Raw genomic sequence first — 288,358 nt, 5'->3', positions numbered from 1 at the left:
GCAAAATGTTGGAGTCCATTATTAAGGAAACAATAACAGAGCATTTGGATAAACATAATTTAATAGGACAGAGTCAGCATGGTTTTATGAAGGGGCAGTCATGTTTGACAAGTTTGCTTGAATTCTTTGAGGACGTAACATACAGGGTGGAGCAGTAGAAGCAGGCAGGTAGTGCAGGGGTCCCATGTGGACATCCCCCTCTCAAACAGGTATACCGATTTGGATACTGTTGAGGGGGATGACTTACCAGAGGAAGGCAGCAGCAGCCAACTTCCTGGCACCAGGGGTGCTTCTGCTGCTCAGGAAGGGAGGAAAAAGAGTGGGAGAGCAATAGTGGTAGGGGATTCTATCGTAAGGGGAACAGATAGGCGTTTCTGTGGCCGTAGACGTGACTCCAGGATGGTTTGTTGCCTCCCTGGTGCCAGGGTCAAGGATGTCACTGAACGGCTGCAGGGCATTCTGAAGGGGGAGGGTGAACAGTCAGAGGTCGTGGTTCACAATGGGACCAATGACATGGGTAGGAAGAGGGATGAGATCCTGCAGCAAGAATTTAGGGAGCTAGGTAGCAGACTAAAGAGCAGGACCTCAAAGGTTGTAATCTCTGGATTACTCCCGGTGCCACATGCTAGTGAGTATAGGAATAGGAGGATAGAGCAGATGAATGCGTGGCTAAAGAGTTGGTGCAGGAGGGAGGGCTTTAGTTTCCTGGATCACTGGGCCTGCTTCTGGGGAAGGTGGGACTTGTACAAGTCAGACGGGTTGCACCTGAACCAGAACGGGACAAATATCCTTGCGGGGAGGTTTGCTAGCACTGTTCGGGGGGGTTTAAACTAACTTGGCAGGGGGATGGGATACAGAGTGGAGCTATAATAGGGGGTGATGTACAGCCAAATATAGAGGAAAAAATAAGTCAGACTGGAAGGCAGAGCAAATATGTAACGGCACAAGGGAGTAGGGCAAGGCTGGATGGCATTTATTTTAATGCAAGGAGTCTTACGAATAAGGTGGATGAGCTGAAGTTGTTGATGAACACATGGGAGTATGATATTGTTGCTATCACGGAGACATGGTTGAGGGAGGGGCAAGACTGGCAGCTCAATATTCCGGGGTATAGAATCTTCAGGCGAGACGGGGGGGGGGTAAAAGAGGAGGGGGTGTCGCAATATTAATTAAGGAGACAATTACTGCTGTAAGGAGGGATGATATATTAACAGGTTCCTCTAATGAGGCCATATGGGTTGAACTTAAAAACAAAAAGGGGACTAGCACTTTGCTGGGAGTGTACAATAGGTGCCCAAATAGTCAGGGGGAGATAGAGGAACAAATCTCAGAAGTGTGCAGCCAGGGGGAGATAGAGGAACAGATATGTAGGCAAATCTCAGAGAAGTGTGCAAATAATAGGGTAATTATAGTGGGGAATTTCAACTTCCCCAATATTAACTGTGATAGTCAGAGTGTGAAAGGCTTAGAGGGTGCAGAATTCTTAAAGTGCATCCAGGAGAGCTTTTTGAGCCAGCATGTAGAAAGTCCTACAAGAGAGGGGGCGGCACTGGACCTAATTCTAGGGAATGTGGCCGGGCAAGTGGTAGAAGTGTTAGTAGGTGAGCACTTTGGTGACAGTGACCATAATTCGGTGAGATTTAAGGTAGTCATGGAAAAGGACAAGGATGGACTGGAAATAAAGGTTCTAAATTGGGGCAAGGCTGATTTTAATATGATAAGGCAGGATCTGGCCAATGTGAACTGGGATCAGCTACTTGAAGGAAAATCCACATCGGAGCAATGGGAGTCTTTCAGAAAGGAAATTGAGAGAGTACAATGGCAACATGTTCCCGTAAAGGTCAAGGGTGGGACCAACAAGTCCAGGGAACCTTGGATGTCAAGGGATATACGAGAATGGATTAGGAAAAAAATGGGGGCTTTTGGCAGATACAAAGGACTAAAGACAGAGAAAGCCCTAGAGGAGTATAAAAAGTGCAGGGGGATACTTAAAAAAGAAATTAGGAGAGCGAGGAGGGGCCATGAAATAACACTGGCGAGCAAAATAAAGGAAAATCCTAAGGTGTTTTATAAGTATATTAAGGGCAAGAGGATAACTAGGGAAAGAGTAGGGCCCATTAGGGACCAAAGTGGCAAACTGTGTAGAGCCAGAGGATGTAGGTGGGGTTTTAAATGAATTTTGTGCATCTGTGTTCACTATGGAGAAGGACGATGTGGACATAGAAATCGGGCAGGGGGACTGTGATATACTTGAACATATTAGCATCGAGAGGGAGGAAGTACTAGCGGTTTTAGCAGGCTTAAAAGTGGATAAATCCCCAGGCCCGGACGAGATGTATCCCAGGCTACTATGTGAGGCAAAGGAGGAGATTGCAGGGGCTCTGACACACATTTTCAGAACCTCTCTGGCCACAGGGGATGTGCCAGAGGACTGGAGAACAGCTAATGTAGTACCATTATTCAAGAAGGGTAGTAGGGATAAACCAGGGAATTACAGGCCAGTGAAATTAATTTCCAGGTAGGGAAATTATTGGAAAAAATTCTGAGGGACAGAATTGGTCTCCACTTGGAGAGGCAGGGATTAATTAGGGATAGCCAGCATAGCTTTGTCAAGGGAAGATCATGTCTGACCAATTTGATTGAATTCTTCGAGGGGGTGACTAGGTGTGTGGATGAGGGTAGTGCAGTGGATGTGGTTTACATGGATTTCAGTAAGGCTTTTGATAAAGTCCCGCATAGGAGACTGGTCAGGAAGGTAAGAGCCCATGGGATCCAGGGTGCCTTGGCACATTGGATCCAAAACTGGCTTAGTGGCAGAAGGCAGAGGGTGATGGTGGAAGGTTTTTGTGACTAGAAGCCTGTGTCCAGTGGGGTACCGCAGGGATCGGTGCTGGGTCTCTTGCTGTTTGTGGTCTACATTAATGATTTGGATGTGAGTGTAAAAGGTATGATCAGTAAGTTCGCAGATGACACGAAAATTGGTGGGGTGGTAAATAGCGAGGCGGGAAGCCTCAGGCTACAGGACGATATAGATGGGTTGGTCAGATGGGCGGAACAGTGGCAAATGGAATTTAACCCTGAAAAGTGTGAGGTGATGCATTTAGGATGGACTAACAAGGCAAGGGAATACACAATGAATGGTAAGACCCTAGGAAAGACAGAGGATCAGAGGGACCTTGGTGTGCATGTACATAGATCCCTGAAGGCAGCAGAACAGGTGGATAAGGTGGTTAAAAAGGCATATGGGATACTTGCCTTCATTAGCCGAGGCATAGAATATAAGAGCAGGGAGGTTATGATGGAGCTGTACAAAACGCTGGTAAGGCCACAGCTGGAATACTGTGTGCAGTTCTGGTCGCCACATTATAGGAAGGATGTGATTGCTTTGGAGAGGGTGCAGAGGAGATTTACCAGGATGTTACCTGGGCTGGAGCGCTTCAGCTATGAAGAAATACTGGACAGGCTGGGGTTGTTTTCCTTGGAGCAGAGAAGGCTGAGGGGGGACCTGATTGAGGTATACAAAATTATGAGGGGCATAGATAGGGTGGATAGAAAGGAACTTTTCCCCTTAGTAGAGGGGCCAATAACAAGGGTGCATAGATTCAAGGTAAGGGGCAGGAGGTTTAGAGGGGATTTGAGGAAAAACTTTTTCACCCAGGGGGTGGTTGGAATCTGGAACTCACTGCCTGAAAGGGTGGTAGAGGCAGGAAACCTCACAACATTCAAGAAGCATTTGGATAAGCACTTGAAATGCCATAGCATACAAGGCTACGGACCAAATGCTGGAAAATGGGATTAGATTAGACAGGGCTTGATGGCCGGTGTGGACGCGATGGGCCGAAGGGCCTCTTTCTGTGCTGTATAACTCTATCTATATATATAAACGGATCGATCTGTCTGTCTGTCTATCTGTCTGTCTGTCTGTCCTCACGTGTGCGTCTGTCCGGCTATGCGCTCGAAAGTTATAGAGCGTACCTATGCGTGCGTTACGTCGAAAGAAAGCTTACCGTTCCGAAACGGTCGTAAGCGTATTTACGTTTCGGCTAGACAAAAATCGCACCCGCGGTATCCAAAAAACGTTCAACATTCCGCTCATTAGCATCTCATTATCCGCTCATTAGCGACAGAGTGACCTCGAGGTCGACCAATCGTACGCCGGGTTCCTGGCACATGCGGCCGGGCCCTCCTACGGTCGAGTGACGGGACGATTGACCAATCCTACGCTTTGGTGACCTGACGGTCAACCAATCGGTACGTGTGTGGGCAGGCCTTATCGTTCTGAACCGAGGTGAGTCGCCGCCATCTTGATTCCAAACTTTTCCTTTCTTTTTCCCGCTTTCTGCGTCTTTAAAAAAAACGTTGCTTTTAAAACACATAGGCCTAGAAATTCAGTATAGCCACTTTTGGGGCGGTAAAGTCGGGCAGCCGCTAAAGTTTGCGCCCGGTGCAAAGTAGCGCCCCCTTCGCCGATATTCAGTCGCATCACCCCAAGAGGTTGCTGCTGCGCTAAAACAGGCGATGCATGACTATCTTTAGGCGCTGAGCCGGCGGTGCTGAGCGAGACCCCCGAGGCCGGGTGCAGCGCAGGTGCGGCGAGTTCTTGATTGACGGCAGACACTCTGGCGCCGGTCAGCTCTTAAGGGGGAGGGTGGATTTGTTTGCCTGCCACGCCCTGCACACTGCAGCCCTCAACCTAGGCCTGACCACTTCAGCTTCACCTGCACAACGCCCAGGGCTATGGAGAAGGCCAGGGAGAGAGCGCAGCGCTTCAGCGACGGTGACCTGAGGCTGCTGGTTGGCGGAGTGGAGCGCAGGCGCCATGTTCTGTTTCCAGAAGGTGGCAAGAGGCCGCTGCCCAGCGCCTACCGGAAAGCCTGGAGGGAGGTCTCCAACAGGGTGTCTTCCAACAGCGTGGTTGCCAGGACTCCTGTGCAATGCCGGAAGAAGTTCAACGACCACACTCGGGTTGTCAGGGTGAGCACCCTTTCCAGTGTCCTCCGCATCCTTGCATGTGCACCTCACTTTATGGGCAAAGGGACCTGAAAGCCTTAATGGCCAGCCCTCATCCAGCAGCTATGGGACTGGCATGAAAATCACTTGCACATTCAGCACTTTACACACTGTACAAGCTATTCGACCATGGGAGGCAGTGCAGACAAGATCAGGGCTACACACTGTACAAGCTATTCGACCATGGGAGGCAGTGCAGACAAGATCAGGGCTACACACTGTACAAGCTATTCGACCATGGGAGGCAGTGCAGACAAGATCAGGGCTACACACTGTACAAGCTATTCGACCATGGGAGGCAGTGCAGACAAGATCAGGGCTACACACTGTACAAGCTATTCGACCATGGGAGGCAGTGCAGACAAGATCAGGGCTTCACACTGTACTTAGAGGCCGTCCTTTCTCTTGCAGGCCAAGGTGGCGCGCAACCGAACTGAGACCGGGGGAGGCCGTCCTGACCTCAAAGAGCTCTCCGACCTCGACCAGCGTGTGGAGCGCATTATGGCAGGCCGGCTGATTGGCCCCGTCGCCAGTGGAGATGCCGACCCTGTTCTGGGCACCAATGGTAAGGGCATCACCTCTTGGACCTCTCTCGTTCCACTTGCGCATCAGATCAGCATCCTTTGCCACTGTCCGACCAATGCGGTGAATGGCACCACTCATGCCTCCCTTGCTGCCACCCTGTCCTCACTCTAAAGCTACTCTTGTGCCTTCCTACTTTCAGATGGTGAATCGCCAGGTGAGGAGGCGGGCCCTCAAGCTGCCACTGTCAGCCCTTCGGAAGACGAGGAGGAGGAAGAGGAAGCCGGCCCATCAGTGCCACCCTCAGCCGCGCCAGCCCATGGCGATGTAGGGGACACGTCTTCCCTGGAGGGGAGCCAGGGGGAAGGGTCGGAGGAGAGTGAAGCTCCGGGGCCCAGCGGCCTGCAGCAACGCGGGAGGGGTGGGGAAGCTCGGCGGACTTCTCCCCAGAGGGTGAGTGCGGCCTCCAGTCCTGCGACGGTGAGCGCAGAGGAGGTGCGCCTCCTAGAGGAAATGGCTGTCCAGGCTGAGCGCAGGCACACTAAGCTGATGGCTGCAGTGGCAAGGATGCCTGACTCCATAGAGTCTCTGTCAAGGAGTGTGCAGCAATTCGGAGCAGCACAGGCCAGGAGTCTGCAACAATTCAGTGCAGCACAGGCCAGGAGTCTGCAGGACTTCGCGGCAGCACAGTCGGCTTCTAGCCAAGTGCTCAGTCGTGCCGTCCATTCACTGGCTGGTGTCATGCGGACACAGACCAGGGCCACACGGGCACTAACTGCTACCACCCTCGCTGGATCAGCCAGGCATCGCCAGGGCACTCGCCGCGCAGCAGCAGCCCAGCAGTCTGTTCTTCAGCTGTTTGCTGCGCATGCTGCAGTGCTGGCCCGTGCGAGTGCCAATGTCTCAGGCGACCAGCGAGCACCTGCGATCTGCCAGGTTGCCACCATTCCTGCAGCCGACACTGCCACTCCGCCATTGCAGCTGCCACGAGCTGCTGGACAGACTGCTGCCGCCCAGCCAGAGTTGGAGCAGTCAGCAGCCGGCCACTCCAAGGCCAGAGCTGGTGCAGGCCGACCCCCAAGGGCATCTGCCGTCTCGCCATCTGCCCCTCAGCAGCCTTCCCCCAGCCTTGCTGCAGCCACTGGGCTCCCATTGAGGAGGAGCAGCAGGGCGGGCAGGGGCCAGGCAAGGATGCGCAAGGCATCGCCCTCGCAGGGCAAAAAGTAGAGGTATTCACAAATGCCTGGTGCTTGTTGTAAGGCCGACACTGGTGCAGTTGTTTTTGTGTAAGGCCGAGACTGGTGTCTTTCTTTTTGTAAGGCCGAGACTGGTAGTTTTGTGTTTTTGGAGGGGGCTTCTCCACATGAGCATGTAATGTGGGAAGGGCAGAGGTTTTCAATAAATTATTGTGGTTAAATTGCAGTGTGCATGGTTTTTTGGTTAAGTCCTGGTTGCCCTGCTCGGCTGAGGGCTTGTGGAGCGGCTACATTCATCTGCTGACATTGGCACAAGCCATTCCCTGAGAGGGGGCCTAGAACCGACGTTCAATAAGCCGGCGATGGGCGGCCCTTGCACTTTGTGCCTCCCTCCTGTGCTGGTCCTCCTCCTCCTCCTGAGGTGGTCCTCCAATCTCTGGTGGCGGTGCCTGAGTCCTGCGGATAGCCAGGTTGTGCAGCATGCAGCAAACGACCATGAAATGGGAGACTCGCTCCGGCGAATACTGTAGGGCTCCACCGGAACGATCCAGACAGCGGAACCGTTGCTTCAGGACGCCGATTGTTTGTTCGATGATGTTCCTGGTCGCTTGATGGCTCTCGTTGTATCCCTCTTCAGCAGGGGTGCTGGGCGCACGGAGCGGGGTCATCAGCCAGGTACACAAAGGATAGCCTTTGTCCCCGATAAGCCATCCTCGTGGGTGAGGCTGTGCCTGGAACATGTCTGCCACAGAAGTCTGTCGCAGGATGAAGGCATCGTGGCTGCTGCCTGGAAAGCAGGCATTGACAGCTAGGATGAGCTGCCTGTGGTCACACACCAGCTGGACGTTCAGCAAATGGTAGCCTTTCTGGTTGCGGTAATCCTCGGCATTCTCCAGAGGTGCCCGCAAAGCCACATGCGTGCAGTCAATGGCGCCTTGCACCATGGGGAAGCCCGCGAATGCTGCAAAGCCCATTGCACGCTGTTGCTGCTTGGCAAGGGCCATGGAGAAGGAGATGAACTGTTTCTCCTTTTGAAAAGGGCATTGGTCACCTGGCGGATGCAGCAATGCACGGCGAACTGGGAGATGTTGGCAATGTCCCCAGTAGCGGATTGGAAGGAGCCGGTGGCATAGAAGTTGAGAGCCACCGTCACCTTCACTGCCACCGACAGAGACGTCCTGCTCCTCAGCTGTGGCTGCAGATCACCGCCAAGCAGCTGGCAGATCTCTGTGACCACGTCCCTTCTGAATCGCAGCCCCCGAACACACTGCTCCTCAGACATGTTGAGATAGGAGAACTGCTGGCGGTATACCCTGGGTGGGTAAGGCCTCCTTTGCCGACGCCTGTTGCCCCCTCTCCGTCTAGCCAGGGCTGCCACTCTCTCACGGCGTCTGTGAGCCCTTTGGATGTAATTGAGAAAGCCAGCGTTGACACCCATTGCAGCCCCCATAATATGCTGGCAAACAATGAGATGTCAATGAAGGCAAAGACTAGTGGAAAGCTGTGGCCTGAAGCCAGAAGTACCTGTCTGAGTGTTGGGCCAAAGCAGAAAGCTATCTACCTTGGTTTCTCTCCAAAGATCCGTTTCTCAAGAAGGAGTGCTGCGAAATGGCAGCCTTTTATAATGCAGGAGGAGTGCCCTTTAATTTGCGCCCCCCGCGCCCCGCATCGGCTGAGCACCGTTCCACTAACAGTCGCTAGGGGCGCCAGGCGCACAATAGGGCGTCGCCACTGAAGTTCCGGTTGGGGGCGCACAAAGTGCGTTGCACGAGGAAATGACGTCATGATCTGCGCGCGCAGCTGAGCGCACGCAAAGACTTTGCGCCGCCGCTAAATCTCTAGTGAAGTTGGGGCGAGGCGCAGTTCACGCTGCGCCCGGGCGCTAGCCGCCTAGCGCCCGACATCTACTCCTCCTAAGGCGCTAACGGCTGGCGCAACCAACTGAATTTCTGGGCCATATTGCTTTTAAAAAAAGTTAATTACTTTCTAAATCTTTTATCTAATCTCATTAATTTTCCTACCTTTCCCCGTTTTTCCAGGTAGGCCTCGAAGCCTCGGCCTCTCCTCCGCACCCACGCCCGAGCTAGGCACCTCCCGGCCCCAGTCAACAAGCGGCCCCCGATCGCCGCCATCTTTGTGAAGGCTGGAGGAGCGGGCCTCAGCCGAGCGCCGCTACCGCCGCCATCTTAGTAAAGGGTGCATGCGCAGCAGGAGCAGCTGAGACGCGGCGTCTCTCTCTGTTCCCCGCTCGGCTCGGGCGGGGGGGCGGGGGCTCTCGGGAGTGCAGATCTCGGGCGGGGCTTGGAGAGCGGGAAGGGTTACCCCGGCAACCCGGGCCCGCCGGCCGCCTCTCACAGCCGCAATCGGCGATCTTGAAGCCAGCTCGGGAGGGCGGGGCCATGTCAGTGCGTGGGGCGGCACGGAGCTCCGTGGAGCCATCGCCGGCGCTGGGCTCGGGTGCTTTGTGGCCTGCGGCCGAACAGCGGCTGCGGACCTCGAGCTGACCGGGGCGCTGGACTCGGCTGGGCCATGTCTTTGCGGGTGTTCGCCTCGGCCAACGGCACCAGGGTGACGGCCGAGGCCGCCAAAAGCGTCCAAGGGAATGCGTTCATCCAGGTGCCGAGGCCCGGGCCCCGGGGCGGAAAGAGGGATTGGAGCGGGGGATGAGGGCTCGGGCAGGGGAGAGGGAGAGGGGGGAGAGAGGGAGGGGAGGAGGGGGAGAGGGAGGAAGGGGGTAGGGAGGTGGTGAGAAGGAGGAGGAGGGGGAGAGGGAGGAGGGGAGGGGAGAAGGAGGAGGAGGGGGAGAGGGAGGAGGGGAGGGGAGAGGGAGGGAGGAGAGGGGAGGGGGGAAGAGGGAGGAGGGGGGAAAGAGGGAGGAGGGGGGGAAAGAGGGGGGGTAGGAGGGGGGAAGAGGGAGGAGGGGGGGAAAGAGGGAGGGGGGGGAAGAGGTAGGAGGGGGGGAAGAGGTAGGAGGGGGAGGGGGAGGGGGGAAGAGGTAGGAGGGGGAGGGGGAAGAGGTAAGAGGGGGGGAAGAGGTAGGAGGGGAGGGAAGAGGTAGGAGGGGGGGAAGAGGTAGGAGAGCGGAAGAGGTAGGAGGGGGAGGGGGTAAGAGCTAGGAGGGGGGGAAGAGGTAGGAGGGGGGAAGAGGTAGGAGGGGGGGAAGAGGTGGGGGGGGGAAGAGGTAGGAGGGGGAGGGGGTGAAGAGGTAGGAGGGGGAGGGGGTGAAGAGGTAGGAGGGGGGAGGGGGGAAGAGGTAGGAGGGGGAGGGGGGAAGAGGTAGGAGGGGGAGGGGGGAAGAGGTAGGGGGAGGGGGGGAATAGGTAAGAGGTGGGGGGGAAGAGGTAGGAGGGGGAGGGGGAAGAGGTAGGAGGGGGGGAAGAGGTAGGAGGGGGGGAAGAGGTAGGAGGGGGGGAAGAGCTGGGGGGGGAAGAGGTAGGAGGGGGGAAGAGGTAGGAGGGGGGGAAGAGGTAGGAGGGGGAGGGGGGGAAGAGGTAGGAGGGGAGGGGGGGAAGATGTAGGAGGGGGAGGGGGGTGAAGAGGTAGGAGGGGGAGGGGGTGAAGAGGTAGGAGGGGGAGGGGGTGAAGAGGTAGGAGGGAGAGGGGGGAAGAGGTAGGAGGGGGAGGGGGGAAGAGGTAGGAGGGGGAGGGGGGAAGAGGTAGGAGGGGGAGGGGGGGAATAGGTAAGAGGTGGGGGGGAAGAGGTAGGAGGGGGGGAAGAGGTAGGAGGGGAGGGAAGAGGTAGGAGGGGGGGAAGAGGTAGGAGGGCAGAAGAGGTGGGAGGGGGTAAGAGGTAGGAGGGGGGTAAGAGCTAGGAGGGGGGAAGAGGTAGGAGGGGGTAAGAGCTAGGAGGGGGGGAAGAGGTAGGAGGGGGGAAGAGGTGGGGGGGAAGAGGTAGGAGGGGGAGGAGGGGAAGAGGTAGGAGGGGGAGGAGGGGAAGAGGTAGGAGGGGGAGGGGGAAGAGGTAGGAGGGGGGGAAGAGGTAGGGGGGAGGGGGGAAGAGGTAGGGGGGGAGGGGGGAAGAGGTAGGAGGGGGGAAGAGGTAGGAGGGGGAGGGGGGGAAGGGGGAAGAGGTAGGAGGGGGAGGGGGGGAAGAGGTAGGAGGGGGAGGGGGGAAGTTGGAGGGGGAGTGGGGGAAGAAGTTGGAGGGGGAGGGGGGGAAGAGGTAGGGGAAGAGGTAGGGGGAGGGGGGGAAGAGGTAGGGGGAGGGAGGGGGGAAGAGGTAGGGGGAGGGGGGAAGAGTTAGGAGGGGGGGAAGAGGGAAGAGGTAGGAGGGGGAGGGGGGGAAGAGGTAGGAGGGGGAGGGGGAAGAGGTAGGGAGGGAGGGGGGGAGAGGTAGGAGGGGGGAAGAGGTAGGAGGTAGGAGGGGGGAAGAGGTAGGGGGGGAAGAGGTGGGAGGGGGGGAAGAGGTGGGAGGGGGGAAAGAGGTAGGAGGAGGAGGGGGGGGAAGTGGTAGGTGGGGGAGGGGGGGGGAAGTGGTAGGAGGGGGAGGGGGGGAAGAGGTAGGTGGGGGAGGGGGGTGGGGGGGAGAGGTAGGAGGGGGAGGGGGGAAGAGGTAGGAGGGGGAGGGGGGAGAGGTAGGAGGGGGAGGGGGGAAGGTGGGGGGGGGGGAAGAGGTAGGAGGGGTGGGGGGAAGAGGTAGGAGGGGGAGGGGGGAAGAGGTAGGAGAGGGAGGGGGGAAGAGGTAGGAGGGGGGAAGAGGTAGGAGGTAGGAGGGGGGAAGAGGTAGGGGGGAAGAGGTAGGGGGAAGAGGTGGGAGGGGGGGAAGAGGTAGGAGGAGGAGGGGGGAAGAGGTAGGAGGGGGAGGGAGGAGGGGGGGAAGAGGTAGGAGGGGGAGGGGGGAAGAGGTAGGAGGGGGAGGGGGGGAGGGGGGGGAAGAGGTAGGAGGGGGGGAGAGGTAGGAGGGGGGAGGGGGGGAAGAGGGGGGAGGGGGGAAGAGGTAGGAGGGGGAGGGGGGGAAGAGGTAGGAGGGGAGAGGGGGAAGAGGTAGGAGGGAGTCGGCGTTTCATCAATTAGGGGCATTTCCTAATTAAGAAAAAGTCACAGAAACGGATACAGATTTATTGGCATCATTCGAACAACCAGCAAAGATTCAGCATCAAACTATGTCTGAGTTTCTGCTTCACACAGGCGGTCAGAAGCTGCAACGTAAGACTTCAAGCATTACTAACTACACCCTGGATCCCAAATATTAACCAGAATTATATTCAATGTTAGAAGTATTTTAAACTACATAAAATTTAAATGTGGAACAAGTAACAGTATTTTGAAATTATTAAATCGCAGATTAAAAGCCTTAAGAAAGTGGCTCCTGATTCCTCCGGTCAGAGGGTAGCTGGCTTCATTGTCCTATAACACAGTCATCGCAATATAACCCACGGTCACCGCGGCTGGGCTCTAAGTCCAAGCCCTTCCCCGCGGTCTCAACCGTCCCGCCGACCTCACAAAATGGCGGCCGCCCTTTACCCACCGGGCTCTGAGTCCAGCCCCTTCCGTCACTCTCACCTTCCCTCTCTCTCTTTCTCTCCTTCCCCCCTCTCTCTCTCTTTCCCCCAGTCTCTCGCTCTCTCCTTCCCCCCAGTCTCTCTCTCGCTCTCTCCTTCCCCCAAGTCTCTCTCTCTCTCTCTCTCCTTCCCCCAAGTCTCTCTCTCTCTCTCTTCCCCCCAGTCGCTCTCTCTCTTCCCCCCAGTCGCTCTCTCTCTTCCCCCCAGTCGCTCTCTCTCTTCCCCCCAGTCGCTCTCTCTCTTCCCCCCAGTCGCTCTCTCTCTTCCCCCCAGTCGCTCTCTCTCTTCCCCCCAGTCGCTCTCTCTCTTCCCCCCAGTCGCTCTCTCTCTTCCCCCCAGTCGCTCTCTCTCTTCCCCCCAGTCGCTCTCTCTCTTCCCCCCAGTCGCTCTCTCTCTTCCCCCCAGTCGCTCTCTCTCTCTCTTCCAACAACAACATGCCCTCGAAAAAGCCTCAGCACCGCCGGGCACTCCAGCTAATCCCTCCATATATATAAACGAATCGGTCTGTCTGTCTATCTGTCTGTCTGTCCTCGGGTGTGCGTCTGTCCGGCTATGCGCTCGAAAGTTATAGAGCGTACCTATGTGCGCGTTACCTCCAAAGAAAGCTTACGCTTCCGGGACGGTCGTAAGTGTATTTACTTTTTGGTCGGATGAAAATTGTTCGCACCTTATGCAAAAAACCTTCAAAATTAAACTCATTATCTGCTACTTAGCATTGATTGACTGACGTCAAGGTTCGACCAATCCTGTGCCGTCACGATTGACCAATCCTACAGTACAGTCCCCTGATGGTTGGCCAATCGGTGTGTGTGTGTGGGCGGGACTAATCGTTTTCATCTCAGGGATGTGGCAGCCATTGCCTCAAGCTAAAAACACCATTTACTTCCAGCTCAAAATCTGCTGATGCAGCTTCGAAAACGTTAGTATCTCTTATGTTATTTAATTTTTTTTTACCAAAAACGTTTTATAAGTACTTTCACTTTCATCTTTGAAGGTATTAAAAGGTAGAAATGTTGCCCGGCAGCAGATTCACAAAGGGACAGAGAGACAGGGCCCAAAAGCCTGGGACTCGATTTAAAATGTTGCCCGGCAGCAGATTCACAGAGGGACAGACAGACAGGGCCTGAAAGCCTGGGACTCGATTTAAAATGTTGCCCGGCAGCAGATTCACAGAGGGACACAGAGAGGCCCCAAAGCCTGGGACTCCATTTAAACCGCCCGGCCCAAAACAGCCCTGGCAAAGCCGGGCTCCCCCAGCTAGTGACTCGTTAAAGGGGAACCAGTGGATGTAGTGTATCTGGACTTCCAAAAGGCATTTGACAAGGTTCCACACAAAAGATTACTGATCTTTGTACACTCTCGGGAGCCGCAAGCCTACATTTCGTTGTACTGCACTTGTGCACTAACAATGACAATAAAGTTGATGATGATTATTATTATTATTATCATTAATAAAAAATCACAGGATTGGGGGTCATATACTGGCATGGGTGGAAGATTGGCTATCTAACAGAAAACAAAGAGTTGGGATAAATGGTTCATTCTCAGGATGGCAATCAGTAGCTAGTGGTGTTCCGCAGGGGTCAGTGCTGGGACCCCAACTCTTTACAATCTATATTAACGATTTGGAGGAAGGGACCGAGTGCAACGTATCCAAGTTTGCCGATGATACAAAGATGGGAGGGAAAGCAGTGAGTGAGGAGGACATAAAAACCTGCAAAAGGACATAGACAGGCTAAGTGAGTGGGCAGAGATTTGGCAGATGGAATATAATATTGGAAAGTGTGAGGTTATGCACTTTGGCAGAAAAAATCAAAGAGCAAGTTATTATCTAAATGGAGAGAAACTGCAAAGTGCTACATTACAAAGGGATCTGGGGGTCCTGGTGCATGAAACACAAAAAGTTAGTATGCAGGTGCATCAGGTGATCAGGAAGGCCAATGGAATCTTGGCTTTTATTGCAAGGGGGATGGAGTATAATAACAGGGAGGTCTTGCTGCAGTTATACAGGGTATTGGTGAGGCCACACCTGGAATACTGCGTGCAGTTTTGGTTTCCATATTTAAGAAAAGATATACTTGCTCTCGAGGCGGTTCAGAGAAGGTTCACTCGGTTGATTCCGGAGATAAGGGGGTTGACGTATGAGGAAAGGTTGAGTAGGTTGGGCCTCTACTCATTGGAGTTCAGAAGAATGAGAGGCGATCTTATCGAAACATATAGGATTGTGAGGGGTCTTGATCGGGTGGATGCGGTGAGGATGTTTCCACTGATGGGTGAGACTAGAACTAGGGGGCATAATCTTAGAATAAGGGGCTGCCCTTTCAAAACTGAGATGAGGAGAAACTTCTTCACTCAGAGGGTAGTAAATCTATGGAATTTGCTACCCCAGAGAGCTGTGGAAGCTGCAACATTAAATAAATTTAAAACAGAGATAGACAGTTTCCTAGCAGATAAGGGAATTAGGGGTTATGGGGAGAGGGCAGGGAAGTGGACGTGAGTCTTGATTTGGATCAGCCATGATCCTACTGAATGGCGGAGCAGGCCCAATGGGCCGTATGACCTACTCCTACTTCTTATGTTCTTAAGGCCATCATTTATTGCCCATCACTAATTGCCCTTGAGAAGGTGGTGGTAAGCCGCCTTCTTGAACCGCTGCAGTCCGTGAGGAGAAGATACTCCCACAGTGCTGTTAGGGAGGGAGTTCCAGGATTTTGACCCAGCGATAATGAAGGAATGGCGATATACTTCCAAGTCAGGATGGTGTGTGACTTGGAGGGGAACTTGGAGGTGGTGGTGTTCCCATGCGCCTGCTGCCCTTGTCCTTCTAGGTGGTAGAGGTTGGGGTTTGGGAGGTGCTGCCGAAGAAGCCTTGGTGAGTTGCTGCAGTGCATTTTGTAGATGGTACACACTGCAGCCACGGTACGCCGGTGGTGGAGGGAGTGAATGTTTAAGGTGGTGGATGGGGTGCAATCAAGCGGGCTGCTTTGTCCTGGATGGTGTCGAGCTTCTTGAGTGTTGTTGGAGCTGCACTCATCCAGGCAAATGGAGAGTATTCCATCACACTCCTGACTTGTGCCTTGTAGATGGTGGAAAGTCAGTAGGTGAGACATTCACCACAAAATACCCAGCCTCTGACCTGCTCATGCTGCCACCATATTTATGTGACTGGTCCAGTTAAGTTTCTGGTCAATGGTGACCCCCAGGATGTTGACGGTGGGGGATTTGGCGATGGTACCTGCCAATTATCAGCCCAAGCCTGAATGTCGTCCAGGTCTTGTTGCATGCGGGCATGGACTGCTTCATTATCTGAGGAATTGCGAATGACACTGAACAATGTGCGGTCATCAGCGTGCATCCCCACTTCTGACCTTATGATGGAAGGAAGGTCATTGATGAAGCAGCTGAAGACGGTTGGGCCTAGGACACTGCCCCGAGGAACTCCTGCAGTGATGTCCTGGGGCTGTGATGATTGACCTCCAACCACCACAACCATCTTCCTTTGTGCTAGGTATGACTCCAGCCAGTGGAGAGTTTCCCCCCCCGATGCCCACTGACTTCAATTTTACTAGGGCTCCTTGATGCACCAGACTGATACCTGGAATGGCAGGAATGACATATGAGGAGAGATTGGGTCGATTAGTCTTATATTCGCTAGAGTTTAGAAGAATGAGAGGGGATCTCATTGAAACGTATAAAATTCTAACAGGACTAGACAGACTAGATGCAGGAAGGATGTTCCCGATGGCGGGGGAGTCCAGAACCAGGGGTCACAGTCTAAGCATAAGGGGTAAGCCATTTAGGACTGAGATGAGGAGGAATTTCTTCACCCAGAGAGTGGTGAAACTGTGGAATTCTCTGCCACACAGGGCAGTTGAGGCCAATTCATTAAATATATTCAAGAAGGAGTTGGATATATTTCTTGAGGCTAAAGGGATCAAGGGATATGGGGAGAAAGCAGGGACAGGGTACTGAATTTGGATGATCAGCCACGATCTCATTAAATGGCGGAGCGGGCTTGAGGGGCTGAATGGCCTGCTCCTGCTCCTATCTTCTATGCCACACTCAGTCAAATGCTGCCTTGATGTCGAGGGCAGTCACTCTCACCTCACCTCTGGAATTCCCTCTTGTCCATGTTTGGACCAAGGCTGTAATGAGGTCTGGAGCTGAGTGGTCCTGGCAGAACCCAAACAGGGCATCAGTGAGCAGGTTATTGGCGAGTAAGTGTTGCTTGATAGCACTGTCAATGACACCTTCCATAACTTTGCTGATGATTGAGTGTAGACGGATGGGACGGTAATTGGCTGGATTGGATTTGTCCTGCCTTTTGTGGACAGGACGTACCTGGGCCATTTTCCACATTGTTGGATAGATACCAGTGTTATAGCTGTACTGAAACAGCTTGGCTCGAGGTGTGGCTAGTTCTGGAGCACAGGTCTTCAGCATGATAGCTGGGATGTTGTCAGGACCCACAGTCTTTGCTGTATCCAGTGCTTAGCCATTTCTTGATGTCACGTGGAGTGAATCGAATTGGCTGAAGACTGGTTTCTGTGATGGTGGGGACCTCAGGTGGATGCCGATATGGATCATCCACTTGGCACTTCTGGCTGAAGATAGTTGCAAACGCTTCAGCTTTGTCTTTTGCACGCACGTGCTGGGCTCCACTATCATTGAGGATAGGGATATTCATGGAGCCTCCTCCTCCCGTTAGTTGTTTAATGGTCCACTACCATTCACGACTGGATGTAGCAGGAGCTTTGATCTGATCCGTAGATTGTGGGATCGCTTAGCTCTGTCAAAAGCATGCTGCTTCCGCTTTTTAGCATGCATGTAATCCTGTGTTGCAGCTTCCCCAGGTTGGCACCTTATTTTTAGGTACGCCTGGTGCTGCTCCTGGCATGCTCTTCTACACACCTTATTGAACCAGGGTTGGTCCCCTGGCTTGATGGTAATGGTAGAGTGAGGAATATGCCGGGCCAGGAGGTTACAGATTGTGGTGGACTGCAATTCTGCTACTGTTGATGGCACGCAACGCTTCATGGATGCCCAGTTTTGAGCTGCTAGATTTGTTCTGAATCTATCCCTTTTAGCATGGTGGTAGTGCCACATAACACGATGGAGGGTTTCCTCAGTGTGAAGACGGAACTTCGTCTCCACAATGACTGTGCGGTGGTCACTGCTACCAACACTGTCATGGACAGATGCATCTGCAACAGGTAGATTGGTGAGGACGAAGTCAAGTAGGTTTTTCCCTTGTGTTGGTTCTCTCACCACCTGTCGCAGGCCCAGACTGGCAGCTACGTCCTTCAGGACACAGCCAGATTGGTCAGTGGTGGTGCTACCAAGCCACTCTTGGTGATGGACATTGAAGTCCCCCACCCAGAGCACATTCTGTGCCCTTGCTACTCTCAGTGCTTCTTCCAAGTGGTGTTCAACATGGAGGAGTACTGATTCATCAGTTGAGGGAGGACGGTAGGTGGTATTCAGCAGGAGGTTTCCTTACCCACACTTGACCTGAAGCTATGAGACTTCATGTGGTCCGGAGTCAATGTTGGGAACTCTCAGGGTCACTCCTTCCCGACTGTATACCACCGTGCTGCCACCCCTGGTGATGGAGGAGTTTGGGACATTTTCTGAAAGGTATGATTCTGTGAGTATGACTATGCCATGCTGTTGCTTAACTAGTCTGTGGGACAGCTCTCCCAATTTTGGCACAAGTCCCCAGATGTTGGTGAGGAGGACTTTGCAGGGTTGACTGGGCTGGGTGTGCCGTTGTCGTGTCCGTAGCCGGTGCCGAGGTCGATGCCAGGTGGTCCGTCCAGTTTCATTCTTATTGTTTTTCGTAGCTTTTTTTTTACAACTATGTGGCTTGCTGGGCCATTTCAGAGGGCAGTTAAGAGTCCACCACATTGCTGTGGGTCTGGAGTCACATATAGGCCAGACCAGGTAAGGACGGCAGATTTCCTTTCCTAAAGGGCATCAGTGAGCCAGATGGGTTTTTATGACAATCCGATAGTCTTTTATCAGAGCTATGTTTTAGGACTCCTGCTGTTTGACTTGTAATCTTTGAAATCAATATTCCTCTGGATTTTTCAGTAGACTCCTCTCACTGGCGTTAAGCAGTCTAGCTTTCAGAAGACTGGAGAAACACACATGGTGGCATGCGAGAGATTGCAGTTCATTTAATGTTGGGTGCTATTGTCATGGCCCCAGGTCACACTATCATATAACTAGTTATTGGGCAGCAAAGTTAAACTCCTGATTTTAAGGAACATGGGTCTGATGATGTGGAACTTGAGAGAATGTATTGAGCTGATCCAAAATATATAGCAGTCAGCAACACTTCTGTTTTTAACAGTCCTTGTGTGTGTACATAGTAATAATATTTACATTTTCTTATACCATACCACATTGACAAAGTGCCTCAAAGTGCTTAATGCCATCAATTATTTTTGAGGTGTAATGTCTGTTGTTAAGCACACAATTGTGGCTGCCATTCTTGGTCAGCCAATTGTTACCTGCACGATACACGCCTGACCCCTCCATGGCTAATATGGCACAGATGCCCTGTGGTAGGCTGGAAGGACACGGAGCAGTAAACGTTGAGGCCTGCTGTCACTTTAATAACCACAGACAGTGTAGTTGTGGCAGTGTAGTGAGTCTGCAAATCTTTGTGATGAAGTTGGCAGAGTTGCCCAATGGCATTCTTGGAGGGATGTATCCAATGCTGCCTGATTCTCCTGGCCTGGACATGTTGCTGCTTCAACTCTTCCTCTATTATGCTGGCATAGAGTGGGATGCTCATGGGAAAAGCCACCCCTTGTCCGAGTGTGGGTTTGAGAAGAAAGAACTCGGGGGTACCCTATTGCTTTCTGGAAAGAGAGGAAAGCACTGCAGTAAAATGAAATACAGGCATCAGTGATTAAAAAAAATGTGAAGGAAGAGGTTGAAAAAACAGTTTCTCAGAATCTTGTAATCAGTAATTGAAGTTGGTGCTGTCTTGAGCTCACCAACTCTTCACTTACACTTGTTTGAAGCGATAGGGGAAGCTGTTAGATTTTTTCTTGTGTCTAAAGTTACGCAAATTGCAGGAGTGCCATAAACTCAGGAGAAATCTTTGCAATTGAACAGTGCAGATATACAGATGAGCTCTGAGGAGTTTTCGTGGGTGTAAGATTTACAATGTTAAAAAGATCGCAGAAACTTGTGTTTAGCACAATATCAATATAGATGTACCCAAATTCTGACACAATCTGGCTGCGATTTTGCTGACCTCGGTGGATCCGTGGCGGGCGACGTTGGTGGCGGGTTCTGATCCCGCTGCTGGCTCCACCTGTGAAATGAATTTCCCTTGTTAAGCCCACCCAGTGCGTTTCCCGGCCAATTAGAGGAAGCGGGTCTGGTGACCCGCTATCATGATGCGTCATCAGCCGGTTTCCTTAAAGGGACCATATCCAAATTCATTTTGACATTTTTGCTGTCGACAGCATTGAGGTGCTGCAAAACTGACAACTGCACGAAGGCACAGGGCTGCACTCAGGCTCTCCCATGACTCACTCCATATGGAGGGTGTATGCGCATGGAGGGAGTCACAGCACGCAGGGAGGTTCTCTTCCCTTCCAATGGGTAATAGAAACTTCCCCAGGAGGTCAACACAGCATGGTTGTACATTGCAGAGGAGGGCTCAAGCAGGGATGTGGTCAGGAGGACCTGGGTGCAGTGCCACAAATGTTTCAATGATCTCAGCAGATCACGAAACATTACTGCAAAGCCACACTCAACCTCATCCTGCTGTGCCACTCATCACATCCCCATCACTCTGCCTTCCCTACCCTACTCTTGCACATCCTTACTCACACCAACTTACCATGCACCTCCACCCATCCCTCTCTATCTATACTATCACATTCCCATCTCACTAGGCACCCCTCACACTCACCCTCATACCAACTAACAACACACAATGGTAGCCACTTGGGTGTTTTATGCAATGTTCAAGTAAAGCTTCTGTTAAAGTGGTGTCAAACATTGAAACCTTCATTTTCAACACTTTGTGTTCCTGGACAGATTTATGTGCACCTTTGGAAGTGGCTCAGTGAGTTGCAGTGAATGGTGAGACATAACGATACCCCTCGCAATGGTGATGAGTACGAAAGGAATGGCTTGGTCATTGTAGGGATGCTTTGTGGTGTTGGTGTGGGGTGGTGTCAACCTGGTGCATAATGTGGCAGCCAGGGTGTACAGCGTCAAGTGAAGTAAATCTGTCCATGGTGAGGCCATCCTTGGCCTCCTGGGCAGCAATGTGGTCACGTGCTGATGCCATCTGCCATGTGCAGCATCAGGTGATTGCGGAGAAGGTTGGTGTTGTTGTTGGTGCTGCTGGTGTTGGGGCTGATCGTGGTGGGATTCTGAGGAACAAGTTGAGACAGTATAAAGGGCATCCATGGTGATGGAATAGATGGAGGGTCAAGAAGAGATGACAGAAGTGATCTGTCAATGGTGAGCGAAGTAATGAGTTCAGACTGGATGGAGATTTGTGTAAAGACTTGCAGCATGGTGAATCTGTTATGGAAATGCAGTGAGGAAACGCTTGTGGCTGAGGGAAGATATCTCTGTAAGGTGGGAGCTTTTACTGTACATTTGAAGCTGTTAATTAATCAGGTGGAGCAATGGCCACTGAACTCCTGCCTCAGCTTGACAGACATGGTCCACGACCAGCGTGGACTCCATGAGCGAGCTGTCAAATGCAAAAGGTAAGCTGAAAATCATTCTTAAGTGGTTCTAAACAAGCCACTAATTACCTGAATTTGGTCTGCTCAGCGCTGACAGACCCGACATCGGGAAAGGTGCGTGGGAACGAGTTAACGGTGGGTTCCCGACCCGCTGTCAAAAATATCAAATGTCCCCCCCAGACTCGCCACCAATCCTGCCCGCTGACCCCCCAGGAAATTCCGGCCATTAACTCTGTTTCTCTCTCCACAAATGCTGCCTGACCTGCTGATTATTTCCAGCATTTTCTGTTTTTATTGTGCTGAAACATAGATTTCCTCGACCTTTTCAGTCCAATAATAGCATAACAGCAGCATAAGTGCTGATGATAACAGGGAAATTCATGTCCATAATTAATATTTGATACTAAATTTGCAGAATAGTGCTTCTAAAGGTTAGGGCCTAGAAATTCAGTATAGCCACTTTTGGGGCGGTAAATTCGGGCGGGCGCTAAAGTAAGCGCCCGCCGGAAAGTGGAGGCCACTTCGCCGATATTCAGTAGCTTTGGCCAAGGAGTTTGGGCGAGCGCTGAAACTGGCGTTGCACCCCTATCTTTAGGCGCTAAGCCGGCGGTGCGGACTGATAACGCCGAGGCCGGGCGCAGCGCAGGTGCGGTCATGTTTTGATTGACAGCAGACACCCTGACGCCGGCCAGCTCTTAAAGGGGGAAGGGCCGACTTGGTCTGCTGCCACGCCCTGGATACTGCAGCCCTCCAGCTAGGCCTGAACACTGCTGCTGGACCCAAGTAGCGCCTGAAGCCATGCAGAAGGCCCGTGAACGAGCGCAGCGCTTCTCAGAGCATGCTTTGAGGGTGCTGCTTAGGGGTTTGGAGAAGAGAAGAGATATCTTGTGCCCGGACAGTGGCAAGAAGGCTCCCAAGAGGCTGTACAGGAGAGCCTGGAGGGAAATCGCCCAGAGGGTCACAGCCAACAGCGATGTCCCCAGGACTGGTGACCAATGCCGCAAGAAGTACAACGACCTCAGTCGGTTGGTCAGGGTGAGTACCCTTTCCAGTGTCCTCCTCATCCTTGCATGTGCACCTCACATTATGGGCAAAGGGACCTCAAAGGCCTAATGGCCAGCCCTCCTCCAGCAGCTATGGCACTGGCATGATCATCAGTAGCACTTTCTGCACTTGACACACTGGCCAAGCTATTCGACCATGGGAGGCAGTGCACACAACAACAGGGCACCACACTGTACTTAGAGGCCGTCCTTTCTCTTGCAGGCCAAGCTGGCGCAGAATCTGAAGAGCCGGACTGTCACCGGGGGAGGCCGTGTCCAGTTCCAGGAGCTCAGTGACCTGGAGGAGCGCATGGCTCGACTCATGCGTGCCCGGGTGATTGGCCCCGTTGCTATTGGAGATGCCGACCCTGTGCTGGGCCCCAATGGTAAGGACATGAGCGTTTGGACCTCTCTCGTTCCCCTTGCGCTTCAGATCTACATCCTTTGCCACTGTTCGACCAATGCGCATAATGCCACCACTCATGCCTCCCTCGCTGATGCCCTGTCCTCACTCTAAAGCTACTCTTGCGCCTTCCTGCTTTCAGCTGGTGAGGAGGAGGTCCCTGAAGCCGCGAGTGTCAGTCCCTCGGAAGAGGAGGACGACGAGGACCAAGAGGAAGGCGACACATCGGGGGAACCCTCATCCGCGCCAGGGGATGGCAATGGAGGGGACACGTCTTGCCTGGAGGTGAGCCAGGGGGAAGTGTTGCAGGGGGGTGTAGCTCCTGTGCCCAGTGGCGTGCAGCCACGCGGGAAGGGTCGGGCAGCACGGCTGCCTTCTCCCCAGAGGGGGGAAGTGTTGCAGGGGAGGGCAGTTGCTGGGCCCAGTGGCGTCCAGCCACGCGGGAAGGGTCGGCCAGCTCGGCGGCCTTCTCCCCAGAGGGAGAGTCCGGCCTCCAGTCCGGAGACGGTCCTCGCCCAGGAGGTGCGCCTCCTTGATCAAATGTCCGCGGATTCGGAGCGGCGCCACACCGAGTTCCTGGGGGTTGTGGGACAGTTGCCTCAGGCCATTGAGTCCCTGGCTCATAGTGTGGCCGATTTCGGGGACTCACAGGCCAGGGGTGTCGAACAACTCGCGGCAGCACAGGACGCGAGTCGAGAGTTCATGAGTGGTGCCGTGCAGACACTGGCTGGTCTGATGCGGGCACAGACCAGGGCAGTACGGGCACTCACTTCTGCCACACTCGCTGTGTCACGGACGCATCGCCAGGGCACCCGCCGCGCTGCTGCAGCACAGCGGTCTGGCCTTCACCAGATTGCTGCGCTTGCTGCAGTGCCAGCCTGGCTGAGTGCCAGTGTCTCTGGCGACCAGCGAGCGCCTGGCATCAGCCAGCTTGCCCCCATTGCTGCAGCCGCCACTGTCACTCCCCCAGCAAAGCTGCGACGAGCTGCTGGAGAGACTGATGCTGCCCAGCCACAGCTGCAGCAGTCAGCAGCCGGCCCCTCCAGGGCCGGACCTCGTCTAGGCCGACCCCCAAGGGCATCTGCTGTCACGCTTTGTGCCCCTCAGGAGCCTTCCCCCAGCCTTGCAACACCCACAGGGCCCAGGTTGAGGCGGAGCAGCAGGTCGGGCAGGGGCCGGAGAAGCCTGCACAAGGACTCGCCCTCTCGGCACACCAAGTAGAGTGTGTTGCCAAATGTTTTTTTAGATGGGGGTGTTTGTGTTCTGTATGGGGGGGTTTGTCTTGGTAAGGCCGAGGATGAAGGCCAATTGGATGGACAAGTTTTGTTATTCCTCCCCAGGTTGTGGGAGTGAGATATGTTTTTGACTGTTTTTTGGGGGTGTTGTCTGTTTTTGTGTTTCATGTGGGAAGGGCCCTGAGTTTGTTAAATAAAGCTTTTTATTTATTCAGCTTGTCCATGTGTCATGTTTCAAGTGGTTGTTGCGTTAACCGGCTGAGGGCTTGCGGAGCGGCTGCATTCAGGTGCGTTCATTGCCACAAGCCATTCCCTGAGAGGGGGCCTAGAAGTGTCGTTCAATAAGCCGCCGGCGGACGGCCCTTGGACCTTGTGGCTCCCTCCTGGGCTGGTACTCCTCCTCCTCCTCCTCCTCCTCCTCCTCATGGTCCTCCTGCTCGTCCTCCTGAGGTGGTGGTCCAACGTGAGGTGGCAGTGCCTGAGTCCTGCGGATAGCCAGGTTGTGCAGCATGCAGCAAACGACGACGAACTGGGAGACTCTATCCGGCGAATACTGTAGAGATCCGCCGGAACGATCCAGGCAGCGGAACCGTTGCTTGAGGACGCCAATCGTTTGCTCTATGATGTTCCTTGTGGCTTGATGGCTTTCGTTGTATGCCTCCTCAGCAGGGGTCCTGGGCGCGCGGAGCGGGGTCATGAGCCATGTACACAAAGGGTAGCCCTTGTCCCCGATAAGCCATCCCCTTGGGGGAGGCTGTGCCTGGAACATGTCAGCCACAGTAGCCTGGCGCAGGATAAATGCATCGTGGCTGCTTCCTGGAAAGCGGGCATTGACAGCTAGGATGCGCTGCCTGTGGTCACACACCAGCTGTACATTGAGGGAATGGTAGCCCTTCCGGTTGCGGTAATCCTCGGCATTGTCGATAGGTGCCCGCATAGCCACATGCGTGCAGTCAATGGCGCCCTGCACCATGGGGAAGTCGGCGATCCTGGCAAATCCGACTGCACGCTGCTCCTGCCTCTCTAGGGTCATGGGGAAGGAGATGAATTGGTGTCTCCTTGCGAAAAGGGCATCGGTGACCTGCCGGATGCAGCGATGCACGGCGAACTGGGAGATGTTCGCTATGTCCCCAGCAGCGGCTTGGAAGGAGCCGCTTGCATAGAAGTTCAGAGCCACCGTGACCTTCACTTCCACCGACAGAGACGTCCTGCACATCAGCTGTGGACGCAGATCTCTGTGAAGCAGCTGGCAGATCTCTGCAACCACCTCCCTTCTGAAGCGCAGCCTCTTCACACAATGCGCGGCAGTCATGGTGAGATAGGACACCTGCTGCCGGTATTCCCTGAGTGGGTAAGGCCTACGTTGCCGATGCCTGATGGCCCCTCTGCGTCTAGGCATGGCTGCCCCTCTCACACAGCGTCTGCGAGCCCTTCGCACATAATGCTGGAACTGAGGGTTGGAACCCCATGCAGCCCCCATAATATACTTGCAAACAGTGAAATCACAATGAGTCAAATTTCCAAGCTCTGGCCAGAAGCCCAAAATACCTCTCCTATGTTGTCCCAAATCAGTAAGGTCTGTTCCTTGGTCTCTGTCCAGAAATCCAAAGCACTAAAGTCATTGCAGCAAAATGGCTGGCCTTTATAGTCCAGTCTGAGTGCCCTTTTAATTAGCGCTCCCCGAGGCCCGCAGGGCCTCTGCTGCGTTCCACTTCACAGTTCTTAACAGCGCCACGCCCACATTGGGCGGGCGCCACTGAAGTTCCGGTTTGGGGTGCACAAACAGCGTTGCACGACGAAATGACGTCATAAGCTGCGCGCGCAGCTGAGCGGGCGCAAACACTTTGCGCCGGCGCTAAATGTCAACTGAAGTTGGGCGTAGGCGCAGATCGGCCTGCGCCCGGGCGCTAAGTGCCTAGCGCTCGAAATCTACTCCTCTTATGGCGCTAACGGCTGGCGAACGCAACTGAATTTCTAGGCCTAGGTATGTTGTTATCTGTTTCTGAGCCTGAAATAAAGTCAGTTATGTAATTACACAATACCTGATCAGCATTTTAAATTCAATATAATCAGAACTCATATTTAATGTGAATCTTAAAAGATGTCTTCTCAAATCAGTAAATGAAGAGAAAAACCTCCATAGTTGCCCCATTTCCACATAATCCTGCCTGGAATCCCATCACAAGTCTCTTGCAGAATAACTCCCAGAATATTTATCACATTTCCCAAACTATGGACAGCTGCCACTATCACAGTGCAACTGCTTCATATTCATGATCAAAAGTCTCACACTCTTTCTTTCTTCTGAACATTGTGCTTACCCTCATTGCCTGTGTGCTGTCCTTAGGCCTATTCTGGTGCTCTGCCTAGGTGCTATTTGGAGCAATTTTCAGTTCATCTTTTTCCCACAACCCTTACTGAGTTGAGAAGATGTCTCTAATAAGCTATTGGCCCAGAAATTCGGGTCTCCACGGGTGAGTACGCATGGGGTACTCACCCGTAAGCCCAATGGAAGTGCCGGTTCTGTGCATGCACTGCGCATGTGCGGGAAACCGGCACTTCCGTTCCCCTGAAAGAAGGGGTTAAGAGGTGGAACGCGTGCGCAGGAGAGGCAGCACGTGCACATCGAACTTACGTTTTTTTTGCAGCTTTTCCCAGGAAGGTAAGTCTCCAGAAGTTAGACATGTAAAAAGCAGTCGCAAGGCCTGCTTTTTACAAGGTAAGGGGTGAATTAATTAAAATTAAAACATTTTTTCCATAGGTTTATTATTTTTAAATACTTTAAAGAAAGGTAAGTTTATTTTTAGCCCCGTTAGAAAATAAAATTATTTTTTTCAAAAATTTAAATTATTGTTTAAAATAGTTATTTCATGTAATTTATAGTTTATTTTAAAAATGTGATTTAAAAAAAAATTATTTGAAGATTTAGTGATGCTTTGGGGCTTATAGTATTTATAGGTTTGACAGGTCAAACCTATGAATGAAGCATTCCCTGCTAACATTGGCTCTCCATGGCCCACGTGATCCCAGGGGAACGCATCGAACTAACTGCGCTCCTGGGATACGCAAGCACTGTGCGCCGGCAGTTGGAGGAGGCCCAGGATCGCAATTCCACGGGGGCCCGCAGCTCAACGGCCGGCGCGGTAGGTACGTGCAGGTTGGGGGCTTACACCCGCGGGAAGCCCCCAACCCGAATTTCTGGGCCATTTGTCAAATCTCTTGCTGCTGGCTCTGCTTGCTCTTCCTCCTGCTATTGCTGCTGTTCCTCTGCCTGAACTGGTCCCACTCCGACCTCACATTCCTCCTCAGGGATTCCATCACAGCACCTTTCTGAAAGGCATGATTGAGAAGAAAACAACAAGACACCACTATTCTTGAGACTCTGCTAAGAGTATATTACAAAGCCTCCTGCCCCCAGAACAATGCAGATGACGGAATTGCCCCTTTAACATGCCGATATAATGCTCTATAATGGTGCAGGCTCTGTTATTTCTGTTACTTCCAGCAGCACAGTAGTCTTTTCCCTCCTGGGAGCTGCAGGAGTGCTATTTAAAGGCGTGCACTTCCAATTTTTTTGTCGGCAAACAATGCTGCCTTGTTACTTTGATAGAAACAGATAGGCAGTTTGACCCATTTGAGGTTTTCCTGCTTGAAGGAGTTTTGCTCCTGACAAAAATTTATCAGGTTCATTTGTCTTACTTTTGATAGTGCAACATTCCCAACACTTAATGGGGGCTGTCCTGGCACAGGACCTCGTCCTCCAGCTTCATCGTCGGAGGCAGCAGAGGCGGAGAGAAAGATTGGAAAGCGTGGCCAAAGGAAGGAGGGCCAACAGGGCTCTCCACAGGCGACCTTACCCTCTCAGGGTATTCTGGGAGCAGTTCTCCTACATTCATCTGTCAGAGGAGCAGCGCCATTAGAAGGCTCCGCTTCAGCAAGGAGGTGGTCACAGAGCTCTGCCACCTCCTGCAGCCAGAGCTCCAGCCTCAGCTCAGAACCAGGACGTCTCTCAGTGGCAGTGAAGGTCACAGTCGCTCTCAATTTTTATGCCAGCGGCTCCTTCCAAGCTTCAATAGGGGCTATTGCAAGCATTTCACAGTTCACCGTCCATTGCTGCATCCAGGAGGTCACAGATGCTCTCTATAGAAGGAAAAGGGAGTACATCTCATTCCGCATGACCAGAGACAAACAGCATGAACGCTCATATGGCTTTGCAAGGATAGCGGGCTTCCCCCTGGTTCAGGACGCCATTGATTGCTCCCACATGGCATTGCAGGCACCTCATCACAATGCAGAGGTGTTCCGCAACCGCAAAGGCTACCACTCTCTGAACGTGCAGTTGGTGTGTGACCACAGACAGCGCATCCTCGCCGTCAATGCCTGCTAACCTGGCAGCAGCCATGATGCATTCATCCTGCGACAGACTGGTGTCCCAGCACTGTTCCACCCACCACGTGAAGCTCGCAGCTGGCTGCTCAGAGACAAGGGTTATCCACTCACCACCTGGCTGATGACACCCCTCTGCAACCCCAGTCAGGGGAGGGGGGCTGGAAGGGAGCAAGGAATGTATACTTAGATGGAAAGTGGGAAGGGCTTGTGTTGTGAAGGGGAAGTGGCATAAGAGAAGAGGGAGAGGTGATGAACATACCATTGTTGTCCCGTTGTTTGACAAATCTACTGGAGTTTTTTGAGGATGTACCTGGTAGAATAGATAAGGGAGAACCAGTGGATGTGGTGTATTTGGATTTTCAGAAGGCCTTTGATAAAGTACCACATAAGAGGTTAGTGTGCAAAATTAAAGCACATGGGATTGTGGGTAATATATTGGCATGGATTGAAAATTGGTTAACAGACAGGAAACAAAGAGTAGGAATAAATGGGTCTTTTTCAGGGTGGCAGGCAGTGACTAGTTGGGTACCACAGGGATCAGTGCTTGGGCCCCAGCTATTCACAATATATATCAATGATTTGGATGAGGGAACCAAATGTAATATTTCCAAGTTTGCTGACGACACAAAACTAGGTGGGATTGTGAGTTGTGAGGAGGATGCAAAGAAGCTTCAAGGCGATTTAAACAAGTTGAGTGAATGGGCAAATACATGGCAGATGCAGTATAACGTGGATAAATGTGAAGTTATCCACTTCGGTAGGAAAAACCGAAAGGCAGAGTATTAATTAAATGGTGATAGATTGAGAAATGTTGATGTACAAAGGGACCTGGGTGTCCTTGTACACCAGTCACTGAAAGCAAACATGCAGGTGCAGCAAGCAGTTAGGAAGGCAAATGGTATGTTGGCCTTCATTGCAAGAGGATTTGAGTACAGGAGCAAGGATGTCTTACTACAGTTATATAGGACCTTGGTGAGACCACACCTGGAGTACTGTGTGCAGTTTTGGTCTCCTTACCTAAGAAAGGATATACTTGCCATAGAGGGAGTGCAGCGAAGGTTCACCAGACTGATTCCTGGGATGGCAGGACTGTCTTATGAGGAGAGATTGGGTCAACTAGGCCTGTATTCACTCGAGTTTAGAAGAATGAGAAGGGATCTCATTGACACGTATAAAATTCTGACAGGGCTAGACAGACTGGATGCAGGGAGGATGTTTCCCCTGGCTGGGAGATCTAGAACGAGGGGTCACCTTCTCAGGATATGGGGTAGGACATTTAGGACTGAGGTGAGGAGAAATTTCTTCACTAAGAGGGTGGTGAACCTGTGGAATTCTCTACCACAGAAGGCTGTGGAGGCCAAGTCACTGAATATATTTAAGAAGGAGATCGATAGATTTCTAGATACAAAAGGCATCAAGGGGTATGGGGAGAGAGCGGGAATATGGTATTGAGATAGAGGATCAGCCATGATCATATTGAATGGCGGAGCAGGCTCGAAGGGCTGAATGGCCTACTCCTGCTCCTATTTTTCTATGATCTCTCCGACTGCCACAGCGCCCACGACCTGGGCCACGAAGATGCTGCGCACTCACTCCTCCAGCTGTGTAAGCGGGTGCAGCTCCACCTGACCTCCTCCCGTGCGTTGCTGCTCCCTCCTGTTATGAGCAGGCTTGGCCTGCAAGAAAAAGGATAGTGTTTGAGTGAATGTGCAGCTGTGTGTTTGGCATATGTGCCTACCATAGTTGAATAGCTGTTAATGTATGCAAGGCGTGAGATGTGGATGTGACTTTTAGTAGATGGGTATAGTTGGTGGGTGGGTGTTGGGGATTTGGCAGTTTATACTGCCTGTGCACAGCGTGAGGTTGAGATGGTGGATATAAAGGATTTTGAAGCATGTACTCACCCTGACCACCCGAGTGAGGTCATTGAACTTCTTGCGGCACTGGGTGTGAGTCCTTTGGACCACGCTTCTGGACAAGACATCCTTCTGAACTCCTGCAGCAATGGCCTCCTGCCAGTGTCTGGAAATAGCACTGCACATTGGCGTTCCACAGCCGCAACTAAAGCCTCCAATGCCTGGTCGCTGAACTGGCGAGCTCTCTCCCTGGGCCTCTGATCAACCATGAGATTCCTGGTTGAAAAATTGCACCTCCTTGCAGGCCCAGGTCACAAGCAGCAATGATCAGGGTGAGGCTGTGCAGCATGATTGAACCTCCCCTTTAAGAACTGGAAGGCACCAGTCTGCCTGAGTACTTGTAATTGACAGCGCCTGAACTTGATTAGCGCTCTGTGGTAGTGCCTTGCTCCCCGACGTTAGCGCCCTAAGAGAAGTGTGTAGTGCTTGATTTAGCGCTCCACTTCCTTCTAGGGGCACTAAAACTGAATTTCACGGTTGCCAGCACTAATTAGTGCTGGCGCTAAAGTTTGCGCCCGGGTGATGTTAGAGTCCCAAAATGATCGATACTGAATTTCTCCCCCAAGGAACATAAAACAAAATAGTAAAATATTTTACAGGCACATCAATAAATAAAGGAAGGTTGGGATGGGAATAGGGCCATTAAGGGATAGACAGGATAATACCACAGGTAACGATAGGGAGATGGCAGAAATATTAAATAATTATTTTGCTTCGGTATTTACCAGGTAGATAGAACAGGTGGACATGAGATTGGATGATGAGATGAGTAATAAGATAAGTGCACTTAAAATAACAGAAGGGGATATATTAAATAAACTAATCAAGCTGAAAGAGGATAAAACCCCTGGTCCGGATGGATTGCATCCATGCATTTTAAAAGAATCTAGGGAAGAGATAGCAGAGGCATTACTACACATATTTAATAATTCATTAGAAAAAGGTGTAGTGCCAGAGGACTGGCAGATAGCTAACATAATACTTATATTTCAGAAAGGGGATAGAACATGTCCAGGGAATTATAGACCAGTCAGCGGTAGGAAAAATAATGGAATCCCTACTAAAGGAGAAAATAGAAGAACATCTAGAAACTAAAAATATAATAATGAATAGTCATCATGTATTTCAAAAGGGAAAATCTTGCTTGACCAACCTTATTGAATTTTTTGAAGAGGTAACAGAGAGAGTAGACAATGGTAATGCAGTAGATATATCTAAATTTTCAAAAGACCTACGATAAGGTACCACATAATAGACTAATGAATACGGTCAGGGAATGCGGAGTCAGGGACAAGCTGCAGAATGGATTGCTAGCTGGCTTTATATAGCTGCGCCGTATATCCTATGTAATACTATGTAATAATCTAGGTAGAAGCCACAACCGTGAGTAAGCTGCACCCGGTGTGGGAAAAATTCGGTTGCTTTGCGCCTCCTGTAGGCGCCCTAAGAGGGCGCTAATGGGTCGCAAAGCAACTAGCGCCCGGGCGCGGCGATGTTTGCGCCGCTCACGAAATTGATCAGACATTTTGCGGCGGCGCTAAACACTACTGCCACGATCTGCCACCCGCAGATCGTGCCGTCAGTCGAGCGTGCAACGCCCCGGTTGCGCCCCGGACCGGTTATTGAGTGGTGCCCCCTGCCTTACCACCTGCCACTAGCAATGGCAGGTTGAGGGGAGCATTTTGCAGTCGGGAAGGGACTGAGGGAGCACTATTTCTGTGTTTCCTGCCTTTTTTTGTCAGTGGCATTTTTGCACCACGCATTCTGAGGGAGAGAGAGACTTCTAGAGAGATTCAATGTTGTGTGAAGGAGTTTTGGGTACCGAGCAGCACTTTGCAGGTTCATTTTGATTTGACCTTCCTTGCATTGATTCAGAAGAGACTATGGGGCTGCACTCTGAGCTCTTTCCCTGAACCTCTCCATTGTTCTTTCCAACAGATTTGATGCACAGGTCTCTCCAGGCCGAGTTTCAAGGCTGCAATGAGCAGGGTTTGGATGGAGAGCAAGATCAACCCTCCCCTTTAAGAACTGGCCGGCACCAGTGTGTCTGTGTTCCATTGCTGACTGACATCACATGAGCTTCGCCAGCGCTCTGAGGTAGTGCCTCGCTCCTCGGCGTTAGCACCTTAAGAGAGGTGTGTGGCGCCTGATTTAGCGCTCCAATCACTTCCAGGGGCGATAGAAGTCAAGTTTGCAGTCAGAGGCGACAATTAGCGGCAGGTGCTAAACTTTGCGCCCGGCCGATAATTGCACCCCAAACGGGGCGATACTGAATTTCTCCCCGTGTCTCTTGTCTCTCCTCCTTGCCTCCTCAATTCTTCCTGAAATCTTCTACTCCTGATATCGTCTACACTTTGTGGCTGTTAAGAACCCCTTCTTATACCCTTACCCTCATTCAAAACCTATGGAGTCCTCCTGAACCAATCACTGACTGACACCCAAACCCAAAATCCAATCACAAAGATGCCAGTTCGCAGTACCTTGGCTTACGCCGGTTCTAGACCTATGACATCCTTACATCATCTGTTTTTGACCATCAAAACTCATGTCTGAGGTAGTTATGGCAATACATAAGAACATAAGAAATAAGAGCAGGAGTAGGCCATTTGGCCCTTTGAGCCTGCTCCGCCATTCATGGCTGATTTTCTACCTCATCTCCACTTTCCTGCACTATCCCCATATCCCTTGATTCCCTTCATATTCAAAAATCTATCGATCTCTATCTTGAATATACTCAATGACTGAGCCTCCACAGCCCTCTGGGGTAGAGAATTCCAAAGATTCACCACCCTCTGAGTGAAGAAATTTCTCCTCATCTCAGTCCTAAATGGCCGACCCCTTATCCTGAGACTGTGACCCCTGGTTCTAGACTTCCACCAGGGGAAACATCCTCCCTGCATCTACCCTGTCAATCCCTGTCAGAATTTTGTATGTTTCAATGAGATCACCTCTCATTCTTCTAAACTCTAGAGAATATAGGCCTAGTCTACCTAATCTCTCCTCATAGGACAATCCCCCCATCCCAGGAACCAGTCTGGTGAGCCTTCGTTGCATTCCCTCGATGGCAAGTATATCCTTCCTTAGGTAAGGAGACCAAAACTGTACACAATACTCCAGGTATGGTCTCACCCGAGCCCTACATAATTGCAGTAAGATGTCTTTACTCTTATACTCAAATCTTCTTGTAATAAAGGCCAACATACCATTTGCTGTCCTAATTGCTTGCTGTAACTGCATGTTAACTTTCGGTGATTCGTGTACAAGGACACCCAGGTCCCTCTGAACACCAACATTTCCCAATCTCTTACCATTTAAAAAATACTGTGCTTTTCCATTTTTCCTACCAAAGTGGATAACTTCACATTTTTCCACATTATATTCCATTTCCCACATTCTTGCCCATTCACTTAGCCTGTCTATATTCCCTTGAAGCCTCCTTGCATCCTACTGACAACTTACATTCCCACCCAACTTTGTATCATCAGCAAACCTGGATATATTACATTTGGTCCCCTCATCCAAATCATGGATGTAGATTGTGAATAGCTGAGGCCCAAGCACTGTTCCTTGCGGTACCCCACTAGTTACAGCCTGCCAACCCGAAAATGACCCGTTTATTCCTACTCTCTTGTTTTCTGTCCATTAACCAATCCTCAATATATGCTTGTATATTACCCCCAATCCCATGAGCCTTAATTTTATTTAATAACCTCTTGTGTGGCACCTTATCGAATGCCTTCTGAAAATCCAAATACACCACATCCACTGGTTCCCCCTTATCTATTCTGCTAGTTACAACCTCAAAAAATTCTAACAGATTTGTCAAACACGATTTCTCTTTCATAAATCTGTGTTGACTCTGCCCAATCCTTTTATTATTTTCTAAGTGCCCTGTTACCACGTCCTTAATAATAGATTCTTCCATTTTCCCTACTACTGTTGTCAGGTTAACTGGCCTGTAATTCCCCGTTTTATCTCTCCCTCCTTTCTTAAATAGTGGGGTTACATTTGCTACCTTCCAATCCATGGGAACCATTCTAGAATCTATGGAATTTTAGAAAATGACAACCAATGCATCCACTATCTCTATAGCCAACTCTTTCAAAACCCTAGGATGTAGGCCATCAGGTCCAAGGGATTTATTGGCTTTCAGTCCCATTAATTTCTCCAGTACTATTTTTTTTATAAATACTAATTCCTTTCAGTTCCTCATTCTCGCTAGATCCTTGGTTCTCCACTATTTCCGGGATGTATTTTGTGTCAAACGGAGAATGTTGAGATACAGCCGTTGCTGTTGGCATTTGTTTTTAATTCACTGCAGATGTTATAACTTTCCAACACAGTGACAACTACACGTAGCTTTGGTTCCCAGGCTAGCTGTATTCTATGTCTCATCCTTACTGTTGGCTAGTATCAAACTGTCACCCACAGCCTCAATATTTGACTATAACAATCCTCTTTCTCACCCCAGGCTGTCTGGGTTACAGCTTACTCACAGGTTTAGAAAAAATCTCGGGCATAGGTGAAAAACAGGTGTATCGGATTGGCCGCCCGTTCTACACAGTGCCTGATATTCAGTTCCACTGCGTCTAACGGGCGGCCAATCCGATACCGCCCGCTTTTCGCCACTGCCCGACATGTATTTCTAGGCCGCAGACTTTTAATTATAAGCAAAAGAGTTACTTGTCCTATATAGATCAGGTTACCATCGCATACAGTTGATGATTACAGACTTCTACATTTAATTCTTACACACGATTATAAATCCATTACTGATGATTGTAAGATACTGATGATTATAAGATAATAAAGCAAGTATTTTTAAAACTCATCAAAAGATTGTGAGGTGTCTGGAGATCTTTGCTCATCTCCCACTGCATGGTCCTGATGTCTCCGGTAGTGGCCAGGCTATCAAATTCAGTTTTTTTAAAAAGATCATTATAGGTAAGGACACAAATGTCTCCAAGAGAAAGTTATCAATTTACTATCCTTAACTACACTTTCCTGACTTTCACCAGAGTGTTAGGAAAATTCTCATTTGGTGTTGTAATTTTCCTGTTTCTGTCTTACACCCACAATCACTTCCTCTCATTCCATTTTACACATCCCATTAATTACCATTCTAACTCATTCATGAACCCTGGAGGAACGTTACTGCCTAATACAACATTAAAGATAGAATACATAGCTCAAACATTCGCACTTGGTTTATGTTATTAACTTTTTTTTAATTCTTTATTGTAGAGGACCTTGTTATTTCCCAAAATAAACCCGATATATTATGCCTGAGTCCATTTTATCAGTTCTAAATTATCCTAAACCCAAATAGCAGTGTTGTTGGACTTTGCCAATGTTCAATCTTATTTTCCCAAAAACTTTCTTCCTTGATACACAGCAATTGGCTGGAAATTTGACTATCCTCTTAAACTTCAGATGGATTTCCCCTTCTTGAGTGCTTGAAACAGCAACTCATATCAGTTTTATTTTTATCAATTCATCTTATCCATTCCAATTTCAGAAACAAGTGAAGCCCAGGCTTGGTTGTTTACATGGTGTTTTAATATTAGAGACAGAAGTGCTTGCAATTAGTTTGGAGGTAACTTCCATATCTCCCCTTCTCGACCACTCTGTCTTGGAAAATATCACATAACCCTGAATGGGTTAAGTCCGAGTCTTTGAAAAGCGAAACCTTTAGTCCAAATTGTCACCGCGCTGTGATTTTCATGTCTGCTAATGTCTGCAGATAAATTCTTAAAACTGCTGGATATCTTGCTACGCCATTCATATTTCTGCGGCCTGAAAAGCCATGATCACCTGTTTAAAACAAAAACAGAGAATCCATTGTGGCTCTGCTGAAGAGCCTAAGGTGTTAATTTGTCAAATCATAATTTTCCTCCTGCACTGTGGGAAAATATCCACTTAAAATTAAGAAACTTAAAATTTAATAATGTCCAATATTAACATTTCATTTAACAATACTAAAGTTGTTGCTTGGTAAACAAAAAAAAACCCAGCTGTCAGTAGAAAGGGTTAACTTCTTTGCAGGTTTATAAGATGGCAGAGCATAATATTGTCAGATGCACGCAATTGCGTCACTTCATGTAAATTAAAAACATTTCCTGATCGAAAAAGACAGTAAATTGGCACTTGGTTCTTTCTCGAAGTCTTTGTACCTTCAAAACTTCCTTACAAATTAAGGAAAATCCATTAAAACAGGAGGGATCATTAGTAAAGCTGTAAATAAAACATTCTCATCAGGGAAGACAGTATTTTAGATTAAACTCCAAGGCCTAGAAATTCAGTTGGGCGCGCCAGCCGTTAGCGCCTTAGGAGGAGTAGATCTCGAGCGCTAGGTGCTTAGCGCCCGGGCGCAGCGCGATCTGCGCCTCGCCCCAACTTCAGTACACATTTAGCGCCGGCGCAAAGTCTTAGCGCGCGCCCTGCTGCGCGCGCAGATCATGACATCATTTACTAGTGCAACGCCCTTTGTGCGCCCCGAACCGGAACTTCACTCGCGCCGGGCCATTGTGCGCCGGGCGGCCCTAACGACTGTGAAGTGGAACGGTACACAGCCGAGGCGGGCCGCGGGGAGCGCTAATTAAAGGGCACTTACCCTGCACTATAAAGGCCAGCCATTTTGCAGCATTCACTCTTGTGCAATGGTTTTTTGGAGAGAGACCAAGGAGGAGAGCTTACTGGTTTGGACCAACACTAGGACAGGTATTTTTGCCTCAGGCCAGAGCTTAGCAATTATCTTTGCCTTCATTGAGAGCTCATTGTTTGCCAGCATATAATGGGGGCTGCATTGGGTGCCAACGCTGACTTTCAGCCTTATGCCAGAAGGGCTTACAGACGCCGTGAGAGAGTGGCAGCCCTGGCTAGACGCAGAGGGGGCAACAGGCGTCGCCAACTGAGGCCTTACCCACGCAGGGTATACCGCCAGCAGACCTCCAATCTGACCATGTCTGCCGCGATGTGTGTTAGGAGGCTGCGATTCCGAAGGGAGGTGGTTGCAGACATCTGCCGGCTGCTTCAGAGAGATCTGCAGCCACAGCTGATGCGCAGGACGTCTCTGTCGGTGGCAGTGAAGGTGACGGTGGCTCTCAACTTCTATGCCTCCGGCTCCTTCCAATCCGCTACTGGGGACATCGCTAACATCTCCCAGTTCGCCGTGCATTGCTGCATCCGCCAGGTGACCGAAGCCCTTTTCAGAAGGAGACATCAATTCATCTCCTTCCCCATGACCCTGGACAAGCAGCAGCAGCGTGCAGTGGGATTTGCAAGAATAGCGGGCTTCCCCATGGTGCAGGGCGCCATTGACTGCACGCATGTGGCTTTGCGGGCACCTCTGGAGCATGCCGAGGATTACCGCAACCGGAAGGGCTACCATTCCCTCAACGTACAGCTGGTGTGTGACCACAGGCAACGCATCCTAGCTGTCAATGCCCGCTTTCCAGGCAGCAGCCACGATGCCTTTATCCTGCGACAGACAACTGTGGCTGACATGTTCCAGGCACAGCCTCCCCCAAGAGGATGGCTTATCGGGGACAAAGGCTATCCTTTGTGTACCTGGCTCATGACCCCGCTCCGCGCGCCCACGACCCCTGCTGAAGAGGCATACAACGAGAGCCATCAAGCGACTAGGAACATCATAGAACAAACAATCGGCGTCCTCAAGCAACGGTTCCGCTGTCTCGATCGCTCCGGGGGAGCCCTCCAGTATTCGCAGGAGCGAGTCTCCCAATTCATCGTCGTTTGCTGCATGCTGCACAACCTGGCTATCCGCAGGACTCAGGCACTGCCACCTCACGTTGGACCCCCACCTCAGGAGGAGGAGCATGAGGAGGAGGAGGACGAGGAGTACCAGCCCAGGAGGGAGGCACAAGGTCCAAGGGCCGCCCGTCGGCGGCTTATTGAGCGTCACTTCTAGGCCCCCTGTCAGGGAATGGCTTGTGCCAATGAAAGAACATGATTGCAGCCGCTCCGCAAGCCCTCAGCCGGTTAAGGCAACAAACACTTCAAAGATCAAACATGGACAATGTTAATAAATAAAATGCTTTATTGTACAAACTCAGGGCCCTTCCCACATGAAAACCAAAAACAGATGAAACCTCCAAAAAACACTCAAACACATTACTCGCTCCCACAACCTGGAGAGGATTAACAAAACAGTGCAACTAAAATGGCCGTCATCCTCGGCCTTCGTAAAAAACAAACATCACATCCTCGGCCTTCAAAAAACAAACATCCAATTCTCGGCCTCAAAAAACAAACATCACATCCTCGGCCTTCAAAAAACAAACATCCAATTCTCGGCCTCAAAAAACAAACATCCAATTCTCGGCCTTCAAAAAACAAACATCCAATTCTCGGCCTCAAAAAGCAAACACAACTGGCCACACATTCGACTTTTTGGCCCGCTAGGGCGATGCCTTGGCCATCTTTGTGTGGCCCCTGCCCGCCCTGCTGCTCCTCCTCAAAGTAAGGCCATTGGCTGCTGCAAGGTTGGGGGCAGGCTCCAGAGGGGCACATATCGTGACGGCAGATGCCCTTGGGGGTCGGCCTAGTCGAGGTCTGGCCGTCGAGCGGGCGGCTGTTGAATGCTGCAGCTGTGGCTGGCCAGCATCAGTCACTGCAGCAGCTCCTGGCAGCTCCACTGGGGGAGTGGCAGTGGCGGCTGGAGGAATGGGGGCAAGCTGGCGGATGGCAGGCACTTGCTGGTCGCCTGAGACACTGGCACTCGCCCGGGCCAGCACTGCAGCATGCGCACCAATCTGCCGAGGGACAGACCGCTGTGCTGCTGCAGCGCGCCAGGTGCCCTGGCGATGCCTGGCTGACACAGCGAGTGTGGCAGCAGTGAGTGCCCATGTTGACCTGTTCAGTGACCTCATCAGAGCACCCAGTGACTGCACGGCACCACTGATCAGCTGCCCACTCGCTGCCTGAGCTGCCCCGAATGCCGCCCGACTCGCTGCCTGATCTGCCCCGAATGCCGCCCGACTCGCTGCCTGCTCTGCCCCGAATTCCGCCAAACTGATGGCCTGTGAGGCCCCGACGTCGGTGACACTCCGAGAGAGGGACTCGATGGCCTCAGGCAACCGTGCCTCTACCCCCATGAGCTCCGTGTGCCGGCGCTCCGAGTCTGCGGACAAGTCCTCGAGGCATTCCATCTCCTCGGCGAAGACCATCTCCGGACTGGAGGCCGGACTCTCCCTCTGGGGAGAAGGCCGCCAAGCTGGCCGACCCTTCCTGCGTTGCTGGAGGCCGCTGGGCCCAGCAATTGGACTCCCCTCCGACCCTTCCCCCCTCTGGGGAGAAGGCCGCCGAGCTGGCACCCACTTCCTGCGTTTCTGCAGGCCGCAGGTCCCATGAGCTCCCCTCCCCTCCGACACTTCCGCGACGCTCCCCTCCAGGGAAGACGTGTCCCCTACATCGGCATGGGTTGCCACGGCTGAGGGTTCCCCTGATGGGCCGCCTTCCTCTTGCTCCTCCTCCTCCTCCTCCTCTGAGGGGCTGTCACTGGCAAGTTCAGGGACCTCCTCCTCACCATCTGAAAGCAGGAAGGCACAAGAGTAGCTTTAGAGTGAGGAGAGGGCGTCAGCGAGGGATGCATGAGTGGTGGCATTCAGCGCATTGGTCGGACAGTGGCAAAGGATGTAGACCTGATGCGCAAGTGGGACGAGAGAGGTCCAAACGTTGATGTCCTTACCATTGGTGCCCAGAACAGGGTCGGCATCTCCACATGCAACAGGGCCAATCACCCGGCCACCCATGATGCGCTCCACGCGATGTTGCAGCTCGGTGAGCGGCTGGATCTGGGGTCGGCCTCCCCCGGTCGCAGTGCGGCTCTTCTTGTTATTGGCCAGCTTGGCCTGCAAGAGAAAGGACGGCCTCTAAGTACAGTGTGTCGCCCTGATCTTGTGTGCACTGCCTCCCATGGTGGAATAGCCTGGCCAGTGTGTCGCCCTGATCTTGTGTGCACTGCCTCCCATGGTGGAATAGCCTGGCCAGTGTGTCGCCCTGATCTTGTGTGCACTGCCTCCCATGGTGGAATAGCCTGGCCAGTGTGTCGCCCTGATCTTGTGTGCACTGCCTCCCATGGTGGAATAGCCTGGCCAGTGTGTCGCCCTGATCTTGTGTGCACTGCCTCCCATGGTGGAATAGCTTGGCCAGTGTGTTAAGTGCAGAATGTGCAATTGATGTTCATGCCTGTCCCATAGCTGCTGGATGAGGGCTGGCCATTAGGGCTTTCAGGTCCCTTTGCCCATAATGTGAGGTGCACATGCAAGGATGAGGAGGTCACTGGAAAGGGTACTCACCCTGACAATCCGCGTGAGGTCATTAAACTTTTTGCGGCATTGGACACCGGTCCTGGGGACCTCGCTGTTGGCTGACACCTTGCTGGCGACATGCCTCCAGGCTCTCCGGTAGGCGCGCACCGGCGCCTTCCTGCCATTGTCCGGGTACAAAATATGGCGCCTCTTCTCCACACCACCAACCAGCACACTCAGATCACGCTCTGAGAAGTGCTGCGCTCGTTCACGGGCCCTCTGCATGGCTTCAGGCGCTATTTGGGTCCAGCAGCAGTGTTCAGGCCTAGCTGGAGGGCTCCACTATCCAGGGCGTGGCAGCAGACAAAGTCGACCCTTCCCCCTTAAGAGCTGGCCGGCGCCAGGGTGTCTGCTGTCAATCACGAGATGGGCGCACCTGCGCTGCGCCCGGCCTGGGCGCTCTCGCTCAGCACCTCCGGCTTAGCGCCTAAAGAGAGGCATCCAGCACCAGTTTTAGCGCTCGAGCAAACTCTTAGGGCGAAGCTAATGAATATCGGAGAAGTGGCCTCGATTTGGCGGCGGGCGCAAACTTTAGCGGCCGCCCGACTTTAACGCCCCAAAAGTGGCTACAATGAATTTCTAGGCCCAATTGTTTTAAAACTTTTTAGCAATTTTCAAAAGAGGTTTCACACCCCAAAATTTTCCAGTACAACCAAAATGTTTAACAGGCAGAATGACTTCAAATGTTGTAAAATTCCAATTCAAATCATGAAACATTTAAGAAATTCAAAACTGCCAATGTGAAAATCTCATGTCCGGAACGAGAAACCCTCACACAATTTAAAGTAATAACCAGAATTTCACTGTGGCCACAATGTAAGTCGGGTTTTCACAATTTAAAAGTTAACCTCAATAATTCCAATTTAATTCAGCCCAATATTTTATTAACTAAACACAATACAGAACAGATAAAATACAATAAAATAATTACGTCATTTATCTTTTATTATTCTTCAGGCGCCGTTCCAAAGACTCTAAAAATATTGAATATAACTGGAGAAAAAAATTAGTTTTCACATTTAAAGAAATCAAATCCTTTGGAAATTTCAAATTAAGTACCAGGCACCATGGCATCTGCAACTCCAAGGTTAAATCTTAGACTGAAACTTATCTTTTGTTAAACAAACTTTTGTTTTTGCTTTTCTCAGCCTTTTCCCAATTCTGGGTGCACAATCTTAAATTAAAATGAACATACTTAACCTATTCACACATTCACACAGCTTAGAAATATTGATCCCTGTAATGGGCTATGAACCCCAAGAGTGCAAATTTTAAAAATGTTATTATTTATTTGTTTATAGGATGTGGGTGTCGCTGGCAAGGCCAGGATTTATTGCCCATTCCTAATTGCCCTTGAGAAGCTGCCTTCTTGGACCGCTGCAGTCCGTGTGGTGAAGGTACTCTCACAGTGTTGTTAGGTAGGGAGTTCCAGAATTTTGACCCAGCAACAATGAAGGATCAGCGATATACTTCTAAGTCAGAATGGTGTGTGATTTGGAGGGGAACTTGGAGGTGGTGGTGTTCCCATGCGCCTGCTGCCCTTGTCCTTCTAGGTGGAAGAGGTCGCGGGTTTGGGAGGTGCTGCTGAAGAAGTCTTGGTGAGTTACTGCAGTGCATCTTGTAGACGGTACACACTGCAGCCACGGTACACCGGTAGGGGAGGGAGTGAATGTTTAATGTGGTGGATGGGGTGCCAAGCAAGTGGGCTGCTTTGCCCTGGATGGTGTCGAGCTTTTTGAGTGTTGTTGGAGCAGCACTTATCCAGGCATAAGAACATAAGAACATAAGAAATAGGAGCAGGAGTAGGCCAATTGGCCCCTCGAGCCTGCTCCGCCATTCAATAAGATCATGGCTGATCTGATCCTAACCGCCAATCCACTATGACAGGACTATCTCCTGAATCTAACAGAATTAGACACACGAAACAGGAGCAGGATCAGGCTACACGGCCCCTGGGCCCGCTCCGCTACCCACAGGGCCATGACCGATCCGCACCTAAACTCATGTCCAAATTCCTGCCCGCTCCCCGTAACCCTTAATTCCCTTTTCTTCTAGGAAACTGTCTATTTCTGTTTTAAATTTATGTAATGATGTAGCTTCGACAGCTTTTTGGGGCAACATATTCCATGGACCTACCACCCTCTGAGTGAAGTAGTTCCTCCTCATCTCAGTTTTGAAAGAGCAGCCCCTTATTCTAAGACTATGCCCCCTAGTTCTAGTTTCACCCATCATCTGGAACATCCTCCCCGCATCCACCCGATCCAACCCCTTCACAATCTTATATGTTTCAATAAGATCGCCTCTCATTCTTCTGAACTCCAATGAATAGAGTCCCAATCTACTCAACCTCTCCTCATATGTCCATCCCCTCATCCCCGGGATTAACCGAGTGAACCTTCTTTGTACTGACTCGAGAGCAAGTATGTCTTTTCTTAAGTATGGACACCAAAACTGTATGCAGTATTCCAGGTGCGGTCTCACCAATACCTTGTACAACTGAAGCAATACCTCCCTATTTTTATATTCTATCCCCCTAGCAATGAAAGCCAACATTCCATTGGCCTTCTTAATCACTTGCTGCACCTGCATACTAACCTTTTGAGTTTCGTGCACCAGGACCCCCAGATCCCTTTGTACTTCAGTACTTTCCAGTTTCTTGCCATTAAGATAATAACTTGCTCTACGATTTTTCCTGCCAAAGTGCATAACCTCACACTTTCCAGTATTGTATTCCATCTGCCAAGTCTCTGCCCACTTACTTAGCCTGTCTATGTCCCCTTGCAGGTTTTTTATGTCCTCCTCTCTCACTACTTTCCCTCCCATCTTAGTATCATCTGCAAACTTTGATATGTTACACTCGGTCCCCTCCTCCAAATCGTTAATATAGATTGTAAAGAGTTGGGGACCCAGCACTGACCCCTGCGGAACACCACTGGTTACTGATTGCCAGTCTGAGAATGAACCATTTATCCCAACTCTCTGCCTTCTGTTAGATAGCCAATCCTCTATCCATGCCAGAATATTACCCCCAATCCCGTGATTTTTTATCTTAAGCAATAATCTTTTGTGTGGCACCTTGTCAAATGCCTTTTGGAAGTCTAAATACACTACGTCCACTGGTTCACCTTTATCCACCCTGTATGTTACTTCCTCAAAGAACTCCAGCAAATTTGTCAAACATGACTTCCCCTTCATAAAACCATGCTGACTTTGTCTTATTAAACTATGATTATCCAAATGTCCTGTTACTGTCTCCTTAATAATGGACTCCAAAATTTTACCTACCACAGATGTTAGGCTAACCGGTCTATAGTTTCCAGCCTTCTGTCTACTGCCCTTTTTAAATAAGGGTGTTACATTAGCAGTTTTCCAGTCTGCTGGGACCTTTGCTGAGTCCAGGGAGTTTTGGAAGATTATTACCAATGCATCCACAATCCCTACCGCCACTTCCCTCAAGACCCTTGGATGTAAGCCATCAGGTCCAGGCGATTTATCCGCCTTGAGTCCCATTATTTTACCGAGTACCACTTCCTTAGTGATTTTGATCGTGTTTATCTCCTCCCCCCCTATAGCCCCCTGCTTGTCCAGTGTTGGGATGTTCTTGGTGTCCTCTACTGTAAAGACTGATACAAAATATTCATTCAGTGTTTTTGCCATCTCCATATTTCCCACCATTAATTTCCCGGTCTCATCCTCTAAGGGACCAACATTTACTTTAGCCACCCTTTTTCTTTTTATATAACTATAAAAACCCTTACTATCTGTTTTTATATTTTTTGCTAATTTACTTTCATAATCTATCTTCCCTTTCCTAATCAATCTTTTTGTTATTTTTTGCTGTCTTTTAAAGTTTCCCCAATCCTCTATCCTCCCACTAGATTTGGCTACCATATATGCCCTTGTTTTTAGTCGAATACTATCCTTAATTTCTTTACTTAGCCACGGATGGCTGTCTTTTCTTTTGCACCCTTTTCTTCTCAGTGGAATATACTTTTTTTGGAAGTTGTAAAATAACTCCTTAAATGTACACCACTGATCATGTATCGTCTTACCCTTTAATCTATTTTCCCAATCCACTTTGCTCAATTCTGCTCTCATACCTTCATAGTCTCCTTTATTCAAGCTTAGCATGCTTGTTTGAGATCCAACCTTCTCACCCTCTAATTGAATATGGAATTCAACCATGTTATGGCCACTCATTCCAAGGGGATCCTTTACTAGGACATTTTTAATTAATCCTGTCTCGTTACACAGGACCAGATCTAAGGTTGCTTGCCCCCTGGTCGGGTCAGTTACATACTGCTCAAGAAACCCATCCCTAATACACTCAATGAACTCATCCTCAAGGCAGCCCTGCCCAATTTGATTTGTGGAGAATATTCCAGCACACTCCTGACTTGTGCCTTGGAGATGGTGGAAAGGCTTTGGGGAGTCAGGAGGTGAGACACTTGGCAAAGAATACCTAGGGGGGAAAAATTCAGTTGGTTGCGCCTCTCGTTAGCGCCTTAAGAGGGCGCTAATGGGACGCAAACCAACTAGCGCCCGGGCGCGGCACTGCCCACGCCACCCGCAAAATTCAGCGGGAGGTTAGTGGTGGCGCTAACCGGTAGCGCCCTGCGGCGCTGCGCCTCTGCCAATGACGTAATTGGTGTGCGCAACGCCCCGCTCATGCCCCGGCCACGATCTTCGGGAGCGCCCCCTGACTTACCGCCGGACGCTATGTCCGATGGGGTCAGGGGGGCGTACCTGCGGCCGGGGAGGCGCAATTTAAAGGCGCGGTGTGGGGCGGCCATTTTTGTTGCTGGCAGCCTGCCAGCACCTGTCTGCGCTCCCGTCCCAGACCTCCTGAATCGTCCCCCCCCCCCGCACGGAGTGCTGGCTGCGCTCCAAGAGCCTGGCACTTCTCTTGAGTGCCGGGCTCCTTTGCCTGCACTCCCGATCCCCGGGGGCCCAACTGGGCCCCAGGTCACGCTGCACAAGGCCTCTCCCCTTTAAGAAGGGGAGGAAGGCCTGCAATACCATGGCGCTGCGGCACATAACACCGCAATATTGACTCACAGCGCCCCAAGAGGGATGCGGGGCGCTTCCAGTAGCGCCCCGCTTCCCTCTTGGGGCGCAACCACTCAATTTCCGGTGCGGGGACACTAATTTTTCCGGGGAGCTACTTTTAGCGCCCCAGCGAAGTTAACATCCCAGTTGGGGCACTACTCAATTTTTAGCCCCTAGCCTCTAAACTGCTCTTGTTGCCACAGTATTTATGTGGCTGCTACAATTACGTTTCTGGTCAATGGTGACACCCAGGATGTTGATGGTGTGGGATTCAACGATGGTAATGCCGTTGAATGTCAAGGGGCGGTAGTTAGACTCTTGCTTGTTGGAGATAGTCATTGGCTGGCACTTCTGCCAATTAAAAGCCCAAAACTGAATGTTGTCCAGGTCTTGTTGCATGCAGGCATGGACAGCTTCATTATCTGAGGGCCTAGAAATTGGGTTGGGGCGCCAAAGTGGCGCAAATGTCACCTGAGCGCAGGATTTAGCGCAGCGATCGGAGTAATACCGATCACCAGAAATTCAGTTTCAGTGCCCCTCGAGGGACATGGGGTGAGGCTCGAGGCGCCCCGCATCCCTCTTAGGGCGCTGAAACTGATTATTGCAGCGCAACGTGCCGCAGCGCCACACACTGCGGCACGGCACACTGCGGCACGGCACGCTGCGGTACTGCAGGCCTTCCTCCCACTGTTAAGGGGGAGGTGCCTGCAACAGCACGATCCCCGCTCGCGAGTGCCGGCAAATGAGCCCGGCACCAAGGAGAAGTGCCGGGCTCTTGGGAAACAGCCAGCAATGCTGCGGGGGGCGGGGGGGGTGGTTAGGAGGCCGGGGACGGAGGTGCTGGCAGGCGGCCGCCGAAAAGCGGCCGCCCCGCACCTTCACCTTAACTTGCGCCGCTGCCGGCACAGTAAGGCTACCAAATATCGCGAACGGGGCACGAATGGGGCGCTGCGCACACCGATGACGTCATCGGTGGCGGCGCAGCGCAACAGGCTAACGCCACCATTAGCGCCCCTCCTGAATATCGCGGGAGGCGCAGCCAGTGGCGCTACAGCCACTGCCTGCCTCGTAAGGCGCTAACAGGTGGCGCTACTCACCCAATTTCTAGGCCGAGGAGTTGCGAATGGCACTGAACACTGTGCAGTCATCAGCGAACATCCCCATTTTTGACCTTATGATGGAGGGAAGGTAAATGATGAAGCAGCTGAAGATGGTTGGGCCTAGGACACTGCCCTGAGGAACTCCTGCAGCGATGTTCTGGGACTGTGATGGTTGACCACCAACCACCACAACCATCTTCCTTTGTGCTAAGTATGACTCCAGCCAGTGGAGAGTTTCCCCCCCGATTCCCATTGCCTTCAGATACACTCGGGCTCCTTGAAGCCACACTCAGTCAAATGCTGCCTCAATGCCAAGGGCAGTCACTCTCACCTCTCCTCTGGAATTCAGCTCCTTGGTCCATGTTTGGACCAAGACTGTAATGAGATGTGGAGCCGAGTGGTCCAGGCGGAACCCAAACTGGGCATCAGTGAGCAGGTTATTAGTGAGTAAGTGCCGCTTTATAGCACTGTTGACGACACCTTCCATCACTTTTCTGATTATTAAGAACAGACTGATGGGGCGGTAATTGGCCAGATTGGATTTGTCCTGCTTTTTGTGGATGGGACATACCTGGGCAGTTTTCCATATTGTCGGATAGATGCCAGTGCTGTAGCTGTACTGGAACAGCTTGGCTCGAGGCGCGGCTAGTTCTTGAGCACAAGTCTTCACCACGATAGCCGGAATGTCACGTGGAGTGAATCGAATTGGCTGTAGACTGGCTTCTGTGATGGTGGGGACCTCGGGTGTAGGCCAATGTGGATCATCCACTCGGCACTTCTGGCTGAAGATAGTTGCAAACGCTTCAGCCTTGTCTTTTGCACTCACGTGCTGGGCTCCACCATCATTGAGGATGGGGATAAACATGGAGCCTCCTCTTCCCGTTATTTATTTAATGGTCCACCATGATTCACGACTGGATGTGGAAGAACTGCAGAGCTTTGATCTGATCTGTTGATTGTGGGATCGCTTAGCCCTGTGTATTGCATGCTGCTTCCGCTTTTCAGCATGCATGTAGTCCTGTGTTGTAGCTTCCCCAGGTTGGCACCTCATTTTTAGGTATGCCTGGTGCTGCTCCTGGCATGCTCTTCTACACACCTTATTGAACCAGGGTTGGTCCCCTGGCTTGATGGTAATGGTAGGGTGAGGGATATGCCGAGCCATGAGGTTACAGATTGTGGTGGAATACAATTCTGCTGCTGCTGATGACCCACAGCGCCTCATGGATGCCCAGTTTTGCGCTGCTAGATCTGTTCTGAATCTATCCCATTTAGCACGGTGGTAGTGCCACACAATACGATGGAGGGTTTCCTCAGTGTGAAGACGGGACTTTGTCTCCACAATGACTGTGCGGTGGTCACTGGTACCAATACTGTCATGGACAGATGCATCTGCGACAGTTAGATCGGTGAGGACGAGGTCAAGTAGGTTTTTCCTTCGTGTTGGTTCTCTCACCACCTGTCGCAGGCCCAGACTGGCAGTTATGTCCTTCAGGACTCGGCCAGCTCGGTCAATAGTGGTGCTACCGAGCCACTCTTGGTGATGGACATTGAAGTCCCCCACCCAGAGTACATTCTGTGCCCTTGCTACTCTCAGTGATTCTTCCAAGTGGTGTTCAACATGGAGGATTACTGATTCATCAACTGAGGGAGGGCGGTAGGTGGTAATCAGCAGGAGCTTTCCTTGCCCATGCTTGACTTGAAGCCATGAGACTTCATGGAGTCCGGAGTCAATGTTGAGGACTCCCAGGGCCACTGCCTCCTGACTGTATACCACTGTGCCACCACCTCTGGTGGGTCTGCCCTTCTGGTGGGACAGGACATTCTCAGGGATGGTATGGAGGAGTTTGGGACAGTGGTCCACTTAGGTTTCTGTTCAAAGGTGACCCCCAGGTTGGTTTTTTTTAATGATATTTTGTGGAGAAAATTGAGTCACGCCCCATTTGGGGTGCTAACTTTTCCGGGGCGCTAACCCAGAAAAATTAGCTAACCCTAATCCTAACCCCCCGCGGGCTAAATTGAATGGTAGCACCCCAAGAGGGAAGCGGGGCGCTACTATAAGCGCCCCGCCTCCCTCTTGGGACGCTTCGAGGGAATATCGCGGTGCTTGTGTTCTCTGAAATATAAAATGTTAAGGTGATTTGATTGAGGGTTTTAGGATTTTGAAAGAAATTGATAGGGTAGATAGAAAGAACCTTTTTCCACTGGTGGGGAGTCTAGGACAAGGGGAGTTAACCTTAAAATCAGAGCCAGGCCATTCAGGAGAGAAGTTAGGAAACACTTCTTCACGCAATGGGTGGTAGAAGTGTGGAACTCTCTCCCACAAAAGGCAGTAGATGCTAGCTCAATTAATACTTTTAAATCTGAGATCGATAGATTTTTGCTAGCCAAGGATATAAAAGGATATGGAGCCAAGGCAGGTGGATGGAGTTAAGATACAGATCAGCCATGATCTCATTGAATGGTAAAACAGGCTTGAGGGGCTGAATGACCTGCTTATGTTCCTATCACACAGCAGAATTACAACCCTTAGAGGTAATAGGCTGCCTGTTCAGTGCATGTGACAGCTTTTGATTCACAGTGGAAATCCACAGGACATTCACATCAGTGATTTATTGCAGCTTACGCCAAATTTCTTCACTTAAAACTCTTGAATCCAATAGGTCAGAGCTTTTAATTACAAATCCAAATAGCATAAGTAACTCCATAAATTTTACAGTTGACTAATTGCTGGGATTTCACTTCAGGTCACAAATGCAGGATTTCAACACAACAACAACAACTTGCATTTATCTAGTGCCTTTAACATAGTAAAATGCTCCAAGGCGCTTCACAGGAGCGGTATCAAACAAAAACTTGACACCGAGCCACTTAAGGAGATATTAGAACAGGTGACCAAAAGCTTGGTCAAAAAGGTAGGTTTAAATGAGGATTGAAAAGTAGAGAGGCAGAGAAGTTTCGGGAGGGGATTCCAGAGCTTAGGGCCTAGTCAGCTGAAGACATGGCTGCCAATGGCTGGGCGATGGAAATCAAGGATGCACAAGAGGCCAGAATTGGAAGCCCGCAAAGATCTCGGAGGGTTGTAGGGCTGGTAGAGGTTATAGAGAGAGGGAGGGGAAAGGTCCTGGAGGAATTTGAACGCAAGGATGAAAATTTAAAATTTGAGGCACTGCTGGACCAGGAACCAATGTAGGTCAGCGAGCAAAGGGGTGATGGGTGAACGAATCTTGGTGCAAGTTAGGATACAGTTCGAGCTGGGTGTAGCTGAAAAAATTATTGCTGCAGATTATAAATGTGGTTTGCTTATTGAAGAAAAAAATTAACAGTTTTGTGTTTTTGTTTAAGGTAACGTATTGTATAAGAATGACATCCAGTGACAACAACACAGTTCCTCACTCTAGTGACCTGCCTCCCTCGCTTCTCCATGAAGATCCATTCACTTCAAAACTGTCCTGGGAAGCTGATGTTATAGCAGGATTTTACTTAATAGTCATAGGTAAGACAATGTGCATTTCTTTACTTTTCATCTTGGGTCTGTTTATGATCAGGGCAAAACCTTTGAAAATGCATACATGTATTTAACAAAATGGTTTACCTCCTAAATTAGCTATATTCACTGGGGGAAAATTTTGGTACCTTAGCGCCTCCCGTTAGCACCAGTAGATGGCGGTAATGGGGTGCTGATGCAATAGTGCTGGGGTGAGGTGAATCCAGTGCCACACAGCAAATCCGAACCCCCCCTTCCCATTGCGTTGCCAATACGAGGTACCACCGGGGACTTCAACATCAGGCAGATCATGATGTTAGTCAGCGTGCAATGCTCACTGGCCGCCCGATCTGGAAAATTCATTGTCACCACTTAGCGCCTCGACCAGACAGCGACAGGGAGAGCTGGCGTGCAGTTCCAGGAAGCTGGCTCCAGTGATTAAAGGCATCAGAATTAATCACTCCCAGCTGTCAGGGCAGGTTAGTTTCAATAGTTGTCAGTTTCACCCAGTAGAACTAGTCCTATGAGTAATTTCAAGCTTCTTTTGTATCAGCAGTCTTCTGGTAACTAAAAAGTAGCTACATTTACTGTTACTGGTCAAAGATTGAAACTGCTACACTTGGCAACATTAATGGGGGCTGTACCATCCCTGTGCCATGCCATATCTCAGCGTCCTCCTGGGCGCAAAGGTGAAATGAGAGAGGTCACAAAATATTGCAAACTCCATTAATAAATTTATGCATTAGCATATCACATATATCACATTTATTCTAATAAATAATGACCCTTGTGCCTCCCATAGTTGAATAGCTGTCATTGTGTGCAAGATGTGAGATGTGGTTGTGACTGTTGGTAGGTAGAGATTGTTGGTGGGTCAGTGCTGGGGGTCTGGTGCTTTGGGCAGTGTGTGAAGCTTGTGGACACATGGTGGTATGTAGCATTTGTTGAAGCGTTCAATCACCCTGACCACCCGACTGAGGTGGATCTGCAGTGAGCACACCTGCTTCAGTCCTCTGGCTCCTTCTCCTTGTTGTGCTGAGGCAGCTGCACAGCTAGCAATGTTGAGAATGAGATGCTGCAGTATCAATGAACCTCCCCTTTAAGTACTGGGAAAAACCTGTGACAATGATAAGTTGCGATTAGACTGCACCCGATATTGGTCCACCCTTTAAGTGTAACGCCAACGAGTTAGGCCTTTAAGACTGGAATTAGCGTTCCAATCATTTCTTTGAGCAGTGAGAATGAATTTTGCATACAGTCTAAAGCATTAGCGCCTGGTGCTAATTTTCAAACTTTTCTAATGATACTGCCCATTCCTGGGCTAGAATGAATTTCTAGCCCACTGAATCATAGAATCATAGAATCGTTACAGCACATTCGGCCCATCGAGTCCATGCCGGCTCTCTGCAAGGGCACTTCAGCTAGTCCCAATCCTCCACCCTTTCACTGTAGCCGTGCATTTTTTTCTTTCTTTCAGGTACTTATTTAATTCCCTTTTGAAGGCCACGATTGAATCTGCCTCCACCACCCTTTCAGGCAGTGCATTCCAGATCATAACCACTCTCTGTGTAAAAAAGTTTTTCCTCATGTCGCCTTTGGACCTTCTGCCAATCACCTTAAATCTGTGTCCTCTGGTCCTCGACCCTTCCGCCAATGGGAACAGTTTCTCTCTATGTCCAGACTCCTCATGATTTTGAACACCTTTATCAAATCTCCTCTCAATCTTCTCTGCTCTAAGGGGAACAACCCCAGTTTCCAGCATTTTCTGTTTTTATTCCAGTTTCTCCAGTCTATCCACATAACTGAAGTCCCTCATCCCTGGAAATCTTTTCTGCACCCTCTCTAAAACCTTCACATTCTTCCTAAAGTGTGGTGCCCAGAATTGGACACAATACTCCAGTTGTGGCCGAACCAATGTTTTATAAAGGTTGCTCATAACTTCCTTGCTTTTGTACTCTATGCCTCTATTTATAAAGCCCAGGATCCCATATGCTTTTTTAACGCTTTCTCAACCTGTCTTGCCAACTTCAACGATTTGTGCACATATACCCCCAGGTCTCTCTGTTCCTGCACCCCCTTTAGAATTGTATCCTTTAGTTTATAGTGCCTCCCCTCATTCTTCCTACCAAAATGTATCACTTTGCACTTTTCTGTGTTAAACTTCATCTGCCACGGGTCTGCCCATTCCACCAGCCTGTCTGTGTCCTCTTGAAGTCTATCCCTATCCTTCTCACTGTTCACTATACTTCCAAGTTTTGTGCCATCTTCAAATTTTGAAATTGTGCCCTGTACACCTAAGTCCAAATCATTAATATATATCAAGAAAAGCAGTGGTCCTAGTACCGATCCCTGGGGAACACCACTGTGTACCTTCCTCCGGTCTGAAAAACAACCGTTCACCACTGCCCTGTTTCTTGTCATGTAGCCAATTTCATATCCATGCTGCCACTGTCCCTTTTATTCCATGGGCTTCAACTTTGCTGGCAAGCCTATTATGTGGCACTTTATCAAACGCCTTTTGGAAGTCCATATACACCACATGAACTGCATTGCCCTCATCAACCCTCTCTGTTACCTCATCAAAATATTCAATCAAGTTGGTTAAACACGATTTGCCTTTAACAAATCCATGCTGGCTTCCCTTAATTAATCCACGCTTGTCCAAGTGACTGTTAATTTTGTCCCTGATTATCGTTTCTAAAAGCTTCCCCACCACCAAGGTTATGCTGACTGGCCTGTAGTTGCTGGGTTTATCCTTGCACCTTTTTTTGAACAAGGGTGTAACATTTGCAATTCTCCAGTCGTCTGGCACCACCCCCATATCCAAGGAGGATTGGAAGATTATGGCCAGTACTTCTGCAATTTCCACCTTTACTTCCCTCTGCATTCTAGGATGCATCCCATCCAGTCCTGGTGACTTATCTAGTTTATGTACAGCCAGCCTTTCTAGTACCCCCTCTTGATCAATTTTTATCCCATCCAGCATCTCAACTACCTCCTCTTTCACTGTGACTTTGGCAGCACCTTCTTCCTTAGTAAAGACAGATGCAAAGTACTCATTTAGTACCTCAGCCATGCTCTCTGCCTCCATGCGTATGTCTCCTTTTTGGTCCCTAATTGGCCTCACCCCTCCTCTTTATACCCATTTACTATTTATATGCCTATAGAAGACTTTTGGATTTCCTTTTATTTTAGCTGCCAGCCTATTCTCATACTCCCTCTTTGCCCCTCTTATTTCCTTTTTCACTTCCCCTCTGAACTTTCTGTATTCACCCTGGTTCTCACTTGTATTCTCAACCTGACATATGTCATCCGCCCCTTTTTCTGTTTCATCTTACTCTCTATCTCTTTCGTCATCCAGGGAGCTCTGGCTTTAGTTGCCCTTCCTTTCCCCCTAGTGGGAATGTACCTCGACTGTACCCGAACCATCTGCTCTTTAAAGGCAGCCCATTGTTCGATTACAGTTTTGCCTGCCAATCTTTGATTCCAATTTACCTGGGCCAGCTCCGTTCTCAACCCACTGAAATTAGCCCTCCTCCAGTTAAGTATTTTGACTCTAGATTGCTCTTTGTCCTTTTCCATAACTAACCTAAAACTTATGATACTATGATTGCTGTTCCCTAAATGTTCCCCTACTGAAACATGATCCACCTGACCCACCTCATTCCCCAGAACCAGATCCAGCAATGCCTCCTTCCTCATTGGGCCGGAAATGTACTGATCAAGAAAGTTCTCCTGAACACACTTCAGAAATTCTTCCCCCCTCTGCCCTTTACAGTATTACTATCCCAGTCTATATTGTTCCAGTACAGCCTTAACACTGGCATCTATCTGACTGGAAAACTGCCCAGGTATGTCCTGTCCACAAAAATGCAGGACAAATCCAAACCGGCCAATTACTGCCCCATCAGTCTACTCTCAATCATCAGCAAAGTATGGAAGGTGTCATCAACAGTGCTATCAAGCAGCACTTACTTACCAATAACCTGCTCACTGATGACTAGTTTGGGTTCCACCAGGACCACTCGGCTCCAGACCTCATTACAGCACTTGGTCCAAACATGGACAAAAGAGCTGAATTTCAGAGGTGAGGTGAGAGTGACTGCCCTTGACATCAAGGCAGCATTTGACTGAGTGTGGCATCAAGGAGCCTGAGTAAAACTGAAGTCAATGGGAATCGGGGGGGGGGGGGAACTCTCCAGTGGCTGGAGTCATAACTCGTACAAAGGAAGATGGTTGTGGTGATTGGAGGTCAATCATCACAGCCCCAGGACATCACTGCAAGAGTTCCTCAGGGCAGTGTCCTAGGCCCAACCATAGAAACATAGAAACATAGAAGATAGGAGCAGGAGTAGGCCATTCGGCCCCTCGAGCCTGCTCCGCCATTCAATGAGATCATGGCTGATCATCCAAATTCAGTACCATGTCCCTGCCTTCTCTCCATATCCCTTGATCCCTTTAGCCTTAAGAAATATATCCAACTCCTTCTTGAATATATTTAATAATTGGCCTCGACTGCCTTCTGTGGTAGAGAATTCCACAGGTTCACCACTCTCTGGGTGAAGAAATTCCTCCTCATCTCAGTCCTAAATGGCTTACCCCTTATCCTTAGACTGTGACCCCTGGTTCTGGACTCCCCCGCCATCGGGAACATCCTTCCTGCATCTAGTCTGTCTAGTCCTGTTAGAATTTTATAAGTTTCAATGAGATCCCCTCTCATTCTTCTAAATTCCAGCGAGTATAAGCCCAATCAACCCAATCTCTCCTCATACGTCATTCCTGCCATCCCAGGTATCAGCCTGGTGAATCTCGCTGCACTCCCTCCATGGCAAGAACATCCTTCCTCAGATAAGGCAAACAAAACTGCACACAATACTCAAGATGTGGTCTCACCAAGGCCCTGTACAACTGCAGCAAGACATCCTTGTTCCTGTACTCGAACCCTCTCGCTACGAAGGCCAACATACCATTTGCCTTCTTAACCGCCTGCTGCACCTGCATGCTTACCTTCAGCAACTGGTGCACAAGGACACCCTGGTCTCGTTGCACTTCCCCTTCTCCCAATCTATTGCCATTCAGATAATAATCTGCCTTCCTGTTTTTGCCACCAAAGTGGATAACCTCGCATTTATCCACATTATATTGCATCTGCTATGCTTCTGCCCAATCACCCAACCTGTCCAAATCATACTTGAGTTTCTCGGCATCCTCCTCACAGCACACACGCCCACCCAGCTTTGTGTCGTCTGCAAACTTGGAGATATTACATCTAGTTCCCTCGTCTAGATCATTAATATATATTGTGAATAGCTGGGGTCGTAGGACCGATCCCTGCGGTACCCCCACTAGTCACTGCCTGCCACTCGGAAAAAGAGCCATTTATTCCAACTCTTTGCTTTCTGTCTGCCAACCAGTTCTCTATCCAAGTCAATACCTTGCCCCCAGTCCCATGTGCCTTAACTTTACACGCTAATCTCTTATGCGGGACCTTATCGAAAGCCTTCTGAAAGTCCAAATACACCACATCCACTGGATCTCCCTTATCTATTTTACCAGTTACATCCTCAAAAAATTCCAGTAGATTAGTCAAGCACGATTTACCTTTTGTAAATCCATGTTGACTTTGTCCGATCCTGTCACTGTTTTCCAAGTGCTCCGCTATAACATCTTTTATAATGGACTCTAGCATTTTCCCCACTACCGATGTCAGGCTTACCGGTCTATAATTCCTCGTTTTCTCTCTACCACCTTTTTTGAATAGTGGGGTAACATTTTCTACCCTCCAATCCATGGATACTGTACCAGAGTCTATTGAATTTTGGAAGATGACCAGCAATGCATCAACTATTTCTAGGGCCACTTCCTTAAGTACCCTAGGATGTAGATTATCAAGCCCTGGGGATTTATTGGCCTTCAATCCCATCAATTTCCCTAACACCATTTCCCTACAAATACTAATTTCATTCAGTTCCTCCCTCTCATTAGACCCTATGTTCCCCGACATCTCTGGGAGGTTATTTGTGTCCTCCTTTATGAAGACAGAACCAAAGTTTGTATTTAATTGGTCTGCCATTTCTTTGTTCCCCATTATAAATTCCCCTGATTCTGACTGCAAGGGACCTACGCTTGACTTCACCAATCTTTTTCTCTTCACATATCTATAAAAGCTTTTACAGTCAGTTTTTATGTTCCCTGAAAGCTTGCTCTCATACTCTATTTTCCCCCTCTTAATTAATCCTTTTGTCCTCCTTTGCTGAATCTTAAACTGCTCCCAATCCTCAGGTTTACTGCTTTTTCTGGCCAATTTATATGTCCTCTCCTTGGATCTTATGATATCCCTAATTTCCCTTGTTAGCCACGGTTGAGTCACCTGTTTTGTTTTATTTTTATGCCAAACAGGGATGAACAAATTCTGTAGTTCATCCATGCGATCTTTGAATGTTTGCCATTGCCTATCCACCGTCAACCCTTTGAGTGACATTCCCCAATCAATCCTACCATCGTAGTTTCCTTTATTTAAAGCCAGGACCCGAGTCTCTGAGTCAACTACTTCACTCTCCATCTTAATGAAGAATTCTATCATATTATGATCGCTCCGACCCAAGGGGCCTCGCACAACAAGATTGCTAATTAATCCTTTCTCATTGCATAATACCCAGTCTAAGATGTCAACTGCTTCATCAATGACCTTCCCTCCATCATAAGGTCAGAAGTGGAGATGTTCGCTGATGACTACACAGTGTTCAGTGCCCTTCGCAACTCCTCAGATAATGAAGCATTCCATGTCCACATGCAGCAAGACCTGGAAGACATTCAGGCTTAGGCTGATAAGTGGCAGGTAACATTCACGCCACACAAGTACCAGGCAATGACTATCTCCAATGAGTGAGCATCTAACTTCTGCCCCTTGACATTCAACAGCATTACCATTGCCGGATCCCCCACCAGCAACATCCTGGGGGTTCACCATTGACCAGAAACTTAACTGGACCAGCCACATAAATACTGTGGCGACAAGAGCAGGTCAGAGGCTGGGTATTCTGCGGCGCATGTCTCACCTCCTGACTCCCCAAAGCCTTTCCACCATCTACAAGGCACAAGTCAGGAGCGTGATGGAATACGCTCCACTTGCCTGGATGAGTGCAGCTCCAACAACACAAGAAGCTCGACACCATCCAAGACAAAGCAGCACGCTTGATTGGCACCCCATGCACCATCTTTAACATTCAGTCCCTCAACCACTGGCATACCATGGCTGCAGTGTGTACCATCTACAAGATTCACTGCAGCAACTTGACAAGGCTTCATCAGCAACACCTCCCAAACCCGCGACCTCTACCACCTAGAAGGACATAGGCAACAGGCGCATGGGAACATCATCACCTCCAAGTTCCCCTCCAAGCCACACACCATCCTGACTTGGAGGTATATTACACTTTTGACCTATCATCGCTGGGTCAAAATCCTGGAACTCCCTACCTAACAGCAGTGTGGGAGTACCTTCACCACACGGACTGCAGCGGTTCAAGAAGGCAGCTCACCACCACCTTAAGAGCAACTAGGGATGGGCAATAAATGCTGGCCTTGCCAGCGATGCCCACATCCCATGAATGAATAAAAAAAAATACAAAATATTGGTTAGGCCACAGAAAGAGTAATGTGTCTAATTTTGGGCAATCTGTTATAGAAAGCATATTAAAGCCATAGATACCATACAGCAAGATGATGCCAAGGATGGGAAACTATAGGTGTGAGAAGAGACTTGAGGTACTGGGAGTGTTTTCACTGCAGCAGAAAATGCTAAGAGGATATTGAATATAGGTGTTAAAAAATATGAAGACTTCTTATAGAAGAAGTAGGAAAAGACAATTTCCTCTGGTTGGGGAGTCAGTGATGAAGGGACATCAATTTAAAATTACCACTTAGAGAAGAAAGAAAGAAAGAAATACTTCCATTTATACAGCGCCTTTCATGACCACCGGACGTCTCAAAGTGCTTTACAGCCAATGAAGTACTATTTGAAGTGGCGTCACTGTTGTAATGTAGAAAACGCTGCAGCCAATTTGCGCTCAGCTGGTTTGAAATGTGACGGGGCCAGGCGGACGGACGCAGTCCTCACACGCTCCCCAAGTGAGCAAGTGTCGGCTCGCGAGCCCCTGCACCGCATGGCCCGGCATTCAGCCTGCATCCCCTCTTTACTTTTACCCCCTTCCCTCCCACGGTCAGCGATGGACGTGATGTTCTGCTTACTCTGGTTTTTCTGCCATTTGACGAAAGTTTTGCTTAGTTTCCCCCAGTCCTTTGACAGAGAGGTTAAGAGAAACGTATTTACATATCCATGAAGGAATGAGTAGATAAAGATTTGAAGCGGAGGAAGGTACTGGGCTATTGGGGAAAAAGCAGGCTAGTGGATTAGTAAAGAGCTGGCAGAGACATGATGGACCCAATGCCCACCTTCTATGCTGCTAACCTCTTTGGTTCTACAATTCATTCCCTTTCCTTATCACCATAACAGTAATGCTCCCAATTCCTTTAGGTGGGCTCAGACTTGCCAGTTATCTTTATGACCAGCAATAAAATCAAATTTATGAGTTTGAAGAAGGGCAACTGCAAGCTATCAGAAGCAAACAGGGAGATGTTATATGCCCTCGGTCACAAATCCTAACCTAAAATTTTGAACTGACTTTAATGTTATCTTTAGCATCACATGTTTTTGATAGTATAAAAGCACATTATGTTACATGAATGATGCTGTATAGACAGGTCATTCAAATAATCAAAGACTTTTTAAGACTGAAGCAGGTCAGCTGGTAAGTAGTACACAAGATCATTAAAGCAACCTTTGTCAAACACGGAAACTGAGCATCCAGTGTACATTGTACTATTTTTTTTTTAAATGACTCCTGATTCATTTAAAAAGCTTTAGTAAATCCAGAGGCACAGGGCATTTTCTGCTGGCGAGCATTTTGCTTTCCTTGCTTGGTAAGTGGTTGGATGCAGAGAAGGGTTTAAAAAAAGTTGGGTCCTGACTTCAGGGACTGACCCGCTGGAAACCCTTCTGCATCCCTGCCTACCAGCTGCTTCTTGCAATGCTCTCTCCGAATGTCTCCACAGAAGTGCCTTGTTAAAATAAATGGAAGTTCCAAAGTTCCAAGGGTTGATTTTCAACTTGCCCCCCACCCTCCATGTTTCCCCCGGACAAAAAACTGGAATTGCAGATTGACCACTCATTACGGTAAGCACCCAATTTCCAGTTCTACATCATTCAATGGAAATGAAATGAGACGGTTTCTCTTACAGCTCCCCCGATCTGTAATGCCAGTTTTATGCACGGGTGGCAAGTTGACAATCTATCCCCCCCCACTCTCTGATCCCTTGACCAATTTCTCTTTTATCCCATATTGCAATTGGTGACAGAAGACAGAAGAAGAAAGGAAAAAGAAGTACAGTAACCTGAAAAAACTCAATGAGGGAGAGTGAAAACCTACAGCAAGGCAGGGTAGATTTTCACTTCGGGCAGTGGGCAGGGTGAATATGCCGCCTGTCCAATGTCATCAATCTGAGACCTGAACCACTTTGATGCTCAGACTTCATTTAAATTTGACTAACGGGCAGACCACCCAATTGGAGGGTGTGCTTGGCACCTATTTAAAAAGTGAATGTACCTCTTAAAGCAAGCTGCCATTCAACTCTGTGCAGCACTGTGTTGCTAGTGGGAGGTTATTGGAAAGCAGCAAGTCGCAGACAAGAACACCTCGATTCTCTTACACAGCAGTAGAGCTGCTTGTTGAGCAAGTGAGAACATTCAGGTAGGTCCTCTTCACCTTGGATGGCAGGAGGGTACCCAGGCATTCTCTGCAGCAGGCCTGGAAGGAGGTGGCTGAAAATGTCAATGCCCACACCATCACCCACATGATGAGCTGCCCCAAGCACCTCAACAATCTTACCTGTATAGCAAGGGTGAGAATGATGTCTTGCTATCTCTATTTTTCTGCATTACACCTTGCCACAGCACTTCCCCAAACCCAGCACCCCAAATACGTTCCTCCTCCAATCCACACGCTTCTCCTCTAATTCACAACGAAATGTCAGGTTTTTATTTTTAAGCCAGGGATCTGTTGGCTTCTGATCATCTGTCATACACAAAGAATTAGCTACAGACTGTTAACTAACATAAAATAAGGCTGATTGTCTTTGAACATAAATGTAGACAGTAGGGTTGATTTCCATATGTGTGGGATAATCGTGTACGGCAGCTGTCTGGAGGATTCAGTGTGGGACCCGCGCAGTTTTGATGGTCGGCTCTCATTATAATGCGGTTGATGAGTTTAGAGTCATACAGGAAAAGGTGCACTTATTTGGTGCTGACTTATTCAATCAGATTATGATTATTAGCATAAGCGTGTAGGGGCAAAGGGGATTGATGTGTTGTAATGTTTTTGGATGGCTACTGGATTGAGTGAATGTTCTTTAATTTGATAGTGGGGGAGAAAGAGATAAGGGTTTGGATGTCAAAGTTAGAGAGTGTTCCACAGAGGAGTCCTCTGAATGGAGGTTATCATGATGTTCTCCTCCACGTAGATCTTCCTCCAACGAAGCTAGGACCAGTCGCCAGCCCTTTCTGTATTGTGAAGTTGTGAAGGGCACATTGGGCTATAACTAAGTGTCCCACATGATCTGGAGAATACTGTAGTGCCCCTCCTGATCTGTCTAGGCAGTGATCACATCCCTTTAAGATGCTGATGGTCCTCTCGAGGATCTTTGTTGTAGAGACATGGGCTCATTGTAGTGTTCTTCTGCTGCTATCTGGGCCACTCTTAGAAATAGTTATGGGAACAGCAGGTAGGCCATCCAGTGACCTGATTTTCTTCCACAAAGGCATCAGGGAGAGCCACATTTTGAAGGATGAATGCATCGTGACTACTTCCAACTTATCTGGTGTTGACGTGTAGGATCCTTTGATGTTATCACACACAATCTATATATTGAGGGAGTAGAAGCCCTTTCTGTTGAGGGGATGTTGCGTGGGAGCCTGCCATCGATTGCACTCTGGAACTTGGGAAAGCCAGCAGAGCTGTAAAATTGTATAGCCCTATCTCGTTGCTGCCTTGCTGTGATGCTCCTATAAAGTACATCAGTCACCTGATGAATGCACACTGTACTGCAGTCTGGCAGATTACAGGGATTCATAGTGATTGCTTGAAATGACCCTTCATAGCCAGAGAGAGAGAGTATGGGCCGAGGACCCTGACTGCAGGTCCTCATGCAGTAGGTGGCAAAGCTGCTCTATTGCCACTTTGGTGAAACACACGCTGCTTATACACATCTCCTCACCTGTGTTTCCTGTATATTCTATGAGTGGGGGAGGGGCTTAATATCTGGTGAGGTGCATCCGAAATGTTGTTGGGCACTTTCAACGTTGAGGGGCCTCTTAGGTGGTGTGGAGCAGAAATATGGGACAGAGGAGAGCTGCTTGGGTGCAGAGGTGGTAGGACCAGCTGAAGATTAAAGGGATGAACAAAAACAGGGTCCTTTTTAGGAACAAAAGCAAAATACTGCAGATGCTGGAAATCTGAAATAAAAACAGAAAATGCTGGAAATATTCAGCAGGTCAGGCAACATCTGTGGAGAAAGAAACAGAGTTAATGTTTCAGAACTGGCGTTCCAGCATTTTCTGTTTTTATTCCTTTCTAGGAAAGTCACTTTGGAAACAGGCCTTTGTCTCTTTGGTGGGTCCAATTTACATCATTAGAAAGTACTGTACACCTACCTCTTGAAAGTATAGGGACAGTATAATAGGGGCACCAGAGGGGACATCAACCCACCAGTCCCACCTCCATTTCTCACGTCAGGCTGCAAAGAGCCAAATGCAAGAACAATCGGTTCCATCCCAAAAGAAACCCCAGCACATCACAGATCAGGTGGAAATGCAGCTGAACCCAGTTGTACAGAGCCTTGGTCAGACCCCATCTGGGCTACTGTGTTCAGTTTTGGGCACCAAACCTCAGGAAAAATATATTGGCCTTGGAGAGAGTACAGCACAGATTTACCAGAATGATACCAGGTCTTAAAAGGGTTTCATAAACTTGGTTTGTATTGCCTTGAGTTTAGAAGCTTGAGGGCTAATCTAATCGAGGTGTTAAAAATGATAGAGATTTGATAGGGCAGATACAGAAAAACTATTTCTTCTGGTGAGCAAATCCAGAACAAGGGGACATAATCTTAAAATTAGAGCTTGGCCATTTATAAGTGAAATTAGGAAGCACTTTTTCATACAAAGGATAGTGGAAATCTGGAACACTTGCTCCCAAAAAGGCTGTGGATGCTGGGCCCATTTTTTTTTAAGATTGAGAGCGATAGATTTTTGTTCGGTAAGGGTATCAAAGGATATGGACCAAGGGCAGATAAATGGGAGTTAAGGTACAGATCAGCCACTATCTAATTGAATGGTGGAACAGGCTTGTGGGGCTGAATGGCCTCCTCCTGGTGCTATCTTCCTATGTCCTATGTTATTCAGTCCTGCCCCAATTTCCGCTCCCACTAGTTCCTGCTCACCCCAATAACGCCTCCATTTGTTCGGACTCTGGAGGAAATTTGAGGTCTAATTATTTTTTGAACACTAGATTAAGTGAACACACAAGCAACAAAGTGATGATAATTAGTGCCATTCACTTAGTCAACTGGGATAGCAGTTAAATCCAAAGAGATAGAGGTAAATTGAATTAAAAAAACATTTTTGCCCCACTTTTTTATGCCAATTATTTCTGTCTCCTCTTCCTTTTCACCTCAAGACATTGGGCTGGATTTTATTCACTAGTGGCAGAAAATGAAGGAAAATGAGGCAGGGAGGCCCACAGCTGGGTCCCCACCCCAGCCAGCACCGCCAAGAGTATTCCTGCACTAGGGCTGCTAAACCGCCAGGATTGTTCTGGAGTTGCCAGGAATTAAAGATTAATCTCCTGAACACTATTGTGAGCAACCCAGGAGCAAAATCATAAGGGCTTTAAATGAAAATTGTATGCTTTTAAATGAAAAGGGTCTGTTGAACCCTTTTATTTATTAGTTATAAAAATAATGGAGGTGGGGGAAAAAGTCTGTTTGATTGGGCGAGGCGGTTGGAGGTGGGAGATCATATGATGAAATTGCCAGTAAACGTCCAATCAGACTTGGCGTCCCTTTCCTGCACCAACCAGCAGGGAAGTCAGCATCCTGCCCCTTGTCTCTTCCAGCACATTTAAATGAGGGCGGGAGACAATGCCTGGCAAACCAGCCGATTTCCCTGCCTCCTCCCATAACTACCACTGACCCCACAGACTGACTGGGGAGGGTTGGCAGTAACCTCTGAAACAATGACCGTAACTCCACTATTGTAAGTGTTGGAGGGAGAGGGCCTAATAGAGGGCACCTCGCCCTCTCCATAGGTCGCTTGCTTGCAGCTGAATGACCTTGAGCTCAGAGAGAGCCTCATCTTTAACATTTACAAAGATCTACAGAGCTCTTCTGCCCAATTTCCTCCTCCTGTCGCCAATTTTCCTGGCCAGCTGCAGGAGTTCCTCCCTGGAAAACAGGTTGGGGTCATAGTGGGGTTTGGGTTGTAAGTGGAAATCCTGCTCCGACCCATCTTCAGTGGAAAACACACCCCAGAGGAAGACTCAGCCATTGACTCTTTGCTGGGATAATGTCCATAGCCCTCTAATAGCTCACTGAAGTGGCCATTCTTTATGTGTTCAACTGAGCCAGTATGGAGCCTTTCAAAACAGTTTTCATCAAAACTGGTGTTAATACTTCCCACAATCACAGGCCTATTTTTGCAATCCAACAATGCCTTATAACCCAGTTTGTTACAATATGGTAGGCGGGTCTATGAAAGCACGGCACAATCACATATGGTTCAAAATAGTCATATTTATATTTACTATCAATTTGTCAAAAATAATTATTGATCGATAGTGCATTTAAAATGTTTTAATATCACTCTTATTTAAGAGATTGGTATCATTAAACCCCTTTATTTTGCAATATCACACACTCATTTCAAAATGTAGCTATTATTATCCCTGGATAAAAAGATCAATAACTTCTTCCTGATAAAGCTTCAAACACAGTTATGAATATAGAACATAATGGGCAGGATTTTCCTTATTGGTCTGGAGCAGCAGTAGGGCAAGACTTCCACCCACCCCTCCAACTCTGCTGCAACCCCATCTCATTTTCCTGGGTCGGAGGTCTCTAAACATGCAGGATGGGTGTCCAGCCAGATTATCGCCACCGAGGGAGCTCACCAGGGTCAAAGAGCGGAATGAGGTGATGCTGCAGCGGAGATGCCATTGCAGCACCAGAGCAGGTAAAGAGGGTCGAAGAGCCCCCAAGAAGAAAGGAGCTGCCGCCTTGTGAGGCTTTGGCAGAGAACTGTGGTGATAGTTACCCTCCACCCCAGTAGGGGGCGACGGAGGGTAAACAGAGAAAGGAAATAAATAAAGAAGCCTCATGTTGATGGCTGAAGGATTACATCCTGTGTCCGTGTGTTGAGTACATCACATGGTGACAGAATTGGCAAGTACCCGAAATACCCATGTTAAAGACTGTCCGCGTCAATGGAACTAACTTTCCCAGTGAAGCCAGTCAGCTCCCAGTGAGTGAAAGTTTACGATACGGGTGTAGCATAGTAGCTAGTTATGCCAGGACGGAGATAAACAAGAGAGACTGAGAAAAAAAAGTGTACTTACCCCACGTTGCTTACTATCATGGCCACTCAAAGTCCAGCATTCTTTCAGATTTCTCCCCCCTCCGAATTTGATTTTACACGGCCGGAAGAGTGGCCGTTGTGGCTCAGCAGATTTGAACGCTTCAGACAGGCTTCAGGCCTTGATAAACAGTCACAGGAAAAACAGGTCAACACGCTATTATATTCCATGGGAGCGGAGGCTGAAGCAATCGTCCGGTGCATGAATATTACGGCTGATCAACTGAAAAGCTATGACACAGTTAAAATGGAGTTGTCTAGTCATTTCATCCCGCGGAGGAATTTGATATTCGAACACGCAAGATTCCATAGGCGCGTGCAGGAGAGAGGGGAATCGGGTGATAGCTTCATCAAAGCGCTATATGAGCTCATAGAACACTGTGAATATGGAGCTATGCGGGATGAACTAATTCGTGACAGATTGGTTGTTGGACTAAGGGATCTTAAACTCTCTGAAAAATTACAGATGGATCCAGACCTCACGGTTGACAAAGCAAAAACACAGGTTTTCCAAAGTGAAGCAATAAAGAAACAGCAATCAATGCTTCGGAAAGATAGTAATGAGGAGGAGGAGTCCATTGAAACCATAAGTGCCCCCTGACAATCAGCCCCCCAAAAACATTTTTCTACCAAATCAAGACAAACTGACTCACATGAATATGTACAGAGGCCTCGCACTGGAACTCAAACTGGAACACATTTCCAACCACAAAAGCGGAGTTGCAGATGGTGTGGCCGGAGTACACACAATAGACAAATCTGTCCAGCTAAAGATGTTAGCTGCAGGAATTGCCAGAAAAAGGGACATTTTGCTGCAGTTTGCCGATCCACACCTGCAGTTGCTGAAATATCAGAGGACGACGACAATGAGATAGCGTTCCTGGGGTCAATTGGAGATGGGCAGGACCAGCCGTGGACCATCACCCTAAGCCTGTGTGGTTACATGACTGAATTCAAAGTCGATACAGGGGCTGATGTCACTGTCATCCCGGAGTGCCTCTACAACGACCTAGGTCAAGAGGCTCTTCAGAGCACCATTAAGATTCTTCAGGGGCCTGGTCAAGTCCTGTTGAATGTCAGAGGAAAATTTTCAGCTACCCTGACCCGTGGTCCACAGTCTACAAAACAGGACGTGTATGTGGTACGCGGTCTACGAACAGCGCTCCTCGGTCGCCTCGCCATCATTTCCCTGCGTCTGGTGTCCAGGTTGGACCCACAAGTAGCAGAGACAGTATCTACGGACCTCGAACGGGAGGTCAGACAGCGGTTCCTCAGACTGTTTCAAGGCATTGGGCGACTGCAAGAGGAGTATCACATTCGCCTCAAGCCGGATGCTAAACCTATTGCTCTCTCTACACTCCGACGTGTCTCGCTCCCCCTTATATCCAAAGTTAAGGAGGAACTCACCCACATGGAGCAACTGGGGATAATTGCAAGAGTTGAGGAACCCACAGCCTGGTGCTCCGGAATGGTTGTAGTCCCAAAACCCAATGGAAAAATCAGAATCTGCGTAGACCTAACAAAACTCAATGAAAGTGTCTGTAGAGAGCTGCATCTCTTACCCTGCGTAGAGCACACTCTGGGGCAGCTGAAAGATGCAAAGGTTTTTACAAAGCTTGACGCTCAATCTGGTTTCTGGCAAATACCCTTGTCGGAGGAGTCAAAACGTCTCACCACGTTCATCACGCCATTCGGACGTTACTGTTTCTACAGACTGCCCTTTGGAATATCCTCCGCCCCTGAGCATTTCCAGTGCCGCATGTCCCGCCTCCTTGAGGGACTTGATGGTGTCTTATGCCAAATGGATGATGTGTTGGTGTTTGGCGCAACCCAAGAACAGCACGATCAGCGACTTTTTGCAATTCTCAGTAAGCTACAGCAAGCTGGACTTACTCTTAACTCCAAATGTGAATTCGCCAAAACGCAGGTGAAATTTCTCGGCCAGGTCATCGATGGGACCGGTGTCAGAGCAGATCCTGACAAAGTCAAGGCCCTCGCACACATGGCCGCGCCAAGGAATGTATCTGAAATACGCCGCTTCATGGGCCTGGTCAATCACTTGGGCAAATACATACCCATCTAGCCGATAAAACCAAGCCACTCCGGGATCTCCTCAACAGGCAGACCTCATGGTATTGGGGACCCCAGCAGTCCCAAGCTTTCACTGAGATAAAGACGGAGCTAACCACCCCACCAGGCCTTGCACTGTATGACCCCAATGCACTCACTAAAGTGTCAGCTGATGCCTCATCATTTGGCTTGGGTGCAGTCCTTTTACAAAAGAGACCTGACACTGACTGGCACCCTGTAGCCTATGCTTCACGAGCCCTTTCAAAAACAGAGCAGCGCTATGTGCAGATTGAAAAAGAGGCCCTGGCCATTACATGGGCGTGTGAGCGCTATAGAGACTTCCTAATAGGCATGACATTCCAGGTCGAAACAGGTCACAAGCCCCTCCTTACACTATTGGGATCTAAAAACCTGGACGAGTTGTCCCCCCGCATTCAGCGCTTTCGGATGTGACTCATGCACTTTCACTTCACTTTTACACATGTGCCAGGGAAGAGCCTAGCAACTGCCGACGTCCTCTCCAGGGTGCCCTACTGTAATTATCAGTAACATGTCATTCTAGAATGGTACACTAGGTGGAGCTGTATGTTTAGCAGTGGGCTACCCATAAGGTAGTAGTCAAGATGGATGCCTGTACACTAGTCCACATGGCTGAATAAATGACTAGCTCAAGCTAGCTGTTCATAATGAAAACGTCTATTTATTTATGAACATAACTCCTACCAGCCGCCGGTGGATGATTCCCCTGAGGTGCAGTGCATAGAGAATTATGTACACTCAATACTCACTGCACTGCCCATTACCAAGAAATGCCTGGCTGCACTTCGTCAAGAACAGGAAACGGATGAACTACTTCGTCAGGTCTTCACATACTGCCGTGAGGGCTGGCCAGATCATGCGAAACTTGACAACGCTCTTAGACCTTACTCGGCCGTTTCAGGTGACCTCACTATTGCACAAGGATTGCTGCTACAAGGGTGCCGGTTGGTCATTCCAACATCAATGCAGAAAGACATTCTGGACAAACTGCATGATGGCCATCAAGGGATCACAAAATGCAGAGCTCGAGCCAGGTGTTCTGTCTGGTGGCCTGGATTAAGCGGTCAACTACAACGTAAAGTACAACAATGCCCAGGCTGGCCCGACCTCCAGAATTTTACAGACAAGGACAAACAATCTAAACTAAGACAACAGGCCAACTTTAACAGTTGCCACAGAGCTAAGCCCTTGTGTCCACTCCTTCCAGGTGACTATGTGTGGATACGTGACTCCCGCAAAAGAGGCATTGTGCAAGGACAGACCAACTCCCCAAGATCGTATCTGGTTGATATCCAGGGCCAGATTGTTCGCAGGAACCGCAGACACCTCGCACTTACCCAGCAGCCCCCAGACGCTGCTGATGAGCCTTCCATTCCCGATGACTACAATGGGGATGCGGGTCCTGGAACTCCTCCACCCACAGGGGATACCCCACCTCCATCGGGTTCCAGACGATACCCTGAGAGGGTCCGCAATCCTCCTTCATACCTCCAGGACTTTGCAACATGAATAGCTTAAGAACCAAGACACCTCATTGGGTAAGAATAATACCCGAGTTACTTGGTGGAGGGTTCAGGCAGTCACCTTGTCCCTCCAAGCTTACTCTGCTTGCATTATTTGTGTTCCTCTTAAAAAAAAAAGAAGAGATGTCATGTTTGTTAGAGTTTGTTATTTCTTAAGCACAGTAAAAAAGTAATGATTTGAAAGAGGTCATTTGAAATGTTAATAGTAAAGGAATAGTATTCAAAGTCTGTTTAGAAAGGGAGATGTGGTGATAGTTACCCTCCACCCCAGTAGGGGGCGACGGAGGGTAAACAGAGAAAGGAAGTAAATAAAGAAGCCTCGTGTTGATGGCTGAAGGAATATATCCCGTGTCCGTGTGTTGAGTACATTACAAGAGCAAGGCCTACAAAGGTAAATACTGGGAGCAAAACAGGAGGGAGATCAGGCCTCTACTTGACCCTCTGCTTCCATTTGTGGACATCAGGTCCATTATCAGTAATACCCCAGCCAACTGGCACCTTCCACCAGGCGGTTCCAGGGAGTGATGGTTAGAGGGACAGGAGGGAGGGAAACGGGCCAGAAGAGTGGGCCTGATAACCCCCTCCCCTGTTGGCATTTACATGCAGCGAGCAGGAAAGGGCGACTGGCGGCAGTCCTGGCGAGGATGGAGGGAGAGAAATCCAGGCCAGGGTGGGAGGCAGCAGTAGGCCTCAGTGCCCCATTTTTTAAGACATCTCTGCTACTGTCCCGCCTAATTTGGGATGGGATAGCGGAGGAAAATGCTGCTCAGTGTATCCAAGAATAACTGGCAACAATGATACATATCAACTGAAACAGCACTTCACCTTTCATCTCTTTCCTCTTTCTCTCTAGAATCTTCTGGGTTTTGTCCTATATATTCCTCCTTCTTTTCCCCAGGGATGAGAGGAGCCACAACTGCACAGTCCTTCAGCATTGTTGCGGTATACTTTCCAATACATCACCAAGATTCATCAGTACAGAATCAGCACATCAATCAAACCAACAAAGCTTTGACAAGAATAATATAAATATGTAAACCTGAACAATATAAATGTTATCTTTTACATTATGGACGGACGGGTTGCACCTCAACACAGCCAGGACCAATGTCCTCGTTGGGGGGAGCGGGGGGAGGCTGGTGGTTGCTAGTTCTATTGTGGAGGGTTTAAACTAATTTGGCAGAGGGATAGGCACCAGGATGTAGCATTAGAAAGGAGAAACAAGGTGCACAAAGGATTGGGAGAGACAGATAGCACTAGAGTAAGAAATAGTACGGTATTAGGTGGGATCAGACTAAGAAAGAATACAAGAAGGTCTAATATAGGTTTATAGTGCATGTGTGTAAACACATGAAGCGTGGTAAATAAGGTTGGTGAGTTGCAGGCGCAAATAGCCACATGGGAAAATGTTTTGTGGCGATAACGGAGACCTGGCTCAAAAAAGGGCAGGATTGGGTACTAAATATCCCTGGATATAAGGAGTTCAGGAAAGATAGGGAAGGAAAGAAAGGAGGTGAGGTGGCAGTATTGATTAATGTGCGAATATTACAGTGCTGGAGAGAGAGGATGTCCTGGAGGGGTCAAGGACAGAATCTATTTGGTTAGCATTGAGAAACAATAGAGGTGCCATTACACTACTAGGTGTATTCTATAGGCCACCAACTAGTGGGAAGGATATAGAGGAGCAAATTTGCAGGGAAGTTACAGAGAGGTGCAAGAACTATAGAGTAGTGATAATGGGGGACTTAAATTATCCTAATATTTTAAAATTTCTTCATGGGCTGTGGGCGTCGCTGGCAAAGCCAGCATTTATTGCCCATCCCTAGTTGCCCTTGAGAAGGTGGTGGTGAGCTGCCTTCTTGAACCGCTGCAGTCTGTGTAGTGAGCGAACTCCCACAGTGCTGTTAGGGACGGAGTTCCAGGATTTTGACCTAGCGATGATGAAGGAACGGCAATATATTTCCAAGTCAGGATGGTGTGTCACTTGGAGGAGAACTTGGAGGTGGTGGTGTTCCCATGCGCCTGCTGCCCTTGTCTTTCTAGGTGGTAGTGGTTGCGGGTTTGGGAGGCGTTGCCGATGAAGCCTTGGTAAGTTGCTGCAGTGAATCTTGTAGATGATACATACTGCAGCCACAGTACGCCGGTGAATGTTTAAGGTGGTGGATGCAGTGCCAATCAAGCAGGCTGCTTTGTCTTGGATGGTGTCGAGCTTCTTGAGTGTTGTTACAGCTGCACTCATCCAGGCAAGTGGAGAGTATTCCATCACACTCCTGACTTGTGCCTTGTAGATGGTGGAAAGGCTTTGGGGAATCGCAGAATACCTAGCCTCTGACCTGTTCTTGTTGCCACAGTATTTATGTGGCTGGTCCAGTTAAGTTTCTGGTCAATGGTGACCCACAGTATATTGATGGTGAGGGATTCGGCGATGGTAATGTCAAGGGGTGGTGGTTAGATGCTGGCTTGTTGGAGATAGTCATTGCCTGGCACTTGTGTGACGCGAATGTTACCTGCCATTTATCAGCCCAAGCCTGAATGTCATCCAGGTCTTGTTGCCTTAAGGGAGAGAACTACTTTTTACAGCTCTTTTTTACTGTAGTACCGGCAGTGACCACACCTGTATATAAACCCTGAGTAGTGATCTGTACAGTTAGTTCTAGAGTAACCCTCATTCAGTAAACACCTGTTGAATCGTTCCCTGCAGTCTGTTGTCTGATTATTGAAGGACACAACATTAAGATACACGGACATAACATTGGCGACGATGCAGATTCGAACCTACCTGCAACTCTGCATCACCTCCCAGGGATTCGCTCCTGGAGAACAGTGGAAGGAGGTCGAGTCCAGAAGCACAGGCGTTGACCACGGGCAACCGCCCAGTCATCCAGCGGACGTTTGAGCATCGCAGGGGAGGCTGTCGAGAGCCAGGCTTGGCTTTCCAGTCACGGTGGTCCAGCGAAATGGGCTGGCAACAGGTACTGCGCAGACCCTTCCCAGACAGCGGCGGGCTAGAGCCCGACCGAGCGGCACAGAAAAAGGCCGAGCAGCATCGACGGGGGAGAGAGAGAGGGCAGAGTGCACAGGGCACAGCCGGTGTTCAGGACCGAGCGGCGTCAACGGGGGAGAGAGGCGAGAGAGAGCAGAGTGCAGCCAGTGGTCAAGGGCCGAGCAGCGTCAACGGGGGAGAGAGGCGCGCAGGAAAACGCGAGGCGCTGCCATTGCCACAAGAACCGCAGAGCGCGGCATTGGCAGCAGCGCAGGAGCAGCGCACGAAACCCACAGGGCGTCGCCATTTGCCACGAGGACCGCCGAGAGCAGCGTTGGCAGCAGTGCGGGAGATGCCATTTTAAGCCGCAGCGGGGAAGAAAGGAAAGCGCGGGAGACGCCATTTTAAGCCAGTCTAACCACACCCAAAAATGCTGAAGAGTGGCAGTATCACAGCGTTCGACAATGAAGTCGAAGATTGGACGACATATGTCGAACGCATAGAAGTATACTGCAAGGCGAATGAAGTGCCAGATGGCAAGAAAGTGCTGGTATTGTTGAATTCAATGGGTGCAAAAACGTATGGCTTACTACGAAACCTAGTAACCCCAGAGAAGCCAGTAGAAAAGGATTTTGAAAACATAGTGTCAATCCTATAGGACCACTTAAACCCCACACCGCTGCTGATAGCAGAAAGATTTAAGTTTCACAAAAGGAACCAGCATAAAGATGAAAGTAATGCTGAGTATTTAACGGAACTGCGCAAGCTATCGAAACACTGCCAGTTTGGAACGGGACTAGCAGATACTTTAAGGGACAAGTTTGTGTGTGGGCTTCAAAGTGAAGGAACCCAGAAACGGCTTCTATCAGAAAAGGATCTTACGCTGGACAAGGCTTTCAGCATTGCAGTATCACACGAAACAGCAGCACGGGGCGCTGCAGAGATACAATGAAGACCGCAAGAATATGGCACAAATGAAATGTCATACGGAACAGTGAAGTGCTATCGCTGCGGCAGAATAACACATGACCATAATGATTGCTGGTTCAAGGACAAAGTGTGCAGACAGTGTGGAAAAGTAGGACACATAGCAAGAGTCTGCAGGTCGGGAAAGAAAACCAGCAGCAAGAAATCTCCACAGGAGCAGTACAAGAAGGTACATAAGGTGACAGAGAGTAGTTCAGACGAACAGAAGAGTGATACAGACTCCGGAAGCAAGGAGCTGGGTTGTCTGAAACTACATAATGTGATCAAAATGGAGGATCACCAAACTATCTGGGTCACGCTCAAGATAGCAGGAGTCCAAGTGAAAATGGAATTGGACACAGGATCAGCCCTAACAGCCATAAACCGAAGGGACTACAAGCGGCTATTCTCACATATACCCTTGAGAGATACAAAGATTGTCTTGAAGACGTACACGGGGCAAAAAGTCTACCCCAAATGAAAAATAAGGGTGAACGTTATATTTAACGGCAAGGAAACACCAAAAATGGACCTATATGTATTGCCAGATGGAGGATCACCACTACTAGGACGTGAATGGATCCGGAAGATACAGCTAGATTGGCATTCCATACAAGCACTGACTGTAGATGCCAAAAAGGATGACGACGTCACACCTGGACGACTGTCAAAAATGCTAACTGACGCACAAGAAGTGTTCCAGCAGGGACTCAGAACACTAAAAAGCATAACAGCGACGATCAAAATAGAGGAAAATGCAAGCCCAAAGTTTTTTAAGGCCAGACCGGTACCTTATGCGATCCGCCCAGCCGTCGAAGCAGAGCTGGAAGGTTTGGAACGTTCAGGAGTACTGTCCAAAGTGGACTGGAGCGAGTGGGCTACACCCATCGTTCCTGTAATGAAGAGGTCGTTGAGTAATACGCCTGGGGAACCAAAGAAGGTTCGCATCTGTGGAGACTTTAAGGTGACAGTAAACCCAGTCCTTCACACTGTACAATATCCGCTTCCGCGGATTGAAGATATTTTCGCCTCGCTATCTGGAGGGAAACGCTTCACTAAGATTGATCTGGCCCAGGCGTACCTGCAAATGGAGGTAGAAGAAGCCTCGAAACAGTACCTCACGATCAACACTCAAAGGTCTCTACCAATGCAACCGGCTGGTGTTCGGGGTAACATCAGCTCCGGCTATTTGGCAAAGGGCAATGGAACAAGTCCTGCAAGGGATTCCAGGGACCCAGTGTTATTTGGACGACATCCTGGTCACGGGCGAAAATGACAGTGATCACCTCGCCAACCTGGAGCAGGTGCTCACTAGATTGAAGGAATATGGGGTCCGAGCTAATCGCCACAAATGCGAGTTTTTCCAGAAGCAGATCTTGTATTGTGGCCACGTTATTGATAAAGAGGGGTTACATAAGTCCCCTGAAAAGATTGAGGCAGTAGTCAAGGCTCCAGCACCGGAAAATGTGTCACAACTGAGGTCGTTCCTCGGGCTGGTGAACTACTACCATAAGTTCTTGCCGAATTTGTCTACCATACTACACCCACTGAACACCCTACTGCAAACGGGGGTACCATGGAAGTGGAGTGACGAATGTAAACAAGCTTTCCAGAAGAGCAAAGCATTGATCACATCAAAAGAGGTGTTGGCTCATTTCAACCCAGCACTACCAATTCGGTTGGCGTGTGATGCATCACCCTATGGCATTGGAGCGGTGCTGTCGCACAAATTCCCGGACGGCTCGGAGAGACCAGTAGCCTTTGCGTCTCGGTCACTAACCTCAGCCGAGCGTAACTACGCCCAGATTGACAGGGAGGCCCTCAGCCTAGTGTGGGGAGTGAAAAAGTTCAATCACTATCTGCACGGGCAGAAGTTCACCTTGCTGACTGACCACCAACCACTTGTCTCCATCTTTAATCCAAAGAAGGGCATTCTGGTGATGACTGCGCAACGGCTACAAAGATGGTCCCTTTTTCTAGGGGCGCACCAATATGAAATCGAGTATAAGGGCACGAAACAGCATGGAAACGCTGATGGGCTATCACGCCTGCCACTGCCTACTGCGGAGGAAGCACCAGCAGTGGATCCTGTCGAAATATTTCATTCGACTATAATTGAATGCTTGCCAGTAACTAACGCTGGTATAGAGAAGGAGACGCGAAATGACCCGACACTGTCTCGGGTATATGATTTGACGGTGAAGGGATGGCCAGCACATGGCGACTCACTGTTGCCAGCATTCTCATCCAGAAGAGAACAGCTGTCAGTATGCCAGGGGACCTTGATGCGTGGATCCCGAGTGGTAATTCCACTCAAGTTAAGGGAGAGAGTGCTCAATGAGCTTCATGAAGGTCATCTGGGAGGGGTGAAAATGAAAAGCCTTGCTAGGGCTTATGTGTGGTGGCCGGGGATCGATCAGCAAATCGAGGACCTGACAAAGAGCTGCTCAGGATGCCAGAAGGTCCAAAATGCACCACCACATGCCCCTCTACACCCATGGGAGTGGCCCTCATCTCCATGGCAACGGGTGCATATTGATTTTGCTGGTCCATTCATGGACTCAATGTTTTTAATAGCCGTGGATGCGCACTCGAAATGGCCTGAGGTGATCAAAATGTCCTCCACCACCACGGAGAAAACTATTGCAGTCCTACGGACCATTTTTGCCAGGAACGGCTTGCCAGAACAGATTTGCTCTGATAATGGACCACAGTTTGTGTCCGAAGAGTTTCGAAGATTTATGAAAAGAAATGGGGTAAGGCATTACACATCCGCCCCGTATCATCCAACCACAAATGGATTGGCTGAGAGGTTCGTACAAACCTTTAAAAAAGCAGTAAAGGCCATGTGCGATGACGACATTCCACTGCAGCATAAGGTGGACAATTTCCTGTTAGCCTACAGAAATGCGACACATGCAGTCACCAACCAGGCCCCGGCCATGATGTTCTTTAACCGAAGGTTGAGATCTCATCTGAATTTGCTCAGACCAAATGTACGAAGAGATGTTGAGAATAAGCAATTCCAGCACATCAATGAGAAGCCGACAAGGAGCTTCAACGTAGGGCAACCAGTCTTGGCCCGCGACTACCGAACAGAGAAATGGCAACCAGGAACGATATGCACACAGCAGGGGCCACTAATGTACACAGTGGATGTTGGGGAGAACATTGTGAGACGCCATGCTGACCAGATCCTAGAGTCACAGGAACGAGTCAACCCCATGTCTCGGCCATACGTACCTGGTGAGGAACCCGACGTACAGGTCGCATCTACCTCAGAAACAATAGCATTGGAAGCTGATGAATCAACTGACGACAGGGTGCTAGAATCGCCTCCGCACCAAGAGCAAGACACTCGGGAAAGGCGTTATCCAGAAAGAATCAGGAAGCCTCCCCAGAGACTGAATATATGAATGGACTATTTTCATATAACATTGTATATTAAAAATGTTAATTGTTAAATGAGTATTAAGGTACTGTTAATCTAAAAGGGGAGGAATTGTAATGTATGTAATGTATATATATACCTTAAGGGAGAGAACTACTTTTTACAGCTCCTGTATACTGTAGTACCGGCAGTGACCACACCTGTATATAAACCCTGAGTAGTGATCTGTATAGTTAGTTCTAGAGTAACCCTCATTCAGTAAACACCTGTTGAATTGTTCCCTGCAGTCTGTTGTCTGATTATTGAAGGACACAACATTAAGATACACGGACATAACAGGTAGTTTGAACTGAGGTGGTTATTTACCTGCTCAGAACTTGATCCTTTCCCGCTGTCTCCAATATTACACTGCAGGGTCCTGTAGGCAGATGAGGTGCCCACCTAAAGCTGGCGGGAGCCTCATGAATTTATGCAAATAAAGATTCTATTGCTTCAGTCGGACCCTGCTGGTATTTTAATTGGGGTCTGAGCGGGATAACCACCTGCCCTGGTTTCCACCGGGTGGATAGGGTTAAAATTGACCCCACAATCTCAAATACCCAGGGATGGTGATGGCTTAAAGGTATGATTCTGTGAGTATGACTGGCAGGCTGTTGCTTGCTTGCTTATCTGTGGGAGGAGGACTTTTCAGTGTCAACTGTGCTGTTGTGGTGCCGAGGCCGGTGCCGGGTAGTCTGTCCAGTTTTATTCTTATTGTTTTTCGTAGCAGTTTGTTGCAACTGAGTGACTTGCTCACTGCCATTTGAGAGGGCAGTTAAAAATCAACCACATTGCTGTGGGGATGGAATCACATAGGCCAGCAGTTTTCCTTCCCTAAAGGATATTAGAGAACTAGATGGGTTTTTACAACAATCCAGCAGTTTCACAGTCACCATTACTGATACTAGCTTTTTATTCCAGATTTATTTAATCAACTGAATTTAATTCTCCAGCTGGCATGGTGGGATTTGAATTCATGCTTCTGGATCATTAGTCCAGGCTTTCAGATTATTAGCTGAGTGACATGGCCACTATGCTACCTGGAACTGTTAATAGGTGTTTGATAAAGTGCCACCTAATAGACTTGTTAGAAAACTTGAAACCCATGACTGCGTGGATACGAAATTGGCTAAGTGACAGAAAGCAGAGTAGTAGTGTATGGTTGTTTTTCAGACTGAAGGGAAGGTATCCCCCAAAGGTCGGTGTTGAGAACTGTTGTGTTTGTACCGCTATACACAACTACATAAAATAAAGCAGCAGAGACTGAGAGTAACTTCAAGTGATCTTTACTGGGTAACTGGAACTTCGGCACTGACTATACAAATCGATACGCGTCTGTTATATACGCTCGCAACTAAGGATGTACATCCGCAAAACAAAATAGTCCCTTCAATGTTGTATACATTACAAGAACCACTTCTCATTTTGATATATATTAATGACTTGGACTTGGGCATAATTTCAAAGTTTGTAGATTACATAAAACTCGGAAATATAGTAAACAGTGAGGAGGATAGTAACAGACTTCAGGAGGACATAGAGACACTGGTGAAATGGGCAGACACATGACTGATGAAATTTAATGCCGAGAAGTGTGAAGTGATTCATTTTAGTAGGAAGTATGAGGAGAGGTGATATAAATTAAATGGTACAATTTTAAAGGGGTACAGGAAAAGAGAGAGCTGGGGGTTTGCATACAGAAATCTTTGAAGGGGGCAGGACAAGTTAAGAAGGCTGTTAAAAAAAGCACACGGGATCCTTGGCTTCATAAGCATTAGAAGCAAAAGGGGCGAAATTCCCCTTGTTTCCGCCTCTGGTGGGAGGCGCTAACGGGGTACAAATGGCTTTTTGCTCCCCCCCACCCCGAGACGATAACCGCGTCTCCCGCGAAATTCATGACGGGTCGAGATGTCCGGTGTGCAGGTGAGTGATGAGTGCAAGTGTGGAGAGGTAAATGTGTGAGGTGTGTGTAAAGTGTTTTAATAAGTTTTACTTACCTTTACTTCTTCCTGCAGGCTTCCTCCCTTCAGTTCTCGGGAGTCCCTCAGCTCACCAGCACAGAAAGCTGGATGGCCGCAGAACTGTCAAAAGCTGCAGCCTTCTGCTTTCTGCTCAGTAGACATCTCTAACTGAGCCTGAGTTGAAGGGCTCAACTTAGAGGACAGATTGTCAGTGTTTGAGAGCTTCACAGAGCCATCAAACGCTGACATTTCATCTGTCAAAAGTTCTTGACAGATGAAACGTCACTCGCTGACGTCACCTGTAACCGGCTTTCCCCTTAATTGGCCTGCTGGGCAGACTTTACAAGGTCAATCAAGGGAAAATAGCGTGGGTTGGGCACAAGTCGATGGAGGCGGGACTAAAACCCGACAAGTGGGAGGCCCACCTGATATTAATGGGACTGAAAGCTGATAAATTCCCTGGACCTGATGGCCTACATCCTAGGGTTTTGAAAGAGTTGGCTATAGAGATAGTGGATGCATTTGGTAGTTATTTTCCAAAATTCCATAGATTCTAGAACAGTTCCCACGGATTGGAAGGTAGCAAATGTAAGCCCACTATTTAAGAAAGGAGGGAGAGAGAAAACGGGGAACTACAGACCAGTTAGCCTGACATCAGTAGTAGGGAAATTGCTAGAACCTATTATTAAGGACGTGGTAACAGGGCACTTCAAAAATAATAATAGGATTGGGCAGAGTCAACATGGACTTATGAAAGGGAAATCGTGTTTGACAAATCTGTTGGAGTTTTTTGAGGTTGTAACTAGCAGAACAGATAAGGGGGAACCAATGGATGTGGTGTATTTGGATTTTCAGAAGGCATTCGATAAGGTGCTACACAAGAGGTTAGTAAAAAAAATAGGGCTCATGGGATTGGGGGTAGAATAGATTGAGGATTGGTTAATGGACAGAAAACAGAGAGTAGGAATAAATGGGTCATTTTCGGGTTCGCAGGCTGTAACTAGTGGGGCACCGCAAGGATCTGTGCTTCGGCCTCAGCTGTTCACAATCTACATCAATGATTTGGATGAGGGGACCAAATGTAATATATCCAAGTTTGCTGCTGGGTGGGAATGTAAGTTGTGAGGAGGATACAAGGAGGCTTCAAGGGGATATAGACAGGCTAAGTGAGTGGGCAAGAACATGGGAAATGGAATATAATGTGGAGAAATGTGAAGTTATCCACTTTGGTAGGAAAAATAGAAAAGCAGAGTATTTTTTAAATGGTGAGAGATTGGGAAATGTTGGTGTTCAGAGGGACCTGGGTGTCCTTGTACAAGAACACTGAAAGTTAACATGTAGGTAAGAATAAAGACGTCGTACTGCAATTATATAGGGTCCTGGTGAGACCACACCTGGAGTATTGTGTACAGTTTTGGTCTCCTTACCTAAGGAAGGATATACTTGCCATAGAGGGAGTGCAACGAAGGTTCACCAGACTGGTTCCTGGAATGGGGAGATTGTCCTATGAGGAGAGATTGAGTAGACTAGGCCAATATTCTCTAGAGTTTAGAAGAATGAGAGGTGATCTCATTGAAACATACAAAATTCTTTCAAGGCTTGTCAGGGTAGATGCAGGGAGGATGTTTCCCCTGGCTGGGGAGTCTAGAACCAGGGGGCACAGTCTAAGGGGTTGGCCATTTAGGACTGAGATGATGAGAAATTTCTTCACTCAGAGGGTGGTGAATCTTTGGAATTCTCTACCCCAGAGGGCTGTGGAGGCTTAGTCATTGAGTATATGGTAGCATAGTGGTAATGTCACTGGGCTAGTAATCCAGAGGCCTGGACTAATGATCCAGAAATGTGAGTTTAAATCCCACCATGGCAACTGGGGAATTTAAATTCAGTTCAATAAATCAGAAATAAAAAGCTAGTATCAGTAATGGTGACCATGTAACTATCGGATTGTCGTAAAAACCCATCTTGTTCACTAATGTCCTTTAGGGAAGGAAATCTGCTGTCCTTACCTGGTCTGGTGACTCCAGACCCACAGCAATGTGTTAGACTCTGAAATGGCCCAGCAAGCCATTCAGTTGTAACAAACTGCTATGAAACAAAATAATGAAAATGAAACCAGAAGGACGACCTCGGCACTGGCTACGGACACGGCAATGGCACACCCAGCCCAGTCAACCTTGCAAAGTCCTCTTCACCAACATCTGGGGACTTGTGCCAAAATCGTCCCAAACTCCTCCATCACCATCCCTGGGTATGTCCTGTCCCAGTGGCAGAACAGACCCACCAGGGGTGGTGGCATAGTGGTATACAGTTGGGAAGGAGTGGCCCTGGGAGTCTTCAACATTGACTCCGGACCCCATGAAGTCTCATGGCTTCAGGTCAAGCATGGGCAACAAAACCTCCTGTTGATTACCACCTACTGCCCTCCCTCAGCTGGTGAACCATGTTGAACACCACTTGGAAGAAGTACTGAGGGTAGCAAGGGCACAGAATGTACTCTGGGTGGGGGACTTCAATGTCCATCACCAAGAGTGGCTTGGTAGCACCACTGCTGGCCAAGTTGTGAAGGACATAGCTGCCAGCCTGGGCCTGTGACAGGTGGTGAGAGAACCAACATGAGGAAAAAGCCTACTTTACCTCGTCCTCACCAATCTATCTGTCGCAAATGCATCTGTCCATGACAGTATTGGTAGCAGAACCACCGCACAGTTATTGTGGAGACGAAGTCCCGTCTTCACACTGAGGACACCCTCCATCGTCCTGTGTGGCACTACAACTGTGCTAAATGCAATTTTCTATTCAAGCTGCTTCCGTTTCTGCCAGTAGCCATGCTACTGCAAGAGGTGGAGGTGAGGAGGGTTCTTCTGTTTGGAACTCCTGCGTGACCTCCTTAGAGGATGACAGTGTACCATGCCTGGCAGGAATAGATGATGCTATCTGCAGTGTATAGGAAATATGCAGAAGATGAGACACTTTAAGGAATCTGGTATGGTAAGACCACCCAGTGCTACCATATGTCAGGTAGATGGTGATAAAGATTCCATGTCACAAAGTGCTATCTATTTTTCATTCACTGCTTGCCCATGCCAAGTCCTCATAAGTGTACAGCTCTGTTATTGCAACTTGTGCATAGACCTCAACAAGGCACATAGTCATGATGCAATGTACAATTGAAAGCCTTGCCACATTCATACTTCCAAGAGTCTCACACATAAAATCGTTGCTACGCAACCTAGATACATGTTACATGGTCACTTTCTGACACACATGTTGGCCTGTAGGTTGGGCACGTGTGCATCTGCCTCTTCAATTTACAGATACTTTTCACTTTGTACCATAAGACGGAACAAAATTCATGGGAGCAGATCCCACTTGGAAAAAGGCTCACTTTTGTTTGTTTAGGTTTGGCTTGGTGGCAGTTCCTTTAAATTCAGCCAGTTTCAAATCAGCTGCAGTTAAGATAAAACTAACAAACTTATAATGCAGCTGAATTTAGCATAAATGGGATTAAGACTACTGCTTGTGTGGTGGATAAACACCAACATGAATGGGTTGCATTGAACAGCTTGGGCTGGATTTTATGAATGGAGACGTGTTGGAGGTGGGACTGCTGCTTGCCTGGTTTCAGTCCCGCCTCCATCAACCTCTGGCCAACCAGCGGGATCTTCCCCTGATTGACCTTGTTAAGCCCGCCCAGCAGGCTCAACAGGCCAATTAGGGGGAAGTCAGTGACAGAGCACGTTAACGTATGACCTGTCATCTGTCAAGAATTTTTGAAAGAAGAAATGTCATCATTTGACAGCTCTGTGAAGCACTGACATTCTGTGTAGTTTGATGAGTTCTTTTGTTCAGGACTCATCAAACCTTTCTACTTTGTAGAAATCAGATGACTGTTGGATTGGAGGATCCAACAGCCAGTCTGTGATATCTACAATGGAGATGTCGGGACTCCGGCTCCACTGCAGCTGAAGGCTGTAGGCAGAAACAAATGTAAGTTAACATTTTCTAATACTTTACACTCACCTCACATACTTACCACTCCACACTTGCACCCATCACTCACCTCTACATTGCACTTTCAGACCCCTCCCACCCCCGCAAACCTCCTACTCGGCTCCTACACCCTGGCGGGGTTCCCCCAGGTCGGGAAGCCCACACTTCGGAATGAAAAATGGGGATAATCCTATTTTCTGCCTGTTAACTACCTGTTAACAGGCAGTTAATAGGCTTTAATCCCTTCCCACCTCCAAGGAGACAGGACCCGAGGCAAGACAGCTTCCCACCTCCTGGCATGAGGCCACGGAGGTGGGTTGAGGGGCGGGTTTGCCACCCGCTCCCAAATTCTACAACTTTACCAGCAGTCCCGCCTCCATACCTGCCTCCTCGGGGCTGAGAAAATCCAGCCCCTTGTTTCTGTGTTGTAATTTCTATGTAATTCTATGTAAAATGCTGTGAGGGTGGTTTGTGCTGCTTTTTGAACTGTAGGACAGAGGGAAGAAACAAACTATTTTTCAAGGCAGGCTGTGTTTAATGTATAATAGCCAATTATTTTTGAATTATTCAAATCCAAACAAACCATGGCAACCGTTAAAAAATATATGAGAAGTCACACAACACCAGGTTATAGTCCAACAGCTTTATTTGAAATCACAAGCTTTCGGAGCACTGCTCCTTCGTCAGGTGAAGTGAAGAGATGCATATAGAGTTAACTTACATTTGTTTCTGCCTACAGCCTTCAGCCGCAGTGGAGCCGGAGTCCCGACATCTCCATTGTAGATATCACAGACTGACCTGTTTGGACACCATTCACACCTTTGATTGCTGTGATTATCTCTCTGCCGAGGTGTGATAAAGGGCAGTTAGAAAGATTACCTATAATCATCTGGCAGTGTTCTGTGACTATATATGCTGTGTCTATATGCATCTCTTCACTTCACCTGACAAAGGAGCAGCGCTCCGAAAGCTTGTGATTTCAAATAAAGCTGTTGGACTATAACCTGGTGTTGTGTGGCTTCTCACATCTGTCCACCCCAGTCTAACACCGGCATCTCCACATCATGGTTAAAAAATATATAAGTGGCTGGACCTGTTTATTAAGCTAATTTAGTAGAGAATTGTCAATCTGATTGGAATTTTCACAGGGAAGGATAAGGTAGACTACCTTGCTCCCAAAATCAAAAAAGGAATATGTATATATAATTATCTATAAAAGAATAACTTATCATCACATTGCAACTCTTTCATTGCTTTTCCACTCAAGGAGTTAGGGAATAGACATAATACTGTAAATGCCTAATTGTATTATATAAATTGTATTATATCACGTGTTCATTGTTCGTTTAATAAATAAACTTATTGTTTTAAATTTAAAACCAGGGATCTGATTTGAGATTCTACCATTTTGAGAAACTGGAATGGAATCCAGTGGAGGCATAAGATGAATTCTAGTAACTTAAAATAATTACCAAGACGACATTTGCTGTTTGTTTTACTGGGAGCATTACTGAAAGCTCACCTAGATCTCAAGACTAAGATAAATACCCTCAAAGGTATAGGGAGCTGGGACTCACCCATGAGAGTGATCTTAGATATGAAAGCCGAAATAAACTAGATTAAGATGAGGATGTTGCCAGGACTGGAGAATTTTAGCTATGAGGAAAGATTGGATAGGCTGGGGTTGTTTTCCTTGGAACAGAGGAGGCGGAGGGGAGACTTGATTGAGGTGCATAAAATTATGAGGGGCCTAGATAGAGTGGCTAAGAAGGGCCTATTTCCCCTAGCAGAAAGGTCATAACCAGTACTGAATACAGGTGAGGGTGATGGTTCCTCTGGGAGTACAGCCAGAGCCAAGTCCACGGCACCATGGGTGGCTCAGCTGTACAAGGGGGGAGGAGGAAGATTGGGAAAGCAATAATGATTGGAGATTCAATAGTGGGGGAACAGGCAGGCATTTCTGCGGCCGCAGATGTGATTCCGGGATGGTATGCTGCCTCCCTGGTGCCAGGGTAGGGTGTCACTGAGCGGCTGCATGACATTCTGAGAGGGGAGGGTGAACGGCCAGAGCTTGTGGTCCATATCGATATCAACGACAGAGGTAGAAAGAGGGATGAGGTCCTGCAAGCAGACTATAGGGAGCTAGGAAAGAGATTAAAAAGCAGGACCTCAAAGGTAGAAATCTCTGGATTACTCCTGGTGCCACGAGCTATTGAGTATAGAAATAGGTGGACAGAGCAGATGAACGCGTGGCTGGAGAGATGGTGCAGGAGGGAGGGCTTTAGATTCCTGGAACATTGGGACCAGTTCTGGGGGAGGTGGGACCTGTACAGGCCGGATGGGTTGCATCTCAACAGAGCCGGGACCAATATCTCCGCAGTGGGGGGAGGGGGAGCGGGGGAGTTTGCTAGTGCTGCTGAGGAGGGTTTAAACTCATTTGGCCGGGGGTTGGGAACCAGGATGTAGCATTAGAAAGGAGAAACAAGGTGCACAAAGGATTGGGAGAAACAGATAGCACTAGAGTAAGAAATAGCGCGGTATTAGGCGGGGTCAGACTAAGAGAGAGTACAAGAAGGTCTAAGATAGGTTTATAGTGCATGTGTGTAAACGCACGAAGCGTGGTAAATATGGTTAGTGAGTTGCAGGCGCAAATAGATACATGGGAAAATGTTTTTGTGGCGATAACGGAGAACTGGCTCAAAAAAGGGCAGGATTGGGTACTAAATATTCCTGGTTATAAAGTGTTCAGGAAAGATAGGGAGGCAAAGAAAGGAGGTGGGGTGGCAGTATTGATTAATGCGAATATTACAGTGCTGGAGCGAGAGGATGTCCTCGAGGGCTCAAGGACAGAATACATTTGGTTAGAGTTAAGAAACAATAGAAGTGCCATTACACTGCTAGGTGTATTCTATAGGCCACCAACTAGTGGGAAGGATATAGAGGAGCAAATTTGCAGGGAAATTACAGAGAGTTGCAAGAACTATAGAGTAGTGATAAAGGGGGTCTCCAATTATCCAAATATAGGCTGGGATAGTAATAGTGTAAAGGGCAGAGAGGGGAAAGAATTTCTGAAGTGTGTTCAGGAGAACTTTCTTTATCAGTATGTTTCTGGCTCAACAAGGAAGGAGGCATTGCTGGATCTGGTTCTGGGAAATGAGGTGGGTCAAGTGGAGCAATTGTCAGTCGGGGAACATTTCGGGAACAGTGATCATAGTATCATAAGGTTTAGATTAGCTATGGAAAAGGACAAGGAGCAATCTAGAGTAAAAATACTTAATTGGAGGGGGCCAATTTTAGTGGGTTGAGAATGGAGCTGGCCCAGGTAAATTGGAATCAAAGATTGGCAGGCAAAACTGCAATTGAACAATGGGCTGCCTTTAAAGAGCCGATGGTTTGGGTACAGTCGAGGTACATTCCCATTAGGGGGAAAGGTAGTACAGCCAAAGCCAGAGCTCCCTGGCTGATGAAAAAGATAGAGAGTAAGATGAAGCAGAAAAAGGGGGTGTATGACAGATGTCAGGTTGAGAATACAAGTGAGAACCAGGCTGAATATAGAAAGTTCAGAGGGGAAGTAAAAAAGGAAATAAGAGGGGAAATAGAGACAGTATAGGAATAGACAGGCAGCTAACATAAAAGGGAATCCAAAAGTCTTCTATAGGCATATCTCTCTCTTAGGCAGTTCCTCGGAACCGAGGATGACTTGCTTCCACATTAAAAATGAGTTTGCAGGTGACTGATGAGTCCAATGTGGGACCTACAGTCTCTGTCACAGGTGGGGCAGATGGTGGTTGAAGGGGCGGTTGGGTGGGGTGCTTGGGTTGACGTGCGCTCCTTGCGCTGCCTGTGCTTGGCTTCCTCTTGCTCCCGGCGAAGAGACTCGAGGTGTTCGGCGCCTTCCGGATGCTTCTCCTCCACTTTCTGCGGTCTTGGGCCAGGGAGTCCCAGGTGTTGGTGGGGATGTTACACTTTTTCAAGGAGGCTTTGAGGGTGTCCTTGAAGCATTTCCTCTGCCCACCTGGGGCTCTCTTGCCGTGCCGGAGCTCCGAATAGAGCGCTTGTTTTGGGAGTCTCGTATCGGGCATGCGGACAATGTGACCCGTCCATCGGAGCTGATTGAGCGTGGTCAGAGCTTCGATGCTGGGGATGTTGGCCTGAGGAAGAACACTGACGTTGGTGCGCCTATCCTGCCAATGGATTTGCAGGATCTTGCAGAGGCAGCATTGGTGGTACCTCTCCAGTGCTTTGAGGTGCCTGCTGTACATGGTCCATGTCTCTGAGGCATACAGCAGGGCAGGTAACACTGCTGCCCTGTAGACCATGAGCTTAGTGCCGGGTTTGAGGTCCTGGTCTTCAAACACTCTCTTCCTCAGGCGACCGAAGGCTGCACTGGCACACTGAAGGTGGTGTTGGACTTTGTCGTCGATGTCTGCCCTTGTTGACAGTAGGCTCCCGAGGTATGGAAAGTGTTCCACGTTGTCCAAGGCCTTGTCGTGGATTTTGATAATCGGGGGGCAGCACTGTGTGGCGGGGGCAGGTTGGTAGAGGACCTTTGTCTTACGGATGTTTAGTGTAAGGCCCATGCTCTCGTATGCTTCAGTGAAGGTATTTATGATGGTTTGGAGTTCGACCTCCGAGTGAGCGCAGACGCAAGCACCGTCTGCATACTGTAATTCGACGACAGAGGATGGGACGACCTTGGATCTGGACTGGAGGCGACGGAGGTTGAACAGTTTCCCATTTTTTCTGTAAATTAGCTCCACTCCAGTGGGGAGCTTACTGAGGGTGAGATGGAGCATTGCAGCAAGGAAGATTGAGAAGCGCGTTGGTGCGAAGACACAGCCTTGCTTGACCCCGGTTCGTATGTGAATTGGGTCTGTGGTGGAACCGTTGGTCAGGATCACGGCTTGCATGTCGTCGTGAAGCAGGCGGAGGATAGTGAGGAAAGTCTTCTATAGGCATATAAATAAATAATAAACGAGTAGTAAGAGGAGGGGTGGGGCCGATTAGCGACCAAAATGGAGACCTACGCATGGAGGCAGAAGGCATGGCTGAGGTACTAAATGAATACTTTGCATCCGTCTTTAACAAGGAAGAAGATGCTGCCAAAGTCACAGTGAAAGAGGAGTTAGTTAAGATGCTGGATGGGTTAAAAATTGATAAAGAGGAAGTACTCGAAAGGCTGTCTGTACTTAAAGTAGATAAGTCACCAGGACCGGATGGAATGCATCCTAGGATGCTGAGGGAGGTAAGGATGGAAATTGCGCAGGTATTGGCCATAATCTTCCAATCCTCCTTAGATACAGGGGTGGTGCCAGAGGACTAGAGAATTGCAAATGTTACACCCTTGTTCAAAAAAGGGTGTAAATATAAACCCAGCAACTACAGGCCAGTCAGTTTAACCTCGGTAGTGGGGAAGCTTTTAGAAACGATAATCCGACACACAAGTAACAGTCACTTGGACAAGTGTGGATCAATTATGGAAAGCCAGCACGGATTTGTCAAAGGCAAATAGTGTTTAACTGACATGATTGAGTTTTTGATGAGGTAACAGAAAGGGTTGATGAGGGCAATGCAGTTGATGTGGTGTATATGGACTTCCAAAAGGCGTTCGACAAAGTGCCATAATAATAGGCTTGTCAGTAAAGTTGAAGCCCATGGAATAAAAGGGACAGTGGCAGCATGGATATGGAATTGGCTAAATGACAGGAAACAGAGAGTAGTGGTGAATGGTTGTTTTTTCAGACTGGAGGAAGGTATACAGTGATGTTTTCCAGGGGTCGGTACTGGGAACACTGCTTTTCTTGATATATATTAATGCCTTGGACATGGGTGTACAGGGCACAATTTCAAAATTTGCACATGGCACAAAATTTGGAAATATAGTGAACAGTGAGGAGGATAGTGATAGACTTCAAGAGGACATAAACAGGCTGGTGGAATGGGCGGACATGTGGCAGATGAAATTTAATGCAGAAAAGTGCGAAGTGATACATTTTGGTAGGAAGAACGAGGAGAGGCAATATAAACTAAAGGGTACAATCGTAAAGGGGGTGCATGAACAGAGAGACCTGGGGGTATAGGTGCACAAATCGGTGAAGGTGGCACACGGCAGGCTGGACTTCATAAATAGAGTCATGGGCGGGATTTTAACTCAGGTGCGGGATGGTGTGTTATCCGAATTTTGTGTTTCCCACACAAATCTAAATGGATGTGAGAGATTGATGCAATTTTAACTTAAGTGGCCAATTGATTTCCAACATGTGGGAAGCCTTTGCAAATGGGTTTTTCATGACTGAAAGTCCCCTCCAATTACGTCATCATTGCTGCTGCATTTAAGGTCCACAGCAAGCCTTGCTTCTTCTGCAGACTGCCAAGCTACTTGACTGTGCAGTGTGAGGGAGCTGCAGCAAAAATAACAAGCGGGAGGGCCAGATCATCTCCTCGCTTTGACGAGGTGGCACTGCAGGCATTAGTCGATGGGGCTAGGACCAACAGGGAGGTCCTGTTCCCTTCATCAGGGAGGAAGAGGCCTCCCACTTAGACCAAAGCAGTGTGGATGCAGGTGGCTGAGGAGGTCAACTCCTTGGGAGTCACCCGCAGAACCTGGATACAGTGCAGGAAAAGATTTCATGACCTTCAGCGCACTGGAAAAGTGAGTATGAATTTCCCATCACCCTCAATCTGATCCCCATTGCCTTTCCTCACCAGCACTCAGCTTTAGCAATCTCTTCCTCCACATCCCACTTGACACTGACATCCATGCACCCTTATCCATTCCCTCTCTCTCTATGCTCACATTTCACATAACTATTCCACCATGCAGCCCTCACACTCCATATCACTGTGATGCTTTGAACACAACTGACAACACATAGGGAGGGCCCTTGGTCTTGCAACCTCACTCCATCTTTGTCTCCTTCTAAGTATCTATGCTATGCAATCTCTACACTCACTCCTTCATTCTCACTTAACCTCCACTTGTCTCCCTCATTGCAGGAAAAGAGAGCTCACAACAAAAGAGAGTGAGCCAGGACAGGAGGAGGGACAGCCTCAATAGTCCACCTGACCCCCTGGGAGGAGGCCGCCCTGGAAATTATGGGCATTGAGGATGATTCGCGCATGGGGGATGGACAGACGGGTGAAACACAGCAAGCTGGTGACAGAAAAGTTTACCCTCTCTCTCTTTGACATTGCATGAGTCGCTGATAATGATTGTGAAGCTCTAACAGATGGACTTATTGTAGTGTATGTGCTTTAAGTCAGGACTACTTTTTACAGCTCCTGTATACTGTAGTACCGGCAGTAACCACACCGGTATATAAGCTGTGCGCATGCCTCTGTACTCCAGTCTAGAGATGACCCTCCTCCAGTAAAGACCTGTTGTTTGTTTATGTGCAGCATCCGTGTAATTCTTTATCCATTCAACCACGGATCTAACAGTGGCGACGAGTGTTGATGCGCATCTACCTGCAACATTAAACAAAAAAAAATAAAAAAATAAAAATAGTCGAGTCCAGGAACACGGGCGTCGACCGCGAGCAACCGCCCAGCAGTCAGGCAGAGATCCAGCTTCGCTGGGGAGGCTGTGGAGAGCCGGGCTTGGTTCCCCAGCCACAATGAGCAGTAAGAGACCGACGACAGGTCCTGAGCAGACCCTTCCCGAGCAGCGGCAGCTGGAGCCGACCGACGGCAGAGAGAGAGAGCCAGGCAGCGTCGACGGGGTAAGAAAAAGGGTGAAGAGAGCAGGGCGCCGCCGGGGGTTGATCACCAAGCGGCGTCGTGGAAAAATACTGCAAAACCGGAGAGAGAGAGGGTAAGAAACAGCCGGGTTCTAGACCGAGCGGCGTTGACAAATATCAAGAGAAGAACGCGCAGAGCACAGCCAGGGATCACGGGCTGATCAGGGTCCGCGGGGTGAAGCAAGGGGAGACGCCATTGAGCCGTGGAGAAGCAGGGAGAGTGCGGGAGACGCCATTTTGCGAAGCCGCAGCGGAGAAGGCGGGCGAGCGCGGGAAGGAAGGAAAGCGCGGGAGACGCCATTTTGTGCCAGCGGAGAAGAAGGGGAAGCGCGGGAGGTGCCATTGGGGATAGTTAACGCACAACCAAGGATGCCGAAGAGTGGCAGTATCTCTACGTTCGACAATGAAGTCAAAGATTGGGTGACATATGTGGAACGTATTGAGGTGTACTGCAGGGCGAATGAAGTGCCAGATGCTAATAAAGCACTGGTTCTGTTAAATTCCATGGGTGCAAAAACTTATGGGTTACTGCGGAATCTAATAACCCCAGAGAAGCCGGTAAACAAGGATTTTGGAAGCATAGTAGAAATCCTACAGGACCACTTAAGCCCCACACCGCTGCTGATAGCAGAATGATTTAAGTTCCATAAAAGGAACCAACACAAAGACGAAAGCAATGCTGAGTACCTAACGGAACTGCGCAAGCTATCGAAATACTGCCAGTTTGGAGCGGGACTAGCAGACACGTTAAGGGACAAGTTTGTGTGTGGGCTACAAAGTGAAGGAACCCAGAAACGGCTTCTATCAGAAAAGGACCTTATGCTGGACAAAGCTTTCAGTATGGCAGTATCACACGAAGCAGCCGCAAGGGGCGCTGCAGAGATACAACGGAGACCGCAAGAATACGGCACCAACAAAATGACCTATGGAACAGGGAAGTGCTATCGCTGTGACAGAACAACACATGACCAGAAAGATTGTTGGTTCAAGGACCAAGTGTGCAGACAGTGTGGGAAAGCAGGACACATAGCAAGAGTCTGCAGGTCTGGGAAGAAAACCAACAGTAAGAAATCTCCACAGGAGAAGTACAAAAAGGTACACCAGGTGATGGACAGTGGTTCAGACGAACAGAAAAGTGACACAGACTCCGGAAGCAAGGAGCTGGGTTGTCTGAAACGACATAATGTAACCGAAATAGAGGATCACCAGACTATCTGGGTTACACTCAAGATAGATGGAGTCCAAGTGGAAATGGAATTGGACACAGGGTCAGCTCTAACAGTCATAAATCAAAGAGACTACAAGCGGCTATTTTCACACATACCCTTGAAAGCTACAGAGATTGTCTTGAAGACGTATACGGGGCAAAAAGTCTACCTCAAAGGAAAAATAAGGGTGAAAGTGACATATAAAGGTCAGGAAATACCTAAAATGGATATATATGTATTGCCAAATGGAGGACCACCACTGCTAGGACGTGAGTGGATCCGGAAGATACATTTAGATTGGCACTCCATACAGGCACTGAAGGTGGAGGCCAAAAAGGATGACGACATCACACCTGGACGACTGTGAAAAATGCTAACTGATGCAAAAGAAGTGTTCCAGGAGGGACTAGGAACACTAAAAGGAATAACAGCAACAATTAAAATAGAGGATAATGCAAGCCCAAAGTTTCTGAAGGCCAGACCAGTGCCTTATGCGATCAGACCAGCGGTTGATGCAGAGCTGGAAGGGTTGGAACGTTCAGGAGTACTGTCCAAAGTGGACTGGAGCGAGTGGGCTACATCATCGTCCCTGTAATGAAGAGGTCGTTGAGTAATATGCCTGGGGAACCAAAGAAGATCCGCATCTGTGGGGATTTTAAGGTGACAGTGAACCCAGTCCTTCACACGGTGCAATATCCGCTTCCACGAATTGAGGATATTTTCGCCTCGCTATCTGGTGGTAAACGCTTCACCAAAATTGATCTAGCCCAGGCGTACTTGCAAATGGAAGTAGAAGAAGCTTCGAAACATTACCTTACGATCAACACCCATAAAGGTCTCTATCAATACAACCGGCTGGTGTTTGGAGTAGCCTCGGCTCCGGCTATCTGGCAAAGGGCGATGGATCAGGTCCTGCAAGGGATTCCAGGGACCCAGTGTTATTTGGACGACATCTTGGTCACGGGCGAAAATGACGGTGATCACCTCGCTAACTTGGAGAAGGTGCTCGCCAGATTAAAGGAATATGGGCTACGAGCTAATCACCACAAGTGCGAGTTTTTCCAGAAACAGATCTCGTATTGCGGCCACGTCATCGATGAAGAGGGGTTACATAAGTCCCCTGACAAGATTGAGGCAGTAGTCAAGGCTCCAGCACCGGAAAATGTGTCACAACTGAGGTCGTTCCTCGGGCTGGTAAACTATTACCACAAGTTCTTACCAAATTTGTCTATGGTACTACACCCGCTGAACACCCTACTGCAAACAGGGGTACCATGGAAGTGGGATGACGAACGTAGACGAGCTTTCCAGAAGTGTAAAGAATTGATCACATCAAAAGAGGTGTTGGCCCATTTCAACCCAGCACTACCAATTCGTTTGGCATGTGATGCATCACCCTACGGCATTGGAGCGGTGCTGTCACATAAATTCCCAGACGGGTCGGAGAGGCCAGTGGCCTTTGCGTCTCGGTCACTAACCTCAGCCGAGCGCAACTACACCCAGATTGACAGGGAGGCCCTCAGCCTAGTATGGGGAGTAAAAAAATTCAACCATTATCTGCATGGGCAGAAGTTCACCTTGCTGACTGACCACCAACCACTTGTCTCCATCTTTAATCCTAAGAAGGGCGTGCCAGTAATGACTGCATAGCGGTTACAAAGATGGTCCCTGTTTCTAGGGGCGAATCAATATGAAATAGCATATAAAGGCATGAAACAGCATGGGAACGCTGATGGGCTATCGCGCCTGCCACTGCCTACGGTGGAGGAAGCACCAGCAGTGGACCCTATCGAGATATTTTATTCGTCGATAATTGAACGATTGCCAGTAAGAAACGCGGATATAGAGAAGGAGACCCGCAATGATCCGACGCTGTCACGGGTATATGAATTGACGGTGAGGGGATGGCCAACACATGGCGACTCACTGTTGCCAGCATTCTCATCCAGAAGAGAACAGCTGTCAGTATGTCAGGGGACAGTGATGTGTGGATCCAGAGTGGTGATTCCACCCAAGTTAAGGGAGAGAGTGCTAAAGGAGCTACATGAAGGTCATCTGGGGGGAGTGAAAATGAAAAGCCTTGCTAGGGCTTATGTGTGGTGGCCGGGAATCGGTCAACAAATCGAAGACCTAACTAAGAGCTGCTTAGGATGCCAGAAGGTCCAAAATGCACCACCACATGCCCCTCTACACCCATGGGAGTGGCCCTCCTCTCCATGGCAACGGGTGCACATTGATTTCGCTGGTCCATTCATGGACTCAATGTTCTTAATAGCAGTGGATGCTCATTCAAAGTGGCCTGAGGTGATGAAGATGTTTTCAACCACTACAGAGAAAACGATTGCAGTCCTACGGACCGTATTTGCCAGAAACGGTTTGCCAGAGCAGATCTGCTCTGATAATGGACCACAGTTTGTGTCTGATGAGTTCCAAAAATTCATGAAAAGGAATGGGGTAAGGCATTACACATCCGCCCCGTATCATCCAGCCACCAATGGATTGGCTGAGAGGTTCGTACAAACCTTTAAGAAGGCGATAAAGGCCATGTGCAACGAGGAAATTCCACTACAGCATAAGATGGACAATTTCTTATTAGCCTACCGAAACACGACACATGCAGTTACCAACCAGACCCCCACCATGATGTTCTTTAACAGAAGGTTGAGATCTCGTTTGGATTTGCTCAGACCAAATGTGCGAAGAAATGTTGAGGACAAACAATTCCAGCACATCAACGAGAAGCCGACAAGGAGCTTCAATGTAGGGCAACCAGTCTTGGCCCGTGACTATCGACCAGAGAAGTGGCAACCCGGAACGATATGTACAAGGCAGGGGCCATTAATGTACACAGTGGATGTCGGGGAGAACATTGTGAGACGCCACGTCGATCAGATCTTAGCGCCACAGGAAGGCGTCAACCCCATGTCTCGAGTACCTGGGGATGAACCCGACATACCGGTAGCATCTACTTCAGACCAGTAGCAGTGGAACCCGATGAACTACCCGATGAAAAGGGGTCAGAATCGCCTCTGCACCAAGAACAAGAACCTCCGGAAAGGCGCTATCCCGAAAGGGTCAGGAAGCCGCCCCAAAGACTGAATCTATAAATGGACTTTTTGTTATTGAATGTACATGTAAAAATGTAATTGTTATTTGAATATTAAGGGGGTATTATTAATCTAAAAAGGGAGGAATTGTAGTGTATGTGCTTTAAGTCAGAACTACTTTTTACAGCTCCTGTATACTGTAGTACCGGCAGTAACCACATTGGTATATAAGCTGTGCGCATGCCTCTGTACTCCAGTCTAGAGATGACCCTCCTCCAGTAAAGACCTGTTGTTTGTTTATGTACAGCATCCGTGTCATTCTTTATCCACTGAACCACTGTTATACCTGTCTGTATGTGTATGTGTATTCCACTAGGTACAGGTCTGGACATACCTCGGCTGACTCCTCCCACTTTTCCAGGTATATAAGTGACTACCTCCCAGTCCCTTAGTATTCTGGACGGGTCGACCACTCGAGACTAGACCTTCATTCTTTAGTTAATAAAAGCCTGGTTGTTACTCGCTTAACCTCAGTCTCTTGAGTAATTGATGGCGCATCAATTTTATTAACTAAATTTTTTATAATGGAGAAGATCCTCACACCAGCATGCCTGGACCTGGACAGTCGGGAAGCGGACGCTTCCACCAAGTTTGCTCACTGGCTCATGTGCTTCGAGGCATTCCTGACTGCCTCCACTGCGATCGTAACGGATGCGAACAAACTGTCTGTCCTGATCGCCAAGGTGAACCGCCGAGTGTACTCAGTCATCCGGGACGCGACCTCGTACACAGCCGCCCTCCAGCTCCTCAAGACCCAGTACACGCGTTCTGTGAACGAAGTTTACGCCAGGCACCTCCTGGGGAGTCGCAAGCAACAACCTGGGGAATCGACTGAGGAATACCTCCAAGCACTGTCCGTGCTTGGCCGGGCCTGTGGGTGTAAGGCGGTAACGCCCACTAAGTACACGGAGGAACTGATCCGGGATGCCTTCGTAGTGGGCCACAGGTCCAACTACACCCGACAGCGACTGCTGGAGCAGAGTGACCTCACCCCCGACAAAGCCTCCGAAATCGCACTAACGCTGGACGCAGCCTGGATGCCTACTCCTCTGCACCGTGGACGCCGCGGGGAACGACAACCTGGGACATGGTAGGACAGCCCCATAGCACCGTGCCACCCCAGCCACAGCCCAACAACGGCCCAACCACCGCAGCAGTGTCCCAAAGCCAGACAGCAGTATCCCAAGGCCAGAAATGCTACTTCTGTGGCCAGGCCAAACACCCCAGAGCGCGCTGCCCGGCGAAGAATGCGACCTGCTCGGGCTGCGGGAAAAAGGGACACTACGCTAGCGTCTGCAAGGCCAAAGCCACTCCGAACGCCAGCAGCGCCGCGTGTGGGCCGTGTGAGCCGCCATCTTGGGCCCCCAACAGCGCCGCGTGTGGGCCGTGCGGGCCGACATCTTGGGCCTCCCCAGCCATGTGCGAACCACCGCAGCAGCAGCCATCTTGGACGACTCCAGCCACATGGGAATCATGGACGCCGCCATCTTGCACACCAGCCGGGACGCAGCAGGCCGCCAACCACCCCCCCATCCGATACCCGCAGCGACACACCGACCCCTACACTGGCCTCTGTTACGCTGGACCAAACGAGACCGCACCAACTAGCTCGGTCCAAAATGGACGTTAAAGTAAACGGCCATGCAGTAAACTGCCTTTTTGACTCCGGGAGCACAGAGAGCTTCATCCACCCCGACACGGTGCGGCGTTGCTCTCTCCCAGTCCTGCCTGCGCACCAGCGGATTTCTATGGCCGCTGAGTCCCAGTCAGCGGACATTGGCGGCTACTGCGTGGTGGCACTAGTAGTAGATGGGACTGTGTTCAATAATTTTAAACTCCTGGTCCTGCCCCAACTTTGCGCTGCCGTTCTACTGGGGTTGGATTTCCAGTGCCACCTCAAAAGCGTTACGATGGCGTACGGTGGCCCCCTCCCCCCACTCACAGTCCGCAGCCAGCAGCCTCCAAATTGCCCGCCGCGCACCAGATGCAACCTCTCCACACTCAGAGTCCCACCCCCCCCACTGTTTGCTAACCTCACCCCCGACTGTAAGCCCATCGCCACAAAGGGCAGGCGATACAGTGCCGGGGACAGGGTTTTCATCAAAACCGAAGTGGAGCGGCTCCTGAAGGAGGGGATTATTGAGGGCAGCTCCAGCCCCTGGCGAGCCCAGGTTGTGGTCGTTAAGACTGGCGAGAAACAACGCCTGGTCATCGACAACAGCCAAACAATAAACCGCTACACCCTGCTGGACACCTACCCACTCCCCCGCATAGGTGACATGGTCAACCAGATCGCGCAGTACCGCGTCTTTTCGACCATTGACCTGAAATCAGCGTACCACCAGCTCCCCATCTGCCCCAAAGACCGCCAGTATACTGCTTTTGAGGCAAACGGCCGCCTCTATCACTTCCTTAGGGTTCCCTTTGGCGTTACCAATGGGGTCTCCGTCTTCCAAAGGGAGATGGACCGGATGGTCGATCAAAACGCGCTGCAGGCCACTTTCCCTTACCTAGACAATGTGACCATCTGCGGCCATGACTTGCAGGACCATGACGCAAACCTCGAGAAATTCCTTCGCACCACCCAACTCCTGAACCTGACATATAACAAGGAGAAGTGCATTTTCGCACAGACCGCCTCGCCATCCTTGGCTGTGTTGTGGAACACGGGGTCATCGGTCCCGACCCGGACCGGATGCGTCCCCTTATGGAACTCCCACTGCCCCACTGCCTAAAAGCTCTGAAGAGGTGCCTAGGGTTTTTTTCCTACTACGCCCAGTGGGTCCCCTACTATGCAGACAAAGCCCGTCCGCTGATCAAATCCACCTCTTTTCCCCTGATGGCAGAGGCCCGCTCGGCCTTCCACCGTATCAAGGAGGACATTGCCAAAGCCACCATGCACGCAGTGGACGAATCCATCCCCTTCCAGGTGGAAAGCGATGCGTCCGACTTCGCTCTGGCCGCCACCCTTAATCAGGCGGGGAGACCTGTGGCATTCTTCTCACGAACCCTCCAGGGCCCGGAGACCAGACACTCCGCGGTCGAGAAGGAGGCCCAGGCTATTGTGGAGGCTGTGCGTCATTGGAGGCACTACCTGGCCGGAAAATGATTTACCCTGCTCACTGACCAGCATTCAGTTGCTTTTATGTTCAACAACAAGCAGAGGGGCAAAATCAAAAATGACAAGATCTTGAGGTGGAGAATCGAACTTTCCACCTACAATTACGAGATCTTGTACCGGCCTGGGAAGCTCAATGAACCCCCAGATGCCCTATTGCGTGGCACCTGCGCCAGCGCGCAGATCGATAGGCTGAGGGCCCTCCACAATGACCTCTGCCACCCGGGGGTCACCAGGTTCTTCCACTTCATCAAGGCCCGCAACCTGCCTTACTCCATTGAGGAGGTGAGGACCATGACCAAGAACTGCCAAGTCTGCGCTGAGTGCAAACCGCACTTTTATAGACCAGACAGAGCCCACCTGATAAAAGCCACTCGCCCTTTCGAACGCCTGAGCGTCGATTTTAAAGGGCCTCTCCCCTCCTCCGACCGCAATGTGTACTTCCTCAACATCATTGACGAGTACTCCCGTTTCCCGTTCGCTATCCCCTGCCCGGACATGACCAGTGCCACGGTCATCAAATGTCTGAACAGCCTCTTCACCCTGTTCAGTTTCCCCAGCTATATCCATAGCGACCGGGGCTCATCGTTTATGAGCGACGAACTCCGCCAGTACCTGCTCGCTAGGGGTATAGCCACAAGCAGGACCACCAGTTACAACCCCCGGGGGAACGGACAGGTGGAAAGAGAGAATGCAACAGTTTGGAAGGCCGCCCTACTAGCCTTAAAGTCTAGGGGCCTTCCGACCTCCCGCTGGCAGGAGGTGCTCCCCGATGCGCTCCACTCGATTCGGTCACTGCTCTGCACTGCCACCAATGCCACCCCTCACGAGAAAATGTTTGTCTTCCCAAGGAAGTCCACATCGGGGACAGCGTTACCGCCATGGCTGACGTCCCCAGGGCCGGTACTACTGAGAAGACACGTGAGGACCAATAAAACGGACCCCCTGGTCGAGAGGGTCGACCTCCTCCACGCCAACCCCCAGTACGCTTACATTGCGTACCCGGACGGGCGGGAGGACACAGTCTCCATACGAGACCTCGCACCCTCAGGGACTGCTGTAACCCACTACCCATTACCACCCCCCCCACGACACCCTCGGGGACCGCTGTAACCCACTACCCATTACCACCCCCCCCACGACCCGATATCTAACCCCAGCAGCCGGCTCGCCTTGGACCGTCATCCACGAGGACTACACTCCAGTGCCCCAGCCTACACGGGACGCGACGCCGGAAGCTCCACCACCCCTGCCGTCGCCACGTCGATCACAGCGGCAGACAAGACCTCCGGAGAGACTCCAATACACGAACTTTTAAATACACTTCACCCCGCCGGACTCATTTTTAAACAAGGGGTGAATGTGGTAAACCACTGTTATACCTGTCTGTATGTGTATGTGTATTCCACTAGGTACAGGTCTGGACATGCCTCGGCTGACTCCTCCCACTATTCCAGGTATATAAGTGACTACCTCCCAGTCCCTTAGTATTCTGGACGGGTCGACCACTCGAGACTAGGCCTTCATTCTTTAGTTAATAAAAGCCTGGTTGTTACTCGCTTAACCTCAGTCTCTTGAGTAATTGATGGCGCATCAGGGGGTATTATTAATCTAAAAAGGGAGGAATTGTAGTGTATGTGCTTTAAGTCAGAACTACTTTTTACAGCTCCTGTATACTGTAGTACCGGCAGTAACCACATTGGTATATAAGCTGTGCGCATGCCTCTGTACTCCAGTCTAGAGATGACCCTCCTCCAGTAAAGACCTGTTGTTTGTTTATGTACAGCATCCGTGTAATTTTTTATCCACTGAACCACGGATCCAACACTTATGAGCATCTGCAAAAAGCAATGTGCAAGTAGCCTTGGCATCACATCTCTGACTCTCCTTTACTCCCCCACAGGACCATCACAAGCATCCGTCCCCCCTAGCCAGGACGAAGAGGCTGAGCAGCCAGACTCCTCAGAAGAAGCAGCAACCTCTGAGGGCGCTGTGTCGCCAGAAATCTGCGCACCCAGCACCAGCGCAGACACTCACACCTCGGTGGGACCTTCGGGACATAGAGATAGAGTAGTGTTGTCACCTGGTGTATCACAGCTCACAAGTGAGCATCAGCAGATTGTGGAGACAGGGACAGCAGTGGAGAGTCCTAGTTGGAGGGCGCAGGACTCTGCCAGCTTGGCTCAGCAGCATGTCGACCCTCTGCCTTTGGGTCCATCCATGAGATCAGCGGTGATGGAACTCCAGGAACAGATGCAGGTTTTGTCTCTAGGGTCGCTGTGAGTGTGGAGCGAATGGAGGAGTCCATAGCGACCATGACCAGAGCCTTTGTAGAGTCATTGGGTCATGAACGCATCACCCTGGAAAGGATGGCAACCTCCATGGAAAGGATGGCTACTGTAGAGGAGAGGATGGCTACGCTAGAGGAGAGGATGGCTACCGCCATGGAGGAGCTTAGTCGTCAGGGTATGAAAAACATGGTCATTGTTCACAATAGAATGACATCTCTTGAGGAGCGATGGGCATCTATTGAACAGAGAAACCAGACCTTCATGGAAGTTCTTCTGAGTAGGACTGCCATTGCAGATACGGGTCCCCATGGCCCCCCTGATGTGCAGCAAGGTGCTCTCCAGCCACTTGCAGGCGCTGAGGGGGACCTGACCCATGAGAGGGAGGTTGGTGGCAGACCTCAAGGAAGTGGGGGCTCCTCTCCAAGTGCTCACACTTCCATGCCACTGCAGAGCCCTCGGTCAGAGCCCCACTGGAGTCCACACCCAAGTGAGATAGGCATCTCAACCCCTGCACAGCCGCAGGAGCAGCAGACTGTTGACGAGCCCTCATAGGCTTGCCATCCCAGAGGATGCCCGTCAAAGGTGTTGAGACAGGAGCAGCAGCAAAGTGAGCAAGGGGCCTCCACGTCTGCTGAAGCCACAGGGGAGGCACCATGTAGGAGCACGCGTAAGAGGAAAATTCTGCACAAATAGTCACAAGGGTAGTCACTTGGGTGCAATTTTGTGTTTGCTGCAAAAATGCCATCACCTCGTTAATGTACATAAAATTTCTGATGGCAAATGTTGCAGTTGTATCGTCTGTCATTTCGCTAGTGGGACTTCCACATTGAGGGCTTAGGCATACTTGCAACTGTCGGTATGGTGGTCAGAGTGCTAGGAATCCTCTGGTTCTTGGCCATTGTCAATACTCTGGTAAGGAGCTGCGAGGCAAAAGTGTTTGTTTGACTAGGCTAAGCAAATCTGGCCAGGATGAGTGCGTCCCTTGCATCCCGGGCAACAATGTTGTCGCGTGCTGGCGCCTTCTGACCTGTGCATCTTCAGGTAGGTGACTAGCAACTTGCCGCTCCTGTTGATGCTCCTGCTGTTGGTGCTGCTGTTGCTCATGGTTCTGCTGCTGCCGCGGCTGGTGCTCAAGCTCCTCTAATGCCCAGATGAGAAGGAAATAAATGGCTCCCATGCTTCTGGTATATGCCTCCATTGAGAAAGTGCTGAGTGAAGGTGGTGAGAGGGGTTTCCCAGGAGGTCACACTGGAAATGGGTGTGAGGCTCCAACCTTCCACAGGTGTGGTTAAGCCTTCTAAAAGTTGCCCCAGACCTGAGACCACTAAGTCCTGCCACCTGCAAATGATGGCTGATCAAATCTCCTCTTTAATGGTTGACCTGCAGTTGATAGTCAGCAATCCAATCGTGCTCCCTCCAGGTTTCACATTCGTATTTCCCACCAGGCGTGTTTCATGTGGAAAAAGTGTTAAATTCGCAAGGGCCTTTCAAAATAGGATTATAGAGGCCATTTAATGGTTGTTAAGAGCCTTAACGACCAGTCCCGCCTGTTGGATGCGGGACGGAGTCGGGACCATCAGACACGCCTGAGTTAAAATTGCTCGGAGTCGGGAACCAGGCTGGGGGGGGGGGGGGTTCCCGCTCGCCAGTTTTTGCGATTTTAACCCCCCGCACGCCTCCAAGCCCGACTCCACGGCTCAATGAAAATCGAGCCCATAGAGTACAAAAGCAAGGAAGTTATGATGAACCAATTCTGGGCACCGCACTTTAGGAAGGATGTGAAGGCCTTAGAGAGGGTGCAGAAAAGATTTACAAGAATGGGTCCAGGGATGACGGACTTCAGTTACGTGGATAGACTGGAGAAGCTGGGGTTGTTCTCCTTAGAGCAGAGAAGGTTGAGAGGAGATTTGATAGAGGTGTTCGAAATCATGAGGGGTCTAGACAGAGTAGATAGAGAGAAACTGTTCCCATTGGCCGAATAGTAGAGAACCAGAGGACGCAGCATGAAGGTGATTGGCCGAAGGTCCAAAGACGACATGAGAAAAACGTTTTTACGCAGCGAGTGGTTATAATTTGGAATGCACTGCCTGAAAGGGTGGTGGCGGCTGATTCAATCGTGGTTTTCAAAAGGGAATTGGTTAAGTACCTGGAGGAAAATAATTTGCATGGTTATGGGGAAAGGGCGGGGAAGTGGGACTAGCTGAAGTGCTTTTGCAGAGAGCCAGCATGGGCCCGATGGCCCAAATGTCCTCTTTCTGTGCTGTAACCATTCTATGATTCTAACCAGCGGACATAGATTTGAAGTAATTGGTAGAAAGATTAGAGGGGGATTGAGGAGAACTTTTTTCACCCAGAGTGTGGTGGGGGTCTGAACGCACTGCCTGAAAGGGTGGTAGAGGCAGAAATGCTCATTACATTTAAAAAGTACTTGCTTATGCACTTGAAGTGCCGTAACTACAAGGCTACGGACCAAGAGCTGGAAAGTGGGATTAGGCTGGCACAGACAAGCTGGGTCGAATGGCCTCTTTCTGTTTCGTAAATTTCTATGATTCTATGAAGAAGCATAGAATAGACCCAAAAACATAACTGAGGCCATGCTGAAAATCCTGACATGGAGTAGGGAAAAGCAAAGCAGCAGTCTTTCACAAGCTCATGTAAGTACAATCCAGCACTTGTGTCTTGCCCTCTTTCTCACTCATAGCCACACAAATATCACACATGGTATATTGTAAACTCTGTTTGAAAGTTTTTCAGAGAGCCAGCATTCTAATATTTTTCTTTGTCATTGTAGATCTGGAATAACAGGCTATAGTACTGTCAGTGACCCAGTGCAAGGCAGCATGCGCACCATCCTCACTCCCTTTCACTGAAGGTTGCAAGTACCACCACAGCCATATCCGGAGATTACAGTTACAGAGCTAGAGGACGTAGCACCAGTTTAGGCTGAGTGCATGAGTGACGAGAAGCGATTGATGGTGGCAGCAATGAAAGAGGAACCTGCTGGCCAGATAGTCACAAAGGTACCACCTGCAATGACCTGCACTCTTGCCATCCAATAAAGGTTGTGTGACCTGTCATGCTGATGCCTCCTGCCCACAAGGAAAATTATGAATGTGTTGCCCTTTTAAACAAAGCCTTTATTACTTGTTTGATGCATCAATGGACAGCTGCCTCAATTGGCTTATGTTGTTGATGATTTGGAAAGGTCCAGTGACATAAAATTTTAATGCAGCACTGGCATCCACAATCACAAGAATAGCAATCTCTGTGGTAGAGGTTGCCTGCAGGTTGGCTTCGAGGAGATGACACAGCTCTAAGATAGCCTCCCTTGTGAAGTGGAAGTAGTAAGGGCAGGTCTCCTCTGACATGCCCAGGTAGGATTACCTGGGTCTGTAACAACGGATCCTTGAATAAGGATGGGTACATGCATAATGACAGAGGTGCAATGGAACCTCTCTTTCTTGTTCTCTCATGACCTGATCTCCTTCCTCCAAATCTGGGAATGCCATTGGAAACATCAAAAGATATAGGGGGCGAAATTGGGCTGTGTAGATAGAGCCTGTTTTTTAGGTGCTATACGGCCTCCCAACACTCAAAAATGGGGACCAAGATGTGTGCACACACCTCCGATGGGAGATGCCCTGGACACCTTCTTGATAAAGAGGTTTGCACACACCCACCTATTGACCATCGGTTGCATGCAGAGCAGGCAGATTATGACGTCAATCAGTGTGCAACGCTGATTTGATGGCAGCACTTCCATTTTCGAACTCCCCGCTCCTATGCCCTGTCTTAACCTCGCACAACTGAACTCTCTTTTTCTTAGGCAATCCCTCGGAACCGAGAATGACTTGCTTCCACATTAAAAAGGAGTTCTCAGGTGACTGATGAGTCCAATGTGGGACCTACAGTCTCTGTCACAGGTGGGGCAGACGGTGGTTGAAGGGGAACACGCATTAAATGAGAGGAGGAGGGGGAGAACAGTTCTCAGCAGGAGGCCATATTTGCCGTGGGTTTTTAGGGAGCAAGGGGGAAAAATTCAGTATCGCCCCATTTGGGGCGCCATTATCAGCCATGCGCAAAGTTTAACGCCTGGTGCTAATTATTGCCTCCGACGGCAAACTTGGCTTTTATCACCCCTGGAGGTGATTGGAGCGCTTAATCAGGTGCTTCACACCTGTCTTAAGGTGCAAAGGCCATGGAGCGAGGCGCTACCTCAGAGCGCTGGCGAAGCTCATGTGATATCAGTCAGCAATGGAACACAGACACACTGGCGCCGGCAAGTTCTTAAAGGGGAGTTCTAACGAAAGGTCATCGACCTGAAACGTTAACTCTGTTTCTCTCTTCACAGATGCTGCTTGACCTGCTGAGTTTCTCCAGCATTTTCTGTTTTTATCTTAAAGGGGAGGGTTGATTTTGCTCTCCATCCACATCCTGCTCATTGCAACCTTGAATCTCGGCCTGGAGAGACCTGTACATCAAATCTGCTGGAAAGAACAATGGAGAGACCCAGGGAAAGAGCTCAGAGTGCAGCCCCCAACAGTCTCTTCTAAATCGATACAGGGAAGGGCAAATCAAAATGAACCTGCAAAGTGCTGCACAGTACCCAAAACTCCTTCACACAGCGTTGAATCTCTCCAGAAGTCTCTCTCTCTCTCTCTCTCTCTCTCTCTCTCTCTCTCAGAATGCGTGGTGCAAAAATGTCACCAACAAAAAAAGGCAGGAAGTGGTCGCTTTAAATAGCGCTCCCCAGTCCCTTCCTGACTGCAAAACGCTCCCCTCAACCTGTCGTTGCTAGCGACAGGCGGTAAGGCAGGGGGCGCCACTCAATATCCGGTCCGGGGCGCTACCGGGGCGTTGCGCACTCGACTGACATCACGATCTGCCAGTGCAGGAGAAAGTGGCAGTAGTGTTTAGCACCGCTGCAAAATGTCTAGTTAATTTGGCGAGCGGCGCAAACATCGGCGCGCCCGGGCGCTAGTTGCTTTGCGCCCCATTAGCACCCTCTTAAGGCACAAACCAACTGAACTTTTCCCCTCTATTCTCTTACCTCAACTTCAGCGAGGACCAATGCTTGAGACGTCTTCGCTTCACAAAATAGGTCATGACTGAAATCTGCCAACTGCTGCAGTCACAACTGCAGCATCAAAGTAGGGCAAGGACAGCATTGCTTGTGGCTGTCAAGGTGACCGTGGCTCTTAACGTTTACACTTCTTTTACACTTCTTCCAGGCTGCTGCTGTAGATATAAGCAACATCTTGTAGTTTGTAGTACACTGCTGCATAAGGGAGGTCACTGAGGCTCTCGACACACAGAGAGACAGCTTCATCTCATTCCCTCTTGTAAGAGACAAGCAGGCAGTGCGAGCTCGAGGGTTTGCTCGGACTGCAGGCTTCCTCATGGTGCAGGGTGCCATTGACTGCATTCACATTGCTTTCCTTGCGCCTCATGTGAACTCAGCCATTTTCATGAACCGAAAGGGATTTGACTCCCTCAATGTGCAGCTGGTGTGCGACCACAGGCTGTTCATCATGCAGGTGAATGCCCGTTTTCCTGGCAGCAGTCACAATTCCTTCATTCTGTGACAGTCCTCTGTGCCAATTGTATTTGAACCAGCATGGCAAGTCAAAGGCTGGCTACTGGCGACAAGGGTTATCCACTCATGACATGGCTCATGACTCCGGTCTGGAACCCACGTACAAATGCACAGCAGGCCTACGAGAGCCATGCTGCCACAAGGAACATTATAGAGCATACCATCGGCATCCTCAAGCCACGCTCTGGAGGAGCCCTGCAGTACTCAACTGAGCGGGTATCAAGGTTTATGGTATTATGCTGCACAACCTGGCCATTATGAGGGAACAGCACTTGCCACCGCCTATCAGGCGAGAAGTTGAGGAACAACAGCACGAGGAAGAGGAAGTGCAACAGGTAGTGGAGGAACATGAAGAGGAAGAGAGGCTACAACATTGAAAGCCCCTTTCTGCCCGGGCTCTATGTGATCAAATAATTCATGAGCGATACGAGTAATTCAACCACACCTCCTCATTCAACAACAGTCCTCGCTCCTTACATTTCCTCTATCAATGACCATCACATTGTCCTCTTTCTGACAACACAAAAATAAAAATCACCAGAAAATTCACATTCAAATCCAATTTTATAAATTCACTCGTTATATAATGCATACAAAATGGAACTAATCACTCTTGTGCATTCCCTTAGTGCCTGTCTTCCTTGTGCCTTTGCCTCTCCTAGTGCTTCTATGAGGTGAGTCCCCAGTGGCTGCAGCATGGGTGGTGGAAGGCAGCTGACCTTCAATTTAGGAGATGGCAGAGCCCGTGGAGAATGACCTTGAGCAGCTCTGGGACTAGAAGGCCCAGCTGTAGACTGCACCATCTTAGCCTGGGCTGCAGCAGTCTGGGCTGGCTGGCTGACAGGCAACAACAAGGGTACTGGTAGAGTGGCAGAGGCGGGAGCAGGAAAGCTGTAATCCTGAGAGAGGACAGCTGGTTTGTGCTCCATGGACCCACTGCCACTCTCCTGGGGCAGTGCCTCCGCAATCCTACTGATCTGTTGGAGAACAGATTGATGGACTGCTGTGACACTCTGGAAGCCCCTTTAAACAGTGGTATCCAGAGCCTCAGCAGTCTGAGCTTGCAGTCAGCAGTCTGAGATTCCACTGCAGCACTCAGACCTTTGATGGAAGCTGTTTGTGCTGCAGCCCAAGCTGTGACATCAGATGCTGCATCATGCTGGGTTCCACAGTGTCATTATCAGTAACCTGTCATTCTGGAATGGTACACTAGGTGGTGCTGCATGTATATAAGAGTGGGCTACCCACGATGCACTAGGCTACCCAAAAGGCAGCAGTCAAGATGGAGGCCTCTACAGATACTGTACCTAGTCCACATGTGCTCAATAAAGTGTGTAGCAAAAGCTAGCTGTTCTTCATAAAAACGACTAGTTATTAATGAACATAACATGGTACCAGGATTGGTAAGATCTGCTGAATACTGTGCAATGCGACATGGAGAATTTGAAGCCACCAGAGCGTTTGAAACTCACAGGAAATGTCGACTACAATTGGCAGACTTTTAAACAACAATTCGAACTCTACATTGCTGCCATCGGGTACGGTACGAAGCCAGACGCAAGGAAAATAGCGTTGCTGCTCACGGTTGCAGGCCCACAGGCGATAGAGGTATTTAATACATTTGTATTTAATCCAGAGGAGAACAGAGAAAAATTAGACGATGTGCTAAAGAAGTTTGATACACATTGTTCTCCCAAAAAGAATGAAACCTATGAGAGGTACATCTTCCGTTCTCGGACACAGCAGCAAAATGAGACTTTTGATAGCTTTTTGACTGATCTGAAACTGAAAGCACAGACATGTAATTTCTCTGAGCTGAAAGCATCCATGATTCGTGACCAGATTGTGTTTGGTATTCATGATAAAAAAGTCAGGGAACGTCTGTTGAGAGAAACCGAACTAACATTGGAAATTGCTGTGAAAATATGCCAAACTAGCGAGCTAGCTCAAAAGCATGCCAAGACGTTCAGTGAAATCAATGATGATGCGATTGCAGTAAGTGCTGCTGTCGGTGCTGTGTCCTACAAGGGGAAGAAACATGGGCAGAACAGAAGTGAAAAGCTTGTGAGGACTTAGTACTGGTCAAGAGAGTCTACCGTATAAACTGTGCCATAAGCAGACCAGATGACTCGGTGGATTCTGTAGTGAGTAATTTCCAGGATGTGTTCAAAGGATTTGGAGTTCTACCATGCATTTACAAGATCCAGCTAAAGGAGGATGCTCAGCCAGTGGTACATGCTCCACGAAGAGTTCCAGCACCCCTGCGTGATCGGCTCAAGAATGAACTGGACAGAATGACCACACTAGGAGTCATCAGGAAAGTCAAAGAGCCAACAGACTGGGTTAACTCCATGGTATGTATAAAGAAAAAGAACAATGATCTAAGAATATGCATGGATCCAAAGGACTTAAATGCAAACATAAAACGTGAACACTACCAGATTCCCAAGCGAGAAGCAATCACCAGTGAAATGTCAGGTGCCAGATACTTTACAAAGCTCGATGCCTCACAAGGATTTTGGCAATTAAAACTGGATGAAGAGAGCACCAAATACTGTACCTTCAACACACCATTTGGCAGGTATTGTTTCCTCAGAATGCCTTTCGGGATAATATCTGCATCTGAAATCTTTCATAGAGCGATGGAACACAGAATTGAAGGTCTGGAAGGAGTTCGGGTCTATGTTGATGACATCATCATCTGGGGTGCACATTGAAAGAACACTGAGAGACTGACTAAAGTGCTACAGAGCATACGCCGGAATGGACTGAAGCTCAACAAAGCCAAGTGTCAGTTTGGCGTCCAGGAAGTCACTTTCCTAGGAGATAATCTATCTGGTAAATGAATAGAGCCAGATATGGAAAAAGTAAACGCCATACTCAAAATGCCCCGACCCACTGACAAAAAAGGAGTGCTACGCATCATGGGGATGATAAACTTCATTGGAAAGTTCATTCCTAACTTGTCACCCAAGACAGCCTGTCTGCGAGACCTGCTACGTAAAACAAATGAGTTTGCATGGACAGAAAGACATGAACAAGAGTGGATAAACCTCAAAACAGTGCTGACAACCACACCTGTACTCACCTTCTTTGACCCAACAAAAAGAATCAAAGTGTCAATGGATGCATCAAAAGATGGCCTAGGTGTGGTCTTGCTACAAGCAGAGGGTGAAGATTGGAAGCCTGTTGCCTATGCGTCCAGGTCTATGACTGATACTGAGTGTCGATACGCCCAGATTGAAAAGGAATGTCTGGGCTTGGTAGTTGGAGTAGAAAAGTTTCATGGCTACATATATGGACTTCCCACCTTCACAGTTGAGACAGACCACACCCACTGGTTGCCATCATAAAAAAGAACCTGAATGAGATGTCTCCAAGGATTCAACGACTCATGATGAAGCTGCAAAGATATGACTTTGAACTGATCTACACACGAGGCAAATACATAGTGTTAGCAGATGCACTATCCCGAGCACCCACAATGAGTCATGTGAGCTCTACTGAAGAAGACGTGGATGTTCATGTGAGTATGGTCACTGCTGCGCTGCCCGTGTCAGACACAAAATCAAAGCAAATAGCAGAAGAAGCAGTAAAAGATACAGTATTACAAACAGTAATAGAGAACATTCATCATGGTTGGCCAAAAGTTTCCTGTCCAAAATATTTTCACATAAGGTCAGAATTGAGTGTCACAAGTGGACTATTACTAAAACAGAACAGAATAGTCATTCCACAGGCTCTACGTCAAGACATGCTCAAAAGGATTCATGAGGGACACCTCGAAATTGAAAAATGCAAAAGGAGAGCAAGAGACACTGTTTATTGGCCTGGCATAAATAAGGACATTGAGAACATGATAGGCAAATGTGAGACATGTCAGAAACACCAAAACAAACAAGCAAAGGAACCAATGATAGTAACTGACATACCAACAGCACCATGGCAAAAAGTTGGTATGGACCTTTTTCATTTAAATGGTAAAGACTATCTAATAGTGATTGACTACTATTCTAACTATCCTGAGATGGCACTGCTCTCAAGCACCACAGCAAGCAGTATCATAATGCATGTGAAATCCATCTTCGCCAGACATGGAATTCCCAGGATTGCCGTTAGCGACAATGGTCCGTGCTTCAACTGTAAGGACTGGCAACAGTTTGCAGCACATTATGACTTTCAACACATCACATCCAGTCCTTTGTATGCTCAGTCAAATGGTAAGGCAGAGAAAGGTGTTCAAGTTCTCAAGCAGCTACTGAAGAAAGCGACAGATAGCAAGTCTGATCCTTATCTCGCCCTGCTGAGCTACCGAGCCTCACCTTAAACTCTGGTTCTTCACCTGCTGAACTCCTAATGGATCACAAGTTGCGTACCACGCTACCCTGCTGTGCAAATGAAAAGCAGAGTAAGGAACTGAGACAGAGACTTCAACTGTTAAAGCTGAAACAGAAATCATACTATGACAAGTCATCCAAAACTCTGAAACCATTGACAAGGGATGATGTTGTCAGGATTGAGGATCCAGATGCATGGAACAGGAAAGCTACAGTTCTTGAGGAAGTAGGACCAAGGTCATACACTGTTAGAACTGAGGAAGGACAGATTCTCAGGAGGAACTGCCGTTCCCTCCTAAAAACACAAGAGACTATCGACGAGCAAATCGATGACAATGCTGCAACTGAATCTTGTCACTCATCACCAGAACAATCTAACACAAATACACATACAGGCTCTCATGAAAACACATCAGACTTACCTGTGCTGAGAAGATCCACACATGAAGTAAAAAAGCCTGATAGACTTAATCTTTGAGTACAAAGAAACTGCATTGAAAATGTATTGACTGTTGAAGATGTTTATGTTGTTATTGATTGATATTGATTGGTACTGATTTTGTTTAACCTCAAAGAAAGGGGGATGTAATGATCAGTAATCTGTCATTCTGGAATGGTACACTAGGTGGTGCTGCATGTATATAAGAGTGGGCTACCCACGATGCACTAGGCTACCCACAAGGCAGAAGTCAAGATGGAGGCCTCTACAGATGCTGTACCTAGTCCACATGTGCTCAATAAAGTGTCCACCAAAAGCTAGCTGTTCTTAATAAAAATGACTAGTTATTAATGAACATAACACACAGGTGTGCTGATGGAGGTGATCACCCGTTCCATGCTGGAAATGATGGGCTCCAAGGTTTACGCAAAGCCCTGCGCCGAGTTGGTGCTGGACTCCTCCATGCTTTCTGCAAGGCTTTCCAGTGCTCCTAGCATTTGATTATGTAAACCCATCAGCCTTCTTCTGCAGCCTGGCCCATCAAAGTCTTCATCTGACTCCTCTGCAGCAGAACTAGTGTGCAACCTCGCCCTCTGGCAAGCTGCCACCTGTGATATCCTTCCATTCCACCCACCGCCCCCCAGGCTCCTGCACACTTGTGCTGGATGTTTTACCACATGCAGATCCTTCCTCTATCCTAGCCGCTAAAATACGCTTTGTCAGTCTCTGAGCTGGTGGCTGTAAGATCGAGTGTCTCTTCATCTTCACTGTCTTCTTCCTCTTCCTCCACTAACTGGGAAGGTTCCAGTTCTTGGGTATCTGAAATGAAAAAGAGACAAGTGTTGCATTCTGGTGATGGGAGTGGAGAAAGTAAGAAGAGCGTGCTTGCACCATCTTCAGCTTGCGAGTCAGTAGAGATTGTGAGATGAGGGAGAAGTGGAATGAGAAAAGGAAGATTAGGTATGCAGATACCCTGATCATCGATCCCTCCAGCGCTGCCAGTGGCCACGGCCTCAGTGATGCCCCTTCCCATGATAGCCAGCACTGTCTTCTCCATGGGGGTTGAAACATGCAGACGCACTTGTCCTCCTCCAGTTCTTTCCTGCTGCTTGATGTTATGTGCCACCTTCTCCAGCAAGAAAGAGGGAAGTGTGTCATTGAGTGTTCTACAATATGCTTGGGTGATTTGGCTGTCACAGCTGAGTAGCTGCCAGTGTCTGCAAGCTGAGAGTTGTGGCTACAAGGCTTGCAACAGTGCTAAGCGTGTGAGGGTGAGGTAAAGTATATTAATTTTAGGTTGAGTATTGATTGATAGAGATTGTTGGTAGATGGGTGATGGGGGCGTATTGAATTTGTAACATTTGCATATTGAATTATCATTGGCCCGCAGGCATCTGTAAGGAATACCTATTATATTCACGTGATCACATGCTGAGTTGTCATTGGCCTGCAGGCATCTGTAAGGAATACTATTGCTTTGGAAGACCCAGGCTAGGGGTCCTAATGCCATCTTGTCCCCACTGTACTGATATGAGTAAGACCATCAGACCTAATGCTTCAATAAAGAGTTAAACTGTAATACTCCGTTGTCCTGCAATTTATTATTTTTGTACAAAGTGTGCAAAACAAGACACGGTGTCAGAACAGGGATTTGAAATGGACATCGTTGGAGCTCCCTTGCCTCGAATGAATTGGGAATCTTTGAACTTACATAGAGAATGGCGCAAGTTCAAGCAACACGTGGAGTTAATGTTCTCGGGTCCGTTGAAAAGCAAAGGGGAGGAAGAAAGATGCAGCTACCTACTCTTGTGGATCGGAGAAAAAGGGAGAGACATTTTTAAAACATGGTCTCTCACTGCGGATGAAGCAAAGGTACTGAAAAGTTATTTTGACCATTTTGAATCATATGTGATGCCCAAGACAAATACGATATTCGCTAGGTACAAGTTTCAGGAGAAAGTACAAGGAGCTAATGAGTCGTTTGAACAGTTCGTGACTGAGTTAAAACTGCTGGTAAAAGATTGTGAATATGCAGATAAAGATGAGATGGTCAGAGACCGCATCGTGTTTGGAATACATTCAGCTAAAGTGAGAGAGAAACTTTTGAATGTTGGGTCCGGGCTAACGCTGGACAAAGCTATGGACATAGCTAGATCGCACGAGATAGCCCAAGCACAGTTAAAGACCATAACCGGCGCCATGAGCAGCTCACATGAACAGACAGTGCAAGCAGTTAATAGACACACACCAAAGAACACCGCCCAGAGAGCGTGTTTCAGAACAGAAAGAACAGAGAGAGATCTAAAAATGTGCAACACAGACATAAAATGCTTCAAAAATTGTGGATATTGTGGAAACAAGATGCATGGAGAAAAGGAGCATTGCCCTGCCAAAGGAAGGCAATGTGCTAAATGTGGTAAACGGAACCACTTTGCTAAAGTTTGCAGGACTGTTTTTTGAAAAGCAGTACACACAGTGAGTGACAGCCAAATGCCAGATAGAGAGCCAAATGCAGAGGAACTGTTTATTGATTCGGTGTCACAGAAAAAACAGATTTCAGAGACTGAGCAAGCCTTTGCCGATATTGAGATAGGAAAACAGGGCACAGAGCTTAGGTTTAAACTAGACACTGGAGCTCAGGTTAATGTAATTCCTCTGAGTGAGTATCACAGCTTGAAGGATGAGTGTGAGCTACAGCCCACCTCACACAGACTGACCAGCTATGGGGGTGAGCAGCTCATTGTAAAAGGCACATGCGTGATGAAATGCAAGTACAAAGAAAGTGACATGATGTTGGACTTTTACATTGTTGACACTCGAGCACCTCCAGTGCTAGGTCTAAAGGCATGTTTAGACATGGACCTCGTCAAGCTAGTGCTCATAGAGTCATAGAGTCATAGAGTTATACAGCACAGAAAGAGGCCCTTCGGCCCATCGTGTCTGCGCCATCCATCAAGCCCTGTCCAATCTAATCCCATTTTCCAGCATTTGGTCCATAGCCTTGTATGCAATGGCATTTCAAGTGCTCATCCAAATGCTTCTTGAATGTTGTGAGGGTTCCTGCCTCTACCACCCTTTCAGGCAGTGAGTTCCAGACTCCAACCACCCTCTGGGTGAAAAAGTTCCTCCTCAAATCCCCTCTAAACCTCCTGCCCCTTACCTTGAATCTATGCCCCCTTGTTATTGACCCCCCTACTAAGGGGAAAAGTTCCTCTTTATCTACCCTATCTATGCCCCTCATCATTTTGTACACCTCAATCAGGTCCCCCCTCAGCCTTCTTTGCTCCAAGGAAAACAACCCCAGCCTGTTTAGTCTTTCTTCATAGCTGAGGCGCTCCATCCCAGGTAACATCCTGGTGAATCTTCTCTGCACCCTCTCCAAAGCAATCACATCCTTCCTATAGTGAGGCGACCAGAACTGCACACAGTACTCCAGCTGTGGCCTTACCAGCGTTTTGTACAGCTCCATCATAACCTCCCTGCTCTTATATTCTATGCCTCGGCTAATGAAGGCAAGTATCCCATATGCCTTTTTAACCACCTTATCTACCTGTTCCGCTGCCTTCAGGGATCTATGTACATGTACACCAAGGTCCCTCTGACCCTCTGTACTTCCTAGGGTCCTACCACTCATTGTGTATTCCCTTGCCTTATTTGTCCGTCCAAAATGCATCACCTCGCACTTTTCAGGGTTAAATTCCATTTGCCACTTTTCCGCCCATCTGACCAACCCGTTTATATCGTCCTGTAGCCTGAGGCTTTCCTCCTCGCAATTTACCACCCCACCAATTTTCGTGTCATCTGCGAACTTACTGATCATACCTTTTACATTCTCATCCAAATCATTTATGTAGATCACAAACAGCAAGGGACCCAGCACCGATCCCTGAGGTACCCTACTGGACACAGGCTTCCAGTCACAAAAGCAACCTTCGACCATCACCCTCTGCCTCCTGCCACTCAGCCTGTCATTATCATTAACAGCACCAGTTGAGAAGCAGACAGTCATGGAGGAGTTTGCTGATGTTTTCAAAGGAATCAGACTATTCCCAGGTGAATGCACTATTCACCTTGACCCAGCAGCAACCCCTGTGGTTTGCCCACCGAGAAGGATACCCCTTGCTCTAAGTAGTCACCTGGAGGAGGAGCTGCAGAGCATGGAGAATACAGAAATCATCATCCGGGAAACAGAACCGACAGAGTGGGTCAACGCGTTAGTAGTGGTTGAGAAACCACGTACAGGCAAGCTCAGAGTCTGTCTCGACCCCAGAGATTTGAACAAGGCTATCAAACGCCCTCACTACCCTCTACCAATGCTAGATGACATCACACCCAAGCTAGTGGGAGCACGTTACTTCAGTGTAATGAACGCACGATCAGGATACTGGACTATCAAGCTCACGGAAGAGTCATCTAAGCTAACAACGTTCAACACACCATTTGGACGCTACCAATTTCTGCGGTTACCATTTGGTCTTATCTCAGCTCAGGATGAATTCCAGCGGAAGATCGACGAAACCTATGAAGGCCTCGACGGAGTAGTCGCAATCGTAGACGACATCCTCATCTATGGCAGGAATAGAGAGGAACATGACAGGAACCTCCGTGCGATGCTACAAAGATCACAGGAGAAAGGTATCCGGCTCAACCCCGAGAAAAGCATAATCTGATCCACCGAGATCAGTTATTTCAGGCATCGCCTCTCAACTGATGGGATTAAGCCGGATCCAGGGAAAATCTCTGCCATCAAGAAGATGGAGCCACCGAAGAACCGCACAGAGCTGGAGACACTACTAGGCATGGTTAACTACTTAGCCAAGTTTGCCCCGAGCCTCTCCAAAATCAACGCACCCATGCGTCAGTTGCTCAAACAATCCAATGAGTTCCTGTGGGACAAACAACATGACACAGCATTTCAGAAAATGAAAGACCTAATCACCAGAGAACCAGGACCAGTTCTAGCCTACTTCGACCCCAACAAAGAGCTCAGACTACAAGTGGACGCGTCAAAGTATGGACTAGGCGCAGTATTACTGCAAGAAGGAAAGCCCATCGGCTACGCTTCCAGATCTCTCACAGACAGTGAAATCAACTATGCTCAAATCGAGAAAGAGCTATATGCAATTCTGTTTGGATGTAAGCGTTTACACCAGTACGTCTATGGCCGACAAGTCATTGTGGAATCCGACCATAAGCCCCTCGAGTCAATCATGAGGAAACCACTAGCCGCAGCCCCACCAAGGCTACAGAGAATGATCCTTCAGCTACAGAAGTACGACTTCTTAATCATTCACCATCCAGGCAAAGACATTCCTGTCGCAGACACGCTCTCCAGAAAGTCTCTTAGCTACCAGGACAGCAGCCTCAGTGAAGGCATGGATGTGCAGGTGCACATGGTGTACAACAGCTTACCTGTGAGTGACTCAAAACTGAAGGAGATCCGAGCAGAAACAGAGAAAGATGCACAATTCACACTGCTGAGCAAAGTCTTACATGAAGGATGGCCTGAGGAAAGGAGGAAATGCCCTCAGAGCATATCTGAATTCTGGAACCATTGAGACGAACTGTCACAAATCAACAGAATCATCTTCAAAGGGGAGAAAATCATCATTCCTACCAATCTCAGAGAAGAGATGTTGACAAAAATTCATGCTTGACATATGGGCATGGAAAAATGCAAACAAAGAGCATGTGACATTATGTTTTGGCCCGGAATGTGCAAACACATTGAGGACATTGTCGGAAAATGTTCCATTTGTCTAGAACGCCGCCCATCAAATGTCAAAGAGCCCATGATTCCTCACCGTATCCCAGACAGGCCCTGGCAGGTCGCGGCAACAGACCTGTTCACATGGAACAACGAGGGCTAAATAGTGACTGTTGATTACTACAGCAGATTTTATGAACTGGACAAGCTTCACAGCACCACATCTGCAGCTGTGATCCACAAGCTAAAGGCAGCCTTTGCCAGGCATGGCATTGTAGAGACTTTAGTCTCAGAGAATGGGCCCCAATACAAATCAAAAGAGTTCGAGTCGTTTGCCAAGGCATGGGATTTCACACATGTCACATCAAGCCCACATTACCCTCAAAGTAATGGCCTTGCTGAAAAAACTGTCCAGATTGCAAAAACACCATGGACAAAGCCAAAGCGGACAAAAGAGACCCCTACATCAGTCTCCTTGAGTACTGCAACACTCCAGTTGACAACTTCAAGTCACCAACACAGCTGTTGATGAGCTGCAGACTTCGCTCAATCCTTCCAAGCACCAACCAGCAGCTGCAGCCAGAGGTTGTCAGCTGCAAGCAAGTACATGCAAAACGCGTACAGAGACAGCAACACCAAAAGAGATACTATGACAGGTCAGCTAGACTACTGCCGCCGCTGCACAATGGAGAATCCATCAGAATCCAGGAGCATGACTACTGGAAGCCAGCAGTCATCATCCAGCCAGCTGACACTGAGCGATCGTATCATGTCCGCACCCCAGAAGGACAGGTGTACCGCCGCAATCGCAGGCACCTCCTGAACACCAAGGAACAACACCGTCATTCCGATGAGAGGATCAATTCAACAGAGTGTGACGAACAGAGCAATACACAAAACAGATCATACTTACCTGAACCTAAACCTGAACCTGAATTGTTGACCGATTCAGGAGCATGCTCAGTTCCATACCACACAAGGTCGGGACGACAGGTCAAGCCTAGAGTTATCCTTGACTTGTGAACTGTGAAAGCGTGTAGGCAGATCGCTGCCCTAAAAAAAACTGTACATCTTTATTGAAATGTTGAGATGTTTTCAGTGCTAGTTATATGCTGAGTTTACTTATAAGTTTATGCTAACGAGAACATTATGTAGAAGAAAGGTTTAAAAGTAATGTATAACATTTTTCTTTTAAAAGAAAGGGGATGTAACATTTGCATATTGAATTATCATTAGCCCGCAGGCATCTGTAAGGAATACCTATTATATTCACATGTGATCACATGCTGAGTTGTCATTGGCCTGCAGGCATCTGTAAGGACTACTATTGTTTTGGAAGACCCAGGCTAGGGGTCCTAACGCCATCTTGTCCCCACTGTATTGATATGAGTAAGACCATCAGACCTAATGCTTCAATAAAGAGTTAAACTGTAATACTCCGTTGTCCTGCAATTTATTATTTTTGTACAAAGTGTGCAAAACAAGACAGAATTGAGCAGTGGATGAGGCTAGTGGTGCAGTTGGTAGGATATGTCATTTGAAGATTGAACTCACTCATCTTGACATCTCGTTTCAGCTCGTTAAACTTCTTCCTGCACTGTATCCATGTTCTTGGAGCAACACTCCTGGCATTGACCTCCGCCGGTACTTGTTCCCACTGCCTCCTGAGCATCTGTCTGGAAGGCCTCCTGCCCCTCAGTGGATACAGGACATCTCTCCTTCTTTCCACCTCTTCCACCAAGACCTCCAGTGCATTGTCTGAAAACCTTGCTGCTCGCTCTCTTACATGTTCAGCCATTGCTCGAAGTATCACAGCCCAGATTCAGTTTTCAAAGGACTCCCACCACTTCTTCTAGCCACAATTCTCCTCCCTTTTAAGAGGTGCAGGCTGCCTTTAAGTAGCCCTAACTACTCACGATATCGAGCCCTCCGCTGATGCGTGCAGCCAATGAACAATGTGGGTAGGGCTGGCTGCATGCAGAAAACATTTAAAACAGCAGGCAGAATGAATTTAACGCAAGGAATGGGCACAGGTTAATCACGTACCGGGATCCCCACACCTGTTTTCGGGAGTTAGCCAACTTAACCCCCATTCTGTGTAAATAGAATTTGCGCTGAAGTTACAGCGGTCAATTGGGAGAACCCCCGAGGAAATACCCAGCATTTGTTTTTAGGGGTGGTAGTTGAAAAAAGAATATTGGCCGAGACATCTGCTCTTCTTCAAATAGTGCCTTGGGATTAATTTTTGCTCACTTGAGCAGGCAGATAGGACCTCAGCATACCTTCCCTCTTTGGAGTTTACATCTACGCTTTCTCATTATCAGGATTGTGATGATAAGGATACTCTCCTTCACTTTCTCTGATATTTCCCTGGAGTTTAATTATTCTGGAAACTAGTTATCACCTTCATCAGAAAGCTGCTCCTTAATGTGATTCTTAGTGGTATTTTAAGCTTGCAATGCTAATTAGATAAAGTCCTGCATAGAATTCAAATGATTGCCCATCATGTTTTCTTTTCATCAAAACTAGTTTGGTCAGTGGCTGTCATTTTAAATGCCATTGTCCTCGGTGCTTGAACTCGATAAGGGTGATGGTCGCACACAGTAATTATCAGTCGGTAGCACTCTTACCTCTGAATCAAAAGCCCTCACTATAGGATTTGAGGAGATAATCTAAACTGTACTGCATTGCTAGAGGTGCTGTTATTCAGATGAAATTTAACCCAAGAAGTGTCTACCTGTTCAAATGGCTGTAAAAGATTCTATTTGAATTACTGATTGAAGCAGAGACTATATAAACATTTAAGAATTGGCTAGATAGATGGTTGAAGACGAGGGAGATAAAGGGTTTTGGGAACAGGGCGTGAATATTGGATTAGAGCTACTGCTCATGTGGAGGAGAAATACCAATGCAGACTGTTTTGGCCTAACAGCCTATTTCTATGATGTAATTTCAATGTATTTCTATGTAATTTGAAGAACAGCAAAAAGTTTTCCTGACGTCCTGGCCAACATTTCTGCTCAACCAACGCCATCAAAGGCAGTTTAAGATTCATCTCTTTTGCTGAGATCGTGCTGTGCTGAATTTGCAAACATAACAACAGTGACTGCTCTTTAAAAGTCATTCATTGGTTGTGAAATGCTTTGATATGTTCCAAAGGTGTGAGAAGGCACAAAATGCAATTTCTTCTTTCTTCTTCTAACAGTATTTAAATTATGATTTGGTGTCAGCAGGATAACATATGTTTAGCCCTGTGGCTCTATGAAATACAGTTTGTGCCTGCTAAGCCAATACTAACAATTTTTAAAAATTCGTTCATGGGATGTGGGTGTTGCTGGCAAGGCCAGCATTTATTGCCCATCCCTAGTTGCCCTTGAGAAGATGGTGGTCTTGAACTGCTGCAGTCCATGTGGTGAAGGTACTCCCATAGTGCTGTTGGGGAGGGAGTTCAAGGATTTTGACCCAGCGACGATATACTTCTAAGTCAGGATGATGTGTGACTTGGAGGGGAACTTGGAGGTGGTGGTGTTCCCATGTGCCTGTTGCCCTTGTCCTTCTAGGTGGTAGAGGCCGCGAGTTTGGGAGGTGCTGCTGATGAAGCCTTGGCAAGTTGCTGCAGTGCATCTTGTAGATGGTACACACTGCAGCCACGGTAGAGGAGGGAGTAAATGTTTAAGGTGATGGAGGGGGTGCCAATCAAGCAGGCTGCTTTCTCCTGGATGGTGTCAAGATTCTTGAATGTTGTTGGAGCTGCACTCAGCCAGGTGTCCGTAGTCGGTGCCAAGGTCAATGCCAGGTGGTCTGTCCAGTTTTATTCTTATTGTTTGAGTGGCTTGCTAAGCCATTTCAGAGGGCAGTTAAGAGTGGCCAGACCAGGTAAGGATGGCAGATTTCCCTCCCTAAAGGACATTAGTGAACCAGATGGGTTTTTACGACAATTCAATAGTTTCATGGTCACCATTACTGATAGTGATACTAGCTTCCAGATCTATTTAATTAGCTGAATTTAAATTCCCAGTTGCCCTGGTGGGATTTGAACTCACGTCTCATGGATCATTAGTCCACGACTCTGGATTACTGGTCCAGTAACATAACCACTATGCTACCATTCCTGACAGTGGAATTAAGCTCTGCTATTTGGCTAAGTGCCAGTTTCCTTTGAGGTGTCAGCCATGGCTCAGTTGGTAGCACTCTTGCCTCTGAGTCAGAAGGTTGTGGGTTCAAGTCCCAATCCAGAGATTTGACCCAAGTCAAAATCTAGGCTGACACTCCAGTGCAGCACTGAGGGAGTGCAGCACTGTTGGAGGTACCATCTTTCAGATGGAGATGTTAAACAGAGGCCCCGTCTGCTTTCGTGTCATCGGTAAAATTGGATATATGACTTTCTATGCCATCATCTAAGCCATTAATAAATACTGTGAATAGTTGAGGCCCCAACACAGATCCCTGCGGGACACCACTAGTCACCTCCTGCCAATTTGAGTACCTACCCATTATCCCTACTCTCTGTCTCCTGCTGCTCAGCCAATTTCCTAACCAGGTCAATAATTTGTCCTCAATTCCATGGACTTCTACCTTAGATAACAGTCTCTTATGTGGGACTTTATCAAATACCTTCTGGAAGTCCATATAAATAACATCCATAGACATTCCCCTGCTCACTACTTTAGTCACCTTTTCAAAAAATTCAATCAGGTTTGTCAGGCATGACCTAGCTTTCACAATTCCATGCTGGCTCTCTCTGATCAACTGAAAATTTTCGAGGTGTTCAGTCACCCTATCCTTAATTATAGACTCTAGTAATTTCCCAACAACAGATGTTAGGCTAACTGGTCTATAATTCTCTGGTTTCCCTCTCTCACCATTTTTAAATAGCAGAGTGACATGTGTAATTTTCCAATCTAAAGTAATGGTTCCTGAGTCGAGAGAATTTTGGAAGATTATAGTTAGGGCATCTGCAGTGTGCTCACCTACTTCATTTAAAACCCTAAGATGGAAACCATCTGGACCTGGGGATTTGTCACTCTTTAGTGCCATTATTTTCTTCATTACTGTTATTTTACTTACATTAATTTTATTGAGTCCCTGTCCCTGATTTAGTTTCCTTGGGATTTCTGGCAAGCTTCCTCTACTGTAAATACTGATGCAAAGTAATTATTCAACATGTTCGCCATTTCCTGATGATCATTGATAATATCACCGCTTTCAGTTTTTAAGGGGCCAACATTGCTCCTGACTACCCTCTTTTTCCTAATATAATTGTAAAAAAAAATTATGTTGATTCTGATATCCCTTGCGAGTTTCCTTTCATACTCCCTTTTTGTAAATTTTACTATCCGTTTTGTGACCCTTTGCTGTTCTTTGTATCTTTCCCATTCACCGGGATCTGTGCTATTTTTTGCATTTTTGTATGCTTTATATCCTATTATTATGTGTCTTCCTCTTCTGCGTCTTCCTCTTTAGCGTCTTCCTTTTCCGTCTGCAAGTGGATGCTGTAAATGAAAGCATAGAATGCTGGAAATGCTCAGCAGGTCAGGCAGCATCTCGACCTGAGGCATGAATTCTGTTTCTCTCTCCACGAATACTGCCTGACCTGCTGAGTATTTCCAGCATTTTCTGTTTTCTCAGAGGCCTTCTTTTACCATCCAAGGCCTTGCAAGCATCCAGCAGCATTCTCTACACACTTAAAAAACTTTTAACATGTATTACAGCAAGCCATTACTTCAATAAAATCAAAAAAATCCAGTCCAAAAGCTTAAATTCAAACTTACTTCTAAGATGTGTGTGTCCCTTTAAGAGGTGCTGACAGCATCTCTAGCAGTCGACTGAACGCTGGGTTTTATGGCGAGTTTAGGACCCAGCGCTGAACTCAGCGCTAAGGTCAAAGTTCACTGAGGCGTCGTTAAGTCGGCGTGTGTCACCCTCTCTTCATTTACATTTGCAGGGCCAGCGCTGCTATTGGCAATGCTAAGGCCTTTACCCAAATGGCAGCTGCCGAGTCCCACACCAGAATAGGGCACTAGAGTGGCAGCCGCCATTTTTCGACTAGATCTTGGCTGTAACAAGTGGCCCAGTTTCTCAGCCATTATCCCTTTAAATTTTACCTAAGGCACAATTTTCTTGTTTTTCCGTTAGGGTCGCTTGCATCGCAGCAACTGGCAGTGATGTGGCCGTGGTGGCAATTGGCTACAGCTCAGATCACAACATTCAACAGAACTCTGTCACTGCCTTCCTGGTGAATCTTCCAATTGGCTATGCCCACTTTACATCCAATATTGTACATGAAAAAAACACACAGTACAAAATCACTCATCTCTACCTTTAATTGCCAAATGTATGGAAATAGTGTTCTTGTCAATGGCAAGAGCGTAAGCCTGCTCTCTGCTTTTTTTAAGGAGTCATCACAACATTTGGAAATGGATATGTGATTTATATGCCAATCAAACAGAAGAAAAAGCTGAGACCCACTGAACTGATGACAGTAAACCTGGCAATTTTTGACTTTGGGATGGCAGGTAAATTATTTTTTTGAATTATATTCTGTTAGGATCACTATAAATTATAGACTGTGGAACAAAAGTTGCTGGGGACAGTGAAGGGTTGGAGGGTGGGAAACAGCAAAATGTGGTGCTTGACTGACGATAAACCCCAAGAATGAAGAAAACAAAGAGCGATTGATTACCTTTAAAAATCTGGACTCTGCTCCTTGTGCAGCATATTTGGACAATGAAATAACAACAGAAAAAGCTGGAAAAACCCAGCAGGCCAGGCAACATCCATGGAGAGAGAAACAGAGTTAACATTTCAGGTCGAAACCCTTCTTCAGAACTGAGAAAAAAGCAGGAAATGAAACAGATGAAAAAGCAAGTTGGGGGCTGGGAAATGGGGGAGGGGATGAAAGAACAAAAGGGAAGGTCTGTGAGAAGTAAAGAGACAATAAGAGATATTCAAGGCGAGACGAGATGGTAATAGGACAGATTAAGAAACAAAAGATGGCTCTAGATGAAGTGTGAAATGCGCTGGCAGAATGGAAGACAGCTGCCATGTTGGAGAGAAGAAAAAGAAAAGGCACAAACCAAAAGTGTGGATAAAAAATATATAAATGTAATAGGGGCCGAGGTTATGATCTGAAATTGTTGAACTCGATATTGAGTCCGGAAGGCTGTAAAGTGTCTAAACGGAAGATGAGGTGCTGTTCCTCGGGCTTACGCTGAGCTTCCGTGGAACAATTCAAGAGCCCGAAGACGGTGAGGTCTGAGTGGGAATGGGACGGTGAATTAAAATGACAGGCGACCGGAAGCTCGGGGTCACCCTTATGGACTGAATGGAGGTGTTCCACAAAGCGGTCACCCAACCTGCATTTGGTCTCCCCAATGTAGAGGAGACCACATCGTGAGCAGCGAATACAGTATACTAGATTGCAAGAAGTACAAATAAATCGCTGTTTCACCTGGAAAGGGGTGTTTGGGGCCCTGGACAGTGGGAAGGGGGGAGGTATAAGGGCAGGTGTTGTATCTCCTGTGCTTGCATGGGAAGGTGCCAGGGGAAGGGGTGCTGGGGGTGATAGAGGAGTGGACTAGGGTGTCTCGGAGGGAACGGTCCCTACGGAATGCTGAAAGGGGAGGTGAGGGGAAGATGCATTTGGTGGTGGGATCACGTTGGAGGTGGTGGAAATGGCGGAGGATGATGCGTTGAATGCGGAGGCTGTTGGGGTGAAAGGTGAGGACAAGGGGAACTCTATCATGGTTCTGGGAGGGAGGGGCAGGGGTGAGGGCAGAAGTGCGGGAGATAGGGTGGACGCGGTCGAGGGCCGTGTCAACCACGGTAGAGGGGAATCCTCGGTTGAGGAAAAAGGAAGACATGTCGGAAGCACTGGTATGAAAGGTAGCATCGTCGGAACAGATGCGGCGGAGACGGAGAAACTGGGAGAATGGAATAGAGTCCTTACAGGAGGTGGGGTGGGAGGAAGTGTAGTCCAGGTAGCTGTGGGAGTCAGTGGGTTTGTAGTGAATGTTGGTCAATAACCTATCCCCAGAGATGGAGACGGAGAAGTCGAGGAAGGGAAGGGAAGAGTCGGAGATGGACCATGTGAAGGTGAGGGAAGGGTGGAAATTGGAGGCAAAGTGAATGAAATTGTCTAGTTCAGGGCAAGAGCAGGAAACGGCACCGATGCAGTCATCAATGTACTGGAAAAAGAGGTGAGGGAGGGGACCTGAGTAGGACTGGAACAAAGAGTGTTCCACATATCCCATGAAAAGGCAGGCATAGCTAGGACCCATGCGGGTACCCATAGCGGCACCTTTGATTTGGAGGAAATGAGTGGAATCAAAGGAGAAGATGTTCAATGTGAGAACAAGTTCAGCCAGGTGGAGGAGGGTGGTGGTGGATGGGGACTGGTAGGGCCTGTGTTCAAGGAAAACGCAGAGCCCCCTCAGGCCATCCTGGTGGGGGATGGAGGTGTAGATGGATTGTATGTCCATGGTGAAAAGGAGGCACCTTCCTGTGGTCACAGAATCACAGAAACCCCACAGTGCAGATAGAGGCCATTTCGGCCCATCGAGCCTGCACCGACACATATCCCACCCGATCCCCGTAACCCCTACACCAACACATGTCCCACCCTATCCCTGTAACCCCACGTATTTAATCCCCCTAACACTAAGGGTCAATTTATCATAGCCAATCAACCTAACCCGCACATCTTTGGACTGTGGGAGGAAACCGGAGCACCCGGAGAAAACCCACGCAAACACGGGGAGAATGTGCAAACTCCACACAGACAGTCGCCCGAGGCCGGATTCGAACCCGGGTCTCTGGCGCTGTGAGGCAACAGTGCTAACCACTATGCCACCGTGCTGCCCTCTGAACCTTCCCGTGCAAGCGCAGTAGATGCAACACCTGCCCTTATACCTCTCCCTTTCCCACTGTTCAGGGCCCAAACACCCCTTCCAGGTGAAACAGCGATTTATTTGTACTTCTTGCAATCTAGTATACTGTATTCGCTGCTCACGATGTGGTCTCCTCTACATTGGGGAGACCAAATGCAGATTGGGTGACCACTTTGCGGAACAGCTCCGTTCAGTCCGTAAGGGTGACCCCGAGCTTCCGGTCGCCTGTCATTTTAATTCACCGTCCCATTCCCACTCAGACCTCACCGTTTTCGGGCTCTTGAATTGTTCCACGGAAGCTCAGCGTAAGCTCGAGGAACAGCACCTCATCTTCCGTTTAGGCACTTTACAGCCTTCCGGACTCAATATCGAGTTCAACAATTTCAGATCATAACCTCGGCCACTATCATATTTACATATTTTTTTATCCACACTTTTGGTTTGTGCCTTTCTTTTTCTTCTCTCCAACATGGCAGCTGTCTTCCATTCTGCCAGCGCATTTCACACTTCATCTAGAGCCATCTTTTGTTTCTTAATCTGTCCTATTACCATCTCGTCTCGCCTTGAATATCTCTTATTGTCTCTTTACTTCTCACAGACCTTCCCTTTTGTTCTTTCATCCCCTCCCCCATTTCCCAGCCCCCAACTTGCTTTTTCATCTGTTTCATTTCCTGCTTTTTTCTCAGTTCTGAAGAAGGGTTTCGACCTGAAATGTTAATTCTGTTTCTCTCTCCACGGATGTTGCCTGGCCAGCTGATTTTTCCAGCTTTTTCTGTTGTTATTTCAGATTTCCAGCATCCGCAGTATTTTGCTATCGTATATTTGGCCACAATGTTTCCTTCAAGCATCCTGGGTGCTGCTCCAAAGACCACCACCTCAGCATGGTGGGTGCCGCTCCAAAGACCACCACCTCAGCATGGTGGGTGCCTCTGTTGCACTGCTGCAAGCATGGGCGGCAACCCTGAATATTTAAATGTCCCATTCCCTGAGCTTTGGGATAAAATCAGCAGCAGGCCAAAGGGGCAGTGTTATGTCCTTCCCCACCACACCCTGGCCTGTTGAAATGGTCCATGGAATGTTCATGCTTGAGTATGAGAGGAACTATGGAGGAGTTGATGAATTAAATATGATAGATTACATGAATTAATTTGGAATGAAGATAGAATAATTTATTTGTTTGTTAGCAGTAGGTTAAATAAGGTTATATAATTGATGATTTATTCTTAAGTTGGCCTGTTGTGATAGGGAGGTGGAAGTATTTATTTGAGGAGCAGAAGGACAGTCTGAGCATGAAGTGAGGTCGCTGGGGCACAGTGGAGCTGGTGGCACATAAGGTGAATGGGGCTGGGTCTCTAATCATATAAGTATGAACAAGGAAAGTCAAATGGACCTTTATTGGAAGCAATAATCAGTAATAAAGAGACAGTGGGGCTGAAAATCCATAATCTCATTACTCTACCGCAGACATGGTGGAGCAGGATTGGGCCTTGTCCATATTCTGGGAGCTTGACCCCACCCAATTTCTGGGATCAGGCAATTAGCATAAGACAGGTAGGTGCCAGTGGCAGTATCTGTGCATCTTGGATGCCTACTGTTGGGGGTAGGGAAGGGAACAAAATGCAGTGCTTGCCAACTGTTTGATGGCAAGTCCAGTAGGACCAGCTTAAAACAGCGGGTCATGTTTAAAATCGACCCCCTTTATAAGTTTAGCTGATTTTACAAAAGCAGAAATTTATCTTCTGAAGTGTTTCAGGCCTTCACCTGACCTGGAACACTCCTGTGGATCTGAGTTATGCCATTCCACTCAAATGAACACTTGCTGCCATTTATCTACATTGAGGGCAGTGGATTCGGGAGCAGTGGGATTCTGGTGGATGACTCCGTCCAACCCATCCACCTTCTTTTCATATGTCATGCTTCCCGGGGAGGGACCAAACTATTGACCACCTCCAGAGAGAATTCCCTGTAACGCTTCAGGACAGAGGCTCAGTGTTACGAGGTCTTAACCCATTTCCCACCCCTGCCTGCCCTCTCCTACCCTCCTTTACCCCCAGCGTTCCACCCAATATAACTATTATTGCCAATGTTATTAAAGATAAATGTCCTTAAAAATATATCTCATTACCCTGCACCATTTCACCAAACCTCTCTGGAGCAAGATATTTGCCCATTGTCTCAACATTCGATAGTGCGTAGAACAGGGTGACTCCGCTTAGTACACTGAAAATAAATAAATAAACAAAAATGGAGTTTTACCTACTGGAAAAAAGAAATATCAGGAAAATTCAAAATATCATAGTATATTTGACAAGACACATTGTCCCAGATTCTCCCGGAGACTCGCTCAATTGTAATGGCGTATCTACATCACAAGGCCTATTTTATTGCGCCAAAGTCCCAGGAAATTTTGACATAACACACTTACACCATTATTTACTCCACGCCACAATTTCCTGGGATTTTTGTGCCTCTCCTCCATTTCCCTCACCAAAACAGTTGAACCGTTAATTACCATAACTTCATCCCTTTTAAAACAATGCCGATTGTGAATTTGCTGCACTAACACTACTGTGATCCCTGCTGCCACTTAGACTGTTGCAGAATGGCGCTGGTGGGCTCATTATGTTTGGTGTAACCATACGGATCGTAGTTTACTGTTTAAATTAAGAAATGATTGTGTCGCCCTCGTTAGATGCTTTTTCTATTATTCAGTGGTGCAGTTTTAACAGTGCCTAAGGTCATTGGTGCAAAGTGCAAAGCAGTGAACAGAAAGCTTGTAATCACATACATTTCTGGGTGGAGCAGGTTCACCATCCCTAGCTTTAAACTGCCACCTGGATGTGACATTTTTTATATATATAATTCACATCGTTAAGCCTAAGAGTTGTGAATGTGGTCGTCAGTGATCACAATGTGCCAATTTACATCTTAATACAATCCAAGTAGCAACTCAGAAATAGCACCGGGATTGCAGACTAATAGGGCAGGATTTTCATTGGGCTGTGGAGGTGGGATTGGAGGCGTGTGGGGGGTTAAAATCCCGAAATCGGGGGGGCACGAACCCATCCCGCACCCAACCTGCCTCCATGCCAGTTTCAAAGGAGGCGGGTACCCGACCTGCACTGGAACCCGCCTCCCCGAGGCAGGAAAGGGATTAGTGCCAATTAACTGTCTGTTAACAGGTAGTTAACAGGCAGTTTTTAGCCTAATCCCTATTTTTAATGTTGAAGTATGGGATTCCCGACGGCTCCAAACCACGCCAAGTTAGAGGAGGTGGACCGTTGGGATGAAGGGCTTGGAGGGGTCGAGATGTCCGGTGTTCAGGTGAGTGATGGGTGCATGAGTGCAAAGGTAAGTGTGTTTGGTATGTGTAAAGTGTTTAAATAAGTTTTACATACCTTTACTTACTTTTACAACCTTCCTTCCTTCAGGTCTCGGGAGTCCCTCATCTCACCAGCACAGAAAGCAGAATGGCTGCGAGCTGTCAAAAGTTCCAGCATTTAGCTTTCTGTTCCGGGGAGATCTCTAAAACAGCCTGAGAGGAAGGAATTAACCTGGAGTACAGATTGTCAGTGTTTGACAGCTTCAAACAGCTGTGAAACATTGATATTTCATCTGTCAAAAGGTCTTGACAGATGAAATATCAATCTGTGACGTCACCTGTTGCCGGGTGGCCCTTAATTGGCCTGCGGAGCCCGCTGGGTGGGCTCAACAAGGTCAATCAAGTCAAAATCACGTGGGTTGGCTAGAACTCGATGGATGCGGGACTACAAACCCGAAAGTTGTAGTCCCGCCTCCTACCCGACTCGTCATTGAAAATCCAGCCCATCATCTCTGGTTTTCATATTGTTCGTATAACCTCAATGGGAAGGGAGAAAGGGGTTGCAGGGGAAGGGGGGAGTGGGGGTGGTCACTGTTCTATTTAATCAACTAATCAGACAGAAAGAAAAGTCCTTAAGATGCATCAGCTCGCTATAATTTGAATTTGTGCTTGTTTCTGCCCATCAGTTCAAACTTTAAGCATTTATTTTAAACACTGTTTTATGCCAATAGTTTTTGAAAATAACTGGTCAGCAGAGAAATATGATCCAATAAATAATGCATCCTTCTGGTCTTTCTATTTGTGTGTACAGACAGCCAGAGAGACTGAGCAGCAGCAGATCGCCATGGCTTTTTACTTTGGCCATTGTGATTCGCCGCTATGCTCACTGCAGCATATTCTAATCAGTTCTCTTGTAAATTTTGGCATAAATTCGCTACTGGAGGATTGAAGCGCACAACAGTCTAACTTATGACATTCGTCATCAATATCGCCGTTGCAGCAAATTCCAAGCCAATATTGTATAGTAATAGAACAGATGCCATTACTTTATGACAATCAATTGCAACCTCAATAGGTGGACAAATGGGGACTACACGTAGGTAATCTAACCCAAGAACTGGGAATGCAGCAATAGCAAAGAACATCTGGTTCCATGTTGTAGCTGGTAGGACTTTGGAAAACTGATATTAAAGTCTCTTTTTTAATTTTTTTAGGAACATGAAATGCCATTGGGGCCAATAAACTTATCTCTTTGTGATAGACTCATTATGCCTACTTATCTTCTCATCACGGCTCTCAATCTCACCTCTTTCCAGAAATGCATTTAATAACCTCCTGAACTTATTTATACTATCCAATTGAATAGCCTTTCCTGATAACTTATCAAGATCTTCCTCCATTTCATAGACTATTAGCCTGAGGAAAATTTTGCTTGTTTTTTAATGTGCCGGTTTTGTTTCTGGCATAGAAACCCTCCTGTGAGATCACACTCCCTCCAGTGATGTCACCAATAAGGAGCATCCCATGCATCCAGGAGTGGCTCCTTAGGAATCAGTAGAGACAACATTTCGGACTGGCTTCAGAACCAGCAGAACAAAGCTACATCACCAATCTATAGTGCAGCTTCCTGTCTGCCAGCTCTGGAGCAGTCTCAGGTTACAGTCCAAGTTTCCATCCCTGCTGTCTGCTATTGAATTATTCTGATAAGAAAATTAATATTCTTAAAACATTACTCAAAGCTATTTTAAAGTTTGATATAAAAACGAAATACTACAGGTGCAGGAAATCTGAAAAAAGACAGAAAATGCTGGAGATACTCAACAGGTCAGGCAGCATCTGTAGACAGAGATAAACAGAGTTCTCGTTTCAGGTCGATAACCCGTCATCAAAACTGCCACTGTGGTGACTCTGCCAATCTGTAGAATTGGATAGCGTTGTCTCTTTGTTTGTCTGGTTCCATTTTGAAGATTATTATTTGTGCAGCCATCCTGAATCAAGTATCATTGACATTCTTGATGTAATGGTGAGCAACTGCCTTACCAAAGGATCAAAGGTCACATATCACTGCCTGGAAGGATTCAGATGTAAAGAAATTCAAGGCTGTGCTGCTCTTGACAAATACAGACAATGATGTTCTCCTGGTGGAAGTGGGCTGCTGATCTTCAGCCAGCAGTTGGCATACTTCCCCAATAACCTCCAGAGGGGAGTGTAGCCTACTCAGGCAATGTCTAGGTAAGAGCTTCTTGGCCTGTACACCCTGGTGAGTAGGCATGTGGTGAAGAGATGCCACCTGTGATGATTCACTCTGAGAGCCTGCAATCTTGCCTTTCCATGATCTCAGCCTCCTCCTCTTCCTGGCATAATAGAGGGATTTGAATGGGGAAAATTGTCCCCAGTTCAAAGCAGTACTTTAAAGCAGAGTTGAGTAAACCTAGTAGCAAAAGTCCTGACTGAACCTCCAAAGTACTAAGAGACTGAGGTGCAGACAAAGTTTCACTAGCCTTTAATAGCCGTGCACAAAATGGACTGGAAAGAGGCAAAGCTCAGCAGAATAAAAAGGAATCTGGCCCAAATTAACTGGGCAGTAATGTTAGCAGATAGGTCATAGAATCGAAGAAGGCCATCAAGCCCATGCTGGCTCTCTGCAAGTCCCACTTCCCCACCTTTTCTCCATAGCCCTGCAATTTTTTTTTCTTCAGTTACTTATCCAATTCCCTTTAGAAAACCGTGATTGAGTCTGTCTCCACCACCCTTTCAGGCAATGCATTCCAGATCCTAACCACTCGCTGCGTAAAAAAGTTTTTTCTTATGTCGCCTTTGGTTCATTTGCCAATCACCTTAAATCTGTGTTCTCTGGTTCTCGATCCTGCCACCAATGGGAACAGTTTCTATCTACTCTGTCCCGATCCCTCATGATTTTGAACACCTCTATCAAATCTCCTCTCAACCTTCTCTGCTCTAAGGAGAACAACCCCAGCTTCTCCAGTCTATCCACATAACTGAAGTCCACCATCCCTGGAATCATTCTTGTAATCTTTTCTGCACCCTTTCTAAAGCCTTCACATCCTTCCTAAAGTGCAGTGCCCAGGATTGGACACAATACTCCAGTTGAGGCTGAACCAGTGTTTTCTACAGGTTCATCATAATTTCCACGCTTTTGTATTCTATACCTCTATTCACGAAGCCCAGGATCCCGTAATCTTTTTTAACTGCTTTCTCAACCAACCCTGTCACCTTCAATTATTTGTACACATATACCCTCAGGTCTCTCTGTTCATGCACCCCCTTTAGGATTGTACCCTTTAGTTTATATTGCCTCTCCTCATTCTTTCTACCAAAATGTATCACTTAACACTTTTCTGCATTAAATTTCATCTGCCACGTGTCCGCCCATTTCACCAGCCTGTCTATGTCTTCCTGAAGTCTATCACTACCCTCCTCACTGTTCACTATACTTCCAAGTTTTGTGTAATCTGCAAATTTTGAAATTGTGCCCTGTACTCCCACATCCAAGTCATTAATATATACAAAGAAAGCAGTGGTCCTAGAACCGACCCCTGGGGAACGCAATTGTATAACTTCCTCCAGTCCGAAAAACAACCGCTCACCACTATTCTCTGTTTCCTGTCATTTAGCCAATTTCGTATCCATGCTGCCACTGTCCCTTTTATTCCACGGGCTTCAACTTTGCTGGCAAGCCTATTATGTGGCACTTTGTTGAACACCTTTTGGAAATCCATGAACACCACGTCAACCGCATTGCCCTCATCAACCCTCTCTGTTACCTCATCAAAAAACTCGATCAAGTTGGTTAAACACGATTTGCCTTTAACAAATCCGTGCTGGCTTTGCTTAATTAATCCACACTTGTCCAAGAGACTGTTAATTTTGTCCCTGATTATTGTTTCTAAAAGCTTCCCCACTACCGAGGTTAAACTGACTGGCCTGTAATTGCTGGGTTTATCTTTACACCCTTTTTTGGACAAGGGTGTAACATTTGCAATTCTCCAGTCCTCTGGCACCACCCCTGTTTCTAAGGAGGATTGGAAGATTATGGCCAATACCTCTGCGATTTCTTCCTTCACCTCCCTCAGCATCCTAGGATGCATCCCATCTGGTCCTGGTGACATCTACTTTAAGTTCAGCCAGCCTTTCGAGTACCTCCTCTTTATCAATTTCTATCCCATCCAGTATCTTCTCTACCTCCTCCTTCACTATGTCTATGGCAGCATCTTCTTCCTTGGTGAAGACAGATGCAAAGTACTCATTTACTACCTCAGCCATACCGTCTGCCTCCATGTGTAGGTCTCCTTTTTGGTCCCTAATTGGCCCCTCCCCTCCTCTTACTACCCATTTAATATTTATATGCCTGGAGAAGACTTTTGGATTGCCTTTTATGTTAGCTGCCATTCTATTCTCATACCCTCTCTTTGCCCCTCTTATTTTCTTTTTCACTTCTCCTCTGAACTTTTTCTATTTAACCTGATTCTCAGATGTATTCTCGACCTGACATCTGTCATATGCGCTCTTTTTCTGCTTCATCTTACTCTCTATCTCTTTCGTCATCCAGGGAGCTCTGACTTTAGTTGTCCTACCTTACTCCCTAGTGGAAATGTACCTTGACTGTACCCGAACTATTTCCTCTTTAAAGGCAGCCCATTCTCCCATTACAGTTTTGCCTGTCAATCTTTGATTCCAATTTACTCAGGCCAGATCTGTTCTCATCCCACTGACATTGGCCTTTCTCCAATTTAGTATTTTTACTCTAGATTGCTTCCTGTCCTTTTCCATAGCTAATCTAAACTTTATGATACTATGATCACTGTTCCCTAAATGTTCACCTACTGACATTTGCTCCACTTGACCTAACTCATTCCCCAGAACCAGATCCAGTAATGCCTCCTTCCTCATTGTGCTGGAAACATACTGATCAGAAAGTTCTCCTGAGCACACTTCAGTAATTCTTTACACTATTTGTGGTGTATGTGCCTTTAAGAGCAATTATGGTGTATGTGCCTTTAAGAGCCCCAGGTGTGCGTAATGCCGGTAATTGCCACTTGGGCTATATAAGCCTGTGTATTGTGTATATCCTTTAGAAACCCCCCCCAGACTTGCTTAGTAAATACCTATGAACCAACTCCTGTCTTCAGTGTCTTTATCTACACACGGACACTACAGTGGCGACGAAGTGGAAACGGACTTACCTGCAATTCGGCAGCACCTCAAGGACATCGATTCCTCCAGCGTCCAGAAGACTCAAGGAAGTAAGAGAAACTGTGGTTTCACCAGCTGGCCAAGCTGGTGACAGGTACTGTGCTAATCCTTCCTGGGCGTCAGGCTGGAGCTCCAGCGGCGGGCTCTACAGCTGAGACAGGCAGCGAAATCGGAGGCAAGCAATAACGGACTGGGAGGGTGCACTCGAGAGACGGCCGGCGCGGCAAGCAGGTCAACGTTTAGACCTCCGTCGGGAACGAGTCTCCAACAGTGAATAAACTGAAACCACAGTAAAACAGCGTTGTTATCGGTAGCAGCGGCGGGAAAGCGCGGGAAGCGCCATATCGTTGCTACAGAGAGAAAAAAAAAAGCACGGGAAGCACCATATCTTTTCTGAAATGCCTAAATCTGGTAATATTGAGGCTTTTGATGGCGAAATAGAAGATTGGACCACATACGTGGAAAGAGTAGAGGTTTATTGCACTGCAAATGGAATAACAGATGAAAAAAAAGCTTCAGTACTTCTGAACTTAATGGGCGCGAAGACATACGGGCTGTTACGAAATTTAATCACTCCAGCCAAACCAAAGGACAAGACTTTTAAAGAAATTGTTGATACCCTGCAGGAGCATTTAAACCCAACACCGCTGCTGATAGCGGAACGATTCAAGTTCTTCAAGAGAAATCAACACAAGAATGAAAGTAACGCTGATTACCTAACCGAATTAAGAAAGCTATCAAAGTACTGCCAATTCGGAGCAGGACTATCGGATTATCTTCGAGACAAATTTGTTTGCGGTCTCTTAAGTGAAGGAACACAAAAAAGACTGCTTTCTGAAAAAGATTTAACATTGGACAAAGCTTTCAGTATGGCTGTATCATACAAAGCAGCAGCAAAAGGAGCTGCAGAGATACAACAAGAGACACAAGACTTCGGCACCCATAAAATGACACAGGAGTTCGGAAGATGTTATCGCTGCGGCAGATCCACCCATAACCAGAGGGACTGCTGGTTCAAGGGCAAAGCATGCAGGCAATGTGGTAAGATTGGACACATTGCACGGGTATGCCAATCTGGACAAAATAAATCCACTGACAGAAAACAAAAAATCAATAAAGAAAAGTACAGGAAGGTACAAATGATGACGGACAATAGCTCCGAAGACCAGAATCGCGATAGCGACTCCGGAAACAAGAGACTAAGCTGTCTCAAATTACATAATGTACTTGCCAAAGAGGATTACCAAACCATTTGGGTTACCCTCACAATAGCAGGGTCCCCAGTTAAAATGGAGCTAGATACAGGATCAGCTCTAACCGTAATAAATCGACGAGATTACGAGAGGCTATTTTCGCATATACCTCTAAAAGACACATCCATTATCTTAAAAACATATACGGGGCAGAAAGTCTACCCCAAAGGAAAAATAAGGGTGCCTGTGGTATACAACGGCAAAGAAATACAAAAGTTGTATTTATACATTCTACAAGATGTTGGTCCACCGTTGTTGGGACGTGAATGGATAAGGAAGATATGTTTAGACTGGCACTCCATTCAGGCACTGACGGTGACCAGTAAGGAAAAAAACAATGATGACATCATACCTGAACGATTAAAAGACATCTTGGCCAACGCCAAAGAAGTGTTTCAAGAGAAACTAGGAACCTTGAAAGGCATCACCGCCTCAATAAAAGTGGAAGATACAGCAATTCCAAATTTTTTTAAGGCAAGACCAGTGCCATACGCAATACGTCCGGCAGTCGAGGCAGAGCTGAAGAGTTTGGAAAAGGCAGGCGTATTATCCAAAATAGATTGGAGCGAATGGGCAACACCCATCGTTCCAGTCATGAAAAAAACATTGAAAAATAACTCTGAGGAACAGAAAAAAATTCGCATCTGTGGAGACTTTAAGGTGGCTGTAAACCCGGTCCTTCACACGGTACAGTATCCTCTTCCGAGGATAGAAGATATTTTCGCCTCACTATCCGGAGGGAAACGTTTCACAAAAATTGACTTGGCACAGGCATATCTACAGATGGAGGTTGAGGAGACCTCTAAAAAGTATCTCACAATAAACACACACAAAGGCCTGTACCAGTACAATCGACTGGTTTTTGGAATAGCATCAGCTCCAGCTATCTGGCAAAGAGCTATGGAGCAAGTCCTCCAAGGGATTCCGGGGACTCAATGCTACCTAGACGACATCCTTATAACAGGAGAAAATGACAACGAGCACCTTGCCAATTTGGAGCAGGTGCTCACTAGGCTGAAAGAACGGGGCCTACGAGCAAATCGCCCCAAGTGCGAATTTTTCCAAAATCAGATATCATATTGTGGCCACATAATTAATAAGGAAGGGTTGCATAAGTCACCTGAAAAAATTGAAGCAGTTATAAAAGCCCCAGCACCTGAAAATGTTTCACAATTAAGGTCATTCCTGGGATTAATAAATTACTATCATAAATTTTTACTGGACTTATCAACTATTCTACACCCTCTTAATGATCTTCTACAGACAGGAGTGATTTGGAAATGGAACGAAGACTGTAAACGTGCCTTCCATAAATGTAAAGACTTAATCACATCCGAGAAAATTTTGGCTCATTACAACCCATCACTACCAATCAGACTGGCGTGCGATGCATCCCCTTACGGCATAGGAGCGGTATTGTCCCATAGATTCCCTGATGGCTCGGAACGGCCGATAGCTTTTGCGTCACGCTCATTGAACTCAGCTGAGCGTAACTATGCCCAGATAGACAGGGAAGCACTCAGCCTGGTATGGGGAGTGAAGAAATTCAACCATTACCTACACGGACAAAAATTTACCTTGCTGACTGACCATCAACCCCTCATCTCCATATTCAACCCTAAAAAAGGTGTCCCCATTATGACGGCACAAAGACTACAGAGGTGGTCCCTTTTTCTAGGGGCACACCAATACAACATTGAATACAAAGGGTCAAAACAGCATGGGAATGCTGACGGTTTATCACGCCTACCGTTGCCAACGATAGAAGAGGCACCTACAGTAGACCCAGTAGAGATATTCCACTCTACCATAGTGGAATGTCTACCGGTGACAAATTCTGCCATTGAAAGGGAGACAAGAAATGACCCTACTCTCTCACGGGTCTACGATTTAACAGTGAAGGGATGGCCAGCACATGGCGAACCACTGTTGCCAGCATTCTCGCAAAGAAGAGAACAGCTGTCAGTGTGCCGAGGAACCTTGATGTGTGGATCCAGAGTGGTGATTCCACCCAAACTCCAGGATAAAGTGCTAAAGGAGCTTCACGAGGGGCATCTGGGTGGAGTGAAAATGAAGAACCTAGCTAGAGCGTTTGTATGGTGGCCAGGTATCGATGGAGACATCGAAGACATGACCAAGAGCTGCCTAGGATGCCAGAAGGTCCAAAATGCTCCGCCACAGGCCCCTCTACATCCATGGGAGTGGCCCTCATCTCCCTGGCAAAGGGTGCACATCGACTTTGCTTGTCCGTTTTTGGACTCAATGTTCTTAATCGCAGTTGATGCACACTCCAAGTGGCCAGAGGTAATAAAGATGTCCTCCACCACCACGGAAAAAACCATCACAGTATTAAGGACCATATTTGCCAGGAATGGGCTGCTGGAGCAGATATGTTCTGATAATGGACCGCAATTTGTGTCCGAAGAATTCAGAAAGTTCTTAAAGAACAATGGGGTAAAGCACTACACGTCCGCCCCATACCATCCCGCCACCAATGGATTGGCTGAAAGGTTTGTCCAGACCTTCAAGAAGGCCATCAAGGCCATGGGTAATGAAGACATAAAACTTCAGCACAAGGTGGATAACTTCTTATTTGCATATAGGAATGCAACGCATATGGTTACTAACCAAACTCCCGCCATGATGTTCTACAATAGAAACCTAAGATGCCGACTGGATTTGGTCAAGCCCAACATCCGAAGGGACGTGGAGAACCGGCAGTTTCAGGGCATGAATGAAAGGCCAACTAGGGCCTTCCAGATAGGCCAACCGGTTTTGGCCCGGGACTACCGTACCGAGAAATGGCAGCCTGGAACTATCTGCACACGATTAGGACCACTGATGTATACCGTGGACATCGGAGACAGCATAATAAGGTGCCATGCTGACCAAATCATCAAGTCATCCGAAAAGGGACAACCTACACCACCACTCTATACATCTAACGATGAAGTAGAGATACCCATATCTACCTCCGATCCGGTGATACTGGAGCCCGATGAACCCGACACTGGCCTTCAAGCCGAATCAGCCTTGCCAGAAGAACCTACTACACCCCCGAGGCGTTATCCGGACTGAGTCAGGAAGCCTCCTGAGAGACTAACTTATAATTAATTAATACAGCAATGTATATTATTTTGCATATAACATGTAATTAATAATTACTTAAAATATGATGTACTAGTTAGCTAGAAGGGGAGGAATTGTGGTGTATGTGCCTTTAAGAGCAATTATGGTGTATGTGCCTTTAAGAGCCCCAGGTGTGCGTAATGTCGGTAATTGCCACTTGGGCTATATAAGCCTGTGTATTGTGTATATCCTTTAGAAACCCCCCCCAGACTTGCTTAGTAAATACCTATGAACCAACTCCTGTCTTCAGTGTCTTTATCTACACACGGACACTACACTATTACTATCCCAGTCTATATTAGGCTAGTTGAATTCCCCCCATTATCACTACTCTATAGTTCTTGCAACTCTGTAATTTCTCTGCAAATTTGCTCTTCCATATTTTTCCCACTAGTTGGTGGCCTATAGAATACACCTAGTAGTGTAATGGCACCCCTATTATTACTTAACTCTAACCAAATAGATTCTGTCCTTGACCCCTCCAGGACAACCTCTTTCTCCAGCACTGTAATATTCTCCTTAACCAATACTCCCACACCACCTCCTATTTTTCCTTCCCTATTTTCGTGTATTGATTGCAAGTTTGACACCAGTCAAATGTAATGTAATGTGCGAGTTTAACACCAGTTAATATGGTAATGTAATGTGCATTGCATTATGGGAATTACCCGGGAAAGCTGCAGTCAGCCATTTTAGGGAATAAAGTAAAGATCACAGTATAAGCCTGTCTGCCTGACTCTGATTTAATTCGACGTATCTACACGCTTGATTGAACGCATTAAAGCATAGATACAACATTGGTGATGATGATAACGAAAAGAATCATTTTAAAATAGGTAGTTGCCCAAGTTTTAGTTAGCTAGGATGGAGAAGACCGGCATTCAAAATTTTGCTTGCTTCGCCGAGCCAGCCACGTTGGGTCCAAGATGGATGAGGTGGTTAACGGCAAAGGACTCATTATCGACGGTACTTCTACAGCTGCCGTGAAGCAGAGGAGAAGAGCGCTACTTCTACACCTAGCAGGACCAGATGTCCAGGATATCTTTTCGACTCTACCGGACACAGGAGAGCCAGCAGACTACACGGCGGCAGTTAGTGCTTTGAATCACTACTTCGTGCCCCAGGTCAACGCAGCATTTGCTAGACAGACTTTTCATAAGTTGTCCCAGAAGGCAGGTGAGACTGTGCAACAATTTGCTACTCGCTTGCGGCAGGCTACTAAAGACTGTGCTTTTGGGGGGATGCAGATAATCAAATAAGAGACACTATCCTGAGTAGGTGCACGTCAGGCTATGTGCGGAGGAAATTGCTAAAGGAAGGGCATGATCTAACGCTCGCCCGCACATTACAATTGGCCTCACAATGTGAAAACGTCGAGGAGCAGATGTCAGCCATGTCATGTACAGAGAAGGCGGAGACAGATACTGTTCATCGTGTTACACAGAAAAGAGGGTATTATGCAAAAAGCTTGACAGAGAAACCAAAGGGAAATGGCGATAGGAACAAAAGGAAATGTTACAGATGTGGACACACAGACCACATGGGCAGAGATCCGAAATGCCCAGCACGCGGACAAACGTGTCATAAGTGCAAGGGAAAGGATCATTTCTCCAAAGTATACCGCACAAAGGGTATAAAGAAACACAGTGTGAACAATGTAGAGGAACAAAATGATTTTGCATTGGCTGTTACTGGAAATAACCTGACAGAGAGACTTACCTTTTGTGTGGGGGGAGTAAACCTGAGAATGTTAATTGATTCGGGTGCAACTAATAATGTGATAGATGAGAATACATGGGAAGGATTAAAGTCAGAACACATTAAGTGTCAGTCACATGTCCCTAAGACAGAGAGAAAGTTATTCTCTTATGCTTCTAGCTGACCACTGTCAGTTAAAGGTATATTCACATGTGGGATTACAATAGGTAAGAGAACTGAGCAGGCGGAGTTCATTGTGGTTAAAGGCCATGGAGAGCCGTTGCTAGGAAGGGAGACAGCCATGAAACTGGGAGTTTTAAAAATAGGCGCAGATGTCTCAGCTGTGGTAGATGTAAGACAACTACTAGAACAGCGGTATCCAAAGGTGTTCCAGGGAGTAGGAAGGCTGAACACAAAACAGATCAGTTTGTATATCGACCCACAAGTGAAGCCTGTGGCCCAGCCACTCAGGCGTATACCATTCAACTTAAGGGGGGCAGTAGAGGCCAAAATAAAACAATTGAGTGACATGGACATTATCGAACCTGTAACTGGTCCCACCCCATGGGTAAATCTTGTGGTTCTTGTACCAAAAGCGGATAAGGATGTAAGGTTATGCCTGGACATGAGACGAGCAAACCAGGCAATAATGAGGGAACGATATCCAATCCCCACCATTGATGAGATACTCCAAGGAATGAACGGCTCGACGGTGTTTAGTAAGCTAGACCTGAAATGGGGTTATCACCAGCTAGAACTGACCCCTGAGTCACGAGAAATCACAACATTTGCAGTACATAACAGAGTATACAGGTACAAGAGGCTGATATTCGGTGTATCTTCAGCTAGTGAGCAATATCAGCACGAGATAGCTAATGCCTTAGCTGGAATAGAGGGTGTTGAAAACATCTCAGACGAGATTATCGTGCATGCACACGACCAGGAAACGAATGACAGATGCATGCACGCTGTCATGACCAGACTAATGGAAAGTGGACTGACACTAAACTCAGAGAAGTGCCAATTCAACATGGACTGATTGATTTTCATGGGAATCCTGTTGTCTGAAAAGGGCATCGGACCAACAGCAGAGAGAGTGCGAGCGGTGGCAGAAGCTCGGGAACCAGAGAATGCTACAGAGGTGAGGAGCTTCTTGGGACTCGTTGGGTATAGTAGCAGATTCATCCCGCAGTTTGCAACGCGATCAGAGCCACTGCGACGCCTGACGAGAAAAGACACACCATTTAAATTTGGATCACAACAGAGACAGTCATTCAGTGCACTCAAGGAAGAGTTGGCCAGAGCCGGCACTTTAGCATATTTTGATAAGGACGCACCAACCAAGGTGATAGCAGATGCCAGTCCTGTAGGTTTAGGTGCAGTACTAGTTCAGAACCAACAGGGACAAGAGGTGCCAATATGCTATGTAAGTCGTAGTTTAACAGACTGTGAGAGGAAATACTCTCAAATAGAGAGAGAGGCCTTAGCTCTTGTATGGGCTTGTGAGAGGCTGCATCCATATGTGTATGGCCGAAAATTTAACTTGGTAACTGACCATAAGCCATTACAAGTGATATACGGCCCACACTCTAAACCCTGTGCCCGTATAGAGAGATGGGTACTTAGATTACAGCCGTACGATTTTAAGGTGATACACATTCCAGGCAAGCAAAACATTGCAGACCCACTGTCACGATTGCTGGGGGAGACAGCAAAACAGGAGAGACATTCTCATGGCTCAGATGAATATGTGAGATTTGTAGCTGTGAGTGGGACACCAAAAGCACTCACTACTAGAGAGGTGGAGGAAGCCTCTGCTACCGACCCAGAGCTGATTGAGGTACGGAAGGCGATCACAAATGGACATTTTGAGAACTGTAAAGCTTATGCAGCAATTGTAAACGAGCTGTGCGTAGTGGGGTACCTAGTTCTTCGGGGAACACGCATCGTGCTACCCACAGTGTTACACGCACGAGCCCTGGTGTTAGCACATGAAGGACACTTGGGAATAGTTGGAACAAAGCAACATCTCAGAACTAAGGTTTGGTGGCCTGGCATGGACAAGGCAGCTGAAAAACACTGTAAAGCGTGCCACGACTGTCAGATCGTAGCCAGACCCAACCCACCTGAACCGTTGAGACCAACACCATTACCGGAGGGCCCCTGGCAGGATGTAGCTATAGACTTATTGGGACCCTTGCCATCCAACCACTCCATTCTTGTGGTAGTTGATTATTATAGTCGCTACTATGAATATGACATCATGACCTCCACAACAACAGAGAAGGTTATTGATAGTTTAGAGTCAATCTTCAGCCGTCATGGTTTGCCAATCACCTGCAAATCTGATAATGGTCCCCAATTCAGATCTGAATTATTCAAAGAATACTGTGAAAACAACGGGATTAAACACCTGAAAATGACAGCAAAATGGGCTCAGGCTAACGGAGAAGTCGAGCGCCAGAATGCATCGCTGATGAAGAGAATCAGAATTGCTCAGTCAGAAGGACTAGATTGGAAACGTGAACTTAGAAAATATGTGACTGTGTACAGGAGCATTGATCATGCCACAACAGGAAAGAGCCTGGCAGAGCTGCTCTTTAAACGGAAAATGAGAGGAAAGCTGCCAGATATCACAGAGTCGCACGCAGACATGGAAGTACGTGACTGGGACGCAGAACAAAAAGGTAAGTCCAAACTGTACGCAGATGAACAACGGAGAACACAATACTCAGAGGTGGAAGTTGGCGACACGGTGCTGGTACAGCAGGACAAAGTGGACAAGTTCACCACTCCTTTTAATGCCATACCGCACAAAGTTTTGAGTAAAACAGGGAGTCAAGTAGTAGTGGAATCTCCAGAAGGAGCACGCTACTCGAGGAACACTAAGTTTGTGAAGAAATACAGAACCAATGGACCAAAGGAGACAATCCATGAGCAGGAGGAAACACAAGGGACTGAGGACAGTATAGTAGACCCTGACACACATACCACTGTGACACAAGCAATACCCACTGACACCAACATGTCAGACATACCCAATACAGCCAGACCTCAAAGGGTTAAAAGAAATCCCCAAAGACTGTCTGATTATGTCACAACATAGACTATGCGAGAACTGCATGGGTGATGTTAAATGTTTAAACCTGGGAATTATTTAGTTGTGTGGTAAGACACAAGTTTGTAAAAAGTTTATAAATCAAATAAGTTATGCAGTGTTAGTGTAAGCAACTGTTTGTAAACTGCAAGTTTGTTTCCAAGGAAAAGAGGGATGTCGTGTATTGATTGCGAGTTTGACACCAGTCAATACGGTAATGTAATGTGCGAGTTTAACACCAGTTAATACGGTAATGTAATGTGCATTGCATTATGGGAATTACCCGGGAAAGCTGCAGTCAGCCAATTTAGGGAATAAAGTAAAGATCACAGTTATAAGCCTGTCTGCCTGACTCTGATTTAATTCGACGTATCTACATGCTTGATTGAACGCATTAAAGCATAGATACAACATCTATCTATCCTGAACACCTTATATCCAGGAATATTTAATTCACAATCCTGCACTTTTTTGTTATTGCCACGACATCATAATCCCATGTGGCTATTTGCACCTGCAGCTCACCAACCTTATTTACTATGCTCCGTGCGTTCACATACAAACACTGTAAACCAATCTTAGACCATCCTGTGTTCTCTCTTAGTCTGACCCCACCTAATACCTTACTATTTCTTACTTTAGTGCTATCTGTCTCTCCCAATACTTTGTGCCCTTTGTTACTCCTTTCTAACGCTACATCCTGATGTCCATCCCCCTGCCAACTTAGTTTAAACCCTCTCCAACAGCACTAGCAAACCTCCCCGTAAGGATACAGGTACCGGCTCTGTTGAGGTGCAACCCATCCGGCCTGTACAGATCCCACTTCCCCCAGAACCGGCCCCAATGTCCCAGGAATCTAAAGTCCTCCCTCCTTCACCATCTCTCCAGCCACGCATTTATCTGCGCTATCCTTCTATTTCTATACTCACTCGCATGTGGCACCGGGAGTAATCCAGAGATTGCTACCTTTGAGGTCCTGCTTTTTAATTTCTTTCCTAGCTCCCTAAAATCTGTCTGCAGGATCTCATCCCTCTTTCTAGCTATGTCATTGGTACCGATATGGACCATGACCTCTGGCTGTTCACCTTCCTCCCTCAGAATGTTCTGCAGCCGCTCAGTGGCATCCTTAAACCTGGCACCAGGGAGGCAACATACCATCCTGGAGTCATGTTTGCGGCCGCAGAAATGCCTGTCTGCTCCCCTAACTATCAAATCCCCTACCACTATTGCTTTCCCTTTCTTCCTCCCCCCCGTACAGCTGAGCCACCTGTGGTGCAATGGACTTGGCTCTGGCTGTACTCCCCAGAGGAACCGTTGCCCTCACCAGTACACAGAACAGAATACTGGTTGGAGAGCGAGATGCACTCAGGGGACTCCTGCACTATCTGCCTGGTCCTCCTTGTCTGTCTGATGGTCACCCATTCCCTCTCTGCCTGCGCACTCTTAAGCTGCGGGGTGACCACCTCCTAAAACGCGCTATCCATGTAGCTCTCAGCCTCATGGATGCACCGCAGTGACGCCAGCTGCTGCTCAAGCTCCGAAACCCGGAGCTCGAGCTCCTCCAGCTGATAACACTTTCTGCACACATGATTGTCCAGGACATGGGAAGCGGCCTGGATTCCCCTCATGGCACAAGTTGCGCATTCCGTGGCACTGAGCTGCCCTGCCATGCCTCTATTTATTCGACTATTAACTAACTTTACAGAAACCTAAGACTAAAATGTATCTAATTCAAGTTATTAATACAATATATTATTAACAGTTACTAATTTAATATATAATATAGTATTAACAACACTGCCTCCGCAAGATCCTGCAAATCCACTGGCAGGATAGGCGCACCAACATCAGTGTTCTTGCTCAGGCCAACATCCCCAACATCGAAGCTTTGACCACGCTCAATCAGCTCCGATGGACGGGTCACATTGTCCGCATACCTGATACGAGACTCCCAAAACAAGCGCTCTACTCGGAGCTCCGGCACTGCAAGAGAACCCCAGGTGGGCAGAGGAAACACTTCAAGGACACCCTCAAAACTTCCTTGAAAAAGTGTAACATCCCCACTGACACCTGGGAATCCCTGGCCCAAGACTGCTCAAAGTGGAGGAGAAGCATCCGGGAAGCACCGAGTACCTTGAGTCTCTTCGCCGGGAGCAAGCGGAAGCCAAGCGCAGGCAGCGCAAGGAGCGCACGTCAACCCAAGCACCCCACCCACCCGCCCCTTCAACCATCGTCTGCCCCACCTGTGACAGAGACTGTAGGTCCCGCATTGGACTCATCAGTCACCTGCGAACTCATTTTTAATGTGGAAGCAAGTCATCCTCGGTTCCGAGGGATTGCCTAAGATAGTATTAACAGTTACTAATTTAATGTAGTATTAACAGGTACTAATTTAATGTAGCATTACCAGTTACTAATCTCCAAGCTCCTGCTTTATCCCTAACCAGCTATTTAACCCTGGCCCCTAACTTGAAGAGAAAATAAACGGTGTGACCTTTACCAACCAATCAGTTACCAGCTATCCTGTGACGTTACTCCTTGTGGTTTTTTTAATTGCCGCTCAGCTCCGCTTATGCTGCTGCTGCTGCCTCTGCTCCCGCTCAGGTCCGTGCTCTGATTAGATAAACAGTGGGAAACCTTCAAATATGAGACATATAGAGTATAAATTAAATATATTTTTCTAAGATTCCTAAAGGTGAAAGGAGGGTACATCAAAGTATACAATTCCATGAATTCCAATTAGAGTAAAACTAAACCGAAAATTAAAAGGGAATGATACATCAGGACTATAACGGTGCAGATTTTGCGGTAAAAATAACAGCGAGGCCAACAGTGCTCACCGTTATTAGCGTGTAAATCCGTCGGCAACTTCCAATGGCCACACATGTGCAGTTAAACGTGTAAATCAGGAAGTTGCTGCCCGAGATGCCTTGTAAATTTTTCTTTAAACATAAGAAATAGGAGCAGGAATAGGCCACTTGACCCCTTGAGCCTGCTCCGCCATTCAATAAGATCATGGCTGATCTTGGGCTCAAAGCCACTTCCCAGCCCGCTCCCCATAACCCTTCACTCCCTTATCTTGCAAAAACTGTGTCTATCTCCATCTTAAATGTATTTAATGACCCAGCCTCCACAGCTCGCTGGGGCAGAGAATTCCACAAATTTACGACCCTCTGAGAGAAGAAGTTCCTCCTCATCTCAGTTCTGAAAGGGCGACCCTTTATTCTGAGACTGTGCCCCGAGTTCTAGATTTCCCCATGAGGGGGAACATCCTCTCGGCATCTACCTTGTCGCGCCCCCTCAGTATCTTATATGTTTCGATAAGATCACATCTCATTCTTCAGCCTGCTCAACCTTTCCTCATAAGTCAAACCCCTCATCTCTGGAATTAACCTAGTGAATCATCTCTGAACTGCCTCCAATGCAAGTATATCCTTCCTTAAATAAGGAGACCAAAATTGTATGCAGTACTCAAGGTGTGGTCTCACCAATACCTTGTACAGTTGTAGCAGGACTTCCCTGCTTTTATACTCCAACCCCCTTGAAATAAAGGCAACATTCCATTTGCCTTTTTGATTACTTGCTGTACCTGCATGCTAACTTTTTTGTGTTTCATGCACAAGGACCCCCAGGTCCCTCTGAACTGCAGCATTTTGTAATCTCTCTCCATTTAAATAATAGTTTGCTTTTTTATTTTTCCTGCCAAAGTGGATAACCTTGTACTTTCCCACATTATACTCCATCTGCCAAATGTTTGCCCACTCACTTAACCTGTCTATATCCCTTTGCAGATTCTTTGAATCCTCTGCACAACTTGCTTTCCCACCCATCTTTGTATCATCCGCAAGCTTGGCTACTTTACACTCAATCCCTTCATCCAAGTCATTAATGTAGATTGTAAATAGTTGGGGCCCCAGCACTGATCCTTGTGGCACCCCACTAGTTACCGTTTGCCAACCAGAAAATGACCCATTTATCACGACTCTCGGCTTTCTGTTAGTTAGCCAATTCTCTATCCATGCTAATATATTACCCCCAACTCCATGAGCTCTTATCTTATGCAGTAACCTTTTATGTGGCACCTTATCGAATGCCTTCTGGAAATCCAAATACATCACATTTACTGGTTCACCCTTGTCCACCCTGCTTGTTACATCCTCAAAGAACTCCAGCAAATTTGGTAAACATGATTTCCCTTTCATAAAAGCATGCTGACTCTGTTTGACTGCAGTATGTTTTTCTAAATGCCCTGCTACTGCTTCCTTAATGAAGGACTCCAGCATTTTCCCAACGACAGATGTTAGGCTAACTGTCTATAGTTTCCTGCTTTCTGTCTCCCTCCTTTCTTAAATAGGGGTGTTACATTAGCAGTTTTCCAATCCGCTGGGACCTCTCCAGAGTCCAGGGAATTTTGGTATATTGCAACCAATGCATCCACTATCTCTGCAGCCACTTCTTTTAAGACCCTGGGATGCAGGCCATCTGGTCCAGGGGACTTGTCATCTTTTAGTCCCATTATTTTACCGAGTACTATTTCATTAGTGATAGTGATTGTCTTTAGTTCCCCACTCCCTGTGGCCCCTTGATTATCCATTATTGGGATGTTGCTAGTGTCTTCTACAGTGAAAACAGATGCAAAATATTTGTTCAGAGTCTCTGCCATTTCCCCGTTCTCCATTATTAATTCCCCAGTCTCATCCTCTAAGGGACCAACGTTTACTTTAGCTACCCTCTTCCTTTTTATATACCTGTAGAAGCTCTTACTATCTGTTTTAATGTTTCTTGCCAGCTTACTCTCATAATTCATCTCTCTTTTTATTATATTTTTAGTCATCCTTCGCTGGTTTTTTAAAATTTCCCAATCCTCTGGTCTCCCACCAATCTTGGCAACATTGTATGCCTTTGTTTTCAATTTGATACCATCCTTTACTTCCTTAGTTAGCCACGGATGGTGCTCCCTTCTCTTAAAATCTTTCTTTCTCACTGGAATATATTTTTGTTGAGAGTTATGAAATACCTCCTTAAATGTCCGCCACTGAATTTCAACATTCTTACCCTTTAATTTGTTTTTCCAGTCCACTTTAGCCAGTTCTGCCCTCATGCCATTATAATTGCCTTTGTTTAAGATCAGGATACTGGTTTGGGATACAACTTTCTCACCCTCCAACTGAATTTGAAATTCAACCATACTATGATCACTCTTTCCTAGAGGATCCTTTACAATGAGATCATTTATTAATTCTGTCTCATTACATAGTACCAGATCCAAGATAGCCTGCTCCCTGGTTGGTTCCATTACATACTGTTCTAGGAAAACACCCCGGATGCACTCTACGAACTCCTCCTCCAGGCTACCATGGCCAATTTGATTTGTCCAATCAATATGGAGATTAAAATCACCCATGATTATTACTGTACTTTTTTTTACAGGCCTCCATTATTTGTTGATTTATATTCTGTCCAACAGCATTGCTACTGTTCAGGGGCCTGTAGACTACGCCCACCAGAGACTTTTTCCCCTTATTACTTTTTATCTCCACCCAAACCGATTCTACATCTTGATCTTCTGAACCAATATCACTTCTCACCACTGCACTGATCCCATCTTTTACCAACAAAGCCACCCCACCTCCCTTTCCTTTCTTCTATCCTTCCAAATTATCATGTACCCTTTTCTTTCTGTCTCTCTCTCTCTCAATCCAATCTTTCTTTCCTTCTCTTTATTTTGCTTCCTGTACCTAATTTGACATTGAATTCAATATTAATTTCCTGGCTGAGACTCTGTGCTGCTCATTAGCAATTCTTCAATCTGATTGGATAAGGAGATGTATAGTTGCTTTCTCTGTTCACACAGACCCCAGATGCCCTGTAGAGGGTGCTGCGCCTTTTCAATAGTTGTCTGTGTAAAAGCCCATAGAAAGTCTGTGGGCAAGTGCAAGTGTAACGGACGGCATTCACCGATGACCAGAAATCCAGCCCATTAATGCCTATTGCGATAAATTGGCTGAACACACAAAATTAGGATTGGCAAACACTGAGAAGGACTGTAAAAGAAAGGATGTCATGGGCAGTTTAGTGGAACGGACAGACAGTTGGCAGATGCAATTTAATGTGGGTAATTTTTGGTGCATACACGTCATTGAAAGAAACTGAAGAGTGCGGATGAACAGAGACCAAGGGGTTCAAGTACAAAATTCACTGAAAATGTGAATGCAGATAGATAAAGTCATAAAAAAGGCCAATAGAATTTGTGGTTTTGTAAGTAAGGGTACAAGCGTAAAGAATTAATGATGCATTTATACAAAGCAGTGATTAGGCCACAGTTAAGAGTTCTGCATGTGGTTTTGGGGCCCCATTCTAGATAGGACATTAAAGCCACAGACAAAGCACATGGATTGGGTTGACTAGGATGATGTCAGGATAAAAAACCATAATTATGAGGAGAGACTTGAGATACAGGGGGAGAGACTAAAAGGAAATTTAATAGATGGCTTTAAAGTTATGGGGTAGAATTTCTGCGCGTGGTTCAGTGGAAGATCCATTGAAAGCCAGGAGAAACAGCATAAACGGCTTTTACCTCATTCCTCCAGGGTTTCCTCCAATCATCTGCCTAGACTATTGTGGCAGATTGGGAGACCGCTCATAGAAATGTCTGATGTGAAGTGTTTTAATCAAGAGAATAGGGAAAGACTATTTCAATTGATTAGGGAGTCAAGGACAAGGGATCATCAATTTAAAATTATCAGTAAGAGAGTGTGGAGAGAGAATAGGAGAGATTTCTTGAACCAGAGGGTTGTTGGACCATGGAATGTTTTGCTACAGGGAATGGTTGAGGCAAAGACCATTGTATCGTTTAAGAGCGAATTGGATGACTATTTGAAGAAGAGGCTATGCGGAGAGATCAGGGCAGTGGGATTACTTTGGATTATTCTAGCCACAGATATGATGGGCACCCTTATTCAATGTAAACCTCTATGGTTCCAAGGTTCTAAAACATTGTGGCCCCGATATTCCATCCTCCACCTGTGTGCTAGCCAATTGGATTATAGCCAAAATGTGCTCCTTCTGACAGGGATTGAACCGGCCTATAGTTTGGTGACCCAGTCATTCGTTTGACCTGACATGAGCAGGTCTGCACCCAGAACTGGTGCAGAAATCCAATCACTGCAGCAGGTTTAAGAGGCTTGCAGCAACAGTATAAGGGATGTATATATATATATTATATAGTTCAGTACTGCTATCTACTGGTGGAATTCAGATAATACAACATTTGTTACAGTGACATTGGTATTGTCAGTGAAATAAAAGAGAAGTTTGTAATGCTGCTGTGATTTCATCTGATGCTATAGGTTTTGTATGTTTCATGCAAAAATAGTGAAAAATACTTTGAAGAAGGTTATACTGCAACAGATATAGGAGCCTAGATCTTCCATTCAACTGTGACAACAGTAGAAGTGCTGTGGGGCAGGACCTCCCCTGCCACAAAGTTGTGTCCCAGACAAAGGCTGAGTTCCATGGTTGGAGTCATTTAAATAATTACGGTAGGCCTCCACCCAGGAGTGGATTGCCACAATATAGCATGTACGTCAGCCTCTGCTGAGCTGAAGAGCGGCCGAATTTTATTTAGTAATTGTATTTGCAGATTAGGGAGTTAAATCAATTCAATTTAATTCAAGAAAATTAAAATTTAACTCCCATCCACCCAACCACCGCCCATAGCAAAGCCAGATAACAGGGATGTAGGGGTGAGCCCTTCCAGAAAATAAGCTTCCTTGAATACTTTTGATATAAAAACAGTGCCCCTTTTATCTTCAGTTTCCACCACTCAGTATGTTTCTATTCATTCATATGAAAAGTTTTGCGTTTAAGTACTTAGAGTATTTTTCCTAATGTAAACTCTGGTAAATCTCACTGATAACATTCATAAATCTTAAAGGTTATTGCAGAAGTGATGGTGTCTGCTATATAAGTGAGTCAAAATGGGAAATCAACCAGGTATATAGATTGATTTGAGATGCCTTTTAATTTGTTTTTCTTATTTTTTCAATGGCCTATTACCGGTTCTTATTCTTTTCTTTAAACTTATTCATTGATAGCAATGTAGAGTAATTGCACAATTTTTCTGCTTTGCCCCAGAAACATCACTGAAGATGTTAGCTTATCTCAAAGCACTGTGACTGCAGAGACCATTCTCACTGATTACTTTAAGTCTGCTCAAAAGTTAATGTGTAATTATTAGGAGAACCAATTTATGTTTAGCACAGGGTTTTCTATAGTGAACCGACAAATAGCAAACATGTTGAACATTCAGCATGTTCTCTAATGCCCATATGGCTCCATAAGAATTATTCATCCACTGGGCAAAACAATTTAGCCTGTGGTATAATTATTCCATTCTACTCTCAAATCATTGATTACTGATGCTACCTTTGTGAAATGCAATTTAATTTAACACTTTTCCCTTCTTCATATCTGATGTCTTTTTCTCTTCTCTTGTCAATATTATGTTGGGGGTATAAAAAAGTAAGTTACAGTAAAGAAAAAAAGTTAGCAGATCAAACCACAAACAGAAAATGCTGCAAACCCTCAGCATCTGTGGAGAAAAGTAGACCAGTTAACATTTCGGGTGTGGAGCCATCCTCACAGTGCGGTCAAAAGTCCCACCCCACAAGGCGTTTAGCATTGAATGCACCGTAGAGGTAAATCTGGGATTCAATCTTTTATAATTTTAAACCACTTCTTTCAACAAAAAATTGTTTGTCTAGCTCCCTCTTAAGTTTAGTGATATCATAGGCAAAATTTTCCGCTTTGGTTGAAAGCTGACATAAAGCCGTTGGGCTAGATTTTCGGGGAACCCTCAGGTGGGGTTTCAGGCGTGTGGGGGGGGTGAAATCATGACTTTGGGGGTCCCGACACCATCCCGCCCAAAACCCCGCCCCACATAAGTTTCAGGGGCGGCGGGTACCTACCCTGCACTGGGACCCGCCGAAACCAGGCGGGAAGGGATTAGTGCCAATTAACTGCCTGTTAACAGCAGTTTTTAGCCTAATCCCCATTTTGAGGGGTTTCGTGTGGGTTTCCCAACGGCTCCAAACCACGCCAGGTTAGAGCAGCGGGCCATCGGGTTGAATGAGTTGGAGGGGTCGCGATGTCGGCGCTCAGGTGAGTGATGGGTGCATGAGTGTAAAGGTAAGTGTGTTTGGTGTGTCTAAAGTGTGTAAAGAACTTTTACTTACCTTTACTTACCTTGGTGTGGAGATGCCAGTGTTGGACTGGGGTGGACAAATGTAAGAAATCACACAACACCAGGTTATAGTCCAACAGCATTATTTGAAATCACAAGCTTTCGGAGCGCTGCTCCTTCGTCAGGTGAAGTGGAGAGATGCATAAAAACAGCAACCGAAGAAGAAAGAGTCAAATTGGACCCCTCTGGAGGGTCACTGCCCTAAGCTTGACATGTATGCTCAAGCTGTCAGGAGATGCATCAACGCCAGATTCATCAGCCGCACTCACAAGACAGTCCAGAATGTCACCCGAGCACAACGCAATGCCATCCACGCTCTCAAGACCAACCGCAACATCGTCATCAAACCAGCAGACAAAGGAGGAGCCATCGTCATACAGAACAGAACGGACTATTGCAAAGAAGCATCCCGACAACTGGCCAACCAGGAACACCACAGACAGTTACCCGCAGATCCGACCAAAGAACACACCCGCCAACTCAACACACTGATCAAGACCTTCGATCCAGACCTTCAAAGCATCCTACATGCTCTCATCCCACGTACTCCCCGCATGTGAGACTTCTACTGCCTCCCAAAGATACACAAAGCCAACACACCCGGACGTCCTATCGTATCAGGCAACGGAACCCTGTGTGAGAACCTCTCTGGATACGTCGAGGGCATCCTGAAACCCATCGTACAGGGAACCCCCAGCTTCTGTCGTGACACTACAGACTTCTTACAGAAACTCAGCACCCACGGATCAGTCAAACCAGGAACACTCCTCGCCACGATGGATGTCTCGGTACTCTACACCAGTATCCCCCACGATGACGGCATCGCTGCGACAGCCTCAGTACTCAACACCAACAACAGCCAATCTCCAGACGCCATCCTACAACTCATCCGCTTCATCCTTGACCACAATGTCTTTACCTTCGACAACCAGTTCTTTACCCAAACACACGGAACAGCCATGGGGACCAAATTCGCATCCCAATACGCAAACATCTTCATGCACAAGTTCGAGCAAGACTTCTTCACTGCACAGGATCTCCAACCAACGCTATACACCAGATACATCGACGACATTTTCTTCCTATGGACCTACGGCGAAGAATCACTGAAAAGACTACACAATAACATCAACAAGTTCCATCCCACCATCAAACTCACCATGGGCTACTCCTCAGAATCGGTTTCATTCTTGGACACACGAATCTCCATCAAAGATGGACACCTCAGCACTTCACTCTACCGCAAGCCCACGGACAACCTCATGATGCTCCACTTCTCCAGCTTCCACCCTAACCACGTTAAACAAGCCATCCCCTATGGACAAGCCCTGCGAATACACAGGATCTGCTCAGACGAGGAGGAACGTGATGGACACCTACAGACGCTGAAAGACGCCCTCGTAAGAACGGGATATGACGCTCGACTCGTCGATCGACAGTTCCGACGGGCCACAGCGAAAAATCGCACAGACCTCCTCAGAAGACAAACACGGGACACAACCAATAGAGTACCCTTCGTCGTCTAGTACTTCCCCGGTGCGGAGAAACTACGCAATGTTCTTCGCAGCCTTCAACATGTCATCGATGATGACGAACACCTCGCTAAGACCATCCCCACGCCTCCACTACTCGCCTTCAAACAGCCGCCTAACCTCAAACAGACCATCGTTCGCAGCAAATTACCCAGCTTTCAGGAGAACAGCGACCACGACACCACACAACCCTGCCACAGCAACCTCTGCAACACATGCCAGATCATCAACACAGATACCATCATCACACGTGAGGACATCACCCACCAGGTACATGGTACATACTCATGTGACTCGGCCAACGTTGTCTACCTCATACGTTGCAGGAAAGGATGCCCTGGAGCATGGTACATCGGTGAGACCATGCAGACACTGCGACAACGGATGAACGGACACCGCGCAACAATTGCCAGGCAGGAGTGTTCCCTCCCAGTCGGGGAACACTTCAGCAGTCAAGGACATTCAGCCTCCGATCTTCGGGTAAGCATTCTCCAAGGCAGCCTTCGAGACACACGACAACACAAAATCATCGAGCAGAAACTGATAGCCAATTTCCGCACCCATGAGGACGGCCTGAACCGGGATCTTGGGTTCATGTCACGCTACATGTAACCCCACCTGATGTAGGGTCATCCAGACTCGAGTCGTCGTTGGCTTGTCCTCTCCACACAGATGCGGCCGGACCTGCTGTGATTTCCAGCAAAAAAAAATATTTTTTGTCTGTTTTTTTGTTTTTCATACAGACCCCAGCATCTGCAACATTTGACCCCCTGTGACCCCACCTCATTGCTCTTTGATGTAATGTTTTCCTGACTGACCTGTTTGGACACCATTTATACCTTTGATTGCTGTGATTATCTCTCTGCCGAGGTGTGATAAATGGCAGTTAGAAAGACTACCTGTAAACATCTGACATTGTTCTCTGACTATATAAGCTGTGTTTTTATGCATCTCTCCACTTCACCTGACGAAGGAGCAGCGCTCCGAAAGCTTGTGATTTCAAATAAAGCTGTTGGACTATAACCTGGTGTTGTGTGATTTATTACTTACCTTAACAGCCTTTCTTCCTGTAGCCGTCGGGAGCGCAGCACTCAGCCGGAACTGAAAGCTGAACGGCTGCGATCTGTCAAAAGTGACAGCCTTCAGCTATTAGTGCTGCTGAGATTTCTAAATGAGTCTGCGCAGAAGGACTCATCTTAGAAATCAGACTGTCAGTGTTTGACAGCTTCAAACAGCTGTAAAACATTGATATTTCATCTGTCAGAAATCTTGACAGATGAAATTGCAGTCTGTGACGTCACCTGTTGCCGGGTGGCCCTTAATTGGCCTGCTGAGCCCGCTGGGCGGGCTCAACAAGGTCAATCAAGGGAAAATCGCGCGGATTGGCCAGACGTCGAAGTAGGCGGGTCAGAAACCTGAAAGGGGAAGTCCCGCCTTCTTTCCGACAGGTTCGACAAAATCGACCCCATTGAGTGGGTTTTGTATCTGCCTGACCTCTCTGTCACTGATCCCAGTATATTTCCCAGCGCAAGTCTTGTTTGGATAATTTTGGTGGGCTCCAGGAGAGATTCCCACCTGCACTAGCAAGGAAAATGGCCGATGGTGGCCTTGGTTGCCTACAGCAGTAGAGTGGGGCTGACTGCCAATTTGGGAAGAAAATTAATGAAATTGCTGAAATGTTTTCTTTATAAAGGATTTTTTTTTCGGTCTATTTTTTCAAGACTTTGAAAGGAGCATTTCAGAATTTAAAAGGTTTTAATTTAGGGCCTTATTTACTTTGCTGTCCGTTATGACAGTAAATAAGTCATATGTATCATATCCTTATTTACTACATATTAATCATACATGTATGTTTTTCAGTTGGAGGAAAACCCTTCCTGACCTCTTGTTTTGCTCATCGGTGGGTCTTTGGTTGGGTTGGCTGCCGCTGGCATGGATGGTCTGGATTTTTCTTTGGATGTGGGAGTCTAATTACAATAATTTTTGTAAGTCTGGACAGATACCTAAAAATTTGCCATTTAAGATATGGTAAGTAACACGTAAGTTTAGATTTGTGCAAATACAGTAGTTCAGCCACCAGCTTTTACAATAACTATTGTGAATTATTTTAATACTTTTGCAGGCATTTGGCTTCAAAAGTGCTATACCTTCATAGGTTTGGGTTTCGTCTGGCTTTATGCCGCATCTTCGGCTACTATTCCCCTAGTTGGATGGGGAGACTATGCTCCTGAGCCTTTTGGTACATCGTGCACTCTGAACTGGTGGCTTGCACAGGTCTCTGTGGGTGGACAGGTCTTCATTCTGAGCATACTATTCTTTTGCCTTGTGCTTCCAACAGCCATAATAGTATTTTCCTATGTAAAAATCATAGCCAAAGTAAAATCATCTACCAAAGAAGTTGCACAACTCGATTCAAGAATTCAAAGTAACCATTTACTGGAAATAAAACTTACAAAGGTAACTAGTATTTTGTTTATTTATCTAGCGTCCGTGTTTCAATTAAAATGTCAAATATGCAATGAAAACAAAAAAGTACACTAATATAGGAATGTCAGAGTGGCACTTTTCCACAATGTAATTGGGCTGGCAATTCTAGCCAATGAAAATTGTACAACACTTCTTAAAATCAAAACGTTTTTGCTTCCCCAGCGGCAATGAATCACAACCCTGCACAGCCTGCTTCTACCTCCTCCCCAAGATCCACAAACAGGACTGCCCTGGTAGACCCATCCTTTCAGCCTCTTCTTGCCCCACCGAACTTATCTCTTCCTATCTCGACTCTATTTTTTCTCCCCTTGTCCAGTCTCTTCCCACCTACATCCGCGACTCTTCCAACGCCCTCCGCCACTTTAACAGTTTCCAGTTTCCCAGCCCCAACCGCCTCCTTTTCACTATGGACATACAATCCTTCTACACCGCCATCCCCCTCCAGGATGGCCTGAGGGTGCTCCGCTTCTTCCTTGAACAGAGACCCGACCAGTCCCCATCCACCACCACCCTCCTCCGCCTGGCTGAACTTGTTCTCACTTTGAACAACTTCTCCTTTGACTCCACTCATTTCCTCCAAATCAAAGGTGTTGCTATGGGTACCCGCATGGGCCCTAGATATGCCTGCCTTTTCATGGGTGTTATGTTCTTTAATAACTAGTCATTTTTATTAAGAACAGCTAGCTTTTGCTAGACACTTTATTGAGCACATGTGGACTAGGTACAGTATCTGTAGAGGCCTCCATCTTGACTGCTGCCTTGTGGGTAGCCTAGTGCATCGTGGGTAGCCCACTCTTACATACATACAGCACCACCTAGTGTACCATTCCAGAATGACAGGTTACTGATCATTACATCCCCCTTTGAGGTTAAACAAAATCAGTATCAATCCATATCAATCAATAACAACATAAACATCTTCAACAGTCAATACATTTTCAATGTAGTTTTCTTTGTACTCAAAGATTAAGTCTATCAGGCTTTATTACTTCACGTGTGGATCTTCTCAGCACAGGTAAGTCTGATGTGTTTTCATGAGAGCCTGTATGTGTGTTTGTGTTAGATTGTTCTGGTGGTGAGTGACAAGATTCAGTTGCGGCATTGTCATCGATTTGCTCGCTGATAGTCTCTTGTGTTTTTAGGAGGGAATGGCGGTTCCTCCTGAGAATCTGTCCTTCCTCAGTTCTAACAGTGTATGACCTTGGTCCTACTTCCCCAAGAACTGTAGCTTTCCTGTTCCATGCATCTGGATCCTCAATCCTGACAACATCACCCCTTGTCAATGGTTTCAGAGTTTTGGATGACTTGTCATAGTATGATTTCTGTTTCAGCTTTAACAGTTGAAGTCTCTGTCTCAGTTCCTTACTCTGCTTTTCTTTTGCACAGCAGGGTAGCGTGGTATGCAACTTGCGACCCATTAGGAGTTCAGCAGGTGAAGAACCAGAGTCTAAAGGTGAGGCTCGGTAGCTCAGCAGGGCGAGATAAGGATCAGACTTGCTTTCTGTCGCTTTCTTCAGTAGCTGCTTGAGAACTTGAACACCTTTCTCTGCCTTACCATTCGACTGAGCATACAAAGGACTGGATGTGATGTGTTGAAAGTCATAATGTGCTGCAAACTGTTGCCACTCCTTACAGTTGAAGCACGGACCATTATCGCTAATGGCAATCCTGGGAATTCCATGTCTGGTGAAGATGGATTTCATATGCATTATCACGCTGCTTGCTGTGGTGCTTGAGAGCAGCGCCATCTCAGGATTGTTAGAATAGTAGTCAATCACTATTAGATAGTCTTTACCATTTAAATGAAAAAGGTCCATACCAACCTTTTGCCATGGTGCTGTTGGTATGTCAGCTACTATCATTGGTTCCTTTGCTTGTTTGTTTTGGTGTTTCTGACATGTCTCACATTTGCCTATCATGTTCTCAATGTCCTTATTTATGCCAGGCCAATAAACAGTGTCTCTTGCTCTCCTTTTGCATTTTTCAATTCCGAGGTGTCCCTCATGAATCCTTTTGAGCATGTCTTGATGTAGAGCCTGTGGAATGACTATTCTGTTCTGTTTTAGTAATAGTCCACTTGCGACACTCAATTCTGACCTTATGTGAAAATATTTTGGACAGGAACCTTTTGGCCAACCATGATGAATGTTCTCTATTACTGTTTGTAATACTGTGGCCTAGAAATTCAGTCTGGCCACTTTTGGGGCGGTAAAGTCGGGCGGTCGCTAAAGTTAGCGCCCACCGGAAAGTGTAGGCCACTTCACCGAAATTCAGTAGATTTGGCCAAGAGTTTGGGCGATGGCTGAAACTGGCGTTGCACTGCTATCTTCAGGCGCTAAGCCGACGATGCGGACTGATAACGCCGAGGCCGGGCGCAGCGCAGGTGCGGTCATGTTTTGATTGACAGCAGACACCCTGACGCCGGCCAGCTCTTAAAGGGGGAAGGGTCGACTTTGACTGCTGCCACGCCCTGCATAGTGGAGCCCTGCAGCTAGGCCTCAACACTGCTGGTGGACCCAAATAGCGCCTGAAGCCATGGAGAAGGCCCGTGAACGAGCGCAGCGCTTCTCCCAGCATGCTTTGAGGGTGCTGGTTAATGGTGTGGAAAAGAAAAGAGAGATCTTGTGCCCGGACAGTGGCAAGAAGGCTCCCAGGAGGCAGCACAGGAGAGCCTGGAAGAAAATCGCCCACAGGGTGTCATCCACCAGCGATGTCCCCAGGAGTGCGGACCAATGCCGCAAGAAGTACAACGACCTCACTCGGATGGTGAAGGTGAGTACCCTTTCCAGTGTCCTCCTCATCCTTGCATGTGCACCTCACATTATGGGCAAAGGGACCTCAAAGGCCTAATGGCCAGCCCTCCTCCCGCAGCTATGGCACTGGCATGATCATCAATAGCACTTTCTGCACTTAACACACTGACCAAGCTGTTCGACCATGGGAGGCAGTGCACACAGCAACAGGGCACCACACTGGCCAAGCTATTCGACCATGGGAGGCAGTGCACACAGCAACAGGGCACCAAACTGGCCAAGCTATTCGACCATGGGAGGCAGTGCACACAGCAACAGGGCACCACACTGGCCAAGCTATTCGACCATGGGAGGCAGTGCACACAGCAACAGGGCACCACACTGGCCAAGCTATTCGACCATGGGAGGCAGTGCACACAGCAACAGGGCACCACACTGTACTTAGAGGCTGTCCTTTCTCTTGCAGGCCAAGCTGGCGCAGAATTTGAGGAGCCAGCCTGCCACCGGGGGAGGCCGTCTCCAGTACCAGGCGCTCAGTGAGCTGGAGGAGAGCGTGGCTCGACTCATGCGTGGCCGGGTGACTGGCCCTGTTGCCATTGGAGATGCGGACCCTGTACTGGGACCCACTGGTAAGGACATGACCGGTTGGACCTCTCTCGTTGCCCTTGCGCTTCAGATCTACATCCTTTCCCACTGTCCGACCAATGCGCCTAATGCCACCACCCATGCCTCCCTCGCTGACGCCCTGTCCTCACTCTAAAGCTACTCTTGTGCCTTCCTGCTTTCAGCTGGTGAGGAGGAGGTGGTCCCTGAAGCTCAGAGTGCCAGGCCCTTGGAGGAGGAGGACGACGAGGACCAGGAGGAAGGCGGCACATCGGGGGAACCCTCATCCGCGCCAGGGGATGGCAATGGAGGGGAGACGTCTGGCCTGGAGGAGAGGCAGGGGGAAGTGTTGCAGGGGGGTGTAGCTCCTGGGCCCAGTGGGGTCGAGGCACGCGGGAAGGGTCGGGCAGCACGGCGGCCTTCTCCCCAGAGGGGGGAAGTGTTGCAGGGGAGGGCAGTTCCTGGGCCCAGTGGGGTCGAGGCACGCGGGAAGGGTCGGGCAGCTCGGCGGCCTTCTCCCCAGAGGGAGAGTCCGCCCTCCAGTCCGGAGACGGTCCTCGCCCAGGAGGTGCGCCTCCTTGATGAGATGTCCGCGGCGTCGGAGCGGCGCCACAAGGAGTTCATGGGGGTTGTGGGACAGTTGCCTCAGGCCATTGAGTCCCTGGCTCATAGTGTGGTCGCTTTCGGGGAATCACAGGCCAGGGGGGTCGAGCAACTCGCGGCAGCACACGACAGGGGTGTCCAGCAACTCGCGGCAGCGCAGGACAGGGGTGTCCAGCAACTCGCGGCAGCGCAGGACGCGAGTCGCGAGTCCATGAGTGGTGCCGTCCAGACACTGGCAGATCTGATGCGGGCACATACCAGGGCAGTTCGGGCACTCACTTCTGCCACACTCGCTGTGGCATGGAGGCATCGCCAGGGCACCCGCCGCCCTGCTGCAGCACAGCGGTCTGGCCTCCACCAGATTGCTGCGCTTGCTGCACTGCCAGCCCGGCCGAGTGCCAGTGTCTCTGGTGAACAGCGCGCGCCTGGCATCAGCCAGCTTGCCCCCATTGGTGCAGCCGACACTGCCACTCCCCCAGCCAAGGTGCGACGAGCTGCTGCTGAGACTGATGCTGGCCAGCCACAGCTGCAGCAGTCAGCAGCCGGCCCCTCCCGGGCCGGGCCTCGTCTAGGCCGACCCCCAAGGGCATCTGCCGTCACGCATTGTGGCCCTCATGAGCCTTCCCCCAGCCTTGCCACACCCACAGGGCCCAGGTTGAGGCGGAGCAGCAGGTCGGGCAGGGGCCGGAGAAGCCTGCATAAGGACTCGCCCTCTTGGCACACCCAGTAGAGTGTGGTGATAGCGTTTTTTTTTATATGGGGGTGTTTGTGTTCTGCGGGGACTTATTTTGGTAAGGCCGAAGATGAAGGCATTTTTTGTTTTTATGGGGGTGTTTGTGTTGTGGAGAGGGGGGCTTATTTTTGTAAGGCCGATGATGAAGGCCAATTGGATGGGCAAGTTTTGTTATTCCTCCCCAGGTTGTGGGAGTGACAGATGTTTTTGACTGTTTTTTGGGGGTCTCGTCTGTTTTTCTGTTTCATGTGGGAAGGGCCCTGAGTTTGTAAAATAAAGCTTTTTATTTATTCAGCATGTCCAGGTGTCATGTTTCAAGTGGTTGTTGCGTTAACCGGCTGAGGGCTTGCGGAGCGGCTGCATTCAGGTGCGTTCATTGCCACAGGCCATTCCCTGACGGGGCCGAGAAGTGTCGTTCAATAAGCCGCCGGCGGACGGCCCTTGGACCTTGTGGCTCCCTCCTGGGCTGGTACTCCTCCTCCTCCTCCTCCTCCTCCTCATGGTCCTCCTGCTCGTCCTCCTGAGGTGGTGGTGCAACGTCAGGTGGCAGTGCCTGAGTCCTGCGGATAGCCAGGTTGTGCAGCATGCAGCACACGACGACGAACTGGGAGACTCTATCCGGCGAATACTGTAGAGATCCGCCCGAACAATCCAGGCAGCGGAACCGTTGCTTGAGGACGCCAATCGTTTGCTCTATGATGTTCATTGTGGCTTGATGGCTTTCGTTGTATGCCTCCTCCGCTGGGGTCCTGGGCGCGCGGAGCGGGGTCATGAGCCATGTACACAAAGGGTAGCCCTTGTCCCCAATAAGCCATCCCCTTGGTGGAGGCTGTGCCTCGAACAGGTCAGCCACAGTAGTCTGGCGCAGGATAAATGCATCGTGGCTGCTTCCTGGAAAGCGGGCATTGACAGCTAGGATGCGCTGCCTGTGGTCACACACCAGCTGTACATTGAGGGAATGGTAGCCCTTCCGGTTGCGGTAATCCTCGGCATTGTCGATAGGTGCCCGCATAGCCACATGCGTGCAGTCAATGACGCCCTGCACCATGGGGAAGTCCGCGATCCTGCCAAATCCGACTGCACGCTGCTCCTGCCTCTCTAGGGTCATGGGGAAGGAGATGAATTGGTGTCTCCTCGCGAAAAGTGCATCGGTGACCTGCCGGGTGCAGCGATGCGCGGCGAACTGGGAGATGTTCGCTATGTCCCCAGCAGCGGCTTGGAAGGAGCCGCTTGCATAAGAGTTCAGAGCCACCGTGACCTTCACTTCCACCGAGAGAGACGTCCTGCACATCAGCTGTGGACGCAGATCTCTGTGAAGCAGCTGGCAGATCTCTGCAACCACCTCCCTTCTGAAGTGCAGCCTCTTAACACAATGCGCCGCAGTCATGGTGAGATAGGACACCTGCTGCCGGTATTGCCTGAGTGGGTAAGGCCTACGTTGCCGACGCCTGATGGCCCCTCTGCGTCTAGGCATGGCTGGCCCTCTCACACAGAGTCTGCGAGCCCTTCGCACATAATGCTGCAACTGAGGGTTGGAACCCCATACAGCCCCCATAATAAACTTGCAAACAGTGAAATCACAATGATTCAAATGTCAAAGCTCTGGCCAGAAGCCAAAAATACCTCTCCTATGTTGTCCCAAATCAGTAAGCTCTGTTCCTTGGTCTCTGTCCAGAAATCCAAAGCAGTAAAGTAATTGCAGCAAAATGGCTGGGCTTTATAGATCAGTGTAAGTGCCCTTTAATTAGCGCTCCCCGAGGCCCACAGGGCCTCTGTTGCGTTCCACTTCACAGTTCTTAACAGCGCCACGCCCACATTGGGCGGGCGCCACTGAATTTCCCGTTTGGGGCGCACAAACAGCGTTGAATGACGAAATGACGTCATAAGCTGCGCGCGCAGCTGAGCAGGCGCAAACACTTTGCGCCGGCGCTAAATGTCTACTGAATTTGGGCGTAGGCGCAGATCGGCCTGCGCCCGGGCGCTAAGTGCCTAGCGCTGGAAATATACCCCTCTTATGGCGTTAACGGCTGGCGAACGCAACTGAATTTCTAGGCCTGTATCTTTTACTGTTTCTTCTGCTATTTGCTTTGATTTTGTGTCTGACACGGGCAGCGCAGCAGTGACCATACTCACATGAACATCTACGTCTTCTTCAGTAGAGCTCACATGACTCATTGTGGGTGCTTGGGATAGTGCATCTGCTAACACTATGTATTTGCCTGGTGTGTAGATCAGTTCAAATTCATATCTTTGCAGCTTCATCATGAGTCGTTGAATCCTTGGAGACATCTCATTCAGGTTCTTTTTTATGATGGCAACCAATGGGTTTTGGTCTGTCTCAACTGTGAAGGTGGGAAGTCCATATATGTAGCCATGGAACTTTTCTGCTCCAACTACCAAGCCTAGACATTCCTTTTCAATCTGGGTGTATCGACACTCAGTATCAGTCATAGACCTGGAGGCATAGGCAACAGGCTTCCAATCTTCACCCTCTGCTTGTAGCAAGACCGCACCTAGGCCATCTTTTGATGCATCCGTTGACACTTTGATTCTTTTTGTTGGGTCACAGAAGGTGAGTACAGGTGTGGTTGTCAGCACTGTTTTGAGGTTTATCCACTCTTGTTCATGTCTTTCTGTCCATGCGAACTCATTTGTTTTACATAGCAGCTCTCGCAGACAGGCAGCCTTGGCTGACAAGTTAGGAATGAACTTTCCAATGAAGTTTATCATCCCCATGATGCGTAGCACTCCTTTTTTGTCAGTGGGTCGGGGCATTTTGAGTATGGCGTTTACTTTTTCCATATCTGGCTCTATTCCTTTACCAGATAGATTATCTCCTAGGAAAGTGACTTCCTGGACACAAAAGTGACACTTGGCTTTGTTGAGCTTCAGTCCATTCCGGCGTATGCTCTGTAGCACTTTAGTCAGTCTCTCATTGTGTTCTTTCAGTGTGGAGCCCCAGATGATGATGTCATCAACATAGACCCGAACTCCTTCCAGACCTTCAGTTATGTGTTCCATCGCTCTATGAAAGATTTCAGATGCAGATATTATCCCGAAAGGCATTCTGAGGAAACAATACCTGCCAAATGGTGTGTTGAAGGTACAGTATTTGGTGCTCTCTTCATCCAGTTTTAGTTGCCAAAATCCTTGTGAGGCATCGAGCTTTGTAAAGTATCTGGCACCTGACATTTCACTGGTGATTTCTTCTCGCTTGGGAATCTGGTAGTGTTCAAGTTTTATGTTTGCATTTAAGTCCTTTGGATCCATGCATATTCTTAGATCATTGTTCTTTTTCTTTACCCATACCATGGAGTTAACCCAGTCTGTTGGTTCTTCGACTTTCCTGATGACTCCTAGTGTGGTCATTCTGTCCAGTTCATTCTTGAGCCGGTCACGCAGGGGTGCTGGAACTCTTCGTGGAGCATGTACCACTGGCTGAGCATCCTCCTTTAGCTGGATCTTGTAAGTGAATGGTAGAACTCCAAATCCTTTGAACAAATCCTGGAAATTATTCACTACAGAATCCACCGAGTCATCTGGTCTGCTTATGGCACAGTTTATACGGTAGACTCTCTTGACCAGTTCTTAGTCCTCACAAGCTTTGTCACCCAGTAGTGAATCAAGTCCTTCAGCCACAACAGAAAACATGAGATGGTGCACTTTGTCTTTGACTGTCACTTTAAGTCTGCATACACCTAAGCGATCTATTTTCTGTCCATTATAGTCCTTCAGTAGTACTGACTTTTTCTGTATTTTGGGCTTTTCTTTCATATTGTTAATGTCACTCATACTGATTAAGTTTGCTTTTGCCCCAGTGTCTAGTTTCAATGTAACTAATGCTCCATTTACCTGCAGTGGGATCATCCATTTGTCCTCTTTTACTGCATTAACTTTATGTTCAGCATTGTTAATTCCTGAGGGCTGCACATTTTCTGTATCCTTTTTGATATTGTCACATGACACCATTCCTACAAAACATGTCTCACTTAAATCAGTGTCCTCAATCACATTACCTCGTTGCCCTTTCTTTGTTTTTACTTTTGAAAAGCATTGTTTGGCAAAGTGATTCTTTCCATTACACTTTGTGCACATTTTTCCAAACGCTGGGCATTGTCTTAACTGGTGTTTGTAACCACAGCGTTTACAATTAAAAATTCCTTCCTCCAATTGTTTTTCACTTCTGTTCTGCCCATGTTTCTTCCCCTTGTAAGACACAGCACCGACAGCAGCACTTACTGCAATTGCATCATCATTGATTTCACTGAAAGTCTTGGCATGCTTTTGAGCTAGCTCGCTAGCTTGGCATATTTTCACAGCAATTTCCAATGTTAGTTCGGTTTCTCTCAACAGACGTTCCCTGACTTTTTTATCATGAATACCAAACACAATCTGGTCATGAATCCTGGATGCTTTTAGCTCAGAGAAATTACATGTCTGTGCTTTCAGTTTCAGATCAGTCAAAAAGCTATCAAAAGTCTCATTTTGCTGCTGTGTCCGAGAACGGAAGATGTACCTCTCATAGGTTTCATTCTTTTTGGGAGAACAATGTGCATCAAACTTCTTTAGCACAACGTCTAATTTTTCTCTGTTCTCCTCTGGATTAAATACAAATGTATTAAATACCTCTATCACCTGTGAGCCTGCAACCGTGAGCAGCAATGCTATTTTCCTTGCATCTGGCTTCGTACCGTACCCGGTGGCAGCAAGGTAGAGTTCGAATTGTTGTTTAAAAGTCTGCCAATTGTAGTCGAGATTTCCTGTGAGTTTCAAATGCTCTGGTGGCTTCAAATTCTCCATGTCGCATTGCACAATATTCAGCAGATCTTACCAATCCTGGTACCATGTTATGTTCTTTAATATCTAGTCGTTTTTAGTAAGAACAGCTAGCTTTTGCTAGACACTTTATTGAGCACATGTGGACTAGGTACAGTATCTGTAGAGGCCTCCATCTTGACTGCTGCCTTGTGGGTAGCCTAGTGCATCGTGGGTATCCCACTCTTATATACATACAGCACCACCTAGTGTACCATTCCAGAATGACAGGTTACTGATCATTATAGTGGGATATGTGGAACACTCTTTGTTCCAGTCCTACTCGGGTCCCCTCCCTCACTTCTTTTTCCGATACATTGATGACTATCGATGCCGTCTCCTGTTCCCGCCCTGAACTAGAAAATTTCATTCACTTTGCTTCCAATATCCACCCTTCCCTCACCTTCACATGGTCCAGCTCCGACTCTTCCCTTCCCTTCCTCGAGTTCTCCATCTCCATCTCTGGGGCTAGGTTATTGACAAACATTCACTACAAGCCCACTGACTCCCACAGCTACCTGGACTACACTTCCTCCCACCCCGCCTCCAGTAAGGACTCTATTCCATTCTCCCAGTTTCTCCGTCTCTGCCGCATCTGCTCTGACGATGCCACCTTCCATACCAGTGCTTCCAACGTGTCTTCCTTTTTCCTCAACCGAGGATTCCCCTCTACTGTGGTTGACACGGCCCTCGACCATGTCCGTTCTATCTCCCGCACTTCTGCCCTCACCCCTGCCCTTCCCTCCCGGAACCATGATAGAGTTCTCCTTGTCCTCACCTTTTACCCCACCAGCCTTCACATTCAACGGATCATCCTCCGCCATTTCCGCCACCTCCAGCGTGATCCCACCACCAAACGCATCTTCTCTTCACTTCCCCTTTCAGCATTCCGTAGGGACCGCTCCCTCCGCGACACCCTGGTCCACTCCTTTACCACCCCCAGCACCCCTTCCCCTTCACCCGGCACCTTCCCGTGCAAGCGCAGGAGATGCAACACATGCCCTTATACCTCCCCCCTTCCCACTGTCCAGGGCCCCAATCACCCCTTCTAGGTGAAACAGCGATTTACTTGTACTTCTTGCAATTTAGTATACTGTATTCGCTGCTCACGATGTGGTCTCCTCTACATTGGGGAGACCAAACACAGATTGGGTGACCGCTTTGCGGAACACCTCCGTTCAGTCCATAAGGGGGACCCCGAGCTCCCGGTGGCCTGTCACTTTAATTCACCGCTCTATTCCCACTCAGACCTCACCGTCCTCGGCCTCTTGCATTGTTCCACGGAAGCTCAGCGTAAGCATATATTTTTTTTTTCTTCCCTCCCACATGGCAGCTGTCCTTCATTCTGCCAGCGCAATTCACACCTCATCTAGAGCCATCCTTTGTTCCTTAACCTGTCCCATTACCACCTCCTCTTGCCTTGAATATCTCTTAATGTCTCTCAATGTCTCTTAATCTCCCCTGCTTTCTATCCTATCACTGACCTTCCCTTTTGTTCTTTCATCCCCTCCCCCTTTTCCCAGCCCCTAAACTCGCTTTCCATTTCCTGCTTCTTTCCAGTCATCGACCTGAAATGTTAACTCTGTTTCTCTCTCCACGGATGCTGCCTGACCTGCTGAGTTTTTCCAGCGTTTTCTGTTGTTATTAAGTACAATCATATTGATACTCCCTCCCTGAAGCACAGCTGAAAACAGAAGTAACATCATATAATGTACCAACTGTTTTTAGATATTTAGAAATCTTATTTCGGGTTAATATATGGAGAAAGATCATATTAGTGAAAATGTTTTCTTGTTTAGTGAAATACATGTGATTGTGGTTTTAGTAGGGTTGAGCCACTCCAGGTTAAACACACTGATCCACCAAAATCTATTTTTTTTCCAGTCACACTAACCCAATTAAAGCACACCATAGTTCCAATACTTAGTGGTTAGGATTTCATATCAACATGTCTGTTATTAATATTGAACAGCAAGGTTTCATTTGCCAAGGACCAAATTCCAGATTTCAGCAATTCCGATGATGCCCTGCTACCAGGCATTATATTGAGCCGCCTTCCCTGATCAGTTTTCCGCATTTCATTAAATCTCATAATGAAAATGTATAAGGACCAACCCTACCCTCCCACATGTCCAGCAACACTTGCAGGAATTGCATGACAGAAAATCGCAGGTCCACTGTTCATGCCTTCATCTATTGCATGATGCATGTCTGCAATTTGCTGCATTCACAGCCTGGTGGAAGAATGGGAATGCTGAATCAGCCCTTTAAATTCGGAATGGGATGAGGCAATCTAAATGCTTTCGGGCAAAATTTGTTACACCAGGATTCAAAGCCAGGTATTTAGCTGTGAACTTGCTGTTCTGGTCTATCTCAGTGTCAGCTAGTTTCAACCTCAAACAGTGTTCTGATATTATTTCCCATTAAATATTAAAATCTTATTTACTTAGTATAGTGTACAGCTGTGACTGTTAATAAACATGTTTTTCTTTATTCCACACTAGGTGACGATGTTAATATGTGCAGCATTCTTGATTGCTTGGATTCCATACGCTGTTGTTTCAGCCTGGTCAGCCTTTGGTACTCCTGACTCCGTGCCAGTTAAAGCTTCTTTAGTACCAACCTTGTTTACAAAGTCTGCATCAATGTATAATCCTATCATATATCAGGTCGTTGATCGTAGATTTGGCTTTGCAAAGATTTGTGGCTGCTTCAGATCATCACATCCAAAGTCATCACACCAGAATTCTCGGTAAATATCTCATTGAGAGAACGATGTTTGGGCTTATTGGACCAGATTTTGCTGGAGTGGGGCATCTGGCTGCGTACCCTGTTAGTGAGAATTGTTCATGTATGTTTAGGTTTTAAATGGCGTGGCGAGGGCAACAGGGCATCTGAAACCTTGGGGAACAACAGGACAAACATTGTATCTCCTTAATCAATGAGATTAAACGATTGAGAAATAAACAGAGGAAGGACTGAGAAAGAGGGTGAATTAGAGTGGGTGAATTCAATGTTAAATCAGGTGCAGAAAGAGAAATAAAGGCTGGAATTTTTACCTTGGAGTTGGGTCGGGTGCGTACGGACCATGTAGTGGGTCGGGAACGCGATGTTCTGAGCAGCGCGTTGTTCAGAGCGACTTTTACTTAATGGCCCCAATTGAAAGACTCATACGCGCTTCCCGACCCTATTAAATGGTGCGGGTCTGATGACGCCATCAATGACTCGTTTCCAGCGCCGATATTTAAAGCAGCCTTGCACTCAACTCATTTGAAGGTTGCTAGAGGAGGGTGGAACCTGACAAAGGCCTGAGTACTCGTATAAAGTTGCAAGGATGGATAGCCAAAGGCAGAAGGCTGCACCACATTTTTGAGACTCATCCCTGCACACTCTGGTGGAGGCAGTCAGAGCACGCAGAGAGGCCCTCTTCCCTGCTGATAGGTGAAGGAGACCTACCCCAGAGACCAAAAGACCCTGGCTGGATATAGCAGAGGAGGTTAGCAGCAGAGTTATGGTGAGGAGGACGTGGACCCAGGACAGGAAAAGATTCAATGATCTCATGAGGTTAGGAAAGGTGAGTGCAATGCCACACTCACCTTCATCCTGATGTGCCTGTCAACACATCCCCATCCCTCTGCCTTCCCAAGCCTCCTCCTGCACATCATTCCTCACACCAACATACCTTGCATGTCCACCCATCCCTCTCTCTCTATGTACATACTCATATCCCCATCTGACTAACCACCCCTGACACTCACCCTCATCCTAATGCAATCGTAGCAAGCAACACCACAGAAGGAGGCCATTTGGCAATGTCACGCCACTCCCTCATAGTCACCCCCTACAAATGTAGCCCATCCATTCCTTACACTCATTCCATCACTCTCACTCAAAGTTCTCTTCTTTCCCTCCTTGCAGGAGAAGAGAGCCCAGAACAATAGGGAGAAGCAGACAGCCGGAGGTGGCCCTCCAATCTTTGCACAACTAACAGCAGCAGAGGAGGGGGCTCTGGAGATCCCAGGAGTTGGAGAGATACTGGCGGTGGGAGACAGAGAGAGGGGGACATCCCAGCAACCTGGTGACAGAATCGCATCTCATAAAGCCACATGGCATACAGCAGTCACTCATATGGTGACTGATGGTCAGCAGCCAGTGAAATGTCATCATGTGCATAATGGTAATGTTACCCATTCTTATTATAACGCTTCTAATTTATCTCTACTCTCCCACAGATCCATCAACTGTTCTCCCACTCCCCCACTGTCCAGCCGCAGGAGGAAGACGATTGCTCAGAGGAGCCTCCAGCCTCTGAGGGTGCACTGTCAGCAGTTTCAAGCGCACCCAGCACCAGCGCAGATGGGTCCTTTGCTCCATAGAGTGGAGTTGTCACCTGGTTTCTCACAATTCACAAGTGAGCAAGAGCAGGTGGTGTTGACAGGGACAGCAGTGGAGACTCCTCGCCAGAGTGTGCAGGAAGCTCCAAACTCTGCTCAGCTGCATGCAGATGCTGAGCCTCGGGGGGTCATCGAGAAAGAAGGTGATCTTGGAGGGGCAGCAACAATTGCGCGAGGCTCTGGCATCTTTTGTAGCCGTGATGTCTGCAAATGTTCAGAGAATGGAGGAGTCCGTCTCCAACACGAGCACCACCACTATGTTGCAGGTGATGGCGATGATGTGCTGTTCCATGAAAAGGATGGCCATCTGTATGGAGCAGCAAATGCGCCACTCACGTGAGCACATGCTAACTGTGGACAACAGATGGCAGACACTCATCCTTCTCTCAAGGAGCGATATAAACGTAGACTTGGATGTTCATCATCCCACTGCTGTGCTGCAAGGTGCTTCCCAGCTCCTTGCTAGCAGGGAAGTGCGGGTGGCCCATGAGAGGGATGATGGTGAGAGGGGACATGGAAGTGGAAGCTCTTCTCAAAGCACTCTCAATTCTCCTTCGCTGCCTCCCCCTCAGTCAGAGCCCCACATGCTTCCTTGGATCCCAATGGCCGAGTCTGCCCCTGCACAGTTGTAGGAGGAGCAGACTTTGGCGGGGCCACCAGAGGCTCCAAAACCCAGAGGACGTCCGCCAAGAGTGTCTAACAAGTCGCCGCAGGGAGGTGGGCAGCCTGCCTCTACTTCTGCTGAAGTCACAGGGGTTGCACCTTGTAGAAGCACTCGCAAACAAAAAATGACACAAAAGTAGATGCACAAGGGTATGCACATCGGTGTATCAAAAATGTTACTGCTAAGTTTCAGTTATTTTGATGATACACACAAATGTTTTTCTTTGCAACACTTTCAGGTTTTGTCCATTTTTGCCTCAAACCTTGGAAGTGGCTTTGTCACGTGAAGTGAATGGTGAGCCATTACTTCACCTCGAACACTGGAGCTTTGGGTGAGAGGAATGGCTTGGTCATTGTAGGGGTGCTTTATGATGTTGTTGGGGGGGGATGTGTGTGTGTGTGTGCACGGGGGGGGGGTACTTAGTACAGCATGTGGCAGCCACGTGGCTACATTGGAGCAAGTTAAGTAAATCTGACCATGCTGAGGCCATCCCAGGCCTCCCCCACAGGAATGAGCAACACTGCTGGTGCCATCTCCACCTCAGATTCCTCCTCCTCATCTTCCACCTGCTCCTCCTCCTCTGAAGAGGCTGTGTGCTGTGTGCCTTGTTCTTCCTGCAGCTCCAGTCCTCTCTGCTGTGCTATGTTGTGCAGCGAGCAGCAGACAACGATGATTCTGGAGACCTTGGCTGGTGTGTACTGAAGGGCTCCTCCAGATCTGTCAAGGCATCTGAAGCGCATCTTCTGTATGCCTATTGCTTGCTCTATAACATATCTGGTGGAGATGTGGCTCTCATTATAATGCTCCTGGGCCTCAGTACTTGGTGTCCTCAAGGGTGTCATGAGCCATGTCTTCAGTGGATAGCCCTTGTCTCGAAGCAGCCAGCCAGTAAGTCTGTTTGGAGGTACAAAGAGCTGAGGGAGGGTAGACTGGCATGGAACGAAAGTGTCATGACAGCTGCCAGGGAATCTGGCACACACATGCATGATGATCTTTTTATGGTCACAGATGAGCTGCACATTGAGGGAGTGGAAGCCTTTGTGGTTCACAAGCACTCCTGGGTGATGATGGGTTGCCTTGATGGCCAAATGTGTGCAGTCGATGACGCCCTGCACCTGTGAAAAGCCAGCCAGAGCCGCAAAGCCAAGAGCCCGCTCAATAACACTGGCCTTATCAGTGGCAAAGTTGATATAATTGGCTGACTTGTGAAACATAGCCTGTGTGATGCATCTTTGGGCAGCCGACTGTGAGATGCCGCGAATGTCTGCTGCAAATCCCTGGAAGGAGCCTGAGGCGAAGAAGTTGAGGACGGTGGTGACTTTGACAGCCACTGGTAAGGCGTGTCCACCAGGACCTCTGGGCAGCAGGTCTTGCTCCAGTAATGTGCAAATGTCTGCAATGACCTGGCGCGATAGTGTGAGCCTCCTGAAGCACTGCTGCTCAGTCATGTTGAGGAAGCTCATCCTCTGCCTGTATACCATGGGTTGGAGGTATTGTCTCCAGCATGGTGCAGCCCTGTGCTGACCCCCTCTCTCCTGTGCAGAATCAGGCCGTTGAGGAGAAGGCTGCTGTTGTGTTTGCTGCTGCTGCTGGTGTGGCTGGTGTTGTTGGTGGTGGGGCTCATCTTGGTCCAATTGTGAGGACCAAGGTGAGACAGTAAAAGTGGCACCCATGCTGATGTAGTCGATGGCAAGTAAAGTGGAAATCAGAGGGCTAATCCCTCAGTGTTGTGATAATGAGTAACAATGTGGTGAGAGTGGCTTCCGAGGTTTCAAAAATGACCTGCAGACACCCAAATCTCTGGACAAAATGGAATGAGCAAGAACATTTCCATGAGGCAAGTAATGAGGTGTAATTTTGGAGTATTTATGTGTTTTCTCCAGCTGTCAATGAATGAACTCGCCAATGGCCAGTGAGCTTCTGCCTCCCCTTCACATGTGAGGTACCCGACCTCCGTGAAACCCGTGCTCCTGGAGTTAAATTCAAAAGCTGGCATTAAAATCACTCTTAAGGATCTCTCAACAAGCACTTAATGATTTCAATGAGGCCACCTGCTTCTGCCGATCGGGTCCATGTCGCACCTTCAAAGCCGCCCAAGTTAAATGCACGAGGCGGCGGGATGACGCCACGCTCCCTATTTTCAGGATTTTTACTGCTGACTCGCCCCCAAACCTGCACCATCAACAACGGGAAATTTCTGGCCAAAGAGAGGGGAGAAAGATTGGATTAAGGGAAAGAAAAAAAGAGACAGAAAGGAAAAGTAAGAAAAAAATTACACTTTAAAGTTTGACATTTTAAAAATCTCCTAAAACAATTGATAACCTAAAGGAATGAGACTCCACACTCATAATTGTTCACTTTTTGGGCCAGAGAGGTTGATTGGCAGTCATTAACACTTATCATGTCGTTATAAGGGTACTTATGTTGTTAATACAAGACTTAACTTTCTGTGGCGAGTTTAATGGGCAATTAATGTGCAAATTATGCAAATTCAGAAAAAGTACAGGGAGGTTAAGAGCAATATGCCGTTTTCACAGAGCTAATGGCAGAGCAGTACAAATCGGCCACCAACTGGTAGCAATTCGGAATTCATGGGGTGTCTCTTCCTTAGCTTAAGTTGCTGGTCGATTTGCACATTAATAATGGTGTGTCATTCACACGCCATTATTTTTCAGCAAAATCTGGGCCATTAGTTTTGAATCATATGAATGTCAAAGTTAAAAAGTATTGCAAAGATATAAATTAGTATTCCTAAAAGACAAATATTATCCCCTTTTGTGATGTCTTAAAACAATATAAATGTTTCATAAGTAAAGAATTAGGAACATCTTTTAGTGAATGTGGTACGATTGCTTTTTGACCCAATGGGGTACTTTTTAGTCTTTACCACTTAGGTGTTAAACATCACCTGGAGTGGAGCACAGAAAGGAATATCTAGCTGGCAGAATTGCACACTGGTAATATTGAAATTTATGGAAGGAAAGTCCGGTGGGTCGTATAATGAGTGTGCAAACCTCCCCAGCAGATTTCTCTTACGCCGCTCAGTCCAGGCAATGTTTAGTGGTCAGTTGGTAAAGATAAGAATCTATCCCAATGTGTTAGGGATAGAATTTTGGATCATTTATCTCTTGGTCTAGTTCTTATTAGTGATCAGAATAATATCCACAATATAGAGTGGCTTTTGAAAATTAATTAGCGCTGCTGCAAAACTTTGTTTTGTATTATAGTTGATCTCCTATGTGTGGGAGTAATATATTTACACTTCTGATATTGGCTCATTTAATCTTCTGTGGGTAATATTTTTGTGTCTTTTTAATTAGCTCTTTATATCTTCATGTGGAAGGATAATATTTTTGTATTCTTTATATTTACTTTTTGGGCTTGCTTGTCTTCTGTGATCTTGGCCAAAATGGGGTTGGTTAGTGGCGGAGATGAAGCAAAAACTGGTAGTAAGGCCTACTGCAGCTTCAACGCCCTGACTTGGATTTCCCTCCCCTACATTCACTGGGTCCACCACTGTTTGCTCCTTCCTATACTGACACATGTAAGTAGCGACGAGAGGGTGGGCCCGGGGCGTCAGTGGATTTTCTAGCTGCCTATCCCAGTTACCACCATTTTGGAACCGCCATGTAGAAGGCAGTGGTAGGCCCCGGGAAGTGGCAGTAATGATCCTGAGGTCTCCTAATGGAGGGAGAGAAGCAATCCAGTGACACTTACCGTCCTGTGTAGGTTTGGTCTTTGCTGAGCTCTATTAGGCTGCTGATTCCCTGATCTTCTGGTTCTATTCTTCCCTTTGAAATACCGGACCACCTCTTCTGGCATTCCCGCCTCAATACCACTGGAAATTTGCAGCTGGGAACTGGCAATCTCCCTCTTGGTGGTGGGAATCGTATCAGAAGCCTACTGTGCATCTTCAGTGGTCCTCAGTCCAGGGAAATGGGTCAGGGCAGGGTTGTCTTATTATTTTACATCAACCAGTTCAGATTATATTAGCATTTACACTACCAACCTCCTATCAGGATCCGCAGAAGCTACTGTTTGAATGAATTAACCCTTTCTTGCCAATTATCAAAGAAGGCAGACAACAAGGTTATGAACTAACAATTGTTTATTAATCTTAGTTAGCAGCACCTAAACTTTAATATTGAGCATGAAAATCATTAGTAGATAGGGTTAATTGATGAAATAATTAAGAGGTTACAAAGGTAGTTAAATTCTGTTACAGTAATTCAGCATTAACTGCTAGCAGATTATAAACTTACAGTTGAAATCAGTGTCTGAGATTACATAAATTGGTGAGATTAATTTAGAATTAGACTCCTTAGATTACTGACAAGTCAACAGCATTAAATAGCTAGTCTATTGATTATCTTAAAGTATATCTGATTGTAGTTAGCAACATCTTTAGAGCTTATATGACCTTGTCCTTATGAGCTGGTGTGGACGAACTGGTTGCCTCTCCTTCTTCTGGGAGGATGGTGTTAGCCCTCTGAGAAGTGATGAACCTCTGTCTGTAGAGCTGCCATCCATTCCTTCTGGATTCTTTGTTCTTGAATAAATTCATCTTCTATGTTGATAGCTGTATTTGGACTAGCTGTTTTAAATTTCACCACCTTTGGTCTCGAGGGAAACATGTACATCTAAGTGACACTTAAATCTGTCTGGTATAGCCGTACAATCTTAACTTTTGTAAACTTTCTCGGTCAGAGATACACTTTCTGACTTTACACAGACACCCTTCTACAGATACCAGACAAAGAACTGTTGTAAAGACTACTAATAAAAACTAGAACTAAACTAAGGACTGAAGACTAAAGAGAACTGAAAACAGAGCACTTTAGTGTCAAAAACGCTACCTTATCCTTAATTTCTAAATAAACTTTCTCAATTCTGTTGACCAATCTGAGTGACACATACATCAGAAGAGTTTAGCCCTTCTGGTGTCAATTACCTTGCATAGCCCTGTTAGTATTCCTGATCACCTTAAAGTCAATGAAGCACTGGCACCTAGCCATGCCAAGTCACTCGATTACTCCTTAGTTTTGCAGGTCTTTGCCAACAAAGGAACCCACACAGGTCCAGATAAGACAGGATATCTTTATATCCCCTTAACATAGCATCTGTGGTCCTGATGACTTGATTTCTGTCACTGGTAAGGAATGTTTTCTTTGTGCAAGGCTTCATGATTTAATTAGCATGAGCCTTTCCTTTTCTAGTATTCAGCCTGACTACTGACTCAATTTTGCAGATACATTTAAGGCAATTCATAAGTAATTTCTCCTACAATCACCCTCTCCTCATGACACCAGACCCACTCTCAACCCCTTTTTCCATGTTAACTATCACCACATCTTTAACCCCACTTTCCTCTCCAAAGTCCTTGACCATGTTGTTACCTCCTATTTCCATGCCCATCTGTGCTGTGACCCCCTGTTTGAATCTTTGTAATCAGGGTTCTGCTCCTCCCACAGAACTGAACCAGCCCCAATCAAAATCACAAATGCTTTGAAATGGTAATCAAAGTCACAAATGGCATTCTCTGTGGCTGTGACCATAGTGCATTATCCTTTTTCAACCTCTCTGCAGCCTTTGACATGGTTGACCACAGCATCTTCTTCCAATGCCTTCTCTGTTACCCAGCTCAGTAAGATTTCCCTCTCACCTATCTGACTGTAGTCAGAGGATCTCTACCAAAGGCTAGACTTCTCACCCCTGCACTGTGAAATCAAGAGTACCTCAAGAATCCACACTTGGCCACCTACTTTTCCTCATCCACATGTTGCTCCTTGGAGACATCGGTTGCAGACATGGGATCAACTTTCATATGTACACTGAAAACACCCTTTTGTAACTCTCCCTGACCTTTCGCCAACCGCTTTCTGCCTCGATGCTGTTAGACTGCTTGCCCAACACACAATCTTGGTTGTGCCACAATTTCACCAGCTAAACATTGGGAAGACCAAATTGTCTTTGGCCGCCAGAAAGTCTGTAACATTGCTACTGGTTCCATTTTCCTCCCTAGTCACTGTCTCAGGCTGAACCAGTCTGATTGCAGTTTTGGCATTTTATTCTGACCCCATTTACTCTATATTAAACAGACTGCCTAGTTCCACCTCTGTAATATCAGCCACTTCCAGCCCTACCTCAGCTTATTTGCTACTGCAAGCCTCCTCCATTCCTTTGTCACCTCAAGACTACATTATTCCAATACTCTCCCATCCTCCACCCTCTACAAATTTCAGCTCGCCCAAAACTCTGCTGCCTATATCATATTCCCCAACAAGTCCCACTCACCCATCACCCCTGTCCTTGCTGGCCTATATTGGCTACCGGATCCCCAATGCATCAAACTTAAAGCTCTCATCCTCATGTTTAAATCGCTTCATAGCCTTGCCTCACCTTACAACCACTCCCCCCACCCCCCTAAAGCTCTCCATTCTTCCGATTCTGCCTCTTGTGCACCCACCTCCCCTTGCCCCCACCATTGGTGGCTATGCCTTCAGCTACTTAGACCCTATGCTCTGTAATTTCCTCCCTACACCTGTCCAATTGTAGATGTGTTTGTGGGGGTGATATTTACTATATTATTTTGGGGTGCAGATGTGTGTGTGATGGGGAAAGGAACTAGAATGGTAGAGTTGTGAGAATTATCGATGGGGGAGATGGGAGAGCAAGACAAGGCTGAAGCACTTGCAACCATCTTCAGCCAGCAGTGCCGAGTGGATGATTCATATCGGCCTCCTCCTGACGTCCCCACCATCACAGAAACCAGTCTTCAGCCAATTTGATTCACGCCACGTGATATCAAGAAATGGCTGATCGCACTGGATACAGCAAAGGCTATGGGGCCCGAAAACATCCTGGCTGTCGTGCTGAAGACTTGTGCTCCAGAATTAGCCGTGCCTCTAGCCAAGCTGTTCCAGTACAGCTACAACACTGGCATCTACCCGACAATGTGGAAAACTGCCCAGGTATGTCCTGTCCACAAAAAGCAGGATAAATCCAATCCGGCCAATTGCCACCCAATCAATCTACTCTCGATCATCAGCAAAGTGATGGAAGGTTTCCGTCGACAGTGCTATTAAGCGGCACTTACTCAGCAATAACCTGTTCACTGATGCTCAGTTTGGGTTCCGGCAGGACCACTCGGCTGCAAACCTCATTACAGCCTTGGTCCAAACACGGACAAAAGAGCTGAATTCCAGAGGTGAGGTGAGAGTGACTGGCCTTGACATCAAGGCAGCATTTGACCGAGTGTGGCATCAAGAAGCCCTAGTAAGACTGAAGTCAATGGGAATCAGAGGGGAAAAAAAAACTCCCCTGGCTGGAGTCATACCGAGCACAAAGGAAGATGGTTGTGGTGGTTGCAGGTAAGTCATCTCAGCCCCAGGACATCGCTGCAGGAGTTCCTCAGGGCAGTGTCCTAGGCCCAACCATCTTCAGCTGCTTCATCAATGATCATCCCTCTATCATAAGGTCAGAAGTGGGGATGTTCGCTAACGATTGTACTGTGTTCAGTTCCATTCACAACTGCTCAGATAATGAAGCAGTTCATGCCTGCATGCAGCAAGACCTGGACAACATTCAGGCATGCGCTGATAAGTGGCAAGTAACATTTGCACCACACATATGCCAGACAATGACTATCTCCAACAAGCGAGAGCCTAACCACCGCCCTTTGACAGTCAATGGCATTACCATTGCCGAATCCCCCACCATCAACATCCTGGGCGTCACCATTGACCAGAAACTTAACTGGACCAGCCACATAAATACTGTGGCAACAAGAGCAGGTCAGAGGCTGGGTATTCTGTGGTGAGTGTCTCACCTCCTGACTCCCCAAACCCTTTCCACCATCTACAAGGCACAAGTCAGGAGTGTGATGGAATACTCTACACTTGCCTGGATGAGTGCAGCTCCAACAACACTTAAGAAGCTCGACATCATCCAGGACAACACAGCCCGCTTGATTGGCACCTCACCCACCACCTTAAACATTCATTCCCTCCACCACCAGTGCAGCGTGGTTGCAGTGTGTACCATCTACAAGACTCACCAAGGCTTCTTCGACTGCACCTCCCAAACTCGCAACCTCTACCCACCTAGAAGTACAAGGACAGCAGGTGCATGGGAATACCATCGCCTGCAGGTTCCCTCCAAGTTACACACCATCCTGACTTGGAAATATATCACTATTCCTTCATTGTCGCTGGGTCAAAATCCTGGATCTCCCTTCCTAACAGCACTGTGGGAGTACCTTCACCACACGGACTGTAGCGGTTCAAGAAGGCAGCTCACCACCACCTTCTCAAGGGCAATTAGGGATGAGCAATAAATGCTGGCCTTGCCAGCGGCGCCCACATCCCAGTAACAAATAAAAAAAATAAAGGTTCAGCTGTAGATGGGAGAATCAAGCAAAGAGTGAGACATACAGAATGGAACTGGAGATAGGCGAATAAAGGAGCAAGTCAGAAAAATGGTGGTGTGAAGGGTGCAACAAGACAGGAAGAGAGAGGGGTCTGTCAGAGAAAGGGGGAATAAGAAAGGTAAATCATTATGCAGTTCTGGGATGATCGAGCAAGGCAGGGGTTATAGCTGTGTTAGGTATTAATGTCGAGGTGATGAAGTGGAGCACAGGATATAGGGGTGATAGTATGCTCTAAAGGGGACATCATCAGATTGACTCTTTTTTCTCCCAGTGCTGGTGTTGCTATTTTTCAGTCCTGCTCCTGGTGTTTGGCTCTTTCATTGCTGCTTATCTAATATTTTCGCTTTTCGACTTTCTTACAGCTCAAAGATCGTTAAACCTCCTAACATTCACCTGCCCAGCACTTACATGATTTCTACCTTTCGTCTGCACATTTCCCTCATCATTCTCTTCATTATATTGGCTCCAACTCCCTATTTCATGCTCAGATCTCACCCCACTAGCCTCTTCTGTGCCCATCAGTTTTAAGGAAGTCACTAAATTTCCTTCTGAAACTGTTCAACATTCCTGTCATGCACCCTTTACCACCCACTCACCACCATCTATTTTCCACTCATTGCTACCAACCTCTGCAGTCTAACTGTCCCCTCCCCTTAGGTTTCAGACCTCCTCAACCTACTCCCCTCCAACAGTCACAAATCCAACTTCCAAATTCCATTGAAACCACCATAGAAACTGACACTTAGAAATATATTTCCTTAATTCTTTAATTATGTAATTTATATGCAAAATACAACATACAAATTCAGTTAACAGGGTAGCCACAATTCCTCTTGACTTCCTCAATCTCAGGTTATTTGTGGTCTCACTCGGAGCAAACCGAAGTTCTAGGATCGTCCGGTTTAGGGTGGTCTCATTTGAGCATTTTAAACAAATCCTTTCCCCCTCATGCACCCTCTGCTCCATTAACCTCACTGTCCAATTATAACATGTTATAGTTTGGTTTTTAATTGTTACATTTATCTTATTTACAGCAGAAAACCCTGTATCCAGTGAGTTTATGGTTCCATTGGTGCTGTTTCCAAGCTGCTGTGATTCCTGATATAGTTCAATGCCATCCACTACGAGCATCTGTAATACATAACACAATTAATATTCACATACTCTTATTTACACATTCAACATAATTTCCTTTTAGGTTTGCTCCCACCTCCTCCTGAGGGCACCGATGTGTTTCCCAGTGGAGTCCATGTTGGGTTGATTTTCAACTGGCGACTACTCCGCCTTAGAGTGGATCGTGGTCCCTGACCCTGCAAAGGTGTAGATACTGCTGCAGGTTGCTGTGTTCCTGCTGCTCAAAGAGCAGGACGCAGTTGCCTTGGCGTCCCTGGATCATCATCCCACCACATCACTCACGTCCAACCCTTCACTCAGAGTCCCGAGGCTCAGAATATTTCCATCATCCTTTTTTCTTCCCAATTTGATCTTCTTAGGTAACTGAACCGCGTATGCCATAGGACTAGCTTTATCAAGAATGTTATACGGCCCCTTGTAGAGGGGTCCAAAAACTCCCACCCTCGCATAGTTTCGTACCATTACCTGGCTCCCTACTTCCCACTCCTGGGGTTTACTCAGAGCCAGCTGTAATCGGTTGTGTTGGTGAGCCTTCCCAATGTTGTGGGCAGCCCTCAAGTTCAATTCCTTTAGATTTACCCACAGGTCACTCAGGAATTTGTCCTGAGTCACCTCCTTAATTTGTTTATCAGAGTGGGGACCAGCAGGTGTGTGGGGGTTCGCATGGGTCTCCCCGTTACCAATTCATGAGGGGAGTGACCCGTTCCTTTGGATTTGTTACTACATATCCCCATAAGGATTATGGGAAGTACCTAATCCCACTTAGTGTGCTGTTCATTTAATTCCTTTTGCAGGGCCGACTTCAATGTACAATTCATTCTTTCCACAATCCCTGATGATTGTGGGTTGTGGGTCACATGCCATTTCCCTTCAATTCCTAGCAATTTCAGAGTGGCTTGCATTACCTGACCTGTAAAATGATTTTGCTGGCCTGACTACCACACAAGGAAGTCCCCATCTGGAGAATACCCTTTTAACTAGGGTCTTCGCCGTCCATGAGGCTGTACCCGACTTGCACGGGAAGACTTCGACCCACCTGGTAATCTTGCACCATCACTACTCACCTGGCCCCTCTGCTTAGACAGACAATCCATTGTGACTTTCCTAGGAGTGCACTGGGTTAATTTGTCAATTCCTGGATTACTTTCTGTCAATGTGGGGAAACATCCACTCAAATTAAAAAACTTAAATTTAATAATGCCCAATATTTTTAAATTTCATTCAGCAATAAAAGGTTGTTGTGTGGTGAATAAAAAACGCCAGCTCTCAACAGAAAGGGTTAACTCCTTTGCAGGTTTGTAAGAAGGTGGAGCAAATTGTCAGACGCACACAATTGCGTCACTTCAACTTAATAGGTTAGTTAACTTTTTCTTTCAAGAAGACAAACCCAGATACCATTTATAATTTGTCAATGAAAAAAAACTTTTGCATAATCTTTGTGCCTTTAAAATCTTTAAGATCCTGATCAATTCACTTCAGCAGGCAAAAACATCAGACATCATAAACATTCTGTGAAGCAACTCCAGACACAATAGCATTTCCCATTTTTTTCCCTGGGCACACATACTTGAAATTGGTCAGAAATGTCAAAAATACCAATTGTTGATGTGATTGCCTCATGTCTGGAACGAGAGGCTTTCACACAATTTACACAAACCAGAATTTCACCGTGGCCACAAAAGAAGTCTGGTTTAAACAGGTTAATTAACCTCAATAACTCCAATTCAATCCAAACCAATATCTTAAACTAACCAGTACCATTTGAAAAGAGGGAGATGCTTCCCTCAGCTTGTAGCTTCGAAACATTCATACACGTTTTTTCCAAACGTCACTACACTGAAAGTAGAAAAGGGACAGAACCTCTCTTTTTCTCCTGTCCTTATTTCACCATCCAAAGGGTTAAACAGCTTTAGCTCCAAGCATAGAAAAGTGGGTGGAGCTAAAACAAACACAACAGACACTTTCAAAAACAGACTCTCAGACAAAAGGAATACTGCTACTTCTTAAAATTCATAGTTAGGAAAACTTCCACACTTTAACACATACTTTCACACAAACTAAAATTCCAGCATCCTTTAAGGTTCCTTTCACTCAGGAAACCTTGTGTTTTATTTGTCTTGGCACAGACGCTGATATCTTCATGTCAGTAAAACTTTAAGTTTCCTTTTTTTCCCTTCTCTTAAATCGTCGGCCGCGATCTTACCTCTGGAGACGTGCTGGAGGCAAGACTTCTGGTTTCTGGGTTTCAGTTCCTACCCCAACGACGTATGATGAACCCACGCTATTTTCCCTTGATTGGTCTGGTTAAGCCCACCCTGCGGACTTAGCCAGCCAATTAAGGGACAGCCGGTGACAGATGACGTCAGCGTATGATGCTTCATCTGTCGAAAAAATTGACAGATGAATTGTGAGAAGCTGTCAAACACTGACAATCTCTGCTCGAAGGTGAGCCCTTGCACAGAAGGCTCACCAAGACCTCTCTCCTCAGCAGAAAGTTGGGTTGGTCAGATGGGCGGAACAGTGGCTAATGGAATTTAACCTGAAAAGTGTGAGGTGATGCATTTTGGAGGGACTAACAAGGCAAGGGATTACACAATGAATGGCAAGACCCTAGGAAAGACAGAGGATCAGAGGGACCTTGGTGTGCATGTACATAGATCCCTGAAGGCAGCAGAACAGGTGGATAAGGTGGTTAAAAAGGCATATGGGATACTTGCCTTCATTAGCCGAGGCATAGAATACAAGAGCAGGGAGGTTATGATGGAGCTGTACAAAACGCTGGTTAGGCCACAGCTAGAATACTGTGTGCAGTTCTGGTCGCCACACTATAGGAAGGATGTGATTGCTTTGGAGAGGGTGCAGAGGAGATTCACCAGGATGTTACCTGGGCTGGAGCGCTTCAGCTATGAAGAAAGACTGGACAGGCTGGGGTTGTTTTCCTTGGAGCAGAGAAGACTGAAGGGGGACCTGATTGAGGTGTACAAAATTATGAGGGGCATAGATAGGGTGGATAGAAAGGAACTTTTTCCCCTTAGTAGAGGGGTCAATAACAAGGGGGCATAGATTCAAGGTAAGGGGCAGGAGGTTTAGAGGGGATTTGAGGAAGAACTTTTCCACCCAGAGGGTGGTTGGAATCTGGAACTCACTGCCTGAAAGGGTGGTAGAGGCAGGAACCCTCAACATTCAAGAAGCATTTGGATGAGCACTTGAAATGCCATAGCATACAAGGCTGCGGGCCAAATGCTGGAAAATGGGATTAGATTAGACATGGCTTGATGGCTGGCGCGGACACGATGGGCCTCTTTCTGTGCTGTATAACTATGGCCTAGAAATTCTGTTGGCTGCGCCAGGCGTTAGCGCCTTAGGAGGAGCAGATCTTGAGCGCTAGGCGCTTAACGCCCGGGCACTGCGCGATCTGCGCCTCGCCCCAACTTTAGTAGACATTTAGCGCCGGCGCAAAGTCTTTGCGCGCGCTCAGCTGCGCGCGCAGATCATGACGTCATTTCGTTGTGCAACGCCCTTTGTGCGCCCGGAACCGGAACTTCACTCGCGCCGCCCCATTGAGGGCCGTCCGGCCCTAACGACTGTGAAGTGTAACGGTACACAGCCGAGGCGGGCCGCGGGGAGCGCAAATTAAAGGGCACTTACCCTGCACTACAAATGGCAGCCATTTTGCAGCATTCACTCTTGTGCAACGGATTTTTGGAGAGAGACCAAGGAAGAGAGCTTACTGCTTTGGCCCAACACTAGGACAGGTCTTTTTGGCTTCAGGGCAGAGCTGTGCAATTCTCTTTGCCTTCATTGAGATCTCAGTGTTTGCCAGCATATTATGGGGGCTGCATTGGGTGCCAACGCCGAGTTTCAGCCTTATGTCGGAAGGGCTTACAGACGCCGTGAGAGTGGCAGCCCTGGCTAGATGCAGAGGGGGCAACAGGCGTCGCCAAGTGAGGCCTTACCCACCCAGGGTATACCGCCAGCAGTTCTCCCATCTCAACATGTCTGCCGCGCAGTGTGTTAGGAGGCTGCGATTCAGAAGGGAGGTGGTCACAGACATCTGCCAGCTGCTTCACAGAGATCTGCGTCCACAGCTGATGCGCAGGACGTCTGTCGGTGGCAGTGAAGGTGACAGTGGCTCTCAACTTCTATGCCACCGGCTCCTTCCAATCCGCTACTGGGGACATCGCTAACATCTCCCCGGTCGCCATGCATTGCTGCATCCGCCAGGTGACCAATGCCCTTTTCAGAAGGAGACGTCAATTCATCTCCTTCCCCATGACCCTGGACAAGCAGCAGCAGCGTGCAGTGGGATTTGCAAGAATAGCGGGCTTCCCCATGGTGCAGGGCGCCATTGACTGCATGCATGTGGCTTTGCGGGCACCTCTGGAGCATGCCGAGGATTACCGCAACCGGAAGGGCTACCATTCCCTCAACGTACAGCTGGTGTGTGACCACAGGCAGCGCATCCTAGCTGTCAATGCCCGCTTTCCAGGCAGCAGCCACGATGCCTTTATCCTGCGACAGACAACTGTGGCTGACATGTTCCAGGCACAGCCTCCCCCAAGAGGATGGCTTATCGGGGGAAAAAGGCTATCCTTTGTGTACCTGGCTCATGACCCCGCTCCGCGCGCCCACGACCCCTGCTGAAGAGGCATACAACGAGAGCCATCAAGCGACCAGGAACCTCATCGAACAAACAATTGGCGTCCTGAAGCAATGGTTCTGCTGTCTGGATCGCTCCGGGGGAGCCCTCCAGTATTCGCAGGACCGAGTCTCCCAATTAGTCGTAGTTTGCTGCATGCTGCACAACCTGGCTATCCGCAGGACTCAGGCACTGCCACCTCACGTTGGACCACCACCTCAGGAGGAGGAGGAGGACGAGGAGTACCAGCCCAGGAGGGAGGCAGAAGGTCCAAGGGCCGCCCGTCGGCGGCTTATTGAACGTCACTTCTAGGCCCCGTCAGGGAATGGCTTGTGCCAATGAAAGAACATGATTGCAGCCGCTGCGCAAGCCCTCAGCCGGTTAAGGCAACAAACACTTCAAAGATCAAACATGGACAATGTGAATAAATAAAATGGTTTATTGTACAAACTCAGGGCCCTTCCCACATGAAAACCAAGAACACACGAAACCCCCAAAAAACACACACGAGTCACTCCCACAGCCTGGGGAGGATTAACCAAAGATGTAAATAAAAATGGCCTCATCCTCAGCCTTCAAAAAACAACCAGTCTACAAAACACAACATTTGGACACACCCTCTACTTTGTGTCCCGCGAGGGCGATGCCCTCTGCAAACTTTGCCGGCCCCTGGACGCCCTGCTGCTCCTCCTCAAAGTGAGGCCAGTGGCTGCTGCAAGGCTGGGGGGGGGAAGGCTCCTGAGGGGCACATGTCGTGACGGCAGATGCCCTTGGGGGTCGGCCTAGACGAGGTCTGGCCCTCGAGGGGCCGGCTGGTGAATGCTGCAGCTGTGGCTGGCCAGCATCAGTCGCTGCAGCAGCTCGTGGCAGCTCCACTGGGGGAGTGGCAGTGGCGGCTGGAGCAATGGGGGCAAGCTGGTGGATGGCAGGCGCTCACTGGTCACCCGAGACACTGGCACTCGGCCGGGCCAGCACGCGCAGCAATCTGCCGAGGGACAGACCGCTGTACTGCTGCAGCGCGTCGGGTGCCCTGGTGATGCCTGGCTGACACAGCGAGTGTGGCAGTGAGTGCCCGTGTTGCCCTGTTCTGTGACCGCATCAGAGCAGCCAGTGACTGCACGGCACCACTGATCACCTGGCCAGTCGCTGCCTGACCTGCCCCGAATTCTGCCAAACTGGTGGCCTGTGAGGCCCCGAATTCGGTCGCACTCCGAGACAGGGACTCTATGGCCTCAGGCATCCGTGCCACTACCCCCATGAGCTCCGTGTGCCGGCGCTCCGAGTCCGCGGACATGTCCTCGAGGCGGCGCATCTCCTCGGCGTTGACTGTCTCCGGACTGGAGGCCGGACTCTCCCGCTGGGGAGAAGGCCGCTGAGCTTCCACCCCCCCTCCCGCATTTCTGCAGGCCGCTGGTCCCAGGAGCTACACTCCCCTCCGACACTTCCCCCACGCTCCCCTCCAGTGGCATGGCTTGCCGCGGCTGAGGGTTCCCCTGATGGGCCGCCTTCCTCTTGCTCCTCCTCCTCTTCTGAGGGGCTGTCACTGGCAACTTCAGGGACCTCCTCCTCACCATCTGAAAGCAGGAAGGCACAAGAGTAGCTTTAGAGTGAGGAGAGGGCGTCAGCGAGGGATGCATGAGTGGTGGCATTCAGTGCATTGGTCGGACAGTGGCGAAGGATGTAGATTTGATGCGCCAGTGGGACGAGAGAGCTCCAAAAAATGATGTCCTTACCATTGGTGCCCAGAACAGGGTCGGCATCTCCAGATGCAACGGGGCCAATCACCCGGGCACCCATGATGCGCTCCACGCGATGTTGCAGCTCGGTGAGCGGCTGGATCTGGGGTCCGCCTCTCCCGGTCACAGTCCGGCTCCTCTTATTATTGGCCAGCTTGAGAAAGGATGGCCTCTAAGTACAGTGTGTAGCCGTGATCTTGTCTGCACTGCCTCCCATGGTCGAATAGCCTGGCCAGTGTGTTAAGTGTACAATGTGCAATTGATGTTCATGACTGACCCATAGCTGCTGCATGAGGGCTGGCCATTAGGGCTTTCAGGTCCCTTTGCCCATAATGTGAGGTGCACATGCAAGGATGAGGAGGACACTGGAAAGGGTACTCACCCTGACAATCCTGGCGAGGTCATTTAGTTTCTTGCGGCATTGTACCGCGCTCCTGGGGACCTCTGTTCGATGTCACCCTGGTGGTGACATGCCTCCAGTAGACACGGGTCGGCGGCTTCCTCCCATTGTCTGGGAACAAAATATGGCGTCTCTTCTCCACAGCGCTAACCAGCACCCTCAGATCAAGCTCTGAGAAGCGCTGCGCTCGTTCACGGGCCTTCTCCGTACTTTGAGGCACTATATGGGTCCAGCAGCAGTGTTCAGGCCTAGCTGGAGGGCTCCAGTGTGCAGGGTGTGGCAGCAGACCAAGTCGACCCTTCCCCCTTAAGAGCTGGCCGGCGCCAGGGTGTCTGCTGTCAATCAAGAAATGGCCGCACCTGCGCTGCGCCCGGCGGTATCGCTCAGCACCTCCGGCTTAGTGCCTAAAGAGCCGTGCATTGCCAGTTTTAGTGCTCGAGCAAACTCTTAAGGCGAAGCTAATGAATATCGGCGAAGTGGCCTCGAATTTGCGGCGGGCACAAACTTTAGCGGCCGCCCGACTTTACCGCCCCAAAAGTGGCTATAATGAATTTCTGGGCCTATGACTCTGAAAGCAGATGGCTGCTGCATCCGAGAATGCAACAGCCATTCTGTCATCTCTGCCATTGAGATGAGGCACCTCCGGATCCCCAAGGGTTGAAGCCTGCAGAAAGAAACAAAGATAAAGGAAACTTTTTCCAACGCTTCACACTCACCTCTCATATTACCTGTCCACACTTGCACCCATCACTCACCTCTACAGCTGAAATTTTGACCCCTCTCACCCCCGCAGACCCACTGTTCACCTCGCTGACCCTGGCGAGGTTCGTAGCCATCGGGAAGCCCACACTTGCAGATGTAAAATGGGGCAAAGCCTCAAAACTACCTGTTAACACGCAGTTAATTGGCTCTAATCCCCTTCCCGCCTCAAGGAGACGGGTCCCTGCGCAAGTCGAGGGCCCGCCTCCCGGGAAGATGGTTCAGAGGTGGGTTGGGACCCGCTCCCAATTTTTCCCATTTTACCAGCAGTCCCACCTCCAAACCTGCCTCCTCAGGGCTGGTAAAATCCAGCCTGCCGTCTCAGCAACTTGTCTCAGCTTCCTAAAACCCTGCTTTTTTCCTTCCTTTGCTGAGTTTTCAGATTGCAACCTAGATCTGTATCCCTCTATCTCCCACTCTCTCTCCTGCTCTATATTCTTTTTACATTCAATGTGGTCCCCACGAGCACTCCGTTCCTCTAACTCTTTTAGCAAGCGGTTCACCACTGCTTCCCTGTCGCTTGCCTTTCATTTCAGTTGTTCAATCTCTCTGGTTTGTTCTTCCACCACTTTCTTATTTTGAAATAATTGCCTTTGATAGGCTAACAACCAATATCGCCTTATACCATGCCTCTTTTCTTAACGGACCTTCTGTCCATTCCTTTGCTTGTTATGCTTCCACATTTTGCCCTTGCTTATCAACCACTGTTATAAAAAAATGCTTTTTCACTCAGTGTCCCTTTGTGATTCGCCAATTCTGTAGGACTTTCTCCTACTACCGTTCAGACCGAGAATTACAAATAAGCATAACAATGACAGATAAGTTTGTCATCAATAAAAATGGTCTTTATTCACACTACAGTTTACTAATTCATGTATACATAAAAGTACCCCAGCAATATATATGCCCTACAGTTTAATAACTTGTGCGTACATAAAAGTCCCCCAGCAATTTATATGCCCCACAGTTTAATAAGTCAAGCGTACAAAAAAGTTCCCCAGGAATATATATGTTCTATGTCTGATTTTCATACATACACTCCTTCTCGGGTGATCAGTCGGAATTGGTGGTAGGTTTCAAGAGTCGACTGGCCAGTCAAACAGCTTACTTTGTTTTCATGCCATTTTCTCTTCCCTTTATAATGTTCTCCTGAATGAGTTTCTCATGCCTTTTCCAGCTGCCTTCCTCTGATAGGTCAGTTTCACTTCCATATTCCCCCGATTGGTGTTCCTCCTACATGATACGCTCATGTTCCTGTGATGTGTTTGGGATGGGACTTCCTCTTCACCTTGAATGGGGAATTTGGGTTGCATTTACTGGTACCGCAGTGTGATTGCCCCTTTTTTGTTTCAGTTCAACCCTTATGGCCTCCTTGGAAGATCCTTCCAAGGTATCTCCTCACAGCTATAATTGTTTCTTTAATCAATATTGTGACCCCCTCCTTTCTTATCCCCTTCTCTATCTCATCTGAAAACCCTGTAACCAGAATGTGGAGCTGCCATTCCTGTCCTTCTTTCATCCATGTTTCAATAATAGCAAAAATATTATACTCCCATGTGTCTATCTGTGCCCTCAGCTCATCTGCTTTATTCCCTAGACTCCATGCGTTGAAGTATATACCATTTAGCACTGCCAATTCCCTTGTTGTCTATTTTCTAGCTTTTGCTTCCTCTGCCTTCCAAACTCATTTAGTAATTTTCTGCCTTCCATTTCCAGCTTTGCTTCTCTCCCTTCTGAATCTACTCTCAGGTTCCCATCCCCCTGCCAAGCTAGTTTAAACCCTCCCCAACAACACTAGCAAACCTTCCCGCGAGGATATTAGTCCTGGTCCTGTTGAGGTGCAACCTGTCCAACTTGTACAGGTCCCACCTCCCCCAGAATTGGTCCCAATGCCTCAGGAATCTGAAGCCCTCCCTCCTGCACCATCTCTCCAACCATGCATTCATCTGCTCTATCCTATTTCTATACTCACTAGCACGTGGCACAGGGAGTAATCTGGAGATTACTAACTTTGAGGTCCTGCTTTTTAATCTCTTTCCTAGCTCTCTAAAGACTGCCTGCAGGACCTCCTTTCTCTTTGTACCTATGTTGTTAGTACCGATATGGACCACGACCTCTGGCTGTTCACCATCCCCCCTCAGAATGGATATGGCTTCCTGCTGAGAGCCCTTCTCCCCCTCCTGCCTCTTCCAGCAGCTTGTCCTGCTCTGTGTCACCTCTGCCAAGGGGGTATCAAACTACTACACTCCCTGGGAGCAACTGGTCTGAGCAAGTCAGTATCAATTCCTTGAGCACATGCCACATCACTCCTTGCAGACTTTAGGCAACTTTAAAGAAGTCTAGAAAGCAGCGAACACTTGTGCCAACGCAGAGACAGCTAGTAGAAATCAATCAGCAATTAACCTAGAAGTAGGTGATGATCCCTTTAAATATCGCTGGTGGGGGGTGTCCTTGCTGCTGCTGATTGACGTCATGATCTGCCTAATCTACATACGTGCAGCACACTCCCAGCGCCGACGCTAATGCCCTCACCAAACTAGCGCCTGGTGTGGCCCACACCAGAAGTGTCCGTGTGCTGCTCGGATGACATTTGAGCCAGTTCGGCACACGTAGTGCCCAAACAACAGCTGCTATACAACCGAATTTAGCCCATTAACATTTCCTATATCTGACAATGTCATTCCACATCACCACATGGTGGCATCAGGGAGCAGTCTCTCTCTCTCAACTCTGGTGCCTTGTTGGTTTCATTTAGAAACATAGAAGATAGGAGCAGGAGTAGGCCATTCGGCCCCTTGAGCCCTGTTCCGTCATTTAATGAGATCATAGCTGATCATCCAAATTCAGTACCCTGTCCCTGCTTTCTCCCCCTATCCCTTGATCCCTTTAGCCTTAAGAAATATATCTAACTCCTTGAATATATTTAATAAGTTGGCCTCAACTGCCTTCTATGGTAGAGAATTCCACAGGTGCTGGGTGAAGAAATTCCTCCTCATCAGTCCTAAATGGCTTACCCCATATCCTTAGACTGTGTCTGTGACCCCTGGTTCTGGACTGCCCCGCCATCGGGAACATCCTTCCTGCATCTAGTCCTGTTAGAATTTTATAAGTTTCAATGAGATCCCCTCTCATCCTTCTAAACTGTAGTGAATATAAGCCTAATCGACCCAATCTCTCTTCATACGTCATTCCTGCCATCTCGGGTATCAGTCTGGTGAATCTTCGCTGCACTCCCTCCATTGCAAGAACATCCTTCCTCAGATAAGGCGACCAATACTGCACACAATACTCAAGGTGTGGTCTCACCAAGGCCCTGTACAACTTCAGTAAGACATCCTTGCTCCTGTACTCGAATCCTCTCGCTATGAAGGCCAACATACCATTTGCCTTCTTAACTGCCTGCTGCACCAGTGACTGGTACACAAGGACACCTAGGTCTCATTGCACTTCCCCTTTTCCCAATCTATTGCCGTTCAGATAATAATCTGTCTTCCTGTTTTTGCCACCAAAGTGGATAACCTCGCATTTATCCATATTATACTGCATCTGCCATGCATCTGCTCAATCACCCAACCTGTCCAAATCATATTGGAGTTTCTCTGCATCCTCCTCACAGCACACACGCCCACCCAGCTTTGTGTCATTTGCAAACTTGGAGACGTTACATCTAGTTCCCTCGTCTAGATCATTAATATAGATTGTGAATAGTGGGGTCCTAGCACCGATCCCTGTGGTACTCCACTAGTCACTGCCTGCCACTCGGAAAAAGACCAGTTTATTCCAACTCTTTGCTTCCTGCCTGCCAACCAGTTCTCTATCCAAGTCAGTACCGTACCCCCAATCCCATGTGCTTTAACTTTGCACGCCAATCTCTTATGCGGGACCTTATCAAAAGCCTTCTGAAAGTCCAAATACACCACATCCACTGGTTCTCCCTTATCTATTCTACCAGTTACATCCTCAAAAAATTCCAGTAGATTAGTCAAGCATGATTTACCTTTTGTAAATCCATGTTGACGTTGTCCGATCCTGTCATTGTTTTCCAAGTGCTCTGCGATTACTTCTTTTCTAATGGACTCTAGCTATTTCCCCACTACCGATGTCAGGCTTACCGGTCTATTATTCCCTGTTTTCTCTCTACTACCTTTTTTTAAATAGTGGGGTTACATTAGCTACCCTCTAATGCATGGGAACTATTCCAGAGTCTATAGAATTTTGGAAGATGACCAGCAATGCATCTATTATTTCTAGGGCCACTTCCTTAAGTACCCTAGGATGAGTTATGGTTATCAGGCCCTGGGGATTTATCGGCCTTCAATGCCGTCAATTTCCCAAACACCATTTCCCTACAAATACTGATTTCATTCAATTCCTCCCTCTCATTAGACCCTATGTTCCCCGACATCTCTCGAAGTTTATTTGTGTCCTTTTTATGAAGACAGAACCAAAGTATGTATTCAATTGGTCTGCCATTTCTTTGTTCCCCATTATAAATTCCCCTGATTCTGTCTGCAAGGGACCTATGCTTGACTTCACTAATCTTTTTCTCTTCACATACAGGAAACTCTTATCCGGGACCGGCGTGGTGCCGGTTTATCAAAAAGTCCGGATTACCAAGAGCTATAGTAAAAGGTATGAGAGCGGAGAGCTCCATATACAGCAACAAACCCAGGCTTCCCTGTTGCTTAGCAACAGGTGCAGGAACAATGGCCACAAGATCCAAGCGTTCCTGTTGCTTAGCAACAGCTGCAGCCACACCCGATTGCACAGCCACAGATCGAGGAACAGCCAGTAATATGAAGTAAATCTTACCTGAACCTACTCCTGAATTTTGCCGGTTAACCGAGATTTCTGGTTATTTAGGTGCCGGTAAAGCGAAAGTTTCCTGTATCTATAGGAGTTTTTACTGTCAGTTTTTATGTTCCCTCCAAGCTTACTCTCATATTCTATTTTCCCCCTCTTAATTAATTCCTTTGTCCTCCTTTGCTGAATCCTAAACTGCTCCCAATCCTCGGGTTTGCTGCTTTTTCTGGCCAATTTATATGTCCTCTCCTTGGATCTTATGTTATCCCCAATTTCCCTTGTTAGCCACGATTGAGTCACCTTTGTTTTATTTTTATGCCAAACAGGGATGAACAAATTCTGTAGTTCATCCATGCGATCTTTAAATATTTGCCATTGCCTATCCACCGTCAACCCTTTAAGTAACGTTCCCCAATCCATCCTAGCCAACTTGCATCTCATACCATCGTAGTTTCCTTTATTTAAATTCAGGACCCTAGTCTCGGAGTCAAACTACTTCACTAATTTGGTTAGCCCAATCTATATGTAGATTAAAGTCACCCATGATAACTGCTGTGCCCTTATTGCACACGTCTAATTTCCCGTTTTATGCCATCCCCAACCTCAGCATTACTGTTTGGGGGGGTCTGTATACAACTCCCACTAATGTTTTCTGCCCCTTGGTAGTACTCAGCTCTACCCATACAGATTCCACATCATCAGAGCTAATATCCTTCCTTACTATTGTGTTAATCCCCTCTTTAACCAGCAATGCTACCCCACCTCCTTTTCCTTTTTGCCTGTCTTTCCTGAATATTAAATACCCCTGGATGTTGAATTCCCAGCCTTGGGCACCCTGGAGCCATGTCTCCGTAATTCCAATTACATCATATCCGTTTACATCTATTTGCACAGCTAAATCATCCACCTTATTACAAATGCTCCTCGCATTAAGACACAAAGCCTTCAGGCTTGTTTTAACACTCTTAATCCTTTTAGAATTATTATTTACTGTAGCCCTGTTTGATTTACACCCTTGATTTCTCTGCCTTCCACTTTTGCTTTTCTCCTTCCTGTCTTTTGTTTCTATCCTTGCTTCCCTTTCCTCTGTCTCCCTGCACAGGTTCTCAACCCCCTGCCATTTTAGTTTCAACCCTCCCCAACAGCACTAGCAAACACTAGCCCAGGTGCAAACCGTCCAGAACCGGTTCCAATGTCAGAGGAATTTGAATCCCTCCCCCTTGCACCATTCTTCTAGCCACGTATTCATCTGAAATATCCTTCTATTTCTACTCTGACTAGCACGTGGCACTGGTAGCAATCCGGAGATTACTACCTTTAAGGTCCTATTTTTTTATTTTTTTATTTTTTTATTTACCTCCTAACTCCCTATATTCAGCTTTTAGGACCTCATCCCATTTTTTACCTATATCATTGGTACCTATATGCACCATGACAACTGGTTGTTCACCCTCCCCCTCCAGAATGCCTTGCAGCCGCCCCGAGACATCCTTGACCCTTGCACCAGGGAGGCAACATACCATCCTGGAGTCTCGTTTGCGGCCACAGAAACACCTATCTATTCCCCTTACAATAGAATCCCCTGTCACTATAGCTCTCCCATTCTTTTTCCTCCAGTCCTGTGCAGCAGAACCACCCATGGTGCCAGGAAGTTGGCTGCTGCTGCCTTCCCCCTATAAGCCATCTCCCTCAACAATATCCAAAGTGGTATATCTGTTTGAGAGGGGGATGGCCACAGGGGACCCCTGCACTACCTGCCTGCGCCTACTACTCTGCCTGGTGGTCACCCATTCCCTTCCTGCCTGTGCAGCCTTTACCTGCGGTGTGACCAACTCCCTAAACGTGCTATCCATGATGTCCTCAGCATCGCAAATGCTCCGGTATGTATCCATTCGCAGCTCCAGTGCCGCAATGTGGTCTGTCAGTAGCAGCAGCTGGATACACTTCCCGCACACATTGTCGTCAGGGACACATGAAGTGTCCCTGATTTCCCACATAGCACAGGAGGAGCATGCCATGGGGCCGAGCTGTCCTGCCATGACTTAACCTTTAATTAATTTAAATTAAATCAAATCAATACCACTAATTACACTACAATTAAGTGATATACTCAAGGGCCCTTGGTTACTAGCACTCCGATACACAACAGAGACCTTAGAAACTATAACCACAAAAATTAAGACCTTCTAAATTTTATAAACTATTAACCTTAACTGTCAAACTATAGAGTAGTATAAATACTCACCTGGCTGTACTCACCCAATCAGCTGCTTCCTCTTGTCCACGTCCCTTTTTGAATCGTGACGTGACTCCGCAACGACGCCGCTGGTTTGTGAGATTGGTAAGCCTCTGAGGAAAAAAGCTCGTGAAACTGAGTTTAAATACTCACTGTACCGCTGCTCTCTGCTCTTCCTGACACTGGCCTCTGAAAGAAAGCCTGCAAAAGTGAGTTTAAGTACTCACGTGATGCAAGGCTGCATTTGAAATAAGTTTGATTTTTTAAATTTAATTTCTGTTGCTGATTTTTTTTATTTATTAACTTACTTTTACTTTTTTCAGCCCCCTGACTCCATACACAAGCCCTTTGTAGATAATCTGCCCTCCTTTGCCTCCCTTCAAACCCCCCCCCCCGACCCCAAACTTGGTTCCTGATCTCTACCTTATCCCTATCTCTTCCCTCGCTGAACTCCCTCTGTGGCCTGAGGCCCATCCAGTTTCTGCCCTTCACCAGTAACCTTTTGAAGTGTGAGTGGGTGGAATTCAGGAATGGGCTCCCTCATGATAGAGGGGAAAACCCTGTTATTTAATACAATTCCAGTTTAAATAACAACCCTCTCTGATGACAATGGGAAGCCCTTTAAAGAATCTCACCTCCTCCCACTTTGAAAGCAAGTTCCTGGTGAAAGGTAGCAACCAGCTTTTGAATTACAAGCAGGTTTCGTTCACGAGCAGAGTCCAGTTTAACTTTTATTTTGAAACAGAAGCCTGTTGTTGAATGGAAAAATTGCCTCCAGGATTTACCAACTGGGAAACCTGTTATTTACATTAAAAAGGTTTAATTAACAGGGTCTCTCTCAAATCTGCAGCTATGAAAAAAAAGTAATATTCTTCCTCCTCCCACCCCAGGTTCCCATTCCTCCCTTCCTCCTTCTCCGAGTGCCCATTCCTTTCCATTGCTCGCCCTTTTGCTCTGTCTTTTACTGCCTCGGTCACCCACATTTCACCTTTTCCCTCCCTTTCACCCATGCATTTCCACCTTTCTCTCTCCCACTGTATCCTGCTCCTAACTGAATCTTTCCTCAACCAACTGTGCACATTCACCATCAGAAAATATTACCTGTGCCATATATCCATCCCCCAAATTGTGGCTGGTGGTCCACTGGGACCCACTAGCCTACAGCACTGCCTCAGTTCTTTGCCCGCCTGACATTCCTTTCCTCTTTCATGTCTATCACATCCTGCCACAAACGTAGGAACAAGAGTAGGCCATTCAGCCCTTTGAGCTTGTTCTGCCACTCGATTTGATCAAACATCCATTCTTCCCCACTGCTTATCTCTTTCATCTCCCTCCTACTGCCTCCTGCTACAATTATCCCAAGCATCCATGCTTATCTGCCACTCGCCCTCACCCTTTCCTTGTCCTCCTCCCACCTCCTACCGCCATTCATTCCTGACCATCGCTCAAAGACATCACCAGAAATTTTAGGGCTAGAAATTGGGCTCCTTTGCACCTCCCATTAGCACTTCTGGGGACTCTAACAGGGCACAAATGAGTTTGTGACCGGGCACGACGGTATCAACGCCTCCGGCTAAATTCGGCGAGAGTTTTGCGGTGGTGGTAAGATGTTGTACCCCAATCTCCTGCGCCCGGAGATCATGATGTCATTGTCACGTGCAGCGCCCCAGATGAAAAATTTGCTCTTGCTCCCTGCTTGTGCACCTGCCGTTAATGACGACAGGTAGAGGAGGCGGCTTTCAGTCGGATGTCCCTTGGAGGAGTGCTATTTTAAGGCGTCCAGATCCTTAATATGCAGCTTGTGTGCGACCACACACGACGAAACCTGACCGTCAATGCCCGCTATCCTGGGAGCAGCCATGAGGCCCTTATCTTGTGCCAGACCGGTGTGCCAGATCTATTCCAGCCACCACATCAAGCTCACGGCTGGCTGCTGGGAAACAAGGGCTAGCCACTCTCCACCGGGCTCATGCCTCCCCTCCACAATGCCAACACTCCTGCCCAGCACTCAATGAGAGCTATGCTGCCACCAGGAACATCATTGAGCAGACCATCGGAGTGCTCAAGCAATGGTTCCGCTGCCTTGACTGCTCGGGAGGAGCCCTCCAATACTCGACTGAGCGGGTATCACTTTTCATCGTCGTCTGCTGCATGCTGCACAACTTGACCATTATGAGGGCACAGCCATTGCCACCAGGCATAGCTCCACCACATAAGGAGGAAGAAGAGGAGCAGGAGGACGAACAGCAGCAACAGAGGAGGCAGCGTTCTACAAGGTCGGCCCGTGACCGCCTCATCAGACATCGTTTCCAGTGACTTCGAGTCCTCTTTCCAGCTGTAGAGCACGCCGCCATCATTCCATTTCTTTGTGATTCCATACTGCACCCCAAAACTGAAATGAGACAAAGCACCAAAACTGGAACATTGCAGTAATAAATTTATCAAAGCCATTAACCATATATGAAGAACAACAATATTGATTAATCACCCTTGTGAAAACCTTTGCCTCCCCTCTTTACAGTCCTCTTTCCTAATCTAGTGCTCCTATGTAGTGACTCCTCAGTGGCTGCAGCAGGGCTGGTGGAAGGTTGCTGAGTGTCGGTGCTGTAGTGTATGTACCTTTGAGAGAACTACTTTTACAGCTCCTGTATACTGTAGTACCAGCAGTGACCACACCTGTATATAAGCCTTGAGCCTGCCTCTGCACCCCCCAGTCTTGAGACTACCCTACTCCAGTAAACACCTGTTGATTGTTAAGTTACAGCATCCGTGTAGTTATTTGGAAACATCATACTCTCAATCACGGATCTAACAGTGGCGACGAGTGTCGAGTTGAATCTACCTGCAACTCTGCATTTCCCTTCAAGCATTCGCTCCGGGAGGGCGGTGGAAGAAAGTCAAGGCCAGAAGCATGGGCGTCAGCCACGAGCAACCGCCCAGTCATCTGTCATAGAGTGAACATTGCAGGGGAGGCTGTTGAGCTGGGCTTGGTTCCCCAGCCACGATGATCCAGCAACAGACTGACAACAGGTACAGCGCAGACCCTCCCCGGACAGCGGCGGCTGGAGCCGACCGACGGCAGAGGAAAAAGCCGAGCAGCGGCAACGGGGTAAGAGGGAGGGTGAAGCGCACAGGGCGCAGCCGGGGGTTGAAAAATCGAGGAAGGAGAGAGAGAGAGAGAGAGAGAGAGAGAGAGAGAGCGCAGCCGGAGGCGGAAACGGGAAAGGTGCACAGAAAAAAAAAACGCGCAGAGCACAGCCAGGGCTCAAGGGCTGAACAGTGTCTGCGGGGAGAAGGGAGAGTGCGGGAGACGCCATTTTTAGAAGCTGCAGCGGAGAAGGGCGGCGAGCGCGGGAAGAAAGGAAAGCGTGGGAGATGCCATTTTGTGCCAGCGGAGAAGTAGGGAGAGCGCAGGAGACGCCATTTTTGACAGTTAAAATCACACCCAGGGATGCCGAAGAGTGGCAGTATCGCTACGTTCGACAATGAAGTCGAAGATTGGGTGACATATGTAGAACGTATTGAGGTGTACTGCAGGGCAAATGAAGTGCCAGATGCTAGGAAAGCACTGGTTTTGTTAAATTCCATGGGTGCAAAAACTTATGGCTTACTGCAAAATCTAATAACCCCAGAGAAGCCTGTGGATAAGAATTTCGAAAGCATAGTAGGAATCCTACAGGACCACTTAAACCCCACACCGCTGCTGATAGCAGGAAGATTTAAGTTCCACAAAAGGAACCAGCATAAAGACGAAAGTAATGCCGAGTACTTAACGGAACTGCGCAAGCTATCGAAACACTGCCAGTTTGGAGTGGGACTAGCAGATACATTACGGGACAAGTTTGTGTGTGGGCTTCAAAGTGAGGGAACCCAGAAACGGCTTCTATCAGAAAAGGATCTTACGTTGGACAAGGCTTTCAGCATGGCAGTATCACACGAAGCAGCCGCAAGGGGCGCTGCTGAGATACAACGGAGACCACAAGAATATGGCACCAATGAAATGTCATATGGAACAGGGAAGTGTTATCTCTGCGGCAGAACAACACACGACCAGAAGGATTGTTGGTTCAAGGACCAAGTGTGCAGACAATGTGGAAAAGCAGGACACATAGCAAGAGTCTGCAGGTCAGGGAAGAAAACCAACAGCAAGAAATCTCCACAGGAGAAGTACAAAAAGATACATAAGGTGATGGACAGTAGTTCAGACGAAGAGAAAAGTGATAGACTCCAGAAGCAAGGAGCTGGGTTGTCTGAAACTACACAAGGTAACCAAAATGGAGGATCACCAGACTATCTGGGTCATACTCAAGATAGACGGAGTCCAAGTGAAAATGGAATTGGACACAGGATCAGCCCTAACAGCCACAAACCAAAGGGACTACAAGCGGCTATTTTCACACATACCCTTGAAAGTTAGAGATTGTCTTGAAGACGTACACGGGGCAAAACGTCTACCCCAAAGGAAAAATAAGGGTGGAAGTGATATACAAAGGCCAGGAAATACCTCAAATGGACCTATATATATTGCCAGATGGAGGACCACCACTACTAGGACGTGAATAGATCCGGAAGATATAATTCGATTGGCATTCCATACAGGATGACGTCACACCTGGACGACTGTCAAAAATGCTAACTGATGCAAAAGAAGTGTTCCAGGAGGGACTCGGAACACTAAAAGGCATAACAGCAATGATTAAAAGAGAGGAAAATGCAAGCCCAAAGTTTAAGGCCAGACCAGTGCCTTATGCGATCAGACCAGCCGTCGAAGCAGAGCTGAAAGGGTTGGAACATTCAGGAGTACTGTCCAAAGTAGGCTGGAGCGAGTGGGCTACACCCATCGTTCCTGTAAAGAAGAGGTCGTTGAGTAATACGCCTGGGGAACCAAAGAAGGTCCGCATCTGTGGGGATTTTAAGGTGACAGTGAACCCAGTCCTTCACACGGTACAATGTCCGCATCCACGGATTGAGGATATTTTCGCCTCGCTATCTGGAGGTAAACGCTTCACCAAAATTGATCTAGCCCTGGCGTACTTGCAAATGGAGGTAGAAGAAGCCTCGAAACAATACCTCACGATCAACACTCAAAGGTCTCTACCAATACAACCGGCTGGTGTTCGGGGTAGCATCGGCTCCGGCTATTTGGCAAAGGGTGATGGATCAAGTCCTGCAAGGGATTCCAGGGACCCAGTGTTATTTGGACGACATCCTGGTCATGGGCGAAAATGAAAGTGATCACCTCGCCAACCTGGAGAAGGTGCTCACTAGATTAAAGGAATATGGGCTACGAGCTAATCGCCACAAGTGCGAGTTTTTCCAGAAGCAGATCTCGTATTGTGGCCACGTTATCAATGAAGAGGGGTTACATAAGTCCCCTGAAAAGATTGAGGCAGTAGTCAAGGCTCCAGCACCGGAAAATGTGTCAAAACTGAGGTCGTTCCTCGGGCTGGTAAACTACTACCATAACTTCTTACCAAATTTGTCTACGGTATTACACCCACTAAACACCCTACTGCAAACAGGGGTACCATGGAAGTGGAATGACGAACGTAAACGAGCTTTCCAGAAGTGCAAAGAATTGATCACATCAACAGAGGTGTTGGCCCATTTCAACCCAGCACTACCAATTCGTTTGGCATATGATGCATCACCCTATGGTATTGGAGCGGTGCTGTCGCACAAATTCCCAGACGGGTTGGAGAGGCCAGTAGCCTTTGCGTCTCGGTCACTAACCTCAGCCAAGCGCAACTATGCCCAGATTGACAGGGACGCCCTCAGCCTAGTATGGGGAGTAAAAAAATTCAACCACTATCTGCATGGGCAGAAGTTCACTTTGCTGACTGACCACCAACCACTTGTCTCCATCTTTAATCCAAAGAAGGGCGTTCCGGTGATGACTGCACAATGGTTACAAAGATGGTGTCTTTTTCTAGGGGCGAACCAATATGAAATAGAATATAAAGGCACAAAACAGCATGGAAACGCTGATGGGCTATCACGCCTGCCACTGCCTACTGTGGAGGAAGCACCAACAGTGGACCCTATCGAGATATTTTATTCGTCAATAATTGAATGATTGCCAGTAACTAACGCGGATATAGAGAAGGAGACCCGCAATGATCAGACACTATCTCGGGTATATGATTTGACGGTGAGGGGATGGCCAACACATGGCGACTCACTGTTGCCAGCATTCTCATCCAGAAGAGAACAGCTGTCAGTATGCCAGGGGACAGTGATGTGTGGATCCCGAGTGGTGATTCCACCCAAGTTAAGGGAGAGAGTGCTAAATGAGCTTAATGAATGTCATCTGGGAGGGGTGAAAATGAAAAGCCTTGCTAGGGCTTGTGTGGTGGCCAGGGATCGATCAACAAATCGAGGACCTAACCAAGAGCTGTTCAGGATGCCAGAAGGTCCAAAATGCACCACCACATGCCCCTCTGCACCCATGGGAGTGGCCCTCCTCTCCATGGCAACAGGTGCATATTGATTTTGCTGGTCCATTCATGGACTCAATGTTCTTAATAGCAGTCGATGCTCACTCGAAATGGCCTGAGGTGATAAAAATGTCCTCAACCACTACAGATAAAACGATTGCAGTCCTACGGACCATATTTGCCAGAAACGGCTTGCCAGAGCAGATTTGCTCTGATAATGGACCACAGTTTGTGTCCGAAGATTTTCGGAAATTTATGAGAAGGAATGGGGTAAGGCACTAAACATCCGCCCTGTATCATCCAGCCACAAATGGATTGGCTGAGAGAGGTTCGTACAAACCTTTAAAAAGGCGATAAAGGCCATGTGCGATGATGAAATCCCACTACAGCATAAGGTGGACAATTTCCTATGAGCCTACAGAAATGCGACACATGCAGTTACCAACCAGACCCCGGCCATGATGTTCTTTAACCGAAGGTTGAGATCTCGTCTGGATTTGCTCAGACCAAATGTGTGAAGAAATGTTGAGGATAAACAATTCCAGCACATCAATGAGAAGCCGACAAGGAGCTTCAATGTAGGACAACCAGTCTTGGCCCGTGACTACCGAACAGAGAAATGGCAACCCGGAACGATATGCACAAGGCAGGGGCCATTAATGTACACAGTGGATGTCGGGGAGAACATGGTGAGACGCCACGTCGATCAGATCGTAGCGTCACAGGAATGAGTCAACCCCATGTCTCGAGTACCTGGGGATGAACCAGACATACCGGTAGCATCTACCTCAGAACCAGTAGAAACTGATGAACTAACCGACGAAAAGGGGCCAGAATTGCCTCCGCACCAAGAACAAGAACCTCAGGAAAGGCGCTATCCAGAAAGGGTCAGCAAGCCGCCCCAAAGACTGAATCTATAAATGGACTATTTTTGTTTAGTGTGCATGTTAAAGTGTTAATTGTTATTTGAATATTATGGGTGCTGCTAATCTAAAAGGGGAGGAATTGTAGTGTATGTACCTTTAAGAGAGAACTACTTTTACAGCTCCTGTATACTGTAGTACTGGCAGTGACCACACCTGTATATAAGCCTTGAGCATGCCTCTGTACCCACAGTCTTGAGACTACCCTACTCCATTAAACACCTGTTGATTGTTAAGTTGCAGCATCCGTGTAGTTATTTGGAAACATCATACTCTCAGAATCACGGATCTAACAGGTGCCAGTGACTACAGATGGCCTTGCAGGACGCCCTCAACCAGCTCTGGGCCTGGAAGGCACGACTGTAGACTGCACTACCTCAGGCTGGGCGATGGCAGTCTGGCCTGGCTGGATGATAGGTGGCGACAAGTGCAATGTCGGAGGGGCAGTGGTGGGATCAGGAATGCTGTCATCCTGAGAAGACAGCAGGTTCCAACTCCACTCTCCCACTCCCCCGGGGCAGCACCTCAGCATCCCTACCAATCTGCTGGAGCACAGATTGCTGGCATACTGCGACACCGTGATATTCCCGGTGGATTGTGGTGGTCCCAGCGATGATGGCAGCAGTCAGAGCTTTCGTAACATCAAGCTGAGACTGAGAGCAGTTTGAGACTCGATCGCAGCAACCATTGACTGCATTATAGCGCGAAGACGTTGTGTTGCTTCCGCCTGTGCTGCAACGGAAGCTGCCACATCGCCCATGACACGTGCCATGAGGTCTAGATCCACACGGTCTCTCTGGGAGTCCACTATCCTCTGCACAGTGGAAATGATAGACCTGCACACACCATGGAGCCTCTGTGCAATGTTGGAGGCAGGCTCCTCCATGCTCCTTACCATTGCCGAGAGGCTCTCAGGCTCCCTTGCCAGTGCACCTATCATCTCCGTGTGCATGTCCATCACCTTTCTTGTGAACGCCTCCCCATCGAGGTCCTCATCCGAGTCCTGTGCAGCAGAACTCATGCGCGAACTTGCCCTCCGGGGAGTTGGTTCCTGAGCTACCCTTTTCCCCCTGGCCTTGCTGCAGCCCGCTCGTCCCGGTGCATCACCCAGTGCAGACCCCTCTACTAAACTTGCCTCTAAAGATCGCATAGTGCCAGTATTTGAGGTGGTGCCTGCGGGTGAGAGATGCAGTGATGCGGTGCATTGCTCCTCCTCCTCTTCCTCACTCTCAGTGGGGGCTCATTGACAGGCTGGTCATCTGGTTGCTGATTATCTGAAAGCATTAGGGCACAACACTCACGCTAAGGTGAGGGCAGGAATGCAGACATTCTCAGAAGGTGGAAAGTGAGAAAGGTTTGTGGTGTGAGGGGGAAGAGGGATGAGAGGGGGAGGGGGACTGAAGATACCATTTTTGCCCACAACAGGGTCGACATCACCGACGACCATGGCGCCCACCACCTGCTGCCCAATGAGTCGCAGCACTCGCTCCTCCAGCTCTGAGAGCTGCTGGAGCTGTGCATCACCCCCACCTGTTCTCTGCTGCTCCCTCCTATTGTGGGCCATCTTGGCCTGCAAGAGAAACAAATGTGTTTGAGTCAGAGTCCAGCTATGTGTTTGGGAGATATGCCTGTCATCGTTGAATAGATGTGATTGTAGGCAAGACGTAAGATGTGGATGTGAGTTTAAGTAGGTGAAGATGTTTGGTGGGTGAGTGGTGGCGGTGTGGTTCTGTGCGCAGTGTGCACAGACTGAGGTTCCGATGTTGGTATGTAGGAGCTGTTGAAACAAGTACTCACCTTGACCACCCAACTGTGGTCATTGAATTTCTTGCAGCACTGTGTCAGGCTGCTTCCACCACACTACTGGCCGAGACCTCCTGAGTCACTTCCCTCCACATTGCTTGGAACACCCGAGACGATGGCCTCCTTCCAGTGGCTAGGAACAGCATTGCCCTCCTTCACTCCACTCCAGCCACCAATGCCGCGTCCGTGAACCGACGAGCTCTCTCCCTGGGAGTGGGAACAGCCATAGCCATCAGGGGATTCACTTGCTCACAGGTCGCCTCAAAGCCAGAAATGCTGAAAATGAGCATCTGCACAATGATGCATTCTCCCCTTGAAGAGGTACAAACAAATAAACATACGAATTAGGAGCAGGAGTAGGCCACTTGGCCCTTCGAGCCTGCTCTGCCATTCAATAAGATCATGGCTGATCTGATTACTCCACATTCCCGCCTACCCCCAATAACTTTTCACCCCCTTGCTTACCAAGAATCTATCTACCTCTGCCTTAAAAATATTCAAAGACTCTGCTTCCACCGCCCCCTGAGGAAGAGAGTTCCAAAGACTCACGACCCTCTGAGAAAAAATTTCTCCTCATCTGTCTTAAATGGGCGACCCCTTATTTTTAAACAGTGACCCCTAGTTCTAGATTCTCCCACAAGAGGAAAATCCTCTCCACATCCACCCTGTCCAGATCCCTCAGGATCTTATATGTTTCAATCAAGTCACCTCTTACTCTTCTAAACTCCAGCAGATACAAGCCTAGCCTGTCCAACCTTTCCTCAAGACAACCCGCCCATTCCAGGTATTAGTCTAGTAAACCTTCTCTGAACTGCTTCTAATGCATTTACATCCTTCCTTAAATAAGACCAATACTTTACACAGTACTCCAGATGTGGTCTCACCAATGCCCTGTATAACTGAAGCATAACCTCCCTACTTTTGTATTCAGTTCCCCTCGCAATAAACAATAACATTCTATTAGCTTTCCTAATTACTTGCTGTACCTGCATAGTAACCTTTTGCGATTCATGCACTAGGACACCCAGATCCCTCTGCATCTCAGAGCTCTGCAAATCTCTCACCATTTAGATAATATGCTTCTTTTTTATTCTTCCTGCCAAAATGTACAACTTCACATTTTCCCACATTATACTCCATTTGCCAGATCTTTGCCCACTCACTTAACCTATCTATATCCCTTTATAGCCTCCTTATTTCCTCTTCACAATTTACTTTCCTACCTATCTTTGTGTCATCAGCAAATTTAGCAACCATACCTTCGGTCCCTTCATCCAAGTCATTTATATAAATTGTAAAAGGTTGAGGCCCCAGCACTGATCCCTGTGGCACACCACTCGTTACATCTTGCCAATCAGAAAATGACCCATTTATGCCTACTGTTAGCTAGCCAACCTTCTATCCATGCCAATATGTTACCCCCTACACCATGAGCTTTTATTTTCCGCAATAACCTTTGACGTGGCACCTTATCAAATGCCTTCTGGAAATCTCAGTACAGTACATCCACTGGTTCCCCTTTATCCACAGCACATGTTACTTCCTCAAAGAACTCCAATAAATTGGTTAATCATGATTTCCCTTTCACAAAACCACATTGACTCTACCTGATTACTTTGAACTTTTCTAAGTGCCCTGCTATAATGTCTTTAATAATAGCTTCTAACATCTTCCCTATGACAAATGTTAAGCTAACTGGCCTGTAGTTTCCCGCTTTCTGTCTCCCTCCTCTTTTGAATAAAGGAGTTACATTCACTATTTTCCAATCTAATGGAACCTTCCCCGAATCTAGGGAATTTTGGAAAATTAAAACCAACACATCAACTATCTCACTAGCCACTTCTTTTAAGACCCTAGGATGAAGTCCATCAGGACCAGAGGACTTGTCAACCTGCAGCTCCAACAATTTGTTCAGTACCACTTCCCCGGTGATTGTAATTTTCTGCTTTACAGCTATTTCTGGCATGTTACTTGTATCCTCTATAGTGAAGACCGATGCAAAATACCTGTTCAATTCAACTGCCATCTCCTTATTTTCCATTATTAATTCCCCAGACTCACTTTTTATAGGACCAATGCTCACTTTGTTAACTTTTCTTTTAAAAATATCTATAGAAACTCTTACTATCTGTTTTTATATTTCTAGCTAGCTTTCTCTCGTACTCTAATTTTTCTTTCCTTATTAATCTTAGTCATTCTTTGCTGTTTTTTATATTCTGTCCAATCTTCTGACCTGCCACCCATCTTTGCGCAATTATATGCTTTTTCTTTAAGTTTAATACTATCTAACTTTTTTAGTTAACCACAGATGGTGGGTCCTCCCCTTGGAATTTCTCTCTTGTTGGAATGTATATATTCTGTGTATTTTGAAATATCCCCTTAAATGTCTGCCACTGCAATTCTATTTGTAATGATCAATAACATGTCATTCTATAGTGGACACTAGGTGGAGCCGTAGAGCTGTATGTATAAAAGATTACACTACCCAGCTGTATGTATATTAAGACTACATTACCCATGAGGCACTAGGCTACCCACAAGGCAGCAGTCAAGATGGATGCCTCTACAGATACTGTACCTAGTCCACATGTGCTCAATAAAAGTGTCTAGCAAAAGCTAGCTGTGTTCATGATAAGAATGTCTATTTATTAATGAACATAAGACTATTGACCTATCCCTTGACCTAATTTGCCAGTTCACTTTAGCTAGCTCTGCTTTCATGCCTTCATAATTGCCCTTATTTAAGTTTAAAATACTAGTCTTGGACCCATTCTTCTCTCTCTCAAACTGAATGTAAAATTCAATCATATTATGTTCGCTGCTACCTAGGGGTGCCTTCACTGAGGTCATTAATTAATCCTATCTCATTGCACAATACCAGGTCTAGTATAGCCTGCTCTCTGGTTGGCTCCAGAACGTGCTGTTGTAAGAAACTATCCCGAAAACATTCCATGAACTCCTCATCTATGCTACCTTTGCCCATCTGATTTTTCCAGTCTATATGCAGATTAAAATCCCCCATGATTATTGCTGTTCCCTTCTGATAAGCTCCCATTATTTCTTCCTTTATACTCCATCCTGCCATGTGGTTACTGTTAGGAGGCCTGTACACCACTCCCACAAGTGACTTCTTGCCTTTATTATTTCTCATCTCTACCCAAACTGCTTCTACATCCTGGTTTCCTGAACTTAGGTCATCCCTCTCTATTGTGCTAATACCATCATTAATTAACACAGCCACCCCTCCACCTTTTTGTCCTTCCTAAATGTCATGGACCCTTCAATATTCAGGTCCCAATCTATGCCATCCTGCAGCCATGTTTCTGTAATGGCTATCAGATCATATTTATTTATTTCTATTTGCGCTATCAGTTCATCTGTTTTGTTTCGAATGTTACGTGCATTCAGATGCAGAGCCTTTAGTTTTGTCCTTTTATTATTTTTGTAACCTCTAGCCTTATCTATTGATTTACTCTTAGATTTGTACTCTCTATCCCTTCCTGTCACAGTCTGTTTATCATTTCCCATATTAATACCGTTCTCTATTGCCTGGTCTCTAATCTTTGAATTACCACATCTTCCTAAATATGAACCCATGCCCCCAATATTTAGTTTAAAGCCCTCTCTACCGCCCTGGTTGTATGACTCGTCAGAACACTGGTCCCAGCACCGTTCAGGTGAAAACTGTCCCAACGATACAGATCCCACTTCCCCCAGTACTAGTGCCAGTGCCCTAGGAATTGAAACCCATTCCACCCACACCAGTCTTTGAGCCACGCATTCATCTCTCTAATTTTATTTACCCTATGCCAATTTGCTTGTGGCTCAGGTAATAATGCAAACATTATTACCCTTGAGGTTCCACTTTTTAATTTAGCCCCTAGCTGCTCATACTCTCTCAGCAGAACCTCTTTCCTAGTTCTACCTATGTTGTTTGTACCTACATGGACAATGACCACTGGCTCCTCCCCCTCCCACTGCAAGTTCCTCTCCAGCCCAGAGCAGATGTCCCGAACCCTGGCACCAGGTAGGCAACACAGCCGTCTGGACTCTCGCTCTTGGCCGCAGAGAACTGTATTTATCCCCTGACTATGCTGTCCCCAATTACCACTACATTCCTATTAACTCCCCCCGCTTGAATGGCTTCCTGTACCTTAGTGCCATGGTCAGTTTGCTCATCCACCCTGCAGCCACCACTTTCATCCATACAGGCTGCAAGAACCTCAAACCTGTTGGACAATTGCAAAGGCGGAGGCTCCTCCACCTCCTGGGTCCCCATACCTGCCTCACCTCAGTCACATCCTCCTGTCCCTGACCAAATCAGAAGACCCTATCCTAAGGGGTGTGACTGCCTCCTGGAATAAAGTGTCCAGGTAACTTTCCCCCTCCCTGATGCATCACAGTGTCTGCAGCTTGGCCTCCAGCTCATCAACTCTGAGCCGAAGCTCCTCAAGCCGCAGACACTTACCGTAGATGTGTTCGTCCTGGATCACACTGGCATCCAGGAGCTCCCACATACTGCAATCGCAACACATCACCTGCCCTGCCATCTTTAGTGAGTCTTAATTAATTTATTTTTACCCTACTACACCTAATAAGATTTATTACTGCTAGTAAACTAGTACTAAAGAAACCTTACAATTACTAACACATTTCCTGGGCTTTAAAAGATAAGGGAAGTGAGCAAAATACTCACCAACCAATCACTTACCCCTTTCCCTGTGATGTCACCTTTTATTTTTCTCCAAATACAGTTGGGTGGTGTCACAGAGCCAAACTCCTGCTGGTTCTTTGTCCCCTCTTGTGCAGCTTTTTAACTCCTGCTCTCCTGGAAGCTGACAAAGATAGACAAAAATAGAAAAAGAAAGGAACCACTCACTAAACTCGCAGCTTTACACTCTGTTCCAGGCTGCACTCCATGACAAACTACACTCTAGTCTCCCTTATTTATACTGCTGAGATTTAAATAAGTGAGCTCTTTGGCAGTTACAGAACCAGATTAGACCAGTTAATTAATTAACTACTCTCACCTGCTCTCAAGCACAGAGCTTGCTTAACCCTGCCCAAGCCTAGAAGAAACTTAAAACTTGAAACAGTAAATTGAAATTTAAGTTAAATGCTAATTACAAGCACACAAGACTAGATTTATAAAAAAAGAGATTAACCTTTAAGATTCACTCCCTCACTCACCAAACTCACAGCTTTACACTCTGTTCCAGGCTGCACTCCGTGACAAACTGCACTCTAGTTGGAAGGAACCAGTGTGAAGGATCATTGCTGAATGCATTGCAACTGAAATTCATTAGCGCACTGCTGGTAGCACCCCATAGCGCTCCACTGAGGTCACTAGCGCTTGATTTAACGCTACACTTCCTTCCTCGGGTGCTAACACCCAATTTAGTAGAAGTTCAGAATCTTTAGCGCCTGGTGCTAAATTTTCAAAATTTCAAAAGTTAGTGCCCCAAATGGGGCGATACCCAATTTCACCCCCTCAGTCTTGGGCCCTGATCCAGTCCCTGCCCATGAACTACAGCTCAAAAGGTATCCAGGATTTACTGGCCTGCACCACTGGCCAGATGCCTCCCTACCCAATGCCCCAACTGCACTATCACAAAAGGCTACTTACCCCACATTTACCATCAAACTCCCACCATGCAAAATGAGAGAGAGACAGAAAACCTGAAAACACACAGAAAACAGAAAAAACACAAGAAAAGGAAATACAGAAGGAAAACAAGACAGACAGACAGAAAATAAGAGGAAGAGAAAGAACCAGAAGAGAAGAGAGATACAATCCAAAGAGGAGTGTAAAACAGAAGCTCCAGTACAGAGACAGGTATCACAGAGGACATATCCGCCTATTTACCATGAGTAATGCCACAGAAGATCTATTAAGACAACGTCAACAAAGAATCATAGGTCCTGAAATTCCTGACGGCCTATTCAGCCCGCACAAGTGCAATACAGTGGAAACCCCGCCCATACTAGCTTCAAGCTTGATGCCTGGTCCCAAGTCTCAGGGACGGAGTCATTTGTACGGCCGGAACAGGTGCCTGTCCCAAGGCACCAGCTGGAATGTCAGCGGTGCCATTTCGCTTCAAAGGCGGAGAGAATGCTCAGCATGACCCCAAAGAAAATTCTCCTCTGCATATCTTCTGCTCCCAAGGGAGCACTTTGGGAAAATGCTTGATCCCCTCTGGGGCCTCTTAGCTGTCAGCCATGGCTCAGTGGGTAGCACCCTCTCCTCTGAGTCAGAAAGTTGTGGATTCAAGACTCACTCCAGGGACTTGAGCACAAAAAGCTAGGCTGACACTCCAGTGCAGCGCTGAGGGAATGCTGCACTGTCGGAGGTGCTGTCTTTTGGATGAGACATTAAACTGAGGCCCCGTCTGCCCTTTCAGGTGGATGTAAAAGATCCCATGGCACTATTTCGAAGAAGTGCAGGGGAGTTATCCCCAGTGTCCTGGCTGATATTTATCCCTCAATCAACATCACTAAAAAAAAACAGATTATCTGGTCATTATCACATTGCTGTTTGTGGGAGCTTGCTGTGCGCAAATTGGCTACTGTGTCTCCTACATCACAACAGTGACTCCACTTCAAAAAGTACTTCATTGGCTGTAAAGCGCTTTGGAATGTCCGGTGGTAGTGGAAGTTGCTATTAGAAATGCACGTCGCTTGTTATTGGTGAGTAGGTGTTGCTTGTTGGTGCTGTTGATGACTCCTCCCATCACTTTGCTGATTGGGTGGAGGCTGTCAGAGTGGTAATTGGTTGGGTTAGATTTTCCCTGCTTTTTGTATCTAGCACAAACCTGGGCTATTTTCTGTACTAGCAGATAGTGTGGTAACTCCACTGGAGTAGCTTGTTAGGAGGACAGCTAGGTCTGGTGTATTCATGAGAGATTCTCCCCTGTGCTTATGACGAGTTTCACTGGAAACTTGTGTGCACATCTCCACTGCAGATGCCACTGGTTTTGCTACATGTTACATTACTTACTGGCACTTACAACTAGTAACTGTATTACAGGAACCTCTACATAGCTACAAAAATACAGGATTGCTTTATTTTTTTGTCACACTATATATCAGAAATGATGGCCACGATTTTGCGCCTGGAGGCGGGATGGTGGCGGGTACACTGTTCGGCAGGTTCTGGACCCGCTCCTGGTTCCCGCCGCCCTACAGTTGAAATTTTCCATTGATTGGCCTCGTTCTCCGAGGCAATTGCTGGGTGCGGGTCAGCTGCTCGCATCTGATGAAGCTGATTATTTAAAGGGGCCATGTCCCCTCTGCAGATTAATTTCCATTTTGTTCCCTGAAGTGCTGGCTGCTGTAGGTATGGCAGCGCAAAAACCTAAGGCTGCTCCCTGCTTTGATGAGGATTCCCTCCATGCTCTTGTGGAGGGAGTAAGAGGACATAAGGAGGTCCTCTTCCCTGGAGATGGAAGGAGGAGGCCTCCTCAGCATACCAAGTTGCTGAGGAGGTCAGTTCGAGGTCAGTCTGAATACGCACCTGGGTGCAGTGTCGTAAGAGGTTTAATGATCTGTTGCAATCAGCAAAAATGAGTATAACATCACACTTACCTTCAATCTGCCTCCCATCTCTTCTCATCCCCATCACTCTGCATTGGCAACCTTCCCCTGCACATCCCAACTCACTCTAACATCCCTTGCACCTTCACCCATCCCTCTCTCTCTATGTGCAGAATCACTTCACCATCTTAGTACGCACCACTCACACTCTTATGCAATGCCAACAACTAACAACCCATAGGGCGGGAACTTGGTTTGTGCACCTCACTCCTTCATAGTCTCCCTCTAAACATCTATGTCATCCATTCTTTACACTCACTCCATCAATCTCTCTCAAACTCCACTTGTATCCCTCATTACAGGAGAAGAGAGCCCACAATAAAAGGGAGAGGGGGAGGACAGGAGGAGGCCCACCATCCCTGGCGCACCTAACAAGCGCTGAGGAGGCAGCCCTGGAGATCGTCAGAAGTGCAGAGGAGCTGGAAGTAGGGGATGGAGAGATGGGCGCAGAAGAGCAAGCTGGTGACAGAATTGATTTCCAACCCTCTGATTTAACATTCATGAGTGACTAATGTTCATAGAGTTTGAGTGCTAAGCATCTGCATAATGGGATGTATCTGCAACATGCATTTCACTTGTCTAACTCATGCCTTTACTCCCCCACAGGACCATTGAGAGCCCCGCTCCCCACTGTCCAGGAGGAAGAGCCGGAGTACTCCTCAGAGGAGCCACCAGCCTCTGAGGGAGCAGCATCACCAGCATTCAGCGCACCCAGCACCAGCACAGAGACGCAAACCTTGGTGGGTTTTTTGCGAGATAGAGTAGTGTTGTCACCTGGTGTATTACAGCTCACAAGCGAGCAGGAGCAGGTGTTGGTGACAGGTACAGCAGTGGAGAGTCCTCGTCGGAGGCCGCAGGCCTCTCCCAGCTCTGCTCAGCTGCATGTAAACGCTGAGCCTCTGGGGCCAGCCAGAAAGAGAGCAGTGCTGGAGCTTCAGGAACAAGTGCAGGAGGCTCTGACTGGGTTAACAACAATGGTAACTGTGAGTGTGCAGAGAATGGAGGAGTCCATCTTAAACATTAGCAATGCCGTGGTGAACGCTATGGACAATCTAGGTGCCACCATGGAAAGGATGGCAACCTCCATGGAGGACCTAACTCGCCAGCCACAAGCCAACATGGTAGCTCTTCTAGATAGATGGTCAGCTATGGAGGATAGAAGGCCATCCATTGTGGAGAGGAACCAGAGGTACTTGGACGTCCCAGTTATGAGGAATGTCAGTTCAGTGACGGGTCCTCATGGCCCCACCGATGTGCAGCAAGGTGCTCTCCCAGCAACTTGCTAGCAGTGAAGTGCGGGTGACCCATGAGAGGAACGGCGATGTACGAGCACAAGGAAGTGGGTGCTCCTCCCCAAGTGCTCACACTCCCTTACCACTGCCGAGCCCTCGGTCAGAACCCCATCTGCTTGAGCCAACAGGAATGGCCAAGTCTGCCCCTGCACAGCCGCAGGAGGAGCAGACTTTGGCGGGGCCCTCGAAGGCTCCCAAAACCAGAGGACGGCCGCCAAAGGCATCTAAGCAGGAGCATTGGGGAAGTGAGCAGCCTGCCTCCACATAAGCTGAAGCCACAGGGGTCTCACAACGTAAAAGCACGTGTAAGAGGAAGATGTCATGTTAATAATCACAAGAGTTCTCACTTGGGTGTTATGATAGATTTATTTGTAAAGTTTCTGTCCTTTGCCAATATTGTAATAAATTGAGGCAGCACGAAGGTTTGGCATCGTTGCCGTCTGTGTGCTGACAACTTGAGGTGGCACAGTTTAGGGTAAGTGCGCCTTTAAAATCCAGCAATACAGGTTACAGTGGATCGATAGTGCACAACACAAACTTGCAGCCTAAACAAAGATAATGCCCCCCAAATTATTCAATTACCAACCTCAGATTTCTAAATGACAAGATTTGAGAGTGCAGCTTTTACACTGCACTTGCAGCTGTGAAGTCTGCAGCTCGCTGGTGTTCATGCCACACTTACCTGGCATATTGTTGGAACGTCGTGAAACCCAACCCAGAAACTGGAAAATCTAAAAACCCTGTGAAAATAGCTCTAAAGTACCACTTAATAGGCAGTTAAGTGCCTTTAATCCCTTTCCCGCCGCGTGGTGTCGGGTCCGTTTGCAAATCGGAGACCTAACACTCGGGAAAGATGTGTGGAGGCGGGATCACGGTGGGTTCGGAACCCGCTGTCAATCATTGTGAATTTAACCTCTGACCCACCTCCAATCCCACCCTCAGGGTGCCGGCAAAATTCCGGCTGATGTAAGCAATGCGCAGTAAACCTTCATTAATATGGAAGAGAAATTTCTGGGCTAATGATCTCTGATTGCCTCCATTCAGAATTGTACAGTGATGACTACTGAAACTATTGGATCAATGGTAAATTGCAACAATGTGACAGAGATGTTAGCTTAAAGTATTACAATGTAATGCTATGTAAAAAAAATAATAAATAGTTGGATTTAAATTGAAGAATACTGAAGCTAGACTGAAAAGGTTTAACCTCTATCCTGTTGAATGAACAAGGACTCCACATGTTGAGCACAGGAAATGCAACTAGTGCAAGATTGTAAGAACTAAAACATAACATTTTAATTGTAGTTTCATGAAACATTACCTTTCCACTCATTGTTGATTTTATTTTGTTTTAGACTTGTCTCAGTGACTGGGGGTAGCAGTTACTTAGAAGTGAATGAGACAAAGCTAGAGAACTGAAATTGGACTGAACTCATTCTTTAAAACTTTCCCGATTTCTACCTTAAAAGTTGATAATCAGCTTTTTCTGGACAGATTCCAATGCATGAAGACCATAAACAGATACTAAACATGTCTTGAATAGTAATTACTGTATAGCAGTTTGTAGTTACCAATATAGAAAACAATTTCTGCTTTTCCCTGTACCTAGCTTAGTAAAATCACCCAAAACCTATGATGCTTTGTTGTTTTTCAGTAGAGATTCATTGAGGGCTAAAAATTGAGTAGCGCCCACCCACGATGAAAATTGAGTGGTAGCGCCCCAAGAGGGAAGCGGGGCTCTACTGGAAGCGCCCCGCATTCCTCTTGGGCGCTGCGAGTCAATATCGCGGCGCTACGTGCCGCAGCGCCACGATATGACACCATGGTATTGCAGGCCTTCCTCCCCTTCTTAAAGGGGAGGGGCCTTGCGCAGCGTGACCCGGGGCCCAGCTGGGCCCCTGGGGATCGGGAGTGCCGGCAAAAGAGCCCGGCACTCAAGAGAAGTGCCAGGCTCTTAGAGTGCAGCTGGCACTCCGCGGGGAAAGTGATTCAGGAGGCCGAGGACGGAAGCGTAGGCAGGTGCTGGCAGGCGGCCAGCAAAAAAATGGCTGCCCCGCACCTTGCCTTTAAATAGCGCCTCCCCAGCCACAGGTAGGCCCCCCTGACCCCGACAGACATAACGTCCGGCGGTAAGTCAGGGGGCACTCCCGAAGATCACGGCCGGGGCATGAGCGGGGCGCTGCGCACGGCGATGACATCATTGCCGGTGGCGCAGCACCGCGGTGCGCTACCGGCTAACCTCCCACTGAATTTCAAGGGAGGTGTGGGCGGCGCCGTGCCTGGGTGCTAGTTGCTTTGTGCCTCATTTGCGCCCTCTTAGGGCGCTAATGGGAGGCGCAAAGCAACTGAATTTTCCCCCCTCAATGTCAATGGTTTTTGGCAAATCATATCTAAAAACTGTAGCATTAAATGGCTACTAATTTAATATTTTAAACTGCAACTATTATACATAGTAATAAATAAGCTTGCTTACTGTTTTGCTTTAAGATTACAGACTAAAATGTGTTATTTTTCACACACATTTAATATATGAAGTTTCTTGTATCAATAAAGATATTATGTTGTTCCAGACAAGAGCTATTTGTGGTTGATGTAACTAGTATTTTCTTCATGTTATGATTAATAATCATCATTAAGTAAAATACTGAGCGAGTGCTGCACTGTCGGAGGTGCACTCTTTCGAATGAGATGTTAAACCGAGGCTCTATCTGCTTTCAAAGGTGGACGTAAAAGATCCCATGGCACTAATTTGAAGAGGAGCAGGAGAGTTACCCCTAGTGTCCTGGACAATATTTATCCCTCAATCAACATAACAAAAACAGATTATCTGGTCATTATCACATTGCTGTTTGTGGGAGCTTGCTGTGCACAGATTGGCTGCTGCATTTCCTACATGACAACAATGACTACACTTAAAAAACAGTACTTCATTGGCTGTAAAGCGATTTGGGACATCCTGAGGTCATGAAAGGCATTATATAAATGTAGGTCTTTCTTTTTTTTAAGGTTCTTAGCAGAACTCATGAAAGCTCTCAGCTGGAATGAAAGGATAGTTTGGGACTATCCCGGATCAGGTGTATTTCTCAGATGCTCACTTTCAACTAAAGGTTGAGGTAGCCGAATCCCAAAGATGCTTAACTGAGTCTAAAGGTCCAGTCTATCTCTCCCTAAAGGAAAGGAGCAACCCAAGAATGTTACCGTCCTCCAGATAGCACTTTTAATAAGTTTAGCTAGACTGTATGTCCCGGATATTATAAGGGTCTGGAGACCTCCCCTCAGAAATGTACCCCTTCACCAAAGAGTGTACAGAGATTGGGTTCGCGAGTTATTGATACAGAACACTTATGTGAGGCAATTCTAAAAATATATAAAGATTTATCAAAAGAACCGACATGCAATTTACAGATGGTGAATCAGTCAATTGCAACGTTAACAGTTCTAAAAAGAGAAAAAATATAATCTTATTTTTAACAGAGAATCTTACTTTTAAATCTTAACTTCGCTACAGTATTACAGGTCTTAAAATTTTCTATACAGGATACCCATCAATTATCAAATTACCTTTGATCTCCAAGGTACAAAGAGTGGAAGACTACAGAGCCGCCCCTGTAGTCGAGAATCGCTTTGCCCGATTAAAGCGAGTCTGATATCTCATTTGAGACTTCAATATTTATACCCCTTTTCAGTTGTTTGTCATCAGGTTTTTTGTTGATCCAAGTTAATTATCACTAATCATCTTTTAGTTGACCTCTGCAATTCTTACTGCCACATCAGCAATAGTGATTGGGAGTTTACCATATATGTGCAAAGGGCAGATGTCCCTTACCTCATGTGTCATCCTTAAGAGGTTTAATCAAGATCATTTATCCAGGGTTGACCATTGTTCTGTTTTAATAAGGTTACCCATTCGGGGCCACCCATTCTTCTGTTTTAGTAAGGTTACTTATTCAGGGTCAACAACTTGTCCTGTTTCAATAGCCAGAATTCTTTCATAGCTATTTCATAGTTAGGTTTCTAAATTTCCAAACCCAGTTTGTCATGTTTTAAAGAATTTATAAGGTAGAGTTCCTTATAACATACTCTTCAGGGTCAACCACTGTCTTATCTCAGCAAGGCCAGAATTTTTTCATAAGGTAGTGTATTTTTCTAAGAAGGTTATATAGTATATTTTTCTAAAAAGGTTAAAAGGTAGAATTCCTTCACAGGAAAAGATGATAGATTAATTTATTACATAGGCAATTTCATTGTTGTATATTAAAAATGTGAGAAAAAGCTTGACAACAGGAAGTGTTTGCCCACGCAAGATTTTTTATATAGAGATTATGATAAACCATTTTTTGTTTGTTTATTCCCATTTATTTTTTTCAAACATTTCAGTTTAACTGGTAAGTGTGAGTGACTTTATTGTAGAAACTAGGTAGGATGAGGTACTGAGTTCATGTTTGTGAAAGAGATGAATTGACATATGGGCCCCGATATGAATGTGAAGGTGGTTTCTGAGCGGGGGTGGGGCAGGGGTGGGTGGAATTGCATAGATGGAACCTAGAAGTCAATTCAACAGGTCGGAATCTGCGAGCTCAACTAAATTGTACCAATTAATTTTGACTTCCGGGTTTTGGAAGGGAGTGCAGCGAAGATTCACCAGACTGATACCTGGGATGGCAGGAATGACGTATGAGGAGAGATTGGGTCGATTGGGCTTATACTCGCTGGAGTTAAGAAGAATGAGAGGGGATCTCATTGAAACTTATAAAATTCTAACAGGACTAGACAGACTAGATGCAGGAAGGATGTTCCCGATGGCGGGGGAGTCCAGAACCAGGGGTCACAGGCTAAGGATAAGGGGTAAGCCATTTAGGACAGAGATGAGGAGGAATTTCTTCACCCAGAGAGTGGTGAACCTGTGGATATCTACCACAGAAGGCAGTTGATGCCAATTCATTAAATATATTCAAGAAGGAGTTAGATATATTTCTTAAGGCTAAAGGGATCAAGGGATATGGAGAGAAGGCAGAGACAGAGTACTGAGTTTGGATGATCAGCCATGATCTCATTGAATGGCGGAGCAGGCTCGAGGGGCCAAATGGCCTACTCCTGCTCCTATTTTCAATGGCCCAGAAATTCGGGTCGGGGGCTTCCCGTGGGTGCAAGCCCCCGACCTGCACTTACCTTGCGCGCCAGCCGTTGAGCTGTGGGCCCCAGTGGAATTCCGATCCGGGGCCTGGTCCAGCTGCCGGCGCGCAGTGCTTGCGTATCCCAGAGCCGCAGTTAGTTCGAAGCGTCCCCTGGGATCACGTGGGCCATGGGGAGCCAATCGGAGCAGGGAATGCTCCATTCATAAGTCTGACAGGAAGTGCTGTCAAACTTAGAAATACTATGGGCCCCTTCTTACAAAACATCACTAAATCTTCAAATAATTTTTTTTTAAATCACATTTTTTAAATAAACTATAAATTAAATGAAATAACTTTTAAACAATAATTTAAATTTTTGAAAAAATTAATTTTATTTTCTAATGGGGCTAAAAATAAATTTACCTTGCTTTAAAGTATTTAAAAATAATAAACCTGTGGAAAAAATGTTTTAATTTTAATTAATTCACCACTTACCTTGTAAAAAGCAGGCCTTACACCGGCTTTTTACATTTCTAAATTCTGCAGACTTACCTTCCCGGGAAAACCTGTAAAAAAAAAATGAAGTTCGATGCGCATGCGCAGCCTCTCCAGTGCACGCGTTCGACCTGTGAACCCCTGCTTTCAGGGGAACGGAAGTGCCGGTTTCCCACGCATGCGCAGTGCATGCAGGAAACCGGCACTTCCATTGGGCCTACGGGTGAGTACCCCGTGCGTACTCACCCATGGAGACTCGAATTTCTGGGCCTATGTTTGCATCTCCAAGTTGCACAGTGGGCATGATGCGCACCCGCATGGCGCTCTCAGCTGTATTTAGAAGAACAATGCACAAATGGAAATCGGATGTGTTCAGGATGGATGGATAGAGCAAGGGCAGCACCCAGATTCAATGATGCATTGCTGGAATTACTGCTGGGTGCAGTCAGGAGCAGGAGGAACATACTTTTCCCCAGCATTGGAGGAAGAAACCTGCGACTCTCACCAAGAAGGCGTGATTGAAGGTGGCTGAGGAGGTGAGCAGCAGGAGTGTTGTGCCCCAGTCTTGGATGAAATGTAGGAAGTGGTTTAATGACCTTACCAGGTCAGGAACAGTGCATACATTTGCTGATTCAATTACAGCCTGTGGATTAAGCCACCCCCCAGCTCCCTTTCGCTCTGTCCTGCCAAGTGTTCTCCATCACATCACTCCCCACACCCTCTGAACTTTCAGCATCACCCTGCCTTCACTTTCTATGTACTTCATCACTTCGCCATTTATCCATCCACCATTACTGGTCACCCCAATCCTTATGCAATGTGATGCATCTCTCTCATAGTCGCCCTCACTGCACTGCATCCATTGGGTGAATACCTGACCTTCACTCACTCACAGGTCTGTTTCTCACCCCTTGTAGGAGAAGAGAGAGCAAAACGCAAGGGAGAGGGACAGGACTGGAGGTGGGCCACAAATAGTCCAGCTCCGAGATGCAGAGGAGGAGGCTCTGGAGATAAGTGGCACATCTGCATCCCTCTCAATCGGAGATGGAGACAGGGAACTCGCAGATAGTTGGTGACAGAATTAAAAATATCTCTGACACACATATGCTGACTTGATTTCATCAATGTCTGAACTATGAAAAGACTGAGTATGATAATTGTCAAGTTTGTGACTTTGCCACGACTAAAGCATATCCTTTTCTTTTGTCTTCCAGGTGTCGCAGGACATCCATGAGGTCGATTTCTCAGAGGACCTCATTCCTTCTTAGGGTGCACCATCAAAGGACGTACAGCCATGCACCAGTGCAGATACTCACACTTCAGTGGGCCCATAGACAGATGAGTTTTCACCTGGTGATTCCCAACACACAAGAGAGCATGAGCAGACACTGGTGGCAGAGAGAGCTGTGGAGAGTCCATGTTGGGGATACAATCCTCTCCAAGCTCTGCTCAGCTGGATACAGATGCTGAACCCTAGAAGGCCATCATTGAGAAGAAGAATGCTGGAGATGCGTCAGCAACTTAGCCAGGTACTGACAGACATACCACGCACGCTCTCCACAATAGCGGAGAAGATGGAGGAATCCAACTTGATTGCTAGTGGATTGGTGATGCAGGGAATTGCGAGAATATCTGCCATGGAGAAAGTGGCCGCCTCCTTGGAGCTTCAGGAATGGATCTCAAATGAGTCCATGCAGATCATGACCATGATCATGCAGACTTTGATGTCAACTTGTCTGCTACCTTAAACAGGACAACAGATACCTTATCCATGACCTTGCAATGCGTCATTGATCGCCACCAAGCTGGTCTGCAGCAGAGTGGTAGAAGTGGTGTGGCATTGGCCCAGGAGATGGACGATGGTGAAAGGGGACGTGGAAGTGGGAACTCCACTCCAAGTTTCCCCACTTTTCACCCGTTACCCCACCCTCAGCCAGCACCTGACATGCTGCCTCATCTCCCGATGGCCAAATCTGCCCCTGCACAGGTGCAAGTGGAGCAGACTTTGGCGAGGCCCTCAGTGGCTCCAAAACTCAGAGGGTGTAGGCAAAAGCAGCTCTGTAATCAGGGCAGGGATCTGAGCAGCCTGCCTCTACCTCTGTTGAAGCCTCTACCTCTGATGCACCACGTAGAAGCAGTAGGAAGCATAGGTTCAAAACATTGTAATTTATCAAGGGTATGCACATTGGTGTTTGACAACGTGTTATGTTGTTAACTCTTATAATGCCATGTAAAATTTATTGATTGTCCATTATTGCATCCCGAGTGCCAACTCACCCTTTCACTTGTTTCATGATGAATGTCAATACATGACAGGACCCATTAGGCAGATGTGCAATGGGTGGATGAGTGGCTGAAGGGACTGTTCAGTGCTAAGTGGTGGGGGTGGGGTGTGGTGTTGCCCTGGTGGTAGCAGCGGACCACAGGGTTTCATTTTTTATATTTTACACTAAGTGAACCATCGCAATATTAGGGAATCCCTGGCACCCCGGATAGCAACGTAAGGGACTGGACTGGCAATGGATCGCCATCTTTCTCTTCATCCTCCTCCTCTACAATGTACTCCTCATCCGAAGATGAGTGATGAGCCCCTTCGTCCTCTGCCTGCAATCCTCTCTGCTGTACCATATTGCACAGGACGCAGCATACCACTATTATTCTGGACACCTTCGCGGCGAGTACTGAAGGGAGCCTCCAGACCTATCTAGGCACCTGAAGCACATCTTCAACATTCCAATGGCTTGCTTAATGGCACACCTGGTGGTCATGTGGCTCTGACTGTAGCGATCCTGCGCCTCATTGATGGGGTTCCTCACAGGTCAGCAGAAGGCCCACGATCACATCGCTGGAGCGATGCTGCATTTTCTTAAAGCAAGGCTGTCAGTTTTGAAGGCAGGTTCGTGTCCTTAAAGCTGAATTGCATTCTGGAAAAAAAATTAAATATCATTCCAAATGAGGCAGTCTGCAGCTCTTAAAGCTGAACTGCTTTCTGCACGTAAAAAATGGGAAGATTGCTTCAGCACCAACACAAATTGATCAACGGGCCATGGAAAGGGCACCCAGATTCTCGGACACAGCACTCCAGCTTTGTCCAGGGGTCAACACTGGAAGAGAGGTCCTCTACCCACAGGGGGCCAGGAGGCCCTCCAGAAAGAAAGATGTGGGACCAGCTCATGAGGCCATCACTGCCAGCAGTGTCGCCCCCAGGACCTGGCTCCATTGCCCAAAAAGGTTTCATGACCTTAGACGAGTGGCCAAGGTCAGTGAATGCATCTTCAAAAGCCGTCTCCTACCAACTACACCACTAGCCTCACACAGTGCTCAATGCATGACCCCGCCCCCATCACTCACCTATCAACAATCTCTACCAAACATGAGGCACACCTCACACTCCTAACTTCACCTCACTTCCTTGAAGGAGATAGTGTTGGCCATTCTTGGCAGGGGCATGGCTGAGCCCTTGGCCAGTAGCGGGGCTGAAAGAATACAAGATGTTCATATCCGCATGCATTATCCTCCTTCTCACATCTCACTTCAATTTACAAAGACCTCTTTAACGTCTCCTAAGGATGTTAATTGCACCAATAACTACCCGCCCATCTGCAATAATTAAATCCCCGACTTCGGCGAATAGGTTTCTCGCCAGCTCCAAACGTGCCTCATTGTGAAGCTCAGGAACTCCTCCCAATTATGACATCTGATGCACAATTTCAGCAACATTATTCAAAAAAATCTGAAATAATAAAGAAAGAACTAATGGTAAAATGAATCATAATTCATTGTAATAATTTGATTGGCAAAAGTTATATTGCCATTAAGAATCCTTTGGGTAAATTAGTTTTATTCTTGGTATATGCTGTTGAAGCAATGCACTATGGTCAACACAAATAAGGTTTCTCACCTGATTAATTTATATTTACCGTATAATTTATAAATGTAGCTAAATAAATACAAGTAATACAATAGACTAGCACAAGTACTTGGTTTACCTTATCTAGGTCATGTAGACATTGCAATACATTTATAGAGGTAGCTTTCTTCTGCCTGCAATGTTAGACAAACCTTGAGAATTAACAGTAATCAAGTAAGATTCAAAGAGGCTCTGGCTTTCTTTGGGGCCTGGGGCAGGGTGCTCGTGCAAAAAGAGATGTGAGAAAAGGCAGGGATGGGAAATGGGGTGGGAGTTGATAACTCCAGGGGGGAAAATTCAGTTGGTTGCGCCTCCCATTAGCGCCTTAAGAGGGCGCTAACAGGACGCAACGCAACTAGCGCCCGGGTGCGGCACTGCCCACGCCTCCCGCAAAATTCAGCGGGAGGTTAGTGGTGGGGCTAACCGGTAGCACCCTGCTGCGCTGCGCCACTGGCGATGACATCATTGGTGTGTGCAGTGCCCCGCTCACGCCCCGGCCACGATCTTCGGGAGCGCCCCCTAACTTACCGCCGGACGCTATGTCCAACGGGGTCAGGGGAGCGTACCTGCAGCCGGGGAGGTGCAATTTAAAGGCGAGTTGCGGGGCGGCCATTTCTGTTGCTGGCCGCCTGCCAGCACTTGCCTGCACTCCCGTCCCAGACCTCCTGAAAAGCCCCCCCCCGCCCCGCAGAGTGCTGGCTGCGCTCCAACAGCCCGGCAATTCTCTTGAGTGCTGGGCTCTTTTGCCTGCACTCCCGATCCCCGGGGGCCCAGCTGGACCCCAGGTTGCGCTGCACAAGGCCCCTCCCCTTTAAGAAGGGGAGGAAGGCCTGCAATACCGCGGCGCGACCTACATAAATCTGCAATATTGACTCACAGTGCCCCAAGAGGGATGCGGGGCACTTCCAGTAGCGCCCCGCTTCCCTCTTGGGGTGCAACCACTCAATTTCCGGCGCAGGGACGCTATTTTTTCCGGGTAGCGCCCCGGCGAAGTTGGGGCGCTACTCAATTTTTAGCCACAGGACTCTGCCCGAAGAGCAGGTCATGGGTATTTCCTCTGGGGTGAAAGTAGGGGCAGGCATTCAACAGAGTGGAGGGGCATAAATGGGGGTACCAGACAGGAGTGTTCCAGACTGGGATCATGGCCTGCAAAAGTCAAGAAGATAAATTTCTGCCCCAGTGAAATCGGCCCTTTTACAAAGGGAGCTGATATGAAGTTTGCTCATAATATAAAGCTGGTAAGTGCCACATTTCCTGCACCCCCACCCACTATAGCAGGCACTTCATACACACTGATACTGGATTGGGTGCCCACTAGTATTATGCAAATCATTTGACCCTGGAAACTCTGGCCTACTCAGGTTCCCATGCTAACCAATGAGATGTGATTCCCGCTCCGTTATAATTATGGGGGGTGAAGTAGGATCGCTGATTTTCAGCCCCAGAAAGTTTGAAAAAATCCCCCACTCTTAATCCTGAGAAGTTGCTAGAATGAGTCCACACAGCTGTAAGATCCAGTTGTGCAGACTGGGCAACTCTGTAGTTCTAATTCCTGTTCTTTATAGAAACATAGAAACATAGAAGATAGGAGCAGGAGTAGGCCATTCAGCCCCTCGAGCCTGCTCCGCCATTCTATGAGATCATGGCTGATCATCCAAACTCAGTACCCCGTACCTGCCTTCTCCCCATATCCCTTGATACCTTTAGCTCTAAGAAATATATCTAACTCCTTCTTGAATATATTTAAAGACTTGGCCTCAACCGCCTTCTGTGGTAGAGAATTCCCCAGGTTCACCACTCTCTGGGTGAAGAAATCCTTCCTCATCCCTGTCCTAAATGGCTTATCCCTTATCCTTAGACTATGACCCCTGGTTCTGGACTCTCCGACCATCGGGAACATTCTACCTGCATCTAGTCTGTCCAGTCCTGTCAGAATTTTATAAGTTTCAATGAGATCCCCTCTCATTCTTCTAAACTCCAGCGAGTATATGCCCAATCGACCCAACCTCTCCTCATACATCATTCCCGCCATCCCAGGGATCAGCCTTGTGAATCTTCGCTGAACTCCTTCCATGGCAAGAACATCCTTCCTCAGATAAGGTGACCAAAACTGCACACAGTACTCAAGGTGTGGTCTCACCAAGGCCCTGTACAACTGCAGCAGGACATCCTTGTTCCTGTACTCAAACCCTTTTGCTATGAAGGCCAACATACCATTTGCCTTCTTCACCGCCTGCTGCACCTGCATGCTTACCTTCAGCGACTGGTGCACAAGGACACCCAGGTCTCATTGCACTTCCCCTTCTCCCAATCTATTGCCATTCAGATAATAGTCTGCCTTTCTGTTTTTGACACCAAAGTGGATAACCTCACATTTATCCATGTTATATTGCATCTGCCACACTTCTGCCCAATCACCCAACCTGTCCAAATCATCCTGGAGTTTCTCGGTATCCTCCTTGCAGCACACACGCCCACCCAGCTTTGTGTCGTCTGCAAACTTGGAGATATTACATCTAGTTCCCTTATCTAGATCATTAATGTATATTGTGAATAGCTGGGGTCCAAGGACCGATCCCTGCGGTACCCCACTAGTCACTGCCTGCCACTCGGAAAAAGACCCGTTAATTCCTACTCTCTGCTTTCTGTCCGCCAACCAGTTCTCTATCCAAGTCAATAACTTGCCCCCAATCCCATGTGCCTTAACTTTACACGCTAATCTCTTATGCGGGACCTTATCGAAAGCCTTTTGAAAGTCCAAATACACCACATCTACTGGTTCTCCCTTATCTATTTTCCCAGTTACATCCTCAAAAAATTCCAGTAGATTAGTCAAGCACGATTTACCTTTTGTAAATCCATGTTGACTTTGTCCGATCTTGTCACTGTTTTCCAAGTGCTCTGCTATTACATCCTTTATAATGGACTCTAGCATTTTCCCCACTACCGATGTCAGGCTTACCGGTCTGTAAATCCCTGCTTTCTCTCTACCACCCTTTTTGAATAGTGGGGTAACATTAGCTACCCTCCAATCCATGGGTACAGTTCCAGATTCCAGCGAATTTTGGAAGATGATCAGCAATGCATCTACTATTTCTAGGGCCACTTCCTTAAGTACCCTAGGATGTAGATTATCAGGCCCTGGGGATTTATCGGCCTTCAATCACATCAATTTCCCCAACACCATTTCCCTACAAATACTGATTTCTTTCAGTTCCTCCCTCTCATCAGACCCTATGCTCTCCAACATCTCTCACAATAACAAACCTGCGAGGTCAACTCTTGGCCTGAAAACTCATAATAAAAATTTGAAAAATAGGGCAGAAGAGTTGAATATTTCTTTCTGAATCATATATTTAGAGATTACATCATATAGAATGTAAGTGTCTTTATAGCTACCACTTGGTCCGTGTGATCTCCTGGAATTGTTTCGATCGCTTGAGGGGGTCAGAGAGGAATTTTACAGAGTATTATTTCATTTATTGGCCCTGGGTTTTTTTCCTATTTTTTTTGCCTCTTGGAGGAGATTACATGGCTGCAGGGGTGGGTGTGGGGGTCCAAGGGAAGGAGTGTTTAGTCGTGATGGTCAAGCCACCATGTTGTGGGGTAAGCTTGATGGATAAGCTGATCTTTTTCTACCTGTCATCTTCATGTATTTGTATAACAAATATTTCTTGGCATGAATAATGTTTTCGAAGGTTTCATCACACCTAGGAGCAGATTGGGGTTACCAATTTCTGATTTAGTTCTACAGTGTTGAAAATAGGTTGGTGAATGTGTTTAGAAAATGACAATGGCCCGGAATTTCCTGGATCAGCATAATTGGCAATTAATGCTGACAAACTTGCGTCCTCTTCTTCCCACAGATTCACCAAAGCCCAAGCACCCAGTTCTGAAGTTGGGAGAGTATGAGAAAGAGGAGGACAAAGGAGCAGGAGGTGGAGGAAATGGAGGACAAGGAGGAGGAGTAGCTTCAGAGGAAAGTGGAGAAAGGAGCTTATGTCTTCTCATCCTCACACATCACCGTGAGGGTGCTGATGTGGAGCCTCTCTCCTTCTCTTGAAGCACTACCACCTTACCATCTCCAGGCCATGGCTCAGCAGCAACATCACCTTGCTCTTTTGTCACAGGCACAAGCCTGGACACCAGCATCCAGGGCCAACCATTAAAACGATGTCTGGTTAGTGAACCTGCTGACTCGGACAGTTGGGGTGACCAGCGGGAGGCAGAAGGGTAGAGGGCAACTTAGGACTGAGTAGGCATGGAAGCTGCACCTGAAATGACGGACACTTTGGCAGCAGCACAAGTATGTGCGTGCATTGGGGATCATCACCAATCAGTTGCTCAAACTCCCAGAAGTAGCCAGGCAGGAGACTCCTATGATTTATAAATCGTGCCTTCCAGTCGCTAACTTGAGCGGTCACTCAGGAACTGCTGGACGTGGCTGTAACCACAGCACCGAGCATTCAGCTGATGCTGACTGTCAGGGCGTCAGAACTTACTCCAAACCATTGTCAGCACCTTCACCGAAGCGTACGAGAGCATGGACCTTACACTAAACATCCGTAAGACAAAGGTCCTCTACCAACCTGCCCTCGCCACACAGTACTGCTGCCCCCCCCTCCCCCGATTATCAGCATCCACGACAAGGCCTTGGACAACGTGGACCACTTTCCATACCTCGGGAGTCTACTGTCAACAAGGGCAGATGTCAATGACGAAGTCTAACACCACCTTCAGTGTGCCAGTGCAGCCTCTGGTCGCCTGAGGAAGTGAGTGTTTGAAGACTAGTACCTCAAACCCAGCACCAAGCTCATGGTCTACAGAGCAGTAGTGATACCCACCCTCCTGTATGCCTCAGAAACATGGGCCATGTACAGCAGGCACCTCAAAGCACTGGAGAGGTACCACCAACGCTGCCTCCACAAGATCCTGCAAATCCATTGGCAAGATAGACACACCAACGTCCGTGTTCTCGCTCAGGCCAACATCCCCAGCATCGAAGCTTTGACCACGCTCGATCAGCTCCGATGGACGGGCCACATCATCCGCATGCCCGAAACGAGACTCCCAAAACAAGCGCTCTACTTGGAGCTCCGACACAGCAAGAGAGCCCCAGGTGGGCAGAGGAAACACTTCAAGGACACCCTCAAAGCCTCGAAAAAGTGCTACATCCCCACCGACACCTGAGAATCACTGGCCCAAGACCACACAAAGTGGAGGAGAAGCATCCGGGAAGGTGCTGAACACCTCGAGTCTCTTCGCCGGGAGCAAACGGAAGCCAGGCGCAAACAGTGGAAGGAGCGCACGTCAACCCAAGCACCCCACCCACCCGCCCCTTCAACCACCGTCTGCCCCACCTGTGACAGAGATTGTAAGTCCCGCATTGGACTCATTAGTCACCTGAGAATTCATTTTTAGTGTGGAAGCAAGTCATCCTCGGTTCCGAGGGACTGCCTAAGAAGAAGAAGATGCTGACTGTCAGGCTGGCAGAACTTTGTAGTGCTCCAACCTCCTCTCCCCAGAGATCCATGCCAGTGGCTCCTGGCAGCCGAGGCTTGGCTGCTAAGGAGATCCCTCCAGCATTGCAGTCAGCAGCATCTCCACTCCTGAAGACAGCTACCGTGAGTCCAAGTACGTATGAGTCCCATGCCCCTGCAATCCAGCATCAGCAGCCCCGCTTCCCAAGTTCCTAATCCCAACAAGACTGTTGGGCACAGCAGCAGGATATTTAACCAAAAGGCTGGTCTTGACACGAGGGGGAAGTGAGGTGAGCGTCTGCTTGCTGAATCCACGTCCTCCTGCACCTTCTCAACATCGGGGCCACTTTGCACTGTAACTGAGTGAGCAGTTTACTGTTAATGGTTTCTGTGTTTGAATTGCTGACTCTGGCCTGTTTCTTTTTAGCCACTAATGCAAGAGTTTCCTTTTGCTCTTTGACTGTTGCATTGAATATGTTTGCTGAAGACAGTATGGGAGTAATTTCAACCGAATTCGCCAGGCGGGATTCCTGCGGGATCAGGTGGAACGCCAATTTTAAACCCCGCCCGATATTGAGCAGGATGTAAAACTAGCATTGCCCCCGATTCCATAAGGTACCCGATGGGCGGATTAGGTTAAAATGACCCCCTTCTGAAATCTGCAATTAATATGAATTGTTTGATAATTAGTCTGTTTTGAGTCACTGATGCAGCCCAGTTTATTTTAGAGCATGACCTAAAGGGGGTGAAATTCGGCAAGGCCCGAAAACGGGCGTGGGCACCGCAATGCTAGATACGCCCACGCTCGTTCAGAAAGCACAGGCAGCATGTCAATTTAGTGCTGCCTGCTAATTAACATGACAGGAGCGCACAGCCCAGCGACTAACGCGCTGCTGTCAGGCTGTGCACTCACCAGGGGGCCAAAGTTAGCATCGCTGAAGTGAGGCTGGTTTTACTTAAAGCTAGCCTGCTCCTTTTCGAGGCAGTCTCTAGCTCTGAAAGCTGAACTGCCTTCTGCAAATAAAAAATGGTAAAAGTGCTTTAGCACTAACACAAATGGCTCAACAGGCCAGGGCAAGGGTACCCAGGGTCTTGGATGCAGCACTCCAGCTTTGTGCAGGGGGTCAAAACTGGAAGGGGGGTCCTCCAGAAAGAAGGATGTGGGACCAGATTGCCGAGGTGGGCACTACCAACTGTGTCACCCCCCAGGACCTGGCTCCAGTGCCCAAAAAAGTTCCATGACCTTAGACGAGTGGTCAAGGTCAGTGAATGCATCTCCAAAAGCTGTCTCCTACCAACTGCACCACTAGCCTCACATAGTGCTCAATGCACGCGCCCCCCCCACCCCCCATCACTCACCTACAAACAATCTCTACCAAACATGAGGCACACCTCATATTCCTAGTTTCACCCATCACCCCCATGGAGGAGATGGTGCTGGCCATTCTTAGCAGGGGCATGGCTAAGCCCTTGGCCAGCAGCGGGACTGAAAGAATACAAGATGCCGGTAACCTCATACATTTTCCTCCTTCTCGCATGCACCTCTTGTTTTAGCCCCCCTTCCCTCACCACAACCCTACCCTTGTGCCTTCCTCATTTCAGACCCCTAAGAAATCCAGCCTGCTCAGCCAGTGGGTGACAAAGAAGAGGGAGAGGAGAGTGAAGAAGAAGAAACACCGGCCTAGAATTTCAGGGGTTTAGCGCTGGCTGTTACGGCCCGATTTGGGGAAAAAATGGCCGCTGCCACATTTCCGCCCACTGCGGCCACCATTTTTGGCTGGGCGGCAGCGCTGCCAATGTCCAAACTCTCAAAAAGAAATTATGAAGATTATGCAGATTGTGACGTCAGTGAGTGTGCAACGCTCACTTGACACCCAATCAATGATTTTCAACATCGTGGCTCCACTTACTGGCATGCGTTAACTGTGACCAGTTCAGCAAGCATTGCCAAGCAGGAAGGAGGCTCCAACAGTGTTATTTCAAGGGATCAACTTGCAGCTGACATGTTTTATAAGTTTGAATGGCTCAGTGGTACTTATTGCAATTCCAGCTGCTTTATAAACTTATTTCAAGTTCCTAAGGTAACAAAGAGTGTTGGGACAAGTGGAGAATGCCTTAAATCTTATTTAAAGGCTTCTGCTCACAACACTTGCTCATGGTCATGGGGGCTCTACTGGCAGTCCCCCTCGTGCTCTAGTATCTTAGGGAGAGTGAGCAGAGGAAACGAAGAAGGGGAAATGATGCATGCAGAGGGAGGAGGAGGAGGGCCAGGAGGGCTCAACAGGACACCTTACCCACCTAGGGTCTTCCAAGAGCACTTCTCTTATATCCACTTAAGCAAGGAGCAGTGTATTAGGAGGCTCCGCTTCAGCAAGGAGATGGTCACCGAACTCTGCCACCACCTGCAACCAGACCTGCAGCCTCAGAGCAGGGTGACCACGGCTCTCCCAGTGGCCCTCAAGGTCACCATGGCCATCAATTGCTTCATCATCGGATCCTTCCAGTCTGCAGCAGGAGATATAGCTAACATCTCACAGTTCGCCGTCCATCGCTGCATCCACGAAGTCACTGAGGCTCTCTACTCCAGGAGAAGGGACTACATTTTCTTCTCTCTGAGCAGATCGAAGCAGGAGGAGTGCGCATGTGGCATTGCCAATATATCGGGCTTCCCCATGGTGCAGGACGTCATCGATTGCACACTTGTGGCTTTGCGCGTGCCACAAAATTCTTCCGTAAACGCAAAGGCTACCACTCAATTAATATGCAGTTCTTGTGCGACCACGCACAGCACTTCCTGATGGTCAATGCCCGCTATCATGGCAGCAGCCGTGATGCCTTCATCCTGCGTCAGTCTGGTGTACCAGCAATCTTCCAGCCACCACATCAAACCCGAGGGTGGCTGCTCGGAGACAAGGGTTATGCGCTCTGTACTTGGCTCATGTCTCCCCTTCACAACCCCAACACTTCTGCCCAGCACTCTTATAATGAGAGCCATACTGCCACCAGGAACATCATCGAGCAGAGCATCGGGCCACTGAAGCAACGGTTCCGCTGCCTCGACCACTCGGGAGGAGCCCTCCAGTACACACCGGAGAGGATGTCCCATTTCATGTGGTCTGCTGCACACTTCACAACTTGACCATCATGAGGGCACAGCCTTGCCAGCAGGGATTGTGGGACCATCTCAGGAAGTGGAAGAGGGAGAGGAAGAGGAGGAAGAGGAGGAGAACGAGGAGAATGAGGAGCAGGACGAGGAGGAAGGGAGGAGGCAGGCAGCAAATCCCCCTTCAGCATCGGCTGTCTGTGAACGCCTCATCAGACCCCGATTCCAGTGAATGAAACTCACATTACTCACCACATCCTCATCAACCACATCCCCACCATACCATTCCTCTGTCATGGAATATCACAGCATCCTCCTGGGTACAAAGCTGAAATGAGAGCCACCACAAAACAAATATTCAAAACAAAATTATTAAATTGATCAAGAATCAATTCACACATACTATCAACTAATCACCCTTGTGCAATCCCCTCGTGCCTGTTGTTCGGGTGTGCTTTCCTGCTCTAGTGCTCCTACACAGTGCTCCCCCAATGGCTGCAGCATGGCTGGTGGAAGGCTGTTGAATTTCCATGGGGGAGACTTCAGATGGCCTTACAGGACAACCTCGCGCAGCTCTAGACCTAGAAAGTCCAATTGTAGACTGCAGCACCTCGGCATGGGCGGCAGCAGTCTGGGCTGGCCGGCTGACAGGCAGCGGCAAGGGCAATGGTGGAGTGGCACTGGTGGGAACAGGAATACTGCCATCTTGACCCACTGTGGCGCCTCAGCATTCCCAGCAAGCTGATGGAGGACAGATCGCTGGGCTGCTGCAACACCCTGCAAGCCCTGTTCGACAGCAGTAAACCCAGCCACAATGGCAGCAATCTGAGCTTTGGTGGCAGCAAGCTGAGACTGCAGGACAGTGGTCTGTGCTTCCACTGCAGCACTAAGAGGTTGGGTCGCTTCCGCCTGTGCTGCAAAGGCAGCACAGTACACACAGCATCATGTCTGGGTCAACACGGTCTCGCGGGTAATCTTCCATCATTTCCAGCCTGAAAATCCAAGGCTCCAAGCTTTGCACAGAGCCCCGTTCAATGTTGGAGGCGGACTCCTCCATGCTCCTTGACATTGCCAAGAGGCTCTCTGACAAGCTTCCCATTGCACCTAGCAATTCGGTGCACATGCCCATCACTCTTCTTCTGAAGTCCACCCCATTGAGGTCCTCATCTGAGTCCTGTGCAGCAGAACTCACATGCGAACTCACCCTCTGGGGAGCTGCTCCCGAGCTATCCTTTCCCCCTGGCCTTGCTGCAGCCCACTCGTGCCCGGTGCCTCACCATGTGCAGATCCCGCATCTACACTACCCTCTAAATTACGGGCAGTGCCTGTTTCTGAGCTGGTGTCTGCGAGTGACTGATGCAGTGATGGTGTGTCTTCTTCTCCCCCCTCACTCTCCTCCATCGCCTCGTGGACAGGCTGTGCTGCTGCTTGTGCTTCCAAGTGGAGTTCCAAGTGGAATGACAATGAGGCACTGTTGCATCAATGCACCTTCCCTTTAAGTACTGGATAAAGCCTAAGCCAAACATGACTTGGAATTAGATTGCACCCGATATTGGCCCACCTATTGAGCGGTAAGCCAATCAGCAGTGGTTTAAGTGCTGAGATCAGCACTATCCAATTTCTAGGCCACCGTCACTCGATTTCACACTCCCAGCCACCAGCTCTTCGAGGTCGTCCTGCAAGACTATCTACAGTGTCCCCCACTGAAAGTCAGCAGCCTTCCAGCAGCCATGCTGCAGCCACTGGGGTGGCACTGCATGACATCAGTAGGATAAGCAAAGGCACATGCAAGACAGTCACTAAGGGGATGCACAAGAGTGATTAGTTGATTTTTTGATGTAATATTGGATGCATGTATAGATAAAGTTGGATTGGAAAGGTTGCTTCGTGGTAGCTTTTATTTCAGCATTGTGGCCAAGAGGACGCTGTAACAGAGGGAAGGTAAGGTGTGTGACAAATGTTGAAAGGGGAATTGGGGTTGTGGTCACTGGGACTGCAGGCGGATGATTCGATCTTGGATATCACAGCCAGAAAGGGGCTGTCTGGGTTGCCTCCTTCCTTCCACTTCCTCCTCTTCAGTTTTTTCCTCTTTTGCTTCTTCCTCCTTCTGCGAGCAGTTTGTCCCCTTTGCTGCCTCAGCTCCATCTCCATGTGATGTTGCAGGCCAAGCAAGACTGTAATTAGAGCCCCCAGCACTGGGAGCAAGTGGTGTTCTCAGAGGCCTTCCTTTAACAGCCAAAGCCTTGCAAGCATCCAGCAGCACTCCCTGCACCCCCTGCACTCTTTACCAACTTTTCTAATGTATTGCACCAAGCCATTACTCCAATAAAATGTTAAAGAAGTCCAAAAGCAAAAATCTAAACTTACTTGAAAGCGTCTTGGTTGTACTGCTGAACACACGTTCTTCCATGTGTGGTTTGGTGAGGGTGGTATCAAGAGCAGTGATGTCAAAAATCACAGATCGCGCATCAATTCAGCCATTGCACGCCGATTGACATCACAATGCACGTCATTTAAATGTGGGCGGCGAGCGCAGGCAATGGCAACGCTGCTGATTTGTTCAAAATGGTGGCCACCGCGTTCCACGCTGGATGCGGGCGGAAGCGAGGCGGCCGCCATTTTTTCAGCAAAACCGGCCTTAACAGCTGGCGCTAAACTTTCCAATTTTGCAGCCAAAAGTTTTCACACAAAATCATTTTTACTGTAACAGTGCTTTCAACAGCTTGGAACTTAACTATCTTTGAACTGTGTATGTGATGCTGGCCTTTTGTCAATGGCCCCACTTTTATAGAGGGTCCTAAAGAACTAAAATGGAAAACGTTTACAACTAGTACAGAATGTAAGAGCTAAGAAAGTACACCAACAGCTTAGCAATATAGAAATGTCTGAACCTTGCCATTAGAATTCTTTATTTGAGAGTTTCCTTTCTGAACCATGTTTGACTCTTTAATAAAAGTTCCATTGGTTCTTACTCTGTGTAATGTTCGAATGGTCATAAATCACTTACACCCAAATGTTCTTGATCTTTTACACTCAAGATCACCTTTATGCCATTTTTACACTGCTTTGGGCATAAGTTTCCAGGAAATTTCGGCCCAATGAAGCTTGTTAAGTACAGTTGTTAAGCTTGTTAAGGTAGATCTACTTAAAGCTTTCTATGTTGCAGTTCCAACCACTTAAACTCCTGTACATGTGCTAATGGGATAACCACTTTGTCAAACATAGCAAGAGGTGGCAACGTGGTTTTTGCTCTTACTGTGTCTGCCTTCGTCCTTTTAGATAAAGAGTGGGGTGAACAGATGTTTAAAGGAAACACTGGCAGAATTCTCAGGTTAAATCACAAAGATAGGTAGGAAAGTAAATTGTGAAGAGGACATTAGGAGGCTATAAAGGGATTAAGTGAGAGGGCAAAGATCCGGCAAATGGAATATAATGTGGGAAAATGTGAAGTTGTACATTTTGGCAGGAAGAATAAAAAAGAAGCATATTATCTAAATGGTGAGAGATTGCAGGGTTCTGAGATGCAGAGGGATCTGGGTGTCCTAGTGCATGAATCACAAAAGGTTACTATACAGGTACAGCAAGTAATTAGGAAAGTTAATAGAATGTTATTGTTTATTGAGAGGGGAATTGAATACAAAAGTAGAGAGGTTATGCTTCAGTTATACAGGGCATTGGTGAGACCACATCTGGAGTACTGTGTACAGTATCAGTCTCCTTATTAAAAGAAGGATGTAAATGCGTTGGAAGCAATTCAGAGAAGGTTTACTAGACTAATACCTGGAATGGGCAGGTTGTCTTATGAGGAAAGGTTAGACAGGCTAGGCTTGTATCCGCTGGAGTTTAGAAGAGTAAGAGGTGACTTGATTGAAACATATAAGATCCTGAGGGGTCTGGACAGGGTGGATGTGGAGAGGATGTTTCCTCTTGTGGGAAAATCTAGAACCAGGGGTCACTGTTTAAAAATAAGGGGTCGTCCATTTAAGACAGAGATGAGGAGAATTTTTTTCTCACAGAGGGTCGTGAGTCTTTGGAACTCTCTTCCTCAGAGGGCGGTGGAAGCAGAGTCTTTGAATATTTTTAAGGCAGAGGTAGATAGATTCTTGGTAAGCAAGGGGGTGAAAAGTTATTGGGGGCAAGCGGGAATGTGGAGTAATCAGATCATCCATGATCTTATTGAATGGCAGAGCAGGCTCGAAGGGCTGAGTGGCCTACTCTTGCTCCTAATTCGTATGTTTGTATGTAAAACCATACCCAAGGGCAAGGGTCTACAAAGCCAGAATGTCATGTCTGGGATTAGTTGCAAAGCAGTATCGGAAGAGATTGAGGCTTTCAAAGGGTGCAATGACTGAGCTGTGTGAAATGGTAAATTACTTAAGGGATTTTTTTAATGTGACAAACTATCAAGCCTCTAGCTTTGCAGTTCACATCTGTTCTGAATGTTTTGCCACTGGGTTATTTTAATCACTTGATAATTTATCATGAAGTATGCAGAATACAATATCTATCTGCAGTCATGATGTGATTGATGTTCCACACGGGCCACTCACAGGTTAATCAATTTCATCAACAGAATGGAACAATGGCCCGGAATTTCTGATAGGAGGCTTCCTGCATGCAGATGCCTCCTATCAGGGAAAAATCTATGCCCTTACCTGAGGGCTCTCGAGGTCCGGCCATTTCCGATCCTGGGCCTCTCCTGGTGCGCACACGCAGAGGCCCAGGTATCCCAGGGGCGCAGGCGGTTTGCAAGTGTCCCTGGGATCATGTGGGCCAGGCGAGCCAATGGGAGAAAGGAATCCCCCTTCATAATTAATTAAATAATTAAAGTTTTTTATGGGGCTAAAAATAAACTTACCTTTTTTAAAAGTATTTTTTTTAAGTTATAAAGAGTGAAATTTTTGTTTTAAAATTTTTTAAAACTCTTATGCTCATAAAAACAGGGATGACGGAAACGTGGCTCAAGGATGGCCAAGACTGGGAACTCAACATCCAGGGGTATTCGATATTCAGGAAAGATAGGCAAAAAGGAAAGGGAGGTGGGGTAGCATTACTGGTTAAAGAAGGGATTAATACAATTGTAATGAAGGATATTAGCTCTGATGATGTGGAATCTGTATGGGTAGAACTGAGAAAGACTAAGGGGAAAAAAACATTAGTGGGAGTGGTATATAGACCTCCAAACAGTAAGGCGGAGGTTGGGGATGGCATTAAAAGGGAAATTAAAGAAGCGTGCAATAAGGGCACAGCAGTCATCATGGGTGACTTTAATCTACATATAGATTGGGCCAACCAAATTAGTAACAATACTGTGGAGGAGGAATTCCTGGAGTGTTTACGGGATGGTTTCCTGGACCAATATGTCGAGGAACCAACCAGAGATCAGGCCATCTTAGACTGGGTATTATGTAACGAGAAAGGATTAATTAGCAATCTTGTTGTACGAGGCCCCTTGGGTTGGAGCGATCATAATATGATCGAATTCTTCATTAAGATGGAGAATGAAGTAGTTGACTCAGAGACTAGGGTCCTCAATTTAAATAAAGGAAACTACGATGGTCTGAGGAGCGAGTTGGGTAGGATTGATTGGGGAATGGCACTCAAAGGGTTGATGGTGGATAGGCAATGGCAAACATTCAAAGACCGAATGGATGAGCTACAGAATTTGTTCATCCCAGTTTGGCATGAAAATAAAACAAAAAAGGTGACTCAACCATGGCAAACAAGGGAAATTAGGGATAGCATAAGATCCAAGGAGAGGACATATAAATTGGCCAGAAAAAGCAGTAATCCTGAGGATTGGGAGCAGTTTAGGATTCAACAAAGGAGGACAAAGGGATTAATTAAGAAAGGGAAAATAGAATATGAGAGTAAGCTCGCAGGGAACATAAAAACTGACTGTAAAAGCTTTTATAGATATGTGAAGAGAAAAAGATTGGTGAAGTCAAGCATAGGTCCCTTGCAGTCAGAATCAGGGGAATTTATAATGGGAAACAAAGAAATGGCAGAACAACTAAATTCATACTTTGGTTCTGTCTTCACAAAGGAGGACACAAATAACCTCCCAGAGATGCCGGGGAACATAGGGTCTAATGAAAGGGTGGAACTGAAAGAAATCAATATTTGTAGGGAAATGGTGTTAGGAAAATTGATGGGACTGAAGGCCGATAAATCCCCAGGGCCTGATAATCTACATCCCAGGGTACTTAAGGAAGTGGCCCTAGAAATAGTAGATGCATTGCTGGTCATCTTCCCGAACTCGATAGACTCTGGAACAGTACCCATGGATTGGAGGGTAGCTAATGTTACCCCACTATTCAAAAAAGGTGGTAGAGAAAAAGCAGGGAATTATAGACCGGTAAGCCTGACATCGGTATTGGGGAAAATGCTAGAGTCTATTATAAAAGATGTAATAGCAGAGCACTTGGAAAGCAGTGACAGGATCAGACAAAGTCAACATGGATTTACAAAAGGTAAATCATGCTTGACTAATCTACTGGAATTTTTTGAGGATGTAACTGGTTAAATAGATAAGGGAGAACCAGTGGATGTGGTGTATTTGGACTTTAAGAAGGCTTTCAATAAGGTCCCACATAAGAGATTAGTGTGCAAAATTAAGGCACATGGGATTGGGGGCAAGGTATTGACTTGGATAGAGAACTGGTTGGCGGACAGAAAGCAAAGAGTTGGAATAAACGGGTCGTTTTCCGAGTGGCAGGCAGTGACTAGTGGGGTACCGCAAGGATCGGTCCTAGGACCGCAGCTGTTCACAATATATATTAATGATCTGGACGAGGGAATTGGATGTAGTATGTCCAAATTTGCAGATGACACAAAGCTGGGTGGGAGGGTATGCCGTGAGGAGGATGTCGTGAAACTCTAGTACGATTTGGACAGATTGGGTGATTGGGCAGAAACATGGCAAATGCACTATAATGTGGATAAATGTGAGGTTATCCACTTTGGTGGCAAAAACAGGAAGGCAGATTATTATTTGAATGGCAATAGATTGGGAGAAGGGGAAGTGCAAAGAGACCTGGGTGTTCTTGTGCACCAGTCGCTGAAGGTAAGCATGCAGGTGCAGCAGGCGGTTAAGAAGGCAAATGGTATGTTGGCCTTCGTAGCAAGAGGGTTCGAGTACAGGAACAAGGATGTCTTGCTACAGTTGTACAGGGCCTTGGTGAGACCACACCTTGAGTATTGTGTGCAGTTTTGGTCGCCTTACCTGAGGAAGGACGTTCTTGCCATGGAGGGAGTGCAGCGAAGATTCACCAGGCTGATACCTGGGATGGCAGGAATGACGTATGAGGAGAGATTGTGTCGATTGGGCTTATACTCACTGGAGTTTAGAAGATTGAGAGGGGATCTCATCGAAACCTATAAAATTCTGTCAGGCCTGGACAGACTAGATGCAGGAAGGATGTTTCTGATGGCCGGGGAGTCCAGAACCAGGGGTCATAGTCTAAGGATAAGGGGTAAGCCATTTAGGACTGAAATGAGGAGGAATTTCTTCACCCAGAGAGTGGTGAACCTGTGGAATTCTCTGTCACAGAGGGCGGTGGAGGCCAGTTCATTAAATATATTCAAGAAAGAGTTGGATATATTTCTTAAGGCTAAAGGGATCAAGGGATATGGGGAGAAGGCAGGGACAGGGTACTGAATTTGGATGATCAGCCATGATCTCATTGAATGGCAGAGCAGGTTCAAAGGGCCGAATGGCCTACTCCTGCTCCTATCTTCTATGTTTCTATGTTTTAAGAGATTTCTGCGGGCAGAGGTTCTCCAGAAAACGGAACTCTCCACATGCAGAGGCAATTGTCCAATGTAGGCATGTGATCTGTCAAGTGGATTCAAAAAGACACTTGCGAGGTCCCTACAGGTGTGTACACAGCTCATACATACCCATAGGGATCGGAAATTACGGGCCAATAGTTGTTGTATTTGTTCTCGGGACTGCAGCAAGGCGGATAAAACCACATTTATTGTCAATCCAGTGTTACCCTGAGAAGTTGGTGATGGGCCTTCTTCACGATCCTCTACAGTTCTAATGGTGATATTTCTCCTACAATGGTGTTAGGTAGGAAATTCCAGGATATTGACTCAGCAACAATAAAAGAATAGTGATATATGTCCAAATCAGGGTGGTGCGTGTCTTGGAGGGGAGCTTGGAGGTGATGGTGTTCCCATGGCATTGCTGTTTTTGTCCTCCTTGCTAGTAGAGGTCACGGGGGAGGGAGGGCCGAAGTAACCTTGATAAATTGCTGCACATCCTCTACGTGGTACGTATTACCGCCACAGTTGGTGGGTGTTGATATTGAGCCCAGTGGCAGGGGCACTCAGCAAGCAAACTGCTGTGTCCTGGATGGGGTCAAGTTTCTTGAGTGTTGTTGCAGCTGCATCCATCCAGACAAACCGTGGATATTCCAACACACTCTTGACTTGAGCCTTGTAGATGATGGGAAATTTTTGAGGGGTCAGGAAGTGAGCCACTTGTCACAGGTTACAAAGCCTCTGCCCTGCTCTGTAGCCATAGTGTTGCAAGACAGTAACAAAAAACCTGCCATGATGGCCTTCCACCAACATGAAGATAACGTTATCAAACCCATCAACTGCAGATGTTCACAGTTAATCAATGCTTATGCGCAATGCACAATTAAGTATCCTCCATGTGAAGATGCAGTACCCAAGATGAATGCATGATTCCTTTTTCTACATTCAAATTTCTCTGGCTGCAGTATTTGATCAGATTTTCAGACTGCAAAGCTTGTTATTATGGGTTTGGACCGCTGCCTGAAAGCATGGTTCATAGTCTATTGCAATGGGCAGGAGAACATTTGTATAACCTAACATATAAGATGAGATAAAAACAGAATATGCTGGAAATACTCAGCAGGTCAGGCAGCATCTGTAGGGAGAGAAAAAGAGTTAATGTTTCAGGTCGATAACCCTTCGTCAGACCCCTCATCATAAGATGAGACGTTCATAAAGCAAATGCCCAGTTTCCTCAAGTGTTGATTATAAAGCAGGACCTTAACAACTGAAGTCAATAATTTCACAATGTCAACAATTTCATATCGTTCCAAATGGTCCAACAGCTGCAGCAGGGTAGGGTGGCACATTTATATCACACTGCTGCCTTCCCAAGAATGCAGGAACTCACTCACTGTACCTTATTGTTATGCATTCCACTGTTTACAATACCATGTTCTAAATAAATTACAAGACCTTTTACTTTTTAAACCTCCAGCTGGTATGTGGCCATCAGCACAGAATCATTGAAGGTCAATGCCCATTTCCCAAGGAGAAATCCGCAGTGCCACCATTGTTTGAAGGGAATGAAAGATTGGTATTTTGGTCCTTTGGAGACCTTGAGCACCAACTGTAGAAATCGCTGATGACAATTTCATGCAGAGTGCAGCTATAACAAGACCAGTACAAGGATTATCATTGAGTAGGGATTGAAATCCTGAGGCAGCACTTCTAATGTTTGCACCCATCAATGGGGGAGCAGGTGGGCATTGAGTACAACCTCCACAGAGTCCTCAGGATGATCCTTGTCTGCACAACTTTGCTTTTGAAAGGGGTTTCACCACAGAACCAGCTGTGTAGGGAGTTAGGCTAGTGCAGCAAGCACTTACAGTTGATGTCTTCCAATAAGTCCAGAAGCTGGCCTTTAAAAAGGTTTACATTCAGATCTGCCTACAAGCCTTTCACATCCTAAATTCTGCTACACTTTTCTGTCTAAATCATCTGTTACCATAGCAATTGGTTTGGCCCTGCTCTCGCCTGAGCACTCTAATGTAAAGTTGCAGTGTTTTTATTTCTATAATAGTGTATTCAGTGAATATTGTCAGTGTGATTTTCCAGAGTACTTTCCCCTTGTACTCTCTATGAATGCGCTATAGAACATCTAGTTTTTTGGTCTTAAGTGACTCCCTAATGGAAGGCGTAGTTGTGCTAACTGGCTGTGTAGTTCTTCTGAGAAAATGAGATTGTGATGGCATGAAACTGTAATATGGACCACAGGAATGTAAAAGACCAGAAAAGACTATTGTGGGCCAACTGGCTAGTCCAAGTGTCTAGGAAATATATTCTGATATAACAACAGAAAATGCTGGAAATACTCAGCAGGCCAGGCAGCATCCTGCTGAGTATTTCCAGCATTTTCTGTTGTTATTTCAGATTTCCGGCATCCGCAGTATTTTACTATTATATAAATATATTCTGATATTTGTCTTAACTCTCTAGTAAATTTTTCTCCAGCTACTTGTCCAATTCTCTCTTGAATTTGTTGATAGAGTCAGCCCTCACTGCCTCCCGTAGCAGTCCTTACCATACATTCACCACCCTCTGTCTAAGGTAGTTAACTCAAAGCATTTTGCCTTCCCTCTTCTAAATTTGAGACTATGCCCTCTTGTTGTAGAATCTGTGACTATGTTAAACATAGTGGCCTTGAATTTCTGTGGAGTTTCTCCTGATCTCCTGCCATGACTTCCAACCTGTTGGACTAATTTCCTAAGTGGCACTATATCACAAACTTTGCCGAAATATAAATAAACAATGCTGTAACATCAATATTGGTGACGAATGCTATAAGTTAGACCATTGTGCTCCCCAATTCGCTAATGGCAAATTTATACCACAATTTGCTGGGAAACTGATTAGAATACATTGCAATGCACCTCGTGGCAAATCTGAAGTGGCACGGCAAATGGCCAATATATTAATCCCGCCGCCAACATGACTCGCACCAGAGGATGAAGGAACTGAAGAAAGAACACCTTTACTGGTTTATTTAACAACAACCAGCAGAATTATACAAGACCATTAAAAATCTAATTTTGCTGTCATGTTTGACTGTGAAGATTTTGCTGTATTCACCATTTCATTATTTTTTTCATTTTAATAATCGCCCGCTGTTTTAATGGCAGGTCTTATAACCTGAGACAGTCACTGAATTTTGAAATACATAAAGCACAGAAAGATTCTTATTTTCTGCATATGTAATGCAAGATATTGCAATTTTAAGCAAGCAGGTCACGGTCTTACTGTTTTCTTTGCACTCTGTCTAAATAGAAGCCAAATATAGTGTGTGTATTTGCAACCAAGACAACTAACAAATACAATTACAATCAAAATTAGCAAATGTGGCAAGATGGTGGTGAACCTTCTCCTTCTGCAATCCTGTGCTGATGGTGCTGCCATGATGGTGTTCTGTAGGGAATTCCAGGATTTTGACCCAGCAACACTGAAGAATATGTACAGGTCAGGTTAGTGTGTCACTTGGATCTTGTCCTTCTTGATGGCAGAGGGCGCGGGACTAGGAGGTGATGTCGTAGTAAACTTGATGAATTGCTGCAGTATATCCTATAGATAATGTATACTGCAGCGACAGTTTGCTGGTGGTAGAAGTGGCAGATATTGAGTCCAGTGGCAGGAGGCCCTATTTAGCAGACTGCTTGATCCTGGGTTATGTCCAGCTTTGAGTGTTGTGGTTTCATAATATTCCAAAGGCTGGCTTGAGCCTTGTAGATGGTGGAGAAACCTTGAGCAATCAGGAGGTGAGTCATTCATTTCAGAGTACCCAGTCTCTTTCCTGCTCTTGTGGCCATGTTATTGGTTTTACTGGTTCAGTTAAACTTGTTGTCATTGGTAACCCCCAGGATATTGGTGTTGGTGTCAACGGAGGTCAAAGGAGATGGTTTGACCTTTTGTTAGAGTTGGTTATTGCTGGGGCCATTTCTTTGTTGCATGTTACTTGCCACTTGTTTGACAGGTTCTGCTGTAGGCTGGCATGCACTGTTTCATTATCAGTGGAGTTGTGAATGGAGCTGAACACCCCAGAATCATCATTAAACAGCCACACTCCGGATCTTACAATGGAAGGAGGATCATTGATAAAGCAGCTGAAGATAGTTGGGCTAAGGATGCTGCTCTGAGGAACTCTTGCAATCATGTCCTGGGACTGTGATGATTGGCCTCCAACAACCACAATCATCTTATGTGTCAGGTATGACTCCAATTGCTCAAGGGTTTCACCTTGACCCCCATTGACCTCCATTTTGCTAGAGCCTCTTGGTGCCATACCTGGCCAAATGCTGCTTTGATGTCCAGAGCAGTTACTTTTGCTCTTTTCTGGCCTTTAGTTCTAATGTTCCTGCCTAGATTAAGGCTGTGATGAGGTTTGGAGCAGAATGGTTCTAGCAGAACCTGAACTGTGGCTCAGTGGGTAGCACTCTTGCCTCTGAGTCAGAAGGTTTTGGGTCCAAGTCCCATTCCAGAGACTTGAGCACAAAAATCTAGGATGACACTCCAGTGCTAAGAGAGTGCTGCATTGTCAAAGGTGCCGTCTTTCGGGTGAGACATTAAACTGAGGCCCCGTCTGCCCTCAGGTGGATATAAAAGATCCCATGGCACTATTTCGAAGAAGAGCAGGGGAGTTATCCCCAGTGTCCTGGCTGATATTTATCCCTCAATCAACATCACTAAAAAAAAACAGATTATCTGGTCATTATCACATTGCTGTTAGTGGGAGCTTGCTGTGCACGTTTCCTACATCACAACAGTAATTACACTTCAAAAAGTACTTCATTGGCTGTAAAGCGCTTTGGAATGTCCGGTGGTAGTGGAAGTTGCTGTAGAAATGCACGTCGCTTGTTATTGGTGAGTAGGTGTTGCTTGATGGTGCTGTTGATGACTCCTCCCATCACTTTGCTGATTGGGTGGAGGCTGTCAGAGTGGTAATTGGTTGGGTTAGATTTTCCCTGCTTTTTGTAACTAGCACAAACCTGGGCTATTTTCTGTACTAGCAGATAGTGTGGTAACTCCACTGGAGTAGCTTGCTAGGAGGACAGCTAGGTCTGGTGTATTCATGAGAGATTCTCCCCTGTGCTTATGACGAGTTTCACTGGAAACTTGTGTGCACATCTCCACTGCAGATGCCACTGGTTTTGCTACATGTTACATTACTTACTGGCACTTATAACTAGTAATGGAATTATAGGAACCTCTACATAGCTACAAAAATACAGGATTGCTTTATTTTTTTGTCACACTATATAACAGAAATGACATAAGCAATGCGCAATAAACCTTCGTTAATATGAAAGAGAAATTCCTGGGCTAATGATCTCTGATTGCCTCCATTCAGAATTGTACAGTGATGACTACTGAAAATATTGGATCAATGGTGAATTGCAACAATGTGACAGAGGTGTTAGCTTAAAGTATTACAATGTAATGCTATGTAAAAATAATAAATAGTTGGATTTAAATTGATTAATACTGAAGCTAGACTGAAAGGGGGGAAAATTCAGTTGGTTTGCGCCTCCCATTAGCGCCTCCCGTTAGCGCAAAGCAACTAGCGCCCATGCGCAGCGATGTTTGCGCCGCTCACGAAATTAACTATACATTTTGCGGCAGCGCTAAACACTACCGCCACAATCTCCTGCGCCGGCAGATCGTGATGTCAGTCGAGCGTGCAACGCCCCGGTAGCGCCCCAGACCAGATATTGAGTGGCACCCCCTGCCTTACTGCCTGCCGCTAGCAACGACGGGTTGAGGGGAGCGTTTTGCAGTCAGGAAGGAACTGGGGGAGTGCTATTTTAAGGTGACCGCTTCCTGCCTTTTTTTGTTGGTGACATTTTTGCACCACGCATTCTGAGAGAGAGAGAGATAGAGACTTCTGGAAAGACTCAACGCTGTGTGAATGAGTTTTGGGTACTGAGCAGCACTTTGCAGGTTCATTTTGATTTGCCCTTCCCTGTATCGATTTAGAAGAGACTGTTGGGGGCTGCACTCTGAGCTCTTTCCCTGGGTCTCTCCATTGTTCTTTCCAGCAGATTTGATGTACAGGTCTCTCCAGGCCGAGATTCAAGGCTGCAATGAGCAGGATGTGGATGGAGAGCAAGATCAATCCTCCCCTTTAAGAACTGGCCGGCGCCAGTATGTCTGTATTCCATTGCTGACTGACATCACATGAGCTTTGCCAGCGCTCTAAGGTAGCGCCTCGCTCCTCAGCCTTTGCACCTTAAGACAGGTGTGTAGCGCCTGATTTAGCGCTCCAATCACCTCCAGGGGTGATAAAAGTCAAGTTTGCAGTCGGAGGCGATAATTAGCGCCAGGCGCTAATCTTTGCGCTCGGCCGATAATTGCGCCCCAAATGGGGCGATATTGAATTTTTCCCCCAAAAAGTTTAACCTCTATCCTGTTGAATGAACAAGGACTCCACATGTTGAGCACAGGAAATGTAACTAATGCAAGATTGTAAGAACTAAAACATAACATTTTAATTGTAGTTTCATGAAACATTACTTTTCCCCTCATTGTTGACTTTATTTTGTTTTAGACCCTTCTCAGGGACTGGAGGTGGAAGTTACTTAGAAGTGAATGAGACAAAGCTAGGGAACTGAAATTGGACTGAACTCATTCTTTAAAACTTTCCCAATTTCTACCTTAACAGTTGATAATCAGCTTTTTCTGGACAGATTCCAATGCATGAAGACCATAAACAGATAATAAACATGTCTTGACTAGTAATTATAGCAGTTTGTAGTTACCAATATAGAAAACAAATTCTGCTTTTCCCTGTACCTAGCATAGTAAAATCACCCAAAACCTATGATGCTGTGTTGTTTTTCAGTAGAGATTAATGTCAATGGTTTTGGCAAATCATATCTAAACATTGTAACATTAAATGTCTACTAATTCAATATTTTAAACTGCAACTATTATACATAGTAATAAACAAGCTTGCTTACTTGTTTTGCTTTAAGTATACAGACTAAGATGTGTTATTTTTCACACGCATTTAATATGTGAAGTTTCTTATATCAATTAAGATATTATGGTTTTCCAGGCAAGAACTATTTGTGGTTGATGTAACTGCTATTTTCTTCATGTAATGATTAATAACCATCATTAAGTAAGGATATTTGAAAGATATTGCCTGTTTTGTCATAGTATCTAGGATTGTGCAATAAAAAATGATTTAATATTAATTTACTTCAAATGTACAAGTAATGTTTTATACACTGTAACATTTCAAAATAAAAAAGTAGTAGTAACCAAAGTATTTATTCGCTGCTTATAAGACTGATAAGCTATCGTGGTTATGAACATTGCTGCTGTATGAATAGCATCTTCAAAATATTATGCTTTAATGAAATATATTCTGAATAAATTTCAATGTTAGTATAAATTTTTAACACATATGTTGTCTGCTTTTTTCCTACTTTTAACTTCACCATACCTACCACTTATCACCAAAATGCCTTCTCCCCCAAGATGGGTGCCGCTCCAAAGCTCTAGGTAGCAGTCCAGCCAAAACTGAGAAAAATTTAGCCAATTATGGCAAGCAAACTGAGTTGCTTGTTAATGCTCAGATTTAGTCTTATCGCCATTCGGGAGGCTGTCATCAGGTGCACTGCCACTAGAGTTGTGCTATGACAACTTGCAACAATTGGGACTAATTGATTGTTACCTCACTTTGTTATTATTGGCCCAAAAGGTGCTGTCAAAATAATGATGAGGCTAATAGCGCTCGCCATTATTTATGTACAAATGCCACTGTGAGGGAAGGGCAGATACGTGATTAAACACAGAAATCCAAACGTTGTTGTCCAAGATGCACCGCTCCGTTGCTAGCTTCACGAAAACCAAATCTTGTTGTCTGGCTCCCCATTCAAATGTATTAAGTGGCATGAAGTTTCTGTACTTGCATGGTAGATATGAAGTAAACTCGCCACAGGAAGTTAAGTCAGGTCATTTCAAGTCAAATACCCTTTTAACGACATAAGTGTTAATTAGTGCCAGTCAACCTCTCTGGTATTGAAAATGAACTATTACAGGTGTGGAGTCTCATTTCTTCAGGTATTAATTCTTGTTAGAGATTTAAAAAGAAAATTGAAATTAATTAAAAAAAAAACTTTTTCCTACTGTCTCTTTTCTCGCTCTCTGTTAATCATAGAATGGTTACAGCACAGAAGGAGGCCATTCGGCTCATCAAGCCCATGCCAGCTCTCTGCAAAAGCAATTCAGCTAGTTCCACTACCCCACCCTTTCCCCGCAGCCCTGCAATTTTTTTTCCTTCAGGTACTTATCCAATTCCCTTCTGAAAGCCACAATTGAATCTGCCTCCACCACCCTTTCAGGCAGTGCATTCCAGATCCTAACCACTCGCTGCGTAAAAAAGTTTTTCCTCATGTCGCCTTTGGACCTTCTGCCAATCACCTTAAATCTGTGTCCTCTGGTCCTCGACCCTTCCGCCAATGGGAACAGTTTCTCTCTATCTACTCTGTCTAGACCCCTCATGATTTTGAACACCTCTATCAAATCTCCTCTCAATCTTCTCTGCTCTAAGGAGAACAACCCTAGCTTCTCCAGTCTACCCACATAGCTGAAGTCCCTCATCCCTGGAACAATTCTTGTAAATCTTTTTTGCACCCTTTCTAAGGCTTTCACATCCTTTCTAAAGTGCAATGCCCAGAATTGGACACAACACTACAGCTGAGGCAGAGCCAGTGTTTTATAAAGGTTCATCATAACTTCCTTGCTTTTGTACTCTATATGCCTCTACTTATAAAGCCCAGGATCCCATATGCTTTTTTAACACTTTCCTCAACCTGCTCGCCACCTTCAATGATTTGTTCACATATACTCCCAGGTCTCTCTGTTCCTGCACTCCCTTTAGAATTGTACCCTTTTGTTTATATTGCCTCTCCTGATTCTTCCCACCAAAATGTATCACCTGGTACTTTTCTGCGTTCAATTTCATCTGCCACGTGTCTGCCCATTTTGCCAGCCTGTCTATGTCCTCTTGAAGTCTTGTGTCATCTGCAAATTTTGAAATTGTGCCCTGTACTCATCATCAACCCTCATCAACCCTCTCTGTTACCTCATCAAAAAACTCAATCAAGTTAGTTAAACACAATTTGCCTTTAACAAATAAGAACATAAGAACATAAGAAATAGGAGCAGGAATAGGCCACTTGGCCCCTCGAGCCTGCTCCGCCATTCAATAAGATCATGGCTGATCTTGGGCTCAAAGCCACTTCCCCGCCCGCTCCCCATAACCCTTCACTCCTTTATCTTGCAAAAATCTGTCTTTCTCCACCTTAAATGTATTTAATGACCCAGCCTCCATAGCTCTCTGGGGCAGAGAACCCCGCACAAAGATGGCAGCTCTCGGGACCCCGCACAAAGATGGCGGCACCTGCGCCCCACACAAAGATGGCGGCTCTGGGGCCCCGCACAAATCTGTGCTGGCTTTCCTAAATTAATCTGCACTTGTCCAAGTGACTGTTAATTTTATCCCTGATTATCATTTCTAAAAGCTTCTCCACCACCGAGGTTAAACTGACTGGCCTGTAGTAGCAGGGTTTATCTTTACATCCTTTTTTGAACAAGGGTGCAACATTTGCAATTCTCCAGTCCACTGGCACCACCCCCATATCTAAAGAGGTTTAGAAGATTATGGCCAGTACCCCTGCGATTTCCACCTTTACTTCTCTCAGCATCCTTGAATGCATCCCATCCAGTCCTGGTGACTTAACTACTTTAAGAACAGCCAGCCTTTCTGGTACCTCCTCTTTATCAATTTTTATCCCATCCAGTATCTAAACTACCTCCTCTTTCACTATGACTTTGGCAGCATCTTCTTCCTTGGTAAAGACAGATGCAAAGTACTCATTTAGTACCTCAGCCATGCCCTCTGCCTCTATGTGTAGGTCTCCTTTTTGGTCCCTAATTTGCCCCACCCCTCCTCTTACTACCCATTTACTATTTATATACCTATATAGAAGACTTTTGGATTTCCTTTTATGTTAGCTGCCAGTCTATTCTCATACTCTCTCTTTGCCCCTCTTATTTCCTTCTTTACTTCCCCTCTGAACATTTCTATATTCAGTCTGGTTCTCACTTGTATTCTCAACCTGACATCTGTCATACGCCCCCTTTTACTGCTTCATCTTACTCTCTATCTCTTTCGGCATCTAGGGAGCTCTAGCTTTGGTTGCCCTACCTTTCCCCCTCGTGGGAATGTGCCTCGACTGTACCCGAACCATCTCCTCTTTAAAGTCAGCCCATTGTTTGATTACAGTTTAGCCTACCAATCTTTGATTACCCAGGCTAGATCCATTCTCAACCCACTGAAATTAGCCTTCTTAAAATTAAGTATTTTTACTCTAGATTGCTCCTTGTCCTTTTCCATAGCTAATCGAAGCTTTATGATACTATGAGCACTGTTCCCTAAATGTTCTCCTACAGACATTGCTCCACTTGACCCACCTCATTCCCCAGAACCAGATCCAGCAATGCCTCCTTCCTCATTGGGCCAGAAACATATCGATCAAGAAAGTTCTCCTGACCACACTTCAGAAATTCTTCCCCCTCTCTGCCCTTTACACTATTACTATCCCAGTCTATATTAGGATAGTTGAAGTCCCCCATTATCACTACTCTATCGTTCTTGCACCTCTCTGTAATTTCCCTGCAAATTTGTTCCTCTATATCCTTCCTACTAGTTGGTGGCCTATAGAATGCACCTAGTAGTGTAATGGCACCTCTATTGTTTCTCAACTCTAACCAACCCCTCCAGGATATCCTCTCTCTCCAGCAGTGTAATATTCGCCTTATTCAATACTGCCACCCCACCTCCTTTCTTTCCTTCCCCATCTTTCCTGAATGCCTTATATCCAGGAAGATTTAGTACCCAATCTTGCCTGCAGCTTACCAACCTTATTTACCATGCTTTGTGCGTTTACATACATGCACTGTAAACCTATCTTAGACCGTCTTGTATTCTCTCTTCGTCTGACCCCATCTCATACCGTACTATTTCTTGCTCTACTGCTATCTGTCTCTCCCAATCCTTTGTGCACATTGTTTCTCCTTTCTATTGCTATATCCTGGTGCCCATCACCCTGCCAAATTAGTTTAAACCCTCCCCAACAGCATTAGGAAATCCCCCCGCGAGGATATTGGTCCCGGCTCTGTTGAGGTGCAACCCGTCCGGCCTGTACAGGTCCCACCTCCCCCAAAACTGGTCCCAATGTCCTAGGAATCTAAAGCCCTCCGTCCTGCACCATCTCTCCAAACACGCATTCATCTGCTCTATTCTTCTATTTCTATACTCACTAGCTCGTGGCACCGGAAGCAAACCAGAGATTACTACCTTTGTGGTCTTGCTTATTAATCTCTTTCCTAGCTCCCTAAAATCTGCTCACAGGACATCATCCCTCTTTCTACCTATATCGTTGATACCAATATGGTCCACGACCTCTGGATGTTCAACCTCCCCTCTCAGAATGTTCTGCAGCTGCTCAGTGACATCCTTGATCCTGGCACCAGGGAGACAACATACCATCCTGGAATCACATCTGCAGCCGCAGATACGCCTGTCTGTTCCCCAACTATTGAATCCCCTATCACTATTGCTTTCCCGATCTTCCTCCTCCACCCTTTTTCAGCTGAGCCACCCTTGGTGCTGTGGACTTTGCTCTGGTTGTACTCCCCAGAGGAACCATCGCCCTCACCAGGATTTCAAACTGAATACTGGTTAGAGAGTGAGATGCACTCAGCGGACTCCTGCACCACCTGCCTGGTCCTCCTCTTTTGTCTGACGGTCACCCATTCCCTCTCTGCCTGCACACTCTTAAGCTACGGGGTGACCACCTCCTGAAACATGCTATTCACATAGCTCTCAGTGTCACGGATGCACCGCAGTGATGCCAGCTACTGCTCGAGCTCCAAAACCTGGATGCGTGGCACAAGATGTGCATTCCACAGGACTGAGGTGGCCTGACATGCCTCTAACTTAACAGAAATAAACTCAAGACTGAAAAAAAATAATCACCAGCTACTCACCAATCAGCTTCTTCCCTTGTGCTGATGTCACTTTAGGTTTTTTTACCTCTCTCCCCGACACTCGCGCTCTCTCCGGGCTCTCAGGCCTACCTTTATCTCTGGCCGCTCCTCTTGCTCTCCAATCCAATCTTTCTTTCCCTCTTTATTTCTCTTTCTGTACCTGATTTGACATTGAATTCACCCACTCTAACTTACACTTCCTTCTCAGTCTTTACACTGTTCATTTCAGAATCCTTCAATCTGATTGGTTATGGAGATACACAGTAGCTTGCCCTGTTCACTCAGATGCCCTGAAGAGGGTGCCACATGGTTTCCATCTCGCAGTTCCAGCAACTTGCAGGGCAAAATATCATCGATGTGAAATGGGCAAGGGGAAGTCTAACTAAAAGTGAGCGCCATTCATTGGCCTGCCACAGCAATTTTCAGGCCAATATCTTTTTGTTTCTTATGATTGTTAATATTGGTTCAACATTCAAGACTGAATTCTGCTGAGTGGCTCTCAGACCTTTGCACTATTGATTTACCCCAATGACATAAAGAACAATGATAATCCTGAGGCCAGGCAGCTTTTCTGCATTTGTTTTTTTTTTTATTATTCGTTCATGGGATATGGGCATCACTGGCAAGGCCAGCATTTATTGTCCATCTCTAATTGCAATTGAGAAGGTGGTGGTGAGCTGCCTTCTTGAATCGCTGCAGTCCGTGTGGTGAAGGTACTCCCACAGTGCTGTAAGGAGGGAGTTGCAAGAATTTGACCCAGCGATGAAGGAACGCTGATATATTTCCAAGTGAGGATAGTGTGTGACTTGAAGAGGAACTTGGAGGTGATGGTGTTCCCATGCGCCTGCTGTCCTTGTCCTTCTAGGTGGTAGAGGTCGCGGGTTTGGGCGGTGCTGCCGAAGAAGCCTTGGCGAGTTGCTGCAATGCATCTTGTAGATGGTACACACTGTAGCCACAGTGCACCAGTGGCGGAGGGAGTAAATGTTTAAGGTGGTGGATGGGATGTCAATCAAGTGGGCTGCTTTGTCATGCAGTTTCTGGTCTTATAACACTCTTGTGAAACATCTTGGGACATTTTACTACATTAAAGGTGCTATACAAATACAAGTTGTTGTTGTTGTTGTTGGATGGTGTCAGGCTTCTTGAATGTTGTTGGAGCTGCACTCCTCCAGGCAAGTGAAGAGTATTCCATCACACTCCTGACTTGAGCCTTGTAGATGGTGGAAAGGCTTTGGGGAGTCAGGAGGCGAGACACTTGCTGCAGAATACCCAGCCTCTGACCTGCTCTTGTAACCATAGTATTTATGTGGCTGGTCCAGTTAAGTTTCTGGTCAATGGTTACCCCCCAGGATGTTGATGGTGGGGGATTTGGTGATGGTAATGCCATTGAATGTCAAGAGGCGGTGGTTAGACTCTCGCTTGGTGGAGACAGTCATTGCCTGGCACTTGTGTTAAAGGGATAATTACTAGTCCTAGCCCCTTTAGGGCTACCCTGGATCAGGCGTATTCCTCAGACGTTCACTTTCAACTAAAGTTTGAGGTAGCCAAATCCTAAAGATGCTTAATTGGATCTAAAGGTCCAGACTATTTCTCCCTAAAGGAAAGGAACAACCTGAAAATGTTAATGTCCTCCAGGTAGCACTTTAAATAAGTTTAGCTAGACTGTAACGTTCTGGATATTATGAGGGTCCAGAAAACTCCCCCAGAATTCTGCAACTCCTCATCAAAGAGTGTACAGAGATTAAGTTTGCGAGTTTGATACAGAAGTATTATGTGAGACAATTCTAAAAATATATAGATTTATTAAAGAAAGTTGGTGAGTCAATCGCAACATTAACAGTTCCAAAAAAAGAAAGCTTACAATTCTATTATCAGAGAACCTACTCTCAAATCTTAACTTCACTACAGTTTTACAGTTCTTAGTTTTATTCAGGATATCCACCAAAATCAAATACAGTACCTTTGATCCCCAAGGTACAAAGAGTTGGAGACTTACAGAGCTGGCTCTGAAGCCGAGAATCACTTTGCCCCTTTAAAGCGAGTCTACTATCCCATTTGAGAGTTCAATATTTATACCCTTTTCCAGTGGTATTTCCTTTAAGGTTTTCTGCTGATGTAAGCTAATTATCTCTAGTAATTTTTCTGCTGATCCCTGCAATTCTTACAGTCACCTCAGCTGGTAGCACTACAGAATCATGTCTCTCCTCTAGGTGTTCCAAGCTTATCATAAAAAATGGTGTAAAAGCAGGTGCACTTTACTTGGTATCATTTTTATGAAGGCAGATGTTTGTTACTTTTATGTGCTTCTTTACGAGGTGTAAATTAGAACACCTTGTACAGGGTGAACTATTGTCTTGTTCCTAAAGGTTCAGACTGTCAGGAGCCTTTAACCTTCTGTTTCAATAAGGCTATTGATTCAGTGTCAACAACTATGTTATCTCAATAGCCAGAATGCTACCACAGCTTTTTCATCGTTAGGTTTCTAGATTTCCAGACCCAGTTTGTCATGTTTTAATAAGGCCAGAATTCTTTCATAGAATGGTGTATTTTTCTGAATAGGTTCTATGGCTTATTCCTTCAGTGTGGCGTGAATATTATCTGCCACTTATCAGCACAAGCCTGAAAGTCATTGAAGTCTTCCTGAATGCAGGCATGGACTGCTTCATTATCTGAGGTGTTATGAATGGAACTGAACACTGTGCAATCATTAGTGAACATCCCCACTTCTGACTTTATAATGGAGGGAAGGTCATCGATGAAGCAGCTGAAGATGGTTGAGCCTAGGACACTGCCCTGAGGAACTTCAGCAGTGATGTCCTGGGGCTGAGATGATTGGCCTCCAAAAACCACAACCATCTTCCTTTGTGCTAGGTATGACTCCAGCCAGTGGAGAGTTTCCCCTGATTCCCATTGACTTCAGTTTTACTAGGTCTTCTTGCTGCCTTGATGTCAAGGGCAGTCACTCTCACCTCACCTCTGGAATTCAGCTCTTTTGTTCATGTTTGCACCAAGGCTGTAATGAGGTCGAGAGCTTGGTGGTCTTAGCGGAACCCAAACTGGGCATCGGTGAGCATGTTATTGGTGAGTAAGTGCCGCTTGATAGCACTGTCAACAACACCTTCCATCACTTTGCTGATGATTGAGAGTAGACTGATGGGGTGGTAATTGGCCGGATTGGATTTGCCCTGCTTTTTGTGGACAGGACATACCTGGGCAGTTAGCCACATTGTCAGATAGACGTCAGTGTTATAATTGTACTGGAACAGCTTGGCTAGAGGCGCGGCTAGTTCTGGAGCCCAAGTCTTCAACAGGACAGCCGGGATGTTGCTGGGGCCCACAGCCTTTCCTGTATCCAGTGCGTTCAGCCATTTCTTGATATCAAGTCGAATGAATCGAATTGGCTGAAGCCTGGCTTCTGTGATGGTGGGGACCTCAGGAGGAGACCGAGATGGATCATCCACTCGGCATTTCTGGCTGAAGATGGTTGGGTTTCATGTGATTGACGTTCCACATGGGTCACTCACAACCACAAAAGAAAAAGCTGCCTTTGTGCATTCATTAAACGTTTTACACAATGTTTAATTTTTTACACTTGATTATCCTAAACTTTTATCCTTTAATTATTACAAAAAATATAAAAATACAGAGAAGTGGAAACTCTGAACTTGTAACTACCTCAATAAACTTACATTTTATAATTCATACATATATATATATATATATATAATAATGGTTTCTTTAACATCAAAGAATAAGCCTCTCTAATTTTACCTTGTGAACAATATAAAATTCATATTAAAGTGAGAGGTGTGTTCCAAAGACAGGAAAGAACTATTCATTTGGTAGCAGTACTAAACAGCATTAGTGCCAAAATGTGTAGTCTAGTCCATGTATCAAGCACTGTGTGGCGACATAGTCATTTTGTTACAACACTTCTAAGATGATTTCCATTTACTTCAATGTAAAGGAAAATCGGGTGGGATGTATAACGGGCGGCCGATCTGATTTCACTCATTTTATGCCAATGCCAAATGATAAAATTACCTGCTACGCTTCCTTTGATCTTTGTTTGACATCATTAAAAAATCATCTTAGTGTTGTAACAAAAAGATCAAGCTGCCATTCTCCCACACAGTGCTTGATACACAGAATAGAGTCATAACGGCACAGAAGGAGGCCATTCGGCCCATCGAGTCCGTGCCAGCTCTCTGTAGAGCAATCCAGTCAGTCCCATTCCCCCGCTCTATTCCCGTAGCCCTGCAAGTTTATTTCCCTCAAGTGCCTATCCAGTCTCCCCTTGAAAACATTGAGGGGGAAAAATTTGGTTGATTTGCACCTCCCGTAAGCAACCTAAGAGGTAGCCAACGGGGTGCAAAGCAACTAGCACCTGGGCGCGGCGCCGCTAATGCCTCCCGCAAAATTCAGCAGGAGGTTAGTGGCGGCGGTCACTGTTAACGATATTCGGTAGCGCCCCCAGACTTACCGCCGGACGCTATGTCCGACGGGGCCAGGAGGGCCTACCTGCAGCCGGGGCGGTCCAAATTAAAGGGAAGGTGCCGGGTGGCCATTTTTGTTGCTGGCTGCCTGCCAGCACCTGTCCGCTTTGCCGTCCCCAGCCTTCTGAGCAGCCCCCCGCCCCTTGGAGTGCCGACTGCGCTCTGTGAGCCCGGCACTTCTCTTGAGTGCCGGGTTCTTTTGCTGGCACTCCGATCCCTGGTGGTCCAGCTGGGCTCTGGGCCATGCTGCACTATGCCCCTCCCCTTTAATAAGGAGAGGAAGGCCTGCAGCACTGCAGCACATAGCTCTGCAATATTCACTCGCAGCGCCCCAAGAGGGAGGCGGGGCGCCCGGTGAAGTTAGCGCCCCAAAGGGGGCGCGACCCAATTTTTTCCCGAGTGTCTCCACTTCCACCACTTCCGTCGGCAGCAAGTTCCAGGTCCTCACCACTCGCTGCGTAAAAATGTTTTTCCTCACGTCCCCCCTGTATCTCTTGTCCAAAACCTTAAATCTGTGTCCCCTAGTCCTTATACCATCAACTAGTGGGAACAGCCTTTTCCCATCTAACCTATCCAAGCCCGTCATAATCTTGTACACCTCTATCAAATCACCCCTCAACCTCCTTTGCTCTAATGAAAACAAATCCAACTTCTCCAACCTGTCCTTGTAGCTAAGATCCCCCATCCCCGGAGCCATTCTGGAAAATCTCCTCTGCACCCTCTCAAGGGCCTTCACATCCTTCCTAAAGTGTGGTGACCAGAACTGGATGCAATACTCCAGTTGTGGCCTAACCAGTGCTTTATAAAGGTTCAGCATAACTTCTCTACTTTTGTACTCAATACCTCTATTTATGAAGCCCAAGATCCCATATGCTTTGCTAACCACTCTCTCAATATGTCCTGCCACCTTCAGGGAACTATGCACATTAACTCCCAGGTCCCTCTGTCCCTGCACACTCTTTAAAACTGTGCCATTAAGTGTATATTGCCTCTCCCTGTTCCTTCTGCCAAAATGCATCACCTCACACTTCTCTGTATTAAATTCCATCTGCCACTTGTCTGCCCATCCTGCTAGCCTTTCTATTTCCTGTTGCAGTCAATTGATATCATCCTTACAGGGACAGGGTACTGAATTTGGATAATCAGCCATGATCTCATTGAATGGCGGAGCAGGCTCGAAGGGCCGAATGGCCTACTCCTGCTCCTATCTTCTATGTTTCACTGTTTGCCACACCCCCAAGTTTGGTGTCATTGGCAAATTTAGAAATTCTACTCTGTATTCCAATATCCAGGTCATTTATATATATCAAAATATATAGACCTCCAACGAAATCTTTTAAGGTTTGTTAGCTCCTTTAAAAATGAGCTAAATAATTATTCGTTTAAGAATGCGATTAGCGGCAGGAGTTTCCTTGGAGTTCCTCCTGGTGGAAACCCCAGTTGCGCGGGTAAACGGGGTTTCCGACACACTTCCACCAAAGTTACAGCAGCAGAGCAAGTGAAATCTGAGGTAATTCCTGTCGTAGATTTTTATCATCTTTTCCCATCCGATTTTCTCCTTTTCTCTCCCAAAGGCAGTGTCTCATGTTGAGGTGAGGAACTGTGGAGCTGGCAGCATAGCCAAGACCTCATCCAAGTGGGCATTCTTTACACTTCGCCAGACCTCCATGCAGGGGTCACTGGGCAGCAACAGCAGAGGAAACCTTGATTTAATTTTCCCCTTCGTACTTCAGGAACACTTTGGTCTTCGGACACTTCCCATCACAATGCTGTGTTATAGGTTCAACAGCCCAGACTAGCAAATACCTTGAGTGAAGGTCAGTTCTTTGCACTGTGTACTTAGCTCAGGTGAGATCACAGAACAGGGATTGAACCTGTGACTTTTCTAATCTCTATGGCTCAATACCACAACATATAGTTCTGAGTTAACTGAGATATTGGGGAGCTCAGAGTTGAAGATTATGAAGATAAGATTGACACAGATGATCAAATACTCCATTGCGCAAGGTGGATCATGTGCAGTGCACAGTGCAGCTAGTCAGAGTTGTAAGTGTGGGTTGTAAACTTTGATTATAATTCTAAAATTTTGCTTAAGTACCTTCAGGGGAAGGGTTGGGGAGATACTTTGAAGACCTTTGTATTTTTTGGAGTTTACCTATAGTAATTGCCTCCATTGAGGGGACATTTTACAAATTGGCACAGAGTTTCATACAATTGGGAATTCAAGTGTGGATGTTAGTCTTCCATTTTAAATTTTTTTTTTATCCTTCTTTATTCTAGATTTTTCATCTTGTATATCTTAGATTACTATCATAGGTGAATCTCAAGTTTCTATCTCTTCAAGAGTATCTTCACTGACTTTACTATCTGGGTTTGCATTCGCTAATGTGCTCCAGATAACTAACAGAAAACCCCATCTTTTAATAATTTTTAAGCTGCTGGAATTATTGTTGCGGTTGCACAGGATCTCTTTCCAGTCGTTGATAAGCAAATAGAGTAACACACTTTTGGATCTTGTTTTCAGTTTAAAACTATAAAATACATGTAACAAAATACAGTCATATAATAGTCATACATTTACAGAAGAAATCCATCTGCTTAACTCCACCAGAGAAATATTAAAAGGATTGCAACCATAATTACTAAGCTAACCCTAAGCAAATGACTTTTATAGTTGCACGGTTCCTTTCTTCCTACTATTCCGGGAGCCTGCCCTAATCTAAACTATCTCTTGGAAGCTTCTCTCAGGAATTCCAAACCGACTAGTTTCTTCTCTCAGACATTTTTGAATTGACTCTTACATTCAAATGGAACAGTTCCTTAAATAGCCCAGGAAAAGAGTTATCAGGACTTCCTGGATTTTGAATAACTACTAAAATATAACCGAGTGATTATTTGCAACGCATTTTTGACGCTCTCTGCACATGCGTGCCCGTTTGGTACCGCGCATGTGCACTCGATCTGGTCGTTTGGTACCGCGCATGTGCACTCGATCTGGTCGCGTGTGCACAGTACCAAACCAGCCTGCACCGCCGCGCTTCCCTGGGCTCCAGCCTGCACCGCCGAGCTTCCCTGGGCTCCAGCCTGCACCGCCGCGCTTCCCTGGGCTCCAGCCTGCACCGCCGCGCTTCCCTGGGCTCCGTGCAGAGGTCGTCAGGGGATCGGAAGCGGGACGGAGAGAAGAGGGATGGAGGAGAGGGGATCGAAGCAGGGGAGAGAGGATTGGAGCAGCGAGGGGGAGAGGAGAGGGGACCGGAAGGGGGAGAGGAGAGGGGATCGGAAGCGGGGAGAGGAGAGGGGATCGGAAGCGGGGAGAGGAGAGGGGATCGGAAGGGGGAGAGGAGAGGGGATCGGAAAGGGGGAGAGGAGAGGGGATCGGAAGCGGGGAGAGGAGAGGGGATCGGAAGGGGGAGAGGAGAGGGGATCGGAAGCAGGGAGACGGGATCGGAAGGGGGAGAGAGGAGCTCTGGGAGAGAGGATCGAAGGTGGAGAAGGTCAGGAACTCAGGGAGAGGAGGTCAGGAACTTGTTGCAGCGGTAGCACGGTGTGAACAGTGGGGAGGGGGAAAGAACATGATCCAGGTCTAAAGGAGGAGGGGGGGGGGGGAGGATGAGAGAAAGATCGTGATCCAGATGGGAAGATAGATTACGTTATCGCACCCTCTGTTAGGCCTGGATCATGTTCTTCCACCCCTACCCCCGTTACACCTGCACTACCTTCTTCCTCTCCTCCCCATCCCAAGACCACAGCGGTTGAAGAGGCAGTTCACGACCACCCTCTCAAGGACAACTCGGGATGGGCATCAAATAAATGAATTGTTAAAAATGAGAGCGTAATCTGTGTTGATCCTACAACATGCATAACATTACATTTGTGTGTTATTTGCCAGACTCAACTATTCCAATGTTCTCCTAGCCAGGCTCCAATCTTCCACCCTCAATGAACTTGAGCTCATCCAAAACTCTGCTGCATGTAACCTAACACACAGCAAATCCCATTCATCCATCACCCCTGGAGGTCCCATGCAGACCGTTAACGGGACCCCACACCCAAAAGAAATTAGGGGGAACATTGTCCACCAACACCTTGATTTTACAATTCTCATCTTCATGTTAAAATCCCTCCATGACCTCACCCCTTCCTATCTGAATTCGGCAGTGAGAGTGAGCCTAACCTGGGAGGGTGAGCCCTGCCTGTTCTCTGAAAGCAGCACTGTGAGCTCTGGAGCTGGCTGTCAATGAATGGATCAAATTACACAATGCAAAGATCTTCGGGGAGAAATTCGGTTGGTCAGCGCCTCCCGTTAGCACCTGGGGGGGGGGGGCAGGGACTAATGGGACTCTAAGGGGTTAGCGATCAGGCGCGGCGAATGCAGCGATGCCCACAAACTTCAATGTTAACTATTACCACCTGGGCCTCTAGCGCCTCGCTGATCGTGACGTCATAAAATGCTCAGCGCCCCGTTATTGCCCCAGATGTGAAATTGCCTCCCGCCCCCTGCTGTATCGCCGGGTGTGAACAATAGCAGGAAGAGGAGGTGTTGTCAACTCAGCTGGCCGCGTGGGGAGCACTAATTAAAGGGAATGGTTTTCAGGTAGGCCAACCTTTACTATTTGCACCAGTCTGGTGCCTGCTCAAAGTTTTTAATGTATCATTGCTGCAGGATGTCCAAGGCCTCCACTTTGTGAGAGTGTTTGGGGCTGCAATGGCAGTCGCGCAGGTCGCCTTGCAACGCAGAACTGCTGACAAGTAGGCTGTGCACCATCATTGGCCCTTCCCTTTAAGTGAGGGAAGCAGCCTCTGATGCCGTTAGCAATGCGCTCCAAATTCATTGCTCTGCCGCTACCACCCCGCTCTCGGACTTTAGCGCCCTAAGAGAAATAGTTAGCACTTGATTTAGCGCTCCACTTCCCTCTTGGAGCGCTGAAGCTGAATTTCCCGGCAGGAGAAAATCATTAACACCTGGCGCTACATTTCCTACTTTTCAAAAATTAGCCCCCCAACTGGGTCGCTATGGAAGTTCTAGCCCCTTGATTACTCAGGCAGGCAGGATCTAATTATACATTCCAGAAAAACTGCTGGGTGTGTCTTGCCCTCCAAAGAGACCAATCAGAAATCTGGTCTTGTCCTGCAAGGGGACCAATCAGAACTTTGGTGTTACAAATAGTTACAGCCAAAATATAAAAAGGGACTCAGTCATATAAAACTGAACTAATCATATAGTGTTGTTAAAGTTTGTAATATTTCCCTAAATAATTGAAATTGCAGCATTGTACTGAGTTAAGTTTGGTTCAACAATTTGAACCTCCGGGCTCCACAATAAGGTGAGTGAAAGTTGTTAAAGTTACTTTTTGGGTGGCAGCCTCCAGCGATCCCTTTAAGAACTGTTGATTTGGCTACTGAGCACCTGAAGAAACTGCACAGTGCATACTGCAGTCATTCGCAGACCAATTTCTCAAAGGGGCCAGAAACAAGCAATAGCCCCTGATTGGCATATGCAATGGGCCTAATGTCAGTTTCAGCCACACGTTCTTAGACTGAGCAGCCCTAACCAATATGGCGGGCGACATGCTTCCGCCGCAGAATGAACACACACAAACCGCCCGCCATATCCAACCCCTAGGAGCCCATTTTGCACCTGTAAAACTGGCGTAACACCATTGAATTTCTAGGCCATGGCTCGCTTTGGTGGATTTCAGCTCAGGCAATGCAATTTCACCACAATTTATATTAAGTTCGGCCATCATTTCATGGGAGTTAATGTTGATCCTATTGCTGGAGTTGATCTGTTGAGGGTTTCATGGAAGAGCTCTGCCCTCCCCTTTATAACTTCTGCTTTGGTGACAAGCAAACCATGCTTGTTTTTGACAGGACCTTCGCTGTGGTGTTTCAGGTCTCTTGCAAATTTCTTTGTGATCTGATAAAGTGTCCTCATATCTCCCCTTGCTACAGCCATTTCTGCCTCTTGAGTTTATTTGTCAATGTCACTTCTTGTATTTTTTGAATGTTGAGCATTTAACTGCCATGTCATTTTCTTTGAATTTGTATTTATATCATCTGGATCAGATGCGTTGAGCAGAATGCATTTGGCCTTTGTCCATGCCAAGTGTAAGTACCAAGCCACCCCTCGATTTTGCCTTTAATATGGCCCACTACCAATTTGGTGACCTTAATGTAGATTTTCTTAATGGCCCATGCATCCTCCACATTGTCAAACATGTTTTCTGTTTCTGAAGTATCAAACCTAGCTGCAATAGCTGCAATTTAAATTCGGCCTTGAAAACCGGCTTTCAATCTAGCAACGTTGATTCTCTGTGCTGCCTTCTACATTTCCATTAGCTTCTTCAATTTGATTTTTGTAGCAACAATGTCCAGTTGGTGATCACTGGCAATCTCAGTGCCACAAAAAGCCCGCACATTGTGTAAAGAGGATATCAACGATTTATGGAAGCAGAACTGATCAACTTGATTTTTTATGTTGTTATCTGGTTATGTCCAGAATGCCTGATGAATGATTTATAGGTAAAAAGGGTGACTTTTATAATCAAGCAGTTGACTTAGGTCTCTGAGTATTTCACCATTTTCATTTCTCATACCAATTCTATGGGCTGGGGCGTGTCAGGTGGAAATCGTGTCAGGACCCCAACTCCTAAGTGAAGTGTTGAAAAAGTGCAATTTTCCCCTAATTGGCCAATTGATTTCCTGCATGTGGGAACCACTGGCCCAATTAGTCTTTTCATACAGAAAGTCGCCTCCGATGACATCATCAATGCTGTTGGATTTAAGGCCTGCAAGCAGCCTTGATTCTTCTGGAGACTGCAAAGGCTCTGCAATTTATATGAAGGAGTTGAATCGTGGAAAATGTCAACGATCAAGCAAAAGTGTGCTCCTCGGTTTGATGAGCCCTCCCTCCAAGCTCTGGTGTATGGAGCCAGCTGTAATAAGAAGGTTGGCAAAATACTGCAGATGTTGGAAATCTGAAATAACAACAGAAAATGCTGGAAAAACTCAGCAGGTCAGGCAACATCCGTGGAGAGAAATTTGAGTTGATGTTTTGGGTCGAACCCTTCTTCAAAACTGGAAAGAAAAGAAAACAGATCGAAGGCAGGGCTGCGATCAGACAAAAGAAGTGAAAGAAACAAAAGAGCTAGACGAGATGGTAATAGGCTGAGATTAGGTGTAAAGTGTACTGGCAGGGCAAGAGATAGCTGCCAGGTGTGAGGGTGAAACAAAAGGAAAGGGGGGGGGGGAAGGAGTAGAAAAATTACAAGAAAAAATGTGTAATAGGGGCCGAGGTTATCATCTGAAATTGTTGAACTCGATATTGAGTCCGAAAGGCTGCAGAGTGCCTAATCGGAAGATGAGGTGCTGTTCCTCGAGTTTACGTTGAGCTTCCGTGGAACAATACAAGAGGCCAATGACAGTGAGGTCCGAGTGGGAATGGAGCAGTGAATTAAAATGACAGGCGACCGGAAGCTCGGGGTCACCCTTACGGACTGAATGGAGGTGTTCCGCAAAGCGGTCACCCAATCTGCATTTGGTCTCCCCAATGTAGAGGAGACCGCATCGTGAGCAGCGAATACAGTACACTAGATTGCGAGAAGTACAAGTAAATCGCTGTTTCACCTGGAAGGGGTGTTTGGGGCCCTGGACAGTGGGAAGGGGGGAGGTATGGGGCAGGTGTTACATCTCCTTCGCTTGCACGGGAAGGTGCCAGGCGAAGGGGAAGGGCTGTTTGGGGTGATAGAGGAGTGGACTAGGGTGTCTCGGAGGGAGTGGTCCCTACGGAATGCTGAAAGGGGAGGGGAGGGGAAGATACGTTTGGTGGTGGGATCACTTTGGAGGTAGCGGAAATGCCGGAGGATGATCCGTTGAATGTGGAGGCTGGTGGGGTGAAAGGTGAGGACAAGGGGAACCCTATCGTGGTTCCGGGAGGGAGGGGCAGGGGTGAGGGCAGAAGTGCGGGAGATGGAACTGACACGGTCGAGGGCAGTGTCAACCACGGTAGAGGGGAATCCTCGGTTGCGGAAAAAGGAAGACATGTCTGAAGCACTGGTGTGGAAGGTGGCATCGTCAGAGCAGATACGGCAGAGACGGAGAAACTGGGAGAATGGAATAGAGTCCTTACAGGAAGCGGGGTGGGAGGAAGTGTAGTCCAGGTAGCTGTGGGAGTCAGTGGGCTTGTAGTGAATATTGGTCGATAACCTATCCCCAGAGATGGAGACGGAGAAGTCGAGGAAGGGAAGAGCCCCTACCGCTTCCTTTTCACCATGGACATACAATCACTCTACACCCCAATCCCCCTCCCGGATGGCCTGAGGGCGCTCCGCTTCTTCCTTGAACAGAGGCCCGACCAGTCCCCATCCACCACCACCCTCCTCCGCCTGGCTGAACTTGTTCTCACATTGAACAACTTCTCCTTTAACTCCACTCATTTCCTCCAAATCAAAGGTGTTGCCATGGGTACCCGCATGGGTCCTAGCTATGCCTGCCTTTTCGTGGGCTATGTGGAACAATCTTTGTTCCAGTCCTGCTCGGGTCCCCTCCCTCACCTCTTTTTCCGATACATCGATGACTGTATCGGTGCCGTTTCCTGCTCTCGCCCCGAACTTGACAATTTCATTCACTTTGCCTCCAATTTCCACCCTTCCCTCACCTTCACATGGTCCATCTCTGACTCTTCCCTTCCCTTCCTCGACTTCTCCGTCTCCATCTCTGGGGATAGGTTATCGACCAATATTCACTACAAGCCCAATGACGGCTACAGAGTGCCGGTACGCGCAGATCGAGAAGGAGTGCCTTGGCTTGGCATTTGGGTGTGAAAAATTTCATACCTACATCTATGGTCTTCCCAAGGTTATCCTAGAAACGGACCATAAAGCCACTGCTAGGGATCGCAAAGAAGAATCTGTGTGACATGTCACCACGGATACAACGCCTGATGATGAGACTTCAACGTTACGATTTCGAGCTAACATATCTGCCAGGGACACAAATGTTCATTGCAGACACACTATCCAGGGCTGCGCCTTACGCCACACAAAACAGTGAATCAGAAGAGGATGTGGCTCTTCATGTGGATATGGTCTATGCAGCATTGCCCGCCACACAGGAGAAACTATCAGTGATAGTCACAGAGACATCAAAGGACCCAGTCCTGAGTAAAGTAATGAGAAATCTTCAAGAGGGCTGGAAGAAAGGGTCATGTAAACAATATTATCACAATCAGTCTGAGCTCTCTGTGGTCAATGGATTACTGCTTAAGTGTGACAGGATAGTAGTGCCCACCTCTATGCGACGAGAAATGCTCAACAGGATACATGAAGGGCATCTGGGTGCAGAAAAGTCAAAAAGGAGAGCACGTGAGGCACTCTACTGGCCAAACATGAACTCTGATATTGACCAGTTGATCAGCGAGTGTGCTACATGTCAGGAGCATCACTATAAGCAAGCAAAAGAGCCCCTCATTACCACAGAGCTCCCATCACAACCTTGGGAAAAGGTCGGAACTGATATATTTCACTATGAAGGAAAAGACTATTTGTTAGTTATTGATTATTATTCCAATTATCTGGAGATTGCTCTCTTGTCCAGTACTACATCAAGAGCTGTGATAACTCACCTGAAGTCAATCTTTGCCAGGCAGGGCATCCCTCTAACCCTGGTCTCTGATAATGGCCCTCCCTATGCCAGTCATGAGTTTCAGTTATTTGCTTCAGAGTATGAGTTTAATCATGTAACCTCCAGCCCGCTCTATCCTCAGGCTAATGGAAAGGCGGAGAAGGGGGTACAGATTGTGAAAAGACTATTAAAGAAAGCAGCACACAGCAACACTGACCCATATCTGGCCCTGATGTCGTACAGGGCGGGCCGGCTAGCAAGTGGCAAGTCTCCAGCTGAGCTCTTACTGGGTTGGAAAATCCGTACAGGACTTCCCAGTTATGTCACACCTGACCACAGAGATGAGGTGTGGGCAGACAAGGCTCGTAAGCTACAACAGAAACAAAAAACACTTCATGACCGCACAGCCACTACACTAGTGCCGCTACAGTAGAAGGATATAGTCCGCATTGAAGGGCCTGACTCATGGCCTACAAGAGCCACAGTTCTACAACAGGTTGCCCCCAGGTCATACAGTGTCATGACAGAGAACGGCAATGTGCTTTGCAGAAACAGGAGGCACCTACTGAAAACCACAGAGACCTTTCAGCCTCAGGAGGACGGAGAGGATGACGAGATGAGGGAAATGCCACAAAGAGACGAGATGAGGGAACTGCCACAAAGAGACGAAGGACACAATAGTGATAATGTGGATACAACTGGGGTGGTTCAACAAACACCCATCCAGCCACGCAGGTCACAGTGCACCAGAAAGCCTGTAGTTAAACTTGACCTGTAGACAGGGATTGATAAGACTGTAAACAGTTAATGGACTCATGGGTGTGGGTAAGGTTTACACCTACCTGCAATTAGTTACACTGACTGGTTCTATATGATGTTAACAAGTTCTATGTGTTATGTTGTTACTGTGTTATGTCTTCATTGAAGGGGGAAGATGTAAGGATAACCGTAGCTGTTGTAAGGACGGCGGGGTTTTGATTGACAGCTGGTTGACGGCTGATGTCATATCCGGGGGCGGGATCCGACGCCATCTTGGCCATGCTTTCAGACTGTACTGGGAGACACAGAAGCAGGACTGAATAAAATGGTTCTCCTCAACAACTGCTTGTGAGACTCGTAATTACGTTACTAAGATAACATAACATAAACTAGTCCCATTTTCTTACAAGTAAGCCAATTCAAATGGTATTTGGGAATTATTTACTGCCTTTCCTTGGTACAGCTGCCACTTTCACTTTTAAGACCATTCTATTTATGCTGGTGAAGTAACTGATATTGTTATTGGTATGGAAGGTTTCATACTTTACTCTTCCCCTTCTGTTAGGCATGATACTGCATTTTGATTCAATCATAGAACCATAGAAATGTAACATATAAGTTCACAGGACAGAAGGAGGCAATTCAACCCAACGTGGTAGTTTTTCAACTTGCCATAAAACTGACTGTGGCTCGGTCATCTGTTATAGAAATCGCCTGCTTTTCATTCCTATTGAAATCACTGGAACTGATAATTGGACGGGTTCCAGAGCGGGCAGCCGATCGACAACCTCAGTTTTATGCAGTGCCTGGTATCTTGCAGTCTGAAAGCATCCTGAGCCAACTTTGTCTCTATTCACAATTTCCGTAAATCTCCTATTAGAGCTCCTAAACAGAAATTTGTTGAAAAGAGGCATCGCCTGCTGTCTTCCTCGGCCCCTCTGGCAGTCATTATATCTAGTTTTTTGCCAAAGTTGTCTCTCTGTGAAACATACAATCATACAGCATAGAAGGAGGCCATTCGGCCCATCGTGACTCTACCGGCTCTTTGAAGGAGCAATCCAATTAGTCCTACTCCCCATACCCCTGCAATTTTTCCCCTTCAAATATTTATCCAATTCTCTTTTGAAAGTTACTATAGAACCTGCTTTCACCACCTTTTCAGGCACTGCATTCCAGATTGTCAATATTTAAATGTCGTGGTCCAATGACATAATTTGGACACCAATGCAATTTTTTCTCCGGATCGCAGCTGCGACGCTCAGTGCCGGAGCTGACAGTGAAACCTAGAAGAAGGCAGGATCTTGGCCAGAAGAGGTCCAGGTAAGTTTGAGAATTTACATTTTTTTAAAGGTTTCTTTTTGGGCCAGCAGGAGCAGAAGTGCTCCACAAGTAAACCTTGGACCTCCCCATCCCGGCATTAGCCACCTCAACTGCCCTTTCCCTGCCATGATTCCCATCAGACACCGCCAGATGACGTACCTTAGTGCTGAGGACTGTTCCCTCACATCCCTGGCAGTCGCCTCCTGCTGCCCAATATCTCGCTCCCGCCTACTGTGGGAGACTTGGCTCCAATTTGAAGATGAGGCCTGGGAGTTATAATCTGCCTCACGCTGACATGGTCATCAGAGCTTCCCGCTCAAACAGGCCCCCGCACGTCGCAGCCGATTTAAAATCAGGCCTAGTCACATCGTTTGCCTTGGTCACAAACTTTCTTATATTTATTGATATTACTAAGGTCAGTGCACCTCTGAATTTTCTTGTCTTGTTCCACCTAAGATTTAAACATACTGTCCTAAGGTGCTCTTCCTGGTCCCTATATCTGTGCTGAAATCAAGACGAATAAGCCCTGATTTTAACCTAACCCGCCCAGCAGAAATGGGGCGGATTGGGTCAAACGCCCGTTTTAGACCCCGGCTAATTATATGCTCCCTTGAAGTCACGGGAGCGAAAAATCAGACAGGGTGTACAACGGGCGTCCGACCCAAACCCGCCTTGTTCTCATCGGGTAAGGTTAATATTAGCGCTATAGTCTCCTCCTGTAACTCATTCTTCAGCAGGGCCACGAAACTGTGGCACTGTTACCTCCCCCAGTCTTTCCTTCCTCCTACAACCTTCAGGCAAAATGCTTGGTGTTATCTATTCTCTACTTCATGATTTACCTGTCTTCGTTTTTAGTCTTTTCAACCTTGATTTGATTCCTGATTTGTGGGTTCTTGGTTTCCCAATGTCCATTTAAAATTTTTTTGCATAATCGAATAACATATTATTGGCTCCAAAGAACAGAGACTGATTGGTTGATATATAATTTTATTGGTTGGAAGTATGAAAAGAGAGAAATAAATCACAGAGTGTAAGTTGAATGGTGGAATGAAGCTACCAAAAGAAAAATAATGAAAGTCATTATCCTATTTGAAGTTAAACAGTTAAACAAGAAAATTGACGAAAACAATATTTTCTTAGTGAACTATTTTATGACAAAAGCATCTTATTACAGTGTTTGTTGCAGCCAATAATGAAAATATTTCATATCCATGGCTTTCCTTATTCTGATTTTGTGTGCTGTAAATCTGCTTAGCACCTACCACCATACTGGCTTCCTACTTTCCAAGCAGTTCAATAAGTTACTTAACAAGTTGAAGTTTCAAAAAAGTCTTTAATCTAGCAGCTGAAAATGGAAATTTCATAGTCTGTAACCTTTTGCATATTTGGCCAAAATACTTGTGAATGGGACCCTCATGACCACTACAGTTGCAATCCCATCACACCCAATGCCCTATTAGACCTAACATGTTACCACCCCCTTGGAACTAACAACCCACCCTAACATGGCTGTCACATCCAACTGCCACTGAAATGGAGGGCATCAGCTACAGAGGAGGATGTGATCTGCTTATAAGACACCCAGACCCACATTTTAGACATAGCTTTTTTTGTCTCCTACACCAGTATGTGCAGTTTTTTTTTATTCTGGCAGCTCAATTGTACACACTCAGCACTGGAAAGTCCATTATTTTCAAAGTACTGTAGTGAGTGTCAACACTGCAAGTAAAATAGTAAATACTGTAGTCACTAGCTTCAAATATATAGGTAGAAAAATGAAATGTTATGGTGTGTTAATTAATCTTGTGTAATGTAACTGCGTTACCTGCCTGAACCGTAGCCTTGTTGTTCATTCATCTTGTGGGAACCATTTTATTCAATTAATTGATAAGTGTAAGAAATTGAAAATTACATCTGCCAAATATATGTATGCTGACCAAGCAGACCTAAAGGTTTAAGTGTCAACCGTTTCAAATTATGAATACAGAGTAAAATGAATTAATGTACTGTAACATTTGCTTTTTATGTATTGAAGCAATATTTTGCAGCTAATAATATTATAATGTTAACTCTAATTTCAGGAGCAGATTTTCCTCTTTTAAGCATGGGTGTTAAATCATTGTCTGGGCTGAGAGGAAAATTGGATGGGAAACATCACACAGCCGTAACGGAGCCTGCCCGATTTGCCATCCATTTCAATTCTTTAACGTCCAAGTGAAAATGAGGAAAATCTCCCACATCAGTATGAACTCTGAAGAAATAAAAAACCCATGGGTAAAATGGTCCAACCCTGGCTAACAAGAGATGTTAAAGATAGTATTAGATTAAAGGAAGAGGCTTATAATGTTGACAAAAAGAATAGTAAGCATGAGGACTGGGAGGATTTTAGAATTCAACAAAGGAGGACCAAGAAATCGATAAAGAGAGAGTAAAGAGAATATGAGAGTAAACTAGCAAGAGACATAAAAACAGATTGTAAAAGATTCTATAGGTATGTAAAAAGGAAAAGACTAGCAAAAGTAAACATGGGTCTCTTACAGGCAGAGACAGGAGAAATTATAATGGGGAGTAAGGAAGTAGCAGATACATTAAACAAATACTTTGTATCTGTCTTCATGGAAGAAGACACAAAAAAATTCCAGAAATAGTGGGGAACCAAGGGTCTAGTGAGAATGAGGATCTTAAAGAAATTAGTATTAGTAAAGCAATAGTACTGGTGAAATCAATGGCACTAAGAACATAAGAAATAGGAGCAGGAGTAGGCCAATCGGCCCCTCGAGCCTGCTCCGCCATTCAATAAGATCATGGCTGATCTGATCCTAACTGCCAATCCACTATCACAGAACCATCTCCTGAATCTAACAGAATTAGGCACACGAAATAGGAGCAGGATCAGGCTACACGGCCCCTGGGCCTGCTCCGCTACCCACAGGGCCATGACCGATCCGAACCTAGACTCATGTCCAAATTCCTGCCCGCTCCCCGTAACCCTTAATTCCCTTTACTTCTAGGAAACTGTCTATTTCTGTTTTAAATTTATGTAATGATGTAGCGTCTACAGCTTTTTGGGGCAGCATATTCCATGGACCTACCACCCTCTGAGTGAAGTAGTTCCTCCTCATCTCAGTTTTGAAAGAGCAGCCCCTTATTCTAAGACTATGCCCCCTAGTTCTAGTTTCACCCATCATCGGGAACATCTTTCCCGCATCCACCCGATCCAACCCCTTCACAATCTTATATGTTTCAATAAGATCGCCTCTCATTCTTCTGAACTCCAATGAGTAGAGTCCCAATCTACTCAACCTCTCCTCATATGTCCATCCCCGGGATTAATCGAGTGAACCTTCTTTGTACTGACTCGAGAGCAAGTATGTCCTTTCTTAAGTATGGACACCAAAACTGTACGCAGTATTCCAGGTGCGGTCTCACCAATACCTTGTACAACTGAAGCAATACCTCCCTATTTTTATAATGTATTGTAACATTTGCTTTTTATGTATTGAAGCAATATTTTGCAGCTAATAACATTATAATATTAACTCTAATTTCAGGAGCAGATTTTCCTCTTTTAAGCATGGGTGTTAAATCATTGTCTGGGCTGAGAGGAAAATTGGATGGGAAACATCACACAGCCGTAACGGAGCCTGTCCGATTTGCCATCCATTTCAATTCTTTAACGTCCAAGTGAAAATGAGGAAAATCTCCCGCATCAGTATGAACTCTGAAGAAATAAAAAACCCATGGGTAAAATGGTCCAACCCTGGCTAACAAGAGATGTTGAAGATAGTATTAGATTAAAAGCTGACAAATCCCCTGGACCTGATGGCATACATCCAAGGGTTTTAAAAGAGGTGGCTAGAGATAGTGGATGCATTGATTTTGATCCTCCAGAATCCCCTAGATTCTAGTACGGTCCCCGCAAATTGGAAGGCAGCAAATGTAACCCCACTATTCATGAAAGGAGGGGGTAATATAGTAGCATGGATTGAGGACAGAAAACAGAGAGTAGGAATAAATGGGTCATTTTCGGGTTGGCAGGCTGTAATTAGTGGGGTACCGCAAAGATCAGTGCTTGGGCCTCAGCTATTTATAATCTATATCACTGACTTAGATGAGGGGATCGAGTGTAATGTATCCAGGTTTGCTGATGATACAAAGCTAGATGGGAATGTAAGTTGTGAGGAGGATGCAAAGACTCTGCAAAGGGATATAGACAGGTTAAGTGAGTGGTTAAGAACATGGCAGATGGAATAGAAAGTGGAGAAATGTGAAGTTATCCACTTTGGTAGGAAAAATAGAAAAGCAGAATATATTTTAAATGGTGAGAGATTGGGAAATGTTGGTATTTAGAGGGACCTGGATGTCCTTGTACACGAATCACTGCAAGTTAACATGCAGGTACAGCAAGCAATTAGGAAAGCAAATGGTATGTTAGCCTTTATTATAAAAGGATTGATGTATAAGAGTAAAGAAGTCTTACTGCAATTATTTAGGACCTTGGTGAAACCACACCTAGAGTACTGTGTACAGTTCTGGACTCCTTACCTAAGGAAGGATATACTTGCCTTACAGGGAGTGCAACGAAGGTTCACCAGACTGATTCCTGGGATGGGCACTGCCTTATGAGGAGAGATTGAGTAGACTAGGCCTATATTCCCTAGAGTTTAGAAGAATGAGAGGTGATTGTGGTAAACCACTGTTTGTATTCCTGTTTGTCCTGTTTGTATTCCACTGTGTACATGCCTCGGCTGACTCCTCCCACAGGTCCTAGTATAAAGGTGACTGCTCCCCAGCCCTTAGTATCATGGACCGGTCGACCACGCGAGGCAGACCTCCATTCTGTTGTTAATAAAAGCCTTTAGTTACTCTTCTAACTCTCAGTCTTTTATGAGTAATTGATAGCGCATCAGTGATCTCATTGAAACATATAAAATTCTTAAGGGGCTTGACAGTGTAGATGCAGGGAGGATGTTTCACCTGGCTGGGGAGTCTAGAACTAGGGGTCACTGTCTCAGAATAAGGGGTCAGCCATTTAGGATGAGATGAGGAGAAATGTCTTCACTCAAAGGGTTGTGAATCTTTGGAATTCTCTACCCCAGAGGGCTGTGGATTCTCAGTCGTTGAGTAGAGTCAACAACAACAACAACTTGTATTTATATAGTGCCTTTAACATAGTAAAACATCCCAAGGCGCTTCACAGGAGTGTTATAAAACAAAATTTGACACTGCTACATAAGGAGAAAATTAGGGCAGATGAGAGGTAGGCTTTAAGGAGCATCTTAAAGGAAGAAAGAGAGGTGGAGAGGTGGCGAGGGTTAGGGAGGGAATTCCACAGCTTAGGGCCTAGGCAACAGAAGGCACGGCCACCAATGGTTGAGCAATTAAAATCAGGGATGCACCAGAGGCCAGAATTAGAGGAGCGCAGATATCTCGGGGGGGGGGGGGGGGTGGTTGTGGGGCTGGAGGTGATTACAGAGATAGGGAGGGGTGAGGCTATGGACGAATTTGAAAACAAGGACGAGAATTTTTAAATTGAAGTGTTGCTTAACTGGGAGCCAGTGTAGGTCAGTGAGCACAGGGGTGATGGGTGAATGGGACTTGGTGTGAGTTAGGACATAGGCAGCTGAGTTTTGGATATTGAAGACAGAGATCGCTAGATTATTGGATACCAAGGGATATGGGGACAGTGCAGGAAGGTGGAGTGGAGGTAGAAGATCAGCCATGATCTTATTGAATGGCGGAGCAGGCTATAAAGGCCGAATGGCCTACTCATGCTCCTATTTCTTATGTTCTTATGTTTTTAAATCTCACTATAGCACTTTGAAAATTGCAAACTTTCTAATGCTGAGGCTGGCCTCTTGGGCCAGTGTGATAATTACATCCTTTACTTCTGTGGCAATCAGGTTGGCATGTGATGCGCTATCAATAACTCAAAAGACTGAGATTAAGCGAGTAATTAACAGGCTTTTATTAACAAGAGAATGAAGGTGTGTCTCGAGTGGTCGACCGGTCAAGAATACAAAGGGGCTGTGGAGCAGTCACCTTTATACCTGGATTTGTGGGAGGAGTCAGCCGAGGCATGTACAGGCATGTACACAGTGGAATACAAACAGTGGTTTACCACATTCACCCCTTGTTTAAAATTGAGTCCGGCGGGGTGAAGTGTATTAAAAGTTAGTGTATTGGAGTCTCTCCGGAGGTTTTGTCTGCCGCTGTGATCGACGTGGCGACGGCAGGGGTAGTGAAGCTTCCGGCGTCGAGTCCCGCGTAGGCTGGGGCACTGGTGTGTAGTCCTCGTAGATGTCGAGCGGGTCGCGGGGCCCCAGGCCTGCCGTCTGCTGGGGCTGGATATTGGATCGTGGGGGGGGGTGGTAGTGGGTAGTGGGTTACTGCGGCCCCCGAGGGTGCGAGGTCTCTTATGGAGACTGTGTCCTCCCGCCCGTCCGGGCACGCAATGTAAGCATACTGGGGGTTGGCGTGGAGGAGGTCGACCCTCTCGACCAGGGGGTCCGTTTTATGGGCCCTCACGTGTCTTCTCAGTAGGACCGGCCCTGGGGACGTCAGCCATGGCGGTAGCGATGTCCCCGATGTGGACTTCCTTGGGAAGACAAACATTTTCTCATGAGGGGTGGCGTTAGTGGCAGTGCAGAGCAGTGACCGAATAGAGTGGAGCGCATCGGGGAGCACATCCTGCCAGCGGGAGGTCGGAAGGCCCCTAGACTTTAAGGCTAGCAGGGCGGCCTTCCAAACTGTCGCATTCTCTCTTTCCACCTGTCCGTTCCCCCGGGGGTTGTAACTGGTGGTCCTGCTTGTGGCAATACCCCTAGCTAGCAGGTACTGACGGAGTTCGTCGCTCATAAACGATGAGCCCCGGTCGCTATGGATATAGCTGGGGAAACCAAACAGGATGAAGAGGTCGTTCAGACATTTAATGACCGTGGCACTGGTCATGTCCGGGCAGGGGATGGCGAACGGGAAACGGGAGTACTCATCAATAATATTGAGGAAGTACACATTGCGGTCGGAGGAGGGGAGAGGCCCTTTAAAATCAATGCTCAGGCGCTCGAAGGGGCGAGTGGCTTTTATCAGGTGAGCCCTGTCTGGTCTATAAAAGTGCGGTTTGCACTCAGCGCAGACTTGGCTGTTCCTGGTCATGGTCCTGACCTCCTCAATGGAGTAAGGCAGGTTGCGGGCCTTGATGAAGTGGAAGAACCTGGTGACCCCCGGGTGGCAGAGGTCATTGTGGAGGGCCCGCAGTCTATCGATCTGCGCGCTGGCGCAGGTGCCACAAGATAGAGCATCCGGGGGTTCATTGAGCTTCCCGGGCCGGTACAAGATCTCGTAATTGTAGGTGGAAAGTTCGATTCTCCACCTCAAGATCTTGTCGTTTTTGATTTTGCCCCTCTGCTTGTTGTTAAACATAAAAGCAACTGAACACTGGTCAGTGAGCAGGGTAAATCGTTTTCCGGCCAGGTAGTGCCTCCAATGACGCACAGCCTCCACAATAGCCTGGGCCTCCTTCTCAACAGCGGAGTGTCTGGTCTCCGGGCCCTGGAGGGTTCGTGAAAAGAAGGCCACGGGTCTCCCCGCCTGATTGAGGGTAGCGGCCAGGGCAAAGTCGGACGCGTCGCTTTCCACCTGGAAGGGGATGGATTCGTCCACTGCGTGCATGGTGGCTTTGGCAATGTCTTCCTTGATACGGTGGAAGGCTAAGCGGGCCTCTGCCGTCACGGGAAAAGAGGTGGACTTGATCAGCGGACGGGCCTTGTCCGCATAGTAGGGGACCCATTGGGCATAATAAGAGAAAAACCCTAGGCACCTCTTCAGGGCCTTGAGGCAGTGGGAGTTCCATAAGGGGACGCATCCGGTCGGGGTCGGGACCGATGACTCCGTGTTCCACAACACAGCCAAGGATGGCGAGGCGGGTTGTGCGGAATATGCACTTCTCCTTGTTATACGTCAGGTTGAGGAGTTTGGCGGTGCAGAGGAATTTTTCGAGGTTTGCGTCATGGTCCTGCAAGTCATGGCCGCAGATGGTCACATTGGCCAGATATGGGAAAGTGGCTTGCAACGCATTTTGATCGACCATCCGGTCCATCTCCCTTTGGAAGACGGAGACCCCATTGGTGACGCCAAAGGGAACCCTAAGGAAGTGATAGAGGCAGCCGTTTGCCTCAAAGGCAGTATACTGGCGGTCCTCAGGGCGGATAGGGAGCTGGTGGTACGCTGATTTCAGGTCAATGGTCGAGAAGACGCGGTACTGCGCGATCTGGTTGACCATATCAGCTATGCGGGGGAGTGGGTAAGCGTCCAGCAGGGTGTAGCGATTTATTGTCTGGCTGTAGTCGATGACCAGGCGCTGCTTCTCGCCGGTCTTAACGACCACAACCTGGGCTCGCCAGGGGCTGGTGCTGCCCTCAATAATCCCTTCCTTCAGGAGCCGCTCCACTTCGGTTTTAATGAAAACCCTGTCCCCGGCACTGTATCGCCTGCTCTTTGTGGCGATGGGCTTACAGTCGGGGGTGAGGTTAGCAAACAGTGAGGGGGGGGTGACTCTGAGTGTGGAGAGGTTGCACCTGGTGCGCGGCGGGCAATTTGGAAGCTGCTGGCTGCGGACTGTGAGTGGGGGGAGTGGTCCACCGTACGCCATCGTAACACTTTTAAGGTGGCACTGAAAATCTAACCCCAGTAGAACGGCAGCGCAGAGGTCGGGCAGGACCAGAAGTTTAAAATTATCGTACACAGTCCCGTCTACTACGAGTGTCACCACGCAGTAGCCGCCAATGTCCGCCGACTGGGACTCGGAGGCCATAGAAATCCGCTGGTGCACAGGCAGGACTGGGAGAGAGCAACGCCGCACCGTGTCGGGGTGGATGAAGCTCTCCGTGCTCCCAGAGTCAAAAAGGCAGATTGTTTCGTGACCATTTACCTTAATGTCCATTGTGGAACTGGCCAGCTGGTGCGGCCTCGCTTGGTCCAGTGTAACGGAGGCCAGCGTAGGGGTCGGTGTGTCGCTGCGGGTATCGGATGAGGCGATGTTGGGGGCCTGCTGCGTCCCGGCTGTCGTCCAAGATGGCGGCGTCCATGATCCCCATGTGGCTGGAGGCGTCCAAAATGGCTGCTGTTCCGGTGGTTCGCACATGGCTGGGGAGGCCCAAGATGGCGGCCCGCATGGCCCACACGCGGCGCTGCTGGGGTTCGGGGTGGCTTTGGCCCTGCAGACGCTGGCGTAGTGTCCCTTCTTCCCGCAGCCCGAGCAGATCACATTTTTCGCCGGGCAGCGCGCTCTGGGGTGTTTGGCCTGGCCACAGAAGTAGCATTTCTGGCCTTGGGGCACTGCTGTCTGGCCTTGGGACACTGCTGCGGTAGTTGGGCCGTTGCTGGGATGTGGCTGGGGTGGCACGGCGCTATGAGACGGTCCTACCGTGTCCCAGGCTGTCGTTCCCCGCTGCGTCCACGGTGCAGAGGAGTAGGCATCCATGCCCCGGTAGGCTGCGTCCAATGATAGTGCGAGTTCAGAGGCCTTGTTGAGGTCGAGGTCACTCTGCTCCAACAGTCGCTGTCGGGTGTAATTGGACCTGTGGCCCGCTACAAAAGCGTCCCGGATAAGTTCCTCTGTGTACACGGCGGCCTTTACATCCTTACAACCACAGGCCCGGCCAAGCACAGACAGTGCCTGAAGGTATTCCTCGGTCGATTCCCCAGGTTGTTGTTTACGACTCCCCAGAAGGTGCCTGGCGTACACTTCGTTCACTGGGCGCGTGTACTGGTCCTTGAGGAGCTTGATAGCATCTGCGTACGAGGTCGCATCTTGGATGGCCGAGTACACTCGGTGGTTCACTTTGGAGGTCAGGACATCCAGTTTGTCCTCGTCCGATTTGATTGCAGCGGAGGCGGTCAGGAATTTTTCAAAGCACCTCAGCCCCTGAGTAAACTTGGTGGATGCGTCCGCCTCCCGATGGTCTAAGTCTAGGCATGCTGGTGTGAGGATCTTCTCCATTATAAAGTCTTGTTAATAAAATTGATGTGCTATCAATAACTCAAAAGACTGAGATTAAGCGAGTAATTAACAGGCTTTTATTAACAAGAGAATGAAGGTGTGCCTCGAGTGGTCGACCGGTCCAGAATACAAAGGGGCTGTGGAGCAGTCACCTTTATACCTGGATTTGTGGGAGGAGTCAGCCGAGGCATGTACAGGCATGTACACAGTGGAATACAAACAGTGGTTTACCACATTTTGAAAATTGCAAACTTTCTAATGCTGAGGCTGGCCTCTTGGGACAGTGTGATAATTACATCCTTTACTTCTGTGGCAATCAGGTTGGCATGACAGAATGAGTTTCACAGAATGACCAGGTCTGGTCTGAAACTGGGTTGGATTGCCAGAACAATGGTATCATCCCTCACTATCCACTATGCAGCAATTATGATCTCTGAGTGAATTCTGGTGCATATATCTATTTCATTTCAAATATTAATGCCGGGTCTAATTATATTTACTCACCAGAAAGTTCTTTAAAATTACAAACAGTGAAATCAACCATATTTTCCTCAAAAGCTGATTATAAATAGTACTAGATATTGAGCTGTGGCTCCATTTGCAATTACGGATGACATTCGCAGCACTGCACTAATATCAAACTTCTCTTTTAACTTTATACCCAGAGGAAAACATGGGCCAGTGCCCACCTTTAATGTACTAATTGTATCAATATGGCACACAGGATATCTTTATATTCGTTGTTTTATGTTTAAATTGATGTCCACTGATAATGAGGTATTACTATAGTTTCAGATTGCTGATTGATTCCGAACAGTTTAAGTAGCTAATGTCATTAGAGTCACTTCAACCTACCTCCCTCTGAACTTGCAGCACCCCATTCTCTCAGATCCAAACCCGACATTGTCATTAAACCTGCTGACAAGGGTGGTGCTGTTGTTGTTTGGCGAACCGACCTCTACCTAACGGAAGCTGAACGCCAACTCTCCGACACCTCCTCCTACCTCCACCTGGACCATGACCCCACTACCGAACATCAAGCCACCATTTCCAAGACTGTCACTGACCTCATCTCCTCTGGAAATCTTCCCCCCACGGCCGCCAACCTCATAGTTCCCCAACCTCGCACAGCCCGCTTCTACCTCCTTCCCAAGATCCACAAACAGGACTGCCCTGGTAGACCCATCGTTTCAGCCTGTTCTTCCCCACGGAACTTTTCTCTTCCTATCGCTGCACTATTTTTTCTCCCCTTGTCCAGTCTCTTCCCACCTACATTCGCGACTCTTCCGATGCCCTCCGCCACTTTAACAGTTTCCAGTTTCCTGGCCACAACCGCCTCCTTTTCACTATGGATGTACAATCCCTCTACACCCCCATCCCCCACCAGGATGCCCTGAAGGCGCTCTGCTTCTTCCTTGAACAGAGGCCCGACCAGTCCCCATCCACCTCCACCCTCCTCCGCCTGGCTGAACTTGTTCTCACATTGAACAACTTCTCCTTTGACTCCACTCATTTCCTCCAAATCAAAGGTGTTGCTATGGGTCCCCGCATGGGTCCTAGCTATGCCTGCCTTTTCGTGGGATATGTGGAACACTCTTTGTTCCAGTCCTACTCGGATCCCCTCCCTCACCTCTTTTTCCAGTACATTGATGATTGTATCAGTGCCGTTTCCTGCTCTCGCCCTGAACTAGACAATTTCATTCACTTTGCTTCCAATTTCCACCCTTCCCTCACCTTCACATGGTCCATCTCCGACTCTTCCCTTCCCTTCCTCGACTTCTCCGTCTCCATCTCTGGGGATAGGTTATTGACAAACATTCACTACAAGCCCACTGACTCCCACAGCTACCTGGACTACACTTCCTCACACTCCGCCTCCTGTAAGGACTCTATTCCATTCTCCCAGTTTCTCCTTCTCCACTGCATCCGCTCCGACGATGCCACCTTCCATACCAGTGCTTCCGACATGTCTTCCTTTTTCCTCAACCGAGGATTCCCCTCGGCTGTGGTTGACACAGCCCTCGACCGTATCCGTTCTATCTCCCGCACTTCTGCCCTCACCCCTGCCCCTCCCTCCCGGAACCACAATCGAGTTCCCCTTGTCCTCACCTTTCACCCCACCAGCCTCCACATTCAATGGATCATCCTCCGCCATTTCCGCCACCTCCAGCGTGATCCCACCACTAAACGCATCTTCCCCTCACCTCCCCTTTCAGCATTCCGTAGGGACCGCTCCCTCCGCGACACCCTAGTCCACTCCTTTATCACCCCCAGCACCCCTTCCCCTTCGCCCGGCACCTTCCCGTGCAAGCGCAGGAGATGCAATACATGCCCTTATACCTCCCCTCTTCCCACTGTCCAGGGCCCCAAACACCCCTTCCAGGTGAAACAGCACTTGTACTTCTTGCAATTTAGTATAGTGTGTTCACTGCTCACGATGTGGTCTCCTCTACATTGGGGAGACCAAACGCAGATTGGGTGACCGCTTTGCGGAACACCAACGTTCAGTCTGTAAGGGGGACCCCGAGCTTCCGGTCGCCTGTCACTTTAATTCACTGCTCCATTCCCACTCAGACCTCACTGTCCTCGGCCTCTTGCATTGTTCCACGGAAGCTCAGCGTAAGCTCGAGGAACAGCACCTCATCTTTCGCTTAGGCACTTTACAGCCCTCTGGACTCAACATAGAGTTCAACAATTTCAGATCATAACCTGGCCCCTATCGTATATATATTCTTTATTCACACCTTTTGTTTGTGCTTTTTTCCCCCCTCCCACATGGCAGCTGTCTTTCATTCTGCCAGTGCCATTCACACTTCATCTAGAGCCATCCTTTGTTTCTTAACCTGTCCCATTACCATCTCCTGTTGCCTTGAATATCTCTGAATGCCTCTTTACTTCTCCTGCCTTCCATCCTATCACAGACCTTCCTTTTTGTTCTTTCATCCCCTCCCCCATTTCCCAGCCCCTAAACTTGCTTTAAAATCTTTTCCATTTCCTGCTTGTTTCCAGTTCTGACGAAAGGTCTTCAACCTGAAATGTTAACTCTGTTTCTCTCTCCATGGATGCTGCCTGGCCTGCTGTGTTTTTCCAGCGTTTTCTGTTGTTATTTCGGATTTCCAGCATCCGCAGTATTTTGCTATTGTATTAGAGTCTAATGTTTGTTCAGTATTGTCCAATTATTAAATAATGAAATTGCTGGTGTTAGTATTCAGATTATAGAACCCATTAATCAATAATAATAGATTTTTCTTTTGATAGATATTTCCCTGTCATGCTAAAATTGTCAATAATAATACTTATATTGCAGGTTCATGTTGCTATGAAATGATAATTACATTGACAGACCACTGCTTTACATACAAAAAGATTCACAGTTTCATAAAAGTTTTTAGAAAAATATTATTAAACAGACTGATCGAACGTTACAAATATACTAACATGCATATGTGAAAGGTAATACTGCTGTCAGTCTTAGCACAGGTGCAGAAAACAATACTGAGATTCAGACAGGGTGTAATTTAAAAAAAAACTATAGAGACATGAAGGTAAGCAAGGATTTCCTGAAAGAGAACCTATTGTACCCAAAGGATACGTGGCTGATGAAGTGAGGATGTTGTGTTTTTTGGTAAAACCACTACTTCCTATTTGTCATTTAGTCAGTTCATACTAGTTCTTAATCAGATTAGTAATAGTTCCTGCAGCAACTTAGGAAATAAATTTACGACTGTCAGAAGCGCTACACGTGGTATAATGTAGTTTTCAGTATTTACTCCCAGCAATCTATCCTAAAGGTGATGCCTGTAATATAACCTATGGCTATTTTATTTGCTATATGGGCCTTTAGCATTTATTTAATTGTATATACAGTTAGTTATTGAATATCAATGCAGTTATGATTCTTGTCCTTTGCAGAAGATTGTTTCTCAGGAACTTTTCAGGCAATTCTCTTGACAGTGGTACTAGTAACAACATTGTTCTAAACAACAGACAGTTACCCTTTTCTTGGGAAAGATCTTGCAGATCAGAGGCAATTTAACATAAAGATGTTAACTCGGCCCGCCCAGTAGAAACGGGGCGGTGGTGGAGTTAAAAATGCTGTGCACCGTTACTGCTCTGCTGCCATATTTATGGTGCATGGCTGAATCAGATGGGAGCCTCATTGCTGTATGCAAATTGGGGTCCTATAATGTACATAGGACTCCTAGAGGGACAACTGGGTGCAGCATGCACTCTCTGCCCAATTAAACCAGGTGGTGAAGAGGAAAAGGTCCCAAAACTGTAAGGAAATAATTATTTTTGTGGGGACAGTAGATGCAGCTTTGGGCTCGACAAGAATAATGTGGGCCGTCACTGCTCTGGGCTCGAGAAGAATAATGTGGGCTGTCACTGCTCTGGGCTCGAGAAGAATAATGTGGGATGCCACCGCCCTGGGCTCGAGAAGAATAATGTGGGCCACCACCGCCCTGGGCTCTTTCCACCACCACCCCCCCACCCCCCAATTGTTCTCACCGCCCTCACACAACCTACCTGCCTGTCAGCCAGTTTGACCTTCAGGCTGCCCAGATCTGGTGAGCTGCTGCAGAACGCCTGTTCCGGGCATGCAGCTCACCACTGGCATGGTAATGAGTTCTGGCCCTCTAAATGGACCGGCTGCCTGCCTGTTCCATGCTTGGAATTAAAATTTACCCCAAGATCTCTTTTTTAATGGCTTATTGTTAGAACAAACATTACATTCTAGCTCGAAGAATTATAAAAAGGATGCTGTTTCTGGACAAGATTTCAGTGCATAATTGTTAACACATGCAGTGACACAGAGTGACAGAGTCACTAGTGAAGGACAGGTTCATATCACTAATGATAGGCAATGCTACTGATAGCACTAATATCACCATTAAAAATGTGTACAACTCTTGAGGAAACATATTGCTGGGGAAAGGGTACAAAGTACGTATACAGTGGACTTATCCATTGTTAGTCACGTGTTTTAAAATAAAAGGTGTATTTAAAACAGTAACATATTGCTGTATTTGCTCTAATTAACTTATATAATTATGTAAAAGTGAACTAACTATGAAATCAGCTATTGATTTATAAATGTGAATATTGCACCTGTCTACATTAACCATGGTTGCAGTGCTCATTAAATATTCATTAGATTCATACATTTGTTAAAATTACTTTTGGAATAGCTTTCTTTTAATATGCTGTCTGCTATAAAGCTACTTAACACACTTCTAGATCCTTAAAATGTGAATTTAAACACATTCTTTTTAAGGGTTATCATAGTATATGGTAAGATTTATCAAAATCAGTCATAACCATCTGGCTTTCATTATTCTCTTCACTATACCAGTCATTGAAAGAGTATTTTGTTTCAAAAACAAATACTACTTACATCAATTCCTTCAGAAGTAATATTTCAAAAGTAGTATGTAAAATGTAATTCACAGTATGTTAATAGAGCACATCCTTATTATGATTGAAACAGCTAGTGCCTATTGCCATTTAAAACCAGGTAGAGTGGTAGACGCACCAGTGAACAATTGTATCTGTGTTTGTAACTGTACTGTCAGTCTGGAGTAGAACTTATGGAAATTTTAAAAGCTTATCTAACAGGAGCCTGACAAGAAGGGTTCCTAGTTCCTACCAGACAACCCCAGTGCTAATAATCGCCAAAGGCACAAACAAAAATCTTCTGCTCACTCTATGAATATGTCTTTAGACAGGTAAAGACAGAAAAATCTGAAAATTCCAACACAAAATAAAGACTGCTGGTATGTTTTTTGTCTACACTGAGAACAGAAAGCTGAAAATGTTGGTGGCTGAGGGAGGAATGTTGGTCAGACCACCAGGAGAAGACCCAGCTCTTCTGCAAAAAGTGCCACGGCGACTTTTATTCCCACACCAGTAGTCAGACTTAGTTTAACACTTCATCCAAAAGGCAGCAGCTCCATCACCAAGCATTGCACTGTCAGCCTAGATTATGTGTCCAAGTCCCAGAGTGGGCCTTGAAACCACAGCCTTCTAATGCTCAGAGGTGCAAGTGCTACCACAGAGCCAAACTAACATGTAAGGTTTAGGTCAATAGTCTCTGAATGTTCATATTAAGAGGGGGAATACTCAAACAAAAGACACGTGATCAACATAATTCAGTCACTAATGATACTGGAACAGAGTTTTGGCAGAGAGGAGACTTCCTAGAATTAGCACACAAGATATATATATCAGGAGAAGGAAAACCAGTCAAAACCAATCCATGAAAAGTGACAGCGGGACATTGTCCCTTATTGAAACCTGGCCAGAACTGAATTATTCCATGAGAATGAAGAAAAGAGGTAACAAAGCCTGTTTAGATTAAAATGAAAACAGAAAATGCTGGAAATACTCAGCAGGTCAGGCAGCATCTGTGGAGAGAGAAACAGAATTAACGTTTCAGGTCGATAACCCTCATGAAGGGTCACCGACCTGAAACGTTAACTCTGTTTCTCTCTCCACAGATGCTGCCTGACCTGCTGAGTATTTCCAGCATTTTCTGTTTTTATTTCAGATTTCCAGCATCCGCAGTATTTTGCTTTTGTATTCCTGTTTAGATTAAACTACTTTAAAACAGTTCAACAATAACAACAGTTGGTATTTACATAGAACCTTTAACATAAAAAAATCCCACGGCAATTCACAAAAATGTTAGGAAAAAATGGACACCCAGCCAAATAAGGAGCTAATAGGATGGGTCACCAAAGTAGCTTTTAAGGAGAGTCTTAAGGGTGAGAGGGAGGTTAAGAGTAGGATGGGTTTAGGGAGGGAACTCCTGGGTGTGGGACCTAGGTGGCTGCCAATGGTGGAACAAAGGGAGGTGAAGAAAGCATGGGGGAGGATTTCAGCAGCAGACGAGCTGAGGTAGGGTGAAAATAACCTGATAATGTTGGCTGATAAGTGACCTTGGGTCAGGCCCTTTCCTGTCACCCACATTGGACATCTTCGGAGTAAGTCACTGTGTTTGCCTTTTAGACAACTGATGCTTTCTCTTCTATACAACTTCAAGATATCATGAATGAATTTTCTTAAATTGTGCAGTGGTACTGTGCATATTTAATATGTCTTCCTAGTATGTTTGTTTCTTCGGCATTGTGAGCAACTCTGTCCTTGTTGCGTATGTGCTCTACTACTCATCAATTTAAATTTGTCACCAAGAGAGTGAAGAGAGAAGTTAGAAGAAATGTCTTTACACAGAGAGTTATTAGAGCATGGAATGTGGTTGAGGCAGAGACCATTTTTAAAGGAAAAGTAAATAAAGGTTTAAAGCAGAGTATGGAGCAAGCAGAGCAACAGGATTCATTTTAGATTGTTTCAGCAAAGAGCTGGTACAGACATGATGGGCTAAATGGCCTATTTCTGTACTATAAACTTCTATAATTTTATAAAATGGGTGTGTTACAGAAGTGGGAATAGGTGGTCTTTATGATGGAGAGGATATGGGGTCAGAAGCTCAGCTCGGGGTTGAATAGGATGCTGAGGCGTGAACAGTTTGGTTCAGCCTAAGACAATGACTGGGGAACAGGATGAAGTCAATGGCAGGGGTATGGAATTTGTGATGAGGTCAAAGATGATGGCTTTGGTTTTCCAAAAGTTTAGCTGGAGGAAATCGCAGCTCATCCAACAATGGTTGTCAGACAAGCAGTCCGACATCACAGAGGTGGTGGAAAAGTTAAGAAAGGTGATGGAGAGCTAAAGCTAGGTGACATTGGTGAACATGCGGAAGCTGATCCCATGTCTGTGGATGATATTGCCATGGGCAGCATGTATATGATGAGGAGAAAGGGGCCAAAGATAGATCCTTGGGAGCCTTCCGAGGTGATGGTGCAGGGGTTTGAAAAGATGCCTTTGCTATGATTGGAAAAGTATGAGTGGACTTAAATGAGGGCAGTCCTACCGAGCTGGGAAACAGAGGAGAGGCAATGGAGAAGGATGGTGTGGTTGACTGTATCAAAGTTTGCAGAGAGGTAAAAGAGAATGAGGAGGGATAATGAACCATGGTCACAATCATGGAGAATGTAATTTGTGACTGATTAGGGCTGTTTTAGTGCTATCGGAGGGGTGAAAATTTGATTGGAGAGATTCAAACAGGAAGTTTCAAGAGAGATGGGCATGGATCTGAGAGGCAACAATTTGTTCAAGAGAATTGGAGAGCAAAACTTCACTATCAAGCTTCACTTTTTAAGGGAGTGACTGATTTAGCAATAAAGATGCATAGTTTATGATCAAAGAGAGAATGAAATATGTGTCTTGAAATAATCTACTGTCTACATGACAAAAATCTTTCAATGCTGAGATTATTTCCTATAATGGAACTGGAATGGACACTTTAAAAAAAATGTAACTGAAAGATTCAACTAAAGCATTGACAGCAATTACACACATTGTGACTGGAGGCACTGACTTATAGTGAAGCACATAACCTTGCTTCACATTGAGTAAATAATGAAAGATCAGAGGTCCAGTTTTCATTATATATAAGTAATAATTTAATTATATTTTAATAAATTGCATGGTAAGCAGTTTGTGATGCTGTATAAGTGAAATTTCACCATGTCAGAGTTCAGTAGAAGATGATTATCACTGTCTTAGTAATATTACCACTACAATAGTAATATTATCTATTGCAAGATAACTCTTGGTCATTTTACTTGCATAAGTTAAAGCAATTGTTACGAACAAAGCGGAAATGCTAGAAATACTCAGCAGGAGAGAACAGATGAAGTAACGCTATAAGTGCGGATCCTTCATCAAAAACAAAGAGAAAATCCATGAGTTGACATTTCTGGTGTGGACTCTTTGCCAAAAACAAAGACAGAACAAATGGACCCTTTGATGAAGGTTCCACATCTGAAGCATTAACTTATCTGTTCCCTCCACAGATGCTGTCTGACCTGTTGAGTGTTGCCAGCATTTTCAGTTTTGATTTCAGATTTCCAACATTTGCAGCTTTTTTGCTTTTAGTAATTGTTACTATTTCTTTTAGGTATCTTCAATATTTCGAATATACCTGCATGGCTTTTTAGATTATTATTTTCAATGGGAGTACATCTTATTTTTGCAAAGCTCATTAAATAATAAGCAAACCATACTGTAAAAATTGTGGAGATCACTTCTGCAACAAGATGTATGAGATTTATAGTACCCTTGCTGAAAAATAATGAATACTCAATTAGAAATCTATGGTTTCAGTTTTTTAAAAATTTGTACTAAAATAATGGCTGATTTCCTCTTACACAGACATGTGTATCAAGTACACTTACAATTCTTAACTGCCCTTTGGCTTAGTTACAAGAGGGAAGAAAGTGCTTTTATTGTTGCCTACTATTTTCAGCATTAATCCTCCAAAATTATCATTTAATCCTAATTCTACAGAAGACCCAGCAAACCTTCCTGACACCTTTGTGGAAAAAAATGTCTGCATAAGGCTTTGTATTGTGAATATTTTCTGATAACTAGCTTTTTGCCATTATCAATTCTTCGTGATGATCCATTTGTGAGACGTCCATGCAAAGATATATCTTTCCTATACAACTCTTCACAATCTGTCCATTATTTCTGCGTTCCAGTTCAAAGAAGGATACTACCAAAGAAAGAAGGTGGTAAGAAATAGTACATGGTCATTTTTTCTTAAACCTTCAAATCATGATTGACAATTTACTAATTAATTTCAGTATTTCACTTTCATTGCACCCTTAGTGTTAGGTACAGGATTGTTCTTTTGAAATCTTTTCTTGATTGCCTGTTTAATGACAGAACATTTCAAATTACCCATGCTTCCTTCGTTCTGACCTACTGGCCAGCACAAGCTGTCAGGATTGAAGTAAGCTCATACCTTACCAGGGAGCCAAACCACCTGTTCTGTTGGTCTGATCTGATGCAGATCTTTCCAGTGATATTTTACTCAGGTGTTCAAACTGTGGTGACGTGATCAAGCATCCCTGAATTATCTCGTATCTCCACACATTCAATTTCCTCTTTCCTTTCGGCACGTTTCTTTTTCTTGTGTCTTTTCTTGGATGGAGGAAAAAATGTTAGAAAGACAGGTAATATAACAAAACAATGTAGCAGTGTACAGATGACTGTGAGAAGTAAGCATTTAAACAGTGTGAAGGTCAAATTTGAAGGCACAAAAACCAGGGGCATTAGCCCTAAAAGAAAACAAATATTACTGTGCAAGATGGCTGCTCCATTCCATTCTAAAGAGTTTTTGATACATTCAGTCCTGGTGCGCTCTTTTTCTAATACAAATGTAAAAAGCAGAGGTGCACAGTGGTCTATGGCATAGTTCAAAGAGTAGATAAGGCACAAGATTGAGATGCTGTCCATATCTACTTTCCATAGTGTCATCAGTCCAACTACACCAAACTCCATTGATGTTACGCTAAGTATCACCCAAACATTACCCAATGCATTGATAACCAGAAAAACAGTCAGCACTAGAATGATCAAGACGCTAACACTGGAGTTCAGGATTGGCGAAGTGATGGAGGAGCTATATCGATCCATGAAAACAAAGGTTGGATTGAACACTATATACTTTATCCTAGAAACCAGGGAGTGTTTCCGTAATGTTTCCAGTAAATCAATCATTTCTTCATGTATATTCTCTGCAGTTCTGGCCACCATGTACACACGGGAGGCGATGATGTCTATACCTTCTGATGTCTTTGAAAAAATGATATCATCCATGTAGTTTTGAAACTCTGGTTGCTTCAGAAATGAGTTGGCTAGAATGTTGATGAATTCACTTTTGGTTAGTACTGTAACATTCAATTTTTTCAAATACTGTAAGTAATGCTCAATCCATGAGATTCTGATGAAACCCCTGCTGATTACTCGCAAGTCTTCCTGTATTGTTAAATTCCAGTATTCTACTGGCTCATAAATATAAAAACCTATGACTGGGCTGTAGTTGCTGAAGTATTTTTGCTGGGTTATTGTAAAGGAAACACTGTGTGAGTCACTTGCAAGCATATTAACGAGATTTGATCCATTACTGATTTGTAAACATCCCATAAAGGAAAATGACACATAAATCAGGTACAGCAACACAACAAAAGGCTTGACGTATGTATTAATGATCCATTCAGTGTAGTGCTTCTTCAAAAAACGCTGAATGAAATGTTTTTGATATGGATCACATTCATGAGAACTGGACTGCTGAAATCCATCATTCATCATAGCTTTAAACCAGACAGGTCTGGAAGCTAGGTATTCAGGTGAAGGAATTCGACAGCAAAATATACTGTGGTAGCGGTTCTGTTCCAGTTGCCCAGCAAAGACCAAGCATGAGCCATAAAAGGAAAAAACATAGAAGTAGTTCACTAGAACAGTGACACACATGTTCTGACAGAAGATTTTAACAGATTCAACATTCGTGAATGGGCTTGCACCCATACCGAAGGTAATGATATAGAGTGAACTTGTCATTGTGTAGGCCACCATCACGTCAGAATATGCAGCTGCTATTCTTTCCTTAAATGGCTGATCTTCTTTTGTTCTCCGCCATCCAGCGAGTAGCTCAAATACTCCCTTAGTTCCATGGCCTTATAGAAAGTAGAAGAATAAAACTATTAGCATATGACAATGCAGTGTGTACAAGTACTTCTAGTGACTTTATGAACATTAGTGTTACTTGCTTAACTTAACGATGTTTCACATCAGTATGTGCCTTATCCAGATACACAAGGCTTGGCCACGAATAAAAAAAAACCTATTAAAATAATCTAATTCTTCCATATCATTTTAGGTTAATGTTGTACAAAAGTTGCTTATTTTGTAGTATATAGAAAAATATGGTGGGAAACTGGGATGACAAAGTGACAGCAGATTTGTTATCATGTAACACAATTGAATGTGCAGATTCCTCTTCAGCAAAACAGGGACCAACCTTAAATGAAGTTGTCTTACCCCAGGTTTTTGTGAAGGAAAACTGCTCATACACAAGGTAACACACACAATAATGCATCATATCTTTATCTCTACAACATTATAGGGAAGATGTTATGAACCTGAGCTTCCAAGACAGCTATACATGTCAGGAGTACATATTGGGAATTTAAAGGGAGGGGAGGTTCATTCATTTTACTGGCCGGGATGTACTGCGATGCCCATTGATGTCCCCACCAAAATTCCTGATTTGCACTCCCAGTATGCGGGAGTGCAGATTCATGAAATATATGCTTATGTTACAAACTATATCTATAATATAATGGCCCAGGAATTTGGGTCGGAGGCATCCGCGGGCGCAAGCCCCCGACTTGCACTTACATAGCGTGGCTGCCATTGTGCTGTGGGCCTACATGGAATTCCGATCCTGGGCCTCCTCCAGCTGCCGGTGTGCAGTGCTCACATATCCCAGGGGCGCAGTTAGTTCGCAGCGTCCCCATGGATC

At 47.2% G+C, this 288,358-nt stretch overlaps 1 protein-coding gene across 1 annotated transcript; it reads left to right on the top strand.

Annotated features, from left to right (window-relative positions):
* Positions 1 to 49,771: 49,771 nt before the first annotated feature.
* Positions 49,772 to 174,696, top strand: opn5 (opsin 5). The gene is made up of 6 exons (XM_085998204.1): positions 49,772 to 49,917; positions 121,551 to 121,670; positions 154,393 to 154,560; positions 154,655 to 154,989; positions 167,031 to 167,278; positions 174,633 to 174,696. The coding sequence occupies exons 1-6, from the start codon at positions 49,785 to 49,787 to the stop codon at positions 174,694 to 174,696; spliced, it is 1,068 nt and encodes a 355-aa protein (XP_085854330.1). The 5' UTR covers positions 49,772 to 49,784.
* Positions 174,697 to 288,358: the final 113,662 nt, after the last annotated feature.

The sequence above is a fragment of the Somniosus microcephalus genome, chromosome 9 (genome assembly GCF_052327205.1).
Source record: "Somniosus microcephalus isolate GS21.2 chromosome 9, FLI_Smic_1.0, whole genome shotgun sequence".
Lineage (NCBI taxonomy): Eukaryota > Metazoa > Chordata > Chondrichthyes > Squaliformes > Somniosidae > Somniosus > Somniosus microcephalus.
This window is presented reverse-complemented; position numbering and strand designations above follow the sequence as displayed.

Coding starts and splice junctions, on each gene's coding strand:
- opn5 (XM_085998204.1), top strand. CDS start 49,785: ATGACATCCAGTGACAACAACACAGTTCCTCACTCTAGTGACCTGCCT. Junction 49,918..121,550: donor ATTTTACTTAATAGTCATAG/GTAAGACAATGT, acceptor GCTTTTTTTAAG/GAGTCATCACAACATTTGGA. Junction 154,990..167,030: donor TGGAAATAAAACTTACAAAG/GTAACTAGTATT, acceptor ATTCCACACTAG/GTGACGATGTTAATATGTGC.